The sequence below is a fragment of the Sus scrofa genome, chromosome 9 (assembly GCF_000003025.6).
Source record: "Sus scrofa isolate TJ Tabasco breed Duroc chromosome 9, Sscrofa11.1, whole genome shotgun sequence".
NCBI lineage: Eukaryota > Metazoa > Chordata > Mammalia > Artiodactyla > Suidae > Sus > Sus scrofa.
The window spans coordinates 134,565,862-134,808,173 of record NC_010451.4 but is presented as its reverse complement, the minus strand read 5'-3'; the positions used below and the strand labels follow the sequence as shown (position 1 = coordinate 134,808,173).

The following is a 242,312-nucleotide window of genomic DNA, read 5'->3' as shown; positions in this document are numbered from 1 at the left end:
ATACTGTTCAGTCTTACCATTTGGGAGAAATAGGACATGGTCTGTCTTTTCCCCCTTTTCCTTGGTTTTTATAGGTTTAACCCTTCGATCTAAGTGAAATCTTAGTGTATACTGTCAGATGAGGATTAAAATTGATTCCTTCTTAAATAGGCAATTTTCCCAAATTCCAATTTTTGCATCCCTCACACCTCCCCCAATAATTTATGATGCTCCTTTATCATTTATTAAGTCTGTAAACATATGTTGAGGTCTCTTTCTGGTCCCACTGGTCTGTCTACTCTTTGCTGATGCCACACTGCTTTGATCCTTGTCTGGTCTTTCCCAGTACTAGCTGGAAACGCCACCTCTTCCAGATGGCTCCTGGAGTCACTGCCTGCTTTCTCCCAAGCTGGGATTCTTTTTCTTAACAGAGTCAAGCCTCTGGTCAGAGCTTTTCAATGACCCAAGGAGTGTGGATGGAGCAGCTTGATGCCGGGTGTCCATTTCTGTTGAGAAAACACCAAGCCGGGGGGACACCGAGACTTGACCTGGGCCCTGCACCAGCTCCAGATCCCAGACTCCTCTGGGGAAGATTGGGGTGGGGGTTGGAGAAGAGGGGCCAGGATGTTTTGGGGAGACGGGGTAAGAGAATAACGCTAGGCTAGAAACTTCCTTTCTCAGGCGCCTGCTGGGTATGTGCCATGCCTGGTCTGAGGTCATTTGACATTTGACTACTTTTCCCCAGAGCCACCTCAGCCACACCGCATGTTACAGATCAGAAGACTGGCCCAGAGGCAGTAGGAAATGCTTCATCTCGCCCAGCAACTACGTAGCAAAACCCGTTTCCACCCCAGCTGTGTCTGATGCCAAATCCCGTGATTATCCCTTCGGTGCTGGACTGGACTCAGCCAGAACAGGACCTGTGGCCGCTCCCCGAGGACACTTCCCACTGGGCAATGTGTCATCTGGAGAAAAGGTTTTGGGCTCCTTGAGCTTTGAGGGGTCTCTGACTCTAGCTCTCGTGGTAATAGAATCTGGTCCATGGGTTTGAAGCTGGTCACCTGAGTCAGGACTTAGGGGTCCCCTCTCCTCCCCGGCTGGTGGGGTCTCCTTAAGGTCCATACCATCCACAGCCCTGGTGGAAGCTCTGCCTGCAGGTCCTGTTTCCCTACCTTCTCCCCAGCCTGCTGCCGCCCCGTCTTCCCAGCATGCCAAGCAAACTGACATTTTAGCTGCTGACTTCCAAGGCTGGGTGTGTGTGTGTGTGTGTGTGTGTGTGTGTGTGTGTGTGTGTGGCAGAGCCTGTGTGCCTGGTGAGGAGGGGGGCAAAGGCATGAGGCTTGCAGGAAGAAGGAGGAGGGGAAGCCCGTTGCTTGAAAAACAATGAGCACACGGTTACTTTCCCATCGAGTAATCAGTGTGTATTTGTCCCCGGGGCTCCTCTTTCCGTCGGAAGTTAGTCCCTATTCACACGTCCCCGCATCGACACAGTTCCCATGTCTAGTTTTTCACGGTCTATAGATTCCATTCTGTCAATAATCCATAATTTAAGAAGACATATTTCTTGTGCTTTCTGGAAGGAGCAGTGCGCGGACAGACTGGTAACAAAGGATCTGGTCCTGGGAAGGTAAAAACACATTTGCTTTGGGGAGAATCCAATTTTGAGGGGACGGAGAAAATGTGCTAGTGCAAACTGGTATTCTGATCTGCCTTCGATGCAGGCACAGCCCTGATCTAGGAATCTAGGCACCTCTGCTCTGAGCTTGGCTTTTTCTTGTATCTACTTTGTGTGTTTTTGTCAGACACTTTCTTTCCCTGGTTCTCAGATTTTACTCGTTATGTTCGGATAGTCCTAGAATTCATAAAACCACAGAGATGGAGGGTGACTTTATCTAACCCTCATATTTTATAGATGAGAAATAAATGATCCCGGGAGGGTCCAATGATCTGCCCAAGGTCACGAAGTGGCCTTGCAGAGGCCACGGCCACCGGCCTCTTGGTTCTGGGAGTCACGTCAGAGATAGAGGGCTTGGCGCTCCCTTCAAGAAAGGCATGGAGAGACCCTTCACTGGGATTCACCCCAGCCCAACTTTGAACCTTCGGAAGGTTTTTTGTCTAAGCTGCAGACGTGGGCCTCCTGGCCTCCTGCCTCTCTTCCGGCTGCCCGCCATGGCTGACTTGACCAAGCTTTGCAGGGAGACAGAGAGAAGGGCCACAGGGCTTCCACCCGAGCCCTGCGGCCACCTTGCTTCCTTGCAGGACCCCTGCCCCCACCTCTTGTCTCTTCCATCCGCATGAGCCGTCTTTCAAGTCGCTCTAGGGACAAGCCAAGGCAGCCACGGTGCTGCCCTTCTGCGCTGGCAGAGTCCGTGTGCTGTTGGGCTTGTTGTAAGATTCTCACCCTCTTGCTGTATTTCTGTCTCCGTCCACAGAAAGCTCAACAACAGAAAAAGACATGGGCATGGGGGCTCTTGGATAGTGAGCGGGGCTCTGAGTGCCTGGAGGTCTGGTCTGATCAGAGAATCTGCTAGAAAGTCTCCCAAGGAGCATCCCCCAGGGAAATTCTCTTGCTGTGTGGGAGGGAGTGGGATGAGACTCAGGGCAGGTTTGGTCCTTTTTATGTTATCACAGAAAGGAGTCAGCAATGCCAGGGATACAGAGTGGAGGAGATTCAGAGGGGATGGGACCAGGTCCAGAGTGAGGGGGGGGGGCAGGGCCCTCTGTGGGATGCGGGAGAAGAGGCCCTCAGAGGAGAGGGGGGCAGCCTGGTGGGAGGGGGTGGAGCACAGAGGGGAGAGAGAATCACAGCACGGCTTCCCAAGTTCGGCATTTTCTGGAGACTGAGATCAGAGAAATCAGAGGAAGGTGCCTCAACGCTGATGTCTGGACCAGGACTCTACGGACTGTGCACTTTGCCAGCTCTTTCTTGTGTCTCTGGTAACAGACGTCTTTAATTCAGTGCAAAGAACATTGAAGGAGGAGGAAAATGTTGATGGGCGTGTGGGGAGCCCGGGCTCCAGCCTCCCTCCCGGCATCTATGTTCTGAGTCCCTCCTGCCCCAGGTTTGCTGAGACAGTAAAGTGGAATCATTGCCCCTGGAAGTTTCGCCTTGGCTGGAATGGACAGAGGGTTGGAAGGGGTGAAAAGAAGAGGGAATGGGTCAAGCCCATCCTCTAAATGTCACGTGTCCCCCAAGTCCATCTTCCAAATGTCATGTGTGTCTCTTTCCCTTTTCTTTAATTCTTCCTTCTAGAGCAGGGGGTTGGCCAACGCGTCTCTCTTCTCACTGGCTGCCCTGGGTACAGGAGCCTGGTTCTTGAGTCAGCACAATCTCTTTCCATTTTTCAGACCCTATCTGGTCTTCACCACCTGAAAACAGATGGTACAATAACCAACCCCAGGCAGGTAAAGGCTAAATCAATTTAAAACCATACGCATTGGCTAATCCTGGTCTTCTTTCCAGGATGAAACGGTTGGGTCCACCAATCTCTTGCCCAAGCTCTGACTGGGCGCGGCCTGAGGGTCCAGGAGGCTTGGGCACTGCTGTCACCGGCTGGCTGTGAGCAGTAAGGGCCATCCACCCCTGCTGCTTTGAGCGCTGTGTCCTGGAACAAGTGAGGCGCCTCCCTTGAGCCCCAAAGAGCAATGGGCCTTTCTCCATGGCCATTGATGTCTCACCTTGCGGGTCTGTGTGATTTTGGACTTGTTGCGTAATTTCTCTGAGCCTCCGTTTCCTCATCTCTAAAATGGGAGTGAATAATATTTGCTTCCTCCGGCTTTTCTAGGAGTTGGCCAGATCACGTGCATGTAATCTCGAAGACACATGAAAATCATCGTTACCAGATGAACATCGCGGGCAGGGCCCCTCACAGGATCAGGAGGTCACAGCCGCCAGGTGCTGGGCCTTTCCTGGCGCCTAGCGCAGAGCAGAGCACCCAGATGGCTCTCAGCACACATGCGATTAAATAAATGCATGAACACGGGCAGGCTAAGCCAGGGCGGAGCCCCAACCAGCTCTCCCCTGTCTCTCTGTGTATAAAACTCAACTTATATAACCCCACCAGAAGCCTATTTAACATACACGCTCCCCATTTTAAAGGTTTGAAAACTGACGCACAGGGAGGTTCTGTGACGTGCCCCAGACCACATAGCCTGGGAATGGAATTCAACCCCAGGCAACCTGATTCCCAGGCCTGTGCTTTTAGCCAGGGGTACGTGACATCAGAACAGAAGAGGGAGTAAGGAGTGACAGCGACATACCGTGATATCAGGGCTAAGATGGGGACAATAACACACTGCAGAAGGTCCTGCACCTGGGCCACGGGTAGGTCACACACCTGCCCCTCACCTCCCAGCAGCTGGTGCACACCCAGGCCGGAGACTCCACTGCCTTTCAGCTCACCTGCTAAGCAGGAGGTGTGACAGCTCATGGTGTCATCGTGATCAAGCGTAGGTCGCCAGCAGCACCCGCTTCCCTAAATTCTCCTGAGCGGCTTATCATGCCGATTTTCCTCTCAAATTGAGGAGGCCGGCTCTCTGAGAATCCCATTTCTACAGTTCGGCCAGATTATTTTGCCTTTGTAGTAAAAATGGTATTTAATTCCCACTAAGAAAAGAGATGTCTTTCTTAGAAAAATGATTAGGAGTTCCCATTGTGGTTCAGCAGGTTAAGAACCTGCCATGGTATCCATGAGGCTGTGGGTTCAATCTCTGGCCTTGCTCAATGGGTTAAGCATCTGGCAGTGCAGCAAGCTGCAGCATAGGTTGCAGATGTGGCTTGGATCTGGCGTTGCTGTGGCTGTGGTGTAGGCCGGCAGCTGCAGCTCCGATTTTGACCCCTAGCCTGGGAAATTCCATATGCCACAGGTGTGATCATTAATAAAAAAAAAAAAAGAGAGAGAAAATGATGACTGTTGATACTAGATTGTAAAATCTGAGAAAGTTGCAACTTTAAGACAGCCTTTGGGAGTTCCTATTGGGGCTCAGCAGTAATGAACCTGACTAGTGTCTATGAGGATATGGGTTCGATCCCTGGCCTTGCTCGGCGGGTTAAGGATCCAGCATTGCCTCGAGCTGTGGCGTAGGTCACAGATGCAGCTCGGATCCCACATTACTGTGGCTCTGGCGAAGGTCGGCAGCTGCACTTCCGATTCGACCCCTAGGTTGGGAACTTCCATGTGCTGCAGGTGCAGCCCTAAGAGCAGCAGCAGCAACAACAACAACAGCAAAACAGCTTTAATCCCCTTTGTACACTGAACAGGTCCTAGTCTAGTGCCGCTCTCCTTGCAAGGGATGGATAGAATCGATTGTGTTGAGCAAATGTGAATAGTAACAGATGCTGAAGAGCGTTCTCACAGCGCACATTTGTCGCAAGAACAAGGATCGATTCCCAGGGAGAATTAAATGGGTCTGGAACTAATGGAAGGCAGTGTCATGTCGTGAAGAGAGCCTACGATCTGAACTCTAGAATAGCTGTGTGACCTTAAGCAAGTCCCTTAACCCCTCTGATCCTCAGACTATAAAAACGGAACATGCCTATCGTGGGACGGAGCGGCCTCAAAGAGAAGATGTTCCGCGGTCTGCAAGGCCTTGTGCTTCGCAGCATCCACTCATGCCCTCATTCGCTGGTTCAGAGCCTTCCTACGGGGCATCGGCCGTAGGCCTGCTCAGTACTTTCTGTGCTCTGTCCTGGGACTACAACAGTGAGCAGGATGGACAGGTGCCTGGTAGGTTCCCTCCTCCCCAGTTTCTTCCTTCTCTGAGGATGGCAGAGAGGAGAAATTCGAGTGGAAAGAAGATTAGGGACCTTCTGGGGTGCAAGGGCCCCATGCAGAGAAGTGGCCTCCTCCCTCCAGCCCATGTGACCCGGGGCCCCAGCAGGCACCGGCAGAGGTCAGTCTCATCTAACTGCCACTGCCCATCCTACCAACGCTCCAGGAGCTCCCCGGGGAGCTCCTGCTACAAAATGATTATACCTTTGTCACTGCGGTGGAACAGAATGCCTCCTGTGCCCGAGGTCTGCGTTTATAAGGGAGGCGGAGGATGGTTTAATGTTAGCAAAACAGCCCTGTGTGCTCACCGCAAACCCTTCCATGCGACTGAAAACCATGCCCTAATTACACACAGGCCGTGGCACCTGATCTTCTCCCAGCTCTTCAGGCTGTCCTGTGTGCCTTTTTTTCACCCTCAGGCCCGACATTGGCATCTCTCTGGTCTCTCAGGGAACGAGTGTGTGTGTGCGTGTGTGTGTGTGCACAAACACCATCACCTCAGAGGCCGCAGAGTTGGCACGGAAGTATTTTCACGTGAATTATCTCCCTGAATCTACGGAAATTCTGTAACTAGAACACACGAGGTTTACCAACACGCACCTGCTTATATGGTTTTGTCTTTCAGCCCCTGTGTCGGCTGTCCACCTAAGGCTGGCCTGTCCTTGAGAGCAGGGTCAGTGTCTCCCCAGTCACGCTGGAGGCGTTTGAAGGCAGGGCTTTGTCTCTGCCATCAGACTGGAGGCTCTCTGGGGGCAAGGGCTGCACCCCATCCTCAGGAGCCTGCACTCGCAGGGCTGGGTCTGAGGCTGTGGGCCCAGACCCGGCCCAGACACAGCTCTGACCCTATTATCGGGAAGAGACCGGTGGTCTCCCGGCACACTCGATTCGGATGCCACGTTATCCTTGTCCGCTGCTTTTAGCAACAGAGAGTGCAAACGCCACCCACACACTTTGGGACACAAGGAAGAAACGTAGTCGAGTTCCTGTTCTGGCTCAGTGGGTTAGGAAGCCGACATAATATCCATGAGGATGCAGGTTCGATCCCTGGCCTCACTCAGTGGGTTAAGGATCCAGTGTGCTGTGGTCTGATTCAGTTCCTAGCCTGGGAACTTCTGTATGTTGCAGATGTGGACATAAAAAGAGAGAAAGAGAGAAAGAAAGGCAGGGAGGGAGGGAGGGAGGAAGAACAGTAGAAAAATGGAGGTAGAGCAAGGGCAGGGGCCTGGGGTCCTCAGGCCAAACACTGATCCGCTGCCTCCAGGCCTCGCCGCCCCGGACTCCACGTCACCCCAAACTGCTTTTAGCCCCCAGGCCAGAGCCCAGCCCCTCTCTCTCCCCTGGGCTGGACCTAAAGCACTGAAGTCTGACACCTCTCCCTAGATTGCCCTTAGCCTCTCAACCGAAAAGAAAAGAAAGCAGACTCCCTTCCAGACATGGCTGAGGCCTTGTTCAGAATCCTCATGATCTTCACACACTGAAAGGCCAGTGAGGCCTAAGAGCATGTCTTTCTCATTTGTTATTTCATCCTCCAGGACTGAGCACAGCGCCAGGCCACGGCAGGGGTTAGCATTTTCAATACAAATAAATGAATGTAATTTTCAGGAGGGGCTCTGCGTGGACTTCCTCCTTCTGAGACCTCAGCCACTCTTTGGAAAGCATCTCACCCCGAAGTCGGCTCCATCAGCCTCCTGTTGCAGAAAAGCCATATTCTGGGTCTTGGGGCTCGGGGGCAGTACTCACCTATTGCTACAGACCAGGGCCTGTGTGTGTGTGTGTGTGTGTGTGTGTGTGTGTGTGTGTGTGTGTGTGTGTGGACAGTGATGACTGGACATCAATAAGCTCTGGCTCCAGAGAGAATTCTAGAAGTTCCTCAAAACAGCTTAGCTCATCTTCCTGTGCTTCTAAATACGCCCGTGAAAGTCTCCATATGTACCAGTGAGCAACCAGGTTTATTTGAAGATTTAAGTTTTTTTTTAATCCAGTAAACTTTATTTATATATAACAACAGTACAAATTGTGTCCTTGGCTTGCAAAATAGGAGTGTTTCGTATTTACAATAGGTACACAATAATATATTAGAATAACCAAAAAACCCCATTTTATTGGAACGTTTTAAATACTTAATTTTCTTACAGTTTTTATTCCACAACACCTGTAAAAACAACAAAAGCAGACAACTATCCTTCTAGCTTTTAAAAAAAAATATATATATATATATAATACAGTTTCCAGTGTAAGAAGAATGGGTTTGGGTGGAAGTTGAGGGAGGGGCATGTGGGCTGAGGTCCCCTGGTCTCAGGGTGTAGAGGGCTTGTCCCTCCCTCCCAGAAACACCCAGGAACATCTGCCTGTAGGAAACTAGGCTCCACGGTGTTCTCCACCTGTGACGCCAACATGACAGCCCAGGAGGCCAGAGGCACGGCCTCGACTGAAATCCAGAGGGCGCCTCCCATCACCCCTGAGGCGAGGTTCGGGGGGCAGGCAGCCCTGCAGACCCGTCGGAGGGTGGAGTCCCTTTAAGGTGAGGGAACGTGCTGGGTGTGTCCACGAAAGGCCCAGACTCCAGTTTGCTGATGGGCCGAGGCCCTGCCTCCCGGGACCGCCCCTCAATAGCAAAGGTGACATGTTGTCCTCCATCCCCAGCATCGCTGAGCCCCAGGGCGAACACTGCGGCAGAAGGGCGACCAGAAGAAAGGAGAGAGGTGGGAAGAGAGACGGAGTGATGACGAGGATGCCGCCGTCGTCTCAAAGCTTGTTCCTAAGATGAGGCGCCGGGAGGCCCTGAACGTCATCTCCCAAGTCGCCGGCCAGGGCTCTGCTTTCACGGCCCTGTGTCCAGAAGGCTCCCTGGCCTTTTCTCTCTGGGGGAGCCCTGGCCGCCGAGGCTCAGGTCTTTCCAGTCCATGGCCAGGCCCCAGGAGCTTCAGGCCGCACACCGCATGCCTGGGAGCAGGTGCTGCCCGCGGGTTAACGGGGGCAGGGGTAGTGGCTGGGATGCACCTGGAGACCCATCAGCCAGAGGCTTTCGGACACTCTCCCTCTCCGGCCCGACCACTGCAGTGTAGCCCACCCTTCCATCGCTTCTGCTTCACGCTCCGCGGGCCGGGGGCCTCGACTGCTATTGCTTGTCCTCATTTGGTAGAAATGAAAGAAAGGCAGGAGCTTAAGCAGTGGGGGAAGTGCCACCAGGAGACACGGTGGCAGGGGGCGGAGAGAGGCTCTCACAGCGTGACGACTGTCCCCGGCATGAGGTAAGGCAGCGGCATTGGCTGGCTTTCTTCCTTCCTCTGGTTCCCTTTTCTACAGAACTCCCGTCCTCCGCAGGCCGGGGAGGGGAGTGGTTCCGGCTGAGCTGGTGAGCAGGAACCAGCAGCCCGAAGAATGCCGAGTTGCTAGAAGGTCCTTCTTAATCTCGTCCATTGCTGTTTCTCAGCACCTGGAGCAGGGCCTCCGCCAAGGACGTCACTGCACAAAGGTCCCGAATGAACGGATGGATGTTGGAACAGCTCCCTCCTGTGAGTGAGGTTTCCGGTTGCTCCGAGCTTTTTAAACACAACTTTCGAAGGAGGGGGAGCTCGCCGCGCGCCAGCGGTGGGTCAGCAGAGGTTCTGAGATGCGCTGTGGGGAGGTGGGAAAGCGAGGGGACCACCTGCCCCCTGTGGAGGGTGGGCGGCTGCCGCAGGCCCGCTGGAGGGACCCCTCCACCCCGACGGAGAGCCTGTCCATCTCCCTCTTGTCCGCGGGCCTGCTCTGTCTTGCCCGGCACATTCCTGGGGTGCCTTTCTTCCCCTTTGTCCAGAGAATCGTCTCTCGTTCAGATCCATGAAATAAAACGAAGCTGGATCAAGCTTTGAGAGAGAAGTCCCTCTCTACCTCCCTCCAAAACGGATGGCTTCATGGTGGGGGGGCTCGGGGGCTGTGACTTTATTATTTCCTCCCCACGCGAGGTCAAAATATCTTCACGTTGGATAAGGGTGCCGACAGGCCAAGTCCTTCTCCTCCCAATCCACAGGTGTGGGCTCACGGTGACCCAAAGCCGAGCGAGGCTCTGTAACCTTTCACCCTCAGGGCCTGACTTGAATCCAGTCAAGTCGTCCTTGACCTTAACTTCTTCCTTACCGGAGCCTCTGTGCCACCTCCTCTGCCAGCCCCCACTCCCCCCCTCTCTTCTGGAATCCTGAGAAATGTGGCCAAGCGCTCACACCAGCTCTGCTGCCTCTCTTCTCCAAGTGGCCATCCCCCCAACATTCTCTCCTCTCCCCCAAACCTGCAGGGAAGCACCCTCAGGGGCAGCGAATGGTCCCTCAAGGTAGCTGCGGGGGGACCCCTAGCAGGATGCATAGCGGTAAGGGTTGGTTAAGATGCAGCTGAGACACCTTAACTTTGACTTCTTGGTGGATCGAAGTCCGGGAGTCCCATCTGAGCAGTGGTGTGATCAGAAAAGCTTTGCTGGAGCTCGGAACAAGATGACGGTGGGCTTCACGTTTTAGCGGGCAGCCGGAAGGCCCCTGCTCACATTCCTCTAGCCCATCTTGCCTGGCCTTTCAGCTCCGTAAACCACGGGCTCTGAGCTGCCGAGTTTTGGGTGCTACAGGAAGGACAAACGCTTTGGCTTAGTGCACAAGGCCAGTCATTAGTATTTCAGGCTCTTAACAGGCCCCAAAGAAACTTGAACAGAAGTGGATTATCAGAAGAAAGAGGCCTTGGCATGGCTGGTTGTGAATTAGAATGAAAACAGCGAGTTTCCTGAGTATTTTGCTGAATGCCTTTCTCTTCCCACTTGTCAGCCGCATTCAGGCAAGACACTGGAGCTGAGGCCACCAGGCGGTGTCTGCTGCGTGGTTAGTACGGAGACCCAAATCCTCAGAGCCCCCCAGCCCTTTCCTGGAATCCAGTGTGGTCAGCAGAGCCTTTGGAAATGGGAAGTGTCTGGAGGTAAAGCAGGGCGCAGAGAAGCCGGGGCCCAAGTTAATTACAGAGGAAGTGACCCTGGTCTGGTCTCCCGGGGTGGGTGGGGGGCAAGTCCGCTTTCCCAGCATTTCAGGCCCCTGTTAAGTAGAAGGTGGGATGGGGAGGCCGGTCCTCTCCTGCTGCCCCCTCCCCACCCCTTTGCCTTTGTCTTGTCCTCCATCCCACTCGCTCCCATGCTGCCTGCTGCAGAGAGGCTGGAGCCGACAGCTTGGCTCCTTGCCGGGGCGGGAGGCCTGTCCGGTCACCAGGGTCCTGCACCAGCCGAGGGGCTGTCCCTGGGATGCCTCCCATTGCCTTTCACGGAGCCTTGGGACCAGGGCGTGGCGCTTTGGTCTCTTTGCTCGGGAACCACACTCAGGGCGGTTGGTCATCCATGGATGTGAGCATCAGCAGGAGAGACAGAAGCCCAGTGAGGAGCCACCCGCTTGTCCTTCAAGCTCTTAAGTACACGAGAGGCAGGAAGAGAGGCAGAAGAATACAGAACGTGGGAATAGCTACAGTCGCCTCTACGGAGCCCAGTGCTCCGGCGATCAGGAGCTTCCGAGACGAGCCAGGGCTGGCCTTCCCTCTCTAGGCGCCAGAGAATAAGCGAAAGAAAGCACAATAAACACTGCAGCTTCTCGGACCTCCGCTCTGCAAGTATCGCGTGCTGTACACGGCGTCGAATCTTCGTTTCCCTATGAATTGCAAGAAACCCCTGGCTGGTTGGGGGCGAATCCAAACAGCCCTGTTGGGGGAAGTCGGTTCCCGGAGGGGGGCTCCCGGAGGGCCGGCCCACGTGCCTCCAGGCTCTGACCCCCGACAGCATCGATGTCAGGCAGAGCGGCCCGGCGTCCTCGGGGAGGCTGGGTGTCTGGTCTGGGAGAGGCCACCTGGCCCCCACGTCCGGTATCACGTTAGGGGAAACCAAAGGGCAAGTACCAGAACCGGCTCCTCGTTCGTTGAGGTTTGGGACTAAACAAAACAAACATACAGTGGCGAAAAGCATTGGTCCTTTACAGACACACATGTCCTCTGGGGATGCGAATGTACGGAGGCCGCGGGTCCAGTTCGGCTTCCGCTCAGCCAGGCCGAGCCGCTCCGGGGCGGTGCCACTGGGCGAGGTCCCATCCTCTCCTACCTCTTCTGGCTGCCAGGGGGATCCCAGGTGTCCCTGGCCTCTCTTTTGGCAAAGTGTTTGGTGCCAACTTGTGCTCATTCTTCTCCTCCTCGCTTTCTTTTCTTTTCTTTCTTTTTCTTTAATTTTAAGGGCAAGGAAACAATCATTTCCCCTCCACCTTCTCTCTGCAGGCTTTTTCTGGTGCCGGGAAACAAGTTATACGAGGAAGTGGGGGTGTGGAAGAAGGAAGGGCACAGAAATCAGAATTAAACGAAAGTTGGACGGGATTGACAGGGAGGCTTTTTGTTTGTTTTATTTCTGGTTTTCCTTTTTCTTAAAAAAAATTAAATAAAGTTCTCATTATTTCCCCAATATACATCGAATGAGTTTTCATGCAAAGCAGCAGTCACAGAGGCAGAACCATGCCCAGCTCGTGCCTCTCAGCTTGAAGAACCGGCTTCTCTGGGCCCCACGTCCCGCCTGTGCTCTCCGTGGGTGGAGGGCACCTGCCGTCTCTCCCTGCAGGACCGGCTGTGACGAAACTTGGCTGGCGTGGGGAGAGGGGCCCTCCCCTGTCCCCGGGGACGGGGTCTCGGGGACAGCAAGCTCTGGGGCTGATCCTCTTCAGGGTCCTTCCTTCTGAGACGCCCAGTATGACAGCTCTCACGGGTCCCCTTTCCCCATCTCTCAGCTCTCGATGGACATGGCATTTATGAGCTGTTCCACCTTGTACGCCAGCCGCTGTCGCCGGGCCTGCTCGTCCTGCTCTAGGGCCCCGATGAGCTGAGGAACAAGAACGAAGGTGAGGCAGGCTCAGGACTCAACACCGAACAGGCCGTTTTCTAGAATCCGTCATCCCTCCATCTGCCTTTCCCTTCTGCCCCAATAAAGATAACCTTAAACAGTGTAAACGATTGGCTGAGCGTACGTACACACGTGCGTGTGCGTGGATAGATCTCAAAGACGTGCCATGGAAGCGTTAGCTGTTATTGCTACTACTGCTATTACTTTCAGGTGCAATGCTAGGGCACAACTTGTGAGTTCTCCTAAGCTGTCCTCTTCAGGAGAACTCACGAGTCTTACTCCGTGTTAGGACCCACCCGTCTCTCTGAAATGTAACTGACAGCATCCGCCCAACTGCGGAGCATAGTCGGATGCATTGTGCAAGAAAAGATGAGCTGGAGTTCCCGTCGTGGCGCAGTGGTTAACGAATCCGACTAGGAACCATGAGGTTGCGGGTTCGGTCCCTGCCCTTGCTCAGTGGGTTAACGATCCGGCGTTGCCGTGAGCTGTGGTGTAGGTTGCAGACGCGGCTCGGATCCCGCGTTGCTGTGGCTCTGGTGTAGGCCGGTGGCTACAGCTCCAATTGGACCCCTAGCCTGGGAATCTCCATATGCCACGGGAGTGGCCCAAAGAAACAGCAAAAAGACAAAAAAAAAAAAAAAGAAAAGAAAAGATGAGCTTAATCATGCCCTTTGAACTGGAAAACAATTCCAGCTTTCAAAGCGTTCTATTTGCATTAACCATGAAGGCCAGACAATGCAAGGTCTCAGAAGCACTGTGTGGGTCAGGAGAGGCCTGGCTGCCTTCGGAAGGAACGCTGATGACTTTTCGACTCCCTGAGCGTCTCCTGGATGACCGTCCGTGGCTGTCGTTTCCGGATGGAGCCCGCGTTCCGTTTACCCTGCCCTGTCCCCGGTGCGCGGGCCCCCCCCTCCCCGGGCCCTGTCTCACCTCTTCGCTGTACTTGCTGACGTAGGAGTAGATCTCGCTGAGGGCGCTGAGCATGTTGAAGTCCACGGCGTGCAGGCGGGACTGCTCCGCGAGGTAGGCGTTCATGTCCTGGTCGCTGATGGCGGGGAGCTTGGCGATGTCTGCGTAGTATCTGCCGAAGAGAGGACAGGCTCCTTGGTGGGGACTCCAAGTATCTGCCTCCCCGCTGCCCGCCCCGGCCCCGGGCCCCATGGGAACACGGGTGTCCCCAGCTGCTCCCGCTTCCCTCTTTCTCTTCTCAGGAGCTTCCTCTTGCCTCAAACTGAGGGTGGGGCCTGGAGACTGGTTCTCCCTAAGGCCAGACTTTCCTCGGGACGTCTCTAGCTTCGCACTCCCATCTGCACTGACCCCTCGGGGCAGCTAAAGAGCCCAGACTCTGCTCAGACTCCTTGTGTTCAAATTCCAGCTCTCCGCCCTGCTGGCTGTGTGACCTTGGGTCAGGCACTTTGCCTCTCTGTGCTTCAGGTGTCTCATCAGTAAAATGAGGATGAAAGGAACACCCACTCCACCACTTTGGGGGATGTTTTAACGAGCTGACACATGCAACGTCTTTATCACCGTGCTGGGTGCTTAGCAGGTGCTAGGGAACTGGACGTGAGACTGACCAGGAACGGACCGCGAGGGTGCCCAGCGTCCCTTCTCCCCCCGGCAAGAACGCTGGACCGGGGAGAACAGGGGGAGCATGAGGTCCCACGGGCTCCACAACACGGTGTTGGGTCCTCGGTCGGTGAGGCCCAGAGCGGGGCACGGCGCGGGCGCTCCGGGTGCTACCGACCTCTCCACCCAGCTCTTGTAGCTGGGGATGTCCTTGGCGTAGAGCAGCTTGTTGGAGGGCGAGTCCTTGCCCAGCCGGTGCTCCGAGGTCGAGCAGGAGTCCATGAAGGTCTGGGCCACCACCGAGAGGCAGGCGTCCGTGATGCTGCCCTTGTGGATGTCGAACACGAACTGCGGGTTCTTGATCACGTTCACCCAGAAGCGCAGGGGGAGGCTGCGGGGAGGCAGGGCAGACGCTGCGGGGCCCGCACGCACCCACCCACCCACTGGCGCCCTCCCTCCCCGCAAACGCACCCTTCTCTCTTCAGGGGCAAGAGGGGCAACTCAGAGGAACCCGGTCCAGCCACAGCTGCTAATTTAGCCTAAGCTGTTACCAACGCCGGGAGGAGAGCAGGGGCACTACTGTGCCCGAAGGGGGCACGGGCCCTGTTCTCTAATAGCCGGGAGGTGGGCGTGCGTGGCTTCCGTTCCCTCCTAGAGGTCTTTTCCAAAGGCCATCGTGCCCCCAGGGAAGCCCAAGTACAGACGGCTGTTCAAACAAAGCCCCCAAGCTCCCCCAGTCTCCCCTCCTCCGCCGCCATGTCCGGAAGGTCACAGCAGCAGCCCCAGCAGGCCTCCGGGTGGGCACAAAGGGTACCACCTGCGCTCCCGCCCAGCTGCCCGCCCAGCCCGGCCGCCTAGCCACTTTCCAGGGCCGGCCCAGCCCCGCAGAGCTGAAGAATGGGCGGCCTTGGGGGCAGCTCTTTCAGGACGCTCCCCAGGGCTTTGTCATATCTGGGCAGAGGCGGAGGGAAGGGGAGGCCATCGGGAGCCTTCTGGGAACACTTGCCGTGGCGGAGAGTTTTTCCCACCCCCAGAGAAACTGATCGGTCCTTAGGAGAGCTCATGCTGCAACCCGGGAATTTATAATCGGAGGAGAATGCATTTTCTCTGTTCTTTGGGCCGAAAGGAGGCTAAGCCCATGATTCCCCTTCCAAACCAGAGCAGCTGCTGTTCCTGCTGCCTCTTCCAACTCGGCCCTTCGCCTCCAGCTGCGCCCGGAGCCTTAACTCTTCTGGCTCCTCCACGAAGTGAGCTTTGTTCCCTGGCTGGTCCCTCGGGCCTGAGACATTTCAACCACCCAAACCACCTCCCTTTCCCCTCCTTCATCTTCTCTTGCGTCTCACGGACCCCAAACTTTCCCAGGGTCTCAGTCGCACCAAGCCTTGGGCAAGGTTCGCTTTGCCCACGCCAAGCCCTTCTGTTACCATTTCTGCTCCCCTTCCCAAGTGCTACAGGGTTGCTCACTTTCCTTAACCTGGGGGAGCAGCCCGGGCTGAGTGGTGGCTCGTTTCCTTCCACCCTCCCCTTCCCCCAGCAGCTTTGGAAGCTTCTAATACTCTTTCCTTGGGTATAGGTATTTGAGGTCTGGCTAAGGAGACTCTCCCCACCACGATGCCAGGTCTGGGCATTTTTATGACTTGGCCTTGCCAGCGACAGAAGGCACAGAGATGGGGACGATCCAGAACTTTCTCTTGATTTCCTTGAAACTGCCTCCCCCAGTGCTGGGTGGGGAAACTCCAAAGTGAAGGGAGAGCCGTGGCCTGGCCCCGGGAATGCGGATAAAAGGCCCGTCCCAGTGTTGTGCGCTGGAGGCTTCTCACCCACGACCACCAGACTGTCTCCGTCTCATTCCACGCTGATCAAAGCTGCAGACTCTGGAGGCCGTGGCAACCACCCCACCCCGGAAAGGAAGGAATGCATGGGGCTTGGGGTTGGGTTTTTCCAAAGTGTTTTGCTGGTTGCTAGGACTTCTGATTCCCAAATAACAGCCGGGGCCCATCTGTGCCGGCTCTGCTTTCCGAGGAGATCGCTGACTCCAGACAGCTGCGCGGGCGGCCTGCCCAGCCCAAACGCCCGGACCGCCTCTCCCCTCTCTGCGCTCTTTCCTGGAGGAAGGTTTTTACCCCGGCTCTGGCCAGGCCCTATCTGACCGGAGAGCCAAATCTTCAGCACGACCTGTGGTCCAGGCTCATGACCCAGGAGAGACAAATGACTTGTGCGAGGAGCCTGCGGAGCTGCGTCTGCCCCAGCTGGTCTGGCTGAGGAGGTTACCCCAGGGAGGAGAGCAGGCCCGCAGGACATCCTGCCCGCCGCTTCCTGAGAGCCACGGCACCACTGGGGCCTCGCTTGGCCTTAAGGGATCAAGTTCGCAATGACATCCTCACAGTTGGAGGGCTCAAGCCTACAGCAGGTGCAAGCTCTCCCCCCGCACTGGCCACCTTCCCCCGGGGTCTACGTTTAATTCAGGGCTTCCTGGGTCAGGAGGTGCCTTAGATTCTGCTCTGCCTGGAATGCCCAGCACTGCCTGGCTTTGAAGCTCTGCTGCAAGGTCTCCGAGGAGGCTCTTGATGGGAGTTCCCCAGCACCCCTTCCTGAGAACCAGAAGTCTCAGAGTCAGGGAGGAGGCGCGTCCAGGGAAGGGTCTCAGCTGGAAACGGCGGAGCTCAAGTGTGTGTGTGTCCTGGTGCCGAGTCCCAGGCCAGGCAGGCCCCGCTCGGCGCCTGGGGACGGCATTGGCTCTGCGGAGTTTGTCCTAGGAGCCCTGGATTTCCCAGCCACAGCGGGGAGAACAGGCTCCCCCAACCCCCCTGGCCCCTGCTGCCCCACCCCCCAGTTTGCGGCCTCACCAGGCCGCAGCTCCCTCGGGCTCCCTGACGGTTACCAGTTGCTCTTCCAGGTGTGCCGCACATCTGTGTCGTGGATGCTGTGTCTGTCTGCCTGCTCATCCAGGAAATCAAACATGTACTTGATGGCCAGGGGGAGCGCGCTGCCCCGGTGCACAGTGCTGAACAAGGTCTCGAACAGGTCATCCACAAACTTCTGCAGGGTGCCCTGGGGGAGGGGTGGGGGGAGAGTGTGAGCTGGGGGTGGGGGTGGGGGGGCAGCAGACTGGTGCACCAGATGGTGCCTTGGACCGATCCTGCCTTGGAAATTTGTCTGCGACGCCAGGCTGTGCAGACGGCTCCACGGGGGTGGGGAGGGGACTCTGCTGGGGTGTCGGGGAGGTGGGAGGGATGGAACAGGCTGCAGATTTCTGGGAAGAACCTCCTCCAACCTGCAGCCACATGTCACATTTATGCTTGTGTCTGTGCCAGGCGGGTGCGGGCACAGGGCATTTGATTCAAGACAGCAAGCGCTCTGAGCCGGGGCTTCCCACAGGGACTGAGGGGTGCAGGCTTGTATGAGAGGCTATCTAAAGAACAAGCTGGAAGACTGGGACGATCCTCCTGGCGGGAGCAGGAGCAGGAGCTGGAGCGGTGCAGGACCGAGGAGGGTCTGATGGGAAGACGTTAGTGGCGTGGGATAAGTGGTATCTGGAATGGGGGCAGGGGAAGGGATTCAGACCCAAGAATATTCAGGCACAGCCCCGATCCCAGGCTCTTGCATGGTGTCGGGGGCAGGAGCAAGGCTGGGCTGAGGTCCCACAGTTTCACTGGTTCGAGGAACGCCACTGAAGGTCAGGAAAACATGCCACTTTTTCAGTGTCTCTTTGTTGGTCTCTTATTAGCATATTAGGCAAAGCAAAATTTGAGACACACGGTCTGATGGTGTATTTCGCTGGCAGTTCTGGGAGTAAGTCTGAGAGCTGCACCTGGATACCACTGTATTAGAATTTCAGCAGCATTTTCGTGGCGTCAGTGGGGTGGCGGTATGATTGCCACATTTAGAGGCAGACTCTTCGGTGCTGGGGAAGCTAGAAGTCAGCTTTAGGTGACAGCTTCTAGCACGGCCCCCGCCTCTCCTGCCTGCGCACTTGGGGGTAGATGGGATGGGATGGGGAAGGGAGGCCTTCTCCTGGGTGGAGAAGTCCAGGGCCTCGTGCTCTTCCTCCCCTTGCTGCTAGAAAGTGGGCAGCAAAGGTGGGCATGGAGGAAGCCGGCGTCTCTGTCCATCTACCTCAACAATAAAAAAACCCACTGTCTTCCTAAGGCGGGAGGGGGCCCAGAGACGAGAGGGCCAATCCTCTAAGGAGGAATGGCGACCCTGGGGAGGAACCAGCGGGAAAGACAGTGCCATTGTCTTTGTTTGGCCGAAGGGGAGAGAACAGCAGGGGCCTGATCTCCGGGGAAGCCTCTGCCCCAGGACCTGGACTGGAAGACTCTGGGGCGTCCTTCCTCGGCTGCGGGCTGGAGGGAGGCAGGACACACCTCTCTGAGGAGCCCCCGCCCCCCGGGGTGGGCAGAGCAGGAATTACCTTGGTGGCCAGGAGCCGGGTCAGGTAGATCTCGGACACCATCTTGCTGCCCCGGTCACCCTCCTTCTGGTCCCCGTGGTCATGGTTCTTCACCAGATGCCACACCTTGACCCCGCTCTCCAGGTCTGGCGTGATCATGGGGGCCCGAGACCGCAGGCTGTCAGGACTGCCTGTGTACCTGAAGGAGGAGTCTGAGGAGGGGCAGTGGAGGCCTGTGAGCCACGAAGTTCATCATCCGTGCTCGTAGAATCCTTCTCGCATCCCTGCCCGCACGCACTCAGAATAAGGTGGCTTCGATGGGGGCCCGGGGGTTCACACGTGGACGGTTAGTTTAGCGGGGTCCTCGGCTGGCATGAGGACAGCCTGAAGTCGTTTTGCAAAAAGAGGATTTAGAAATGCTGTGAGCTGGCGTGGTGCTTGGGACACCTGGGAGTCCCTCGTTCCCCGATGCTGCCGCCAAAAAGCAATCGATGGGTAAACTGTCACCCGGATAGTCTCCCAGGGCTTTGATACAAGGCTGGGTTCCAAGGGGCTCTGGGCGGTGATGCTCCCTCGGGGGAGTGAATGGGCTGCTTTTTTCTTGGGGCTCAGACGACAGAGTTGCCTGAGCCCCTTTTGGAGCCCCTGGCTTCAGTCCTGAGCTTTAGCCAGAGAGCCCAAAACTTAGATGCTTCCTCAGAACCGGAGGAAACAGAGGAAGAGAGAGCAAAGCACCACAGCCTTACTGCTCGGGGGCCCTGGGGGCCCTGGCACGCCTCGTGGTGGCAGGGCAAGAGAGGCCAATTCATTGTCCAAACTGGGACGCTGCTGAAAGTGAACAGGGAGCATGGGTGACACATGGGTCAAGACAACGGGCACAAGCTGGGGCTGGGTGAGGTGAGCCTCCACCCACCAGCCTCCTTGGTCCTGTGCCTCATCGGCCCTGGGCTCGCCAAGGAAAGGCTCGTGCCAGCTGCCACTGCTCTGAGGACACGGGCTGCTCTGGGGATGGCTGGGCCAGGGAGAAAGGGGAGCCCTTGGCTGGAGGCCGGCAGCAGCCTGCAGTCAGAGGGGACAGCGAGGAGCTCCCAGCGCGGCTCAGCGGGTTACAAACCCGACCAGTATCCCTGAGGATCTGGGTCTGATCCCCGGCCTCGCTCAGTGGGTTAGGGATCCCGCGTTGCTGTGGCTGTGGTGTAGGCCGGCAGCTACAGCTCCGACTCAACCCCTTGCCTGGGAGCTTCCGTATGCTTCAGGTGCGGCCCAAAAAAGACAAAAGATAACTAAAAAGAAAGCGAGAAAAGGGAAGAGGTAGGGACAGCAAGTCATCTCCGGCCGTCGCAGGAGACTCCGCTCCAGACGGCCGGGCTGCCTCTCCGGTCCTCACCGTATCTGCTGATGGACGTCCGGGAGATGCTGGCGGAGGCAGGGATGTTGTAGGAGGAGGTCTGCTTGGGGACCAGAGCCACCACCGATCTGTCCGACACCTGAGAAGGGCGCAAGGGGACAGGGTGAGCGAATGTAGGTCCTTTGGGAAATGAATCAGTCAAGCACTTCTAGAAGGTTATGGAATAGGTGTGGGCGGAGCATAAGGAGTTCAGGAAGGCTAGAGAGAACAAGTCCTGCTGGTCAATACGGTAGCTACTCGCTCGCCGCCCGAGGCTGCTGGGCTCTTACACTCCTTCGACTGAAGTGAGAGGCACTAAGCAAAGGAGCTCAGATACGCTATAAATAGACGAACAATACACATGGGACCTCAATGACTCAGCAGGAATAAAAGCACACAAACTGTCTCATGGATGATGTTTATATGGACTGCGTGTTGAAATGACACTTTTAGATCAGCTACGTTAAAACACATTGTTAACGTTACCTTCATCTGTTTACTTTTACTTTGTAACCGTGACTAGTAAACAAAGTTACGCACCTGTGGCTTGAATTGCATTTCTATTAGACAGAGCTGCCTCGTGGGTTACATACGTACCCCCATTTTACAGAGGAGGCAACTGAAGCACTGAGCGCCTAAGCAACACTTTCAAGGTCACACACTGAACATACGACAGAGCCAAGATTTGTCACCAGGTCTGTCAGGCTCCAGAGCACACGTTCTCCTCGGACGCTAATTTGGGATTTTATGTCAAGACGCACTGATCTGAAGCCCATTTTCCCTTTTGGCTCGGATTTCCTTCTGGCCTGGGTCCTCTAATGGCTTGGCTACCTTGAGGGCCTTTACCGCAGGGCAGCTGTTCTTGGGGGGTCCTAGATAAGGGGGTGCCCGGTCTGTACTCTCAGAGGGTTCCCCGGGCTCAGCACCCTGCCCGCAGGGAAAGGGCTGATAAATGAGAAGCCATATTGAAGACATTTGGGGCCATTTTGATTTAAGATCACCCTCCACCCAATAAAAATGGAGAATCCCCAGAATTGTGGTGATCCAATTAAACCCCTAACGCAGAGGGAATAAAACAGCTATAATAATGTTATGGGCCATAAAACATTCCTATTAAACCATTTTTTATTTTAACAATTTTTATGAACTTTATAAGTTTGATTTATAGCTGCACCAGTCGTAAAACCATCTTTCTGGGTCTTAAATTGTCAGTCCCTCTCTCCCACCAAAAAAAATTCAGTGTTGGGAAGTCAAACTATAAATGAACATTAGCGCTAACGAGATTCCCTGATAGCCAGTTTTAGTAGTGGTGTTTAATTTCACCCTCCCTATAAATCTGCGGGAACCGGGAAGTTTTTAAAAATCTTCTTGTTAATTAAGATTATGCAGATTTTTCTCCTGTCCAGGTTCCAAGGACCTTTGCCTCCAGAGAGGGTAACCAAAGGGCAATTCTTTGACTTGACGGCACACAGCTGCAGGGCCCGGTGCTCTTCACAGCGCCTGGGAGGTGCCAACGCATAGTTTCTTCCCAGGCGGGGCAGCTCCTAGGGCTGCTGGCATGCTGCACCTTCAGCACCAGGTCTGGAAGGAAAGGGAACTCTCCAGCCTGGTCTCTCAGGACCTCTCTTTGCAAACTGCCGGCCTAGAAACGATACTTGAACGCCTGGCGGGGGCAAGGGTTTGTTCTCCCAGCGAGAACAGATTACATGATCATTTATGCTTTGTCGTCACCTAAAGGGAGACTCACAAGGTGACGGGAACGACCGCAGTTCACCTCAATTCCAGGTCTCCGCACTAAATCTTGCCCTGGGTCTTTAATCTTTCTCTTGGCCAACAGGTGGTGCAAATCCATGGTCAAGACGCCTGGCTGAGTCTGACCTTGTCTCTGCACTTAGCAGCTGCATGACTTCAGCAAAGCCACTTAACCTCTGGGCCTTAGCTGTCTCCCTTGACAAAGGGGATAATAATTGAGCCTACGTTTTTTTTGTTTTGTTTTTTGTCTTTTTGCCATTTCTTGGGCCGCTCCCGCGGCATATGGAGGTTCCCAGGCTAGGGGTTGAATTGGAGCTGTAGCCACTGGCCTACGCCGGAGCCACAGCAACGCGGGATCCGAGCCAAGTCTGCGACCTACACCACAGCTCACGGCAACGCCGGATCCTTCACCCACTGAGCAAGGCCAGGGATGGAACCCGCAACCTCATGGTTCTTAGTCGGATTCGTTAACCACTGAGCCGAGACGGGAACTCCTAGGTTTGTTGTGAGGATTAAAGAAGTTAAGATGCATAAAGGCCGGGAGCAGTGCCTGGCGTCGGGCGACACCCAGTAAGAGCTGGTGTTACTGTTGCTCTTGTTGTCACTGTCACCCAAGGGAAGGGTGATCCCCGTGGTCCCCTGTCACTTAGGGCTGGTGTGTGGGAAGTGCCTTGCACAAAGGAAAGCTCAGCAAATATTTGAGGAATGAATGAAAACAGGAATGAAAAAATGACACCAGGGAATTGAACGTGCTTAGTGTGATGGACACTGTGAGAGCAGAATACTCCCTCCTTCTGACTGGGGGTCACGGGACGCACCGCACAGGGACAAACATTAGGGCGCCAAAGACAGAGAGGAGAGGTCCCGTTTCTGGCCTTGAGAAACAACCGGGGCACCTTCTCTTTCGCGCTTTCTTCTTCAGTTCTCCTCGGTTCGACTGCTGTCCTGCAGGCTGCGCTGAGCACCACGGGGAGTGGGGATGGGGTGGGGGTGGAATCAGCGGCGTGCTTCTGGCTACCATGGGGCGGAGGTGGACCCATCCTGGGGGCCTCCCCTGAGGCTTCTCATCCCTCCAACCACCTCCACCACTCGGGGCTCCTTCTCCACTGACTGAGGAGGAGCTCAAGGTTCAGGGGGGCTGAAGTCACATCACCGGCGAGTGGGGACACAGGCGTTTAAACACAGCTTGAAAATCCTTCTCTCTTCCCGCTATACCGCACTCACTCACTCTGTGGAGGGTGGGGGTCCAGGCGGGGGATGTGGGGTGTCTGCAAGGGGAAAGCATGCAAGCCGGAAGGGGGATGGAGCCTGGAGGGGAGCATTTCGGGGTCTCTCTGCTGTCCCCCAGCTTCCTCTGTGCCTCGAGAGGCTTCCAGCCAGGTCCTGCTGGCCCCTGGACCTCTGGCCTCCTGCTTATTAGCAACCTGGCTGGAGAGCCCAGCCTGCCAGCCCCTCCACACCCTCCCTAGTGAGGCAGGGACGGAGGACGACGTTATTACGCAGGCAGTCCCGCGGGTCCTGCAGCCGGAGGCGCTTTCTCTAGTTGGTTTAATTTCCCTCGGTGTCTCTCATTTCCAGCTTCTATTTTAGTGTTTTCCTTCCGAATCCCAACCAGCCTCCCTGCGCTTAATCTGCCAGAGACCCTCAGCCGCGAGTGGTTACCATGGGAGGCAAGGGCGTGAGAGTAGTTACCTTTCTGATTTTTGTTCTTCTGCTGGGATTTTTTTTTTTTTACTGTTCGTTCACTGGGTCTGCCGGTGTGCTTAAACACTCTGCCTGCTGTGTTCAATCTAATCCACACAATTTCATGGAGTGGGCTCACCATTAACCCCATTTTACAGATGAGAAGAATGAAAGCGGAAGTAACTTCCCCAAGGACACCGGCTAGTAAGTGGCAGAACGTGAGACCCAGTGGCTTCCTGCTTCGCGGCAGGTGAGAAGCGTAGGCCGCATTAGTGAGAAGGCAGAGGGGAAGCGGGGGACACCTCTGCAGCCGTCCTCGCGAGATGCCATTCTCCCGCAGGCACAGAGCTGCGCTGGGTGCAGGACAGAGCCGTCTAGCCTCAGCCCCGACCGGTCGAGCCGGTGTCTCCGGGTGAGTCTGGACGCTCGTGTTCCGGACAACGTCCCCCAGTCAATCTCATCAGGAGCCACCACGGCGGTGGTGGCGAGGCGCTGCTCCAGACGCAGAGGGGCGCGGCGGGGGGGGGGTGGTGAGAAAACCCTGCTGGGGCTCCAGGGCCCAGAGCGGCCTCAGAGGGAGGGCGCCGAGGGGGCGCCGCCTCACCTGGTAGTGCATCAGCGTGTTGAGCCGCTTCCAGTCGCCCTCGATCTTAGTGGTGATGTCCTCGTCCTGCAGCACGACCCGGGCGATCCGGCCTTGACGCCACTCTGGGGGCAGGGGGTGCCGCGGCGGGGTGAGGGGACAGGCCTGCCCCCCCCCAGAGGGCCCGGCAACCTGGCCTCAGGCGGGTGCCACGACGGCGCATGAGCCGTCTAGGGCCCCGTGGGCGCAGCAGGGAGAGGCACGGGCCTCCCCAGAGGCGGCCACGCCTGAGCAGGCAGAGCCCTGGGCGGGACCTAGTGACCCGCCCAGGAGGGGCTGTCGGCCAGGCCAGGCCTCTCCTCTTCCCACCCTGTCCCACGGCCCCCGTGCCCTCCTGGCAGCCGCCCCCCCAGGCCAAGGCCAGGCCTCCTACCCAGGTCCATGTCCACCGCCCTGGGCCGCTGGGAGTAGGGCACGTTCTTGTAGACGGCGTCCAGGATCTTCTCCTTGACCTGCGTGATGGTGTCACAGTTTAAGGCCTTCACCGGGATCTCCGGACTGTTCTCGTTGTCAGGGTTGACACAGTTCAGGATCTGCAGGAGGTGAGAGGGGAGCCAGGGGTGAGTTGAAGGCCCTTTGGGGGAAGGAGTGAGGCCTCGGAAGCTCCTCTTACCCAGGCTCACTCTCCTTGTGGGAGATTCGGGACGCCTCTCTGGGTCTCGTGTCCCCTACCTTCCAGCCATCTGCCCATGAGTCCTTCTGCCCCCACCTTTTCTCAAAGAACCGGGATGCTACTTCCTACCCCCAGGGGCTCTGGGGAAGGTGTCTGGGGGTTTAGGGACGGCTCGGGGTGTTTCAGGGCTGGCCTCCCGCTTCCCCGAAGCCTCTCTCATAGGGGTCAGCAGACGTCTTCCCATGATGCTAATTTCCCCGTCCCTAAGACGGGGTGACCTATGGGGTAACAGAGGCAGCGGGAGCGCTTCAGGCCCAGCCAGTGAGATGGGGGAGGAGGGGCCCTGGCCTGTGTGCCCGCCCTTGGGATGCTTGGCAGACCCCTTGGACTGGCTCTCAGGCTGGTCTCCCGGCCTCTTTATTGGCCCCTCAGACCAGCTTTGTGGTCAGAGGGCAGAGCATGCGTCAGAGGCGGGTCTGCGCGGTTGCCCGGGGCTTCTGGCCGCCTCACCAGGGTCTTGTACTCGATCTGCTGCCGGATGAGCTTGTCCTCGCTCAGGGAGTAGCGGGCCTCGCCCGTGATGGCGTCGATGGGGCCCTTCTCCATCTGCTGCTTGATGGCGCAGTAGAGCATGAAGAGCGGCTCCCCCGCGCACTCCTGCGGGCACGGGCAGGCAGGGTGTGGGCGACGGGCCGCCAGCCTCCTTCCCTCCCTCTCCTGGCCCGGCTTCCTGGGCTTTGGAGCACGGGGCAGGGAGGCTGCTGCTCCTAAGGGCGGTCCCCTCCGCCTGTAGCCGTGATGGCCAGGCTCAGAGGGGCAGCCCCCACCGTGCCCTCAACTCCCGGTCCCGGCTCAGGCCCACCCTCACCTTCAGGAACTTGTGCAGGAGGAAGGCAAACCAATTGGTCAGCATCTTCTCGGCCACAGACTCTGTCCTGGGGAGGCAGAAGGGATGAGGGGTAGTCCTTTCTGGAGGGGTCCCCCAGGGGGTGCCTCGCCATGGCCCAAGAGAACACGGGGCTGGGAGCCAGGACACTGTGCCCCACCCACTCCACCAGTAACTAGAAAGGAGACCACCTTGGGTCAGAGGCTTCTTCTTTCTGGGCTGAACTTCCCTTGAAAATGGAGGGCTGGGACTTGGGGTCTGCAGCTACTGGTGCCCAAGACACCATCCTCCAGGGCTTTGAAGGACAGGTTCTCCCTACTTTCTGCCGCCCTCAGCGTGACAGCTTCTCTGTCCCTCTGGGGTCTCCTGCATGTCTGAACACGTGACGTCACATATCCAGAAGGTCCCTGGTACCTGCCCCTCCAAACACTCAGAGTCAGACCGCCTGGGTTCAAACCCTGACTCTGCTGTGTACTGGCTACGTGATCTTGGGTAAGTCACTGCCCCACCCGGGTTCAGTTTCCCCATCTCTAAATGGGGATAATAATGATGATGATGATGACAAGCAGCATGCATCTATCCCACAGCGCTGTTACAAGTGTCGGGTTCATGCACGTGAAGAGCAGAGAACAGCGCCTGCTCCCAACAGCTGTCGGGGCTGCGGTCACGTGGGGTTGCGGATCCCAGCCCCTCAGGTAGAGAGCAGCTGGAGGAAGTGTGGGGCTGCCAGGGGACCTGCTTCAGTAAGCCCCGCCCCTTCCCTCGCCCCCATCCCAGGCTGCAGATCTGGGGACCAGGGAGGGAACAAAGCGGCTGTGACAGACCCTCAGTGATGGGGATGGTGGGGGCGTATTTTAACTCCCTGCACGTGGTGCAAATTATACCCTCTGGTTGCAGTAAATCCCAGGCATTTGCCAGGGCTGCTCAGCAATTGATGGCAGAACTGTAGCTTTCTCCCCTGGCCCCTCCCAGCACGCTCTCCCAGCATTGTGCCTGAGATTAACTCTAATTTAAATACGACGGTTCTTAATGAGAGTTTCTAATGCTCAGATTGGCAGAATGGGGGCTCGGTACTCCTAAAACAAAGCCATTCTTCCTCCCGCCTCGCCCCACGTGGGGTCTGGAAGCCTGAGACCGCGCTAGGAGAAGCCTACCAAGAAGGAGGTGAAATGCGGGTGACACCCCAAAGTCTGCTGCCAGCGGAGCTCCCGAGCTGTGCTGGGCTCCCCAGGGCCTCCAGAGAGTTGGGCTCAGGGCATGGATGCCAAGGTCTCTGACCCTCTTCCCTGCCAGGAAAATGGAAGCTGGGGAGGGGTGGGGGTGGCAGATCCAGGAAGCTAGAGGCTGACCTAAGGGACAGGCCTGGCGCTGCGCAACAGAACTCCCGCAAAGTGCCCATGGCCTCTCTCTGCACTTCCGACATGGTGGCCACTGTGTGGCGACTGAGCGCTTGGAATGTGGCTAGTGCAGTGGAGGAACCGAATTTTACACTTTACTTCATTTTAATTAATAACCACGTGGACGGCAAAGCTCTAGATGCATGGGGAGCCAGAGAGACTGTGAGTCAGGTGTTACTAGGGATATTCTGTTCACAGGGAAACTGAACAGCAGACAGGCCACATCCCCGACTCAAGATCACACAACCAGCTGGTGGCAGAGCTGGGGATCAAGCGGAGCTCTGGGGGGGTCTATGCTCCTGCATCATGCTTGGCACCCTCAGACAAGGCAGGGCTGCCAGGGGCACAGGAAGGTGACTCAGCCCTGGGAGTTGCAGGGACGCAAGGCTTCCTGGGGAGCGGGGTCTGCTCATGGGACCTGCTCTGACCAGCCCTGCGTCCCATCCCTGTTCAGACGCCGGCCACCTCCCCGGCCCCAGCGCAGGTCAGACCTCCGGAGGAGCAGCTTGGGGTGGTTCTTGTTCTCCAGGTTCCTGTCGATGAGGTCGGAGAGCAGCTGCTTGAGGACATCGGTGGCGTACTCCAGGCGGCCCTGCAGGCCGGTCATGATGAGCGAGGCCACGTTGCCGCGGTCGCGCATGGAGAAGCTGCGCTGCAGCTCCAGCGTGCGGATGAAGGTCAGCAGGAAGACCTTGTTGTTGATGAGCTGCGCGAAGAGCTTCAGGGCCTTCTCCACGTGCTGCTGCCCGTTGCCCTGCACCTGCGGCGGGGGTGACAGGTGTGGCCTCAGGGGGACAGGCGTCCCGCTCTCCCTGAGGGTCTCGGCTGGGGGCGATTCCAGTTAGGGGACCCTCGCCACGCCGCCTCTAAGCACACCACCCACAGTGATGCAGGAGTGGCTGGTCTCAGGTCTGCGGTCTGCTCTCACCTCCCACTGGCCGGAGAGGGTGGGGCTCCAGGTAGAAGCCGCACAAAGGATGCTATATCTGTCTGACTTTCCCAAGGACACAACACAAAAGGAGCTACCCCGTCGGTGGACCGGCTTGGTGTGCTACCGCCCCTTAATCCTCGCCCTGATTTATTATCTTTAGTGAAACAAACCGAGACATGAACAAACAAACCTCACAGAATCCTACGCCTTTCCTTAAGCCACCTTAAATCCACGTGGAAAAGAGGCAGGATCGCAGTTAATTAATTCGGTTATTAATTAAAAAATGACAATCAGCCTTCCCCTGGAATCGCCCAAAGAGCCGTGAGCTTCCTGGGTAGAAGTATCCCTGGTGTGGTGATGCTGTTGCCAGCTCTTTCTGCTCCTCGGTCCTGACCTCGCTCCCAGCTGCCGGGCCCCGCGGGCATCTCCTAGGACACCCAGGCCCTGGTCCCCTGCCGGGCGGGGGCTGGGGGAAGGAGGCCCGTGTTACCTCCAGCTCACGCAGGACGGGGTGGTCCTCGATGCCGGGGAACAGGACCCGCATGGCGTAGGTCCGGTAGTCCAGGTAGGGGATTCCAGAGCGGTCCAGGTCACTGGTCAGCTCGTTGATGTCTGTCTGGAGCTCGGCAAAAGCTATGAAAGTGCAGCGGAGACAGGGAGGCTCAGGAGGGGAGCCCAGGCAGGGGAGGGGAAAGGCGGGAGGAGAACTGGGGGAAGGAGAAGGGGAGCGCTGGGCTGTAGAGCCCGGGAGGGGCGTGGGGGCGCATCTCCAGAGGCGGAGAGAGGGCTCCAGGCGGCCTTTCTTAGGCAGTGGGAGTATGGGTGTTTTCCATGCCACTTCCTCCTCTACGCTTATCTACAATTTTGGATTTTCCTTCTCTGCATGATAAATGTGGTTAAAACAAAGGAAGGACACATGACTGGGGTCAGGCAGGGGATACAGGTGCTAGAAGCAGGTGAGAGACAGTGGTCAAACAAAGACCAGAACAGGCAGCTTTGTCCCCCTTTGCCGAGCAAGAGCATAAATCAAGATGCAACAACCCTGGGTGGAAATGAAAATCAAAACCACCAGAAGCTACAACGTCATAGCCATTAGGAGGCTACGATCAAAACATGGTAACAAGTAAGCGGTGGCGAGGATGTGGAAAAGCTGGAAGCCTCCTGTGCGCCTGGAGGAAACAGAAGTTGGTACAGCTGCTCTGCACCATTTGACGACACTTCAAACAATTAAACAGAGAATCACCATCCGACCCAGCGACTCCTCTGCTACCTACACACCCAGGAAACCTGAAAGCAGAGACTCGACAGTCGCATTCGCAGCAGCGTTATTCACGATACCAAAAGGTGGAGCCGAAGCCCATGTTCACAGACAAACGGATGCACGAAATGCGGTTATGCACCCCGTGGACTATTACTCAGCCTTAAAGAGGAAGGCAGTTCTGACACATGCTGCAGTGTGGATGAGCCCTGAAGACTTAGGCTAAGTGAATAAAGCAGACACAGAAGGATGCATACTGTATGCCTGCACGTGTACGGGGTTCCGGGAGCGGTCAGGTTCATAAAGACAGAAGGCAACGTGGTGGCGGCCTGGGAAGGGCTGAGTGGAGAGGGAGTGGGGCCTAGGGTTTGATGGGGACAGCGTTTCAGCTGCGGAAGATGGGAAGCTTCTGGAGATGGATGCTGGTTCTGGGTTTGCACAATAGTGTGAATGTCCTTGATGCCTCTGAGACGGAGGAGACGACAGCACCAGTGTGTCGAGACGGGGAAATGAAATGGTAAATGTGATGCTATCACACACACACACACACGAAACTGAGAACACCACCACCCAGCCTTGGGGTGCCCTGAAGGTTGGCTCTCAGCCAACAGCCTTTCCCCTTAGTGGCAGGCCTGTCTCTGATGCCCTCCCTAGCACCCTAGCCCTGGCACAGGCAGGCGCGATGCCCACTTTGCCCCAGGCAGCTCTCTTCCCTGCCATCCAGCAGAGGGCTTGTTCTGACGTTTGAGGTTTGCAGCAAAAGGAGACATGCTTTGATTTTTAATGGAGATGTTTACCCAGAGAGATGCTGGCTCCTCAGCCCGAAGAGACACCAGGTCCACCAGTCACCCAGTGACAGAGGCTGCTGGGGAGATGGAGGAAACACAGCCTCCACTCCCACCCGCGTCCACAGCCTGGGATGCCTGCAAGCGGCCCGCAGCGCTGGCGGAAAACCCGCCCCGGGGGAGGGGGAGGCGGCTGTGCAAAAGGAGCCGTCACGCCCGCTTGGGGTCCTGCGTCTGAGGCAGCAGGGCCGGGAGGCTCTGACGGGGGGAGGCCGAGGACCCCGGGAGGGAGAGGAAGGCGGCCGGACGGGGATGGAGAGGAAGGCGGCGGAGGGAGCCGGAAGAACGCGCTCGAGCCTGGACTCGCGTGGGCCTTCTTCCCACGAGTCTCTGGCCCTGAGAGCCCAGGAGGCCGATGGGAGGACAGAGGTCAGAGTGGAGTGTGACCCCTTGGGGTGGAAGAGGTGGGAGGGAAGACGAGAGCCTCTTGGGGCGCGGGCGGCGAGCCTGGCGGAGGCGGGGGGCCCGGAAGCGAGGGGCTCCGCTTACCTTCCTTGCACTCCAGGGCCACGCGGGACTCCAGGTTGTCCATCTGCATCTGCAGCCGCTTGAGGGTGAGGTCGTTCTCGCGAGACTTGCGCTTGTAGGCGATGAGCACGATGACGACGATGACCAGCAGGAGGCTGCCGCCCGCCGCGATGCTGACGATGGCCGGCAGGGTCAGCAAGCTGTCCGAGACGACGCTCACCGAGCCGGGCGAGAACACCATCCCGCCCACGTGCACCTGCGCATGGCACACGCACGCGGTAGGGCCTTGGCGCCGGGCTGAGGGGCTCAGAAAGGCCGCGAGAGCCCCAACCCCGCAGCGCGGCCTGGGTGCAAAACGACCTCCTGCTTATCGCCTGCCTTCCTTTCCTCGTGTCTTTGACGTCTACCCCTTTCTTTTCTTTTGCTTTTCAGGGCTGCCTCCGTGGCCTATGGAGGTTCCCAGGCCGGGGGTCGAATCGGAGCTACAGCTGCCGGTCTACACCACAGCCACAGCCACGTGGGATCCGAGCTGCGTCTGCGACCCACACCGCAGCGCACGGTATCACCGGATCCTTAACCCACTGAGCAAGGATCGAACCCGCATGCTCACGGATTCCAGTCGGGTTTGTTAACCGCTGAGCCGCGAAGGGAACTCCCAACTTCTACCCATTTTAACACGGGGCGTGGAGATGAGGAGCTCTCTAGAGGAAGTGGACGAGAGCCCTTCTTTATGACAGACCCTACGCGCACGTGGAGGAAGGAAGGCGGGAAGGAGGAGAGGGCTCACTCACCATGACCTTGTGCTGCCCGGTGAGGTTGGGAGGCTCGCAGAGGAGCTGCGTCTCAGACACGGTGACGGCACACGGGGTCTCTCCAATCAGCACCGTGTAGTTGAGTTTGGCTCCTCCAGAGGCAGGAGGGCAGAGGTTTTTGCCCTACGGATGACAGTCGTCTTAATAGCAATAATTGACACACAGGCGCAGAAGATGACTGGCTGTTTAAAGGACTGAGGAGACGGGGTAAGGGCCGCACCGCAAAGCCCAGCGAAGGACTCCGTGTGAGACTTTGGAGAGGACTTCTCACAGCCCCAGTTCAGAGAGAAAAAGAGGAAACGGAGGGAGAAGAGACTGAAGCGGAGGAGGAGAGGGGTAAAGAGAGAGGAGGAGACAAAACGGTAAAGACAGGGCCGTCTGGGGGAGCACACGGGGTTATACTCGAAAACGGATAACCCACACTTGGACGGATGCTACCTGGGGACCGTGCCCTCTTCATGCCCGAGGGCAGTTGCTGTGGCCATGGATGGGGCCATGAAGGACCCGTTTGCTTCCGAAGCACTGCAGGACTTGTGGGTCTCAAAGCTCATGAGAACATGAAGAAACACTCCACGGTGTTTCTTGAGAATTTCAAGTGCAAGACATGTGGCTCGGTGGGTCGACACCTACAGCCAAGCTCCCGTCCTCAAGAGACGACGGCGACGCGAGCCAGGTGCGTCGAAGGGAGGAGAGGCCAGGCCAGGGGTGGGGGGGTGCCCTGGCCGCCCCGTGCATGGCACGGAGCCGTCCAGCCCGCGTACCTTCAGAATGATGGGGGATCCTGGCTTTTGATCCAAGACACCGGTCGGGCTGAGCAGCTCGAAGGTGGGGTTGGGGTAGTAGATGAACTTGGTGTCGTTGTAAATCAGCAGGGACTGGACGTTGTTAAAGACGAACCCAAACTCGTCCGGCCGCTCCACGGTGTCCAGGCCGGGCCGGTAGTCCGTGGTCAGGGAGGGTGCCAGGCAGGTCAGGGTGGTGGTGTTGACAACTTCACACACCTAAGAGGCCCAGAGAGCCGCGTTCAGACACTGGGCAGGGGACCCCGCGGTCCCGCTGCTGCCCCCCACCCTCTGCTGGCTTTGGCATCTCCAGGGGATCACGTGCTGATCTTCATTAGAGGTGAGACCCTGGAGGAAAAGGGCTGTGAATTTCTTTTTTTGGGGGGGGGGGTGGAGAAGGGGCGCATTTTATGTTGTCCTCCATCCACCAATGTTGAACGAGTGCCTGTTTTGGGCCAGGCACCGTGCTAGGAATTGGGCCATCCGCGGAAGGGTCACAGTCTAAGACGCAGACAACGGAGTCCACAGGCATGACGGTGCAGTCCTGGCGGAGGGCCTGGGGCCCGGCAGGGACACCAGCACGGTTAAATGCGGGGATGGGGTGAGAGCCGCCTGGTTGGGAAAAGCACCAGGACTGCGGGGTGTCTGTGTGCGTGCGTGGCCGGAGCTGGGGGAGGGAGACTCGCCGGAGCCTTCTTCCCCTTGGCAGAGATGAAGGAAACGTACTCTGAACACCGTGTGGGCCTTACCTAGTCTGCGGGATGGGCAGGGATCGAGTCCCAGGCAGAGGGAAGAGCAGCAAAGGCCTGGGGATGAGGGAGCCTGGATGTCTGAGAAAAAGGCAGAGCAGAAGCCGTGTCCTGCACGGGGGTGTGTGTGTGTGTGTGTGTGTGTGTGTGTGTGTGTGTGTGTTGGAAGGCAGGACGTTGTGCCAGATGAGCACTTTGCCAGCACATAGTAGGTGTTCAGCTGGTGCTTGCTGAGCGCACTGATGGTTGCGGGTCCCTCTCTTTTCCAGTTGATGCCCCCTAACTCGCCACAGGGTATATAAACTTGGTATTGACACTAAGGTCACAATGTCCTTGCTTTCCCGGGGGACCCTGGTCGCCACTAAAATCCCAGCCGCCCAGGCCCTGCTCGGCCTGCTTTGTGCCATGTGCTCCTGTGGTGGTTTCGTGGGGGGCAGCCCTCGGCAGCAGCCAGACCGAAGAAACCCCTCCAGGGCCCAGGCACGGCTGGGGAAGAGAACCCGGAGCCCCTCCCCTCCCCCTTTCTCCCTCGCACAGCTCCGTTTTGGCTCGGGGAGCCGTGGTGTCCCAGCGGCTGCCCAGGGCATCTGTGAGAGCCCTGCTCAAGGACACGCTGTCCTGGCGGGTCCACACATGCTGTGTGTCTGACCAGCATACACAGTGCTCGGAAGACAAGACCGTGTGTGAAATGGCACAAAAGCTGACACTTGCACAGGGATTATGGCAGACCCTCCAACTCTTAACCCCTCCTTTCCAGAGGGAGTTTAAGAGTTTCCACTAAAGAGTTCAGGGAGGCTTCGCGCAGCGTTGGAGCTCAGTACCCCTGCCCCCGACCCCCTTTCAGCTCCCTCTTCTGCAGCCCCCTGTGAGCCTGATGTCCCTTTGCAGCTGGGGCCGCCCTGGCCCAGGAAAGCGGGGTGTGATCGCAGGGTGGAGTTGAGCCCAGAGTCCCAGCCTGGGCTCCGAAGGGCAGAGCCCCAGCTGAGCGTCTGCCCTGCCTCTGCCCTCTGCCTTCTGCTCACCCCTCACCCCTCATCCCAGTGCTGCTGGCCTGGCCCCCTCCGCAGATGAGCAATCTGCCCCCGGACAAGTGGCCTCTGCTTGCTCCCTGCCGGGCTCTGCCTGGGCGCCTTGTCTGCCAAACATTCCTTGGGGTTTTGTAGCCTCTGCTGGGCCCTTCTCCTAGGGGCTGCTTCCAATCCCAAAGGTGGGGGAGTCTTGCCCCAGGGGGGTGGGGGGTGGGGAGGGGCTGAGGATGATGTGGGGCCCAAGCAGGGCTGCAGGGGTCACATGGTGCTTTGCCACCACCCCTGAAAGAGAGGGCACTGCGCAGAGGTTAAGGGCCAGGCTTGGGGACCTGCCCCGCAGGCCTTTCCTTCAGGCTGTCCACCTGCAGACTCCGGGCAGATCACTGTGGTAGCTTCAGGCCCCGAAATCTCAAGAGGGAGGAACGGCTTCTTAATCCGTTGAAGCACTGAGCTCGTGGTGGGTGGGCTGGGGGAACTGTGGGGAGATTCCTGGCCTGGGACTACCTTCGTGTCTGGCCCAAGGGCAGAGGGTGCCCGGGGCCTGAGCCGGCCTTCTCAGATGGCTCTCACATGTGGGGAGGCCTTCCCAGGCGGCCTTTTATGGGGACTAAGGGTGCAGCCTTGGAGGTTGACCCTGTCAGCCTTGTACTCCGTCTCCGAAATTCCCTCTGTCCTAGGTTAACCATGTCTTTTATTTTCTGTTCTGACACTTTGACCTCAGGGGCCTTGCTGACCTCAGTGGGACTGGTCCTCCCCCAGGCTGGCCGGTTCCGAGAGACAACACACAAACGCAGGCGGTCTGGGAGCTGCTGGGGACAGTGAGCCTCAGTCTGGAAGTGGAGCTGAGGCACAGCCTCTTTTACTCATGGATCAAGGTCCACCTTCGGGGAACAAAGCCATGCGCTCTTGCAGCCCAAAGAGCTGTGGGCATCGTGGGCACTGAAGGTGTAATACAGGTGTCTCCATGTCTCTAGTGTGAGGGAACGTTGAGCCCGCCAGCATCTCACGTGGTCTAGTTATGAAGAGTCAGAGGTTTGGGATCTAGCTTGGCCCTGCCACCAGCCACCTTCATGGTTGAGGGCAAGTCATTACTCCTGTCTGGTCTTAGTTTTTGAAATTAGGCAAAGGAAGTTCGGACCAGATGCTCCCTGAACCTCTCCAGATCCAGCCTTCCGGCAGCCTGTCATGGTGAGTGTTTGTGAGTTTCCTTTAGGGACGCCTCACGCGTGCTAGGAGTGTGTCAGGGGTGACACATCCTCTCCATTGCCATCTCAGTCTCCTCAATCCTCAGAAGGTCAAAGCAGTCATAACAATAATTCCAAGATAGCATCTCCTGGACTATAATTAGGAATACAGCAACCTCTCAGAAAAGGTTGGCTGAAAAGAGGGAGGTGGAGCCAGTAGAATGAACTAAAAAATGTGTAACAACATAGCAGACATTCTGCTCTGAGGACAGAGAACTTTTTTAACATCACAAAAATCCACAGTGGAAAAAAAAGTACATGGCTGTGCAACCGAGGCGAAAAGTAAAATGTTTCACTTGGTCATCTTAGCAACCGGGATGGAATTTCCTGCATGCAGCGACTATTGTTGATTAAGTGCCAACCCACGGGCATGTTACCCATCTGAGAGGCGAGTCTCATCATTCCCGTTTCGAGCTGGAGAAGGGAGCATTACAGAGGCTCCATGACTTGGTCAGGGCTGTCCAGGCGGCAGTGCCCTGCTTCCAGTTCGGAAAGGTTGCATCTGGAGCCAGAATTTCTTTACCCTCTCACACGGCTTCTTATCAGACCTCAGAGTGGACACAGCACATGACAGAGCCCTTCTGCACCACATCTTAAGCTCAGAAGCTGGTACGTCTATGTACTCATTATGTCACCTTCAGACAAGTCATGATTACAGCAGTTGCAGAAATCGTTACAAGGCCCGGGTGTCTGGGGCTGTGACTCCCGACTCAGCATCCTGAGCGAGTCTCTTCCCTGGCAGCGAAAATGCCCCAGTGCCTAACACAGACCGCATCGATTTTCAAGACACACACAGACCCGGCCGTGTTGGCCGCGCACCGGCTGGACCCATGGTTACTCACATTGACAGATTCTTTGCCATTAAACTTGACTCGGATCCGTGGCTCCTGAATGACATCCAGGTTGAAGCCCGTGACGGTCAGGGGGGTGTGGCCGCTGGGAAGAAGCAGGGGTGGGGGTGAGGTAGGAACCCTCTCGGGCCACTGCCGCCTCTGCCCCCAGGGTGCTCAGAGGAAGGGCTGCGGCGGCCAGTGGCTGGTGCGTCCCTCCCGCCCCCTCACCTGGCAATGCTCCACTCGGGCTCCACGCGCTGCACGCGGGGGTCGTCTATGTACTCGAACTGCAGGTTGTTGTGCACGCGGGCTCGGTCGACGCTCACGGCAACGGGAACGGGCCCCAGCCCGTTGGACGACGGGGGTGAGACACACACGATCTCATTCATCGACCGCCTAGAGGGGGCCCGCGGGAGGCCTGTGAGCAAAGGCTTGGGCAAGAGGGGTGGCCTCTGGCCTGAGAAGGGCTTTTCCCCCGTCGGAGGGTGTGGCTGAGGACTGTCCCCTGTCCTTTACTCTCTAGCCCGTGGAAGGTCCCTTAGCAGCGGGCACCAGGACTTGTTTCCTGAGATCCGACTCTGGTTCAGTCAGAGAGGGAGCCACTTGCACAAGGGGTTGAGAATGTGGGGCAGGACCAGGGCTCCTTGGGCTTGAGAGCAACTCCTCTTTTCTGGACTTTTCTAGACTGACTTTTTAACCTGTGCTTAGGGTCTGATCAGTTAGTAAATTGAGCATCTACTATGCAGAGAAGCAAACACACAGTTCCTTGCCCTCAGGGAGCTGATGGCCCAGGGAGGAGGTATGAGATTGTGCTGGGCAAGTGGGATTTCCACCCGGGGACCCTTTCAGAATTCTCTCTGGATTCTCTACATCCCCAGGGCTTTGCTGGAATATCTGACAAATAACAGGTGTTCATTTGTTCATGCTCAGGAGATGCCCTGAGGATGAGCCTGTGTGCTTGGGGAGGACGGGCCATGCAATCGCCATGCTTCTGAAGCCACCCCCGCGGGGACATGGTGAATGCTTGATCCTGGCAGAGACTGAGAGCTCCTGGGCGCCTTCCTCCTTAGCAGTCCTCCTGGTCTCACTTCCAAATATTTTTAGAAGCATTTAGCCCCTATGATTCGTGAGATATAAATTGACTAGTGGTATATGGTTCTCACAGCGACTGGAAGAGAGTTTGGGCCCCAGACGTGACACGTAACAAAGGGCTGAAGGGGAGGCAGGTCTGGGAGCACGACCAGGGTCATGTGTGCACACGCCGCCCACTTGCAATCCCCCAGCTCCTTGGAGCCCACCTCACCCATAGAACTCGCAGGTCTGGTTGCCCAGGTAAACGGCCACGCTGCTCCCAGCCCCGAGGTAATGGCCTGTGATGGTCACCATGGTTCCTCCGGACTCCGGCCCTCGGATGGGGTTGAGTGACAGCACAGAAGGGTTCTTTGGGAGGAAGCAGAGACACAATCACAGCGGAGGTTTTGCCCAAAGGGAGGAACCCAGGTGAGACCGCAAGACAGGAGGGTGCGCTGTGGCCACGCTCAGAGGGGAGGTGCTTTTCCTGTCCTTTCTATCCCCAAATGCTCTCTCTGCTTACCTGGAGCTGAGAGCCTTTCTAAGGAGGAGGCTCCAGGCACATCCGGGGAAGGCAGAGGGGCCACGTTTCAGAATTAATTAACTCCCCGGGGAGTCCCATGCTCATAGCACCGAGGGGAAGGCAGAGATGACACTGACTAATCTATCAATTAGTTTACAAATTGAGAACAATTTGAAAATGCTTCTCTATCTGGAGTGTGTACTGATTTTTTGGCACAAAATCGATAGGGCTGAATAAAGCATCCCTGCCTGGACTGGGCCACCAAGAGGCTCCATGAGCAGCCCAGGCACACGTCCTTCCATCCCCCCCCAGCATGTGAATGTCATGTAAACGTTAACTGTGGCTTCTGCCATCTCTGTCAGGAGGATGGCCTGACACTGGCCGGGATTTTCTTGGAAGCTCGCTAAACTGCCAAATTAAGCTCGAAGCTTAAAAGAAATGTCATCTGGGGGGATTCAAGGTTGCCCCAGTGGACATGGTTTGGGTGGGGATGGGTCGGGGGGTGGGGGTCACTCATAGGACCTGGTCCAGACTGAGCACACTCAGTCGAGGGTCCGACTGCAGCTTGGGCTAGAGGAGCACCCCAGTGCCAGGCAGAGGGAGGGAAGAGGCTGGGAGTCTCCCCTCAAGATGTTATGGAAAAGTATTAGGTGCCGAGTTGTCCCGTGGTGGGGAGACAGGGGTGACAAGGGGCTGAATGTCAGGGGCGAGCTCAGGACCTGGACCTCCCAGCACCACCGCCGCCGGCCCCCTGCCACTTTAATGGTCAAAGAGACGGCTAGTGGCCAGAGCTGAACCCAGAAAGGCAAGGGCCCCATGCTGAGGCCAGTGCCTGCCTTTAGCTCTGAGGGTGACCTGGGGTACCTCCCGAGGTGACCTCTTGGGTGTACTTTTGCCCCTGGGCCTGGCCTTCCCTGTCTCTAGTGGATGAAATTAAAGCCTCTCCAGTCTGAACAGTTGCGGAGACAAGACCTGAGTACTTCACCCCGAGGAGACAGGATACCCTAGGACGTGCAAAATTCATGATCGGGAGCCTCCCCAAACTTCTAAAACACCCCCTCAGCTGTCCCCAGTTGGGGGACTTGGGCCTCTTCCAGGGGCTGTGAAAATGTTTAGGACCTGAAAAATTCACAAAACAAAAGGAAAGTTGCAAAATAAAAGCGACTGAATGGTTAACTAAATGCATAACATGTCAACTTTATTAAATGTTAGACTCAGTCTTTGTTAAAAATGCATTAATTTGAAGATGATTTTTACAAAAATCTTTTACAAAAAGATTTTCAGAAAAAAAAAAAGGGAAGACCTGTCATCTCTCCTAAAATGCATATGGCAGTTGACCTAAATTCGAAAAAGGAATCACTCCTGCAGCAGAGTGGAGTGCAAAGCGAGCTTAACTGAGCAGCTATACAACCACGGACTCCAGTCCGCGTGTTCCTTCACTAGCCGTGGGCCTTGACCTTCATTTCAGGATCACTCTGGGCTTTTGTTTGCACCTCTGTCAAAAGAGGAGGGTGGGGGAGTTCCTGTTGTTGCACAGCGGAAACGAATCCAACTGGTATCCAGGAGGATGCAGGTTCGATCCCTGGCCTCGATCAGTGCGTTAAGGATCTGGCTTTGCTATGAGCTCTGGTGCAGGTCTCAGATGCAGCTCGGATCTGGCATTGCTGTGGCTGTGGCTGTGGCTGGCAGCTACAGCTCCAATTAGACCCCTAGCCTGGGAACTGCCATATGCCGCGGGTGAGGCCCTAAAAAGCCAAAAAAAAGGAGATTGGGCCCCAGCTCTGACACTCTGCAGCCTCTCTCCACCTGCCCCGCCTCTTTCGGCCCTGATCTCTCCTGCGTAGGAATGGGGAAGGTGGGTGGGCTGCAGAGAGAGGCCGAGGGACCTTCCGATCTGACGGAAGACTGGATCTGAGAGAAGACGGGTGAGATAAGAAGGCAGAGACAGGAAAACCTGCAACCCGCGACCTGTGACGCCACAGCTGCCGGAATGCCAGATCCTTAAAACACTGTGCAGGGCTGGAGATTGAGCCTGCAGTTGGATTGGCCACCGTGGGAACTTCAGGGCTGGACCCCATCACGGGTGCGAACCTTTCCAAGGGAGAAGCACTCAGGGCAGCGATGGTGGTGAAGGCTACGGGGCCTCAGCCGCGTCATCACGGGACGTAAAGAAAGCCTTTATGATTCCACCACCTGCTGCGCGAACTGTTTTCAGATGTGAGTGTGTGTGTGTGTGTGTAACCGCGCACACACACACAGAGCAACTCTCCTGTTCACCCCACTCCTGGGGTCCTGTACCCAGACTGGCATCCCTGCAGGATTTTATTTTATTTTTGTCTTTTTAGGGCCACGCCCTCGGCATATGGAGGTTCCCAGGCTAGGGGTTGAATCGGGCTCAGCAACATTGGATACGTTAACCCACTAAGCGAGGCCAGGGATCGAACTTGCATCCTCATGGATGTGAGGCGGGTTTGTTAACCGCTGAGCCATGATGGGAACTCCCCCTGCAGGATTTTAAATGGCTGCTCTAAACTCCCACTTAGAATATCCTGCCAGAAAACAAAGCATGTGGATAAATATAGACCTTTTTAATTAGGTCCCTCAGGCGATCTGTCCTCATTAGCCTGGAATTAGACCAAGATATCACACTGGAGGGACAAAGGGCAGCCGGTCCCTCCCCCATGTCCAGGCTCCACTTTCTAAGAAAGGCTTATTTAGAGTGCCGGCCCGTGGCTCTCTGGGGCCCCAAAGTCTCCAACGCGAGGTTGCTCGTGCACTCAGTCCCGCTGCCCCCCCGCCCCCCACTCCTGGACTCCTCCTCTGTCCTGAGCTGCCGCCTCGGGAGCACTCGGGGACTGTCCCGGGGGATGTCTGCAGCAGACGCCTGCCCTTTGCTGGGAGCCAGCAGCGCAGCACCAGACCCAATACTCACCACGAAGGTGTACTGCTGATGGGACTTGGCCATGAACTCGGGCTTACACTCGTCGATGCACAGGCGCACCGGCCCAGAGGTGGTTCCCACAAGGGCGTGGCCCATCTCGCAGACGATCCTGGGGAGACAGCAAACCTTGCCGTGAAAGGCTTGGCGAGACCGGGCCTCCCCTGCTTGTTCACCAGTCTCAGTCCCAGCCAGTGACTCACTGTGGTCTTACAACAGGGCTGGACCACGAGTCAGCTTGCTCACTCATGTGGCTGTGTGACCCTGGGTAAAGTGCTTTCCCTCTCTGGGCTTCAGTCTCTCATCAGGGCCGTGAGAGGATGGATGAGTCCTTTTCTAAAGCCCTGTCCCGCATGCCTCAGAAACAAGATGCTGCCTATTTCTATGAACCAGCCTGTGGTCCCCTGTGCCCAGTGCATTGCCTAGCGCTGGGTAGCTCCCCAATATTTGTGGAATAAACCAAAGTCCAACAGAGCAATCTAGGGACAGTAATTTAGTGTTCCTTCCTAGAACTCTGACCCCTGTCGAGCCAAGACTGCAACTCCCCCCTCAAAAAAGGGAGTGGGGCTGATTCACCAAGCTGATTGAATTGTGGTTGGTTTCTTGCTGCGAGGGAACAGATAATCTGGTGAGACAGTGAGTTCCCCAAACCGAAGCCCCCAGCTGAATGGGAGGAGTGGCGGCTGTGGCAACAGGCGGAGGCCCGGCCGGCAGATGAGTTCCTTAGGACGGCGGTCAACCCTGGGCTCCCAGTTAATCAAGAGCTGAGCGCACGAAGCTGGTGGGCGAGGCGGTGACCCAGCCCCCCGGGGTGGAAGGCACCTCCCCCGTTGATGGGAAAGCTGGAGGGGAGAGGGGTGCGGGGCTCTGTGGCCAGATGCACAGATCAATATCCTCCGTGACGCCTCCTTGGAGCCTGAGATACGTTCCAACAAGCACATTTACAGACGGGCAGCCTTCGTCACAGCAGCTTCTGGAAAGGGCAGGCAGCCCGAGGGGATGGCGGGTTCTCGGGAGGACCTCTGGCCTGGAATTCTAAGGCGTGGGGTGGGTGGGAAAGGAACCCGGGGGACAGATGGAAGGGTTTTCTTTTCCTCCCAAAGCCATTTAAGAGCTCAGAGCAGCCCGGTGCCCTTGGTAGGTGGGCTTAGTGGGGAGTCAGGAAAACAGACCCCTCTCCACTAATCCCTGCATGATCCGGGCACGCGGGGTTAGATCCGTGTTTAACCGAGCGATGCTTATCTCCGCAGCTTCTCTGGGAAGGAAGGTAACTAAACAGAGATTTCATTTCGATGTAATAAAACTTGCATTAAACAAATACTCGGCGTGCGCACACGCGCGCCCGGCCCCCGTCTCCATCTCCTTCATAACAGTTAATCCCAAGTAAGTACTTTCACTCCTGGTGAATATTTACTTAACATGCAGTAACTGTCTTATTACAGGTAGCACATCAGGTTCCAACGAGAAGGGACAGCGCGCGTCCAAGGATGCCCTGCGTCGCCTTCCTCTAGAATAAATAAATGAATTATGAACCCAGCGTAAAGATGAGAGCGATGATCAATTCGTATTTCACACGTAACTGTCTCCTTCAACCTCATTAGCGGAGCATTTGAGAAGCTTAATCGAAGGTACTGCGTGGGGTTCGTGCCGTGCTGCGACCTGCTCGATGTAACGGCTCATCCATCCTGCCTCCTGGGCCCCAGCGGCTGCTCCTGCGTGGGGTCCCTGCCGCCCGGGCACGGTGACTGTGCTCACAAGGAGCTTCAGAGGGTTTGGGGCTCCCTATGGGGTGGGGGCGGGGAGGGCGAAGGCGAGGAGGCGCAGAGACGTCTCTTTCCCGCTCTTCTAATCAGTGCTTTCTTGCCCCTCGCTCACCCTTCTGGCCTCTGTGCTGGACGCATCCTCCAGGAGAAGAGGAGGAAGACGTCGAGGCTGGCTCCAAGTCCCGGGAAGAGGAAACGTGAGAACACAGGAGAGTCACGGGCACCGCTGTTCCTCCTGGGGCCTGTCTCGGGAGAGGACCTAGAATGCCCTGTTCAGCTGTCCCCATGGGGCGTTGACGACAGGCTGGGGCCTCCTGCATCTTGTCTTTCCTAGAGTATCTTCTTACTCAGGTTCATGTCCCTGAAAATGAGCTCTGCGTGTCAAGGGCTTGGGAGAAGTGGACTGGATGGGAGACGGCGCTGCCCGGGCGGGCAAGGCTGCGCCTGCACGTGGCTCTGACCATCCCACCTGGAAAGGCGTGATGCGGGGTTGGGGGGGCAGCGCTGGACCAGGGGCTCCCTTCCTCGGCCCTGTGGCTGACGCCTCTCACCCCCAACTGCCCCTGGATGGATGGGGCTCTCCTTCATCCCTGAGTGGGAAACGGACAGCGGTCAGCAGTGGAAGCGTCCGGGTTGGTCAGTCTAAGAACTGGACGAGAATTTTAAGGGCCCAGGCTGCGCAGAACTCTCATGACTTCTCACTCTACTCCCGTTTCATTCCTGGCACCAGGCCTTGCAGGGAAGGCCAGAGAGGCAGCTGGGAGGGTATGCGTCCTCGGCGTTTGTTCTCTGAGTTTGGGGACACAGAGCGTTAAAGGGAGAGGCAGGGCAGCGACCAGCCGTGGAGAGGGTTAGGCTGAGGAAGGAGGGTCAGGCCAAAGCAGATTCTGTACCTTCGTAATAATGAGGGCTACAATTTACTGAGCTGCGTGTGGCAGGCACCATACAAGACAGGATCTCATGTCATCCCCTGGCTCTCGTGCAGGGTGGCTCTCACTGTTGCCATCTTTACAGACAAGGAAACCCAAACTCGGAGGTGCTAGGGGACTCATGCTGGCCCTAGTTCTGGGAAGTGGCAGAGCCATGATTCGAATCCAGGTCAGCTGGGCTCCAAAGTTCGTGCCTTTGCCCACTTCACTCTATGGCCCCTAAAATTGGTGGAATGCTCCCTGCGTCTTTTGTGGAAGGGGCAGAGTGGACCTGGTGGCAAAGCTGGGGTGGAGTCGCGTCATTGGTGGGGGTGGGGGTGGAGGATGGGGGCGTAGGGGGGACCCGGCTGGATTCCTAAGGCTTCGAGACACAACCACCTGGGTCCCCTCCCTCCCTGGTTGGAGACGGCCACAGGCAGCAGTGTGGGCACCGTTTCCTCCTTGAGGCCTTACAGTCAGCCAAGCTCCCATGGTCTGATGTCCTCACTGCCTCCTCTCGGTGCCCCTGGCAGCTCAAGGCCCCCCGAGGATTATCAGGAGACAACAGCTAGGATGCCCTAGCGTTTCTCCTTGTAAAATGAGAAGCTGGAATTGGTAACTGTTTAACAGTTATTTGGCTTCACTGTTTGAAGGCTTGACTCCTCCTGGTGGACAGGGGGCTTCTGGAGTCACTTAAGAGCCACCAAGAAGCCTTCGAATTGTGGGAGCTACAGATTCCATGGGGCATAGAGGTTATTGATTCTCACATCTTAAGGCCTGTAGACTTGATTATAGACATCTGTTTCACACACCCAATTTCCAGATGCGGCATTGGAGCATCGGGGAGCAAAGGGATTTGCCTGCAGTCGTAGAGCTCATCGATGGCTGTGCTCCTGGCACCCCGCCCAGGGACCGGCATAGATGGGGCCTTTCTCCCCATAAGCGGGCATCTTTGGGGTAGTGAGAACCTGCATTTATCCGTCACGACATGGCTGAGTTCGCAGGCACAGCGGATGACGGGGGGGGGGGGGGGGCGGATCTGAGTCCATCTCACACGGAGCTGCCGTCTCAGGAAGGGCTGAGCTGCAGCCTCGATCTGCATCTTATCACCCAGGAAACGTCCTGTGATGGAATCATCAGGCCCTCCACAGACCTGTGGGGTGCTGATTGCAGGACTAAGCGGGCCCTTTAACCAACATTAACCTAATTGCTGAGTGATAGATGGCACGGCACAAGCATATGGTGAATCATTACTGTGCCCGCTAATCTTGCCCGGGCCCGGGACTCTGCACTGGGCCCATTTAGCCAAATCCATCTCTCTCAGACATCTGTAATGATTGCGCCTGCTGCTCACTGCCCGGGATGGAGGCTCTAATGATGTTAACCAACTCTGAAGCCTCGAGAGCGGTAACGAGCCTGGCACCGCGGGAAACCAGGGCCGCGTGCAGCCGAGGTGCGGCGCGTGCCTGCCACCTCCTGCTGGCCCTTCGCCCGAGGAGATCGTGAGGATGGGTTTTAAGGTGACCCCGGCGTTGGCAGGGACGCCTGGTGACCTGGCATCTCCCCAGGCTCCTTTCGTATCCTCCCTTCTGGTTTTTCTCAGCACCTTCTTCCCCAGGGCCCTGTGGTGCATTCAATTTTGAAGATAGAACAATATGTCTTTAGGGTCCTGTGGCCCCGGGGCGCGGCCCAGTCTGCGTGTCTCATTTACTAAATTCTCCTGCACACCCGTGGGGTCAGCATCCTGACGTCCATTCGGCCAGCGAGGGTCAGAGAGACGGGAGAGCTTGAGAAGGTCTCGGGCTGGTCAGGAGAGGAGGCGGCCTCCGAACACCCTCGAATCCCGGATCTCAGGCAATTTCCGTGTCCGGCTGCCTGAGAAAGTGGCAGCTCCAAATTCTCCAAACCTTACCTTTCGGTCCCCCAAACACCTTCCTTTGGAGGGCCGTGGCATCTCACCAAGGTGGAGTCTTGTCCAGTGGCCCAAGGCGGGTCCTTGAGGCCAAGGTGGATTCAGGGTCAAGGACTGAGTGTCTATAGCTGGGTCTGGCAGGTGCTGGGCCTGTAAGGACTCCCCGGCCATGAGGGCCTCTGCGGGCTCCTGCCCAACAGCTTTCATGTCCTCTTCTGCTTCTCCTGATGTCCCTTCTCCTTTTCCTCCCCTGCATCTCTTTCCCATAGACCCAGCCAGTCTTCCCGCCCCGAGTCACTCCTTGTAGGGACCAGGCTGCCAAGGAATCGTCAGGTCTGTGGGATCTGAGGGTCCACAGGACCAAGGAGGTGCCTCTTCTCCCCTGCTGGGAGTCCCCAAAGTTGGGGAACTCATCTCTCAGACTCCCATCCTGCCCCGGCCGCCCTGGAACCATGGCCCCTGACCCTGAAAGCCACACGCTGATGGATCGTGAAATTTTCAGGCCACGCGTACCCAAGAGTCTTGCCTCATCTGTAGGGAATGAAAAGAGGCCTGAACTTTGGTTCTCGAACAAAGGTTAGGAGACCTGAGTGTCGACTCCGTCGTGGCCACTTACGCACTGAGTGGACGGGCACGTCACCTTTCTCTCTCTCCTGCTCTGGAAAATGGCGATAACACTGCCTGCCTCTCAGAGGCCTCACCAATGAAAAGTGAGAGTGGATGAGAAAGAGTAAGTGCTGATAAAAGATAAAGTGATGTCATTTTTACAGTTGCTAGTGCCATTTTTCTGGTTGCTACTAAAGACAGGCTCTGGAGAGGCGGCAAGGAGAGACTCTGTCCTCTGAGAGCCAGTCCCCGGACCCACTGTGGAGCTGTGTTCTCAGCAGGAACGGGGAGGCGGTGTGTGTGACTTGACCCCACTGTACATGACAAGTCCTCGTGCGCAGGGATCTGGCTGCTCCCCTCCCCTCTCCACTCCTTCTACCCTCCTGCCCCCGCTTCATGCCCACCTCCTGCCCACCAACTCCACAGCGGCCGCCACTGCCAAATGAACACCCCAAATTGGAACATATGTCACTCCTGGAACCCCATTCGCCTGTCCGCTGCTACATGCCTATTTTCTAATTTCCAGCTGACATTTCCCTTAGTGAAATAAATGAATTTGCTCCGGCGGAGGCCCTGCTCGGATTAAGCTGCTGTCAGAGCCCCATGAGCCAAACAAATTGTTGCCTGCAGCCCACCGAGCAGGATGCATTCCAATGGGGGCTGGCGGGGGAGGGGCGGGGGACACCAAGGAGGAGCCTGGAGCTGGGAAAGTGACTCAGTTGGCCCCTGGGCAGGCGAGGAGGATGGAAAGCAGGGCAGCGCAGCGCCGTGAGCCCTGAGGCCGGAGGAGCCAGGGGCCCAGGGAATCACACAGAACACGATGCTCGGAGAGTGGAGAGCCCATAGGAGGCAGCGTGGGAAGGCTTCTGGGCGCGGGACCCATGGGAGAAGGGAAGCGGGAGATGAATTCTGAAGATCCAGAGAAAGGAGAGGGGACAGTCCCCCCCCCCCCAGGCTCCTGGGGGAAGGGGTCGCGCCAGAGGGGACTAGACTCACTGCTCGGCGATGATGTAATCCCCCGGCAGGGGCGTGCAGGGCACACCAGCCACCTGCACGTGGTGGGCGATCTCGGAGAAGTCCAGCCCCAGGTTCACACCGTGGATGGTCACTCGAGTCCCGCCTTCAGGAGGTCCGGACACCGTCAAAATCTGCGGGAGGGAGGGAACTGGGATGAGCAAACCTGGTGGGTCCCAGGAGTCGAGGCAGCAGCACCCACCCCGCTCCCTACAGGAGGGCCCAGGGACTTTGGTGGACACCTGGAATCTGGGGGAACGGAGTGCGTGTTGTCCGCTTTTCAGCGTGTCTGAAATATCATCAGGTTCTGGGTTCTTTAGGACATCTGTCCATCCACCCATCCCATCCATCCATCCATCCATCCATCCGCTTGTTAAAAAGAAATTATCAGAAAGTACTGGATTCAAGGCAGAAAATCATAGGTGGAGACACGTCTCTAATTCATCAGGTGCCGGATGGTGATCAAGCCACAGACTGTCCCTGAACCTCAGTTCTTCTTAGTTAAGAAGAAAGATAATCACCTCTCCAACCTCTCCCTGGGAGTCCCAAGTCAAGGGTTATTTGGGAGCATTTTGTAAACCCGAAAGGGTTTCGTAATTGTGGCAGGCAACGGCTGCCTCCCCTGTCTGCTGGCTTCTGGAGCGTTTACAAGGGTGGGCAAATGGGGAGTTTGCCCTTGAGGAACTTGGTGGGCAAGGAGGAGATAAGGAGGTGACACACAGCGCTGACGCGGGCTACACAGGGATGCGGCCGCTTTGAAGGACAAGGCGTGGGAGCTCCGCAGAGTCTGAAACTAGGCACTGCTATAGGCAACGATCAAAGACAGGGTACTTGTGACACTGTTCTCTAAAAAATCCTGTGACACATGCTAGGGCCACAGAGAAATAGCTTTCTGATGTTTCAAATGTTGCTGGCTTCCCATTAGCGAGGGTCTTTCATTGATTCATTTCTTAACTCCGTCCCCAAATGCTGACTGTCTGAGTTTGTTTTGACCCAACAAAGAAAGGAACTGCAGGATCAGGCTCTCCTAAGGGGTAAATTTCTGTCTGGAAGATGGGTCAGGTTTAGGGAAAAAGGCAGCTCTTTGGGATCCAACAGATTCCAGGGAATAAGCTCATACTTTGTGTCTGCAGTTACCCAAAGCGGGAGGCACTTAGACACGAACCCAATCCCAGGCAGGAATGTAGAATTTCAGAGTTGGACGGAGACTGGAGGATCTTATTCTAAGATTATCCTACAACCTGTATACACCGTTGTAAAAAAAAAAAAACAAAAAACTCCAGGGCTCTTTTCATGACACCATCTGAAAGGCAAGACAGGGAGGAAGGCAGAGAGGCTAGGCGGTGGGTCAAGGCCAAGAGTCCACCAGAATCTTCTAGGAGGGGCCACTGGGCAGGCATGGGAGGTGAGAATAGGTGAAGACGCTGTCAAAGGCTCTGGAGACCCTCCCCCAAAGGGGAACTGATCTCTTCCTATGATGTAAGCACCACTAATGCCGTCACCAACTTGGCCACAAACCCCAGATGCTGGAGGACAGAGAAGAGACGACGGTGGGGCTGAGGCCCAGGGCAGGCCTCTTCCTGAACTGCCCGCTGGCTGTCCAGCCGGGACTCCCAGGCCGACCCCTGACCTCCCACTCCCCTCTGTGGGCTGGAGAGGACGCAGCCTCCTTCCAGGCCAGGCCTTGGACTCTCACCTGGGGGCTCATTTCTCCAGAGTCACCTTGTCTGTGGCTCCCTTCTCTGGGAATAAAACATCCCAACTTATGAATAAAAATAAACAAGGCTCATGAGATGAAGCAAGAGAGGGCCTGGGCGGCGGATGAGGGAGGCTCGGGGGCATCTCTGTGCCCTGGGCCTGCGTGTGTGCGGTTGGGGGGAGGGGGGATCATTTGGAGAAAAAGGAGCTGGCACGAGGAACCAGTCACCTCATAGATTTTTTTGCCCCTGGGGATTCTACAAATAACTAGTACTTGATCCTGGCTGTTCCACTCTCCCCTGGTGCCACCTCCTCGGGGCCCCTGGCCTCCAGGAGATGGATTCTTGTCATGAGGAGCGAGGAAGGAACAAGCAGCCCCCATGCCCCTGCAGGAGAGCTCAGGCCGGAGGAAGAGGCGGTGAGCAAGTCTGAGTGGCTGCTTCTGCTCTGATCTCGTGGAATGAGCATCGGCACCCCTCCCCCGGCCACCTGGCTGCCAGGAACCCAGCCTCTGAAAACCCTGACGGAACTGTGGTATCAGCTTGCTCTCTTTCCCCCACTTTTATTTTTAAAAATACATTCTTTTGCTCGCTGTGGTTAATTACAACCTTTCAGCAAAACCGTGAAATGAAATCTTTCTGGAAAGCCTAAAAATACTTCCGTCTTGCAGGTAGCATGTGGGGAATGTACTGCGGATACTCAGTGGTGTTGGCAGGTCCCATGGGGCAGCCTCCTCCCGCTGGGAAGTCACCGTAGTGTCCCCTTCGACATTCGAGGGTCTGGGGCAAAGACAAAGCCATGGCCCTGGGGCGGGGTTGTAGGGACTTTGGTTGGCACAGAGCTGCTCAGAAGCATAAACGAGATTATACGGTTTAGAGTAGGAAGACTTCAGAAAAATAAATTAGCAAGCACTGTAATCTTGGCATGAAGACACATGTCAAAGAGATAGGTAGCCTGGGAGTTCCTATGGTGGCTCAGCGGGTTAAGAACCCTACTAGAATTCATGAGGTTGCGGGTTCAATCCCTGGCCTCACTCAGTGGGTTAAGGATCCAGCATTGCCATGAGCTGTGGTGTAGGTCGCAGACGAGGCTCGGATCTGGTGTTGCTGTGGCTGTGGTATAGGCCGGCGGCTACAGCTCTGATTCAACCATTAGCCTGAGAACCTCTAAATGCCGTGAGTGTGGCCCTAAAAAGCACACACACACATGCACATGCACACACATACACACACACCAAAAAAAAAAAAAAAAGAGAGAGAGAAAGAGAGAAGTGGTTTGGGGACACCAGTCTGATCCCTTCTCACCCGGCTAACAGCTGCTGGAATCCAAACCAGGGGAATTAGCATCCTTCCGGTTACTGGAAAGCGCCTGGGGAATGCCAGCCCCTCCAGGTGAAGGAGTCTGGGGGTCAAAGCACTCAGCAGCCACCCTGCACTGAGGCTTGCAAGGGACGTAGCTCCCTCTTTCTTGCATAAGATAAACCTGATGTATTAAAGGCTGGATTTCCAAAATGCAGATGAGGTGGTGAGCACTTGATTTGCAAGGGGAGTCCCAAGGCCTCCATTACTGATGACTCCCGAAGCTGGACGGCTGGCTCAGAGCTCTCTCCTGAGCTGCATATCCATCTATCCAATCGCTACTGGACGTCGCGGCTTCCCCGCGCAGGTCCCTCAGGCACCTCAAATTTCACCGTGTCTAAAAATGAACTCTTAATTTTTTCTCTTTCCACCCCCAGCTTGATTATCCTCCCGGCTCCTCTTTCAAGGTTAATGGAATCGCTGTGCACCCGGCCAGGAATCTCGCAAGCATCTGCAACTGTCCTCTTTCCCTCCCCGACCGCGTACAGTGAATGCAGGCCCCACCATGCCTTACTCCCGGCTGTCTCTGGAAGCTGCCCCCGCTCTGGGTACCAGAGTGGGCGACGAGCTGGGCTGCATCACCTGTGCCTCTGTCCCTCTGCGAGACCTGATTGGCTCCGTCTGCCAGGTGGCCTTCATGAACCTGATCTGGTTACCTGTTGCCGGCTCTAAAAGTGGCTCTGAGCACTGGCCGGGCAAAGTCCCAAGTTCCTGGCTGGGTCCTCCACATTCCTTACTTCTTCAATCGCATCTGCCATCTCATATCATGTCCTCACAGCTACCCAGGCCCCAGCAGCTTCCATGTACAAAATGTGCTCCCCCCCTTTTTTTTGCTTTTTAGGGCGGCACCCGTGGCATATGGAAGTTCCCAGGCTAGGGGTCCCATCAGAGCTACAGCTGCCGGCCTACACCACAGCCACAGTGAAGCAGGATCCAAGCCGCATTTCCGGCCTACACCACAGCTGAAGGCAACGCTGGATCCTTAACCCACCGAGTGAGGCCAGAGATCGAACCCCCATCCTCATGGATACTTGGGCACTCCACACAATGCACTTCAAAAATCTCTGTGCCTTTGCCTACGTCCTTTGCTCCCTGCCCAGCTTAAAAATCCGAGAGTCAAGGTGGAAGTCCAGATTCGGCGTGCAAAGGGCAGAGGAGGGAGTCTTGTAAGACACTCCCCTGACACCTGCGGGCTTCCAAGGTGATGCTGGGCATCAGGGCTTCGGTGTCTGCGTGGTGGTAAAAACCCAGGCATCCTGCTTTCCTTTCTCCCCAGGACCGAGGACTGGGGGGGGCCTGGAGGGAAAAGAATTTATTCTTCAGAAAGGGAGTGAATGGGATTTTTCAAGATCCTGGCTCACTCCATTCTGGGGTCTGCCCCCAAGGCTCTCTCTTCAAAGCAGTGTCCGAATGCAGACACCCCGTGTGGCACCCATAGAGCTCAGTTTCCTTGGAGCCAAGTCTGGTCTTTCCAAGCTGGGTCTATAAAGAGGCAAGTGGTGGAGTTCTAGGATGAGGATGCTGCTTGCAGAACTCCAGGGAAGGCCTTCCAGAGCTGCAAGAAGTGGTGGGGTGATGGTGGGGGAGGGCTAACCTCCCGAGGAGGTGGGGGGAAAGGGCAGAGTAGGAGGATGTCAACTCCCCCACTGACAAAGGGGGACCACGGTACCCCAGGTGGCCGCCAGATCCACGTGGCTCAGAGTCCACTCTCAGATGCCCTCTGGGCTGCCGATCACTCCAGGATTTGGAAGAGAGACCTTCTAATGCTCGGGCAGTGTCGGCAGCAGGAAGACGGGGGCGGGGGCGGGGGGGAGATAGATTTGAATTCGAGATCCCAGCTCTGACACTTAGGAGCTGTGTTGCCTTCAATCTCGGGGTCCTTATCAGAAAACAGACAGCAAGGCTTGCCTCCCAGGGGTGTTGTGGAGGTGAGGTAAGACCCATTTGGAAAGTCCCTGATGGCACAGTGGTTTCGAACAGGTCCTGACGATTGATGATTTCCTTCCTGGCGTCTCCCCCCACCCCACCCCCCCTGCACCTGCGCCCTCCTAGATCACAAAAACACCGGAGGGTGGAGTTGGAGGGAGCTTAGAGATGGGGATGGGATCTTCCTGTGTGTCGGGAAGGAGGCCTCCTGGGTGGCGAATCCTACCCTATAGGAGGTGGCTGAGCCAGCGTGGAGGAGCTAGCTCCTGGGCTGACTGGAGGGAGCCTGCGCCGGGCCAGGGAGCGGCCCCGAGGGCCGGCGCATGGCCTGGGCTTGGGTGGGTTCCGGGCCCCGCACGGAAGTATGTTCTGAGCCGGACATCATCCTCGCCCAGACTAAACTTGGGAGGACGCTGCTCTGCCTCATTCTCCCTCCTGCCCTTCCTCCCCTTCTCCTCCTCCAGCTCTTAGCCATTCTGGGGGGCGCGGCAATTCATCATGAACTTCGCGAATTCCTTCAGGAAAGTAATTCTGAAGGAGATGCCCGGCAAGCGAGGGCTTTGACAGTCTGGGATGCGTGTGAGAGTGTCAGTGTGAGTGTGAGTGAGTGTGTGTGTGAGAGAGAGAGAGCGTGTAGCGGGGGTGTGGAGGGAGGGGGAGGGGAGCTGACAAACCTGTGAAATCAGCTGGGAAAATCCTTAGATGTTGACTAATCCCAGCCCCAAGTTTTTCAACGTGTATCATACGACAGAGCAGAAATCCATCTGAATTCTCCCCTGGGGACCTCAGAAGGGAGAGCCAGAAGCAGGGGATGAGGGAGAGAAGAGCCCAGAAGCAGTTCGCTGAGTGGGGGTGCGGGGGTCACCACGTTCCGTGCTGACTCCCCCATGTGGCCCCTCCCCGAGCTTGGGCTCTGCTCTCTCATGTGGTATGCATGGTCCTGGGGGAAGCGCGGGGTCCCCTTAGGTTCTAAAGTCCATGCACACTGGTCAAGGTCAAGTGTGACAGTGACAAATGCCTACCCCTCCTGCAAGGCTCTGCTAAAAGACGCTCCTCAGTGAGGCTTTCTCTGCGCCCCAGGCAGACTCAGCAGCCCTTTCCCCTACACCCCACCGCCACTGGTGAACGCCCCCAAGGCGGCAGCGACTGCAACTGCATCTTTCCTCAGTGAGACAATGATGATCTTGGGACAGGGACCCCCTCCCTTTGGCTCAGTAACCTAATCCTTAGCACACTGCCCGGGACGGAGCCGCTGGCAGGAAATAGCTGCACTTCCCTGCTCCTGGGAAACGCTGGTGACCAGCCGATCCTAGTATAACCAGGTTCTTGAATGACCCCTGGAAGAACGGAGGCACCCGTGCTGCTCGGCAGCCACGTGGTGTTTCCCCATCAGAAGCATCAAGACGTTCTTTCTCCAGACACTCCTACGTCACCGTAAGCCAGTTTCTGCTGCGACTCCTCACTGAATGGAGGACTGAACATCTTTCCAACATCTCTCCAACATCTTTCAGATACTGAAGGTGGCAATTGCGTCGCCCCTGGTCCCCGCTTCTGCAATTCTGTCAGCCTTTTGTCAGAAGATCTTGTTTGCCAGGCCTTTTGATCATGTCGGATGCTTTTCTGTGGCCGCTCGGATAGCCAGGCATCCTCTGAGAGTGTAAGGACCACAGCAGACTCGTGGCTTAAGCCCAGGCCTGCGGTTGTGCAGCAGGGGGCTTGTGCCGATGGCTTTCTTTAGCGTGTCTCACAGGCCATCAGCCGGGCTGGCCTGGGTGAGCCCTCATCTCTCTCTTCTATGGGCGTCTTTAACTCCCGAGAGGTCCTTCCCCATTTTACGCATCTCTCACCTGCTATCGTCTCCTCCCTAAAGAAAGCTTTACTTGCATCTTAATGGGACCTCCTTGAGCTGTGTTATTATTTTGTTTTATTGCCTTAAGCAATTGGATTTTGTGCATGCGCATGCACAGTAGGTCTTAGTTCCCAGATCAGGGACTGAACCCAGGCGGCAGAGGTGAAAGCAGAGCCCTAACCGCTAGATCACCAGGGAACTCCCAAGAGTATTGGCTTTTTAACTGAGTGTAGCTATTAAACACTTGTCTCTTTGCAGGTCCAGAAGGAAAATGTGGGAAACACCTTCGGGCAGAGGGCTCAGTCCAGCAGCCCTAAATCCTGCCCTAGAAGCAGTCACGGACCAGGCCGGGACAAAAGTAGCTGGTCCTGATCCGGATGTGGCCCTCATCTGCTCCCCTGAGGCCTGGGTGCACAGGCCAGTAGGATGCGGGATAAGGTTGGCATGGGCTGAGCGCCGGGGACTAACCATGAGACCCCTGTCTCCTGCTGGGTCCTCTCAAAGCCACCCGGCACCCTGGATTTGGGGAGCCACTCCCCCAGCTCCTCAGACCACACCTGCTAGAAGCACAGCCCCACCGAGCCTGCCTCACGCCTGAGCACCCCAGCCAAATCTGTATTCCTGCCTGATTGTGTCGTGTTTGTTTTCCACCGGGGGTGCCGTGACCTGGAAAACAGCCGCCGTGATGCTGCACTCACCCTGATTCTCGCAGCCGCTAATTGAACAGTTTGGAGGGAACTGTGCCACGGAGCCGCCTAAGGGCGAGGCAGATGCAGCCATTAATTACAGCTGGGGAGCTCGAGGGGCTGCGGGGAGCAGGGCGGAGGTGCTGGAGGCCCAGGGGCTGGGCAGCCTGGGGAGCCGTTCCTGGACTTAGGCAAAAGCCTTGGAGGGACAGAGTCAGGGCCTCCCACGGGGGAGGCAGTTAAGGGGTCAGAGGAGAAGATCCTCGGGGTGGGAGCCCCCCAAAGCCTGGCTCCCATCCTGGAGCCCCTGTCATCCTCTGCTGATACCTCCTGCCTGATGGATGTGGTGGACAAAAGACAGCAGCAGGCATTGGCTCCAGGTTATTGAAGATTCTGATCATGATGGCAACATTTTTTTTTAAGAACTTATAGGAGCCAGGAACTGGGCCTAAGGCTTTGCGTACTTTAGCCCACGTCAGGCTCCCACCAAGCTCCGAGGGTGGTACTATGATTGTTCCCTTTTCACATCGGGTAATCGCCTCCCAGCGAGGCTAAGGAACTTGTTCCAGTTACGCAGAGCGGGGCAGAGCCCAGCCGGGTCTGTCCAGCCCGCGCCTTCAGCCTCCACGCCTCACTGCCTGAGTTACCATCCGCCTGCGTCAGGGGAGCCCCTAGCCATTAGCCATGAGAGCTCATGCCCCAGCCTTCCCATAGGTCCCCCTGCGGGGGTCCCGCAGCTAACTAAGGCCATTCTGCTTTTCCAAGACGCTCTGGACTTGGCTCTGCTGGACCACGATCTCTCTGAGCTTCTCAGCGTCCGTCCCCTCTCCTCTCTGGCCCCGCCCCACGATGGTCCACTCTCCCTGCCGCCTCACTCCTGTATCACCTCTCCCTGTGTGTTCCAGTCTCCCCGGATGTGCTGGGAGTAGGGACCACTGGCTCGCGTCCCGTCTCCGCAGCAGGCTTGATGGAGGGCTGGGTGCCCACACCGTCCCTCCCCCAGCCCCGCGGACCGAGCGTTCTGCTCATCTAAGCCAGAGAAAGATGAAGGGTGCCCTGTGGGTCTGACACGTGGGTTCTAGAGTCAGGTGGCTGAGGCCTGACTTACTAGCTGTGTGACTTTAAGAAGGTATGGCCCCCCACGGTGCCTCGGTCTCCTCATCTGTCAAATGGGCTAAGGATACCAGCGTGCACCTCATACGAGCTGTGGAGGGGTCTGCACGAGATAACTGTACGCAGGCGCTAAGTCAGCAGCGCTAGGTGCCGGAAGCATTCAGTGAACAGTAGCTGTTATTTTTCTCATTACTGTTTCATGATTAAGACATCTGGGCAAAAGCCGGGCTAGCTGAGGTCCAGGGAAAGGGGGCTTCGTTTTCACAAGCATCCTAGGCGGCTGGGTCCTCTGGTATGGTTCTTGGTGGGGCGCAGGACAGGGGCGGAGAGGGGAGTGTGGAGATGGCCCAGTGGCGTTGCCTGTCTCTCTGACTGGCCTGTGCCACTCTTGCCAGTCTCCAGCAGGGCTGTCAGGGCCCTGGACGGTGTTCTTAGGGGGAGATGAGAGAGACTAAGGTCAGAGCCTCCTGGAGCAGCCGAGGAGGGGGAGGGGGCCCCGGAGGCGTGGCCGCAGGAAGAGCACCCCTAAATGACAGTCACGCTCTGTGAGAAAAGCTCCTGTGTCTGAGCCTGGGGTCAGGACACTTCTGCCCCGAGCAGCCGGGTAACCAGGACAGGCCAGTGCGGACAGTTGTGGGTGTGCAGACAGCTAATCCTCTCCTGACTAATCCACTGACTCCTTCCCTGCAGCGAAAGGTTTTCCTGACTTTAGAGGGCAGTGGTGCCAACTTTAGGCCTGCAAATTTTGATCCCAACCTGGCTCCCAAAGACACCTGGATGCCGGGTGAAGATGGCAAATTATCACATTCTTTCCAACTTTCTGTGTGTGTGTCTGTGCGCGTGCGCGTGCGCACGTGGGTGTGCAGGTGTGTGCACGTGGGTGTGCACAGGCGTCACGGTAGGCTAGAGCCCAGCTGACGAGCTCGGCAGGAATCTATGGCATCGGGACACCAGCTCTCCCAGCCAGCAGGGATCCTTGCTGGCTCTGTCTTCGCTGAGAGTTCGTTTACAACCTAATTGTTATCTCAGCAGAGTAACTCCATTATTCACCCTGACACCATCCCCCGTTAGCTGTTTGCTGCAGTGATGTTATATTAATGAGGCCTGCAAATAAATGAACGGGAGATCACAGGGCCGACTTGTTTCTCAGGAAAGCTGGCTGACTTATTTATTTATTTGTTGAGAACTCTGCAGCGAGTCGCCCTGGCTCTGGGCAGGTGGCTCCTGGCCTTTCCTGCTGAGATTCAGTGCAGCCTTAGAGATAAATACTTGTTAAGTATCCAGCTCCCCAGTTTCACAAATGCATTTGATCTGAGAGAACCCAGGGGGAAAAAAGAATCTACTTTAAAATATTTGGTGTCGGAGTTTCTGTTGTGGCGCAGCGGAAATAAATCTCACTAGTATCCATGAGGATGCAGGTTCGATTCCTGGCCTCGCTCAGTGGGTTAAGGGTCCGGCGTTGCTGTGAGCTGTGGTGTAGGTTGCAGGCATGGCTTAGATCTGGCATGGCTGTGGCTGTGGTGTAGGCCAGCAGCTATAGCTCCTATTTGACCCCTAGCCTGGGAACCTCCATATGCTGCAGGTGTGATGCTAAAAAGACAAAATAATAATAATAAAATAAAGTAGAATAGAATATTTGGGTGGAGTTCCTGTTGTGGCTCAGCAGATTAAGAAACCCGACATAGAGTCTGTGAGGATGCTGGTTCCATCCCTGGCCTTGCTCAGTGGGTTAAGGATCCAGCGTTGCTGCAAGCTTTGGTGTAGGTTGCCACAGATGCAGCTCTGATCTGCTGCTGCTGTGGCTGTGGTGTAGGCTTCAGATGCAGCTCTGATTCATCCCCTAGCCTGGGAATGTCATGTGCCACAGGTGCAACCCAAAAAAGAAAAGAAAAGGGAAAAATACTTGAGCAAGTAAAGAGCAGGAGGAAGCGAGAGGGACAGATCTTCTCAAATCACTGCTGTATCAACAGTCATTGAGGCTTAGTGTTGGAGGCCATGCTGGCGGTTTTCTACTCCTGGTTTTCTTTCCCAGTTACATGTACTCTGATGACGTTAAGACAATTCCCTAACCTTGGACTAGTGAGGTGTGGGGAAGTTAATGAGGTTGACAAATGGCAGTAAAAGCTACGAGGTGGTAACGGAACGATAACTGTAAAACCAGAATACCTAGGGCCTGGCATCCGCGTGGCCTTACCGGGCAGCATGGCCTGTGACTTTGGAAACACACAGGAGCATTCCTTGGTACCCAAATAGTGTAGGTTCCTGGTCACGCCTCGAGAACCCCAACACTGGGCCTTCGTTCCTCGCATGCCCAAAGCCTCTTGTCCTTAACTTCACCCTGCTCTCCGTTCTCACCTGCAGGCATGAACCACCTGGGCCCCACCCTCTGGGCTCTCCCACCAGGCTGAGATGCTTGCAAAGGCAGTATCACCAGAGTAACTTTCACTGTAACCATCAACCCATTGGTAGACACACGCAGAAACCAATCAAGTGGAGTCTGGTAGCTCTAAGAAACACACCTAATTAAAGTTACCCCTGCCCTGGAGAAGCAAAAAGGGAGCACCTTAAGCTTAAAAGCACCCCTAAATGCTTTTCTATTTTTTCTCCCCCCCCCATAAGCATATGTGTGGACCTGATTCTGTTTAGGAAGACAGGGAGAGGTTATTTCAAGACTTAAAAGAGTAGCCGATGTTCCCAGTTTGTCTGGCATCGCCTCAGACCTCCCAAGAGGACTCAGATCCTGGGCATGGAGGTTTTGGGGGGTGGGGTGAGGTGCGAAAGCATAGCCAGGGACTCCTTCTCCATCCCTCTGATCTAGAGAAGCGGCCTCAAGTGGTGGGGCAAGTCTGCATTCTGGAGTCAGAAGGTCCTAGTTTCCAATTTGTTTTGCCACTAACCAGATGCGCGACATTGGGCAAATTATTTACTCCCCCGAGCACTGTTTCCCCAGCTCTTAAATGAAGATAATTACAGCCATCTTGCAGAATTGTAAGGAGGAGTAGGTATGCAGAATACATGAGTTCTGGCACATCGTAGCATCTCGTTTAAAGAAAAGCTATTATTGTTGCGGCTCCCAGAACTAAGAGGGAGTTATCTGTTCCTTCCCTTAGCCTGAGGTTGGTGTCCTCATTAGGTGTGCAAACTTGGGTTCCTGTGGTCCCTTTTGCAAATAGGAGACAGCTGCAAGGGGTATAGGTCAGAAGTCCCAGTCTGAGGGCCTTTGGAAGAAGCAGAGCAGCCTGCAAAGTAGGTAGTTTCCAGCCTCTTCCGGGTGGCCAATGTTCAGGGATAGGCTGGCTGCATCCCCTTCCTTCCTACCCAAGACTAATTTATCCGTGTGACAACTTCCAACCCGAGCCCTGTGCATGGCATGGAGTGGTCGCGTGTTACATGAGTATTTACTGGATGAATCAGTTGCTTAGAGCTACGGCATCTCCTCCTTTTGCTCAGAATGTTGTTAGGGGTCTGGGTTTTTATCTCTCACAAAAATTCGTATGTTGAATCCCTAACTACCATTACCTCAGAATAAGACCTTTTTGGAAGATAGGGTTCCCCCCCCCCGTTTTTGGCCACATCTGTGATATATGGAAGTTTCTGGGCCAGAGAATGAATCCAAGATGTGGCTGCGACCTGTGCCACAGCTGTGGCAACACTGGATCCTTAACTCACTGCAGCCACAGTGGGAACTCCAGAGATAGGGTCTCAAGTTAAAATGGAGTCATTAGTGCCTTAGTATGGGCCCCAACTGAATGTGTATGTCTGAGAGTCTCATTTTTTAAAAATTCTGAGCTCTGGTTGTTGCTCAGTGGTAAGAAACCCAACTAGGATCCATGAGGACACAGGTTCCATCCCCAGGCTCACTCAGTGGGTTAAGGATCCAGCATTGCTGTGAGCCGTGGTATAGGTCACAGATGAGGCTCAGGTCCTGTATTGCTGTGGCTGTGGTGTAGGCTGGCAGTTGCAGCTCTGATTCAACCCCTACCCTAGCCTGGGAACTTCCATATGCCATAAGTGTGGCCCTAAAAAAAAAAAAGGCAAAAAAAAAAAAAATTGGAGGAAGCTCCCCTGCGTGCAGTGGGTTAAGGGGCTGTTGTTGCTGTAGCTGTGGTGCAGGTTTGAACCCCAGCCTGGGAACTCCCATGTGCCATGGGTGTGCCAAAACAAACAAACAAAAAACTAGAGACACACACACACACACACACACACACAGGGTGAGCACTAAGTGGACATGAAGGCTGAGGAAGGCATCTTCCTACAAGCCAAGGCTGCAGATGGCCACGAACCACCGGGAACCAAGAGAAAAAGGCGGCATGGAACAGTTTCCTCACGGCCTGAGAAGAAGCCCACCTGCTGACACCTGGGTGTCAGACTTCTGGCTTCCAAACCGTGAGAAAGTAAATTTCTATTGTTTAAACCACCGCCCGGTATGCGGAGCTTTATGACGGCAGCGCTAGCGACCAATAGTCTCTTTGAGTGGACACCTCTGCCACGGGGGCTCCGAAGCCCCTCAGCCCTTCCTACATTTCTCTTCCCAAGGACGCCTTCCATCTCTTTCCCTCTCTGCTGGACGCTGCCCACTCACAGCTTCTTGGGGTTTCCTTCCTTGCGGGGGTGTGGCTCTCGCATCGTCCCCAGCAGGTCCTGAAGCACGTGCCGGGAAGAACAGAAATGTGGCCACAGCCCGGCATCTCATAGGCTCTCCAAACCTCTGCACGTCTCCTGTTTGCAGGGTTGAACAGGTGACACGTGCACAGACGCCCGAGATGACAGCTGGAATGGGAGCAGCCTGGGAGGCCTCCCATGGGGGACAGCGTCATTATCAAGCCAAGGGCTGGCTGAGGAGGAGCAGACGGTGAGTCCTGAGGGGGTCCTAACCCGAAGCTGATGCCAACTGGGAAATTCAATCGGCTGTAAGACTTGTCCTACATGGAGCTGCTGCCATAAGAGATGAGTCTCTAGGGGAGGGCTTGGTTGCCATGGAGACAGGTGGGTAAGGAGGGGTTAAGGGAGAACACAGCTGTTCATCCCGCTGGGCTTGAGCTCACGCCTCTTCCTAAAGTAGAACTCCTTCGAGGGCATCTCACTGATTTTCCTGCCCGCAGGCAGGACAGCCCCATTTCAGTGCCCACTTATTTCCAGCATTGGACATTCTGTCTCTCCCGGCAGCCATCAGGGGTCATCAGAGAAGCCCTCCTTCTTCTCCCTGGGAAGGATCTTTGCTGTCAATGACTTCTGTTTATACCTGGGCATGCCCTGGGGAGGGAGGTTGGCACACATTTTGAAAAAAACATAGGGCTAGAGACAAGAGGCACGTATGTGTAAAAACTTACAGAATCCCAATGATTAAGAAAAGATCTATGCCAACATGGAGCTGAAGTAAGCCAAGAGCTGAGGTAAGGAGAATGCGCTGAAGTTGCTTTTAACAATTTACAGATTTTCAGTAACAAATGCCCTAGAAATGGGCTCGTGCCCTTCCCAGCGCATCCTACAGAGAGATGGCTGAGGTTGATTCTGCCCAGAACTAAGGGTGTTAACTTTATTACTTGGTTAAGGTACCTTAACCGCTGAACCACTGTCTGCTAGGTTTCTTCGCTACAAAGGGTTTATGAAAGTACCCTGTATTATTTTTCTGGTTGGAATTAATATATATATAGTATAATATAGCTTAAGGCTATATAAATACTCTGCTTCTCATCACACATTCATTCAGTAGTTCTAACAATCCTCAGCCATCCTTGCCTGAAATAATTATGACCATGAATTGTGCCAAATGGTGATTTTCTATTTGCCTGAGTCTTTCTACATTTAGGAGTTAGAATGCTAGTATTAAGAGGAGCGTCCTCTCTTGCATTAATTGTTTATTTGTTTATATCAGAATCTAGATTCTTATTTTATTCTCTTATAGTCCATTAGTATAATTATTTCTTGTCTTGCTTACATTGCCCCAGATGTGGCCGTTGGAGCCAAATCAAGTTAACTCCTGGGCCCTACGCACTTTTCAGAGTCCCTTAATTTAATCATGAGGGAACATCAGCCAAATCCAAATCTTGGGATGTCCTGCAAAATAACGGCCCTGTGCTCTTCATCCATGTCAAGGTCATGGACGAAAAAGAGGGAGCATTAGACTATGGGAGAGACGTGATGATGAAACGGCACATGTGCTCCTGGATCGGATCCTGGCCCAGAAATAGGATATCGGCAGGACAACTGGCAAGTGTGAATTAGACACGTGTATGGGATGGCACTTGTTCTAGCAACATTAATTTCCTGATTTTGATAATTGTACTGTGGTTATGTAAGATGTTAATTTTGGAGAATCTGGGTGAAGGGTATATGAAACTTCTTTGTACTATTTTTGTACCTTTTTATAAGTCTGAAATTATTTCAAAAGTGAAAGTTAAAAAAATAAAAAATGGCTTTTGCAAGGAGTGGAGGATAGGCTGGGGGTGGGAGGTGCAGCATGAAAGTGAATAAAACCTTCCAGCCCAGGATCCTCCCGCCCACGTGTCCTGTCCTGTGGCACCGCTTCTACAGGAAAAGCACCAATGGGAGACCCCACTGCTCGGAGCCTCTAGCTCCTGCTGCTCTGTACACTGGGAAAATCAATTACAGCCTAATTACCTCAGGGGGTTAATTAGCATTGTGTAGCCTGGGTGTCCTTTGTGAACGAGCAACCTGTCAGTCCTCGGTCAGGGAGCAGGGGTGGCGGAAGCAGAGATTTCCCAGGGAGAAGTTTGCCTTTGGGTTGGGCTGGGCTGGGCCCCCCCCTCCAGGCAGGGAGAAGCCCGGGCTGGGGCAGCAGCCAGGGTTGGTGGAGGTGAGAGAGGGGCCTATGGAAGCAAATCTCTGCCTGATTAAAGCTCCCCTGACCACAGGTACAGAGACAGGGAGACAGACAAATGCAGCATCAAGAAGAATTACAGAACAGAGCAGGTGCTCAGGCCAGCCGTTACTAGAAATCACTAGAATCGAGGAGAAGGCACGGAGCCCCGGGCTGCTCGGGGGGCTGGCCGTCTTAGGCAGAGGCTGGCGCAGCAAACACCTTCCTGGTGAGATGAGACGCGGGAGAGGGTCAGGAGCAGCATCGCCAGCCACCAGCGAGACAAAAAGGACTGAAGAAGCCCAGTCTTTGAGGGGCAGTGTCTACACCCTTCTAACATCTTCCGAGCAGGGTGAATGAAGAGCGGCGGGCGGGAGATGCTCTCCTGCAGCCATGCGCGGTCGCTGGGAGAGCCGGCATGCGGATGGATGGCGTCTCTCTGGTCCCTCGCCACTAGGAAGCTTGGATGCAAAGGGAGGGAGGCCCTGCCTCTTGTTTGATTTTACATGGGCAGATCATAGAGACTTTAAAAACGGCTTTGTCATTAAATCTATTAAATCTATCCAAGCTGACACATGGGCCCTGCCCCTTGACCGCGGGGCGTGAACGTGGGTAACTTTCTGGTTTCTTCATCTGTAAAATGGGCGTGAGCAGGTTTCCTTCTCATGGGTTCATGAGGATCAAATGAAACCCTAGACGGATATTTGCTCCCTCTCCAAATGACCCGTCTGGAGGCTAACAACACGCATGCGGTCTGGGGGCTTTTCTTTTTAGACGTTTCCCCCACACTCTGTGACATCTTGAGAACCAGAGTGGGCTTGCTTTGGCCAGGAGGCGAGGATGGACGATGGGTCTGCTCAGGGAAGAGGCAGAAAAGGAACACCCCGCCTGCTTCCCTGCAGACCGCCGTGGCCCCTGCCCTGGATGACATTCCTAGTGGCCTTAAGGAATCGCGCCATTAGTTTCGAAGCACAAGCGACAGTCGGTCGGTGAACAGGGAGCGGTGACGAGCGATCAGCCCTTAAGCAGCACAAGTTAAATACGAGGATTTCTCTCCCCGCCATTTGAACCCCAGGCAGCTGCAGAGTCATTGGCATCATCTATTCATCGCCCTTTGCAATTTACGATTCAGGAAACATCATCTTTTTTTCCAGGATAATTAATTACCTGTTTCTTTCCATTAAAATGCATGAACAAATTGGGACAGAGAGTAAACTGGGGGAACGACACGGCACAGTGGCTAATGCGGCGCCTGCCTGCACCTTCTCCTTCCATTTTCAACTCTGCAACTCCGAGCTAATTGCAGCTCCTGAAAGCACATTTCTGCTGAGAAAAGCTAAACCTGTTTTCTGAAAGGCTCACCCACCACTCGGCCAATTTTTCATCCCCATCTGGCTCAGCCGGCCTGGCAGGGAGGCTGGGCTGGCTCTGCCTGCCCCGTGTGCACAGGCACACAGCGTGCACACACGCCCGTGCACAGGCATGAGGACACTTGTCCCATACACTTGTCCCATACACGTGGGCACAGGCCGTGGAGAAACCCATGAGACGCTCTGCACACCTCCACACTGAATTCACTCCACGCCAGGAATTCTTGCACAAAGGCCCAACTCCCACTGCCCCCGCCCCCCGGGGGGAGGGGTCACCTTCTGGCCATCCTGTCCTGCTCTGGGAACTTGGGGGACTCACCTCAGTGATCTGGGGATTGGAGCACTTCACGTTGTGGCTGGACCAGTCAAGCCAGGGGCTGGAGGCGCTGCTACAGTGCTGCTGGAGGGTGCACCTGCGCTCGTCGCTGCACCAGCCACACTCAAACTTGCGGTCAGCCTTCAGGCAGAGGCCGCAGCTCTCCCGCTGGGCCGCGCACTTGTAGAGATGAACTGCAGAGAGAGCGGCGCAGTCACGGATGGGGCGGGGAGGCCCTCTCTCCCTTTACCCTCTTCCCGCGGGCGCGATAGGGACCCCCCAACCCGCGGATCACACCGAGGCTCATTGCTATCCTCGCACGGATAATTGATGGGGAATGAAACGGAGCCTCTCAGCAGTCGTTTCGAGGCATTACGGAAAAGATTATTATTGAAGAGTTCTGGCGCTAGATGAAATGGCATCGGGGCTTTCGTCGTGGCCTCACCACTTCCTAGCCACGTGACCAGGAATTGGACGTCTTGGCGACATCAGGACCTGACCTGACAACATGGGCAAGATCGCCGTTTTCTGCGAAGTTGGAACGAGATGGTGCATGTTCCGTGCTCAGCACGGCGCCTATAACACACCTAACGTTCTCCGGATGCCTATTAGCTTTTCTTTGAACCCAGACTACATTCTTAAGCTGCTGCCTCGCTTCCTCTCGCTGACGGTTCTCACCGAAAGAAGCAAGACCTGAGGTTCCCCCCTTTCGGGCAAAATGAAGCTCAAAGAGAGATGTAACGGCTCCTGGCATTTACCAAGGTCAGCGCCCCATGCTGGGATTCTGCACTTGCAACGCGCTCTGCTGCTGGGATGCAGGTTCCCCAGAGGAGAGAGGGACTGGGGGTGGGGGTGGGGCCTGGGAGGAGCACCCTCGGGGGCTTCAGGAAAGGCCAGGTGCCTGGCACAGTGGAGGCAGAACTGATAAGGGAGGGGGGTTGACACCGTCGTGTTCACAGCCCTGGGGATGGAAAGGATGTCCCCAGACACGACCAACTGGGCCCTGAACAGGTGGCTTTTGGAGTCTGCAGATGCTTTGGCTTTGACTGTCTCTTACCGACTTAGAAGCCTGAGCGAGGCCAAACTGCCCCACATGGGCAGAACTGTGTTGTGTGAGCCCGAGGCTTGGTTGTTGCCTGCTGGGTTTGAAGTCACAGTGCCCAGTGGAATTCTCCAGAGGCAGAATACTTAGAAAGTCATTTTTCAATGCTTCTGGTCAAGCAGACATAAGGCAGACATAACTCTCAGGCTTGGGCAGCGTGCATGCCCAAGGGCAGGACTATCTAAATTCTCCCAGGAGTCCTCATCCGATTCCTCTGCCCAGCATCCCTCAGTCCCAGCTGCAGGGACTACACAGAGGTCCCCTCACACCCATGACTGCTTACGGCAGAGGGCAGGACATGGGGATCTGAAAGCGGACAAGTCCACGCTGTGCGTTTATGAATATGCACAGACGGTCCACATGGAATTTCCATTCGATCTTCGAGACAACCCTGAAAGGCTGACATTCTTTCTCCCACTTCCCAGGCAAAGAGCCTGGGATGTAGAGAAGCAGTACTTAGTCTGCGTTCAAAGAGTCAGGACTCAAACCCCCGTCTGCTGGATTCTGGAATCCGAGTCCTTAAGCGCCGGGGCACACGGTGTGATGCGTGACTCCAGGAACAGCTGGGTCTGGGTGGGAGGTGAGTGCTGAGATGCTGCAGACCGTGCCCTCAGGGAGCTGCTTAAAAACTGCTGGGCGTCACAAGGAAGGGTTCTGATGCAACAGCTTGGATGTGGCCCTTTTTTCTCTAAGCTCCAGGTGCAAAAGCAACCTCTGGGAACTGAGCCCAGATCCTCAGCAGGGGAAATGTCTATTTCTCAGCACTGAAAAAATTTGGCCTGGCTAGGAGTGAGCAATCGAAAAAAAGCCCCCAGCCTAAAGCAGCATCAATTTTCAAGGCAGCCTCGGGGACAGGACAGCTGAATCTAGAAGAGATGCTGAAGCCCTTGCAGGTCCTACCATGGCCTTGGTCCCTCTCTGTGCCCACGGGGTGACCCGCAGGCTGAAGGAGAGGCTTGGGACAACGCCAGCTACTTGAGATGTGGTGCAAAGTGGCTCATGGTGGAAGAATGGGGTTCTGAGGGAGGAGGTTTGATATCTCCCAGTGGCCTGAGCCCCAGGGAGGAGGGATCGTGATGGGTGAGCATGCTTTCTCCCAAACCGGACAGCCTTGGTTCAAATCCTGGCTATGACTATTCACCGCTTGGTCCATTTCTTCCTTTTCTCGGCTTCAGTGAGATACAATTGTCAAAAAAATGTACACTATTTAAACTTACACTGTGATGAACTGATGCACATGCAAAGAGTGAAAAGCTTCCTCCCATCTAGTTAATTACCACATCTCTTACCCTCGCCACACACACACACTTAGAACTTTTAAGCTTGCCCCTCCTAGCAAATGCCAGTTATATAATACAGTGCCATCAACTGAAATCACCACGCTATCCATCAGACTCCCAGACTTTCTTCATCTTATAGCTGGAATTTGTACCCTTTTGCCAACCTCTCTTTATTCCCTCCTCCCAGTTCCTCTGGGTCTGTGAGTTAGAAAGGGGTTCTGGGGGAGGAGGTTTCGTATCTCCCAGTGGCCTGAGCCCCCGGGAGGAGGGTCTTTTCTCCTCTGGGTCTGTGAGTTAGACTTTTTTTGGTGGGGGGGGTGTCTTTTTAGGGCTGCACCTGCAGCATATGGAGGTTCCCAGGCTGGGGAATCTAACTGGAGCTGCAGCTGCCGGCCTACCCCACAGCCACAGCAATGCCAGATCAGAGCTGTATCTGTGAACTACGCCACATTGTGTGGCAAAGTGGGGTCCTTAGCCCACTAAATGAGGCCAGGGATCGAACCCGCATCCTCACAAACACTAGCTGGGGCCTTAACCTGCTGAGCCGCAACGGAAACTCCTGGCTTTTTTTTTTTAAGAGTGCGCATGTAAGTTACACTGTGCTGTCCTCGTCGTAAAAACACGGCAGGCTCTGTGAGTTTGTGTCCTCCTTGGTGCGGGGCCGTGCTGATCTCTGCATCCTTCCAGGTTTAGTGTATGTTGCCAAGGCGAACGCTCTTGGTCCACCTCTGACTTCCTTTGGGTCTCCGTTTCCTTGGCTATAACATGGGAATAAGACCAGTACATCCTGCGGCATTGCTGTGATGATGAGGAAAAGGACATCAGATCGCTTAGGGAGAGCCGTGCCAGAGTGAGCGCTCATCTCACGGGGCCGCTGCTGTCATTCTGGGGAGCCCGGAGGAGGCTCAAGAGAGGGCACCCGGGAGGACCTCCACCTGGGTTTGCAGGACGTGGATGCATGAGGTGGCCTCACAGGGGTCAGCCCAGCTCCTGCCTGAGCTTCCTGGCAGCAGCAGTGCCCTCGGGTCGGCACACTGGTCCCTCTCGCCTGCCCCTGGACCAGGAGAGCAGCCTTGTAGACCTTCGTGGTGCAGTGGCGGAGGCCAAGGAAAGGGGCACTAGAACCTGACTAAAAAGAATATCTCCATTTCCAGGGGAACTGGCAGGACACTCCTGCCTGCTGCTGTCCTGGTCCAGCGGCAAAGACACTTCAAAGTCTCCGGGAGCCAAAGAAGAACGCAACGAGCCGGCAGCCGCCCTGCGGATGCTCTGGTTGTAATAAAACAGGGTTCCCAACAGGACTCCTTTGATGGCGCCAAGTGTTGCTTTAGGATCCTCTGAAGAGCTCCGCTGACAGAGGGAGTGCATTATTCATGGCACAGGGGCCGGCTGGCTCTGATCCCTCCAGCCCCAGTCTTTCCTGGGGTCGCGGAAAGATCAAAACTCCACCCGGAAGTAGCTGCTTACCTTTCAGGTCCTGAGGGTTGTCGATGATGAAATTGCCATTCCACACCACCGCGAAGTCCACGGCCAGGTTGCTGATGTCCATCCCGTCATACTGGTACTGTGGGGAGAGGGGCAGAGGCACGCGCGCCCGTGAGGCTTTCCATCACGGCGGTGGGGCGGCTGCTGGCATCTCAGGGGACCAGGAAAGAAACCAGGGACTCTGGTTCCCTCTGGGCTGAGAGAGGAGCAGAGGGAGAAATGCGGACCCCGTGCACCGTTCGAAGTATCGCTCGGGTGCCTTCCCCCTGATTCCCAATCGCTAATGCCAACAGGATCCAGCTCAAGCCCCTTAGTGGGCATTTAACGCCTTCTATAATTCAAGCTAAGTGCAACCGTCTAACCTGCACTTGCACTGCTCTCCTCCAGAAATCGTGGACGCGCCTGTCTCTGAGCACACCCGCCCAGCCCCTCCACGTGTCTATCCCGTTCATGTCTCCCAGTGGATGCCCCCTCCTGCCAGCCTCCCTCCGTCAGCCCAGCTTTTACTCTTTGAGTCTAGCTCAGACTCACCAGCCCCAGGTGTCTTCTCTGCCACCCCCCCAGACCCCCCCCCAACCTCTTGGTCCCTTGGCGTTTCTGTCTTTAACTCAGCCCTCCCCAGGAGCTACTCTGCAGCTTTTCACCTGCAAGCCTAGACTCTCCAGAAAGTCCACGGACCGCTCTGTAAACTCCGCGGAGCCCTGAGCACAGCGCGGGGCCAACAAACAGCAGTGCCTCGGTTGGTGGCCGGTACCACATGTGAGCTTTACTGTGGTTGACAGTCCCCACTAGGGAAAGTGTCCAGAGCTTTCTGGCCGTGGAGCTGGTCCCCCCCTCCCATTTCAGGTGCCCAGCGGTGACCAGGAGTGGGCTCTCTTCCACGCTGATCCCACGCGAGCTCTCAGAGGCGTCAGAAGCCACCCACCTGGTGGCCCAGGCCATGTGCTGCTGTCAGAGACCCCTGGGGGTCCCCTCCCTGGGGCCTGCCCGGCCTGGCGCTTGGCTCTCAGGGCCCGTGGCTGTCAGCCTGCCTGCCCCGGCCCTTCCTGCCGCTGTCCTTTCTTCGTTGAGCTCCGTTGCTTTCTCATCCCACCCCCGTGCTTGGCAGCCTTCCACCGATTACAAATTCTATCAAGCGCCGTGACCTGGGCATCTGACAGCTCCCTGATAAGAGGCCCAGATTCTCTTTATCTCTCCCAGGCGAATTACCTTCCCTCAGCACCTCTGTCACATCCTCCCTCCCCCCAGCTCCCCCTGACCCCCCGCCCCCAGCCACAGACAGGGAGCTGTGGCTGGCAGAGGCAAAGATCTTCTCCGGGCCAGTAGTATAATTAAACACCTGCGCTTCCTGTCTGGCCTTGGCCATGGCTTTAACCCTTGTTGCTCTTGAAGTTCAAGGTCTCCTCCCCCTTGCTTCCCCCTGCCCCTCCTGCCACTGTTCTTCCCCGCTCTCTTCTGCAGGCTTCCTCCCCAGGGGCACCCGCCCTCCAGCCAACACACCACCCTGAATGGGGACCGGGTTTGCCATCAAGTTGGCCGGTGTTGGCTGAAGTGTCGCCAAAGGCCAAGAGGTACGCTTTCCACTCAGAAAGGGGGGCGCCCAGCTCTCAGCCCCCCACCCCCTCCACCCCCCTCAGCCCCCCGAGTGTCGGCATGCTCCTCTGTCCTGGGGACGTGTCCTGTGGACCCAGAAGGTTCTGGACGTGGGGGCAGGTCAGGCCCGGGCACGTCTCCTTACCGAGCTGTTCTGGCACTGGACGCTGGAGCTGTTGAAACGCAGGGCAGGGACCCGGTGGACGGCCCCCTGGATGTTGAGGACGCACTCGTAGCCTCGCTGGCCCGACTGAGGCTGCGGCAAGTTTCGAGCCTTGAGGGTGATGGGCTTCACTTCCCCCACTGGTATCAGGACCTCGTCCGTGGGTATCAGCTGGGGACAGTCCTGGGGAACAAGCAGAGAGCCTCTGTCTGTGCTGGCTCACACCCTCCTACCCCCCGAGCCTGGGCAGGGCACAGGCCCTCCTGCACCCCGCCTATCAGGCTGCACCTCTTTCCCGGGATGTGGCGTCCACAGGGAAAATGAAATCTCTCAGCTCCCGGGTTTGATATTGTCCTCCCCGTCCCACAAGGGGTCCTGTGGCTGGTGCACGGGTGACAATTTAGGAATTAATCTTCAAGCCCCGGTGTGGCAGGCTGTGACAGGGGATGAAACAGGCTCTACGCACCCATGTCCCCCGCCTGGGGGGTTCATCCGCCCCCCCAACTCCACAGGTCCTGGCTGCTCCGGGGCAGCCTGTTATCGTCCGCTCCGGCTTCCCAGCGCGGCTGAGTGGGGCCTTTCCGGGAGGTGGATCCAGCCCCCCAGCAACGCTGTAAACACTTGCTCTGGCTTTTATCTCATTTCACTACCGGGCCCTGCGTGAAGACCGTGTTGCTTTAGAAAACAAAACAGAGAAAAGAAAAGCCTGGCAGGAGGGGCTGTGGGAAGGACGGCGATGGAGAGGCAGGGAGAGAGGAGACCAGACTGCAGTTCTAGATGCTGCATCTCCCCCAGAGGTCAGATGACCAGCGCCCCCTGCTCCACCCCCGGCCCACTTGCTCCTTCTCCTGGGAAGACACAGCCCCGGGGCCTCTGGCAGTGAGGACGGGAGGCGCAGCACAGCCTCCTCCAGGAGCCAACGTTCCCTGTCCCCAGGGATGGCCCGGGGAAGGGCTTGAAGGAGGTGCCTCTTTCCTTGTCCCCTCCCCCTGCTGGCATCGTGGTTCTCACTGGAATCAAGTGTCTGGGGAGGTGTGGGCGCTGATACCGTGCTAACCTGCAGAGGGCACTACGGGCACTGAGCACGGAGGTGGGGGACAGGAGGCTGCACTTGCCCGAGGTGTGCCACCACCATGCCGACACATGGTCCCTCTCCTAATGCAGAGGTGATCCCGGTAAGAAAGAAGCCTTTGGTGCCACAGGAATGGTGAACAATGGACGGCCTCGGCCGCTGGGCTTCTGGCTCAGTGTGGGCTCAGGCTGCGGGCCTCAGAGCCAGCCCTTCAGGAGCTGAGCCCAGGCTCCCTCTTCCCTGTGACTCCTGTGCATGGTGGTCCAGCCCTACCACGGAGAAGTGGAGATCAGTCCCGAGCGGCCTCTCCCTCACTCGTCAAGCTTCCTTTGGAGATGCTTCTCCCGCCACCAGAAATACTCGCCCCTCAGGCCCAGTCTTTGCCCTCGCCCCTGGCTCAGCCTCTTTTTAGCTGATGACATCTTAGTTAGCCTTTGACCTCAGCTCTGCAGCTCCTTCTTTGTGCGGCTGTGCCTGGCTCCTTCCCTGCACTGGCTCTCAGAACTGGTTCCTGGTGCTGCCCCGCGGTGGCCTTGGGCCCCCAGGACAGCAGGTGCTTGGTGACTTGTCTTCCTGACTGGTGGGGGCCTCGAGAATCAGGCTGTGCCTTATTCTCCTCCTCATCGCCAGCTTTATCCCCGTTCCCAGCATGCAGTGGACACATGGTCATTGCTTGTGGGAGGGCAAATGGAAATTAAGAAAATAAGAGGTAAAATGATCTCTCGAATGTTCCTTTTGGCTCCAGCTTTCTTAGAGATGAGGGTAAAAGCCCTGCCTTCTGGATTTCAGGAGTTTGATTCCCAAAGCCAGGGTTGGACAAGGTCACAGGACTACCAAATTGGCATGTCCATACCTATTAAGGAATCCTGAGGCTTTAGGAAGAGCTGGTCCAGGGGAAACTTCCCATAGAAACCTATCGAGGCGGGCCTGGCGGAATTTCGGGGGCCACAGTGCCATCCCTTGGTGGCTGCATGTGACAGCATCAAGCAGGCAAAGGTTCCACAAGAGACAGGACCACAGGCGATCCCCGAACAGATGGGTCCCTGTTTGGAAGCCAGTCATTCAAGCTGCCAACTCATAAACTTGCTCTTTACTGTGCCTTTACTTTCACTCCCTGTGGGCACACTCGACGGAGTCTTTCGTATATTTACAGCCAAGAAAAAAATGAACACGACGTTAGGGAAACCCAGACAGCCTATCGAAAAGAAGATACTACTTCTGGTTAGTGGCTAAAAAATCCCTATTGAGTCTAATAAACTAGAATTTTAATTTAGACTAGAAAGCAGGCTGATGCATAATGAGGGGTGTGTGTGCGTGTGTGTGCCTGTAAGAGAGTGAAGGAGAGAGAAGAGTAGACTTTCAGGCTCAGAATGAGTTGCTCTAGTGTAAATGATGACCATTTGTTTTTTCATCTCTAAGGAGCCCGGAGAACAAATTCAGCTTTCATCAGCAGACTCTTCAAGATACGCTTTTGGGAGTGTGAGGTCTTGGATGAGTACAAGATCGCAGAATCCCTTTATCTGGGACAAAAACATATATGAACGTGTGTGTATACAGACACACACACAAATACACACCCACACACTGCCATACCCTCATCTTTTGGACTGGACTCTCTGGTCCATCCTGGAAGCTGCGGAATTCGGAAGTAGACTCCATGATGCTTTTATGTGCTTTTAAAAGAGATTCTAAAATTTCAGAAAAAATTCCCACGATCTGCTGCGTCAGACCTTTTGGGACGAAAGGGAAGGATGGTGATGAGGGGGCTTTCCAGATGCCAGAACAAACGGGTTCTAGGCTCTGCTTGGTTTCTGGCTGCTTCTCTCCGGTCAGACCAGGTAGTCCCTTCTTTCCACTCCCGAGGGCAGAGGAAGGACGTGGTTGGTGCCCAGGTACCTGCTCTCTATCTAGGAAACAGGGGAATATCGGACCCTTTAGGCTGTGGGATGGTCTGGTCACTATCTGATGAGAGAGCAGTGAGTCTTGGGTGCCAGTGGCGGTGGTGAAGGCTGAAGGCAGGTGCAGGAGACCCAGCAGCCTGAACGCGGCCAAGCTGTTGGAACTTCAGAACCTCTGGGGCTTGAGGAAAGCCATGGGTTTCGTTAGATACAAAAGGCCACTTCTAACCTGTTTGCTTCTGTGTGTATGGACACACGAGCGGGCACGTGCATGCACGCACGCACACGCACACACACACACTGTCCTAAGAATAAGAGGGCAGATAACCATGCTGTGCTTTTTTGGCAGAATGTTAAGACCGCTGTGAACACATTTAAAATACCTATGGCAGAGCTCCTGCTGTGGCGTGAATGGGGTCAAGAGGCGTCTTGGGAGTGCTGGCGCCCTTGTTCAATCCCTGGCTGGGCACAGTGGGTTAAGAAGGATCCAGCACTGCCACAGCTATGGCTTGGGTTGTGACTGCAGCTCAGATCTGATCCCTGGCTGAGGGATCGCCACAGGCCAAGGGACAGCCAAAATAAGAAAACAAAACAAAACAAAACAAACAAAACTGGGGAGTTCCCGTCATGGCGCAGGGGAAACGAATCCAACTAGGAACGCTGAGGTTCTGGATTCGACCCCTGGCCTTGCTCGGCGGGTTAAGGATCCGGCGTTGCCGTGAGCTCTGGTGCAGGTGGCAGACATGGTTTGGATCCTGTGTGGCTGTGGTTGTGGTGTAGGCCAGCAGCTGCAGCTCTGATTCGACCCCTAGCCTGGGAACCTCCATATGCTGCCGGCGGGCCCTAAAAAAAAAAAAAAAAAAAAAAAAAAAGGAGGACAAAAAGACAAAAAAACAAAACCAAAAACAGATCCCCAGCAGTCTCCTGAATGACCCCTGTAGGTCCTCTTCCTCCTCCCTGTCTCCAGGTCAAGGGGCAGCGGCTCCCCTCCTTAGCAACAACCGGGCTAAGGTCCTGTTTGGGCGCGTCCCAGGGGAGAGGTGGGGTGGGGAGGAGGAGACTCGGCCACAGGAAGCTGGCGGGGGGGGCCTGGGCACAGCAGCCCTTCGTGTGGCCTTCAGGCCGCGTGGCCCCCTCCGCACAGCTGTGCTTCACCGGCTTTTAGCGCTGGGGACCCTTCAACCCTCTGAAACGACTTCTCCCACGTGGAAATGACATTATCTTCACCCACTGGACTTCAAAGAGAGAGAGCAGCCGGCATCCTGGGAAGCTAATCGGATTTATTTGGTTCTATCTTTCCCACGGGACGGGGCGTAAAGGAGATATTTATGTATCGACATCTCACTAGGCCTGGTTTAGCCATGGAGGGAGATGAGCGTTTAAAGCTGAAAGCCATACACCCTCTCGCGCACACCCGCTTGCAAACCCCTTGTCGCAGCTTGATCCGACCCAGGGAGGCAGAGCACTCTGAGGTCGCATCAGGAATCTGCTGTGCTCTGAGTGGGGGAAAGGTCTGCTCATTAGCGGCAAAGAGCTTAAAGGATGGTTCAATTGCAGCTCAGCTTCCTCATCTAGAAAATGGGGCCAGTAACACCTGATAATCGCAGGCCGCTGGCAAGAGGCCCTGAAGGTCTGCTGGGAGGGGTCAGAAGCTGGAATAACCACGAGAACAGTTTACGACGTGGGTCTCACATGCGTCCGCGAACGCATCGGAAGACTTTCTTCCACTTAATCAGCATTGGCTCGGGAACACGTGGTCAAGACTTCTGCGTATATGTGACGATCTTAGGGAAACTGTTGAACTTAGCCAAATCTCAGTTGATGCATGTATAAATAATGGAATCTATTTCATAGAGTAGTTAAGATTAAAGGAGATAAAATGTACATATATATGCATAATGTTGCATACATAATAATAAGCTCTCAGTAAATGTTAACTACTAATTTTTTTTTCTGTCTTTTTAGGGCTGCACCCATGGCACATAGAGGTTTCCAGGCTAGGGGTCCAGTCAGAGCCGTAGCCGCTGCCCTACACCACAGCCATAGCAGTGCCAGATCCAAGCTGTGTCTGTGACCTACACCACAGCCCATGGCAACGCCTGATCCTCGACCCACTGAGCAAGGCCAGGGATCAAACCTGCATCCTCATGGACCCTAGTCAGACCCATCTCTGCTGAGCCAAGATGGGATCGCCTTATTTTTACATTTTGAATTGCGTTCACTAGCACAGCGGTTTCCTTCGTTCCTGGGACCTCGTGCAGAACTGGTCCATCAGCTCTCCGGAATGAAGGAGGCAGATTTACCTCCTGTGCTGGCCGCCTTTGCATCTGGAAGTGGCACTTCTGACTCCTCCCCCATGGGAAGGTTCTCCCCCTGTGGGGATGGATTTGTGTGGGTCCCTTCACACCCTGAACCCTGGACCAATGGCGCAGGACCGGGTTAAGCTCAGGCCCCCAAGTGTGGCGGCGGCTGTGGAGACAGACGAGCTAATCAGCCCTGATTTTTTAGAGAAAGCATATCCTGTATGCAGCCTTTTTGGATGCCTGCATTCTCTGTAGCTTGGGGCCAAAAAACCTAAATTCTTAGCATCTTGGTTACTACATCTGTCAAATATGAATTATGTGAAACTGCAGGTCTGCTGCGAGAATCAATTGAGATGCCATATGTCAGGGGTTCTCAATCTTCAGCCTTAATCTGGGATGAGGCCCAAGAATTTGAATTTCTAACAAGTTCCCAAGTGAGGCTGCTGGTCCCCCTCCCGCAGCCTCCGAGAGCTCCCCGTCACACGGGAGAGAGAGGCAAATGTGTGCTACCCACACCTCAGGGGAGCCTGTTCAGTGAGACATCCTTTCCAGGAGGCGGAGAGATGTAAATTTTGATTCAAAACTGGCGGGGGGACTCACTGGAAGAGTAAGAGAGAGGTTCCAGGAACCCCAAAGTGGCACCCAAGGGATTTCCAGTCCCCAGGTCACCTGACGACATCAGGCAGGATTCCCAACAGGGGAGGGGACCTCGCTCAGGCCAAACACGTGCATGTCTGCTGTTCCCCATGTTTTCAGGAGCGGGACTCCCCAGAAGCAGAGTTTGAACAGGGCAGAGCAGGGCCTGGGAGCTGCCGGCGGGCAAGGGGCCTGCTTCAGGCCACCTCCTGGGACCCCGTCCCCTCTTTCCTTTTCCTGAGCCATGTGGCCTCTGGGCCCCTCTCACCTGGGCCTCCCTCCCTCCCATCCCTGGGGCCCCACCGGCCAGTGCCCACGAGCAGGGCCAAGGGAGGAGGTGACAGACGAAAGCAGCTCTCTCACCCCAAGGCACAGACATTGAGGAGAGGGAATGAAAAGGGACATGGGGGAGCCGCTGGCTCTCCCCCAGGGCTCTTTCGGAGTTAACTGAGTCCTGACTTGGGGCGGTGACAGCTTCTCCTGGGCCCAGTTCTCTGGCATTCTTGTCACCCGTGGCTGAGAGGGACCCGTGTGCCAGTGATTTCTCAAGGGCCTGAGGGAGGCGGCAAAATGGCAATTAGTTCTCTGGGCCTCGGCCCGGCCTCCCCCTGACACCTGCTGCCCTCCTCCGGCTGGTGGCTCCTGCCGGGCCGGGCTTTCGGCTTTCTCCTTGCCCAAAGGGAGCCCAGCCGCTTGGGGAAAAGGGAGCAGCTGCTCCTTCTTGTCTGGCTCTCGACTCCCCCCCCACCCCCCACATTCCACGCTTCTCCTCGGCTTATTTTCTTAACAAACTCAGGAGGTAGGAGCGGCCAGTTTCTGAGACCGTCTACCACCGTCTCTCTGCCCAGCCCCGCCTGCAGCATCTGCTCTTCCTGGCCGCCGTTCTCCTGGTGATACCCAAGCTGGGCTCAGCCCCCTCTCCCACCGCAGCCTCGGCTGGTGGGTCCTTTCCTCTGGGTGAGAAGATTGACCTCAAAGGAGTCTCATCCTCTTGCAGGATCCCAGGGCTGGGATTAATTTCCGGTGTCCTTTAAGAGCGGTGTGCTGCCTCCTGGTCAGCAACATCAAAGCACACCAATCGCTAGAGGAATAGCCCTTCCCGAGAGGTTTCAGGGCGCTAGATAACTGGTTCCATCCTGCGGAGGCACCTGAAAGCCGCCCGTGGGCACCATCTGAGTTTCTCTCTTTCAAGACAGGCAGATTCCATTTTTTTGGCTGAATATAACATATTGTTTCAGAAGCTAAGAAGAATTCGAGGCCTTGTGCGCAGGGTTGGGGGGGTGTTTAGCAAATCGTCCAGGACCTACTTTCTTCTTAAATTAAAAATTTCTTTAAATTGGCTTTATTGAGGTATCATTTACAAATAAAGTTGTAAGGCCAGGTATATATCATGATGATTTGATAGATGTCTTTCAAAGCCTATTTTCTCATATTTCTCCATGGAAGAAAACAGCATTTCTCCTCAGCTGAGGAGACAGAGGTGACTCTATGTTTTGAAATCTTAGACAAGTAGCTTCAAGGAACAGCCCTCAGCAATGGTACTTGGGCAAAGTGGCCACTGGTTCCTCTCTGCTCACGCATGCGTTCTGCAGCCTATCTCTGAAAAGGCAACTAAAGGCTTAAAGATAAGATGCAAGTCTTGCCTTTAAGGAGCTTGAAGTCTGGTGCAATGGGAGACACATACAGGCTATAGCAGTGTTTGCAAAGGCCACCCTGTCACTTATTTATATCTGTGGACTTTCTAAAAGGTAGAATAAGACAGGAGTGTGTGTTTATGCACAGGTGCATTTGTGGGGATACCTAAGGTCTCTATAGTTGTTCAAACCCAACTACTGGCTACCCTGGTGTACGAAAAACCATTAGGCACAAGACAGGGACACTGACCCAGCAGGCTTCGTTGTCCTAAGGCATGCTGTGAATTTGTAAGAAATGCAACCTCAAGGAAAAAATCACTGGGGTGGGGGGGATATTTATTGGAAAGATAAGCAATTTGATGTTTCACCGTGTTGATAACAAAGATGGGTCCAGCCTTAGAGATGGCACATTGACTATATAGTAAGATGGGACTTTCAGCAAAGGCCTGGTTCTTTTCACCAAGTGAATGTCTCTCTCTTTCTGTAAGGCCACCCACTCAGTTGTACATCGGAGTCAAAGAATTGCTGAATTTAGACTAGGAAGGGAGGCTGGCATGAAAGAGTGGTTGAGAGTGAATGTTCTATTGAACTAGACTCTGCAACCAAGCAAAGGGCTTAGACTCAAAGAATAAATGCCATTCACTACACTCTTCTAGACCATGGAGTCTGGTTGGATATGTTTCCTCTCAGTTTTCAGTGTCAACCCCCAGCTCCCCTCCAGCTTTTGAACACCTACAATCTTAGGAGTCTAGCAAATAGGGCTCGCTTCTCCTTCTCCGGGGTATCTGCTGCCCCATCCCTGTCCCCACGGTTTTAGCTTGAAGATACCAGGGCTTCTAGCATGTCGAACACTTTGGGACAAGTGCAGGACAGGGAGATGGCCAAGCTGACGGGCAGACCATCTGAAAAGGGAGGGCCACAGAGATTCGCAGGGGACGCAGCCAGGCTGAGCTCTACTTACCTCTGAAACATTGATCCGGCCCTCCTGGAAGGAGCAGGTGGTGGGGTCATGAGTGCAGAGGTTTCGGTATTTGCACCAATGGCAGCGGAAGGAGCTGTTGACACAAGACAGGCACCTGCAAGGACAGAGACAGTAAGAGGCCAAGAGAAGGGAGCCACAGTGCCAGGCGGCCCACGTGTCCTGATGGAGTCTGCTGTCCTAGTCTAACTCTCCAGCGGTGGGGTTGGGGAGGGTATATGGGTGGGGCATCCCCAGCACTGAGAATTATAGATTCTCCCTCCAAGATGCTTTTGGGACCAGAAAACTGAAGGGAAAAAAAAAAAAAAAAAAAAGAGTCCGGGGGGATGCTGTATCGGAGAACACGGAGAGTTCTAGAGCTGGTCTGTAGCAGCTCAGGACAGCCAGTTCTTTATATGTTGAGGAATTTTGCAGGTGGTTTGGTGTCATGACAGCAGCTTGAAATCAGCCATGGAGGGACATTTATGCCATAGAAATTGGAATGCCACACGCTCAGTTTTCCAGCCTGATCTCTGGTAGCTAAACATTCGCCAGCATGTACCACCACTTAGAAGACAGAACAGCCCATAAGCACAGGGATAGAACCTGGGCAAACCTGGTTCCAGCTGTGCCTGTGCCCCTGCCACTGGGGTCAGCCCTACGTCGCTTGACCTTCTGGATCAACCTTTCCTCCTTCGTCTGTGCGGGACCGTCTCCGTCTACCCCGCGGGGCAGCTTAGTGTCGGGCGAGATAACACAGAGGACGTGGTTTGGAGAAGTACAAAGCCAAATGGATTGTTGTTTTCTCCCACTGAAGGTTCATATTTACCCACGTATTTGTCATTTCTGACATTCTCGTGAGTATTGTTTTTAAGTGCTCACATCACCTGTTGTTTCAAGCTCTTCCATTGCATCGGGGTGTTAACAGTTGGTTCATATCGCCTGTGTTACTGCGTTTTGGGGGAGTAAACATATTCAACGTCCCACTGTCCCACTGTCCCAGTCGCCAGGCATGGGGAGCCAAAGGCTGTGGGTGTGGTTCCTGCCTTTCTTGCCAGGCTGAGAGCTTCCTTCCCTCCAGTTTCCCCTGGAAGCCAGGCGTATCACCTTGGTTCTCTGTGTGTGATCAGACCGCTGTTGGGGAAATGGGCTTTGCAGGTGGCATGGCTCTTCCGGCTCCTTGCCCTCTCCCCTGGCCTGGCCTCTCACAACTAGACCGATCTGGAAGGGACATGGCCAGGTCTGCAATCTGGCGCCACCTGGTGGGGGCTCTGATGGCTTTTGGGCGGATGGGGCTTGATTCTGGGGGTCACCAGCTAATAGGCCACAGTGGATGGGGTGCGTTGACCCACAGACACGCCTTCTGCATGCCAATCATTTTAACCCTTTCTAGATATGCCTGTAGTTATTGCGTGCCTGAGTTTAGGCCAGACGGATTGATGCTTGCTTTTACATCTTCTTATTCAGCAAAGCAAATCATGCAAACGGACCCACAACAATGAAACCAGGGCTCTAGACCTGGCTCTTCTACTGGCAAGTTTTGTGACTTTCATTGTAGTCCTTATGTCCGCCCTGTGGGCCTCAGTTTACCATAGTAAAAGGGGAGAATGGAAGCTGACTCTGCGATTTTTAACCATGAATGCTAGGATTAAAGAAGCCTAAGATAGTGTTTGGTGATAAAATGGCAGCTTTCGTGTCAAAGAGACCTGCTTTTTTTTCCTGCTAAACCGTGCTGCCTGTGACAGCATCTCTATTGCCATGGCAACCCATGGTTGAAAGTGATGACATCACACCGAGTTGCCATGGGGATGAAGATGCTCTCACAGTGGATTCCATCACTGCTGTGTTGGAGTTTGAGAAGGAGGTTGGGAGTTCTCACTCTAAGATGCTGGCATCTCCCAAAACAGGGTTAGCTGGACCTGGAACGCAGTGGTCAAGGGGCAGTTTTATCCATTTCAGCTTCAGCCACATACTCTTCTGCCTTGGCTGCTCCCAGGCCATCTGTCACTTGCTCTGTCTTTCTCAGCACTTCTATTAATTTGGTCCAAATGAGTTCAGCTACAATTCCTTCCTTAGCCATAGCGGAAACCCTGGAACTCCAGCCGGTGAATCGAATCATGAAACTCAAGATCAGATAAAGAGACTCAAGAGGACTGGCTTGTCTATTTTAATAGCTTTGATTCCTTTAGGGCTTAGCCCCAAATAGACCCTCTCCCCACGCGGAATGCTGGGCCCGTGGCGCCTGGACCCTCGGACTTGATGTTGCTGGAGTCCTCAGCTTGTTCCTGTCCTGGGCAATGGGAAGGATGGGTCCTAGAACATTCTAGTTACTGCTCCCTCTGACATGGGGCTGATGCTCGGTCTCTCTCCTTGCAGAGCGTCCAGGGCCATTGGTCCTATGGCTCTTATATGCCCTCTTCCAAAGACCCATGCTTCTCTCTCTCCAAGTCAAATGGTGCTTGTTTCCAGATGACGTGGAAAGGGCCTCAGTTTCGCTTCCAGAGAGGACGGGAAGAAACGAAGCTCAGGTTTCCTCTCCTCTGCCTCTGAGTCTGTTTTCACATCTGAAATGCCCCCGGCTTCCGGCACAGCCGTCGGCTCTCAGAGCCACGGGCACTCACTGGTAGGCAAGGATGGCTGGCGAGCTTAGCAGCCGCACTTAAGCTCCTCCACGGGCTGGTAGTGTGGTCTGGTTTTCCTTTCGTTCTGGAAAAGCTGAAGGCTCGGTGTGGGCCGCAGTGGAGTAAAGCCTGCTCTCCCGCTCCCAGCCTGGGTCCTGAGCGCTGGGCGCGGCTATTTCCCCACCCCCGGCCTTGGTCTGGGAGTGCTATCTCCGGGTCCCTCTTCACGTGGACAGGGTGATGCACCCAGACGCCACTGGCTGTCTGTCTCCACGTTCGAAGCCACCACCGACTGGTCTAAATTGGAGAACCTTCCTTATGGCTCGTGGGCCATGACTTTTGTTTCTACTTCAAACCCTCTTTTAACTCGTAGCCCGAGAGTTGAGGGCAAGGTGTGTTTCGAGGGAGACGAATGAGATCAGAGGCTGTGGCGAGGGAATGGCATTCAGTTTGAAAGAGCTGAATAAATGGAATGTAACTGAAAAAGAACAGGGCGAGCTTCCTCTGTTCCAGGTAGGGTGCCGGGTCCTAAAGACGGGGAGGCGACGGCGCTATGATTCTTTCTAAATCCTAAGGGACCTTAGAAAGAGCGCACCCCCACATCTGAACCCAGGGCTTGACCCCTGGCCTGGCCCTGCCCTTACACGCTTGCTCGTAAGCCGCCCTGAGCTCATCTGTACAGAAGCCACCGGCACAGGTCTTGACCCTGAACAAGGCCTGCGTGCTGCGAGGGGGTGCTTACAGTTGGTGGGCACTGCAGTTGTAGAACTTGAACTCGGTGCTGACAAATATCTTTCCTGTCTCCTTGGATCTCAGCTGCAGCTCTAGACCGAACCAGTCTGGAAGAGGGAGGAAAGAAAAATGGGAGAGGGTTACAGTCAGGGCCGGGGGCCCCATGAAGAGGCTGAGGGCAAATGATGGATCCGTCAGGGCTCCCTTGGGGCACAGACGGAACCTGCCTGAATCTTCCCCTTCCAACAGAATCCCCTTCATCCTGCTGAGACCCAGACACCCCCACGCCTCCTCTAGGAGGAAGTAGTGGCTCAGAACCCATGGACTCCCCTCCCCTGGTCAAATATGTTCAGTTAGTGAAAGATTTTCAGAAATATCTCATCGAAGAGCCCAGCCCTGTGGAGAGAGCCCACTAAATCCACACGTGGCCATTCCTCGAAGGGAAGGGAGTCTGGAAGAACCTTTTGCAACGGTGCAGGCGTAGCTCAGCGGGAGCAAGGGCTCGCCTCCTTCCTGCAATCGGCTGTGCGGCGTGACTGCTGCTTTCGCACTCAACCAAGTTACATAACACATGTTAGCGTGTGGTGTCAGGAAACCGAGTCGGGCAACCTCTGTGCTGGAACTTTTTGCCACCCCATGCCCAGCGTCCTCTTCTCTTGGCCCCCCTGGGAGGGCAGCCCCTCGCCTGGGACGTGCAGGGCAGGCGCCGCTTACCTTGATCCAGAGGGACGACAGGGACGTCCTTGGGCCCCGGCGAGACGCAAATGACCTGGCTCCCGGACACCTGTCCCTCCACCTCCGTCAGGTTCCCAAAGGCACAGGAGATACCCGCAGACAGATCGGGGGCGTCGCTTACAACCAGGCTGAGCTGCGGGAGGAGCAAAGGGCTCGTGCCTCAGGAAGAGCCCCCGGGGCTCAGGAAACCTGTCAAGGCCCCAGGCCCGGCCCTGTCATCGCCCACTCGCCCCCGAATCTCCCCTGACCTCGTCCACAAAGAGGACACGGGTCCAGGGGATCGTCCAGCTTGGACGCTGGACAGTTGCAGCAGCGCCGTGAGGGGTGTGCGGGGTCAGCGGTCTTTATAGGAATATGAGTATTTCTTCAGTCTTGTCCAGGATCAGAAAGCACTGGGGTGGGGGAAGGACTCTAGGGGGAAAAGCCCCCAAATCCATCTCAGACCCAGCTCCTTTTGACAGGGAGCCATGGCAACTTGAAAGCAAGGCATGAACCGAGCCCTTTGCAGATAAGCCTTTGCTCTGGCTCCCGGGAGCATGTGTGTCACCAGCCTGCAGGTTTGGGAGGAGGTTACCTGGCTAGTGGGAGATGGCCGGCCCCTCTCCCCGGCTGCTTACTAAGGTGGCGGGTTTCCTAGAGTTTCTATGCTCTGTCCTTCTCTGCCCCTCTGCCCCCGACAGCTCTGCTCGAGTGGGCAGTCGATTCACAAGGAGCTTAGGGAGCAGAGAAAGGCAGGGCGTGGACATCAATGGCTCAGAGATGTCCACTGCCCCCAGGGTTCCAGGGACCTAGGTCAGGTGTTTCCAGGCCTTTCAAGTTTGAACACCCACCTTTGAAAGGTGAAAACAGCACAGGGTGTCAGAACAATCTGTTGATTGAGAAACTTTCACGGCAAAATGCTGCTCTGCATTCCATGTACTTGGAAATGAGTTTGTACTAAACAACCACAGTGTAACATCCAAGGGGTTTTTGAAACAATAGGTGCTATGTGTGACTCTCGGGGAGGAGGGGGTGCCTGGTGACAACCCCTTGTGGCCTCCAAGTGCTAAGTCCTAACAGAGGGAGGTCTCCCTTTGTCTTGGGCAAAACGGCTATCACCTAGCCTCTCCACGAATCTCTGTCCCAGTTTCATTTCCACGGGGCCGAGAGACGTGGGTACAAACTCGGCTGCTTGTTCCCTCAGCGCCACAGGAGCCCAACCCCCCCCCCCCCACAGGGATGAATGAACGCGAGTCTTAGAAGGTTGGTTAACTAATTAACATTCGTGAATGCTCCTAAAACCTGCAGAAAGAAAGAACCGCGCAGGGCCTCAGGACATCAAGTATTTGGGGTTGCACCTCGACAGGTGGTCAAGGGCCATTGTGGTCTCTTTAATAGTCTCCCTAAGCACACACTAGGAATTAGGTCTCAGTCTTTCTGTGTTTGTTTGTCTGTCCCTCACACACACACACACACAGGCAATTCCAAGGCTTCTGTGTATCAAGCAGGAGACGGCAATCTAGCACACACGAGAGAACGGTATTGGGTTGCATCGTGTTATAGCTGTTTGTTCCTAAATGCAACGTCTAGATTCACAGAACAGATCGATGCCTAAGGAATCTGCAAGGAGAGTGGCGAACCGCCGGGCCTTTTATAACAGGCGATACCACAGCTTTTTCACCAAGTTTCTTCGGAGCACGTAAAGGATGATCCACTTACATGGAACACGCCCGGGCTTGCGTGAGCTCCGCGCCGCCTCAACCCCAACCCTCCCGAGTTGTGTACTCACCTGCCGGCTGGGCTCAGACACCGAGATGCTGCTGGGGTGCACCTCGAGGCTCATGCACTGGCTGATGCTGGCGGCAAATCGGTTTGGCTCCCAGGCCCGCTGGCACGTGTCCCTGCGGGAGCACCTGCCATAGAAACACACCCAAGAGGTCAGGCCTCGGAGACCCGTCTGCTTGGCTCCATGGTCCCCCGAAGGTAAGTGCCAGGGCTTTGTGGCTCTGGGGCCTGTGTCTGTCTCCTGACAAAGTTCACACATCTCAGAGGGCCTCGGGGACTCCCAGATGGGCTTGACTGCAGTGAAAGACAGACTAAGAGGGAGTCGGATCACGTCTCCAGCAGAGAGATGTGGCTTCGAGAGAGCTTTTCTTAATGGAAGCTCAGCGAGTGAGAAGGGAAATGGGGGGAAGGTGAGAAGCCGCAGGCAAGAGGCAAAGAACGGGAACGGAGAGCCAGGCGGCCCCACCTCTGTGGCCTCCTCTCGGCCGAGTTCCTCAACTCCGCCAGGCCTTGGTCCCCCAGCTGTGGAAGGCTGAGGCCACGGCTGATACCGCACCCCATAGGGTGGTGTCAGCATCAAATGAACTCCTGTTCAGAAGGTGGCCGGTGACCCTTCTCGGCACCATGTTACTGGTGATGAGAGCGCACCTCCGTGGATGTTTGAAGCCTCGGTCGGGGTCTGGGCTTGTGGGACAGTGTGCGGGTGATCCGGTGGCTTCGGGCTCTCCCCTCTAGGCAGGGGCCATGTTTCGTCCACGGAGATATTCTCCCTGTGACATGGTCTAGTTTCTACAGATGTTTGCGGGGTGAAAGAACACCTGGAGTCAGAGACGGACACGGCGGCGCGGCCACGGCTGCCTCTGTCAGGGAGCCGGTGTGGTCCCTTCTCCCCACACTTTCATCTCTGGCTCCTGGCCCCTCAGCCCACAGCAGCAGGTGGGCACGGTGACACCTACCCTGCAGGCAGGGGCCTCCCAGGGGAATGGGCTCCCGAGAGCCATGAGAGCCACGGGGACACTATAACAAAGATGCCACAACCAGGCCGAGATTCCCAGCTCCCCCGCCCCAGGCCCTCCCCCCTCTTCCTTTCCAGGCACATAATGGATCTAAATATGAATGCTGTCAAAGACAAGAATTATTGAGGTTTAAGTGAATCCCTAAGATAGCTCTAAAGTGAGCTCTTGACTGGAGCCTTTATCTCATTGACTCACTGAAATGGCTCTTTTTTATCATACTATTTATGGCAACAGCCCTAACAGAGATAAATAGCCTCCAGACAATAACACACTTGCTAGAGCAAGGCCTATGGAGACTGGAGGGTTTCACATCCCCTGCCCCCACCCGGAGGCTCTTTAGCAATCCCCCGGGGGCCCCCTGCCTCCAGAAAATCCAGGGGCCTGGGAGCTGGGCGGCCAGGTGGGCTGCCCGTGGCAGGTGGGAGGGCTGTGCCCGAGGGGCTGGTGAAGAGGAGAGCGACCAGAACAGGAGAAACCTCTGGGCACAGGCGGGAAATAGCTTGTTCCCCACGTGCTCTTGGCAGGCGGAGCTGCTGGAAGGAGAGGGTGATGTTGCAGAAGCAGCTCAGAGGGAATCTGGGTTCTCCTCCTGCGGCCCAGTCATTCTGGTAGCTTCCGCTGACCTGCACTGGGAAGATGACAGGGTGGCCTGGGCGACTCAGACATTGTGGCTGGAATTGCTGGGAGGAGCGGGGAGGAGGTGGGACCGGGAGGGGGAGCCCAGGACATGGCACGGAGCTGGGGGTGGCTGTCGGGTTCTTTGGAGGAAGAAATCTTGAAGAGAGAGCCAGCTGGCAGCTGGGCCAGCCTCCCTGAAGGGCAACCGATGGCTGTCACCTCTGTCACTCCGGGGGGTGCCTGTCGGGGCCTCATCAACATCTTTAAGGCTTGTCTGACCTAAAGGGTGACTCACTGTCCCGGTTCTGGTGAGAGTATTTTTGGCAAAACTTTTGAGGAGTCCCTTACCTCCAAATCTAAGCAGGCAGCCCAGGGTTTGTGGGCGCCGATCCAGTCCGGATTTTGCATCTGTGAGGCGCCTGCTTTCCTCCCTCCCTCCGTAGCCCTCCCAACACCTGCTGCAGAGGCGGGAAGCCAAGAGCTATTGTGCAGGGCGCTGAACTCTGGCCCTCCGCCTCCGCCTCTACCCCAAACCCGCACACTGCACAGGGATGCTTTCCTGGCTGGCACGGAGCCCTGGAGCGTCCATCGCTAGGGGGACAGCCCGCCTGGCCAGTGTGGAGTTTTCACCCTCTCCTCTCCCTGGGAGGCTCTCCCAGTTAGGAAGTTTAACGGTGATTTTGCATTTCTATTGAGCTGGAATTCAATGGCAGGGGAGGTGTCTGAATAGGGCTTGTGAGGCCCGTCGGAGTGAGAGGCTGACTTCTTGGAATCATGAATTAATGAGGCCAGAAGGGCCCTCCCCAGGGTTCAGAGTCCATAACAATTATTTTGATTTGTGTAGCTTATCCCGAGCTTCCTTATCGCCAAAGGATTTATTATTTCATTTAATCCTCACAGTTCACCTTCAAGGGAGGCATTCTCGCTCTTTAGCGACTGGCAAATGGAGGCCCAGAGTTGTCGGTGGACCAGCCCAGGTCACACAGCAGCAAACTGGAGTCCAAGCTTCTGAACTCCGGCACCTGCTCACGGGAGGAGGCGCCTCGGTCAGGCTCCACGGAGGAGGTTCTTGGGAAACCTTGAGATGCTACAGCTTTCCTTCCGTGTGCTGCCAACCCACTACCCCTCGCTGTGGATCAGGTACAGACCTCAGAGCAGCCCGTGGGCTCGGGGAGGGACAGACTTTGGCGGGCAACTGAAAAACAGGCAGAGGAGCGGCTCTTGGAAAGAGGGCCCATTCCCGGCCTCTCTTTGCTCTTCCTGCTCTCAGCCCTCCAACCGAGAGGAGAATTACCGCTCAGAAGAGGGAAACTCCGACCAATGCCACATGCCCAGGGACATGCCCAGGGCAGTACCTGGTCTTCTGCATCCTGGGCGTTTTCTTCTTCTTCTTTTCTTTCTTTCTTTTTTTTTTTTTTTTTTGGCTTTTTTCATAGCATAGAAAGTTCCCAGGTTAGGGGTCGAACAAATCAGAGCTGCAGCTGCCGGCCTACGCCACAGCCACAGCAACGCGGGATCCAAGCTGCATCTGGGACCTACACCACAGCTCACGGCAACACCAGGTCCTTCACCCACTGAGCGGGCCCAGGGATTGAACCCGCGTCCTCTTGGGCCCTAGTCAGGTTTGTTACTGCTGAGCCACAACGGGCCCTCCTCCCGCTCATTTTTTCCAAACTTACATGTTGTGCAGGGCACACCAGCCACAGTGAGGGTCCCCCGAGCTCAGGCACTCCCCGCATGTGGTGTACTGCTCACAGGACTCCACGGGGACCCTGGTGATCTGGGGGAGAGGAAACAGGGCAGGGTTAGACCAGGGGTAACCTCGTCTCACAGAGGTGTCTTCAGACACAACCACGTCTACCGGCCATGGCACTGTCGCCACCTCTAAAGAGGTGATAGTGGGCACGAATTGGATCGGATCGGTGGCCTCGTCTGTTTGCTCTGCACGAGGCAGGTGCAGCTAAAGGTCCCTGCTTCTCGCCTTGGCCAGGGGTGGAAGCACAGCCTCCGGCCTCTCCCTGCCTGCACTCAGGTCCTGAAGAGCTGGGCCCGCTCCTGGCAAAGGCTGACAATGGTTACCTCTGTTGAAAGGCTATTGAGTGCCACCAGCTCGTCTCTGAAGAGCCTTCAGCTGGGCTTGGGCTGAGCCCTGCTGCCCGCACAGAAAACAGTTAAAAAGGGAGCGATGGAGAAACTTTTCCCATCAAATAATATTCATCGAACGGCACCATCTTTTTACAGCCAACGCAACGTGCCACCTGGATCCAATTATCCCATATTCTTCGACGTCCGCATTCAGCTTCTCTAGTAAATCTCCCATCCTTTGAAAAGTCTGGTTAAGTGGGAACAGAGACGAGCTGCCTGTCTGGTTCCGTCTTGCTGGGGAAAGTGAGAATTTGTAGATCGAGCTCCTGCGCCCCCCTCCCCCCCAGGGTGCTGCTTCCTCCTGGCTTCTACGTGGGGCCCTGTGGGGACACGAGCAGGCCCATGTGGTCATTGCTCACTCCTCTCTGCCCAGCATGTGTGACATTAAGGCCAGGCAGAGGGTCAGGAGACTGAAGCCTTGCATTTGGCATGTCCTAGGTAACCATCGCTGGCTGGGGCAGGAGGCTGCCAGGCTGCAAAAACATTTGCTGGACTGGGAATGGGGTGCTGTGTGTTTGGGCAGAGAGGTCCCCCACCTGCTGGAAGCGTGAACTCAAGTGGAAAAACAACCTGTGGTCCAGCAGCCCGGCGTTCTGCCTCCAGCAGGGGGACAAAGGATCTGATGGAGATGCCTTCGCCATGTCCTGGAGGGAGGCTCGGGATGGAGCCCGACACTGCACGCACAGCAAATGTTTATCAGATGTCACTACTCAGAGGCTCTGGTGCCACATGCTGGAGAAACAGCCGTGAACAGGACACAGATCCAGCCCCCGCAGAGTACACAGTCCAGCGGGAGTTGGTAATTACACTCAGAATTGCTCTACTGCTCTTGCGCTGAGCATCCATCGCACGCAGAGGTGTGCGCCTGGGGGCCTTGGCAGCCTAAAGGAGGGCCGCCCGGCACACCCTGTCTGGAGGAAAGGGGCAGCCAGGTAGGAGTGAGTCAGGGTGAGAGCCGGACAGATACAGGTGCCTGGGAGGGCGTTTCTAGCTGAGAGATAATCGTGAGCAAAAGTTGTCATGGCCAAGTTCAGCACAGCTCAGCGTGGCGTGTACACTGGAAGAGCATGGCCAGAGATGAGGCTGGTGGCATGGATGCTGGTGCCAGGCAGCCAAAGGCCTTGGGTACCAGCCTCAGGTGCCCCCAGCCCTGTTCATTTTCCCCACATCCTGATACTTAACATTCTGAATTACAAATCTTTTCTCTAAGTGGGTGATGTGATCAGCTTTAAGCATCCCTACCTCCCTTTCATAATAAAAATATGAAATCCAGAACGGGCAAGTGTAAAAGCTGGTAATTCAGTTTAAAAAAAAAATTATATTCTAAATGGAGGTTGGGGGATAGCTGGTTTGAAATAGCTCACGTCTAACAGGTTGAGTTGCCTCTACGTCCAATATGACCTGACAGATCCCAGCTAAAGGGGCTGCGTAAACAGGCAGGGTGTTGGGATGGAGAGAAGCCGCCCCATGCTGGGGACTTCCCAGCTCAGGTCTTCACACCTGCCCCCCAAGGAGTATTGCTCAAGCAGACAGCCTTTCCAGAAGGGTCAGGATGGGGGGTGGGGGTACCCAGATGTGGCATCTGAGGTACAGCAGACAGAACTGGGATGTTGATTTGGGTCAAGGAGGATGCAGCTCAAGGTGACCGTGGGACCTGTTTGCCACCGTTTGAAGGGCAGCAGTGTGGCTGCAACGAGACTCATGGGTGGAAAGTTCCAGGAAAGCTCAACAGAAGAAAGCCAAGGTTCTCTGAGAGCGAAACAGACCTTGCTCCCGGCAGGGGCCCCCATCCATGGGACACGTAAGCAGAGTCAAGGTGGCGCGTGTCTGGGAGGCCACGGGAGGGATTTCTGCTGCCGGTCCTTCCAACTCTGACCTTCAGGATTCTATTTCCCGCACTTTAGCTAACTGCTCCCTGAGACTATTGTGAATTCTGCCCTGAGTGACGAGTACAGTTAAATGATAACATCCAGCCACGCCGCCAGCCGCTGAGAGCAGCCGGCTTTCAGGAGCAACCTCTGACCCCGACTCATGGGCTGTGAGGCCTACAGAAGCACCTTTCTGGCAGGTGCTGGCCAGACGCCCTCCCACTGTGCCTCTCCCAGGGCGTGGGACTCTCAGCCCTGCAGGATATCTGTAACCCCAGCCGCCTGGGCCGGGGGGCTTCTGCCCGCCCCCCGCCGACCTGCCCTCGGAGGCCTGAGAGCTGCCACCCTGCGCCCAGCCTCCCTTTCCTGGGTTTCGGGCTCAGAGTGAGTGATGTCTGCATCTGGATGGAAGTTAAAACAACTGTCTGCATTGCCTTCGGCCCGTCTGTCAAAACACAGCCCGGCTCTCAGCAGCTGGGGAAGGGGCCCTGAATGGGAGCAGTGTCTCCAGCAACAAAGCCCACTTTCACGCCAAGTGCCGCGGAGATAGTGAGAAGCCTGTTCTTCTCCAAACATGAAACCAACAGCACAACTATTTTTCCTGTTTCCTGGGCCCTCCTGGTGGGAATTTTTTTTTTTTTTTAATACACTGAGTAGAAGAGCGAAGTGAAACAGGAAACTTATGGGGGGGGGGGTCCTAAAACTTGAATGATTCTCTCCTGGAAGATCTTCGCAGCCATCTAGAAACCAGGGGAAAGAAATGCCGAAGGAGCTGCGAAGAGGCTCTCAGGGTCAGGTGTTTCCACGAGCGCTCTCTCCTCTAGCCTTGTGTTTCCCTATTCGTTCATCAACCATAATTATTGATCACGTCCTACAGGCAGGCCAGGACTGGGCACTTCAGGGGAATAAAATCAACAGCAGCATTAAAACACAGCCATCACCTTCAAGTTGCAAACAGACTAGCAATAAGAACAAAAAAGTGATGTGTGTTCTAAGAGACGGATTGAAAGCGGAGTGAGGGAATTCAGAGCAAGGAGAAAATACTATTTCTATGTCTGCGCCGTCCAACGTGTGTGCCTGCGCGGCTTTGAGCATCCGGAACAGGCAAGTCTGAACCGACATATGTTCTAAGGACCACTGGGTGTTGAAAACTGAGCCCAGAAAACCAGAATGTAAAATAACACATTCTTGCTTTTTTTGTATTGCCACTTGCTGAAAAGATAAAACTGTAGCAAATATCGTGCTAAGTAAAATCTACTCTTAATTTCCACTGTCTCTTCTTACTTTTTAAAATATGGCTGCTAGGAAGGTGAAAGTGACACGTGTGGCTCACACGAGGGGCTGGCGCTTTGTCACTGTGGGAGGATACGCTGCTCTAGGCTTTTGGGGGGACGTGGCCTGGGTCTGGGGTCTTCCTGGGTGAAGGCTATTTACAAGATGAAGAGCATCCCGGGCGGGAGGAACCACGTGCAAACATGGGAAAGCAGAGCTTCTTGAGAAAACCTTGCAGGAGGGTAGAATGATGAGTGTCAGCCTGGAGAGGCAGGTTTCGGAGACCACGGACCTGGAGTATGTGATGTCTCTGAGCCCTCCAGCCTGTCACTCCTTGGCCTAAAGAACGCCCTCCATGAAGAGGTGACTCAGGGGTGTTCCTGTCATGGCTCAATAGTGACGAATCAGACTAGGATCCATGAGGATGCAGGTTTGATCCCTGGCCTCGCTCAGTGGGTTAAGGATCTGGCGTGGCCGTGAGCTGTGGTGTGGGTCACAGATGCAGCTCGGATCCCCCGTTGCTATGGCTGTGGTATAGGGTGGCAGCTGTAGCTCCGATTCGACCCCTAGCCTGGGAACCTCCATATGCCGCAGGTGTGGCCCTAAAAAGACACCCCCTCCCCCAAAAAAGAGGTGACTCGGGTCTTTGAACCAACACAGCACCCTTGGCATTACCTGTGAGCTTAAGAGACATAAAAACCCAGGGTCCAGAGTTAGAAACTCCGGGCTGGGGTCTGGGAGGTGGGTCCAATAAGCTCTCCAGCTGATTCTCATACAAGCTCAAGTTTGAGAACCACTGGTAAACGTGACCTCACGTCTTGGGAAGTATTTTAAAACATCACCCCCTGGAGCCATGAAGAAATGGAATCAAACTCTGCCCTGGGACCATGGAAGGAACGAGATGGATGGTGGGCGGGGGAGGGAGATGGAGGTTCGTCTGGGAACGGCTTCCTGCCCCGGGACAAAGTGGTTTTAATAACTGAGTCTCTGGAGGCCCCGCAGGACCAAGTTCAGCCTTCAGGAATCTGGGGTCACTTTGCTCTGCATGAGGTGACCAGCGGCCACTGACCCTGGGACCTGGAGGCTGGGGGAGGGTGGGGAGGGGATGGGCGTTGTCTCGGAAGGCTCCAGAAGGAAAAAGAGCTTCTCCTGGAGCGTGTCCGCCGCGTCAGGCGCGGCCCTGTCAGGACTGACTCAGAGTTTAATGGGACACTCGATGACACTTTAATGAGTGTTTGTTTATCAGGACTGCGCTTTAATTCTGCCCGAGGCTCCGCACCCCATCCACGCTGAGTGCTGGGAGCTGGGGGGCTGGCTCGGCAGGTGAGTGCGATGCCGGAGCTCGCCCTTCTCCCGCCGCCCCAGGACCGCGGGGCTGCTCCCCGCCCATTCCACCCGCACGCTCTGCGTGCCTCTCTGCTTCATCTTCTGTCCTGTAATTACGCCTCTAATGAATATAACTGTCCCATTAAGTCACTGACTGAAGAAATGCTCTTAATTAGCGGTGACTCATACTGTGTTCTTGGCTCCTCTGACCCCGGGGCCCCACGTCCCAAGGGCCTCTCTTGGCCTGACTCTGCGGAGCTGATGTCCGTGGGAAGGGCTCAGCGGGGGTGCAGAGCTTAGAGTGGGGTCCCCTCCCCGCAGCCCCACCCCACTCTTTCCCCTTCCAGCACACCCGGCAGCCCCTAGACCGTGAGGCCCAGCACCGCGAGGCAGGTGACAGCAGATTATCATCAGCTGGGTGGACACGTCACCTAGGGCCCTGCCGGGACCAGCCTCCTTCCAAGATCTCGAAGGGCACGGCAGACCTGCTGGGTCTGACCACCCAGGGCGAGGCCCGCTGTGCCTCTGCGGCCTCGGGAGTGATCTGAGCCTCAAGAGCTGCCTCCGTCAGCGGCCAGCCCCTTACTCCGCAGAGGAGCTGCGCCCCGACGGCGGGGTGAGGGGCAGGAGCCCTGCGGCAAGTGAACCTGGGGGCCGTGATGCACGGTCGCCTCTCTGGCCCCTGTGCGGATGCCTGGGAGGGGCTCCATGGCTCTGAGGACCTGGAGGAGCACCTGAGCTGAGAGCAGAGGGACCCCGGATCCTGACTGTGGAACCCCGGATCCTGAGCGTGGGTTGCGCTTGGGTTCCGCGTGGGCGTTCGAGATTTGCAGAGTGGGGATGTTGTGTTAAGCTCTCCTCTGCCCTCCTGGAGCCCACGGTCTGGTTGAGGACAAAACCAAGGGGACAGGCTCATCCTGAGATGTGGTGGGATGGATGCCACAATGGCAGTATGACCGAGAGGTGGTCGGGGCTCAGAGGACAGAGCCCAGAGGTTCTCCGCAGGGGGCCCTGGCTCGGCGCTCTGTCCTAGAGGCTGCGGGAGTCATTTGCCGTCGTGTAGGAGGGAAGGAAGGAGGGAGAGCTGCTCCCCAGGCCGTGGGCCCCTGGGGACGGAGCTGGTAATCCCCTGCTTCCCTGGAATCTGCTCCCCCACCCCCACCAGACGGTACACCTGTCCCCACACGTGTCCCCTGCCTCCCGACACAGAGGCCTCCTCAGTGGCAGAGAGCCAGGTGGCAGGGGTGGGAGGTGACACGCAGCCTGGATGGGGCCCAGCTGGCCCAAGCAACAGCCTTTCAGTCCCCAGAGCCTGGGCCGGTGCGCAGCAGCTGAAACACAACTGGCTCTGCACCCCTGCCTTTCCCGTGTCCCTCTTCCTGGTGGGCCCCCCTCCCAGCCCCCCCCCCCGCCCCCGCCTTGGAGTCTGTGGGGTCTCAGACCCACTCTCCCCCTTTGCCGCCATCCAAAGCTGTTTTGAAGAAGGGGCCTGATGCCCATTTGCATATGCACAGCCATGCCCGGAGAGGGCCTCAGCCCCTTCCCTTGGCGGTCGCACACGCTCTCTCATTGGATCTGCACGGCGCCCCGGGAGGAGACGACTGGGACTGGTACCTAGCCTGACTTCCATTTGATCCGCCAGGAAAGAGAGGCTCCCCAAGAGCTGGCTTAACCCTGGGCTCGGTCTTCCAGTGAGAGGAGGTGGCCAGCTGGAGGGGGGTCCTCCGTGGCCGGTGGCAGTGGTGGCCTACAGTAAGGGGTTTTTTTGAGCGGGGGTGGGATTCAGGCGTCCATCCGAGGAGATGGAGGCTGAGCCCGGAGCAGGATTCAGGAGGAGAGAAGCACCCAGGGGGCAGAGGAGGCTTGCCCTTCTCTGACCGCAGGGCTCATAGGAGCTGGCGCGGGGGCCCCGCAGCTGCTACTTGCTGGACCGGATGGGCGGGAGGGGTCTCTTTTCACAGGCTTACCTCAAATCTTGTCAGCCCCGCAGCCAACAGGTGCTTGGGGCTCCGCCTTCCCTGTTCACCGATGGGGCAGGGGGCTCAGAGTCCTCACAGATGGGCAGATGGTCAGGAGGCCCAGCCCAGCCCCCAGCCCTGGCCAGGTTCCTCAGGCATCCAAGCCAAAATGGACCCTCTGGGGACAGTCCGGGCGCCCCTGGCTCCTGATGCGCCTCATTCCATAGCCCCTTTTAGCTCAGCGAGACTCCAGGGAATGAGGCCCCTGCCCTCTCACTGTCCTTTACAGGCAAAGAGCTGAGTGTCTCCTGGATGCCGGAAGTCACAGCTTTTTTTTTTTTTTTAAGCCCTCACCTGCGGCACATAGAAGTTCCTGGGCTAGGGGTCGAATCGGAGCTGCGGCTGTGGTCTACACCACATCCTCAGCAACACCAGATCTGAGCTGCATCTGCAGCCTCCTGCACAGCTTGTGGCAATGCCGGATCCTTAACCCACTGAGCGGAGTCCAGGATCGAACCTGCATCCTAACAGATGCTATGTAGGGTTCTTAACTCACTGAGCCACAGGAGGAACTCCTGAAGCCCCATCTTTATCCAAGTCTTCCCTGCTGGGCGTGGGTAGGGTCAGCAGTGAGACCCGCCTCCTTGAGCAGGGAGAACCCCTCCGAGGGATGAGGGTGGAAGTGACACCCTTCCTCGGAGCTGGACCACTGATGAGCTTATCGAAGGGGAAGAAGCAGCAGGAACAATCCTAGCAGCCACCGTTCAGCCAGCACCTACTGTGTGCCGGCACTTTTCCTATATCATCTCACCTAAGCCCTACCTGAGCCTTGCAGGTGAGGGATTCAGCTCACCTTCCTCACTAGAAAACTGCATCTCAGGTTAAACAACCTGCCTCTGGCCACAGGCCTTGTGGGTGGTGCAGACAGAACTGGGCTCCCAGGCCGAGGTGGAAAGGTGGGGAGGGGGGCAGCAGGAAGGGAAGCCCCGTCCTGGTGCTGCCCCCAAGGGCTGCCTTCAGGGCCACCTTTCTTTCTTCTGGACATTAGGTGTCCGCCTGGTGCCCAGGCAGGCTGTTGGCCACTGTCATTACGCTCGCCCGCCTGACCCCTGCCCACCTCTCGTTTATTTCACTCTCCTCTGTTTGCTGACGGCGAGTCAGGGGCCAGACAATACTCGGGGCGATGTGAGAAGGGGAGGCGGGTGGAACAGTCAAGGAGCCGGCCCCGAACAGCTTCCATGCTCTCTAGCCTGAGCCTCCTCGAAAGGTCACGGGTCCTCTGTCAGCACAGCGAGAGGCAGGGGAGGTGGCAGGACATCCTGTCCTGGCCTTGCTAGTTGCTGTCTGTGAGGCCAAAGGCAAGCTGCCTAACCTCTTCAAGCCTTGATTCCTTACGTTTTTTGTTTTTTTTGTTTTGTTTTGTTTTGTCTTTTTGCCATTTCTAGGGCTGCTCCCGTGGCATATGGAGGTTCCCGGGCTAGGGGTCTAATTGGAGCTGTAGCTGCCAGCCAATGCCGCAGCCACAGCAATGTGGGATCTGAACCACGTCTACGACCTACACCACAGCTCACGGCAACGCCAGATCCTTAACCCACTGAGCAATGCCAGGGATCAAACCCGCAACCTCATGGTTCCTAGTTGGATTCGTTAACCACTGAGCCACGACGGGAACTCCAATTCCTTATGTTTTAAATGAAGGGAGTTCCCTGGCGGCCTGGTGGTTAAGGATCCGGCATTGTCACTGCTGTAGCTTGGGTTACTGCTGTGGCGTGGGTTCAATCCCTGGCCTGGGAACTTGCTCATGCCACAATAAGATAAAATAAAATGAAATAAGATAAAACACGATAAAATAAATAAAATAAGTAAGATGGAGAGAGCAACAGTCGTCTTACGCATCCTGCCTGCTCATCAGGGAGCAGGGCACCTCTGAGCTCAGACTTTCAGCTTCAGCCTTTCCTACGAATCAACTTCCTGGTAATTAATGTGAAGAGCTCATTACTGGTTGTTCCCAGGGTTAGATCCAGTGCTTTCAAAATCAATAGTCATGTGTAAGATTCCCTTAAATCCTCATAAAGCAAACACCAACCCAGCCCCGGCCTGTCCTTGAAGCAATGAAAGTCACGTGATCGGTATTATTAAGAAAAAAGGCGGCACGACCCCCACCCCAGAAAACCAGCTGGAGGTTCTGGAACCTGTGATTGCAACTGAAGCATCGTGCAACCTTCTGACCAGAAGCTAACGCTGGGGCTGTCTCCTAAGAACTCCTGACTATCCGGAGACCCCGAGGGTGGAGTGGAGTTCAAAGAGAAAATCTATTTTTAATGACTTGGGGGAGAAGAGTGGAGTGGCTGAGTAACTGGGAGTAATTAAAGCCATCTATCACTCCAAGCGTGGAAGCCGAAGTTGGTGGAACTTTTCGACGATATTGTTTTCTTCCTCATTCATAAAATCCAGCAGAGGGTCATGCAGAAGTCAAAGGGTAAAGGACGATGGGCAGAGAAGTTTCTGGCCCCACGCAGTGGAATTCACCCATTCCACCCGCACTTGAGTAACCGCGGTCCTTCCCGAATCCTTTGTTGGAGGCCATATTTTGTTCTGGTTAAGAAGGTGGACTTGGAAGGAGAAAGTCCTCCGTAGTAAATCCAGCTGCTAAGATTCTCAACTGCATGGCATTAATAAGTCATCCTTATTGTCCTCTGCGAGCCTCCGTTTCCCCCTCTGTAGCGTGGTGACAGTCATGCGAGGAACCCCACAAGGTTGTCGTGAGGCTTAGGTAACAACTGTGCACAAGAAGCCTCCCACACTCTTGGTTGGTGCTCCGTCGTGCTAGTTATCAGGCCCAGTCGCTCGGTGCAGACCCACTGAAGGGGGCAGTGTCTGCCCGGGAAGCTGCAGAGGGCCCTTGCTCGGGCTCTGCACTCCTGTGGGGGGCGACCTTGAGCAAGCCACCTGGCCTCTGGGGGCTGAGGCTGCTGACCCATCCTATGGGAGAGTTATGTCTGCACAGCCACTCAAACTATTGGCCTTAGTCATGACATAGTCAATCCTCGAGGCTGAAGAACATGGACACTCAGGATTCTTGGCCGAAGAAAGTCAAACTGAGCTTAGCCTCCTAAGGAAGGAGGTGGAACTGGGCAAGGAAGAAGCACAAAGAGGGAGGGAAGCGAGAGGGCAAAGGAGATATTGCCAACACCCCACCACACGTTCTCAGACAGGACCCCTGTGCCAGGCATGCTCAGGAGGTGGAAGTAGTTTCTAGGGCTGTTTTTCAAAAGGCTCTGCAAAGAAGCTGAGAGGCTGATGCTATGTGGTCTCCATGACAACCATGGATTTGTTCAGTTAGGGAAAGCAGGTGGGGTAGGAAATAGGGGATGAAAGGATTTGGGAAATAGAGCCTAAGAAATCACGAAAACAGGTCTCTCACCTGGAAACCAGATGCCGGGGCTTAGCAGGTCCCACAGAGCTCCCTCCAGGGCCAGCATCACTGCGTCTACCCCGGAGGGGAAAGGTGATGATGGCACGAGGATGGAGCAAGAAGATGGGGATGGCCCTTCACCTGCCCCGCCCCACTGGTTCATGGCCATTTCTACTTGTCCAGACATTCCAGTGGGGGCCCTGGAGGCACTGAGCCCAAGGCTAGCCTTGCCGTGTGGAGCTTGACCCAAGAGCTGGGCATCCGCTAATAGGACCTGGGCTCTGGGCTCTGGGCCCCACCCCCTCTACTTCGGGATGCCCTGCCTTCCAGTCACCGGGAGAGCAAGACGAGGAGGTGCTGGGCTCCCGTCCACTCCAACTTCTCTTTGAGGCATCGACAGCCTGTGGGCTCAGGAAGGTGAGGTGTGGGGAGGGTCCCTGGAGGGGCTGCTCGGAGATCTGGGGTCAGAACCCCTTTGCTGGCGTCTGGGTAGGACTGTGGTTTGAGATGAGGACTTGGGAATCCTTCTCCACGTGGGGTAGTGGGGCCTTTAGGATACCACTGCTCCTAAAGGGGATTATAATGCGCTTCCTTTAGCAGAGTTATTGGCATTGCCCTCCAACCAAGCTCCCGCTTCTGGCTCCTGGTGCCTGGCTGCACTGGTGCCTCTGCTGCTGGCTCTCGGGGTGACTGACACCAGCTGGAAGGCCTCAGAGACACCTGGCATGCTGGCTTTCCACCCTGGATGCCTCCCCTGGAATCTGCTTCTAGGGTATGGAAGGGACACAGGTTGAAGTTCCCGGGTCATCTGGATGTAGGGCGAGCAATCCTTCCAGATGACAAAAGACGGACTTAGACCTGGTCACACCCAGCTGGCCGGACCTCTCTTCTGTGCACATTCATCAACAGGTGCTCCCCAAAGAGGGGACAGAGGGCTCAGCTCTCCCCACAGGCACTGGATCTGAGCTGGGGCTCCCCCTCTCTGCCTGAGCTGTGACACAGTCCTCAGCAGGCAAGAAGCCATCGGTCCCTCGTGCTGGGAAGACAATTCTGGTCCCGGTGGGTCCGTGGGGCATTTCCTCCAGCACCTTCCAATTTGTCTTTCCAACTATCTGAGGCATGTCCTGCTCGACACCTTGGATTTGAAAATACTCTCTCTGATTTTTCTTACTTGGCTAAGTGACTAGCTCCCCTGGGGAGGACGGAGCAGCTTCTTGTCATTCCCAGCTTCCTAGGACGAGTTAGTAGGTGAGTGGATGAGTGTGTGTGTGTGTGTGTGTGTGTGTGTGTGTGTGTAGAAGAGACAGAGATGGGGATACGAGTATATGTTAAATCTCTATTGATGGAAAAAAGAGGCTCTACGCTTATATTCAACTTCTTTCTTTCCTTTCTGTACAGAGCTCATTTCTTGGTTCATGCCACTCATTCCTTTAACTGTGGCAAGGCGGTGGGAGGCAGGAAGGCGCCAGGCTTTGCGGAACTCTGTGCCTCTGCTTTGAGAACCTGCAGAGACGGGCCACTTGGCTAAAGACCACTCCACTGAGGCAGGGGCGACTCCGGAGCCACCGTGCTCTGCTGCTGGGGACTGGTCAGCATGGGTTGCTTAGCCTGGTCTTGGGCCTCTGCGTTCATGGAGACTCGCTTTGGAACTGGCTCGACCTACAGGGGGTCAGAGGGCCCTTGATGCTTCAAAAGTGTCCATGGGTTTATCCATTCCTCCGCTCATTCTCTAGTCCATCCAGGCTTGAATCCTCCCTTCCTTCATCTCGGCGTTATCATCATATTCAACAGACCAGGCTGCGGAGGGACCCACCACCTTAGTCACCCAGAGGCAGAGGCCTCCCCTCTGGCGGGGAAGCTAGAACGTGAAAGATGTCACATAGGGGGTTCCAACTGGGAGCCACCGCCTCAGGCTGAAGGGACCAGGAAGGTGTCTTGAGGTCTAACAGGTCTCAAAAGCCTGGGGATATTTGGAGAAGCAGGAATGGGGGAAGGACATTGTCTGGGGAGAGAAAGGCAGGAGCAGAGACCCAACGAAAAGGTCCAGGAAGAAAGCCAGGGATGGGCGCACAGCGGCGGCCAGAGGGCCGGTCAGCACGTGGCAGGCGGGGATGGAGGACGGACGAGAGACGGGGAGGACAGGGCGGCCTTCCTCCCTGCAGACGCGGCCCCAGGCCCGCCTCCGCCTCCCTCCTCAGCCCCTCGCCGGCCCCCCTTCTCTTCCCTCCACACCAGAGCGGCTCTGCATCCCTCTTCGTTCCCTTCTCTTCAAAAAGCTGTAGTGGCTGCGGGCAGGGCTCCTGGAACCAAGCCGCCCGGGGCCGAGTCCTGCCCCTGTGCCGACTGGCTGTGTGACCTTCAGCACGTCCCTCAGCCCTGAGCCTCACCCGCTGGTTGGCAGCACAGAGGGGATAATGACCCCAGCTTCTATAAGACTCACGACCTGCAGACGAGGATGGAGCCGAGGCTCAGGGTTCAGCAAATCGCTCAATTCGGTGAGAGTCTTGCAGCTAGTGAGTCGCAGTGCGGGGGTTCGAGCCTAGGCAGGCTGGCGGCGGCATTTCCCGTCGTCTAGGTTGCCTCACAGGCCTAAAGGGAGGCCTGGCTTAGAAAACACTCAGCCCAGCGCCTGGGGCGTGCTGCTTAGTTCTTAGTAATAAATGCAGGACTGGCTGAACATTCTGCGCAGGGATTGGGCTCCAAAGCGGGACAGACTGGCCCCGGTCCCGAAGGACCCCCGGTGTTGTCAGGAAGACAGACGCACCCCCACATCCTCATGAAACCTTTGCACCAGGACGGAGATGCGCTAAAGCTACCAGAGCAAAGAGGAAGGGCCAAGCAGCGCAGGCTTCCCGGAGGCAGCGTGTTGGGATGACAGCCTCGGCTCATCCATCCCTCCTCCCTCCAAACTGAAAACCCTCCCCTACAAAAAGCAAAATTCAAAAACAAGGAAAGACTTCCTCTTGGATGAAGTTTGTAGTCCCAACACCCCAGCCCGATGTTCCAGGCTTTCCCTGGGCCAGCCTTCCCACCCTAGGCTCCTGGGTCAGCAAACAGGCTCCTGGGTCAGCAAACACGAACCCCGCCCCTGGCAGGCTGGCCTCCTCTCCAGCTCTGCACGGTGCTTGCCGCCTTCTTAACTTCCTTTGCTCACACAGTCCTGCTAATCAGGACGCCGTCCCTCTCCTGCCCGAGCAAATCCCTGCTCCATCAACTGTCCTCCATCAAGCTCGGTGACCTTCCCTCTGAATCCAGCATCCCGCTCCCCGGCCACCTGGCAGAACTGTCACATGCTTTTTCAACTCTTCTGTGCTCTGCATCTTTTTAAGTAATTCACGGGGCTCTGCTTTTTATTTCTTCATTTGAGATACCCCTGTATGTTCCAACTCCAGTTTCTTAACATAAAATAGGTCTATAAATACCTGCTGAGAAGCTAATCACACTTACCCAGTGATCCAGGTTTTATTTTAAGCTCCTTAAGTAAATGTACTAAGAACTATGCAAAGACTCTCTAGGTGTGGCTGAGGCCCCTGGCATTCTGTTGGCTCCATGCACTGATGTGAAAGCTCTTTTTTTTTTTTTTTTTTGCATAGACATAATGGTGTCATGGAAAGGACACGACTGTTACTGTCAGAAGAACTTGGCTCAGCCTCGCCATGTACTCCGCTGTGCTGGGTAAGCCACTTAACCTCTCTGAGCTTCAGTTTCTGCATCTGTAAAAGTTAAAGCATCCACAAAGGCACCAAGATACAATGAAAGCTGCCTGCTAAAGTGTGGTGGCAGTTTTCAGAGTAGATTCTTAAGATCCAAGTTCATGATTCTCTTCCCCTTGACTCTGCATCCCCTCCCCCAGATCGAGGCCATGAAAGGGTAGAAGGAATGACAGCGGGAATTTTGCGGGAGGTTTGGAGGAAGGCCTTGGGGTGCTGTAACCAGCTGCCCTTCCAGAGGATCCCCTAGGAGGCTTGAGATGCCTCCTCTGGACTGGAGGGGTCGGAGCGGACAGGAAAAGCCAGAAGCACGAAATCCAGAGGGTAGGGTGGCGAGGTCTTGAGAGACAGAGCGCAGGAGGGACCTTAGGAGGTCCCTGAGCTCCCCAGGGACAGCGGCAGGCCGGGGATGTGCAGTCTCCCTTCTACCAGATTCGGACATGAACACCCGAGAAGAGAGAGCTGCTGGGCAGCATCTTACAAGCTCTCCAAGAGGACCCGTGGAGGTGGGGCTCGGCCCTCACGTGAGCATCTTCACATGGAGGGAACTATGGGAAAATCAGGGCTAAAGGGAGAGGGGCAGGAAGCCCCACCCGCCTGATGAGAGCTGCAGCCAGAACAGCGCGGCAGGGGGGTTCCCGGGGCCCCTGGAGGACTCAGCCCGCTCCGAGAGCATGAGAAGTCTTGTGAGAATTCCCGTTCAAGCGGGAGGGACCTCACTGAGGCTTCCTCTCCTCTTCCTCTAAAGCGGGAAGGTACGTGAGAGACAGAGAAGACACGCCTCTGCATCTCCGTCTTGCCAAGGGGAAGGGTGCTGCTGGCTTGGGCTGGGACCTGGGGGAGAAAGACCTGGGCGTCCGTCAAGTTCAGAGTTTGACTTCTGGTCAGGATCTGGGTGTTCTAATTCCGAATTGAGACTGCGTTTGAATGATCTTGTTGTCATCATTATCCAAGAGTGAGCTGATGAACTACGCTGCCTGCCTGAGATGGAGCTAAAGGGGTGGTGAGAGACAAAGTAAAGGTGCATTTGATCCTCTCTCACCGCTCAGGCATGAGAGCGCCAGCAGCTGCCATTCCTTCCTGACTAGCACGTTGTCATGGGGGTCGCAGGAAGCGAGAGTCACAGCAGTGCATTGTTCAGGGTCAAGTTTATCGCACAGACGTGGGGGAATTATTGGTGTTAGTTCCGGGATGGAGGGATAACGTATTGATAACACGATTTTTTTTTTTTTTTTAAAGAAAACCCTGGACATCAAGTCTCAGAGGATTCAGCAGACTGTTCTCTGAAATTCTGCTGCCCTTCCAGAGAATGAACAGATGCGAGGTCTTTTTTTTTTTTTTTTTTTTTTTTAAACTCAACTGGCTCTCGGGTCGAAAGAATTTCTGAACAGCCACCATGGGATGCCTCTCAACCCACGCGCCTCTGCCCTCCTGGAGGTGCGAGGGCCAATCATTAAATAAGGCATCCAAAGCCTGTCTAAGGGAGACAAGGATGTGGGGGGAGCTGGCTCCTGGCTAGAAGCCCCCTGGGCATTCCTGCCCCCTCCCCCGGGCCCCACTCCGGGTGCTCAGCAGGCTTGAGCCATCAGCGCCCATTAGAGCTTTGCAGTCTCCGCTTGCCTGGAGGGTGGTGGCCAGGACTGCTCAAATCTCTACCTCCCTTGCTTTCTGTTTCTGGCCTCTTTCAATGGCCGCCTCAAATGTAACCAGAGCCCCAGAGCCTTTGGGGGATAAAAAGGGGTGGAGGAGAGGTGGGGAGATGGAAGACAGACAAAAGACTCTTCTTCTTTTCTTTTTTTTTAAAGAGGTGCTTAAGAAATTAATTAAAGCAAATAATCATTGAGTTGTCTGTGTCTCTATTTTCTTTGGTGCATGCCGGGTCTGGTGGAAAAAAAGGGGAATTTTAAATAATTTTGGAGTTATAACTGATGTAATTAGGTGTTCAGTGAACACTTAGCATCGAGCTGTGCTTATTAAAATTACTGTTTTAATCAGAACATTGCTGGAGAATCATTAATAATACAATGGCTTGATTCCCTGGAACTCTAATTAGACCTGGACTTTTAACCACCTGAGCGTAATCTGGCTCCGTCTGGATGCGCACCACGGGTGATGCATTATCATTTCAGGGCGTGCGGGGCTGGAGCATCAACACTGCTATTTAGTGACTGCCTGAAGACTTTACTGCCAAGTGCGAGAGCGTGTTGAGGGGGTCCTGAGGCTGAAAGGAGATGGAGGGGGAGGGGGTCAGCCAGGGGCCCAGGGTTGGAGGTCTTGAGGGAGGAAAGGCGACAAATGCTTTCCCCACTGCTGCAGGCTAGACGCACCTCTTGCATTGCTCTGCAGGGGCACGAGCAAGCTGCATGGAAGACGCAGCTAAAGGCCCCTCCTGGGATGCTCTGCCTCCATCCAAGCCAAGCCCGCCCCCAGAGGGCACAGCTTCAGTCCCTGCTAAGCACCTCAGAAGCTGAATCGAGGGTTCACGCGGCAGTACCCAAAGGTTAACGTCAGGAAGGATCTGGGGGCCCCTTCGCCATTCCCTTGTCCAGCACTGGGTGTCACCCAACAGAGACCATGGGATGGGCTGAGTCTCCCCAGAAATCCCGAATCCTTAGGGACACTTGGCAGGTAACTAGGAGTGGAGTGCAAAGGAAGCCTGGCTGAGCTGGTGTTTGGGGAGAGAGGTCGGCGCCTTGTCTCACAGCTCTGAGCACAGAACTTTGGCCTCTCAGCTCCTTCAGCTGATGGCTCAGTGTGACAACAGCACGGATGTGGCCCTCCCACCGGGGCTGAGTCCTGGGTAGATGTCACAGGGAGGTGGCTGAAAACAAAGGAAACCAAAGCCTTCCTAGAGCTTGCTAACTAGCCAGAAGGACAGAACAAAGACGCAGGGGGTGGGGGTTTGGGGGGGGAGATTAAGGATACTTCAGGGCAGATACTGAGAAGTGAAAATTAAACTGCAGCCGGAGGAGGGCCTGTGGAGCTAAGTGATGAGCAGAGTGCAATGAGATTACTCAGAGGGGTGAGGCCCTGGGAAGGAGGGCTGTGGGCGCCAGGCCGACTCTGCCAAGGCACTGGGAGTGGAGGCCACCTTCTCTGGGTCCCTCATCAAGCGTTCATCTGGCTGAGAGGCCTGGAGACAACAGGATTGAACCCTCTGAGGCTTCCATTCCCTGGCCACCTCTAGCCCACACGGTCCTTCCGTGCAATTTGGAAAAGGCACACCCTCCAGCTGCATGGCTGGGTAAGGTAAGTGGGAACTCAGTTTGGCCCTCAGCCACATGCCTTTGGCAGTACACAACCTCAACCACCGTATCTGGCAACCCTGATGCCCAAACTCTCTAGGGAATTGGGAAGCCGACATGTGTAGTTTGGGTCGACCAGAGTTTTACCCAAGTCACTCCGAGACAGACCATTTTTAGGTGGTAAAAGCTGTGCCTCTTATAAGCCCTACGGGGACCCAGAGAAGGTGGGAGTCAAGTGTGGGCTGAGGGGCAGAGAAGGCTCCTAGAGGAGGTGGGACTTCAGGAAGAAGAGGAGGGTGTAGTCACCTGGGCAGGAAAGCATCATGAGGCAAAGCAGAGGGAATGAGCTTTGGGGTGTGCGCTGGGGGTAGCCAAAGGCACCACAAAGGATGTCCCCTTTACAACCTCCTACACTGTGGCTGCGAATGTAAATTGGCACAACCACTATGCAAAATAGTATAGAGGTTCCTCGGAAAACTAAATATAGACCTACTATGTGATCCAGCAACCCCACTCCTTGGCATCTGTTAGCACAAAACTACTATTCAAAAAGACACGTGCACCCCTATGTTCACTGCAGCACTGCTCACAGTAGCCAAGACATGGAAACATTCTAAACGTCCATTGACAGATGAATGGATTAAGAAAATGTGGTACATACACACGGTGGAATACTACTCTGCCATAAAAAGAACAAAATAATGCCATTTTCAGCAATGCAGATGCAACTAGAGATTCTCATACTAGGTGAAGTAAGACAGAGAAAGATAAATGCCTTATATCATTTATATATGGAATCTAAAATATGGTAAAAATAAAAAATAAAACATGGCCAAAATGAACCTATCTACAAAACAGAAGCAGACTCACAGACGTGGAAAACAGACTTGTGGTTTTGCCAAGGGGGAGGGGGAGGAAGCGGGATGGGCGGGGAGTTTGGGGTTCATGGATGCAAATGGTTGCACTGAGAATGGACAAGCAACGAGGTCCTACGTACAGCACAGGGAACTCTACGCTGTCTCTTGGGACTGGCCGTGATGGAAGATCACATAAGAAAGGGAGAGTGTGTGTGTATGTGTGTGTGTGTGTTTGTGTGTATGACTGGGTCACGTTGCTCTACAGCTGAAATGGGCACAACATTGCAAATCAACTATACTTTAATAAAAAAAAATAACGTCCCCTTGAGATTTCTGTTTTTATGTTTTTAGCTACTCCTGCAGCATGTGGAAATTCCCAGGCCAGCGATTGAACCTGAGTCACAGCAGGACCCTGAGCCACAGCAGTGACAAGGCTGGATCCTTAACCCCCTGAGCTGCCAGGGAACTCCTAGATTTCTTTTCTTACTGATTCCTTGGGAGCAGGCATTTTATGTAAAAGAATGAAAAAAAGTAAACCAACTCTGGACCTCTCTCAAGGAAGAATAGCCCAACAGAAGACTTTTATAGAAACCGACCATGCAGGGAAGAAGGGAGATGTCTACCACTGGGGAGTTCTAAGCAGGCGCTCCAGGTCTATAACAAGTGAGAGGCTGGATTCAAGACCCTCTTCCAAGTCCAAGATTGTCTCAGGGGAGAGAGCCAGGCAGGTGGCGGGGAGGGGAGCACGGCCCCTGTGCTCGGGAAGCAAATGGTTAGGCCTCAATTCAAGAATTTGTGTGCTTCTGAAAACAAAAAAAAGGATACGGTGAATGGCAGCCCCCTGACACACACACCTCACGCCACAAATGCATCCTCTTAGGCAAACACGCTCGTGAACACAAACACACAGTCTTAGGAGCCACTCACCCTCCACACCCGCGCCCTGACAGCACACACACTTCACACACACTCCCGTCACGTGCTCACACACATACTCATGTCACACACACTCATAACACACATGCCTCGCCCCTCCCGCCCCTGCCTGCACGCAACTCTGAGAAAAAAAGAGCCACGGGGAGCTGTCCCCCCGCGGCTTGTAGAGAAGAAGGATTAGGGCTGGGAAATTAAGCAGAGAAGTTAAAAATGACAAAGAGACTTCCAAATAGGATTCGCGTCTTAATGAAAACCATAATGAATGGAGGCGCCACAGAGACATCACCCATAAACGGCCGTAAATATCAGACCAACAGATGAGATCTTAGCGACTGCAGTTTCGAACCCCATCAAATGACTTCTATTATAATCCATCAATAAATAACCAAGCCCAGCCTCATATTTAAGGTCTTTTCATGCTTCGGAGAATAGGCTTCGAGGCCAGACAGACCCGGGTTTGCTTTCTGGTTTGCCCCTGACAAACGGGGCATGTCCCTCTGCTTGCTTGAGTCTCAGTTTCTCTAGCCATCAAATGTGGATAATCACCCCCCGCATGTGGGCGTCGTGCAGGTGAAGTCCTGGACAGCGATACTAATTTATAATAATACAAATCACTCCTCGTTACAGTTGCGATTAACTTTCACTGTTCTCTCGTTCCCTCCCCTTTGAGCTTCCTGGGGGTCAAGGAAAGACCACGGGCTGGTGGGATCAGTGGCAAGCGAAGGAAACAGAGGGAAAAAGCAAGAGCAGGAGACAAAGGCAGAAGAAGCGCAGGGAGAAGGGAAGGAAGAGAAGGGGAGAAGAAGGACAGGCAGCGGAGCCCCGATGCTACCCACCTGCACCCTCGACGGTGGGGCGCTCATGCCTTCGTGAGTGGAGGTGACCTGGGGAACGAGGGCTTAGGGCCCAGCCTTCCTATGATGTTTTAGTAGTAGCTTTATTGAGACGGACTTCGCACGCCATAAAACGCATCCCCAGAAAGTATACAAGTCAATGGTTTTCGGTATATTCAGAGTTGTGCCACCACGACCACAATCAATTTCAGGGCATTTTCCTTGCCTTCCAAAAGAAGCACCATGTCCATCAGCAGCCACTCTCCATTCCACCCGCCCCCGAACCGCTCCAGCCGAAGGCAAGCACCAACCAACACTTGGTGGTCTCTATAGATTTGCCTATTTCGAACATTTTATGTATGTACGTATGTATGTATTTGTTTATGCAAGATTTTTAGGGCTGCATGCGTCGCATATGGAGATTCCCAGGCTGGGGGTGGAATCAGAGCTGCAGCTGCTGGCCTACGCCACAGCCACAGCAACATGCGATCCGAGCCGTGTCTGTGACCTACCCCACAGCTCACGGCAATGCCAGATCCTTAACCCACTGAGCAAGGCCAGCGATGGAACCTGCATCCTCACGGATACTAGTTGGGTTTGTTGCCGCTGAGCCACAATGGAAACTCCTGACATTTCATTTAATTGAAGCGAATAACGCGTGGTCTTTTGCTGCTGCCTTCTGCTCTGTACTATGTTTTCCAGGACTGTGTTTAGCAGTTATGAGTAACCACCTAAATTTCTTAACTCAGAGCCAAGAAGGTGGAGGAGCAGAGCTTCATACACGAGCATAAGCAAGTGTCATCATGGAAACTGCCAAATTGTTCTCCCGAGGAAATCTCACCGAATCAAGGGTAGTCACCACGTCACAGACTTGAGATCAGGCAGTCGGAGTCTGTTTTTTGCCACTGGGAGACCAGAGTGTGGTAGAAAGACACATGTTTTTTTTTGTTTGTTTGTTTGTTTGTCTTTTTGCCATTTCTTGGGCCGCTCCCGCGGCACATGGAGGTTCCCAAGCTAGGGGTCGAATCGGAGCTGTAGCTGCTGGCCTGCACCAGAGCCACAGCAACACAGGATCCGAGCCGAGTCTGCAACCTACACCACAGCTCACGGCAACGCCGGATCGTTAACCCACTGAGCAAGGGCAGGGATCGAACCCGCAAGCGCATGGTTCTTAGTCGGATTCGTTAACCACTGTGCCACGAGGGGAACTCCAGATACATGTTTTGAGTGTGTTTTTTGCACCCTCCATTGGCTCCTTAAAAGAAAGGAAAACAAAACAGACTCCGAATGTAAGAGCCTCTTGTCTGTGGCTTTGTGATTCAGATTTAATGTTAAGAGACAAATGAGAGCCTCTTGGTATTCTGCCCATATGTGTCTCTCTTACCTCTTAACAGTGACAATTCCCAACTCTGCTTTTACAATGCAAAAGAATGACTCTCCTCTAATGGTTATCTGTCACTGTTTATGTTTCAAGTAATTGTATATGTTATCCTGTAGCCTCAGGATGCAGGAAAGCGACATCTCTGGGCCAGAGGCATCCCTGACGAGGGAAGGGCTTAGCATTTGGATTGAAAAGGACGAGGCTGTTCATTGGACGCACAAAACATCCGTCGCCTTTGTTCTATAACTGAAGCGAGACGTGTTCCTGCGGGGGGTATCCTGAGAGACCCGGGTACCTATTCCACCCAGGTGAGCCCAGAGACAAAAACTCTGTAAGGACTGCATGCGTGGTGCATGCAGGTCCAGTCTCTGTCCTGCCGCCTTCCACCATTACGCTGCGGCCACTAGATGTTAGTCTAGGGCCACAGGTAAAGAAATTGAACTTCGTGCACAGTAGAACCAGACACAGCAGGCACGCCCGACCAAAGAGCGTTATCTGAGGCCTTCTTTCTTTCTTGGACATTCCATCCTCGATTTAGCTGGAGTTACAGGGACAGGAAATTGTCCACCAGCAGGCCAAGAGAGAGGACAAACTCCAGGGTCCCGAGTTGCCAGACGGGGTGGCCTGGGTAACGGCCAGAGCCAGGGAACAACTCAGATGATAAGGAGTAGCTGTGACATTCACGTGGGATTACTGGTCACTTTCTATCTGGGCTCTTCGATGACCAGCATCTCTGGTGACCTACAAGGCTACTGAGAGAGTCGCAGAACCAAATTCAAGTTTAGAACTACATTTATCTGAAAACAGTACCTCTACCAAAGGGCCTGTAGTGCAGAGCCCTAGTTCATGAAATGCAATGATCCAATGTTGCCTCCCCACAAAGGTCAGGCACTGTTTACTAACAAAGACTCTCATGAAATCTGGGAGCGAGGGGACACTACAAATTAAAATCATACCTAGCAGGTGGCCGGCCTGGAGTAAGGAGCCCTCTGGGGCCAGATTCATGGTTAAGGTCTCCCCATGGTTGTTTCCCAGAAGGCCCCGGCTCCTCCAAGACCTGCCGTCTGGGGCCCAGCATTCGGTGCCTTCCGTCCAGCCTAGAGGAGGCGCTGGTCACAACTACTCCACCCTAGGGTTCCTTCCTCTCCTGGAATTTATTCCCGAGCCCATCCGTGGCAACCCAGTAGGTGATCCCAGGTGAGGGAAATAAGAATCTGAAAAAAATTGAGGGAACTAGAATTTTCTTCCTTAATCTGGGCATGCTCCAATTTGCACTCGGGCCTAAATTTGCATGGTAGATACCAGAGGCCCCAACTGTAGGAATATGAGATAAAATAAAATGAATTATTGTAATCCTTGGCGATCGTTTTCAAACCCAATATTCTCAGCTTGGCACACAGAACAGGTTTGCCTGCTGCTTCCCTCCGTGCTTCCTATTAAAATTATTTTCTCCCGCACTGATTGAGTTCCGGCGGTCCCACTGGCCCTGGGTGGGGGTGGGGGTGGGGTACCTCTGACCTCCATTGGGTCCCCTTAGAGCCTAATGCAAGAGACACCAAATAGACAGGTGCTCTCCAGATGGGAGGTTTTTCCTTAAAGTTAGAGAAGCCCGGAGAGCTGACTGCATTCCGAGCAGGGGAACCGGGACGCTCTTGGTTCTGGTGGAGGCGTGAGGATCAAGGGGGCAGGAAACAGACACTCTCGTTTTCTTGCGGGTTCAAAACAGCCGCACGGTTCCTCAGTCTGCATGGCTTCCCTTCCTTCTGGGGATGCTGTTAATGAAAGAAACAGCTCCTTGAGCTGAGATGGCGGGAGGCCGAGCCCAGCAGGCCTCCGAGACTTGGGAAAGGCCCATGACGGTGGGCAATTGCTGGGTGGGCCTCAGACCTTGCATGTGGCCAGCCCACAGCAGCATGCCAGCTTAGCCCGACTTCCTGCAGACATCTGCTGGGGCTCAGCAAGCAAGGTTAACACCAAGCCGTGGTTTGGTTCCTTCTGGCTTCTCCTTGAGCTGAGGTTTTTCCTGTGGTTCTGGAGATGGGCTCCATCATAGACTACGGAGGCTTCCTTTCTTGGAAAAATCCAGACTTCTTGCGTGCCAGTCTCCAGTGGTCAGGAAGCTGATGACTGCTGAGCACTGCCAGGCTTGTCCAGATAATTCAAGATCTTTTTACTATTTTCTTCCTTTCTTTCTTTTTTTATGGCTGTACCGGTGGCATGTGGAAGTTCCCAGGCTAGGGGTCGAATCAGTGCCACCGCTGCCAGCCTACCCCATAGCCACGGCTACACCGGATCTTTAACCCACTGAGATCAAAATCGCATCCTCAAGGAGACTATGCTGGGTTCTTAACCCACTGAGCCACGATGGGAACTCCCAAGACCTTTTTAAAAAGCTACTGTTTCTTGACCGTTTGCTGCATTCAGCGCTGTACAAACCTCTCGGCCTTTAACCCCTGTAACACCTGATAAAGTCAAGTCTATCATTACAGACAAATTAGCGGAGAGGAAGCCAAAGGTCTAAAAAGATTAGATAACCTGGTGAAGGTCAATATAGCAAGAGATGGAGCCAGGATTCCTGAGGGGCTTATCCTGGAGCCCGCCCTTCCCCCATGGTGCTCACCACCGCCACCCCCAACAGCAGGCAGGTGCAGAGGCTTCGACCTGCCTGGCTGCCTGGCCCTCCTGGGGAGCCGCAGTTTCTGCTTTCACTCTCTCCCCTGCCACTCCCCTCCCCGCCGCCAGAGCAATCCTGGAAGGAAGCTCAGGAGAAGCAATGCAGGCACACTGTGTCCCAGGCCCACGGACAGGTGACCTTTCCAATTCAGCACCTTTATAAATCTTACCTAATGAAGTTAAGGGGAAAAAAGAATTAATGAATAAATGAAGGTTAAATCACTCCCTGCAGAAAATTGATGCTGACAGCGAGGGCCAAGAAGAGAGCTCGGAAAGCACGGAGCTGACTTGCACAAGAGGCTTTTAAAATTCCTCTCCCCCGATTCAAGGGAGCTGAGAGGCTGGCTGATTCTGCCACGGGCACTGGAGGCTCTGTGGAATCCAAGGCAGATGGCCCGAGGAGCCGCCTCTACCCCGGCTCACCTTCTACAGAAGCCAGTTTGTATGTTATGCACATATGTGCATGCAAGCGTGCGCACACAGAGGTGTGCTGTATACACACAGTGAACTCATGTAGCCCATCCAGACACTGGAATTTGGGTCTGCCTGGCTCCTTCCCAGCCTCCTGGGGCCTCTATAGTTTATCTTCTTGTCAGCACCCACTTGTCAGTCATCTCTGTCTCCCTGTCACCTCTCTAGTTGTCACCACGCCAGCTGCTACCTCCACATGCCCCAGGGCTGCACACCTCAGCCCAATGGGCTCAGAGGGGCCACAGGTGGATGCATAGCTGGCCTCAAGGAGGAAGGACAAAGACCAGCCAGGCCAGGAGCTGGTGCAGGGAGTGGCAGAGTTGGGGGGGAAATGGATGAAAAAGAGGGGATACCTGTAAAGCTCAAAGAGCAACGTCTGGGATGAGGAACTGGGGGCTCTAGAACGTGGTTCTAGGCTGTGCTGCTGACTTACTGAAAGTTCTGGGGCAAGTCCCCTGCCAGCCGGAATCTCCGTTTAGCTCCCAGGGAAGTTGGGATGGAGGAGGCGGCCTGCGGGAGAGGATCAGGAGCAGAATTCCTCCCTGTGGGAGCACGGAGCAGGAAAGCTCAGTAATTCTGGTTCTTCTTCCTCTCCAGGCCAAAGGTTTTTAAGAATCTGAACATGAAGGCAGAGGGGCTCAGAGAGCCTGCCCTTCCTGCATGGGATGCGGGGGGAAGGCGGGAAGCCAGGGCGGGGCTGATGGAGGGATCAGGAGGCTGAGGGTAGGCTGGAGGGTAGACCTGAAGCCAAGAGTCGACCACATCAACCAGTAAATAAAAGGTCACGATGATTTTTCCAGGCGCCCAGGGAGAAGCAGGCAGAGCGCCGCTGACGGCAGGAGCTGACAATCGGCAAATGAGCCTCTGCAGTTACCTGTTTCCCTTTCTTATTCTTGTCTCATAAGACAGAGGCTAGAAATAGATGCAACTGGCAGAAGACTTAAGGATGAAAAATGAGCAACACGTTCGTTGGGGAGGGGGCTCGGTGGCCATGGAGCAGGAAGGTCGGGTGAACCGGAGGGAAGGAACGGGCTTGGCTGGTGCCCCTTCCAGGGTCTGGCTCTTCCTCCAGGGTCTGACTCTTGCAGGGATTCATCATTCAATCTTCTCAGCAACCCCGCCAGGCAGGTGTTACTGTTCTCCCTACTTTTCAGAAGAGGAAACTGAGGCTCAGTGAGGATAAGCTGGGCTTTACTGGAAAAGGGCAGAGCCGGAGCCGGGCATGCATGCACCTGCCCTCAGAGGGGGGGCTCTCTACACGACCCCACGGAGCCACCCGTCTCCTACCCTGGTCTGTCATCTCTTCTCTCCCCTCTCTTCCAAACCTTCAGCAAGTGCTTACTGAGCACCGAGTAGGGGCCAAACGCTCTAACCATGCTTTGGAGACAGCAGCAGCCCGGATCGCCAAGGTGTCTGCCAGCCGGGAAGGCAGCTGGCACAGGCATGGAAGGGGCGGCATGCTCGCTCCCTTTCTCATGAACCTAGCTGGGCAGAGGTTTCCCCTGCTGCGCCGTGGCTGTCCTGAGTGGCAGTGGACTGGCCCGATCACAAAGGGCCTGACGCTGGGCTCTGTCCAGTGCAGGCATTTTGTCTTGACTTTGCTACTTAGCCCCCAGGCCTGTCCAGGGGGCCTGCTGATGGAGGAGGAGCACCAAGAGCTGGGCACAGGCGGGCTTCCTCTCAAGTTCAGTGGTGCAGCAGCCGGGCTGGGGGGGGGGCGGGCTCTGGCACCGTCTCTCTGGGCCGAGGCTCTTTTCACCTTGGTGAGGGCAGGTGGGTGGACCTGAGGACTGCCCGCCGGCATGCTGTGGGTCTGCTGTGAGGACTGATGCTTCTAAGCCCCGCCTCTGGCTCCCAGACAGCAAATTGTGGGAAGGGTCCCTGAAGACGCCTGCTTTTTTGTGCCTTCATGTTTTCCGTCACTCAAGAAATGCTCCTTTGCTCTTGCTCCCATGCATTCTTTCATGACCCACCTAGAGCACGTCACCCCCTCCAGGAAGCCCACCCTGACTCACAGCTCTGTCTAGCAGCAAGCCTCTCTCCTTCCCCGCGCTCTACATGCCATACTGGAAGTCGGGCGCCTGTCCTGTATCTGTGCAGGTGATTTGGCGAGGGCAAGCTCTGCGCACCGCAGAGCCTTCAAAGCGATGAATTCCTCAGTGGCTGGGGGTTAACTACGACCTGGTTCTCAGCTCTGGCCATCTTCCCCTTTCCAGCCGGACTCTCACTTCTGCCCAGCTCCCTCTTCTCATCATTAAACATCACTTGAGGGACAGAGACTGAACCCAGAGTCTTTGCTAAGCCCCCCCCCCCACCAGCTGAGGACACAGCTGGTTCTCCTTGGTGCAAATTTCAAACCCCAACCTGTTGGGGGGGTGGGGGAGGAGACATATCTGGGGTGGAGAGTAAGTTACTCCAGGCAGAGTGGTGAAGGCTCTGGAAATTTTACTGCGGCATGCAGACGATGAAGTAGAGGCTGCGGCTGAGATGCTGGGTCCCTGAGCTGGGCAGGCTACAGAAAGATCAAAGGGCCACCTGGAAAAATGCAGCCAAGCAGGGCTCTGAAAACAGCAGGCCTGGAAGAGAAGGAGCATGGCCCCTCCCCGCCCCCTGAGCACAGCCCTGCCCTGTTGTCCGCGTTGGTGTGGCTACCCTTCCACGCCGCTGGGACACAAAGGGACACCTGTTCGCCTCACTCATCCCCCACACCCCTGTTCTCACAAGCACACACACCCAGACCCAGGTCGGCCTCCAAGGGCTGTGCACATAGCCGCTGCCTGTGTCCAGGCTGCAAAGAATGCCCCAAATGCCCAGGCACAGGGAGCATCCTGCACATTTTATTGATGGGGACATGAGGCTCCAGGTGGCCTTAACACAGAGGTACTCCTGAGACTCCTTGATGATTAGCCGAAGGCAGGATCCTAACTTAGCCACGCCCATCACGCTGCTATCGCCCCACTGTCATCGCTCCGCTCCCCCCACCGCCACCCCCAGCTCCCCAGCAGTTCAGAGTTGGATTCTAAATTTTGGCCCTTGGGCCAGCCCCGGAGAGAAAATTGTCTGACAGGCAGCCTGGGTAAGCTGCTGGTCCGAACTCCCAGGCAGTGAGAAACCCTCTCTCCGACCCCAGTATTTCTGGAACTCAGCATGGCAGTGGCTCTGGCTGAGGCGCTCAGAGGCCCTACTCTGGAAAAATCCACTTTTGATCAGCTTCCCAAGTCACGGCAACCCCGTGCCCAAGGAACCTCTCCTGGGTAAAAGGAGCCCCCGTGTCAGCTCCGGATTTCCCCCCCCCCCCCCCGGGGGGGGAAGAAGGAACCTCAAGCTGCCTAAGGCCCCACACCCACCTCCCCACCCCCTCTGGGGAGACCACGATGTAGGAGCCGGGCCCCTCAGAGCCCTAAGCCAGGCTTCTTTCCAAGGGTTCCCTGACTCCCCTCGCCCCCGCCCCCTTCCCGAGGCCCGCGGCCCCTCTTGGCACCTCCGAAGCTGCATCTTCACACCGCAGCAGCTGTCCTAGTTGTCAGTGGATGGAAATAACTTTTCTCGACGGCTCCTCCGACGCTGCCGTCTTTGTGGCGATCAAAACAACAAAACGAATCAGACTCTCGGCATCTGATTGAAGCCTAATTGGAAATCCAAAGTGGCACTAAATGTTACGGTCTAAATAAAACTCATTCAGTTACAGAAACTCCACATGGGGAGCGGGAGGGAGCGCTCTGGCAAGGCGCTGAGGAGCAGGCTGCAGGGTTTTGGGGCGTCACTCTGCAGCCCCGCACGTGGCCGGATCAGACTCAAGACGGCAGCACAGAAGGCTTTCTAGGGTCCAGGATCCCCTGGGCAGGGCCAGCAAGAGAGCCGAGACCCGTCTGACTGGCTCACACTTGGAGTTGCACCTAAGAGGCTGAACTGGGGCTTCGGGCCGTGCCTCCCAGGTGTCCTGCACCTGCCCTCCTTGCAAAGGTGTCCCTCTGCCCGACGGCTGCGGGTGGCGGCAGAGCGCACAGGGGAGTCCTGACATCACCCCTGGGCGCCTTGACCGCGCCTCCTAGGGCTGCGGGGAGGACGGGGGTAGAGGGGGCAGGGGCTTTTGCAAGAACAGGGACATACGCCTCAGCCCTGTATCCACTCCAAGGAATCTGTGAACGGTCTTGCTCTGGCTGCGAAACCTTGCTGCTCTGGACTTTCCCTTGGGTCGCAGGGGTGATAATACCCGCCTGGCACGGTCGCCGTAAGGAGCTGAGATCTGCTTGCGAAAGGCCTGGCCTGATGCACAGGAAAAACACTAGTTTCCTGGGGCGGGCGCCCTCTCTCACTCCGCTCTGACCACCAGAGACACCTCCTGTGATTGGCCATGTCAGGCCTGGGCAGGACTCACTTTCCTTTTTTTAAACAAAAAAGTGCACGGCTCCGTGTTCTTGGGGGTGTGAAGCGTGGAGCTGTGAGCCAGAGCTGGTCTGGAGCCTGCAGGGCTGTGGGTGAGAGCAGGAGGGCAGGCCTTTTGCAGCCACACGGCGCCAGGGGGCGCTGTCTCGGGAAGACTCGTCACAAGGCTTGGGCTTCACAAGTGCAAGGGGGGAATCCTAGCCCTGCTGCTGGCCAGTGTGGTGGCCCCAGGGCGGGTGGCTTAGCCAAACTGAACTTCAATGTTCTTCTCTGTAAAAAAAAGGCCAGGACAATGCTGCTTATCTCAGGAGACTGTTGTTTTCATTGAGGTCAAGTTTGCAAACTAAAATAAGAAAAACACCACTTATATGTTCCCTTTCCACACATCTTACATCAGGAGAGCTGAGAGGCGAGGCGGGTGGTTCAGCTTCTTTTTTAGGTGTGGCTATATGTGGAGCATGAGCTGCAGGGCTCCGCCCGGCAATTTTGCATGGGGCCACGACCATAAAAATATAATTACTACTACTAAGCTTTATTAAGCAGGTCCTATGTGCCAAGTACTTTTCGGAATGCTTTTAGTGTGTTAATTCACTTCATTTAATCCTCAAGCAGATGCCCTAACTATCCCCATTTTAGAGATGCGGACACTGAAGCCCGGAGAGGCGAAGCGACTTGCGTAAGGTCACGCAGCAGTAAGTGGTGGAAACGGGACTGGACCTGAGGCAGCCAGGCAGGCAGGCAGGCAGCCTCTAGAGCCTACGCTCTTCCTGGTGACCAAGAAGTGCCCCATCATCCATGACTGTCTTACTTCTTCACACTCTGGTTTGGTCGAAACGCTGGTCTCAAGGTCTCAGGCGTTCCTGGCCCCTCAGGACTCCTGCCCGTATCTATAAAAGGAAGGACTGCTTCTCGCTAGATAACCTCGGAAGCTCAACCAGCTCTGGATTGCTGTGTCAGGCAGAGGGTGAGTCCTCTGAGGCCCCAAGGATGGAGGGACAAGGACAGGGCTTCCGCTGGCTGGCGTGAGTTATTCGATCACCAAGCACCCTGCATGGCTCTGCTGTAACACTGCCCACTTTAGGCTTGATTTGTCTATGCATCATTCTTTCCCCACCAGATTGTGGTCTCCCTGAGGGCAGGGATTGTATTTTATTTATCTAGACGCAAAGCAGACTAAGAGCTGCTGTTGCGCTAAAGAGCAGAAAGGAGGCATCTATCTTCAGGGCAGCGCTATTTATAAGATCTTTACTGGGATACTGCTTAGAAAGACGGCCCTGTCCATATCTGCATATGCAAATCACTTGTCAGTGGAGGGCTCTATGCATCATACACGGCAGACACTTGGTGGTCTGTTGAACGAATGAGTCTATGCATGCGAATGATATGCAAATCACTCCCTATTTTAATCTTCAGGGAACATCTTCAGGGGCTCCCTCGGGCTCAGGTTTTTTTAATTTATTTTATTTATTTATTTATTTATTTTTTGTCTTTTCTAGGGCCGCACCCACGGCATATGGAGGTTCCCAGGCCAGGGATCCAACTGGAGCTGTAGCCGCCATTCTAAGCTAGAGCCACAGCAACATGGGGTCTGAGCCACATCTGCAATCTGCACCACAGCTCACGGCAACCCCGGATCCTTAACCCACTGAGCAAGGCCAGGAATCGAACCCGCAAGCGCATGGTTCCTAGTCGGATTCGTTAACCACTGAGCCATGATGGGAACTCCCTCAGGTTTTTTTTTTTTAATTTTTTTTTTTTTTTTGTTAATGGAGACTCTTTTAACACACCCAGCTTTCTATCTTGCCAGGGCTGAGTGAAGCGTTGTCAAGTTGGGAAAAGAATATGAGGCTGGACCAGATTAATAAGGATTAATTCTGGCTTCTCTGGTTAATTCAGAGAATGATCTAGGAAGTGACTCCCCTCTCTGGGCAGCGTTTTTTCTCATCTTTAAGACGAGGGGGGGGGTCTTTCTGCTACTGAGGTACAATGATTTCCCATCTCTTCATCATTCTGGGCAGTCAGAGTGTCAGCATTCAGCAATCCTACCTAGACAGAGAAACCGCATCCTTTGCCAAGGATTAGAGGCGTCTCCAGCCCCCCTGCCCATTTAGAGAAATGAGGGTTTTTGGCACTGCTTCTCCCAGCCTGGGCATTGTGTTCAGTCATTTCTTTCCAAGCTGAAGGATTTTAAAATAAGAGGCTGGAGTTTTCTCTCTTAAATACAACAAGCCAAGCGTCTGATTAATAGGGTGGGTTTGCATTTCCTTTTTCCCTCATGTGAAAATATTTATAAAAATAAATGCTCCAATGAGAGTATCAACAGCCAGGGAACTAGCTCTGTGTCAGCCTCTTTGTTCCCTGACATTGGAAATGGGAGCAGGAAAGAGAGAAAAATTAAAAGCCAGGCTTGGGGTGATCGCCAGTGCCCGTGCCCCCTCCCTCGGGAGGCAGGATTCGGCCCCTCCCGCGGAAAAGGCGCGCGCAGCTCCTGGGCCGCACTGGGGTCCTGCATCCTTAACCAGAAACACATGCGCAGCCAAGGCTTGGATTGAAAGTGACACATTTGAAAACAAAAGTACAGCAGAAACTCGCTTATCCTCACTTTCCTAATCTGCAAACTCTGTAATTCTCCCCAAAGTCCCTCAGGCTCTGCTCCAGCTCCTGCCTCCTGGGTTCCCCCCCTCCCCCGCTCCCCCGGCTCAGCCCAGGCCTCCTGGTCCAGGCAGCAGGCAGGGCTCCTGTTACAGAGACTTCGACCGACCGCCTTGTAAAAATACACCTTGGCACGCTCTGCCTGCGCCCTGGGAAGCCTTATCGCCCGGACTAAACAAACGTGCACAATCAAAATAATAGTCTGAGATGTCAAAATAAATGAGCAGGGGACATCTGGAAGTACGGCTCCCCGCATTTGTTTTTCTCTTCCCTCTCCCCAAGTCTTGAGATGCCTAGGGGCTTGGCAGGTCAGCGGCTCTGGCCCCAGGTAAGAGACGGACCATGCTTACACCACAATAGGCCCTTTGAAAATGCTTCCTAGTTTTGGCCTTCGGTCCAGCTTTGTAGTTGACAGGGCTTCCCCCAGACCAAGGACACCAAAATCCATTCCCTGGAGAAGCCGGTGGACACTGCTGGGGTGGCCTCTGCTAGAGGCGCCCGCTCTGGCTTTCCACCCGCTTCCCGACTGGCTCAGAGTCTCAAACCAGCGCAAGGAGCTGCGGGGGGTGCCTCTCCTGCACTTGAGACCTTCAGAGAAGGGTGGCCTCTCCTGCACTTGAGACCTTCAGAGAAGGGTGGCCTTGTGATCTTTCCAGATAATTTTGATTTCTAAGAACTCCAGGGCAAAGTTCTCCTTGCTCTAGCTCCCTGAAATGATTTAAGGCAGAGGTGGTGAGAAAGTCAGTTTCCCGTCACCCATGGGCGTGACGTCCCGTGCCCTGCATGTGAAGGCGAGTCACCCAGGAGGACCGGCTTCTGAGTGGGCTGATGCGGCGGTGCCACGGTAGGACTGCCAGGATGCCTTTTTGAAAAAATCACACGCCATCATCCGGGCGACTTCCAGGTGGCACGATCCCACTCCTGACGGATTCCCTCGCGGTTCCCCCTGGCATTTCAGAGCCGCGTTTGATGGGGCCTTCACAACCTTCAGTCCATCAACAGCAAAGCTTTAAAGCGACTGGCACGCCCCTGAGAGTTCAGGGGAATCAGTTCTGGTGACTCTGGGCTTGGGGTGGGTGATCCACAAGCTATAACGGCTGCGGGCCCGCTCCATGCCCTGGGGGCCGCCTGCTTCCCATCCGGGCTCAGGACGGGTGATCTCTGAAGTCCTGACCAGCTCTGACGCTCGGTGGTTCAAGACCCGGGAGACAGGAAACCTTGCATTTATCTTCCCTGAGCCTCGTTTCTCAAAGCGTGGTCCTGGCACGCATCAGAACTGCCTGAGGGGCTGGTGGTGCGGCAGTGAAGAGGCAGGTGGAAAGGAGAACTCTGTGAGAAAGGCAGTGACGCTTCTGTCTCATTTGCGGGAACGCTCCCTCCCGGCACCCTGTGAGCTCTCGTGCTCTGGAAGTCGGACCATCTGGAGGCCACCATGCTGTGAGGAAGCCCAAGACAACGGGAGAGCCCTTGTCTGAGGCACCCTGATCCGCGGTCCCAGCCCAACCCAGCCTGCCGGTTCCCACTTGCCCGGGCCTGTGAGAGAAAGTACCCGGATCATTCTAGCCCGCGTCGTTCTAGTCACCCCAAGCCCCTCATGTCATCTAGTGGGGGCTCCAGATGTTGCAGAGAAGAGAAAAGCCCTCTTCGGAGAACTGAACAAACACACACAGCTTGTGATCGTACGGAAGTGGTGGTTTTATGCCCCACAATTGTGAAGTGGTTTGTTACCTAGCAAATACCTAAGAAGAAAATGGGCCGATGACCGACCCACCTACAGGCCTTCAGAACTGGGCTCGGAGTGTCCACTACTCAGAGAATAACAGCCCCATCTTCTGCAACGAGCTTGAGGCTTGGTTGCCTTACTGGGGGAGGTCAGAAACGGCAAAGCCCAAGGAGAGCCCAGTGTGTCCACACATGCACTTGGACAGGGGCCTAAAGACTTGGGGCTGTGACCGGGGCTCGGGTCCCCCCCTTCCTCTCCACGGATGCTTGGAATACCGGCCTCCTGGGCCTCTCACATGCGCCCAGGGCCGCCTTGGCCTGTATCAAGGGGAGCAAGACTGTTTAGTCTGCTGGGCACATTCCTGGGTTTTAAAAATAAATAGCAGATTATGGCCGACTCAGCCTGCTGCTGTCACTCGGCCAGGCCCGAGGCGTCTGAGGTGTCCCTTGGGAGGCGGCAGCAGGAATGTCAGGTTGGAGGTATTTGCCTGAGACGGCGATCTTTGTCTCAGCCACGACTTACTGTGGGGATGCTTCCAGCCCTTTCTGGGGTCCCAGAAGCCCTGCTACCACTACATCATGACAATGCTAATAGTCATTGCCACTGACTGGACACTGGGCTAGATGAGTTACTATAGTGCCCCCATCCCCGAAACAGTAACTCTTATTGGGCCCATTACGCAGATGAAGAAACTGAGGTGTAGAGAAGGGAAATGACTTTCCCAAGGCCACAGGCCTAGGATGCAGCGGCAGACTGCGTCGAGGTTGATCTGACCCCCGCTCCAGCCCTTAACCCTGGCACTGTATTGCCTCTCCTGGCCTCAAAGCGTCCTGTGCCCTCAAGCACCCTAAATACACGCGCCCGCGTGTGCACACACACACACACACCCCTCGCCAGCCCTTCTGCTGTTCCCAAGGCCCCTTCCAGCCTGCATGGAGCTCTTCTCCGCTGTGACGCCCTTTTTCCATTTCACCCTTCGCTGGATCATTTTATGCCTCTATTCCCTCTGCTAATTCAAACTAATTAAAGTATAAAATAGAATAATTGCTTCCATCCCCAAACTCTTTTCCCATCCACCCCGAGCACAGACTTAGATTCCCTTTCTGGGAGTGGCCAGCCTGACGAGCGGGGTGGAAACGGGGGGCATCACGCTTCTTTTCATCTGTGGTTTTTCACTTGGCTCACCGCCCGATTTTCCGCTGGACTCCCTGCCTGCCTTGCATTAGACACTGAGGAGGGGGTAGCGGCTGTGTTCCCTCCCTTGACCTCTGCCAGTCGAGGTGCAGTGGAGGAAGCCAGGGCGGACTTTCTAGGGAAGGACCAGGCATCCTGTCCATGGAGCTCCTAGGCCATTAGTCAGACTGGGGAATCGGTCCCCAAGCGCTCCCCTGGGACGGGCCGGCCTTAGATCTACGAACAGTACATTAGCATCGACTGTTAGGCAGTGGTACTAAGGACCCCACACTTACTGGTTCCCCTTCTTAATTACATTTAATTAACTGAGAGAGAGGGAGAGAGAGAGACACACACACACAGAAAGAGAGACAGAGGGAGAGAGAGGGTACACACACGAGTAACACTGGATGGGTCTGGCTCTGTGGGGAGATGAACACCTCTCTAGGCAGAGCTTGAGACTGGAGACTTGATTCAACTCGCTTGTGGCATCGAGGATACAACAGGTGCCATGAATGGGGGGGGGGAGCAGGGGGAGGAGTCTGGCTCCGGGGGAAGGTCGGGGTGAGACGAGGCTGCCCGGAGATTTGCTGTAGAGTGGGTGATGGAAGTCCCGGCTCCCACAAGGTCTTCTAAGGCCTTCGGTCTTGTAGGGAACTCCAAAGTCTTAAATCACCGCCTCTAAACAGGACTATGCGTATCCACAACCAGCCGGAATGTCTACTCTCGCTGCAGTGTCTGCCCTTCAGGGAGCAAGTTCATACCAGAGCAAATGGCCTCATAAAACTCTCCTTCAGCCAGTTGTTCCTTTGGTTTCACCTCAAGGCGGTTGCCTGTGCTTCTGGAGATGGAGAGGAAGCCTGAGATCTTAGAGAGAAATCTTTTTTGGGGTGGGGGGGGCCACACCTGCGGCATATGAAGTTCCCAGTCTAAGAGTCCGATGGGAGCTGCAGATGCTGGCCTAAGCCACAGGCACAGCAACGCTGGATCCTTAACCCACTGAGGGAGGCCAGGGATTGAACCCACATCCTCATGGATACTAGTCGGGTTCGTTATTGCTGAGCCACAACAGGAACTCCAGAGAGAAGTCTTTTCAAGGGTCTGAATGAGCCTCTAGAGGTAGACGTATTATCTCCATCAAGCTGAGGAAGACGGAGCCCTGAGAAGTTAAGGGTTTAGATCACCCCGCTGGTTAAAGTGGACCCCGACCAGAACACAGGCCTGCTGGCTGGAGCACGCTGCCCCTTAGCTTCCTCCTAATTACCACTCACGGTCCTGATGGGGTCCTGATGGCTGAGAGCTGGAAGGGGCCATGCAGAGTCTCAATGTGAGAATTTGTGGGGCGTGAGGCGGTCAAAGAAACCCCCCTGTGCAGCGTCGGCCGAGCCTCACACTGAGCCCTGTGAGACACAGTGTGACCTGACTTGCGCAAGGCCACCCCGCTCTGAGATGATGAGATGGGATCCAGACGAGGCTTCGGACCTGGGAGACGACCCTGCTCTCAGACGCAGCTCGTCAGTTTTAGACGGGAGGGGACTGAGGCTGCGAGGGCTCCCGGGTCGGGTGAGAGCTCCAGCGGGACCAGAGCCCAGGTCACCCGGCACCATTGCCATCGCCTGTTCCCTTGCTGCACTTCCGACGGCGCCTTTCGGAGGAGGTCCGAGCTGTCTGCAAACTCTGCACCTGCAGCTGCTGGGCCGCGGACAGATGGTCCTCCTCCCTGGACCAGCCCCTGGTGAATCACCGGGCCACCTGCTGCGACACAGTCTGCGCGTGACAGGCCTCCGAGCTCCACCCCCGGCCCCTCTGACTCTGCCCGTGATCCAGGCTCCGCCTGGCAGAGGGGGTGCCATTGACAAAGATCTTACCTGAGGCCGACGGCCCGGGGCTCTAAACCCTAACCCTTCCTGGATCTGCTCAGCATGACAGGCCACGACGGAGCTCTGCCGTTTGGTGCCAAGAGACAAGAACTGGGCAGCGGAGGCAGAAGATGAGAACAAAGGCGCGGATACTGAGAAACAAGCTCTGCGGACACTTGGTTTAGCCAGACCTGATGCGCTCTGAGATGACATCAGATCCTGTTCCAAGAGGTCACTGTATTCCCTGAAGGCCTCTCAGCGGCCTCCAGCCCTCGCCTTCGGTCGCATTCTGAATTCAGTTTCAGAAAGCATCTCATTTGGGTAAGAGATATGCAGCCCGAAGCTGCGCCCTGGCACCTTCTCAGTTCCACTGAGGTCTCACTTGTCACTTCTATATGCTCTTTCTGCTTTTCCATTTCCTGGGGTTCACAGGACCCAAGAAAGAGCTTTCATCCAGCGTTCCCAGCCTGGTTCCCAGCCATGCATAATGTCTTTTGAAAATATCGGGTATAATGTGGGTCTGTTTGATCCTTCTGACCTTCCTTTTATGCACCTGTCTAGGGGGCCATCTATCCAGCCATCCTCTTGTCTGTATCCTCTCTTCCTGCGGAAGCATCTGGAAAGGTGTTCATCAAATGCTCACATGGTGTTACATTTTGGGGTGTGGGGTGTGGGAACTTATTTCCTTTTCTGGATTGTTTGACTCTGTGTGGTGCCCATCTACCATTTTTGTTTAAGAGATAACCGTCTGTCTTACAAACAAAGAAGAAGAGGAGGACAAGGCTGATGGTATAGACATGCGGGTACAGGACTCATTCCTTCGTTAGACGGTGCGCACGTTACGGGTAGTGTCCGAATGATATGCATGTGGATGTTTTTCCATTTTGACGTCGTTCCCAATAAATACATGCCCAGCAGTGTTTTTTTAGGTTCCACATTCCCGTCTGGACCTGTTTATGCCTCCACCGCAAGGGCTACACAAAGGACGGTTAAAAACCAGGTGGGTTCACCAGGATCTGAATGTAATTTGCATACAATTAGCATCGGATCGTGCCCTCTAGTCTCAAGAAGAAGTTTTCACGTTAGAGTTGCAGCCCTGCTTCCCTGTCATGTGCTCACCTCTTCCTTCCTCCCTCCACTCGTCCCTCGTCCCCGATTCAGAGGTCACACAGACCAAGAGGCGGGGGGCGGGGGCGGGGGACTCTGGGCAGGGTGAGCCCGACGGTAGACACCTGGAATCTTCGCAGACCATGCTGAGCAAGACCCTGAGCAGGGGGCCCCTTGAGGAAGCTGGCCGGCTGGTCCTCCAGGGCAGCATCCTTGTTCAGCCCAAGTCAAGGTCCTTGGTACCGAGGCGGCGTCACTGTCCTTTTCTCCCTTTTTGGCCATTATCTTAACCATGCTCAGGTCAACGCCAAGACCACCCCTCCTGCTGACCCACTGTCAACCCACGGACGGAATGAGTGGAAGTCCTTGACCTTGGCTTTCTGCGCCTCCTTTAAGGTTGGCCGAATCCCCGGGTCACGCGTCTCTTCCCCCCTCACCTTGGCTTTCCTTGCACCTGCCTTCTCTCTGCTCCCCCATATGCAGAGCAAATATATAACTCGGGGCAATAACGTTCTGTCCAAAGAGCTGTCAGCCAGCCGAGGGGAGAAGCCCATGTCCCAGGGCTCCCCATCTCTGCAGGCAGAGCCGCAGCTTCCCAGAGCTGGCCAGCTTCTACCCTGCATCCGTCTAAGGCTCAGGCCAAGATTTTTATCTCCTTCTGGGGCCTCTCTTGCGTCTGTCTCTCCGAGGACTGAGCCCAGCCTGGAGGCCTGGATTATTTACACCTCTTTGGCTCCCTTGAGCAGCAGACTCTGCGGGCCCGGGAGCAGTAAATCTACCTACTAATCACACCAAGCTGCTCTGTGCAGTCCAGCCCGTTCTTGCGGGGCTGTTCATCACACGCCGAGACAGGGGCTGTGGCCTGGAGAGAGGCTCCGGGAAGTGGCTGGCCCGACCGCTTTTCTCTGACTCCCCGCAAAGGCTTCCGAGGACCCCTGAGCCGCAGGCCCAGAGGTCTCTCTCGTTCGATGGAACAGCTTCTGAACAAAGGACGCGGGTTACCCACACCCCCTGGGCTTTGGAAAGAAGGGCTGGGCGCCAGCTCTTACCTGTCTCTCAGACATGATGTACAGGTAGCGCTGATCGATGGAGAAGGCCATGTCCCGGAGAATGGGGCTCCCATCTTTGAGCACGGAGACCACCTCGTATTGGACCCCGCCATGGGGGGGACCATCGGCTCGAATCTGCAAAAGAAACAAGGGCGTCCTGAGCATCTGTGCTCAGCGGCCCCTGCGGGTCACCCGTCTCAGCCTAGTGCAGGTAGTTGATGGAAGACAAGCCCCGCTCCCGCCCCAAGTGCTACCTGAACCAGGCCAGGTGACAAGGAAGACAGAGATGCCGCTTCTTTCAAACAGCCCAGTTTCACCAAGAGGCTTCCTTTTTAAAGCAGTCTGAGCGAGCTGGGTCTGGACTTGGTGATGGTGGGTTTGTGTGTACCTGTACGGCCTTAGGTGTGATCTGAATACCCCTGTGCAGACACGTATTCTTGCACGTCTATGTATATGTGCAGCATGGCGTGATGGGGGTGTGTGCAAGAGAGTGACATATCTGTGTTTGGAGCAGGAAAGCAACCTCTGCACACAGGGTTTCTGCCTCGGGCAGGCAAGACGGGAGGGTGGGAGCAGCACACGAACCATCCAAAAGCTGGTCATCAAGAGAGTCCAGATTTTAGGATCCCAGAAAGGTCTTTCTGTCTCCGAGAAGGTCCCCTGGATGGGTGCAAATCCATCAGGGGGTGCTGGGGAGCCAGCCAACCTGGCTCAGTCTCCCAGAGCCCATCCCGGGACAGGACGTCAGAAAGGATTTGGGGGTGGTCACCTAGTCTGGGGCGTCTCAGGCCTGGATGTGAACTAGAGTCACCTGGGGAGTTTGTCTGCTTGTTTGTTTATGTTTTCAATATGGCTGCATCCATCAGAATCTCTGTTCTTGACGCCTTAGCATCTTCTTTGCGTTTCAAAGCTCCCCAGGTGACTCTAGGGAGCAGCTAGGGTCTCAAAGCACTGATGTAACCCAGGGGTTTTCAAATGGGCACACCTGAGAACCACCTGGAGAGCTTCGGAAATGCCCTGCTGGGCCCACCCCGAGTTTCTGACCCAGTGGGGAAGAGGCCTGAGAATTTTCATTTCTAACAAATCCCCAGTGGATGTGGGCACTGCTGGTCTGGGGGTTTGAGAAACGTTCCTCTAGTCTGAGAGCTGCAGAGAATTCGGAGTCTAGCAGAGAGAGGCCCTTGGGTCATCAAACGATGACAGCGGGGGGAGGGGGGTCCGTGGTTGGAAGCTGCTCTCCCCGCTAGGGTTCTTGTTCCCAGTGTAGCAGCTGACCATAGACCCATCCTGCCGAGCCCAGCTGGTTTCTTGTCCTCCACCCATCCAAACCCCTCCAGCTCAAGCCCACTTCACCCATGAAGCCCCCCCACAACCTCTGCACCACACTAATTGCTCCTTCACCCTGACGGCTTTTTTCCCATTCAACATTTTGTCCTCGGAATATAATCAATCGACTCGCACATGGTATATGTACCAGCTAACGTGTATTGAGCGCCGACTTAAACGGTTCTCTAATTGCCTCACATGCGCCTAAGTCCGCCAACATTCTGAAGGCAGGAATGGTTTTCTGTTTCTCGGAGGACCTGCCTCTGAGGACTAGAATGGGGCTGGGAACATAGCTGGTGATGGATAAAAGGGGACGTCTGAGAAAGCTGTTGAAAGGACATGAACCACGAACCACCTGATGACGCCCCGAGGACTCTTCGGTGCTAAATCAAAGGGGAGGTCAAAGACAATTTCCTCGGGATGATTTTAAGGGGAGCCTTCCCCTCCTACTCCCTTTGACTGCTCTCTGGTACTTGGAACCGTCTCCTCTCTGCCCATTTCTCCCACCTCGCCGAGACCGCCTGAGAGCAAGGACCGGGGCTTACTCATCACAAGGGCTGAGTGTGGTGCCTGATGTCACAGGAAACCCGAAAGGATGGATGAATGGTTTGTACTGGCGGGGGAGGGAGGCCAAGGGCATTCTTCCTGCAGAGTGGGAAGGGCAGGACCAGTGCTTCCGTTCAAAGTGTTCTGCCCCCCTGAGAATGCGCGTGCTTGAGGGGCCTGAGCCAGGGCACGGTCTGTGCCTGTTGGGTTGGGCTTGCTGGACTGCACTGGAGCGGAGGGGAAACAGATTACAGGCCCACTGCGGGGTGGGGCACAGGGACCCTGGAGTTCCCCGTTGCAGAAACGACGGATTCCTGCTGGACGCCCTGTGCCCAGACCCCAGGCGTGGGAACACTAGAGCAGGGCCGAGAGTCAGTCACCGTGCTGTCCTTATCTGTTTTGGTGGGTGACTCGGGAAGTCCCAGGCTTGAGATGAGGAGGTGACTTCAGTGGAACCAAAGCAGCTCCGCTCTCAGCCATTCCCAGCCCAGTGGCTCCCCTGTGGGTCGGAACCCCTCTTCTCCTGAGCGCCTCTTTTGACCTTTCTCTGTCTAGCAAGGGGCTTCCTTCTCTTCCAAGCTGTGGCCTGGACAACTGTCACTAAAGCCCCTCTTTCTAGGGGAGGGGTCAGAGGCCATTTCATTCATTCTCAAAGGGCAGAGGAAGACCAGCGATGACGGTGTGGGGCTGAGGCCACAACCCTCCACCCTGGAGCAAATCTCATGATGGATCCGAGCGGAGGAAGAAACAGGGGTCTCCGGCTGGGAAGAGCCCCACCATTTAAATAAGAACCCTTCACTTTCAGGGCAGCATTCGCTCTTAGATCCAGCCTGTCCATGAGATCCTTCTAGAAACATAGTAGCCTTCAGTCACAAAAGTTCTCCGGCTATTGGAGGAGGTAGAGCGGAAACGTAGCAATCGTGACTTCTGGTTGGCTGGACCCCGGTATTTTGTTCTACAAAGTGGGGAGCTCGGGCTCCGCTTCCTCCTCTGAAGGGAAACGTCCCAGTGCCTCTCACCGCCCTTTTCTGTGCCAGCTGCTCCGCCCCAGGGATGTTTAAGCCTCCCCCCGGCCCTGGCCCAGGCCCAGAGCTGCTGAACCGTCCTCCCACCCCAGGGCTGCCTGGGGAGGCCAGCTACCCCTCTGCCATGGAAGGAGCCTCTTCCCCAAGAATCTGGGCACTTGCCTGGGTCCCTGGCAAGGTGGGGACGTGACGTCAGAAGGAGGAAGGCCGCGTCTGGCCCTCCTTCTGTGGTCCTCAGGACTAGGTGGTACCCACGACCAGGCTGGAGCTGAACCCAACCAAAGACAATTTGGCCTCACACACCCTCTCCTCATGGCAGTGAGGCCTCATCCCAGCCATTACCTTCTGTCGGAATAAGAGGCCTAAATGGGTTTTTTGTTTTGTTTTGTTTCCATCTACAATCCCACTCTTTTCATAAACCAGTTGAAGCCAGAATCCAACCGACATAACTTTCCAATGTCAGAGCTGAAACTGCACCAGAACAGAACGTGTTCTTGGTGCTGAGCCTGAGCTGAGCTCTCGCATTTCGCTGGGCCTGAATCCCAGGACAGAAGAGCAGTGTTGGCTTCGAAGTCTGCGCCTCCCCACTCACTCCCTCGCCCCGCGAGGAGCGGGTGCAGCCCTCCAGGAAGCCGACAGGAGAGGACGAAGAAGGGGGCCAGGAGGCGGGGCCGGGGGTCCAAGGGAATGAGGTGGGCAGCGCTGGTGGGCAGAGGCAGGGGAGGCCACCTGGGCGGCAGAGATCTCTCCTTTCCCGGATGCCCTCTGCTCCGGCTGAGCAACACACCAAAGTGGCTTCTCTGGTTTCTGCTCTCCGTTCTTGTCTGGGGTTGATTTCCGCCTAACGGGGCACGTCTAGGTCCGTTACCTCATGTCCTTGAGCCTCAGTTTTCCTCTCTGAGTACGAGGAAGAAGCAATCTGCTCAGGGTAACTCTCCCAAGATCACACAGCTAAAGGGTGGCAGAACTGGGACTGCCACCTAGAGCCCGATTTCTCGGCCACCCCATGACTCTCTCGCGGGACAGTAATGGGCAAAGGCAGCTGTTCCCTGAGTCTAAGACAGAGTCGACGAGTGGGTGAGAGTCCAGATTTCCTCCTTAACTTCTCCTTCTGTACCGGACCCCAAGGCCAAGGCGAGACAATCACCTGTTTCCTAGAGGCAACAATAAACTCCGACCTGAATTTGCGAGGACCATGCTGGAGGGCTACAGCGCCGTTTATCAGGACTGGCTGCGGGGCCGGAGGATGGGAGGGAGATCCCGGGAAGATGTACCTTCTGGGCCTCCAGCTGGGAGGGGCCTCTTCGGAATGAGAATGACGTGGTAACCCTACCGGTAGCTGCCCTTTAAATCATAGCAGAGACTGCACAGGAATTAACGGCAGCCTCTTGAATATCCAATTCAAATCAGCATATCCAATTAACGCGCTTACCTGCAGGCCCCTCCACACTCTTTTTCTTATGCATCAATTTCTTCTCTAGTTCGTCCTAAATCATGGAGCTTTTGCTTGGGCTGTGCCCCTCTAATATCATTTTATTATTGTTGCTGCTGCTGTTAGTAGTAGTAGTAGTGATAGTAGGTCTTGGGGTTTTTGTTTGTTTGTTTGTTTGTTTTGCAAGAGCTGCTGAAGAACAACAGAATTGGGAATCTTCTTCTTGGGCCTCTCAGTAGGAAACAGATTGGTTTGAGAGCCATCGCCACGCAGAGGGTGGTACAGCTTTGTGTCTGCAGGCTGGGATCTAATCCCAGCTTTCTCATTAATTGGCTATGTGACTTCAGGCAAGTCACTTCACTTGTTTGTGTAATAGTTTCTGTGGCTGCCAAATAAGGGCGGTAACTTCTGTCCTTAGAGCTCAAACGGGATGCTGGGAGAATGAAATGAGTTAGTAGCTATGAATTCCAGTATTGTCCAAGATTCATTCAGGCCATGCCTCCTGTGGGCCAGGCCTGTGCTCAGAGCTGGGGGCCCCGTGAGAAAGGACCCCCTTAGGATGCCCCAGGAATGGGAAGATGGACCGTCCCGCCAGTCCGCACACATGTCTGGGCTCCCCTGAGTGTGTGCCAGGGGACCCCGGGGAGGCTGGCATGGAGGGCGGGGCAGCGCCTCACCGGGACTGAGGGAGGGCTTCCTGGTGGAGGTGATGCCTAAACTGAGAAGGAGGGTGGGAAGGTGGGCTCTTTGGAAGCTTGAGGTGCAAGGCAGATATAAATAGGCTATGCTATTGTTATGTCCACGCCGGGGTCTCTTGGAAACCTGGCTTGTCAGACCTGAGCATGTGCAGAAGGTGAGGCTCTTGGCGTGTACTCACTGCGCACGCAACAGCAGTTTCAGGAGGTCTTGACACTTTAGGTCCTAAAATTCACTTTGGAGGGAGGCCTTCATTATTTAATTTAATCTCTGCCTCAGGACTCTGGGTTTACATGGTATGTGAGCAGGTGTGTGTGCGTGTGCACGTGTACATGCGTGTATGCATGTGTGTGCACATGTATGTGGGTGGGGGTTGTGCGTGGACGTGTGTACACACTGAGACCTTTAAAGACGGCCAAGGTGGCGAAGGCCTGGTGCTGCTCAGACTGAACTTGGCAGTGAGTTAATGAGCGAGCGTATGTGCAGCTGTGCCTTTAGTGCTGCGAGGGGAGGATTCATGCTGGAGTTTATTTTTGTAGCGCTTCATGACCCGAATTATTTATAGATTGAAGCCTTTGGTAAATTCAGTCTCTGGGATTCTTCCTCCCTCTATCCTACACACACTACACGTGCATGCACACACACACACACACACACACGCCCACACAAGCAGCAGCGACAACTTCCAGGGTGCCTCTGGCCCTCCTGGCCCCGAGCTGTGTGAATGTTAACTCACCAGGCAGAGTCACAGTCCCCTGGGCCGAGGCTGCCTGGGGAATAGCTGGGAGCCTGTCCCTAAAGGCTCCAGTGACTGGGAAGGGACACAGGAGCCTGGAAGGCCTGGCCTGTGGGTTGCACTGAGCCAGGGAAGATGAGAAAGAGGGGAGACAAGGACCCTTCCTGTCCCCTGGCAGGAAGGGGGTCATAAGATGTGCGACACTTTGAGAATTCCGGGGGTCCCTACCTTTGCACGCACATGCACGCGCACACGCAGACACACACGCCCTCCCACACACATGCAGATGCTTTCAGCACTGGTCCCCAGTGAGCTGTCGGTCAATCACAGGGGCTATGACACTGAAGATTGACGTTTCCATGTGCAATTATCTCTATTTCTGTGCATGTTAGGAAAACGCCCTAGAAATTCAGCTGCTGGGGGGATGGGCTGGCAGAGGGGAGCCGGGGGCTCCTGGATTTCAGGCCAGGCCAAGGGGGGCTTTCATCTGGAATGGAGGGAGGGGTCCTGAGTTGTCTCCGGACTTCTGCGCGTTTGGCTCAGTCTGAGAACTCTGGCTGCTGAGCACGGGGACGTGGGAAATATCTCGAGCACGTGCTCTGAGAAGGGGAAGTGCTGGGGTTTAGGTTGCGGAGGTGGGCTGGAGTGGGGGTCTCTTCTAAATCGTGGCTTCTTTGTCCTCACCAGCTGGGGTAGACGGCCAAGCAATCCCGATCCAGCGGCCCCCAGCCTCCTTTCACACGTTGCTGTGATTAAGGACTAACTGCACTGCACTAGGGCCCGGAGCTCCCGTCCCAGTGGCTTCCCCTTTGCGGCTCAGGGGAGGGTGACATCAGGGCCCAGGGGCCCAGGAACGCAAACTCTTGGTTCTCCCTCTGCCAGGGAGGGCTCAGGCTCCAAGGCCGGGAAGGGACGGTCGCTCACAGGGTGAATTGCATGGGCGGTTCTGGAGTACAGGGCTCTGGCCCCAGACCAGCCCCACTTTTCAAGGCGGCTCCAGCTTAGGACTTGGGCAGGTCAGGAGGCTCCAGGAACAAGATGAAGCCGCCAGGGGCAGAGGAAGCTCTTGCTTGTTCTGGGAAACAATAAGATAAACACAGTGAGGGATGGCAGAAGCATTAAGCAGCCTCAGATGAAATCAAATCACGCAGTGGCAAAGCCATAATTCCCAGGGAGTCGGGGAGGGGGGAAGCGGAGAAGGGTAGCAGGCAGGAGGGATTCATCAAGAACCAGGAGCATCTTCTGCTGCCGAATGGGAATCTCTGTTTCCCCAGAGCTCTAGCAATTGCTGGACTCTGGGAATCTCCTTTCAAAGCACGGCCCCTGGGGTGCCCAGGCCTGGGGATGCCCTGGCGGGGTCAGAATCTATCCTCTTAGGCTCCTGGAACTGGGAATGATTAAGAACCAGCCTTTAGGGTCCAGGTGGAGGCGGTGCAGCCTTCTTCAACAAGCTCTGGGACAGGATGTGGCTGGTGAAGATTAGGCACATGGACAGATGCCCAAGGTTAACTACACCCTGGAAACGTCCCATTTCTGGGGGAGCAGGGGGCCAAGGAGACGAGCGCTTCCTGGGCCTGGATGTAACCAGGGCTTCTGAATCGCCTGGCTCCCTGGAATCAGTTAGCTCCACACAATCATGGAACAGCCATGGAGCCCAACAGCCAGTGTGCCAAAGGTTAGAAGTCTAAATGTGCATCGTCTCGAACACTCTATGCGGCAGGCTTTCCCATCTCAGAGAATAAGAAACGTCAGGTATCAGCGAAGCATCGCCCAGCAGGAAGGGGCCGAGCAGCACTGCAAGCGGAGGCTGCCTAGCTGCAGAGCCTGCACTCTCTCTTTCGCTCTGCCTGCCCCTGGGGCCTCGGCTTTCCCAAGTCAAACAAGAGGACAATGCCTGTGCTGGGACTAGAAATTACATCTAAAATGTGCTGGGGGTCCCTGGAGATACGTCCTGCGGGGCAAAATAGATCATACAGCTGTCTCCTCCAGTGTGACAAAGAAGGCCACCTGCAGCTGGAAAAAGAGCAAGGGGGGTGGGTATCTGCGAGGGCTATTACCCTCTTTAATTAACTCGTTCTTTGCAATGGCGCCTAGAATTGCGCAGCACTTTATAATCTGGAACAGGAGTCTCTTGCTTTCATGAACCCTGGAGGATGGCGTTTCAGGCTGGAAGGATGGAAGGGAGGTCTGCGCTCGTGACCACAGCAATGGGATGCAGGGCTTGCGCCTGAATGCAGAAGCCTCCCCGAGATTTTAAAAGGAAAAGTCATTTAAAAACAAACAAACGAATGAACAGGGGGCCTGTGTATATACCACGGGGCGGAAAATGTGTGGAAACGGAGAGAAACACGTCCACGTCACTGTACTTCTCTTCCCATCGCTAACGGTTAGGTCTGGGCCTTTATTGCCTCTTATCTGTGTTACTTCAGTATCCTGAGAAATCTCCCTGCCTCCAGCATATTCCTGCTCTAATCTGTTCGACCAAACACCGCCAGATTAATCGTCTTAAAACACTTATTTGATCCTGCCTTTTTTGTATGCAAAATCCTTAAATTTCAGGTGTTCGTAATTTTCTTTCTCTCACTTATCTTTGTCTTCTATTTTTTTTTTTTTATGGTGAAAAGACACTACTTTTGGAATATGAAGAAAAGGAAACCATCACACCATCCACACACACACACACACACACACACAATACCTTTCATTGTCCCTATTGATGATTTAGAAAAGTTCACATTCCTTGATTTGTCATCGGGGTTATTCCTTGATATGTCATCCAGTTATGTCCCAGGTTCTTGCTTGACCTGCTTTGGCTGGACAATTTACTCTACCTCCTAGATCCTAACCATTCCTCAAGGCCCAGCCCAATGCCACCGCCTCCATGAAGCCTAGAGATATATAATTTATATATATGTATAATATATAGGGCTGCACCTGCAGCACATGAAGTTCCCGGCTAGGGGTCGAATTAGAGTTGCAGCTGCCAACCTACGCGACACCACAACTTGTGGCAACACCGGATCCTTAACCCACTGAGCGAGGCCAGGGATCGAATCCATATCCTTATGGACACTATGTCAGGTTCTTCGCCTGCTGAGCCACAGTGGGAACTCTGCATGGAGCCTTTATGGATCCCGCCCTCGTACTCCCTTCGTACCAGCGTGTCTCTTGGCACAGTGCCTTGCCAACACACGCAGTAGTTATCTTTCCTAAGATTGTCCGTTCCTAGAAAAGAGCTCCATGTCTTGGACACGCCATAGGCCTTCCTGGGCTTGGTCCTACTGTGCGCAGAGCTGGACCTCAATGACCCATGCAGACGGAACGGATGGATTCTTGTGCCAAAACCGGGCAGGAGGGGAACACTCATCACAGCCCACACGTATTCAACCCTTATCATTGTTAGATATCATGCCAAGGGCTTGATGCATGTTGTCTCGCTTCATCTCCCCACCAAGCCCTTATTCTCATGTTACAGATGAGGAAGCCATGGCACAGAGAGGTGAGGTAACTTCCTCGAGGTCACACAGCTGGCAGGCGGAGAACCAGAGCTCAGTTTTCCTGGGCCTCTGTTTTCCAGTCTCCAGAAGAGAATGAGGAGGGGAGGAGGGGAGCCTGGGATCCTGTTCCACAGCCCGGCCCCCAACGGAGCCTTCAGGAGCCTGGCCCGCAAACACATGATACACAGTTGTGTCTGGGGAAACGACCTTTTTGGCTCCTCTTGGACTAGTAAGAGCTCTCAGGAGGAACATGCTATAAACACTCAAGGTGCTGCTGTGACAAGAACTCCAGGGCCACCAAGCTGGCGCTCTGATAGCTCAGAGGAGATATAAAGCAAGAGTTAAGGTTACAGAGATGGGGTCAGACTTGGGGTCTGAGAAACGGGGCCAGAGGAGCGAAGGGCAGTGAGGCCAGAAAGCCTCCACCCCCTGCAATCTGGGGCAGCCGGGGCCGCGCAGGGCTGCCCTGTCTGCCTTGGCGTGTCTGCCATCCTGGCAGAGCCCGAGGGCAGAGCAGACAGCTTGAGGAAGGGTCTAGCTCTTTTAAAAGATTCTGTCTGAGTAGCTGCCGTCCTCACACCTTTCCCCATCTCCCGTCCCGGGAGATGGACTTTCATAATGAGCTGCTTCATGACAACAGCCCCCTAATTAATTCATCGCTGTTCTTCTGGGGCCAGATCATTCTAAGCGAGGTGGGAAGAGGTGGAGGGGGCGAGCAAGGATGGTCTCATCTGCTCGAGCTGCCACGGACTGTAGCTGCCCGCCCCAGCATCGTTGCTCAGAGACCCTTCCCGGGCCCCCGTTTCTCTGTGGCTGGACACCTGCTTCTCCTCGATGCCCGCCCCCTCCTGTGCTGACGCCCCACAGATGCCAGGCATGGTGCCAGCACACAGCTCTGCTGGTGGCTGGGTACAACAGTGCAGCAGGTGCCAGGAGCTCTCTGGGGGTGGGGATGGGGGTGGGGGGCTGGTGAAGGAGGGGAGCCGGGCTTGGCCTTGTGCAGAGCAAACGGGGCTCTGCCTTTTCTCTGAGCATTAGCGGAACATCCGATGGGCTGGACGGTCAGCAAAGCACAGCCCCTGCTCTTTATTCCAGCTGCCCACCCTCCCGCCCCCGAGAGCCTCCTACCACCCAGAATGCTGTGCACTCATGGACTTGGGCAGCCACACACCATGGTGCCCAAGCAGTGGCTGCATTTCTACAGCCGATGGGATTCTCCGCATGCGGATGTGAGCAGGTGACAGGGATCAAGGTGGCAGGGAACAAGCGTGCCAGGGACAACAGGACACAGAATCACGCTCAACTCGCCCCCCCCCCATAAAGGCAGATCACATTTGGAGATGATGGAAATGAAAGAGCACGCAGGCCTGGTCTCTAGGGAGAGGGCAGCCTCTTCCTAGGTTTTTCGGCTTCCTTTCTAGATCTTTCAAGCCCCACATTCACACTTCCCTTCTGATAGGTGTGGACTGTCCAGTCACGGCTGATGTCTTAACTCGTGGGGGGGCGGAGGCCACGCAGGGGCTTTCAGCCAAGGGAGTTAATTCTCACTTTCTTCATCTGCAAAACTGGCAAAAAACAATCCTGCCTACACGACAAGGCTGTGACGGGAACGCACAGGGAAGGGGTGTGGATGCACCTGGCACGCCGCAAGGCCTGCGCGGAGACTGAGCGTTTTTGACTGATTTCCCCTCGATCTGGAGACGCAGGTGGACCAGACGGAGGAGGAAAACCGGGCGGGGAGGGAACTCCTCGGGGACCCACAGGGACCAGGGGTCGCCCCCACTCGCAGGGCTTTCGGGGGTGGGGGGGCAGCGGGCAGTGGGGGGGGGGCCTTCGCTTGGCGGGGGCTGGCAGCCGCTGGGGAAGACAGCCTCCCTCCCGGGGGTGAGAAGGTCTGGTTCTGCCAAGGTCTCCTCAGGACCTGGGCTGGGGACACAGAGGGCGGAGGCCACTGGGGCCCAGAGGAGGGCGCCTTCTGATTCAGACCTCTGACTTTGTGAAAAGGAGAAAAGCAAGGGGCGGCTCCAGGCTTTTCCCCACGGAGAGGGGCTCTGGGACAACCTCCCCACTGCTAATCTGCTCCTTCAGAGGAGCCAGAAGCAGCGACAGTGTAGCTTTTGTGCCAAGTACTAAAGCTCCCCCTCCGCCCCCACACCCCCCATGCTCCCTATTTTTTCTCTTGAAGGAGCGCTCCACCCGTCCAGGCACCGGAATCATTAACGGACCAGCACGTCGCCTCTCAGAACTCTCGACGATTCGGCCGTGAGCTAGAGTGCATCAGAGACACTGCAGGAAAGCAGGGGGCAGAGGGCGGGCAGAAGGGGCGTGTGGGAAGGACCAGCCTGGTGCGCGCCTGGTCCCCACCTGACCCTGCCACGCTCCGATGTGCCGCTCTCTTCCCGCCCAGCTCAGCGGGTCAAGGGAGGTGCGATGCGATGGGCAGGTAAGCGCCCTGGCTTCCTGAACTCACCCCCCTGGCTGTCACCTCGAGGCTGCCTGGGGCCGGCTGGCGTGCCATCCGAACAAGGGATGCCTCGAGGAGAAGCAGGAAGCGATGCCCCTCATCCTACCTGACACCTGCCCCTCACCTGGATGAGCAGGGGAGGGGCCCTGAGAGCCGAGGTGTGGGGAGGATGGACCTTCCTTCCAGGGAAAGGCTGACCTACTAGGACAGCGGCATCCAAGTCCTAGGCATCTCCAGAGAGGAAGGAGAAGAGGCCGGAAAAGGAGGGTCGTGGGTTTTCTGGGGAAATTGTGATAGAAACAGAGCAGAGAGAGAGAGAGAGGAAACCCTGGGGCAGGAGCATCCCCAGAGAAGACACAGGTTGGAGCATTCTTGGAATTCTTCAGACGGTCCGACCATTAGAAACCTGACAGCATTGAGGGGACTTCTGAGGAGGGGCGGTGGGTCCCTAGCCCCCTGATGAGGCCCAGAGAACTCCCAGATCTCCCGGACTTGCTCATGGCTCCTCCCCTTAGGCTAGGAGTGCTGTCCCCTTCAGTAACCCTGGAATGCAGCGCAGTGACCGCTATTGGAGCACACAGTGTGTGCTGCATGAGGCACCGAGCATCACACAAAATATCTACTTTAATCCCCCAAACCCGCTTCACGATGAAGAACCTACAGCTCCAAGAGGTCAGGCAACTTGCCTTAGGTTACATTCCTAGTGAGCTGCAGAGAGAGATTGGAACCTGGCTCAGTTTGACGATACTGTCTTTTATTAAGCTACGCGCCTCCCCAAGCTGCCCTGGCCTCTGTCTTGTGTACAGTGTTACCATCTAGCAATCACTCGAAGGCTCTTATTCCGCTGGCTGAGCCCTTTGAGAAGGGGCAGCAAAAAATAGAAATTCCCAGGCTTAGAAGCCGAATCTGTACAACTCATTTTATTCACCTTTTAGCAGAGTGCCAAGCACAAAGAGGTGCCTTCTATCCTTGAATCAAGTCAGAGCTCCAGAAAGCCACAAAAGCATAACCAGCACGTTTCACGTTCCTCAGCAGCCTCATGGACTTGCGTTTTATTGTTGGTTACTCCTCGAGAGTAATTCACTGAACGATGATGCTTACACGGATGTCACAGCATTGGCACTTTCGTGGAAGTTAATAAAAGAAAGTGCCATATAAAAAGGTGCTTCTGATTTTGATGTTGAACTTCCGTCCTGGCTTCTGTACCAGGGCTCACATGGTAAATGCCTTACAGAATGCAGTATCTGGTCTGGGGATTGCCTCTCCTGAAAAATACACTTCTCCTGGAGACTAAAGATTTTAGTTCCTCTCATTTCCCTTTTTGATTTGGCTGTCAGGATGCTCAGGCCAAATTTGAGGCTGGGTGCTGGTGCCTATATTGGCTTTATTCTTGGCATATTTATTTCCACTCCTCTCTTATGGCTTTGAACTTTCTGGTTTCATGCTAATTTTCACTCCATATGGTTGCCAAATCTTTTATACGTCACCTAATTCCTTATTTGGAAAGAAGCAGGGTAGGAATATACATAAATGACTATGCTCGGGGACTCATATTCTCTGCACTGCACAAACCCACACTCCGTCGTGTGTTTTGCTTCGATGTATTCTCTGGTCTTTGCGCTGCGTGTGCAGAGCCTTTGTCTCTGCGGGCAGGTGCTGGCCAGGGGGTGTTTCTGGGCTTCTCCCAGGATGGTTTAAGGGTGTGTGAGGTGTTGGAAGAGAGGGAACAAGTGAGGAGATTACCACGCACAACTTAGAGCCAGAGTTCAATTTGCATTCTGCTGGGCTAATGAAAATCCACAGCTCAGCTCTGGCCCTGGCCCGTGAGGCTGCTCCCCAGGTACCGCAGAACGAGTGAGTTCATGAGGAAAGGCGTCTCTGAGCCCGGAGACTCTTCTCCTGGGAGAGGAGGCAGGGACCGGAGGGGCGCCCCCTCGTCAGGCCGCAGGAGAGACTCGAGAGCACGAGGGGCATCTCCTGGACCCACGTGCCCCATCCTTGTCCGCCTGCCAGGCCCCACACATTCGTCACCTGCACTGTGTGTGGCCGAACCAGGTCAGTGTGCCGGGCGCTCGGAGGAGGGTGGAAAGAGAGGAAGGAGGAAGCCTGAGAGAGGCCTGCTTCTGGGCCTTTCTGCGCTGCCCCCCACGAAAGGGAACGTGACAGAAATGCCAGCCGGAGAAGTGCCCCTTGTGGCTCAGTGGGTTACGGACCCGACTAGTATCCAGGAGGATTCAGGTTCGATCCCTGGCCCTGATCGGTGGGTTAAGGATCCCCTGTTGCTGTGGCTGTGGTGTAGGCCAGCAGCTGTAGCTCCGATTCGACCCCTAACCTGGGAACCTCCATAGGCCATGGGTGCGGCCCTAAAAAGCAAAGAAAAAGAAGGAAAGAAAGAAAGTCTAGCCCAATGGAACAGCGGGACGGAGATGCAGCCTCTAAAACATCTGCTTTCGAGAACAATCTCCGTGGCCTCCCATGCGTGGTCTCCTCCACCCTCCCTGCCTGTGTCTCTCCTGTCAACGCCAGTGTCTCTACGCGTGTATTGCCTGTCTTTGTCTTTCTCTGGCTGTCTCTCTGCCAGCTCCCAGCCTCTAAAACACACACACACACACACCCCTCTCCCAGATCTCCAGGAGAGAAGGCCTTGGAGCCCTCCTTCGACCCCCGTCCCACGGACCCAGGGACAGTCAAGAGCAGAAGGCACCCAGCTGGACCACGGGCGGCCCACACCTTCCAAAGCGGCCTGCCTTCAAACCTCGACTTCCATTCTAACCCCATGGCGTTGCCCACATTAGTTGGGCTAATTTTTTCCTGTAATTAAATGGGAGCCCCCCCACCCCGCCCCAATTCCATCTCTAATCCCAGATAATTAGCTCTCTGATTGCCAGTGCTGGGCAGGAAACCTCATGTTTGGAGAGGGATTTTGGACAGACAGATTAGGCAAACACTGTGCAGGAAGCTGCCCTGGGAAAACAGCTGTTCCCCAAGTTTGTTGTGAAATGAGCCTGGCGCTGGGCAAAAGGGGCCTGGCTCCTCCAGGTGGCCTGGGCTGCCTCTGACCCCTGCCAGCTTCTCCAGCAAAGAGAGAACGTTCCTCAGCTTTCGGGAGCCTCCCTGCGGTGGGCACTAGTTCCAAGCCCACCAGGCCGAGGGTATTCCGGGGTGGGGTGGGGGGTCTCCTTCCTGCTCATGGGGAAGGGGGTGCGTGTCTGCCTGCAGGACCGGGGAGACCCCATGTGCCCGACGGGTGATGAGCAGAGGTTAATCCAATACGGAGGCGACAAGGTGGCCGTGACTCCCACTGAGCCGGGGGGTAGGGAAGATGCCGAGAAAATGAGGAACTAAATCCCTCTCCTTCAGGCTTTGGGAGAACGTCTCAGAGAGGCGGAGGACGGCGCCTGGGGCCCTGTCCCAGCGGAAGTGGTGCCCGCTCTGCATCGTCATCTGCTCTGCGGGAGCATGCACGGGCCCTGGCCTTCGTGCTCCGTCTCCATCACTGCGTTTTCCTCTAGGACCCTCATGACCCTCCTGCCAGGGCACGTGTCCTATTAGAAAAGAAGAAACTGAGCCCCTCAGAAAGCCAATGACGCCCTCAAGGTCCCCAGCAAACCCCCTGGACAGAGCAGAGGAGGAAGTGCCAGGCTGTCGGCTGGCTGCCCCTGGTCGCTGCAGAAGGCCGTGCCTTCCAGCCCTGGGAGCCTTCCTGTGAGAGTTTGGGCACTGAGGATGTGGGGGGGTGAGAAACTGGGGACGCCAGACACCTGAGGAGCTTTGGACCGTGGCAGCCAAGGGCTGTGAGGATGCTGAGAGCCCAGTGCTCCCTTGATGCCCTCTCGGACTTCTTCTGACATGGACCTGTCCCTGGGAGAAGCTCAGGATGGCCCAAACTCTGAGGCGCCTTCTCCTCTCGGCAGCGCTCCTCCCAGCCTTGAGGTTAGCTCCCTCTGGTTCGGGAGGTCCAGGCTGCTGTGCGGGGGACCTGTGCCTTCTGAGCTGGGAGGGAGCAGCATGGCCTGTGTGCTGGCACCTGGGGGATGGCCCGACCTGCTGGTTAAGGCCCCGGCCCTGCTTCCCCCAGAGGCCCCTCCATTGAGCACAGGGCGTGGGGGAGGGAGGGAGGCTGGCCGTGGATGGGTTCCAGATGGGCTATTTCAGGTTTGCCCACAGTCGGCGCTGAGGCTCCTCAGCTCCGACTCAGCTGCACAGCCAAGGCCGCGCTGGAATGCCAGCGAAACCCAAGCTGCCTCTCCGCCAGCCGCCCCCTCACTCCTGAGGCACCAGAGCTGGCGCATGTCTTCCCTGCCCCGTCTCGCCTTCGTTGGCACAAAACCTCCTAGAAGCAGAAAGAGTTAGAGCTGGGAACCTGGCTGATGGCTGGGCCCCCAGCTCTGACTCTCTGACCTATGTCCCCCTGGGAAGATGTAGCCGTATAAGGTTCTGGGTTCAAGTTCGGGATCTCTGAGAACAAAGGGTGCCGGCGTGAGAGCCTGGAGGGAGGGGGCAGAAACGCCCTGTGTCTCTCTGAGTGTCAGATCCATCAAGCTGGCGCTGACCCAGGCCTGGGAGGGAAGAATGGGGAACCTGGAGAACCGGCGGCCTGAAATCACCGCACTGCTGCTGTCGGGCTTCTGGACTCAAAGCAGCTTCTCTTTCAATCCACTCAACAGCCTGGGGAAAGGGAGGCCTCTTTATCCTCATCCTAGAGACGGGTACACGGAGGCTCGGGGAGGTGTGGAGCGAAGCTCTGACTACGCGCATTTCCGAAGACCACCCGTGTGCCAAGGACAGTGCTTATGCTTCGGGATAGAGAACGAATGCGACGCGAATCAGGCCGTAGAGGCCAGGGGGGCTTTCCTTATGCCACAGGATTCCTGGACTAACCATGCTCCCCGAGGGCCTGCGGGCCTCATGATCTCATGGACGCTCACACGCCCCCACGCACTCACTGCTCTTGAAACAGGAAGATCAAGTTCATCTCTGACTCTTCGAGAGGAAAGTATTCCAAGTGAAGAGACGGCAGTGGGGCTTCCTGCCTGCCTCACGTTCTTTTGGGGGGTCAAGGTTCGGCTCTATGATTTCATTTCGAAGATTCTGGAACTTCCACCGTGGCCTCCTCCCTCTGGGGATGGCGCTCCTCCTCCTCTTTCAGGTCTGCCTCGGGTCGTTTCTTAGCCATGGGCAGGCTCGAGGTGATGCTGCCCTGGCAGGGTTGATTAGTTGGGCTAGATTTGCACTGTGCTGAACGCCAGTTTGGGACCGGCTGGCAGAGAGCAGCAGGGCTCCAGCTTCAGCAGGGAAAGCCCCCGGGGCCAGGCATTTGAATTAACCACAGAAGCCTGTTCTCCCCTTTCCTTCCGCGGCCTCGAGCCCCCTCCTCACCTCTCCCCTCACACCACATGGCTGGTTAACGGCAGCAAAGGGCTCTCTCAACCTGCTGGCAGAAGAAAAGGTGGGTTTTTTTTGCTTTTTTTTTGCTTCTTCAAAGAAGATGTGAAGCTCCCTGCAGCCTCTCTGGAGACTCGGCGAGGGAACAGGCTGTCTCCAGATGCCATGAAAACATCTCTCAAATTAAAAGCAGCCCTGGAAGGTGCACCCTCGCCAGACAGTGGTCCAGAGACACCGCAGGCGGGCTCCTGCCACCTGCGAGTCACAGGGCTGGCCAGGCTCGGGTCTCTGGCTCAGTGCTGGCACAACATGTCCTGGGGCAAGACGTTTCATGTTTCTGAGCCTCAGTGTCACCCTTTTTAATAAAAAACATACGCAATTGTTATCTTTCTCCTCCCTCCTTCATTTCAGAGAGAAGTGACCCTATTATTCACAGAGAGAAGGGTCTCGGCGCTTGTCGGGTCACAGGCCGTCTTCCGAGCCTCCCTCCCCGCCCTGGCTCTCCTCACAGCCATGCTGCTATTTTAAGTTGAGGCTTCCAGCCAAAATCTGTACTTTATTAATTACGCGTCAACTGCTCTGTGCCCTGTCTAATGCGTTTTCCCAATCGTGGCCAATCCACAGTGAAGGGAGGAGTCTGAATGTAGCCTGGGTGCCTGGCAGGGGAGGTGCAGGAGCGGGTAGGATCGGGGCCGGCCTGAGCCTGCTGGACCTGGTCCCCCTCTCTCCTCTGTCCCTGGAAGCTCTGGTGAGGCCAAGCCCCCACCCTGGCCCGAGCCTCCCTATTTAAAGCACATGAGCACCCTGGCTGGAAGGTAGGAACTCCCATCTCACTAGGAAGGGCCTAAGGGCTTAGGACCACGGAGGCCCATCAGCGGGGAGGGCAGAGGCGGAGGGGCCATCTGAAGGGGTGGCCCAGCGACATGCCAAGAGAAGGCTGGAGCTGACACTGGCCATCTGTTCTCCAAAGAGCAGAGAGAAAGGGCACTTGTGCCGGCACAGGAGAGCCTCAGCGAGACCCAGGGCTCGGCACTGACGGCTAGTTTCCTTGCCGACTGGCTGTGTGATCGGAGCCGGCTTTCAGCGCCTCTGGGCCTCAGTTTACCAAGAAGGAAAACTAGCATTTACTCAGGAGGCCTCTGTGGCCCTCTGGCTTGAACCTGTTGTGTTTCTGGGAGAAGTTGCAAGAAACAACGGGAAGAAGCAGAAGCAGGATCTCTGTAGGGGGGATACAAAGATGAATTCTGTGTGCTTCTTGGCCCCCAGGAGTTCACAGTCGGGAGAGAAGGGCAGACGACAATGACACGGGAAATACAAATATTACCAAGCGGGGCCCTTCTGTGCGCCTCCCCCACGACAAGGGTTAAAGGCCCACAGCCACCCCACTGAGATGGGAATCACTCGTAGCTCATATGGCTGGTGAGCAAAGGAAGGCCCAGAGAGGTTAAGTTACTCGTCCCAGGTCACACTGCTGGCATATGGACAGTTTCGAACCCACGTAGTCCCATCCCAGAGTCTGTGACACCTGAGCCTGGGCACACGGCCTCAAAGGATCAGAAATAACTCACGTAGAAAGCCGCCCTGCTAAGTGCTTCACCCACAGCGAGGACCCAACTGACCCAAGGGGCCGATCTGGGATGGGCTTGCTGGCGAGGTGAGAGCTGAAGTGTGGGCTGGGAACAGGTACTGAGGCAAGCGCCCTGGTGCAGCTGGCACCTTGGGTGGGAGTGTGGCAGAGGCGGCGTGGGGAGGGGGCCGGGGGAGCAGAGCTGTTCCTGGGGGCCAGATGCCAGGACCTTGCTCAGAAATCTGAGTATATCCTAACTGCTGTGGGGAGCCATTAAAAGTGTTAAGAAGCTGACCCCTAACCCAAGGGAGGGTGGCAGGAGTCTGCACAAGCTCAGGAATGCGTGAGAGAAGCTCAGCTGGGCTGGGCCTGGAGGGGCGCCGGGAGAAGCCACGGACTCACGAATGCGGACAGTGGGGGACAGTGAGGGCTGAAGGAGGCGCGGGGGCGCACACCCGTGCCTGGAATGGGGGGAGGCCAGGGGCCCTAAACCACACCCCAGGGCTGGGCAGAGAGGCTGATGACGCCTGCATCTCACTTCCCGGGAAGCCTGTTCTGACCCTCCACCCCCAGGAGTTCTGGCTTCCCACTTACAGGTTCCCTCGGCTCTGGGACCCCGTCCATCCCTTTGACACCGGCCACCACTGTAACAAGCAGGAGCGCCTGCACTTGCTTGCTGGCATCCTTTCCTCATCAGCTGCGCTTTGCTCAGTCCTTCCCAGGCTCCAGTGCCGAACACAGCACTGGGTGCAGCGATGCCAGCAAACACCAGCTCAACGAACGGAACTCGGCCTCTGGCCGGATGCCCTCCTCCCACCCCTGGACGTCAGCATCGCGGCTTCTCATCACCCTTTCCCCACAGTCTGCGCCTCCCGGGGAGCGCAGGGCCGGGCGGGGGACGCATTCCTGTGCTCACCTGTCCGCTCTCCCCGCACTGATGGCTTCGGACACCTCGGGACAGCGTTGCCGGGTGGCCATCACCAAGTTTAGCGTGGAAACAGCCCTGACCGGAGGGGCTGGTCTGCGCATGTGCGATTCCAGTGCCCTTGGCCGGGGGACCCCTCAGCCCCTTCCCCGGCCAGCCCCTCCCAGCCAGTCCACCTCTGCCCTCTGTCCGCCTCAAACTCCTGTGCCCCGTCGCCGACTTCGCCCTGAGGAACGTCCACGGGGGGAGATGAGAGTCGTGCCGCCTCCCCAGTGCCTCGTCCCCCGCCCCATCCAAGGGCGAGGAGCCCGCGGCTCTTCCTCTGCCGCCCCGCTCCTGAGTCACCACCAGTTGCCCCTGGTGGCGTCGTCCTTCGAGGGCTAGTGTCTGATGTCCTCTAAGACATTCCTTCACCCCAAAGCCCCGCGAGATTCTGAGGGGAAAAGAAAGACAAGGGCCTCCGACGGTCGCTCGCAGCATCGGGATCCCTGGCTCCTCCGACCCAAGCGCCGGGACCGCCCCGCAAGCGCCTAAGAAGCGGGGCACGGACTCCTCCCGGGGCCTCACTGGGGCTTCCTTCCCAGGCCCCGAGCCAGCCCGCCTCGTCCTCCGTGTCCATCGTCTGGCAGGGTGGCTGGGGCGGCGCTGCTCAGGACACACTTAGCAGGCACTGCCTGACGCTAGCGGCACTAATGGATTCTGTTATCTCACCGGGACCCTTGTCTGCAGATCGGCAAAGCGGAAGGAGGTGGCAGGTTAAAAATACTCTGTTGAGCAAAGCGGCCTAGGTGGGGGCCAGCCCTGGGAATCAGAGTCCTGAGAGGTCTCCGGGACAGGAAGTCAGCAATGCAAGCAAATGAGCTGAGCCTCAGCCTCTCCTTTGCCTCCAATTTGAATTTGCAAAGGAGCGTGGAGATGAAGGCACTCAGGCTGTCTCCTTCATGAGGTCTGGACCGCCCTGTATGCGGGTCTACTGGAGACACCTGCCCTCTCTGCTTGGGGTGCTGGGTGCCCAGGCTCTGATTCATTTCATAGCATCCATTCTCTTACCCAGGAGAAGGAACCAAGTCCTCGAAGGGAGAGCATGATCATACCTGACATTTATAGATGTTTTTATTGCTTCTGAAGCGTTTTTCACATACAGTACCTCTCTGCAGCCTCACCGCATGCCTGTGAGGTGAAATTATTATCCTAATTTTATATACGGGAAACAAAGCTCTGTGTGTTTATGAGACTTGCCCAAGGTCATGCATCTGGGAAGTGACAGAGTGTGCATTTGAATGAGTGGTTTCTGATTTCCTGTCCAGGGCTCATCTTGCATCCTCTACGTTGTCAAGGGTTTCGCTCCTGAAATCTTCCTGTCAGGGAAAAACTCATAAGGCTCTCCTATCGGCCCAGGAAAAACCAGCATTTAATTTTGTCTAATATTATATGATAACCCTTATATGTGGTATCTAAAAAAAAAAAAGGATACAAATGAACTTATTTGCAGAACAGAAACAGACTCACAGAATTTGAAAAATTTATGGTTACCCAAGGGGTCAGGTGGGGGGAGGTGTGGACTGGGGGTTGGGGACTGGCACGTGCAGGCTGAGGTCAACGGAATGACCGCCTAACGGGGACCTGCAGTATAGCACAGAGAACTCTACCCAATGTGTGCGATCATCTATGTGGGAAAAGAATCTGAGAGAGTGGGTGTGTGGATGTGTGTGGATGTGTGTGGCTGGGTCACTTTGTCGTGCAGCAGAAATGATCACAGCCTTGGAAATCCGCTCGACTTCAATACAACTTTCAGAAAAAAAAAAAAAAAAAGCACACAGGCTCAGCTGCCTCTCCCAGGTTTGGGGCTGGTCCCAGCACTAGGTTAGACTCGGGGCCGTTTGCTCTTCTCCCGTGGGTCCCGGAGGTGAGCTTGTGGCTGGGGCAGCCCTTCCTCAGCTCAGGGCTGCATCGTCCCAGCCCTGAGGGGAGCCCCACGCCTCCGGGAGAGACCTCCTTCTCTAGGTGGACCAGGGCATGCGGGTCTCAGGATTTTGACCAATGAAAACAAGTGTCCCGCAGCTTCCATTGGCAAAGGGACTCACTGTTTGCTGTGCTCCTCCCTCCGGCTCAGAAACGTCCCTCTAAGGCCTCACTTCCTGCGGCGACAGTTGAGGGCTATTTATTCTGGACAGAGAAACGGCAGGTCAGTCTCCACAAGAAGGCAGGGCCCACCTCCAGTGTCCAAGGAGACAGGACGCCGAAAAGGGGAAGGCAGCTTCCATGTCTCACCTTTACCACGTGGTGTGGAAAGAAACCGACCCTGAATAGCAGATTTCGGAAGAGAGAGAAATCTCAACTGATTGGGAACGCCCCCCGCGAGTCTCTGGCTTGGGTAACTACCCCAGGAGCTGATAGAGGCTGGCTGGGAGAAAAGCAGCCAGCTGGCCACCAGGACCTGGCCACTGAGGTGGGAGCAGGGATTCCAAAGACAAGGAGATGGGCTCGAGGCCTGCTGGGACCTCCTGAAGCTCTACTGAAGACAGAATGCATCACTCCAAATATCGCTTGAATGCTTGTTGTGCCCAACACTGTGCCTGGCACAGAAGGCTGATGGCGACCTGGGCTTTGCCCCCAGCAGCTTGTACCAGGAGGGCACCACACAGATAACTTTGGGGCTTAATGACAAATGCGGGTAGAATGCTTTGGAAAATGTTGCAAAAGTTCAAAGAATAAGAGATCAAGTTCATACAGTAGGGGCGAGGAAAGAGGAAGCCACACACGCGCAAAGTGGTTCAATAATGAGATTTGCAAAGAACTCGGAATATAGGGCTTCTTGCATTGACGTCATAATTCACCAATGGCAGGAAGGGGCTACGGATTTGGAGGTGGGTGATGGACCTGCACTGGCAGGAACGAGCAGACAGGATCTCTAGCCCTTTCAGTTTCTACGTGGACGGATTCCTAACCTCTGGCTTCCGTTCCCCACACCTTACCTGGCTCACTCACAACATGCCCCCTCATCACCCCCAAATCACTCCATTCCCAGGGCCATGGGGTTCTGTGCAACTCAGCCCCTGAGCGAGTCTGCACCCGGGGCTAGAGAACAGGAGAGGGAGCTCCCAAAATAGACAGCAGAGCTCGGGGCTACGTTGGAATGTCAGTTAGCTGATTTCCGAGTCTCTCGGTCGCTAGGGACTGGCATCCATCAGACAAAGGAAATCCACACGTCATTTCCAAGCTGCACCTACGTCTCTCAGTCCTGAGTTTTAACCCTCTTTGCTAACTCTTTGACCAGAGCCCCTGATGGAGGCTGCCCTGACTGTCGAGAATTTCCTAGAGTTTCTGGAGGGAAAGGGCTCAGAGGAGGAGGAGGACAAGGAGGGAGTAGAAGGCACTAGGGGAAGAGCTGGTGTCCCCTCTCCCCAGCCCCTCCCTGCACACGGCAAAGTGAGCGGCTAATGCATTAATTAAGTAAGTAGTTTTGAACGTACTCCCTTGCACCTCATTGTCTGCAGCTGCCATTCCCTGGAGGCGCCATAATATACTCAGTGCACACTATATAATTAAATATCAACACATGTGTCCCCTGCCCAGCGCTGGGCTGCCTATTTACTCGTGTTAATGAGAACCGGAATGGCCCTGCTGATGAGGGGCTGTGGAAGGAGGAGGGGGCGAGGCTCACGGCCCCACCCGCTCTCGTCTCACTTCCCCGCCACCTGCTCCCCACGTCCTGCCCCCAGAAGGGCATCTCAGGACCCCTGGTGGAAGCTTCTCGCCAGACCCCAGGCCAAAGCGCCATCAGCCTCCTGCTTCTCCAGTGTGAGGCAGCCGCGGCAGCGTGGTGCGTAATGACTATGTTTTTGCTTAATACAAATTGTGGTTATTTAGCAGCCCAAATACCAATTCCCTACTGAGATCCCCGCCGCCGCCACCCCCCCCACACACACACCCACAGACTCGGCAGATACAAACGCTAGCACCTGCAGGCTGCCTCGGCCCCCACTGGCCCCCCTCAATCCACTGCAGAATTACTCTCTGGCTTTGGGGACCAGCGCAATTAGTACTGATGTGGGTGACAGAGCAACCTGCTCGCTGGCTGCAGCTCGGTGGAACGGAAAGGACAGGGCGTTAGAGTCAGATGGCCCTGGGTTCAGACGCCCGTGTCGCTGTCCCAAAGCAAGTGGCCTAAACCTTTGGAGCCTTGATTTTCTTGTATGGAAAGTGGGCACAGTGACACCTATGTTATAGGTAAGGATTAAAAGGTGTCATTTATAAGGAACTTTAGAGCTTTCTTTTTCTCCCTTGCCCTCTTCATACACAGCCGGGATGGCTGTGGAGGCGTCTGGCCAGAGGAGAGGAACGGACCTCAGGGATGGAACCATGCCTTACACTCAAGACTTCGATTGCTCATAGGCTTATTTTATTTTATCTCATTGTATTTTATTTTTATTTTTATGGCTGCCCCGCAGCATGAAGAAGTTCCCAGGCTAAGGGTTGAATCAGAGCTGCAGCTGCCGGTCTACACCACAGCCACAGCAACAAGGGATCCAGGCTGAGTCTGTGACCTACACCACAGCTCACGGCCACACTGGATCCTTAACCCACTGAGCGAGGCCAGGGATCAAACCTGTATCCTCGTGGATACTAGCTGCGTTCTTAACCTGCTGAGCCACAAGGAGAACTCCTCATTTTATTTTATTTTTTGTCTTTTTGCTATTTCTTGGGCCGCTCCCGCGGCATATGGAGGTTCCCAGGCTAGGGGTCGAATCAGAGCTGTAGCCACCGGCCTACGCCAGAGCCACAGCAATGCGGGATCCGAGCCGCATCTGCAACCTACACCACAGCTCACGGCAACGCCAGATTGTTAACCCACTGAGCAAGGGCAGGGACCGAACCTGCAGCCTCATGGTTCCTAGTCGGATTCGTTAACCACTGCGCCACGACGGGAACTCCCCTTATTTGATTTTAAAACAGGTCGCTGGAATAGGCTCTTGGCTGTTTTGCTCATTAATGTATCTCTAACCCCTGGAATAGTGAGCAGCGCTATACAGCAGGTGTTCAGGAAATACTTACTGAGTAAATAAATGAATGATACACTTGCTCTTATTTAATCCTCTTCACAGCCTCATTCAGGGATTATATTGCCACAACTTTGCAGAGGAATAAATAGGCTCAGAGAGGTTGGACACCTTGTCCAGGGCACAACAGCTAGCCAGGCATCAAAACTCAGGTGTCTCATTCAGGGGCTCTTTCTGGTGCTTTCTGTGGGCTCAAAATGCTTGGGGGGGGGTTCAATTTCATGAAAAGGGAAAGAACAGACAGAAAGAAGCTAAAGCGTGTGCGGATTTAAAGGATGACAGGAGCTGCTCCCGAGAGGCTAATGGCCCAACACAGCCCTTCACTGGCCGCTGGTGGCCAGGCTGTGGCACCCCAGGAAGTCCCAGTGTCAACCAGAGGTGGGGCCAGGGAAAGAGGGTCTTTGGCACAAGCGGTGGGACGTCTGCGAAGCAGAAGGCTGGATGGACCCCTCCAGGATCCGGGACCCTAGATTCCACCCCATATTCATTCCAAAAGCTGCTAAGCCCCTTCGGCGGTTTTCCATCAGGCTGAAGGGACCATCAGTCGGTCTCGCCCGCTTTAGAATGAACTCCCTCGAGAGGGTCCTGACTGTTCTCACTCAGGCCAAGTTATTAGACGTGGAACAGCTGGGCTGGGCAGAGGCGGACCCCTCCCCCGGCCCCGCACGCACCCCCTTGTGTGCTGTAGAGAGAGTCGGAGGCAAGAAGAGGCTGACCTGGGGAAGTCATGGACAGATGGGAGCGACAGGCCACACGCTCGACTCAGACATGACACACACTAAAAAACCCAATAAACAAGAGCAGATGAATGAAGTGACGACCAGACACAGGGAGGGTCCAGATGAGGTCTACGGAGCAGCAAAGTCTGGGACCATCAGCCTCCTGGGCCGGTGCAACTTAAACTCATTGCGAATACTCTTCTCTCACTTAGAGTGGACTGATATTTCATGGTGGCCCCAGGGCAGATGGGTGCTCCATCCCAAAGAGCAGGTGGGGTGCATCTGGCCTTGTTTGGAAATAAGCCAGAGCCCCTCTCCCCAGAAAATTTGCTCTAGGGTGACCCCTGCCTGGGGCAAGGGGCTTGGGGCACCAACAAGTCAGAGAGACTTGGACTTGGAGGTTAACACTGGGCTTCACCGGGCAGAAGGTGGAGAAGCCCAGGGGAAAGGAAGACAGACGGGGGGGGATGGGAGAGGAAGAAGACCGGGAAAAGCCCGTCCAACAAGTGAGGAAGGGGAGCAGAAGAGGGAAGGAAACCCACAGGCCAAGGAACCTGGGTTCCAGCCTCCCTCAGGGCACTTGCTTGGAGCAAGTCACCTCTGTTTTACAGACTTGAGTTTCCTGACTCCCCCCAAAATGAAGGGAAGAACTCTAAAATCTTTACTCTTCAAAAAATCCCAAATTCCCAACTTAGGACTCCCTTCCCAAATGTCTGGACTTCTGTGGTCACGGCCAGCCACAGGCAGCAGGATGCCCCTTTCCAGCTAGGTGTGTGGGGTACCCCTGCATCCCTCATTAGCTATTCAGCACCTCTTCTCACTCCCCAGCGCCCCCTTCATCTCCCCATATGCAGATGGCTTTGTTTTCCAAACCTGATAGATGCTGACAGGTATATTGTCTCAGCATCACCAGACTGCCAGAGGCTGCTTAAGTCAAATGATTTTCTTTCCCCTAATAACTTAGAGGATTTTTTTTTCTCTTAAAAGCCAAAAAAAAAAAAAGGGTCTTTTAAAAATGCCTCTTTTTTACCTTAAAGAGACAGAGTGTCATTTATCTTCCTCTTTAGCCCAAAGTCAAATGAAAGGAAGGTTAGACAAAGCCCAGCCTGCCTTGGAGCAGTCATTTATGACTGGAGGCTGGGGAGGAGGGGGTGGGCCTTGGGGAGCATCTCCAGAGAGTGCTGATTGACAGGCTGAGGGGAGGCGGGGCAGTGGGGTCTGAACCACAGCCAGGAGGAAGCAGAGCCGCCCACAGAGGCAGGGGAGCCGAGGCCATTTGGGGTTAGATGCCTGCCAGATGGGGGAACGAGTGGACCACAGCTACCTGTGCGGGTGCTCGTGATGGGGCTGGCTGAGTCCGGGCTCCAAGGGTGGAATGACTCGGGTGGGGTCAAACTGGAACAGGCGTCATGATATGATTCCGTGACCCCAGAATTATTTTGATTTTGGAAGAGGTCTAGACACTGACCACGTAGATTGTTTTTAAATGAACAATTAACCACGAATGGTGAGCCTCCAACCAAGAAGTTCTTTAAGGCCCCTTTGCTGAGCGAGAAATACCCTGGCAGGATGCAGCTATAATGTAGCCCTTGCTCTCAAGAATCCCAGGAGCTAATGAAGAGGACAAGGCAGGGAAGGAAACAGAACAGGAGCAACGCCAGGGAGTAAACACCTGATACAGACGACAGTCATGCTAGAGACTCAGGGGTCCCTTGGGGCCGAGGAGATAGGCTTTCTGGAGGGGGCGTCAATCCCGGGGACACCGCTGCAGGGTGGTACCAGCTCAGTCTGGGCACGGTCTGACTGCAAGATGGAACGAGGTGGCACAGGTTAAAGGTAAGTAGGTGAGCGTTCTTCGTCCTGGATGCACTTGGACAGAGGCTAGTTGTTCCCATCAGAAAAGGGTAGTGACGGTGATGGAAGAGACGAGGCTGCCAGGCGCTGGCATTGCCGCTGTTTGCGCCTAAAGGACTACTAAGATTTAAGGATGCTGGGGAGTCCCCTGGTGGCTCAGTGGGTTAAGGATCTGCCACTGCTGTGATGCAAGTTTGATCCCTGACCCAGGAACGGAACTTGAGCATGCTGTGGCCGGTGGTGGGGGGGGAGGTTGAAGGATGCTGGGAATGAGGCGGGCACTTTTGCTGAGACTCAATGGTTATCAATTCGTGATCCTAGCTCGGGGGTACTGAAGGTTTACTACTGCCAAATGCTACTCGAAATGTTTCATATGCACCATCTCATTAACTCTTCCAGTTGAAATGAGGAGGTAGTTCCCCAGTTTAGAGGTGAGAAAATGAAGGCATTAAGAGTTTAAGAACTTCCCAAGGCAACAGGTATCAAAGCAAAAATAAACCAATGGGACCTAATCAAACTGACAAGCTTTTGCCCAGCAAAGGAAACCATAAAAAACCCAAAAAGACAACTTACAGAATGGGAGAAAATAGTTTCAAACGATGTAACTGACAAGGGCTTCGTCTCTAAAATATACAAACAACTTAGACAACTCAACCGCAAAAAAGCCAACAACCCAATGGAAAAATGGGCAAAAGACCTGAAGAGCGTTTCTCCAAAGGAGGTATACAGATGGTCAACAAGCATATGAAAAAATGCTTAACATCGCTAATTATTAGAGAAATGCAAATCAAAACTACTATGAGGTACCACCTCACACCAGTCATAATGGCCATCATGAATAAGTCCACCAATAACAAATGCTGGAGGGGGTGTGGAGGAAAGGGAACCCTCCTGCACTGTGGTGGGAATGTAAGCTGGTACAACCACTATGGAGAACAGTATGGAGGTACTTTAAAAACCATACACAGAACTCCCATATGACCCAGCAATCCCACTCTTGGACATATATTCAGACAAAACTTTCCTTGAAAAAGACACATGCACCTGCATGTTCACTGCAGCACTATTCACAATAGCCAAGACATGGAAACAACCTAAATGTCCATCGACAGATGAATGGATTAGGAAGATGTGGTATATGTACAAATGGAATACTACTCAGCCATAAAAAAACAAAAGAATGCCATTTGCAGCAACATGGATGGAACTAGAACTCTCATACTAAGAGAATTAAGTCAGAAAGAGAAAGACAAATGCCATATGATATCACATATCTGGAATCTAACATAAGGCACAAAGGAAACTTTCCACAGAAAAGTAACTCAGGACTTGGAGAACAGACTTGTGGTTGCCAAGGGGGAGGGCGTGGGATGGACTGGGAATCTGGGGTTATATAAGCCAACTATTGCCTTTGGAATGGATAAGCAATGAGATCCTTCTGTATAGCATTGGGGACTCTATCTAGTCACTTATGATGGAGCAGAATGGAGGAAAATGTGAGAAAAAGTGTGTATATATGTATGTGTGACTGGGTCACCTTGCTGTACAGTGGAAGATTGACAGAACATGTAAACCAGTTATAATGGAAAAATAAAAATCATTTAAAAAAGAGTTTAAGAACTTGTTTAAGGTACCTATCCTGCTCTCCAAGCCTTAATTTCTTAAACTATTAGATGACACTAGTAATAGCTCCCACCTGATCATGTCGAGAAGATTAAAGAAGAAAAAGCACGGGAAGCACTCAGCGCAGCGCCCAGTGCGGAGTAGGTGCTCGGTACCAGATTAAATCTCGTCATCACGGTGCGGAGCAAGAGACGCAGGTCACAGACCTGTGCTGGAGCCACTGTGGGGCCCCTGTTCACTCATGGAGCGGTATTTTTTAGCTGCGGGAAGTCGGATTGGCAAGGTGGGTGGGTCGTACCCTGAGAGGCCTGGGATGCCTTTGTCGAGGGGGGTGTTCTCCTCTGCCTTCTGTCTCGAGCCCTCTACTTTGCCACTCGCTAAAAAAACCAAAACCAAAACCAAACCAAACCAAACAAACAAACAAAAACTCCTAAGTACGTGCAACTTACGGCTGCCCCTCTTCTTCTGTTTCAGATGCCTCTGCCTGCTGGATGCCCACAGCGCTGCCCATATCTCCAGGTGATGCCCGGGCTCACGAGGGCCTGATCTCAGCCTGAGCAGAGCACATGCCCTGACACGTATCTCACGGCTGGCAGCGGGCCTTCTGAGTTCCTGGGCGGCAACTGTCCCCAGGAAGCGGCTCCTCTTTCTACAAGGTGCCGGGGGCAGAGGGCGCTGATGTCCTGGCGTCATCGGGAGCACCGAGCCCACTGGCTCTCTGTGCTGAAGGGGGCCTGGGTGGGCTCCGGCCTTTCCTGGTGTCCTCGTTGAACCTGCTCAAAGCTGCCCTTGGCATTCAGGGGACACGTTCTCCAGCAGCAGAGGAGAAGGGGGTAACTGAGCTGTTCTGGAAGAACAGTGCCAGCACCTCCTAAAACATGTGGCCCATTAGCTTGAGGCCACGGAAAAAGGCCGGGCCCAGGACCGGGAGGACTAGCAGCTGGGTGGCTCCGAGCAGGTCCGTGCCCTCTCTGGGCTGGAGCTGCGTCCCCAGCATATCGGAGAGCGTGGAGCCCCAGGACAGAGCCCCAAGCCTCAGCCCTTTTCCGGGGCCCGACTCCGGGCTAGACCGCATAAGGGGTGCAGGACCTGGGGCGAGGTACTTAATTGTGATGAACTGCCTTTCCTTGTCGGTGAAATGGGTTGCTGTGGCCTCGGAACGTGGCCTGGCCTGGGAAACGCATGAGAGGGGCTTCCTAGGTGTGCGGCCGTCACCGTCACTGCAGTGGATGAGGGAGCCTTTCTGAGGCTCTAAAAAGTCTGCTTCTATTTCCCTGCCCCGTGAGCACCATTTAGATCCAGACTTAATGAGCATTTGCCGAGCGCTTACGACACGTGAATATATTATCATATGTAACCCTCACAACAAGTCCTGTGGGTCCCGTGTTGTTATGCTCATTAAGAAACGAGAAAACCAGAGCTCAGAGAACTTAAGCGGCGTTCTCAAGGTCACACAGCTCGCACATGGCAGAGCCAGGCTTTGCGCGTGGCCCCACCCTGTCCTCTTGCCACTCGAATCCACTGCCCCTGGGACCAAGGATCGGTCCTTTGGTACCAAGCTGTTGCATCTGGTCAAGATTCGAGGCCAAGGCTCGGGTGGCAGGCAGATCCAGTTCTGGGCCCAAGGGTGTGTGCTGAGCCCGTCTCAGGGGTGGGCAGGGGATTTGCCATGAAAACGTTATTCGCTGAACCAGCATTAGCCAGCCGCGCTGGGGCCGAGATGGAGGGAACTGAAATTCATCTTCTCATTACAGGCCTGACCTGCAGAGGGGCGGGCAGCACTGAGCCAGGAAGAGGAACTCTCTGACAACATCTGCTGCTGTGGTCTTAGCTTTCATTTCCTCTGTGCCCCTGGGGACACTACGTAGGACGGAGCCAGGATGCCAAAGATGTGACGTGTAAAACACACACACGCGTGCACACACATGCACACACGCACACATACTCACACCAGGGACAGAGTTAGGAGCCCGAGGATGCCGATCCTGACAGATCGAGTAGGAGGGTCTCCCACTCGTGGAGCAGGAAGGCCTCCTCCCTTGGGCCACGGCCTCTCTGAGGAGCATGCTGGGGTCAGAGGTCAGAGGCTCAGCGTCACGATGAGCTTGGTCTCTGCAGATGTGTCCAGGGCTTGCCTGGTCATGGAGGGTCCTGCCCACGGCCTGGCCTCAGCTGTGGGTGGGAAGGGCTTCCGAACGTCAGAGGAGGGGAGTGGGCACTTGATAAGGCCGCTCCGGGTAGGGTTGTGTGTGTGTGTAGGGGGGCTCTGGGGGAGGGAAGGGAGGGGCTGCCTCCTCCAAGAGCCCGTATTCTCCTCCATTCTTGCAGGGCCCCTGGGGGAGGCAGGAGGAGCCCCGGCGGGTGGGGGTGGGCGGAGGTAAGGGCTGCGGCGGGAGGGGGGAAGGCGCTGTCCCACTTGCTGGCTGCTCATCGGCCAGATGTGGAGAGCATATGGAGTGGACCGGCTGGAGGTGGGCTGGGGGTGAGCAGAGGAGGCCCAAATGCGGGGAGGCCGGCTGGGAAGGGCAGAGGAGCAGCTCCCCTAGCTGGGACTGCCTGGCCCTTGATACCATCAGCGTGAGGAGTGAAGGCATTGCCCTGCCTCCTGCTGTGCTAGTTAAAGTGCCTCTTCTTTTTTCTTTTTGCTTTTTAGGGCTACATCTGCGGCATATGGAAGTTCCCAGGCCAGGGGTCGAATGGGGGCTGCAGCTGCCCGCCTACACCACAGCCACAGCAATACCAGATCCAATCCGTGTCTTCGACCTACACCAGAGCTCACGGCAACACTGGATCCTTAACCCACTGAGTGGGGCCAAGGGATCAACCCGCATCCTCATCAATATCGGTCGGGTGTGTTTCGGCTGAGCCACCATGAACTCCCTCTTTTAACCCTCAAGTTCACTGCTGCGAGGTGACAGCATTGCCAAGACTGCAGTGGTGGACACGGGCGAAGTCCCCCGAGGAAACCAGCAGCTGTTTCCTGGTCGCCCTCAACATCTCGGGGCAACTGGATGTGGCCCCTGTGGGTCTGACACCCCCCTGATGCTGGGAGCTCTCTGGCCAAGCCGGGCCAGTTGCTGCTCTGGGGGTGGGGGAGCCGGGTCAGCGGGGACCCGGCTGTGGTCGGCACTTTGTGTCCTGCAAACTCTGTGGGAGCTCCCCGACTCTCAGAAAACCAAAGTCGACAGCACAGCCCCGGCGCCGCCCGCAGTGAGCAGCCTGGCTGATCTGGCAGAAATCTCTGCGAGGAGGTGTATGACGGGAGAAGGGGGCGCCTGGAGACCCTGGACCTGGAGAGGGCTTGGAAACCAGACTGAGGGATGATGGGAAAGAAGGCTAAGGGGAGAGCAGGATACGCAAGGTCATGGACAAATGTGGGTCTGCCCATGCCAGTGCAGCATCCCATGGTGAACTTGGGTGTAGAAGGTGGCCAGCAGCTGGGCAAGTGGAGCTATTCCTTCTCAGGGAAGTGTCTCCTTCTGCCTGCACTGGGTGCCCCCCAGGGCTGGTGTGCCTGCCACCCTGGTTCTCAGAATGGGAGATACAAAGGCTCCAGCATCCGAGTAGGGAAGGATAGAGGCTACCCGGCCCGAGAGAAGAGAAAGAGATCAGATGCTCTGGGAAAGATCCCATCCAGTGGGCAAGGCCTAACTTTGCTCATGTTCCTTAAAATTCTAGGCAGTCTGGTGAGGGCTCTGTTCTCTGCTGGAGGTCTGGGCCAGCCAGCTGGAACGGCCTCCTGGGAAATGGGCTGGAGATCTGGAAAGGTTATCCAGAGTCCTAGTGGGGGGAGACAGCCTAAGAAAGGCAGTCTCCCTAAGAAAGAACCTAAGGAAAACGGCCAGCCCCAGACAGAAGACCTTAGAGTTCAAATGATAGTTGAAAAGTACCTGGGGACTCATTGCGGCAGTTGTAGGGTCAGCCACGGGTTGGCCCCCCCGTTGTGTGGTGTCTTGGGGTTTTGTTGAAAGTGAATTGAGGATGGTTCAGTTCTGTTCCTGCCTGAAGCAACCAGCCTTAGGTACCCTTCTTCTCTCTCGTATTTATCTGGTATTTTGCAGTTTACAGAAGGCGTCGGAGTCAGATTCGACTGCGGTCACGAGACCGCTATTGAATAGCTGCGTAAAGAAATGACCGCCGCTTCGCAGGCCAGAAAGCGGAGGTCCAAGGATGTCGCTTCTAGTACTAGTCCCCGTGGGCATTTCCAGTCGGGTAAGAGCGGGATCAGAAAGCCCTGGCAAAGCCCCTTCAGTGCGGTGGAGGGGAGCACTGCAGAGGGAGTCCGGATGGCCTGCAGTGAACTCTGGGCCCATCCGTTTCCATGGGTGCGAGTAGGACGGAGGGCGGTGACGCCCGTGGCCGGGAGCTCTGTACGCATCCCTCACCTGCCTCGGTCAACACACGCATGTGGCCACGCAACGGCCTGACCTGCGGTCACGGAGAATGAGACCCAGCGATGCTGGGGGACGAGGCCAGACTTAGGCTGAAGGCAGCGGGAAAGGCCTTGAGAAGGATGGGAAAGATAAAGCAGCAGAAGCCCGAAGGTGCAGCAGACCCGAGCTGTTGTCCAGGTAGTAGCAAGGGCGAAGGACAGTGGTTTTATTCAGGGACATGGAAGTGACAGAGGAGGCGGGGGAGGCCAGCTCGGTGGGTCTGAATCCTCCCACGACAGGGCATCTGATTATGTCCCCGAAGTGCTCAGAGGTCTCATGCGGCTCCCCCTTCATTACCAAAGCCACATCCTCCGTGAGAAGCCATTCGAGGTGGCGCACCCTGTGACCCCAGCCTGCCTCTGTGGCGGCCACCCTCCCTCTACGCCTCCCCCTCCAGCCCTGGGCCCAGAAGCCTGAGCCACTCTTCGTCCCTGGAATTGCGGTGTTTGTACGCACAGGGCTTTTGCCGGACTGTTCTGGCTGCTGCTAGGAAGTGGCTTTTAGCTTTGCTGCAGCTCAAAATGCCTTACGTTTATGAGCTAAGCCCAAAAGCCCACTCTTCTTCGATGCCTTTCTCAGATGCTCTGCCATAGGCGCTCAGCCCTCAGTGCATGCCTCTGTCCTGGGCCATCCTATGCTCTTCCGTCCAGCTGTTCACACGACACCAAATGTGACAGTCGTCGCTGTGTCCTTCCCAGCTGACTCATTCAGAGTCCTGCACAGGACCTGCCTTGTAACAGACACTCGGCAGGGGACGGTTAGTTAGGATGCAGGTTCTAGAACCACCCTGCCTGGTTTGAATCCCTGCTCTACTTGAACCTTAACTCCTGCCCTTAACTTCTCTGGGCCTCAGTTTCTCATCTGTAAAATGGGGCTAATAATTACAGATACCTGTAATCCTCACAGGACTATCTGAGGATTAAAAGAGCTGACACACGCAAAGCTCCAGGACAGTGGCACTTAGTAAGCACTACGTAAGGGTGTGCTCTAACAATTATTATTGTTTGAATGAATGAAGAAAGAGCATGGAATTAGCAAGCTGGTCACATTTTTCCTTAGTGACCTCAGGAGAACTTAGGAGTGGTATAATCTAGTGTGGGGTGGACATAAGGTTCTGATGGGGTGAAACTGGGAATTACAGTCAGCAAAAGCCTCGTCAGGGGGCTGTGGAACTGGACCAGTGGTTCTCAAAGTGTGGCCACCAGCCCCACCTGGAAGGCGCGAAGAAAGGCATATCCTCAGGCCCCGGCCCACGCCAGCCCAGAGCTTCTGAATCACAGACCCTGGGGACAGGGGCGTGCAGTGTGTGCGTGAACAAGCTCTCTGGAGATTCTGATGCGAGCTGGAGTTTGAGAACCACCGGGCTAGACTTTGCCTGCCTCTTATCATCCAGGTCTAGGGTGTGCCTGGAGATTTCAAACCTGTTGCAAAACACGTTCGGGGCCTTAGCCTGAGGACCTGAGTGAATATCAGGGAGCAAAGCCTCCTGCTGAGAGAGACCACGGGCCGTGAAGCGAGCCTGGTCTCTGCCAGGCAGGAGGAGCCCCCCAAGGGACCACGGGGCCCTAATCTGCTTTTCCTACAGAAAGAGAATGCACCTCGCTCCCAGGCACTGTTTCTAGAGAATCCCTGAGCTCTGCGGTGGGCGGAGGGGGAAGCCTCAGCCCTGCTTGGAGAACCCAGTCCCCGGGTGCCTGTGTTTCATGGATGGGGGGCAGTGTACCCAGGGCCACCGTCACACTCTGCTGAGCCTGAAGCTCGGCCAGAGGAATGGGTGGGGAGGCAAGAGGGAGGAGAGCGTGGCTGAGGCCCAGCGCTCCCAACAGAGACTCACACCGTGAGTCAGGCTGGCCCTGGCCTCCCCCAGGAAGATCAGAGATGCCAAAGGAAGGAAGGCATTTTCGGGGGTGGGGGGTGTGTTGCCTGCTCCCACCATCTCCCCAAGGGGTCCCTATGTGTGAGAGCTGGCAGGGCTCCCTCTCCTCACATGGCACGTGGGCCTCTGCCTGGGAACCCAATTTTGAGGGTATTGAAGGAGGCGTCATGTAAACACCTGTCTCCCTGAGGATGGGAGGAGAGGAGCTCAAGACGCTCCCCCCTTAAATACACCCAATTTGGGATGATTTGGGGTGGGGGTGTGCAAAGTGCGGTCCTCACAAGATCATCAGCATTATCTGAGAAGCTGGCAAAATTGGCATCGGCAAATGCACGTTTTCCGGCCCTGTCCCCTCTGCGGAAATCCGAAACGCTGGGGATGGGCTCAGCCGTCTGAAATCTAACCTGCTCCCTAGGGGATTCTGACGCATGTTCCAGTCTGAGGACCACGGGCTTAGGGCACCGACTGAAACTTGTTCTTGTTTGGAAGGAGAGAGACATGTGCCACAGGTGCAGCAAAGGGGCCACCCCCTTGCCCCGAGAGCTGACCCTGCCAGACAGGGCCCCCCAGTCCCCAAGGATGAAGGTGAGCTGGGCCGGGGCAGGGGGAGGCTCGGGTGACAGGACAGGAGCGAGGCCCTGTGGGTGGGCAGGACAGAGGAGCGGGGCGGGGAGGCTGCCACAGCCCGTTTTCTCTGAACATGGATGCCCGGAGGAGGCCTGGGCCTCCCTGCCATTGAAACTGGTCAATTACAGGATGATGACGGTGATATTACCAATAATGATGATAATAGCACCAACAACGTGAGGTCAGACAGGCACTTTCCCGTCTTCGGTCAAGGGGTAAGGTTGCAGCGGTGGTGCATTTGCTTCCGATTTAGAGGAAAACCTGGATCCCAGCCAGCTCCGTTTCCATGTCAGGGGCACTGCAGGGGCTGGTCTTCCCTCCCTTCTGCTGGGTCTGCCCTCCTGCCACTCAACGCCTGCTCTTGGCAGAGGAGCCTGTCCGTGTGGGCAGGTGAGAGGCTGGGGAGACACTAGGAGGCTGCTGGTACCTGCCATCCACCCGCCGCAGACCAGCCCTGGGTATTCATCCGCAGACTGTAATCTAACCTGTAATCTATGCCAGCTCTGGAGGTCGGGAGGTGGCCCTGAGGGGTCAGCGGGAGAGGCTCACCAGGACGCTGCTTGCCTTGGGAGGATGGGGGCCTGGGGCTCTGCTGGCCTCTCCGACCGACAGCCTCTCAGGGAAGCCTCGAGGCAACTGGACGCTGAAACCATGCGTGTGGGTTGGGGTAAAAGGCTTCAGCGAACCCACAAATACTCTGAGCTTGAGTCTCCCCTCCAACGCGGCTTCCTCCCGCCTTGGCCCGAGACGCCAGGCAGCAGAGACTCGCAAGGAGAGAACAGGTCACCAGCAGCGTCTCCTTCCATACGAGTCCCCGCCCCGGCCAGCCGGGCTCTCTCATTCTGCAAGATTTCCAGGATGAACTCTTTCCCTAAATGCTCCAGCTTCTCCCGGAGCATCAAAGGGAACAGTCAAATGCCCAAGCCCTCCACCTCTTCCCTCCTGCCGTCGGCTGCCCAGCCCCCACGCTCAGGCTTCAAACGCGGGGAGGAAATGAGCACAAGGCCCCCTGTCATCGCAGGCAGTGACTTGTGAACATGTGCTCGGGTTATTTCTCCTCCACTACAAGGGGTCTGGGGCAGCTCACTGGGGGCTTGTATTTTTTTTCCCGAACTGTGTGTGTGTTAAAGTCATTAAGATTTCAAAAGGGGTGGTGGGTAGGGGAGTTAAGGCCATTATGTGGGGAGAGAAGAAAAATGACCTGTCTTCAGGCTGTCAGTGGAGGGAACGCCTTGCTTCAGGGAGGGGGAGGGGGGAGTCGGGCTTGGCTGGGGGCTCTGAGTGGGCACCTCGGCTCCTGGATGGCTGGCAGCAGGGTGACAAGGCAGAGAACAGGGCTTCTCGCTCAGTCTGTGACTTGGCCATGGCAGTGGCCATGGCCGCCTGGGAGTGGACCGTCACCAGGTATGTGTTCATACTACAGGAGTTCCCTGGTGGTTCAGTGGGTTAAGGACCTAGTGTTGTCACTGCTGTGGCTTGGGGTCACTGTCGAGCCGCAGGTTTGATACCAGGCCCAGGGAACTTCTGCATACTGCAGGTGCAGCCAAAACGCAAACAAACCAACCGAAAAACTGCCACCTACAAAGAAGAGGGCTGGGAGAAGACAGAAGCAGAAGGCTGACTCTGAGCCCGTGCGTGCTGTGCTCTGCACCCGGCATCTACTTTCCCAGGACATCCGCGTGCACTCTTCCCGGCCCACTGCACAGGGGAGGAGCCCAAGAGTCACGGTGGCCAGGGGCCGTGCCCAAAGCCACCCAGCCAGCACGTGGTAGACAAAACTACGAAGACACAGGCCATGCAACTCCATGGCCCAGGGCTCAGAAATGGGAGATGTGGCCAGTTAAGATCAGCTCCTGGTAGGGAGCTCCTGCCCCTTGGGAGTATTTGCTGTCACCGCCCTGAACTCTAAAGCAGCCAAGGAGCCTTTGGGCAAGACATCAGAGCTGGGGGGGAGCCGGGGGCGGTGCCTGGTGAGGAGATCGGGCATCTGAGAAAGAGTCCTAATGGCTATGGCCACGGTCAGGCCGAGCTGGAGTTTCCCTTCTGCCGGGTCTGAGGAGGGATGCGGGGGGCCGGCTCCTCTGGACGCCCACACTCCCAGCCCCCCAAGTGCCCCGGCCCCGAGCCTGCCGCCTCCTCCTTCCTTTCAGACCGTATTTGGCTGCACAGGAGACAGCTCTGCGGGGGGTGGGGCGGGGGTCTCTGGAGCAGCGTGGCGATGTTGACAGCCAAGGGAGCATCGCAGAAGCGGCATCCTGGCTGGGGCTCCGAGGATCCTCCCGCCACCCACCGACTGGGCCTTTCTCGCTCCTTCGCAGCCAGGCTGCCGCCTCCCCAGGCTGAGAAAAGTGGGGGCAGGAGGGGTGCAGGGTAGGGCGGTGACTCTTATCTAATCCATCCCCAGGTAGCCGAGCCCTGAGGGGTGAGTCCCAGTTCTCCAGAGCACATGCTCCAAATCACCGGCTGGAGTGACAGCTTTTGTTTTCCTTGCGAGCGAGGTTCTGGAAGGATGAAAGTCCCATCCCACTGGTTGCGCCACAGGCCTCCTTTGCCAAAACATACTGTGAAACGACCCCTGACCTCCCCTCAGACTTTCTCTGCTCCACCTCCCATCGGCCCTGTCTGCCTCCCTCCTCCCTGGGGAGGGTCAGACAGCTCAGTAATTTAGGGATCACCAGCAAGAAAGGTGCAGAGGTCAGAAGTCAGTGCGGGGCTGGGAGGGGAATTTCAGTCCTGCTCTGTGGCCAGATCCCCTCCTACTCAAACCACCTCCTCCCCCACCTGCAGACCAGCCCCAGGGACCCAGGCAGGAAGGAAGAGGTTGGGCATGGGAGGTGGTGATGTACGGAGAGATAGGAGGAGAAGGTATATGTTTTAAATCAGGCCCTGAAAACCAATCTGCAAGATGCAAATGCAACCCTCCAACCTTCTAATTTGGAAACGTAGCCAGGAAAGGAACTGCTGCCTCACCCTAGAATGGACGGAGTTCAAAAGTTCTATTCTCCCTCTGCTCCCTCTCCCTCCTGGAGTTGCTACCCAATCAAAGGCAAATTTACTAATATCTGTCCTCTCCCCCCGCCCCGGGGCCTGTTCAGTCCAGCTCAGGGCTCAGCTCAGCTCCAAAGCCCAGAACCTGAGAGGCCGCGAGTGACTCAAACTCATTCAGGGAAGCAGGGCGCTGGCACATTTCTCTTCCTTGAGAAATCAGAACCGCCAAAAAGCACCGCCACAGAAGGTTACTGCAGGTCTATAGCTGCTAAAAGCGCCTGGCCTGGCCCACAGGAGTGGAGTTTTTTGGGAAATGACACGCACAGACGACTAGCTCAGGAAAGGCCTTCCCGTGCCATCTCCTTATTTGCAGAGAGGGAGACGGAGGCGGATCTGCCATCCTTCTGCTGGGCTGGTGATCCTTTGCACATCGGGGAAAGCAGAGGTGCAGGGGGTCTGCTTCCCCAGTGCCTGGGTTGTCACCCACCCTGGCAGGGGCAGCCAGCCTCTCCCCAGGAGGAGAATCCACCGCTGGGCAGTGAATGAACATTTCACAGTGTGGTCGGCTCCCTGGCTGGGGGGGGCGGCCCAGGCCAAAGTGCTGGGATCACAAGAAGGCGGCAGGCTTGCCTCCCGCTGGCCAGGCTGTCTGCACACCTGCAGTCCTGCCAGAGATGCCAATCCACTGGCCCAGAAAGCAGGCTTGGCCCCTTCCCACCCTGCACCCTGAGGAGCGGGAAGCCTGAGGGCAGGGAGTGAGGGGGAATTTATTCGGTCTGGGGGGAGGGAACCTGCTTCTGGGGCTTCCTCATGCACCACGGGTGAGGTCAGAAGACTCAAGGTCACAGATGACCTGGCCACATGTGTTCTCGTGTGCGTGGGGGGTAGGAGGGTACCAGGGTTTGACGATGCCGACAGGGGAGAAGCCGCTGATGGCGTATAAACCAGACAAGGCTCTTCCGAATCCGGAGGAGGGGCGCAAGAGGCCTAGGGAGTCACTTTCTTGGATGTCACTAGTATTTCCTTTCACCCGCACTCCGCCCTCGGGTCGGGATCCTTTCCCCCTTTTTTCTCAACCTTCCTCTGCAGGGGGTGGCCTGGGGAGCCCAGGATGCCAGGAAAGAGGTCTGGAGGCCTCTTTGACTCTGCGGACCCTCAGTGGCCAGGAGCTGCTGCTGTTGGAAAAGAAATGACAGCAGAGCCGGTGGGCAGGTGTCTGCGGCTGCAAGGCTGCTCCTCGGGGTCCCCCGCCCGCCACCTCCGAGGGGCCATGGGGGGCATGGGAGCCGGGCCAGGTGCCATGGAGGGCTGGGGCATCCCCTCGGGGGAAGACTGGGCCTGTCCAGCTTACTCCAGCCCTCAGCTTCTTTTGCCTAGAAAGAGGCATTTTGGGTGCTTTAGGCTGAAAATGTGGCTCACACCCGGGCAGATGGAAAATGAACCGCACTGCAGCATCTTACAAAACTGCCCTGTTTTTAGTTGGGACTGAGATGAAGGATCCTCTTTTAGGCTCTAAAGGGACCCCAGGCTTTAAAGGGGTTTCTACTTCATACTCTAAAACTGCACCATTTGGTAGAGTAGCCACTAGCCACACGGAGTTATTTAAATTTAAATGAATAAAATTAAGTCCAACCCGAAACTCAGTATTTCAGCCTCTCAAATCTGGCGCTTGTGGTTGGTGGCTACCGTCCTGGACCACAGAGATCCAACAACCGCTGTTATCCCAGAAAGTGATTTTGGACTGTGCTTTTCTAGAAAGTTTCTTATGTGAGTCTCACTTTCATGCTTGATTTCTCCAGAGGTTCATATGCTTGCCGGCTCCTTTCGGAATGTGGACGGACCGGCCTTGAGGACGGGGGTGGGGTGGGGTGAGTGGGAGAGGAAGAAAGGGCAGGTAATGTCAGCAACGTTAAGTTCTTTTTGCCAACCTGCCTGCGCTCTTCAGACCTGAGTCTCTTTGCTGGTACTTAGCTGTGCACCTTGCCCGAGGGGGAGCGATGCTGGGCGTCTGCCGCGCAGAAGGAGGAATTCAGGCGGCAGCTCCAGCCAAGTGCGTGTTGCAGTCACACCTGCCTCCCCTCCCTTGCTGGCGCTTCAGACGCGTCGAGGAAAATAGACCACGGCCAGTCCTAATAGCGGGTGGAGTCATTAGCCTGACTTACTCGACACACCCCTGGGCCTCCAGGGACAGGGGACAGACAGGGGCTGGGGATGAGGCAAGAGCTTACGCTTCAGTCAAGTTTGAAAGCTGTTGACATGATGGAGAGGAGATGCAGAGCCAGGTCCTGGGCAGGCCCAGCTAACGCTCCCACTAGTGCCCTCACAGCCCTGGCAGCCTCACCCACTCTGGGAAATCCTTTGATGGAGAGGAGTCGGGAAGAGCACACGTGCACACACACACAGTATACACACATCCTTCTCCCCACGCACAGACACGTTCACATATACATACACACATACTACACACAGACCACAATCCCCCGACACATGCACGCATGCTCGGAGGCACATGTACACACAAACCACACTCACTACACATGCATGCATACACACATACACACACCCACCACACACGTGCCCCACATACAACATGCAGTTCCGGGCAGATTGGAAAGAACCCCTCCCCCTTTATTTTGGCCACACCTGCAGCAGGTGGACGTTTCCAGGCCAGAGACTGACCCCACACCACAGCTGTAACCAGAGCCACGGCAGTGACAATGCCAGGTCCTTAACCCGCTGAGCCACGAGAGAACTCCTGGAAAGAATCTTTAGTCCCACTTCTCAGTAAGCCTCAGCTGCTCTTCCAGACTCCAAGGGGGGCAGCGGATGGTCCCAGCTAAGCCGACAAGCCTCCCAGTGCCTCTAAAATCAGGGTCTGGGCCCCTCCAAGGCTGACAGGCCTATTAAGCTTTGTTCCCACAGGTGGAAAACCAATGAATTCAGAACATTCCTTCCCTTCTTTGGGGTATCAAGCCCTCAGGCCTCCCCCCTCTGCCCCGGACCCCCCGCTGGCACCCCTGCCCGTTTCCATATGGCCTCCTCGCCTCACCCTCTGCTCTGAAGATTAGGTTACTCAGGGATCAGACCCTAGAAAGATCTCCTTCCAGCATGTCCTCTAGACAGCAGGGACCTGCCTGGATAGTTCAAAGGAAAACCCTAAGCTCAGAGGCTTGGCCTCCATTCGAGAGGCTCTTTCACTCCAGGAGCTGGGCCTCTGGGGATTCAGCCCAAAGATCCCAGCACCTCCCACGATGCTCGTGTCTCCTTCTCCCAGGGCCCCGAAGAGCTGCAGGGAGATCCTGGTGCTTGCCTTCCTTCTAGAGGCACCTCCTCCTCCTGCAGAGCTAACTGGCATGGTTGGCATAAATATATCCATAGATCTCTCTATAAATATACCCATCTTTAGCTATATATATCTTTTCTTCTAAAGACTTGGCAAGAATTCCCTAGAAGCCTTTTCCATGACACAATAGAAAACCAGCCGAGTCATCAGTTTGATCGTTCCCACAAATACAGCTTCGGGTTGACCTTTACAAAACTCCCTTGAACCCTGCTTCCAGTAACTTAACCCTTCAGGCCTCCCCGGCCCCCACCCCCTGGGCAACCACAAAATACAACTGTTTCTTGAGGCTGCCACTTTCTTCCTCGTTAGCCTCTATCTGAAAGAAAAAAAAAAATCCACTGCTTTTGACCCATCATCTTAAAAAAATCATAGGCTTTGTATCTGAGCTCCAGCAGGAGGACGTTCACCAGGCAGCTGGGTCCCACGGCCCTTAGGGACAGCGTGGCTAAGGATGAGGTGCTGGAGGCTTCCAAGTGGGCCGGCCCTCTGCGGGCAGGATGGTGGGGCCTGCCAAGAAGACATCGTCAAGGTTTAGCAGTCACTCAGGCAGGAAGATGTTGCGGGACTTCCTATGACGGATGAACAGCAGAAACTCTCGGGCAGAAACACGGAGCTGGCAAAGCCACCAGGTAACGGTGTTCTGAGGGTGTTATCATTAGGCACAGGTTCTAAGACCACATCTTCATCCTCTGCATCAGCCTTTGCTGGAAGGAAGCCCGGGGAGGGGAGGGAGCAGCTGGCTTCTTCTCCATCTTTCCCTTCTCCCCTCCTCTGCTAAAGGCTTCGGCGGTTGAAGGCAGCCCCTTCGATTTTACTGTGAGGTATTAAGAGCTGGCCACATGTTGACACCACATTTAATCCTGCAGCAGCTTTCCTTTTCTTGATTTTCAAAATGGGGGTGGGAAGAGGGGATTTGGAAGTAGAGAGTAGAAAAATGCCAAGGAATAGGAGAATCAACAGAGAAATGCAGAAGAGGTAATTTGGAAAAAAGAGAAAAACAAACAAACACAAAAAAGGCCCAAACATACAACTCCACCTCCTCTAGGCTTTCTTGTTTAGTATTCTTTCTTTTTTAAAGTTGGGTTGTTATCCTTGCAACAGAGAATGCCAGCAGGTGTTGCTGGCAGCTGTTTAATGACAGTGTCAAGAATGTGTTTCAGGAAGGTGGGCTGGGAGGGAGGAGGCAGTGATGGAGAAAATGGGATGGGGGGGGAGAAGGTGGCCCCACATCTGCAGAGAGGCAGCTAAGCAGTGGAGTGCTGCCCTGGGAATTGCAATGTTATTTTGGACAAAATTCTTCCTGTAGGAAGTCACAGGGAAGGACAAGAGCCATATTTCAGTGTTTTGTGGATCTAAGAAATTTGAGCTGGAATGACAAGCAGCTCACTGTGTCTTTGGGCAAATACCTTTGCGCCTCTGCTGTGCATCTCCCACTATCATCTTGCTTGTTACTGACTCTCCTGAGGACTGAATAAAAGGACCCCAGAGTCCCCTGGGAGGGGCCCCAGGGGTGTCAAGCCTGCGATGATTCCACAGCTGGACAAGGTAACAGCGCCCTTCCTGGCAGGGCCCCGTCCCAGACCAGCGCGAGGAAGACGTTGCTGTGGCTGAGCTGGGCTGAGCTGGTCTCGGTTCTGCCGGGAGCCAGAGAGACCGTGCGGGAGGCTGGGTTTGGAGGGAGCAGGGCAGCTGCCTTCGGGAGGAATGCCCTCCTTGGGGCGCTCGAAATCGGAAATTCTTTCTGGCTCTGCGCTCAGGCTTGGCTCCTTACAATCGACCTCGGGAACGCAAACGTGCAAACCTCTCAGGTCAGAAATCTCTTCCTGGGAGAGACCACGACAGCCAGGGCTGTGGACGTGTCCTCCGGGCCTGTGGCCCTCCCTGAACTGTGGCTCCCTTCCTGCTGGGACAGTGACCAAGATCTGATGAAGGTTTCTGGCCTTTGGGTCTCCACCTGCGGGCACGGCCAGGCCACACTGCTGGGCCCTGGCCTGCAGAGGTCAGCTTCTCTCCAGGGCCTTGCTCATTCTCTAGTCTTCTTTTTCATGAGGAGGAGGTCTGTTCAACCTACCATCACACATCCGCATCGGAAGGCATGGCTTTGGGGCCGAAGTTCCAGCATGGAACTGTAATTGCCCTGGTCACAAGACATGTGCTCAGGCTACAACGGGGACGAGCAATAGGAAAGCTGCAGAGCATCCGAGGTGGCTAATAAGATGGGAGGTGGGGGAGAGGAAGGAGAGCCCTGACTCCAACACTTGCTTTCCAAAGGTGCTCACTCATATTTTTCCCTAAATCCTTTCCCTCCGTCCCTCCCACGGGGAACCCGACGTATCAGGATCCCCACTTTAGACAGGAGGGAACAGGGTAACTTTCCCAAGGTCAGCGGCGATAGAGCCAGGGCCGGAGCCCAGCTGTGTAGATGCCTGGGCTGCACGGCCAGAACCCCTGTGAGCGAGCACACAATACCTCGTCTTTCAAAAACATTCCACGCCATCAAAAGGACCGTAGGGACCTGAGAAAAGGGCCCCCGTGGTTGTCCTTTGATCTCTCATGGCCCAGAGCTTACAGTGTCCGCGGAATATTTTTATTTAAAAATTGCTTGTTATTATTTTGGGGCACACCCACAGCACGAGGAAGTCCTTGGGCCAAGGATTGAACCTGTGCTGCAGCTGTAAGCAGAGCCACAGTCGTGACCATGCCAGATCCTGACCCCACTGAGCCACAAGGGAACCCCCAAGAACCTTTTTTAAATATTACTTTAGGGAAGGTGTAGGGAGACCACGACAAGGGAACCGAGGCGGCGTGGGGCGGGGGGTGAGCTTTGAACCACAGAGTGATTTCGATCAAGGCTCCAGAGCTCCCTGACCCAACACTCTACTGAGACCTCTGCTTACCCCACCCGCAAACTGGAGCTAAGAACATCCATCTTGGGAGTTCCCGTCGTGGCTCAGCAGGCTATGAACCCCACTAAGATCCATGAGGATGCAGGTTCGATCCCTCGCCTCACTCAGTGGGTCAAAGGATCCAGCGATGCCGTGAGCTGTGGTGTAGGTTGCAGATGTGGCTTGGATGCCGAGGTGCTATGGCTGTGGCGTAGGCCAGCAGCTGCAGCTCCCATTTGACCCCTAGCCTGGGAACCACCCTATGCCACAGGCGCAGCCCTAAAAAAAAGAAAAGAAAAAGAAGGGGAAAAAAAAAAAAAAAAGATCCATCTGCTATGAGGACTAAATGAGATGGGAAATAAGGTGCAATGGTGGCTCTTTCTGACCCTGGCCAGAGTTCAGGTCACCAAAGATAAGACAGCAGAGAAATGAGTAGCCTCCTCGCTGAGGGTCCTTAGAGCAGGGCCCATGCCCTCCTGCTCCAGGTGGGTTGGAGGTGGTGTGCCCGGAGGGAGGGTGGGCTGCATTCAGGGTCTAGTGCATGGTCGGGGTGCGAGGAGTGGGTGCCCTCCTGTCTCCGGCCATCATCCTCGTAGACCCTCCCCTGTGAGAAGCTGCGGGAGAACGGCGAACGGACGGGGGCGAGGACAAGCTTAGCACAGACAGCCCTCCCAGCCTCGGGGGCTGAAATGATGCCAGGAGGAATCTTTTTTTTCTTTTTCTTTTTAGGCTGCACCTGAGGCATAGGGAAGTTCCCAGGCTAGGGGTCGAACGGGAGCTGCAGCCGGCAGCCTTCACCACAGCCACAGTCACACTGGATCCCAGCCACATCTGCCACCTACACCACAGCTCATGGCAACACGGGATCCTTAATCCACCGAGTGAGGCCAGGGATCGAACCCGCATCCTCATGGATACTATGTGGGGTTCTTAACTCGCTGAACCACAATGGGAGCTCCAGGATGCATCTTTAAAAAGGCTGAAGGGGCACCACGGCTGCCCCTTCTGTGCCATTCTTTGGGCCTCTGCTGAGCTGAGGAGTAAAGAGGAAATATGGAGCAGTGCCTCTCATAGGACCGTGCCAGGGAGGTGGTGGCGCTGTGGTCCGAGTCACCTGATTCACCGCGGGGGCGGGCTGAGATGATGGGTCTTTTGGTCAGTTTGGGGGCCTGACCTCGGCATATGGTCCCCAGAGAAGACCCAGAGCAGGTAAGCAGACCCAGCAGGCAGGTGCACTGACTGCATCTCCCCAACTGTTTGAGCCCCTGGAAAAAGCCAACCTGGGGCCGAGGGGGAGGATGGCCAGGCCTTTCCTGAGAACTCACTCACTCTTTGCCCGAAAACTGAGCACATCCAACCTCATCTCATTTGGAAAGCCTCCTTCAGGACAGGTGTCATCATTCTCATTTCACAGACGAGGAAACCAGAGCTCGGCGAGGCCAACTAATTTTCCCAGCATCGTCTCCCGAGTAGGTGGCAGAGATTTGAACCAAGATGGTCTGGTTCCAAAGTCCACGTTCTTCCCACTACACAGGCTGCCCCTGTCGGAACGGCCCACCAGTCAGGAGCCACAGAAGAAATCCCACACCTCCTCCAGCGTGCACTAAATCAGCACAAGGAGATGCTGGAGGCTGGCAGAGAGCAGATCTTTATCAAGACATTTCAGGAGCCAGAGAAATATTTCCGCCCTTTTCCCGCTGAAGAGTTGGCTGTATGTATAAGAGGAGACGCATTTTGACGGGAGGGGCAGGCATACGCCGTCTCAGGCTGCAATCACCACCACCCCAAATAAACCTGAAGGCAGACTGGAGCCTCAAGGATTTTGTTCAGCTCTTTATGTGTGTGGCCGTGACTGTGTACTGGCGGGGAGGCAGGAGGCAGGTCACGAGAAGGGGTATCTTTGTCACACTCAGTTGCATTTATCAACTTTCCTCCCCAAGCTTAATGCTCCTCCCCCATTCCTTTGCTGTTTTCCTCTCCTGGCCTGGTGCAGAGAGCAGGCACGGCTTAGTGCATGAGCAAGGACTTTGGGGCCAGCAAACCGGGCTCTACTCTCCAGGTCTCCCACCAGCTGAGTTGTCCAATAAATACACAGGACAGATAAAGACACAGAATGAACGGGGACACCATGTCACCTCCCCCAGCCCTTCTCATCTGGAAAGACACGCAGGGCTGTTACGAGGATTACATGAAGCAAAGTGCTTGGCACAGTGGCTGGCACAGAGTCCGTGTCCCATAAATGTGGGTCACTTTGGTCAGTTTCTCAACCTCAGCACCTACGACATTCGGGGCAGGAGCATCCTTTGTTGGGCGGGGGCTGGGGGGCTGTTCCCTGCTTTAGAGGCTGCCTAGCAGCGTCCGTGGCCTTTGTCCACTAGATGCCCGCAGCACCTCCCACCCCAGACGTAACAATCAAAAATGTCTCCAGACTTTGCCAAGTCCCTAAGTTTCGTCCACAGAATCACCCCAGTCGAGAGGGATAACCGGCTTAACGTAATTAACGAGGACATTAGCGCAAGGAGCAGATTCGAAAGCAGAGGGGCCCCGATCCAGCCTGTGATGGCAGGTGTGGTTCTGCATCCCACCCTCGAGCCCTTGGTGGTAGGAGGTGTTCCGTCTACTAAGTTCTGGACTCTAGAAGGTCGATGGGACCACAGCCGGGAAGAGCGCCCTGCCCCTCCCCCTGGCATCTCTGCCGCCAGCTGTCTCTTGGCACAGACCTGGCACTCGCTGGGATCTGCAGATGGAGCTCTGACAGGCGAGTGAGGCTGTGAGCTGGGCGAGGCTGCAGGAATCCTCCCCCTGGGAAAGGCTGGTCCCGAAGCAGCTGGTGGCTTGAATTTCTGTGTGTGAGATGAGACTGCCCGAATCAAAGGCACTCCCAGAGGTTCTCATCCTGCGGCCCTGGCCAGCCACAGGCACCGCTGCACAAACTCCTGAAGTCCTGCCTTACCCGGAGGACACAGCTACCAGCCCCTTTCATTCCCATCAAGAAGATGCCTTATGACGGGGCAGAGAGACGACCCCGTCCTAGGAGTCCTTCCTTCCTCCCCTCCCCACTTTTCTCCTCTCGCTTCTTTCTTTTTAAACATGTATGGAATGCCTGCTCTATGCCTGGGTCCTATGGACAGAGATGATTTGCACAGCCCTGTCCCCAAACTTCTGAGTGTCCTGAACGGTGGAGACGAGGAAAGGGGCAATGACAGCACAAACGATGGCCACAGGGGACCTTTGTCCTGTCGTGGACAAGGATCGACATGCTTTACATATGCACTGGCTCATTTACATGTGCCCGACAAGCCTGTGAGGTAGAAGCGATGCTTATTTCCAGTTGCAGATGAGGAAGCAGGCACAGAGGGGTGAGGCGATCCTTACAATGTCACCTGGGGATGAAGGCGCAGAGTCGGGGGGAAACCTAGGACACCTGGGCTCTCGCGCCTGGGCTCTTCTCAACCATGGCGCCCTCTGCTCTGACAGCCATGTGATAGGTGCTATGAAGCACCCAGAGGGCTTCCTGGAGGAGGTGATGCTGCAGCATCCTGAAGATGGAAAGGCATAAGATGGGCAAGGGGAAGGAAGTCTTTCTAGTCTGAGAGGACAACACACGCAAAGGCCCAAGGAGAGGAGGCCGTGGAGGTGGATCCAGGTTATACCGGTGATTCAGGTGCAACCCCCCAAACCCCCATGGCTGGGCTAGAGCCCTAAACTCAGCTGTTCAGACTCCTGCCTCTGGCCTGGGCTGGTTCTCTGGCCACCTGTTTGGCCTCCTCTCCCAGCCTATGCTGTCTGGGTTGGCTTTACAACCAAGATAGGGACCTATGCTCTGTCACCTGCCTGTGTGCCCTGCAGCCATCCACCGCTCCCACGGCCTGACCAGTCTCCGAGCCTCGGCCCTCACTCACCTCTTGGTCCTGGCCTGGGTTCTTTCTATCTCACCTGGTTCTGCTGCCACTTACACCAGGTTTGGGAATGGGAGTTTGTGTGCACACGCGCGTGTGAATATGTGTGCAGATGTGTACCCATATGTGTGTCTAGATGTGCATGTGTATGTGACGGTAGTGGTAAGTGTGGTGGATGCATGCCTGTTACCAGGGTTAAGCAAGCCCAACATTTCAGCACCTGCCATTTACATCTGTTTTTTTTTCTTAAAACAATAAAGAAATCATACTCCTAACCCCAATGTATAAAACAGCCAAGTGCAAGATGTTTTGATTGAGATTCCTTAAAAATCTAAATATACAACTACCGTATAATCCAGCAATCCCACTCCTGGGCATCTATCAGGAGAAAACCATAATTTGAAAAAATACACACAATCCCAATGTTCACTGCAGCACTAAAGACGTGGAAGCAACCTAAGTGTCCATCAACGGAGGAATGGATAAAGAAGATGTGGCGCATATATACAAGGGAATATTAGTCGGCCATAAAAAGAGTGAAGTAATGTCATTTGAAGCAACGCGGATGAACCTAGAGACGGCCATACTGAGTGAAGTGAGTCCGACGGAGAAAGACAAGCATCACGTGATAGTGCCGATATGTGGAATCTAATAACAGCGATACAAAGGAACTTATTTACAAAACAGAAACAAACTCACAGATTTCAAAACCACTCTTATGGGGACCATAGGCGAAACCATTGAGGGGCAGGAGGAAGTGGGAGGTGGGAGGTATAAAATAGGTGGTTAATAAGAGCCGACTGTATGACACAGGGAAATCTAGCTATTCAACAGTGTGTGATAACTTAGACAGGAAAAAAGAATGAGTATATGTATATGTACGGTTGATTCAGTTTACTGTACACCGAAACCAGTACATTGTAAATCAATTATACTCCAATATATTGTTTTAAAAGATGCTGTGATTGAAAAAGAATGCAACTAGGGGTTTGAGTGGTCACCCTAGAGTTCAGAGGCACCCTATCTAAAAGCCATTAGACAGCGTCAATATTTTAGGGTCACAGACAGCTTTGAGAATCTGATGAAAGCCATGGGCCCTCTACCCAAAAATTATAGACACACAACTGTTTCCCTAACATTTTTTTGGGAGGGGGCTAGATCACGCACCCTCTGAATCCTAGAATATTAATTAAAATCTCATGCATTCGACTTCTGCCACATTCTCCTACTGCCCCTCTGACTTTGTAAGGTGGAGTTAGAAGGCGGCGGCTACAGCACAGTGAATGATGAAATCCAGACAAGCCCTGGCATTGCCTCATCGGCTCAAGGAGAGGAGAGGCCTGGGATTTGGAAAGCATAGCCTGCTTGTGCTCAAATTCCTCTGGTGAGGGCACTGCTGGTACCACTGCTCCTGCCTGGCCAGCCTTGGGGGTCAGAGATGGTTGTTGCCTCCGTTTCCACACCGGCTTCGTGCCCGTGCGCTCCCAGAGCCAGGCTAGGACCACATGGGCCAAGGATGACATCCAGAGTCCAGTCTTAGAGGCCCTGCTGAGTGATGCTGGGCCAGTGGCTTGACTGCTCTGGGCGGTTTCCTCACCCCAAGGGTGCAGCCCATGGGGTTGTTCGGGTTCCTCGACAAGCTCAGAATGGGCACCAGAGACAAGACAGCTCTTTACGTACCTCAGACCCTTGCGTGAGTTTAAGAGGGTCCTTATCATCTTGGCATTCAGAGAATGAGGGGGAGGTTTATACCAAGAGTGTTGCCTTCTGGCCTGGGAACCAGGGAGGAGGATGGAGCCAGATCGCTTTTACGTTAAAGGGGCACGCTGAGGCCCAGGACGGGAAATGATCCCTACGTGCTGGCAGCTCAGTAACATCCAGGAGGCCTGGAGTCCTCTGCTCCCTCTTCTAAGGCTTCCATCCTTCAGCCAAGGAACGCGACTCTGGAGGCGGCCTCCTGTCTCAGCTCCCCTGGTCCTTTGTGCTCAGGCTGGGGCTCTCAGACGACAACGAGATGCAAATCAACTTTCCCAGTTCGCAGTGAGGGGAAAAATGAGAAGGTTCTTCGTGGGGTCTGCCCGCTGTTCATGAGCGGATGGGGTGGGGGGCAGACCGAGTAAAAAGGAACAATCACTACCCAGAATCACCAGAGTGCTCCGTGCAGCCGCCCGATGTAGGGATGTATGTGTTTTATGCGGCGTTCAGGCTGCCGGTGCCTGGGGCCCACAGGCGGGTTTATGAGATTAAAGCCCAGTGCCCAATAAATAATTTAGCAGCTTACTGCAAAAAAACATACATGCCATATAATAGCTACTATCTCCGCAGTCTGATGTGCACAGGCGTTTTAAATGCACATCGCTTGCATCTGCATGTTTCCATTTGACGTGGAGCCCGAAACCAAAGGAGCAGGAGGCAAAAAACACCACCTCCGCCCTCCGTCTGCCTCCTGCCACTGAGACGGGTCGATGAGAAAGAAAACTCTTCGAGGCACTAATTATTCAGGGCTTTGCTGGGGGTCCTGCCCCACCGCCCACCTCCCCGGGTCTCTGCTGTCTCCGCTGCCTTCGCGAGCTGTGTGTGTGCGCAGGCGGAATCTGAAATCTCCGCAAGACCAATTATTCATTCAGAATTTGGTTTTCTTCTCCCAGGGGTGCCTTTTATGGAGCAAAGCGGGCTCCAGGTGTTGTCTCCTGCAGCGTCACAAGTGACTTGGTGATGGGCACAGCTCAAAGCTGGAATAAATAAATATCACCGCCACGACCACCAGAGTCCTGGCTGAAGTTTTAATGAGGCAGACGTAGTAGAGATTGACTGGTGAGACTCGGTCGGTCTCGGGATGACGGAGGCCAAGGGGATCGGAGGGGGGACAAGGCAGAGCTCGGGGTGAGGCTCCCGCAGACACACTTGCAGACCTCGAAGCATCCATGGGAGGTGAGTGGCACAGAGGACTCTATGTAGCAACGTGGGCTGGCAGCGGAAACGATGCCAAAGGGACCACCGTCTTCTTATTGGAAAGTCCACTGGTTCCGATCACCGTTCAGGGTCAAGGCGGGCAGACGGGCATGAGGGAGGGTGGGACAATTTCCCACTAGCTTGGGTGGACGCCTCGGAGGGTGGCATCCACTTCCACGCCAGCCCCTCCATGCTCCTTTTGGGGACAGCATCTGCCCCAGCCTCCCCCAGCTCGCCCCAGCACCCCCCCACCCGCCCCCTTTGGGGCCTCCTTGGCCTTGGATGCATTTACTGCCAGTGGCTGTGGTTTATCTCCCGTTGTTTATGGCCGGGACAGGCTGCCTACAAATTGCTCCCCAAAGAGTGGGGAAATGCAGGCATCTGCCATTCTGTGAAGCTCTTTCCAGAAACGAAAAGGACAGTCATAAAATGTTGCATGGGGTGGGGGGAGGGTGGGTAACACGCGTCATAAAAAGCGTAATGGACTAACGCTGATACACAGACTGGCTGCAGCCCAGGGGTGTCTGCTGAGCTCAGACATAAATATTGGGGAGGCACCAAGGAGACACATTTTTTATTTCTTGAATTTGATGGTGGGGGGAGAGGTTGGGCATATTTTTTCCTCTATTTCTCTGATTGTGGCATTCCTTGGGCGATACCACCAATCTGTCTGAGACTTTGAAGCTACTCAGGGTTTTACAGTTTGCAGAGCAGTTAGCTCTTGGAAAGACTGGAGGTACAGGGACATTTGTGGGTGCATCATTGCCTCAAAGGGTGAGTCCATCTGGGGATTATGTTTGCATCATCCAAGATCTTGCAAGTGACCAGAGACCAGAACGGAGTGACTGTCACCACGTCGGATGTGTGCTAATACAGGTAATGAGGTATCTGCCCAACGTCAGGCAATTTTCCAAAATCAAAGGCACTGATTTATGCTCTCTGCTTAGTGGGAACCCAGCAGCATCCCCAGCAATATCCCAACACGAGTCTCAAATTCAGGCAGAAAGAGTGAAATACACTTGTTTGTTAATAAGTGACAAATCGAGGTGCCTGAGGACTCAACAGCGAACGCTGTTTTCTGGGGTTTTATAAGGGAAAGTACAGTCTCTGGTGAACACTGGCCATCCGCCAAGCGCCGTCTATCTCCGCATTTGCCTTGAGGTTTGCCCGAACATAGGATGGGTCAATGCCCACTGCAGGTGAAGGCAGAAGTGAACAGGAACCCTGGATCAAATGAGCCTCTGTTCCAGGCGATGCTGAGGGCCTCTCACCTTTTGCTTGTGCCCTGGAAGCCTCAGCACCTGGGAGTTGTGCTGGAGCTCTGGACCCTGAACTCAAGGATGGAGTCAGTCTACCCGGGGCCCTGGGCAGCTTGAGAATGTAAAGAAACAGTAGAAACTCTGGTGTCTTTAGTGGGGTGAGGAGCCCCTGGTCAGCCTTTTAGTGTGTGATGAGAAAAATACCAAGACGCCTGGAATTCACGTTGCAGTCTGCCTTTTATTTGGAAGAATTAATATGTCATGTGCTACCCATCCCTGAGAAGAGGTGGGAAATAAAAGCCATTCCTGCCAATGCCACGTGTACCAACACCTATGGTCTTCTGACCTCTGCATCTGGGTGTGTGTGAGAGGAAAGAGAGGGGAGCGCAGAACATTATTGGGGTGGAAGCCCTGTGATGAGCGATGGAGGGGCTTCTTTAACCTTCTCGCAACCCTTAGGAAGTAATTACAATCCCCATTTTAAAGAAGAGAACCCTCCACTCTGAACTTCCAAGAGGTCACCCTGGATGAGCTCGAGCAGACCTGTCTTGGCTGAGATCACAAAGTTACCAAATAGTAGGGTTAGGACTTGAACGCAAACCTCTCTCTTCTCACAATGACTTAAAAATATGAAAAAAAAATCAATAAATGATGATCTGGAGGGAAACCTATTTTCAGTCTGAAGGTCAAAAGAGCAGGGACTAAGGCAATGCCTCCCTTATGCCAACTGGTGCATCTTATTATTGCCAGTGATGGGGTGGGCATCACCGCCTGTGCTGTTGCTGGGAAACGATTAGAGGAGCCTTGTGTGCAGATGACACGTGCTCACTCAGGGGGTGAAGGGGGCGCTGCCCTGGGGGCTTGAGGATAGTTAAAGCCTAGGCTTCCCAGTAAACAGCGTGCTGCAGATTTACCTGGAGAAAGCACCTGGTCACATGAGCGACCTCGTCCTTTCCCACCAGGCGCAGCTGCGGGCTCTCTCACGTGCAAGGTTAACGGGCGCTCTGCGGCCCGGGAGCGCCTCTGGATGGAAGCCCTTGGACTCGGTCGTGAGGGGTCCTGCCCAATCATCGACCAAGAAATGATGCCAACTGGGCCTATCAGTAGAGGTTTGGGCCATTGCCTTTCAACCAAGCTTAGGGCATAAATACCAAGACATCCTCTTCCCTCGGCTGGTTCAGAGCCACCGTGAAGTCTGAGACAGAGCTCTCAGCCCAAGCTGGTTATATTAGGTTCCATCTAAGGGAGACGTTCTGACTGTGAGGGTCTGAGGTTGGACCATGTGCAACCAGCACTGACTCTGGAAGACCCTTCCTAGACTTTGAAGGGCGGGAGATACCTAATTGCTGCCCACAGCACTGGGCAGAGCTTTCCCGCCAGCCTCACCTTTGCTTGCTGATATTTCAGTAAAGGCCCAGTACAAATATAGAATGTATAATTTTCACATCATTCTTGGCAAATCCCAGGTGCGCCCCATTAGCCGAGTTCCAAGGATGCCATTTTCTATCAAGAAAAAGACAGACCGCATCGTGGTGCTTAGCTCAGGGCCCTATTAATAGCAATCCTAATTATATGGCTGCAAATTTAATTCATAGCAATGATTAGTGTCAGAATCAAAGGCATCAGGCATCAATATTGATGGAATTGCATAAGCTCCATAAACAGAGAACAAGCATTTGGGCCCCTCCGCCCTCCCAGCCGTGGTGTGCTGTTAACTATTGCATTAATGTCTCTTCCGATTTTGCCAGATCAAAATGACTCCATGTCTCAGGGTCCTCCTCCGTCCCCCTCCCCACCGAAAACCTTTGCCCGGCCAGCTCTGAATGGGTATGACTGGCACACAAAAGGCCCCAGACAACTCCTTTGAAGGAGAGCCCGGGGGCTCTAAGGGAGGCACGGGTGACGGGCCCAGGCCCCACGCTTCACGCAGCAGCCCTTGGCCTCGTCAGGAACAGCCCTTTGTCTCCCCATCAGAAAGCTCATGGCCAACAATGACGCCTGGAGAAAGAAGAGTCAGCTGGGGGCTGCGTGTGGCACAAAAGGCTGTCACCCCATCCACTGCGGCCTGGGCTGGGATGGGTGGGAAGGGGAGGAGGAGGAGGCCTGAGGGGAGTGACACAAGGCCTCGTGTGCCGAGGTGACAGCTGCCATGTCCTGGGTTTCCAGGGCGTCTTGGCTGGAAAGAGGGCAACCCTCCCATCCTATCTCCTGCCCCTTCTTACAGCTCTCTGGAGGGCAGGTGGTGGGTAACAGAGGGACAAGAGAACCTTGGAGAAGGGCCACAGAGTGCTCCAAGCTACTGAGGCCCCCAGCACAGGCCCGGAGTCAGCGAGATCTAAATTCAAATCCCGGTCCTCCACCTGGTAGCAATGTGACTCTGACAAGTTACTTCACTTTGTTGAGCCTCAGTTTGCTCGTATGGAAAATGGACATACTATGAATCCCTGCTCATAAGGGTATTGTGAGGCTTAACTAAAAAACCACTAAGCTCAGTGCTGAGCACACACTAAATGCTTCATCTATGACAGTCCTACCCCTGCAGAAAAAAAAAGAAAAAAGAAAAAAAAAAAAAGAAGGAAAAAAATAAAAAACATGCTAGAAAAAAGACTAATGCGTAAGACTTGAGGTTCCTAATTCAGCATTCTTCTGACTTGTCATAACTTCTTAGTCCCAAGGCAAGCTTTTTAAGGTTAAGTTAGACCTCCTTGCTGGCCAGGTTCTAGTAAGATCCTCAATTCACGTCCAGTGAGGCCTCAGAGATGCTGGCCACCCCAGAGCAAGACTGCAAGGTCAGGCCTGGGTTCTCAAGTTCAGCTAGACTCTCATCCTGGGAGAAGAAGCTCCCCAGACCAATTCGAGATTCTGCTTAGGGAAGGCTGCGTGCTGGGGAGAGGCAGAAGTCAGGCTCGGTTTCCTGCAGAGGGAACATTCTTCCACGTGATACAGAGGATGGCCCCCAGATGGAGACTAAAAACCTGGATTTTACTCTTGCCTCTGCGGCCGAGAACCTGGGTGATTTTGCGTGGCTTGCTCAACCTTTCCAGGCCTCTGCTGTCTTAGCCACAAAAGATGACAATCAGCATGTCACCTGGCCAAAGTCTGCCAGCGGGGCTAGTTTTCTCAGGTCCTTTCCAGCTGTAAAACAGGGAAACGTGCCTGACCTTGTGTGATGGAGTCCCCTGTCCCCCTGGAGGGGGGCTGCCCCTGGAGGGCCAAGACTCCCCCCTCCCCTGGCCCCTGCTCCTTCCCTGGCTGTGCTCTCGCCCACCCCTGAACAGGGAAGTGTGGGAACTCCTGCTCTGTTATGAAAGCCTGTTGATGCCACTGCCTCTTCCACGTTGGGAGGGGACACCCAAGCTGGTGGCAGTAGCTTGTGAAACCCAATATGGTCTTGGTGAGAGATGGCTGATTGGAACAATCCCAAAGGTGCGTTCCCTTGAAGCCTAGAGACCTTTCCAGAGGCTGAAGTCGGGAGAGGAACAGAAACCCAAGAAAAGCTCAGAGGACAGGACTTTAGGGTGACCTGCACCACCTCGTGTCTTCATGCAGCCCCTGGACAGAAGGACACAGGGCAACAGCAAGGAAAGAGAAGCTCAGGTAGCCCAAAGCGCTCAGCTGCATCACTGTTGGACCACAGAGGTGACAGGTGTGTGCTCTGCCCTGAAATACTGGTAGCTCTGATTCTAGCCTTCTTTTATTTACCCTGTGACCCTGAGCAATCCATAAAAATCCACAGTATCGCCATCTGCATCAGAGCAGAGAAATATCTCAATCCTTCCTGTTGATCCTAAAATATCATCAGATTAATGTGCTTATAGAAACCCAGGGAATCTGGGTTCTTGGAAGAAAAGCATGGTGGTGGTAGGACCAGACTGGTAGCAGAAAGACCAGTGAGAATCATGTAACTCAGAGTCACAGCAGTCATAGCCGCGGCGGCTGTCATTTATGAAGCGCCTCCTGGGCTCTGGGCTCTGTCTGATGTGCAGAGCAGCAGTCTTGCAGGGCAGCATCTGTCAGGGGGTCAGCTGAGGAAACTGAGGCCTGCCTGAGATCACACAGTTCATCTGAGGCAGAGCTGTGCAGCCCTAAGGATGGGTGACCTGGGGACCCACAAAGGGCCCAGCATGGCCCTGTGATCCCCTAATTCTGCAAAGCTGCAAGAGCAGAACCGCCCCTTCCTCCAGCCCCGCCCCCAGGAAGGGGGTCCACAGACATGGTTTGGTGATAGGCGACTCGGAAAGCCCTTTCTGGTGACTAACGCAGCTGGATGCCACTGTCCAGCAGGATTAGATTAGTTCAGCTCAGCTGGTCTAATTTCCAAGTATTTCTTTTCCCAGGACTCAGGGCTGGGGGCAGGGGGCAGGATTCTCTTCCTCCCTCTGACCTTGCAAACAGGTCAGTAAAAAGGAGGCTGATCTGACAGCTCTGCTCCCCCAGGGAGCCAGAGCTCAGCCGGGGGTGGGGGGGGGGCTCGAAGATGTTGGTGATACTAACGGCAAAGCACTTTCATTGCCAAAGCACCAGAGTTAAGTGCTTTTCATACATGGTTTCACATAGTCTTTACAACGACTCTGCAGAGCAGGGATCACTACCACTCTGCAAAAACAACAAAAAAGAGGCTCACAAGTGAAGAAACAATAGTAGGGAAATTTAAATGCACATAGGCTCAGGCTCAGCCCTGCGCTCTACCTAAATTATTGCCTTGTGCTCTGTTTCTTCATGACCACGTCCCGTCTTCTAAACACACTCTGTAGCGTGCTAGCTTGTCATCCCTCTTCCCACGCTGAGATAAAACCTTCATCAGGGCGGCAGACTGCGATGGTTTTGCTCATGCCTTTACCCCCAGCCACTGGCGCATAGTAGGTATTCGATACATTTTCGTTCAAGAACAAATCATGTCATTTAACCCTCATTACAATCTCGTGGAGCAGGTATTCTAACCACTGTCAGTTTACACGTAAGGAAACTGAAGCCCAGGGGTCACGCGACGAAAAGGTGAGAGTCAGGCCCGCGTCCGAGAAGCTCCTGTGCTCCTTGCGAGGCAAAGAGGCTCCCACCTCGAGGCAAGAGGGGGGCCTGCTGGCCCCTGGGGGTCCTGCCAACCCTGAGATTCATGCCTACTCTCTGTGTCCACAAACAGGCAGAGGCTCGATGGCCTAAAAGGACGGGTGTCGTGCGGTCTGTGTTTTCCCGAAGAGGCAAGCACCTTGGCCTCTTGAAAACGTTACAGAGCCAACTCGGTCCTGCCTGGGTTCTGGGAGCTTCAGTCATGACCTCCGTGCTTCACCCGCCCTGAGATAAGCCCTCAGCTCCAAAGGGCTCACGTTTGGCCCGCGAAGCCGCCTGCTGAGCTCACCCCGGGACCATCGGAGATTGAAGCCACACAAAAGGTGCCCCAAATACATGAATCTTTAGCTTGTCCCTTTCAGAATGGCTCTGGGAGATCAGGGCCTCCTCCCTGGGGTCAGCTGGGGTTCTGGATAGAAACCCACACCCTTCTGTGCACCTGTCGCCGTCAAGCAGGGGGATTTGGTGGCCGGGGGCGGGCGTCGAGGGGTGGATTCTCCAAATATGCCTCCTTTTCTGTGCCAACCAAATGCCGCCTTTCCCAGCTTTCTGAAGGCCAGTTCTGGGGACCCAAGAGGCCTGTAAAACTACAAAACAAACAGCGAATTGGCGGCAGGAGGCTGGGCAGGGAGCCAAACTCGTTACTAGGGATGGGGTGGGGAGAGCTCCGAGCCACCCCCTCTCCACGCAGGCTCTGGGGCAGGGGGAGAGGGCCTCTGCTCCCCACTACCCTGGCCCCCAGCACTGCCGAGAGGCCTCGGGGAGCCAGGGCACCGGGGTCCGAGGTTCTGGGTCCCAGGAGAGGCCGCTAGGTCTCCTGGAATGAGACCCGCAGCCCCGGCTGTTTGCTCGATCCAGGGTTCACACCGAGAGACGAGTGAGTCATTTCCACTCGGAGGAATGAGTGGCTATTGTTTGGGGGGTTGGCACAGAGGGAAAGGCGTGTTTCTCAGCTTTTCATCCAACTTGGCGTTCTGTCCGCCAAGACAACTCCACCCCCAGAGGGAGCCAAGGAACAGGTTAGAGACTTTGTCTGTGTTTGGGAAGAAAGTGTAAACACCAAGGTGGGTTTTGCCAATGGAGGGGCCGTTGAACCTTAAGCAAGCTATTTACCATGTCCAGGGCTCAGTTTTCCGCATCCATACAATGGGAGAGGAGATGCAGGGAGCAGCTGCCCGACTTTGTCCAAGTATTTGCCGTGGACGGGTGTCTTGGAAATAATCAATGTCATCAAATAAGAGCAGCAACCCCGGGGCCTGGGAGATGTAACTGCTGCTCCGGACGGGTCCTTTCCAGCGTCTGAGCTGCAATGGCAAGAAGCTTACAGTCTGCCTGGCGAGGAACCGTTTGTGAGCTCGCAGAGAAGAATAGGAATATGGGACAGGAGGTCCCTGAGTCAGCGCTTCCTGTGGGCTGCGGCCTGGAGCCCCTGCTGGTACGGCCCTCGGGAAAGGCAGAAAGGACTTTCCTCAAGAATTTCACAGGCATTTCAGCGGTTGCTCACTAATGGCAAAGGAGGTGGCGCCCTGAGAGGCCACAGCCTGGAAAAGGCTAAGCCTGTGGAGCTGCAGAAACCGTCCAGGAGTCCCCTCAACAGAGCTGATGGGGTGGTGGCCAGGGGTGGCCGGGGCCTGGGAGGCAAGCCTGCGTCTGTCGCAGGAGAGCCCGAGGGCTGCCCATGCTCTCCTGGGGCTCTGCAGGCTCCCTTCACCCGCCGTGATGGACACGCCGAGGCCACCACCGCCCCACCCGCTTCCAAGGGCTGTTACCCAGAAAACACACGCGCTTCCTGTCACGGCAGTTCTCTTGTTTCCTCGGCTCCTCATCCCCCTCACCCCCACCCCCTGGACCTGCCCAACACGTCCTAACTTCCTTCCTTTGCACACTGGCCACGTCGACACGAGTCACTCTTGGTGTCCGGCTCTATTCTAATCTGTGCAAAGAGGTGTCCGGCCTGGAGGAGGTGCCCAGTGCATTTGAGGTCATTTTCTTTTGGTGTTGTTGGCCGCCCCATGGCAGGTAGCGTCCCAGGGCCAGGGATCAGATCCAAGCCTCGGCTGTGACCTAGATGCCATTGCGGATCCTGCTGTGCCTGGCGGTGGGGGGGATGGAACCTGCATCCCATCACTCCAGGTACGCCGCCAATCCCGCTGCACCGCAGCGGCACCTCCCATGTGGGATGAATGCGGTGAGCACCCGATGTGTGAGAGATGTTGGATCTGGCCATGGGGACGGGGACGTAACGTGGAAAATCGGGTCCCTGTCCTCCAAGACCTGTGACTCTCAAAAGAAGTGGACACCTTAGCAGCCGCTCAGGGGCCGTCAGGCTGGGGTCTGGGGAGAGCACTAGGCACAGTGCTCAGAGGAACTAGGTGAGGGACACGCCACCAGGTTCTGAGCACCGGGCAGGGTTTTGGGGGGTAGGGGGTTGGGAATGGAGCGCCAGCACCTCCTGCTGCTGTGAGGTCTCAGGGCCTCAGGGGCCAGAGGAAGCCCGCAGGGCTGGAAGTCAGCTGTTTCAGCAGCTGCAAATGGAGGGAAGAAACCCAGGGGAGGGAACCCCAGAGAGCCCTGCCTCCCCAGCCTAGTGTCTTCTGCATCTCAGCTCAACCCCCTCCATCTTACACCCCAAAACCTGCCTCCTGGACCCCTCCCTTCAACCTGGGAAGTGGTCTAAGTGCGTGTACAATCCCTGTCACCAGCCCTACGCCCTATGCCCGTCCGCTTTGGTATTAGCTCCCAGCGCCTCTCATCAGGATTCCCGCAGCCAGTCCTGGCCAGGAGGGATGCGGTCACAGTCAACCGTGCCCAGTCCCAGGATGCCCTGCGTTTCCGTCCTCTGCCTCTTGCTCTGGGCTCGCCTGCCCTGTCTGGCCCAGGCACATCCCCATTGACCCCAAGGGGCTTTCTGCTTCACTCTGAGGGCCAGTGCAAACCCAGCCATGACTTCAGAGCCCACATCTGGGGGGCCCTGGCCTCCTCGTCTCTGCCCCAGCCTGCCCTGCCTTCGTGCCCACTCCCATGGGCGGCAGTGGAGATAGTGGCGGCATAACTGAAAAGATCACATGCTTCGTGAAGGCCCCCCCCCCCCGCCCCGTCAAAGCTTCCCTGATCAACGACACCCTCCCCCACCCCCGCTCCCCGCCCCAGGCTCTGCTTAAATCTTTCCACTGACCGGGAGCCCATTCCTTCTTGAGTCAACTCTTTCCGTTATGGGACAGTTTGCCTGCAAGCAACTTCCTTCTTATATTGAGCGGAAAGCTGCTTCCCTTTAGCTCCTACCTGTCAGCCTCTTCTGCCCTCCTGGGCCACATGGCATAGGTCTAACTCATCTTGCACAGCTTAAGGGCACAGCTAGGGGATCTTGGAACCAGACACGCACGTTCAAACCCTGGCTCTGCCCTGAACTTGGATATAACCTTAGACACATGTCTTTGCCCTTCTTGGCCTCCATGTCCCCATCAGTAAAATGGAGGTGAGAAGCGTGCCTGTCCCATGGATTTCTATGAAGATCAGATGCCTGAATAGATACAAAGCTCTTAGACCCATACGCGGCACATAACAGGTGCTCAGTCTATTATCTGAAGAAGCCGTTTCGTCTCCTCCTTTGCCTTCTTCCCGGGAGTTAACATCCTTTAAAAAATATTCTCCGTGGAGCACGACTCGCCCACTTTAGCTTATGGCCTCTTACAATGTTGGCTCCACGGTAAAGCAGAGCCGTCACTTCTCCCGGCCTTGAAACGGTTCTTCTGCTTGTGTGGTGAAGCCTAGTGAACCTGGCTGATGCTGACCTTGTCGTCCACGAAAACCCCAGGATCCGCGTCGCCACATCCTCTCCGGGCTTGAAGCCTCGCAGTCTGCATCCCGACCCTCCACCTCCCTGGTCCTCCAAGCCCTGCCGCGCACACGGCACCTTCCATGCCCGGCGGTGCATCTTCTCACTGTGGTACCCAAGGTCAAGAAGGCGCTTCTCTCCCACCCACAACGCATCCCTTTATCTGTCTCATTCAGTCTTTTTTTTTTTTTTTTTTTTTGCTTTTTAGGGCCGCACTTGTGGCATATTTGGAAGTTCCAGGCTAGGGATCGAATCAGAACTACAGCTGCCAGCCTATACCATAGCCATAGCCACAGTCATGCAGGATCTGAGCCATATCTGTGACCTACACCATAGCTCAAGGCATTGCTGGTTCCCTGACCCACTGATCGAGGTCAGGGATCGAACCTGCATCCTCAAGGATACTAGTCAAATTCGTTTCCGCTGTGCCACAACGGGAACTCCCTGTCTCGTTCAGTCTTAAAGCAAATCTGGCTAAGCTTCCTCCTCCAGGAAGCCCTCCAGGTTCATCCCCCATTGCTGCTGATGTCCCTGGAATTGTTCCATCCCTGTGGTAAATCTTGGCCTGTCTTCTTATCACCTCAAATGCACTGGCCCTTAGCAAGTATTACACTGCTTGGTTTTGCGGCCTTGGCCTTATTCTGCTTATTCCTTCTGTGTCTCTGTGGCTCAAAAGGCAGTGGCCTGGTCTGTGCTGCTCTCTATGCAGAAAGCAGGGTATGAGCAAGAGTGACACAGCACAACGGTGCCTCATGGTCCTGCCACTTCCAGGGAGACTCTGCTTCCTCCACCTTCCCCACTCGGGGACATCTCGTTCCTACAGGCTGCGTGGCTGAAGGCTGGAGAGCCTGATAGACGCCTGGTCAGGCAGAGAAGAAGTGAGTAGTTCTGACCCACCCTGCTTCCCTCCCTTCTCCAAACTCTTCCCTAGTTGAGTTTTTTTTTAATTTTCCTTCCTGTGTTGAAAGAGCTATGGGGCCTGGATCATGGTAGCGTTTCCTGGGGACATTCCATAAATTCCTCATGGGCCATTTCTCTGGGTAAATGGGAGGCCGGTGGGAGCCCGGTGTTGGTATCATGTGCCTCAGCGGCATGTGGGGAGAAAGGAAGGCCTGAGTCTTGCAGAGGAGAAAGAGGGGTATTATGTGCTCATAGAAAGAGCCAAAAACGTCCAAGGGGAGAGTGAGAAGGAGCAGCAGACCGCGGGTGGGGACACGCTGTGGGCAACCACGGCTTGCCCTTGTCCCCTGACTTGCATCCATGGGGACTCGTCTGCCAGGGCTCCCAAGGGCAAAGAGAACTTGGCTACCTTGAGTGGGTGTCCTGGAAAGAGGCCCCAGGCAGCTCCCCTGTGTGTGCATAAGATGCAGAGACGTGGGAGGTCGGCACAGGGCCCCTGGAGGCCGGATGGATGGGTAGTGCCTCCTTTATTCGGCCCTCCTTGGTCTGCAAACATCAATTCCCTAACTTTCCCTAACTCAGAGCAGGACCGAAGAGCGTGGAGGCGCTAGCCCCTGGCTGAACCCTGAAGCAAGCCTGGACCCGGAGATTGTTCTTGGCCTCTGCCCCTGGGCTCCGTGGCTGCTGCTTTAAGGGAAAAAGGTGCCAGGCCGGGTGTCAGGGCAAGAAGCCTCTTGTCCTCATCTCTAAGCCTGGACAAGTCACTTTTCTTCTGCGGGCCTCAGTGGTCCTGCCAAAGAGCACGCGTGTTGGGCCGGATGATCTCGAAGGTTCTTTCGAGAATGATTTCCTTTTTCAAGACGGTGTGGGGCCCATCCCAGGTGGGAACACTTGGGGAAAGGATGAGGCAGGAAGAGGGGAATAAATAGGAATAAAACATGACCCTGCCTTTAACGGAACTTTCAAGAGAATAAAGGAGACGGAGTCACACGGATGAGCCCAAGCGAGGACCGAAGGGCCAGAGAGGCTGCGGAGGCGCTGAGCGTCAGCAGCGCTGCGGCGGCAGCTGGCCTTAGACTAAAGCCTGTGGCGCTATTCAGAAAGAGGTGGTCCCCGCAGATGGACCGGCAAGAGGACCCCTCCGGGGGGATGTTTACACTCCAGCGTACACGGCGAGGTCACGCTGGACTTCGACTCCCAGAGGCCGCCTGGCCCCAAGTCCCCAGACAAGTCACAAGCTGCCCAACTGTGTAACCCTGCCAGGAGGGAGCCAGCCTCAGGGGTCCAAGTCCAACCCAGTCCTGGTGGAACAGACCACTTTTTTTTAAATTGCAGCATATAGCAGATTTACCATGTTGTGTTCGTTTCAGATGTACAGCCATGTGATTATATATGGGTAGATATTCTAAATCTATTCTCTTTATTTACACGGATGTGTGCATACATACATACATATATATATATATATATACACACACACACACACACACACACACACACATATATATATATGGACACACACTCTTTTTCAGACTCTTTTCCAGAATATACCACTTTGAAATCTTAGCGGAATCTTGGAAGGCGAGTGCTTGCATCTCCACTTTGGGGAACGCAAACACAGGGACCACACTCACCCTTACTCCTCCGGACCTACAATCAAGCCAGGGTCCACAGTCCCAGGCCCAGCAGAGGGCACAGGACAGGTACAGGCAGGAGAGGAAAGGGTTACAGGGTTTTGGCATCATGTGAAAGAAGAAGTCTGGAAGGTTCCGCGCCTCCACGTCAACCCACACCTGCCTTTCTCACCTCCTCGGGCAGCAACTCAGAACAAGCAGAACACGGAAATACTGGCTCAGGCTCCCCCCCAGCCCCCCTCTTTGCCCGTCCCCAACGACATCTGTCCTGAGGCTCTAAATGGATTAGGAGGAAAGAGCTACAGGGGTGACGTCACGTCAAAGGGCCAGGTCTTGCCTGTGCCTTGATCCACAGGTGGCGGGACTGGAGAAGGTGCAGGAGGCTGAGCTGGGGGAGGGATGAGCAGGGACCAGAAAGAATGTGGCTGCTCTAATCCTACAGAATGAACCAGACTGAGCCCCGTCTCCACGCCCAAAGCTCTAGACAAGCAGGTACAAGCTGCTGGCCTCCGCCTGCTGCACAGGAGGCTGCCCCTGCTGCCAGCCCAGACGGCCCATGCCCTCCAGCTGGCAGGGGTGCCCAGGGCAGGTCCAGGATAAGATATCTACCTCCTCTGGGCGGCTCAGGTCTTGGGGTGGGGATGGAGGGCAGGGAAGAGTCGGTGACGGCAGGAAGAAGACAGACAGGAGAATGGCCTCGGGCCCAGGCACCCTATACCATCAGAGCTGCACCACCGTCGGCTGAGAATTGGGACCCACGATTTCCTTCAAGCAGCAGCTCTGGGCTCAGCAGAGACTTTTGATCGGGCCAATCAAGCCTATAGGCCGTGGGGAGGGTTCATAATTGACAGTCTCAAAAGCAGTTCTATTTGACTTGGGGACAGTTTTTGGTTTTGGTTTTGGTTTTCTGCTTTAGGCAGACACACCTCCTCATTCCTTGGAGGCTGGATAATACTGAAATATGTCTGGTCCCCTGGACATTCATGGGCTAAGCAGCAAGAAAGAAGCCACAAAAAGCCCTACTGACCCGGCGCCTCCTCACGGCCCCACCCCAAGAAAACTGAGTTGCCTCTAGTTCATTCTCCATCAATAGCAACCTTCCAGAAGGGGCTTCCGCGGAGGAGCCGAAGGGCATCGGGGCGTCCAGGCTCACCGGGCCTTACCTTTTTCAGCTTGCCGCTCTTCGTCCCCACAAAGACCACGCTGTAGCCATTGTAAACGTAGGAGGCCACGGAGGTGAGGCGGTCCCGGCTGGTGGTGTATAGGGTCAGGCCTTCCACGGGAGTGGAGCCTCCGAGTGGCTGGTTGATGTCCAGTCCGCAGAAGTTGTCATCGATGGGGACCGGCTGGAGAGAAGAGGAGGGAGCTGGCGTGAGCAGCAGCGGAGGCAGGACCGAATCACTCCACGCTAGCCCACCCACCACGGCCACCAGCCCTAGGACCTCAGAGCTCGGAGAAGCACAGGCGTTCGGGGTCTAACACCTACTGCACAGGCGGACCTCTCAGGTCTGACCACAGATCACACACTGGCTCCTGGGGAACCAGAGAACCAGCAGCTCTCACCTCCCCACCGTCACCCACTTTTCTGCCAAGAGAACCAGGGGCAATTTATGAAGCTGATGGCTTGAACTCATTTTCTGGTCATTTTAATGTCCCCGAGGACCAGGCCATGCTGGGAGGCTCTTTCTATTTAGATTGGGGGGGAGGGGATTGAGTCTAGAGGCATTCACACAGGAGGGGGCTCGTGTTTGTTTCTTGGACTGCAAGCTCTGCCTTGGCATAAGGAATGTTAAGTCGCTCCATTATTCACCACATCCGACACTGGGGACAGATGGAAATGGCTCAACAGGATATTGAACAGTGCCTCACACTGCGGAAAAGTGACTCTCTGTACAGAAATCCCAGTTTCTTCATGCGTCATCCTACCTGTCCCCTCCGTGAGAGAGTCCCTGGGGAGAAAAGGAAAGCGTGCCTGCCCGAGGGACTCCCTAAGTTGTGCAATGGCCGAGAGGCCTTTGGCGATGCTGGGGGAGATTGTGGGGCGATGGCCTCCTCGCCAGCAGCCTTTCGCGGGACTGGTGGCAGTCGTGTTAGGAGCATCGATCCAGAGAGACCCCTTGAAGGAGATCCCTGTCAGCAAGTGTGGACTAGCTGGACAGAGAGAATTCCAGCCTCTCTGTATTCATGTGAACTTGGGCCAGTCACATCCTCCTTGGGGGCTAAGATGATTATTTCTAAGACCTTATTCAATTAAAAAAAAAAAAAAGGCAAAAACAAAAGCAACAGGGGCTGTCGAGGGTGTTGCATTCTCTGCACACTGTCTAGCCCGGGGCCTGGGCCATGACCAATCTCCAAAACGCCCCTGCTGATGGAGCAGCATGGACTCCTGTAGGCAGAGTCTGCAGACTCTGGGACAGAGAGACCCTGAGCCCCGGGGCAGCTGGTCCTCCTGGATGTGGAAAAGTATCCCGGAGGAAGGAAATGACCAGCATGAGAACAGAAAGCATCACGGAAAGACCTGCAACCTGTTCTCTCCACGTCCTGCTCTCACCTGCACCAGGGAAGCACCGGCTGCCATGGAGCCCCAAACAGCCTCACTTCCTTGGAAGAAGTGGTCTATAAGCTACATGTGATTCCCTCCCATCTCCTATTAGATGCAAAGGGAACAGAGACGTGTATCTTTTGATTCCTTGGTGTTTTGAGGAGAGCTGCTGGTCCTATAACTGAATGGTGGTGGTGGGGTGGTGGTGCGTGCGTATGTTTATTCTCTGGGAAAGGAAACCAACTTTCAGGTTAAGGATGACCTTGAACTCTGGATTATCCGGTGCTCCGCACAGCAGAAGGGACAAGGACCTCAGGAAGGGAGGAAGCAATGGTACAAGAGCCGGCTCACGAGGGATGCCTGTCCGTCTAACTCTGCATTCCGTGGCTTCATGCGGTGACTTGTCATCATCCATGGTGAGAGTATTTACACCACGGAAATTGCAGAGACTTCTAATCAAGTCCCCCCAACCCCTTCCCTACCACCACTACTGCCTGCAAATAGCCATGTTTAAAGTATTTACCAGAACATCCCTGGAGCCAGTGATAGAAATTGCTGGCTCCCTAGAAAGGTAGGTCAGAGGCATCAGCTACCACTTTCTACATTTTCTACTTCTCTTTCTCCTGCCTATGCTGTTGGCACAAAGGCCCCGATAAAGAGTCAGGAAATCTAGACCGCAGTCCTGTCCCCACCGCTAGCCAGCCACGTGATCTTGACCTATCACTTATCCTCTTTGAGTCTGAATTTTCTCATCCATAAAGGGAAGGGACCAGATCATCATCAGGCGTTCTTTCAGCTCTGAAAGTTCTTGATTTCATGGCTTTGGTTTCATTCCCATTCTCTCCAGGGACTGCTAAGGTTGCAGCATCCAGGCTCAGGCATCACCTAAGCCAGCTTCGGAGAAACGACGCCAGAAGCCAAAAACTTGTGGGTGACTTTGAATTTCTCCTGATTCTAGAATCCCCAGACTGTGATAGAAATTGTTCTGAGTCTAAGCTCCTGGGATAGGCTGGCACTTCTTTTCTCCTCTCTAAATTATCGGATACCCCCCAAATACCTGCCGCCCCTTTATTTCTGCTCTGGAAGGGAGTATGGCTTTCCTTAGAAGCATGTGGCTACATGGAAAGAGCCTGGACTCCGAAGTCATACAGCTAAATGCAATTCAAATCCCTGCTTTGTCATTTGTGGTTGTGTTGGATGTAAGCAACTTACTCAGCTTTTGTCTTTGTGTTTCCTTTGTCAAATGGGGGGTGATAATCCTTGCTTTATAGGGTCATGCTGAGGATCAAGCGAGACAACACTTAAACTGCCCAGCGCAGCCTTTAGCACGAACATAGCTGCTATTCGATGAGTAATAGTCTCCTTCCTCGTTCCTTTCTGGGACCAGAGCTCAAATTTCTTATCTGAGAGGTCCGTGTTAGCCCAGAGATAACAGTCACATTAAGCCCTGGGACCTCAGCTTCTCTCCTTCATCCTTAACCCCCTCTGAGGCCATCACAATGTCTCTGGGTCCCCAGGTCTGGGACTCCTTGGATAACGGGGGCTTTGAGGGGGCCCCTCCTATTGCAGCCTCCCCCACATCAAGGCTGCACCAGAAGAGGGTGCTGATCAAGGGTGGGGGCTCTTCTCTCTGAGGTCCCCATCCCACCTGCTGTCACCTCTCCCCCAGTGCCTTGGCTGCCCTGTGGTCACTAGCCCGGGCTTGTCTCTCCGCAAAGCCACTGGAGCCGCAGAAGGGTGTCAGCTTCCTCTTTCCTCTGGCTCACAAGCAGGCAGGAATCAGCAGTTTCCTCCTGACAAGGCCCCCTCTGGGCAGTGGGAACCAGGCTGGCCGGACTCTGCAAGGGAGTTAACCCTTGCACTTCCTCTCCACTGGAAAGGAGACGGGTGGCTTGGGGCCGTGGATTATAGAATTTCAGTGTTGTAAAGAACCCTGGAGAATATCTAATTTAATCTCCTCATTTCATAAAAGTAAAAAAAAAAGTCAAATAACTGGTCCTGTAATCGCTTAATTAACATTAATACATATAGACATTTAACAAATGCTTATTATACACCAGGTCTTGTGCTAAGCATTTGATATACTTTCCCTATTTCATTCTCATAATAACCATAAAAAGGGACTACTCTTATTTCTAGTTTAGAAATGAAAAAAAAAAATTATAGCTCAGATCAGCTACCTAATTTGCCCAATGTCAAACAGTTTTGACTGGTTTTTAAATACCAGTCTTTTGGAATTCAAAGCCTATGGCCTAACTACTATCTTCTTGAACCAAGTAAATGATGGTAGGAACAAAAGCACAAGCTAAGAACTGGTTTTTGGTCCCCATGGCAGACACCTCCATTTAGGGTGTTCAGAAGACAGCCACATGGGTCGCTGGGGCTCAGATTGTTCTGCAGAGGCTGCAGGTCCAGCATCACAGCACTTTGCACAAAAGTCTAGCCTAGCACTTGTCACAATGCATAGAGTTACGTAATTAAGGGCAAACCTAGTATGCCAAGCTTGGTGTTAATCCTGACACATATTATCTCGTCTGCTCACCCCATGGGGTAGGTCTTACCATTCCCACTTCACAGATGATGAGGCAGACGTTAGGTTACTTCTGAAGCCAGGAAGCAGCACTGATGGAATCTAAACTCTGCTTCCCAAACTCTTAGGCACTACTCTACGCTGCCAGCTATTTTTATCTCTCACTCTTTCTCCCTCTAGATTATGAGAGCAGGGATTGTATCTTTTGATGTCTGCATCTCCAGTGCCCAACATGGAGACACTGAGAGGGAGCAGCACCTGCAGAAAATGCGAGGCCTGCCCGGAGGGCGTGGGGAGGAGCAAAGAAGCCAGCGCCACTGCACCAGAGCACGCGGGGGAAAGCGTGGCTGGAGATGAGGCTGCTCAGAGGCAACAGGGACCAGATCCTGGCCACGCAAAGCCCTGGACAGGCTCAATACCCTCTTGCTAAATGGCTGGATAGAGGGAGAGATGAAGGAATGGGCGGAGGGACGAGTAGGTAGGTGGATGGACAATGGAGTGATGGCTGGATGGACGTGTGGAAGAAGCACGGTGACCACCTGGAGGTCAGGATCTTGACCCTCTGTCTTCTTATCTCTGCAGCCCCGGGTCTAGACCCTGAGCCTGCTTCCACGCCTCCTTCCTCTGCCCAGACTCCCGATTCTTTCCCCTCAGCGTCAAGTCTGTCCGTCAAGCTCGGCTCCCTGCCTTTCCTCCAGCTGACAGGTCCACTTGCCTATTGTCCACCCCTCACGTGGCCTTGCGGTGGCCCACAGGGCTTTGTGTGGCCAGGATCTGGTCCCTGTTGCCTCTGAGCAGCCTCATCTCCAGCCACGCTTTCCCCCACGCGCTCGGGTCCAGTGGCTCGGGTCCAGCGGCGCTGGCTTCCCTGCTCCTCCTCACGCCCTCCGGCAGGCGGCGCATTCTCTGCACGTGCCGCTCCCTCCCTCTCTCTGGAATGCTCTCCCCAGACACCAGCAGGGCTTACTTTGCTCATTCTTTGCTCAAACGCTGCTTTCTCAATGAGCCAGACCTCTTGGTACTGTCTCTCCCTCTCTGTGCTTTATTTTCCCCTGCGGCAATCATCAGCCGTAGTACCTTGAGAGACTGCTTGTTTTCTGTATTTATTCATCTGGCCTCACCAGGAAAGCTCCACGAGGGCAGGCAGCTCTGTTGTGTGGCTCACTGCTGAAGCCGGCAGTGCTTACGACAGTGGCTGGCGGGGCAGAGGCACCCGATGACACATTTGGACCGACTCCGTGGACCAACCAACAAGCCCTGAGCGTCTGTCTGCTCTGGTGCCATCAAACCCTGTTATGGGGGAACCGCCCTGCAGCGGAGCCTGAAAACCTCTCTCATTTCAGGCCCTGGGGGTCTGGGGTCAGGGTGGGCCCTGGGCCCCTGGCAGGAGAGCCAGCGGCTGGCTCCCGCATCACAGGGGGAGCAGGGGCGCCCCTCTTACCGCCTTGGTGCACTGCACGTCTTTCCCCAGCAGCCAGTTGAGCTCCAGGTTGCCCTCGCCCTGGTAGCAGGACTGCAGGCGCTCCTTGATCTGCGAGTTGATGGCCCGGATGGGGAAGGCACAGAGGGCAGAGTCATCGGCGGGTGGTGGTACTGCTTCTGCCCTTTGGAGAAGAGGGCGAACAGCACGTCGTCCTGGCTGCTGATGTTGAAGGCCTGGGCCAGGGCGTCCCCGGGTTGGCGAGGTAGGCGGCCTGCAGGAGGCGGTATTCCACGCCGGCGCGCGTGCAGCCGAAGGGCAGGGACACGTAGGAGTGGAACTTGGGGTCGTTCTTGCAGAGGCGCACGATGCGCGAGGTGTAGAAGAGGTCCCCGGCCGAGTTGATGGCCACGCCCTCGGGGGTCTCGGGCTGCACCGTGAGGAAGTAGACGAAGCCCCCGCTGGCGAAGCCGTAGATGTAGAAGATGTCGAAGTGGGCGACCAGGGCCAGCGTGTCCGAGGGGATCTTGATGAGCGAGGACACGAAGTCGCTGTGGAGCTCGTAGTCGAGCATGGCGGAGGACTCGGGGTCCCGGGGCAGCTTGCGGCTGGACAGGGTGGGGAAGTAGTCCTGCTTGCCGTCCACGCCGTGCCGATGAAGAGCTTGCCGTCCTCGCCGTCGGAGCGCACGATCACCCCGTACATGGTGCCCGTCTTGTTGACGCTGGACAGGTAGTGCTCCTTCTTGTGGGACGGCTCCACCAGGATGAAGAGGTCGTCCAGGCGCAGCAGCTTGCAGACGCCCTGGTAGAGGCTGCCGCAGGCCAGCAGCCGGTTCTCGGAGTAGTCGATGATGAGCAGCTTGTTGACGTTGTTGGTGAGCGTGAGCACCTCGCTGCAGGGCTGCACGATGAGCGGCGGGTAGCAGGACTTGTTGTCCTCCTCCGGCCCCGTCTTGTGGGCCACCTGGATGGTCAGGTTGCCCGTCAGCTTGTACACGCGGTTGATGGCGCCGACGTACACGGCCCCGGTGCCGCGGTGCACCGTCAGGTGGTTGAAGGTCCAGTCCCGGTTCTCCGAGTGGAAGGTGCTGAACTGGGGCAGGCCGGCCGCCCGCGGGGCCAGCAGCACGCAGACCGCGGACAGCAGGACCACAGGCCAGCCGTCCACCTCCGCGGCCCGCGGCCAGGGCCTGCGCTGTTCCATCCTGAGCCGGCCGAGGACCGGGAGACAGAGCCTCCGAGCTCGGCGAACTCCACCTTCGCCGCTTGGCCCTCACATGGTTCTGGAAAACACAAGGCAGAGCGGGTCAGATGGAAGAGAAATCCCCCAGGAGGGAATCGGATTGCTCGACCCAGGTCCCGTCCTGGCCAGCTCTGTCTCTCCTTTCTGCATTTCGGTTTTTCTATTTTTAGCATATTTTCTCCCCCTTGGGAACATTCAGGGAATCCTATTATCTATTTTGGTCTCTAGCCTTTATGCTGTAAAATGCTGGGTTTTTTTTTTTTTTAAACTTTACAAAGCGTCTCTATTTCTGCCCTCTTTAGACATCGTTTTCATCTCTCAGCGAGGCTGAAAGACTGAGCTCCCCCTGTCAGCTGATCTCAGTGTTGGGACAGCAGCCCGCCTTCCCCAGCCAGTCACCTGGCCTGTCCTCTCCCCGTCCGGGGGGAAGCTCCCTTGTCCTGTAAAAGCTGGCTGGGACGGCCCTCTCCCAGGCCCTCCTGGCCAGCTATTCCGAGTCTGCCATTGCAAAAACTTCCTTTTTATTTCCGACTTCCACCCCTCACCCTGCGGACTCTTTACTCTTTCATGCTCTGTCCCACAGGAAAGGGGACAGCTGGTCACCCTGAGTAACTCTCACTGACCCTCAGCCTCGTCCTCTCTTGAAGGAAGACTCCCTGATTGTTAGCTGTTGGAACTTGTTTGGGTGGAGAGCTACACGAAGGCCGAAGGACTGGGACCCCCACAGGTGCTATTCAGCAGCCAGAAGGGTCCCCAGGAGATGGGCAGGCACCCAGCCCCCTTGGAGGCAGGAGGACGCCAGCCACCGCCTCCCTGCGAGCGGGCTGCCAGGTCCTGGGGAAGCTGCTTCCACGTCATCTCTGCAGGTGGAGCGTGGGGGGAGCGGCCTCCTTGCTCACGGGGACTGGCTAGCTGAGGCCAGCTTCAGCCATCTGGGCAAAGGTTCTGGGTTTGGGAAATGTGGGCAGAAGCAAAGAGAGGCAAGTTGAAGTTAAGCCTCACTGAAGCCCCTGCAGGGACCTGTGACTGCGTAGGGCTCCATGTGGTGGATGTTGGGCTGCCTGCCCTGCCTGGTCAGCCCCCCCAAATTTCTTTGCTTCCCCCCTGCCCTCCCAACCCCCAGGCTCTATAGTTGTTCCTCCCTGTTCCAAGGAAGCTGCTCAGAGGGGCAAGGCAGGGCTCCTGAGAGAGCTTCTAGACTCCTGGGCAGCGGGTGGACAGTGGAGCCTGGCATCACTCTGCCAGCGTTGCTGCTGGCTCTTGCGGAGAGGGAGGGACAGTGGTGGCAGCGGCAGCAGGAGGCAGCGAGCTGTCTAGCAGAGAAATCTTTTCTCCAGCTGGACAGATTGTCCTGCAACCTCCTCAGACAAGTCCAGACAGAACTCTGGGTGGGGAGGCAGCAGGAGGGGAAGCGCCCAAGCCAAGGACGAAGGATTTGCTCCACGGCGCCTCGGGAGTGTCCTGTGCCTCTTGGCCCCCAGTGTGACGACACCACGCTGGAACTAGAACCGATGCCACCTGGGGAATCCACATGGTTTCTGCTCTGCAGCTTCAGAAACACCCCCTCGAACACCTCCTCGGCTGTGCATCCACACCTGCCAGCCTCCACGGGGCCAGCGGTCTCCCCCGCTCCCCACTGCTCTCCTCCAGCTGGGCTCCAGCAGGGCGCTCTGGGCTGACTCATCAGGCCCCGGGCTTCCTTGGAAAGAGGAAGGCAACGGCGCACGAGGCCCAGGCTGACCTCAGAGGCTCTGACACAGCCCTTCCGGCCCCACAGACTCCCCAGCAAAGCCTCCCCACAGACAGAGCTTTCGGTTTGAAAATCAGAGGTTATTTTTAGCTACGTCCTGGGGCCGGTAGCAGGACGTGAATTCCTCAAGAGGAGCTGCGGAAAGGACAGAGCAGCAAGCTCGAATTCCTCAGCCGGCTAGGGACCCGCAGGAGGCCCTGCTGGCTTGTCTCCGGGTGGCAAAGCTCCCTTGCCTCCAGGTGGAGAGAGCTGTGTGTCCCCGAAGGAAGGGCCGTGAGGATCAAGCTGCACCAGGGGTCTTGCCTTTGGGACAGTGCTCACTGAGACATGCAGGCTTTGAGTTTGTGGGCAGTGCCCCCCTGCCTCCCCCCCAGCGTACGTGCGCAGAGAGGCTTAGCCCTTGAGTGGAAGAAGGTTCCGGCAGCAGAGGTAACACCAAAGGGCAGGGCGCGAGGTTAACCATTTCGCCTCCCTGCCCAGGCCTCCAGAGACACAGTAGAATCGAATCGGGGAGGAAATTTGGGACCAAGGCCAAGGTGAGGTCCTTTCCGGTAGAACGGGGTAATTACAGGACCGATCTCTCGGGTTGTCATCAGAATAAATGAGCAAATGCAGCGAAACGTCTTAGCCTGGGAACTGGCGCTCAGTGAGTGCTCGACTTGTGCTGGCTGTTATTATTATCACTGCAGCCTCCCCAGGAGACTGCACGGCAGGAATCCCGCCAGAGCTCCTGACTTCTCTTTCTACTCATGTTCTTTCTTTCCATGGGAATGAACGCAGTGGGCAGACCTCTGATTCCCAGCCCTCCCTTGCCCAACGAAGGGGCTCAAGCGGGGAAGCATGCGTTGGAGGAAAGGGAAGAGAGCCAGGGTGAGCGTTTCCAGCATACTACTGCACACGTCCCAACACAGCCTCTCTGCAGCCTGTAGGGATGCTGAGGGTTGAAGTATGAATGGGGAAGTTGGCCTGGTGGCTAGAAGACATGGATTCATGGGGCAGGAGGAAGAGTGGGGGACCCAGAGAGCCCTAGATTCAAGTCCTGCCTGTGTCACCCCTGAGTTGTATGTCTTTAGACTGGTCCAGCATCAACTTGAGCCTCTTTCCTGATCTTAAAATAAAGGGTGTTAGGATGAAGCAGTTTCTAAGACTTCTTCATTCAGACAAAATGATACCTCAAGACTTGCTTCCTTCAGCTTCTAGAACCTATGATGGCAAGAACTGCTGAGGTCCTTCCATCCTGCCTGGTAAGGCCAGTTAAGTCAGTTCTCAACAAATCACTAGTCGAACTGTTATCCTCTTACCCCTCAACCAGCACCTAATCTGGGACAGACTGCTTCTAGTGCCCAGCCAAGCGAGTTCATTCCGTGGGGCTCGAGGGTCACTGTTTGGGAGCATCAGTGGTGCAGCAGGGTCAGGAGGGGACTTGGTTTCCTGCTGTGCAGGGGAGTGCAGGCAAGGTTTGCCCTCCACCTCAAACGGCAGCTTTCCCAAGGACCACCGACCTCAACAGCACGTTGAGAGCCTCTGTCTTTCCTCTGTCATGCCAAGGCTGAGGTTACCAGGTGGCTCTTCCAAAGCAGGGCTCAGCTGGCGAGGACCAAGCCTCCCATCTGCATTGAGAGTGAGGGGGAAGGGCACCTAGCTCTGGGGAGAGGCGGTGTGGGGCAATGGTCATGAGCCCTGACCTTGGATGCTCGGATCCAGACAGAGGCGAGAGCTGTGTAAGCTTGGTCAGGGTACTTGGCTCTCCCGGCTGCTATCTCACTGTTTATACATAATGAAATGAGTGCTAGCACCCAGCTCCTGGGACTATTACGATGAAGTCAGTTAATACACAGAAAGTACACAGAACAATGCCTGGCCCGTTAGAAGGGTTTGAGACACATCAGCCGTTATTAGCAGTAATTTACATGTCAATATTCCCAGTTCTTCATTTCCATCCATTCCACGGTCTGTCTTAGAATGAATTTTCCATCCTCAATTTGGTAGAGACCAGTGACCATGTGCCTGTGACTGTGCACACCTAGCATTTCCTCCTATTCTGGTTTTCTGCTAGTGTCAACCTCAGGGGGTTTCTCAGCGATGCCTCCTTCTTCCTGTCCTTTCTCCTCTTTCTGCCTAGTTCCTATAAGTCACTGTGTCACATGCACTCTCACGAGCCAGACCTGCCTAGTGTCTGTTCTTCTACCAGTCTCCAAGCAGGATGTGCCGCCCTGGGACGCTCGCCCAATCAGTGAAGCACTCTGGGCACTCCTGATGCCAAGGAGAGGCCACGCTTGCCTCTCTGGGAAGCAGGTGTCATTAAACATTTTCTTTGGACTGAACGGTGACACCATCTCCCTGATCAGGATTCAGGAGGCAGGTGTTGGTGACAGCTAGTGAAGGCATCTAATACCTTCCTGATCAGCTGCTGCAGGCGGGCAGTGCGGGGAGGAAATGACAGTCAGGCATTTCCAGCTCAGCTCAGGACAGGATTCTCTCCGCCCTGCAACCCACTCTGTAGCCTTTTCCAGGAGGTCAGGGAGCACGTGCCTCTGTGCTTACTTGTCCTCCCCTTTTGCAAAGGGGGTTGGAAGAGAAATTAGCATCAGCATACAATTTTAACAAATTGAGTGCAAGTTCATGACAGCCTAGAACTCCCACCCTCTGTAGCTCCTCCCTGACCACCACCTGCATTTTATCATCACTGTCACTGCTGTCACACCACCTGCACCTCACCAGCAGCACTAGCCTGGCTGTGATACTTTTCATAATAATAACAGTCAAAGGTGCCTAGGATTATGACTGCCCCTGTTAGGTGGTTTAGCCAGGATCAGGAGGGGCCAGATGGTGACAGAGAAAAGGTAAAAGCATGAGAATGAGGGCTGTGCATTCTTGACGACAGCCAAGACATGAGAGCAACCCAAGTGTCCATCAACTGAAGAATGGATAAAGAAGGCGTGATAAGGAATATTACTCAGCCATAAAAAAGAATGAAATATTGCTATTTTAAGCAACCTGGGTGGACCTAGAGATTACCATACTAAGTGAAGTCAGTCAGATGGAGAAGGACAAATATTATATGATGTCACAGATATGTGGAATCTAAAAAAAAAAAAATACAGATGCATCTGTATACAAAGCAGAAATAGACTTACCAAGAAAACAAACTTATGGCTACCAAAGAAGAAAGAAAAGAGGGATAAATTAAGAGTACAAGATTAACAGGTTGAGACTGCTACACATAAAATAGATAAGCGAGAAGGATTTACTGCAGAGCCCAGGAACTATATTGAATAGCCTGTAATAGCCTATAATGGAAAAGAATCTGAAATGTACATATATGTGTGTGTGTGTAACTGAATCACTTTGCTGTACACTTGAAACCAATACACTACTGGAGGTCAACTATACTTCAATAAAACAAACTAACAAACAAAAGACGAGGGCTGGGACGTCAGAGCAGTGAGCAGCTGCTCCTGGGCTTCGCCCCAGCCTCTCCGTGTCCCAGGGCAGGGAGCAGTCTGTCCTCTCCCTGCTCTCCCTTCCAACGAGTGGGTCCTTTAAAGTAAGATCAAAGCCAGCACGGAAGGAGACTGGAAGGTGACCCCAACCCACTTCTCTGTTTTTAAATGAAGAAACTGAAGCCCACGAAGAGAAAACACCATGTTCAAGGCGCCCCAGCTCGACTCAGGGACAGGCTGCCCTCAGAACCCGGACCTTGCGACCAGAGGTCTGACGCTTCCTCTGCTGTCGGCGAAAGGGTTCGGGGAGTCAGTTATGTTCTGCCTCGACGCTGCCCTCTTTCCGGCGAAAAAGGTGCCTTCCGATCGTGGTGGCCCCAGGATGGGCAGAAGTGAGCCTGGCACTGGGCCTGGAGGGGAGGGGGCGTGCGGGGCGGATTCAAGGTGGCACAGGATTATGGGGGAGGAGAGTGACAAGGACGCCGGGAGGGCCCGATTCCGTGTCAGGAAAACTTCCCCAGGCCCTGGCCGGCCCAGGCCGTCGCCTCACACACGAATGGCACCCATGCTGTGACTTGGGGGATGGGGGTCCCCGACCAGATCCCTCTGGGTTGTGGACAACCTCGCAGACAGGTCAGGTGTAAGGTAAGCTCAGCAGCCTCTTTTTCGCAAAGCGTTAGAAACGCAGCGGAAGGCCGGAGTGAGACCTCAAGGGGACAATTCTGTCCAGAGAGGCTCCCTGGAGCGCAGAGCCAAGGAGATTAGGGAATTTTCTGACATGGAATTTTCCTGACAGTTGTTTAGGAATATGTCTACCCAGAGGCAGGGGATTGGTCCCAATGACCCGAGGAGGCTGCCTTTGGTGTCGGATGGTTATGAATTAAACTCTATGAGCACAGGGAACTAGAGTCAAGATCCCGTGATAAACCATCATGGAAAAGCATATGCAGGAGTTCCCGGCGTGGCTCAGCGAAAATGAATCTCACTAGCATCCACGAGGACACAGATTCAATCCCTGGCCTCACTCCGTGGCTTAAAGACCCGGCGTTGCCGTGAGCTGTTGTGTAGGTTGCAGACACGGCTCGGATCCAGTGTTGCTGTGGCTGTAGCGTAGGCCGGCGGCGGCGACAGCTCTGATTCGAGCCCTTGCCTGGGAACCTCCATATGCCGTGGGTACGGCCCTAAAAAAAAACTGAAAAGAATATGCAGAATAACATATATATATTCTTTATATATATATTCTTATATATATATATACTTATTCTTATATATATTCTACACAGCAAAATAATTTTGCTGTGCAGCAGAAATTAACACAACATTGTAAATCAACTATACTTCAATAAAATTTTAAAATAAAATTTTAAAAAGTCTATGCGATTCTGGGGCCTCTGCTCGTCCCCTGCGTGTGGAATGAGCCTGAAGGACCCGTCCCGGTGTCACTGGCTCGGCTGTAATGCAAACATTCCCAGGGGCATGCCGTCTAACCGCGGCCTCGGAGGCGCTCCCGGCAGGTTGGGCAGCTCAAGGTGAGCGGAGGGTGAGCTCAGAGGCCGGGGTAATGCCCGCAGCTGAAAGGCCTCAATTAGAGCGAAAGGAGTTATCTGGTATTTAAATAATTATTAGATGGAAGGAATAATCATGGGTTTGAGCTGATTTTTTTCCCCACTGTCACCCTGATGGCGCCTATAATATTATTATTCAAATGCCCATGATGCTCATTGAGAAGAGACCAGGAGGGAGCAGAGAGAGGGGGGAGGGGGCAGGGCGGGGGTGGGAGGGGGGCCTCATTTAATCTCCATGTGACAGGGCTGCAGGAGGTATGATTAGTCTTTTTCTTATTTCAGCTGTCACTCAGGCACAGATACCAAGATTGTTATTAGCGTATTTTATGCACGCGATTTAAAGGGAGAGGGGAGGGGCCGCGGGGAGAGGGAGAATTTCCTACAGAAAATAACGGGACCAAAGGACCAATTTAGATGTCACTGCTCTACCAGCTGCGTGTGCTTCATTAATCGAATGTCATTTTTTCCCCCAGACTCTGTGCTGTTATGTGGAGCTAAGTGGCGATACCTGGCCCTGGAGCCAGCAAGTGAGAAGGCAGGTGAGGGGAGGCCGGGAGGAAGCCGGCCCTCTGCCACCTGCCCTCTTGGCATCTTTACTGAGAAAGTGAAATCCGCGCCCTTCCTCCCTGCCGTGTGTGTCAAGGCAACTTTGTTTTTTTTGGCTGTGCCCATGGCAAGTGGAAGTTCCCAGGCCAGGGATGGAACCCACACCACAGCAGTGACAACCCCAGATCCTTAATGGCTAGGTCACCAGGGAGCTCCAGGGCAGCTTCTGAGAACATGCAGTCACCTCCTCTCACTATGAGACGCGAGAGCCCTTATTTGCCTTTATTTACATCTTTTTTTCCACAAGTGGCTAAATCAGATCCAATCTCCAACAACCAAGAAGTGAGGGAAGGGAATTCGGGGAGGCCCTGGCACTGATTGGCAGGAAGGGAAGAACCCATATTCCAGGCGGTGAGGCCATGAGGGGCCTCTTACCAGAGCTCCTGTGCCTCCCGGCTTTGGCGGAGGGAGGGAGCAGCGCCCTTGAGGCCCTTGGGAGGGATGGATTTTCAGCCTCTCAGATGGCATTGGGCCAGGAGACATCAAGAGCTGGGTTGTGATGCGAAAGAAAGGCAGGATAGCAGGGGTACCCCTTCCAGGGTGCACCCCCCAAATTCACATGCTGAAGCCTCAACCTCCAGTGCCTCAGAAAATGACTGTATTTGGAGACAGGCTCTTTACAGAGGTAATTAAATTAAAACGGGGTAATTAGGATGGGCCCGAATCCAAATGCATCAGGGTCCTTATAAAAAGAGGACATTGGGACACAGAGGCAGGTAGGCACAGAAGGAAGACAGGTGAAGAGACACAGGGAGAGGCGGGCCATCTGGAAGCCAAGGAGAGGAGCCCAGGCCAGCCTCTTCCTTCATGACCACAAGAAGGAGCCAACCCTGCCCGCAGCATGACCTCTGGCCTCCGGAACTGGGCGACAATCAGCTTCTGCTGTTCCAGCCACCCGGCTGGTGGGGTTAATGGTTTGGAGTGGCAGCCGCCCTGGCGAAGGACTGTGGCTGCCAGGAGAGGTGCACTCACCCATTTGGCCTCGGAACAGCTACCTTCAGGACAAGGGTGTGTACATGTGTGCAAGCACGCGTGTTTGTGGCGGTGGGGGCGGGGTGGTGCATGGATGCCGTCGAGGGGCCAACACACTATGAGATGGAAGTCTCTTAACCTCTCTGGGAGAACCGAAGACAGCAGGACACGCATCCCCGTGCACCCGGCAAGGGGCCGGAGAGGCACCTGCCCTGCCTCCCCAACTGGGCCCCGTGGGGTCCGACCTGGGATTTGCCCCTCGCTCACCTCTCGGGCTGGTGCTGCAGAGAGTTCCTATCCACTTCCCTTCTGCTGCCCTCTTCCGCTCCTACCCAGAGAGCCCGTGTGTCCCTTGCCAGACCCCAAGGACAGCAGGGGACAGCTGTGCCTCCAGGGAGCCATCCATCTCCCCTCCGTTCCCCCTCCCCCAGCTCTGTCCCGGACCAGCCTCTGCACTCCAGGGCGGGTGTGCTGTCAGGGCTCCCCCAGGGCCTTAGCCAAACACCCAGTGTTTGCGCTGTCTTCTCACAGGCTGTAAAAGTTTGGAGTTGTCCCCCTGAGTTATGAAGGGTTCCAAGACAGGCGCTCACTGGATGGGTGGCTGAGGGAGGGGCCAGGCTCCTTTCTGGGGGCTGTCTGGGCCAGCCTGGGCAAGTCCAAACACGATTCATTCCCGGCCCGGGGCAGGGAGATACCCGGCCTGACCCTGCAGACCCGCCCCATATGTCATGGGCTGTCAGAGAGCTCCCAGAATTCCCTTTATTATCTAAAGGTCGCCACCCGGGCAGCGCCGAGCCGGCCCAGGGTATAAACTAAACTACAAGAGCAATCAATTTCAAGCAGCTGCCAGCCTGCCACCCCCCGCCCCCGCCCCTTCCTCGGGGCTCTGCCCTCTTCAACCCCCTCTGGGGGATGGCTAGGGAGGACCGATGCCTTGCCACGGTCACCTCGCCCCTGGGGCTGAATGTCTGCGAATGAGCAGGACTGCGAGGCAGGGGGCCCTGGGAGCATGCGTGCCCTCTGCGCTATGGGGCACCTGGAAAGGTCGCCCCAGTGCTCCCCAACACTGCTGGACCCGGCTACACAATCCTGGCAGTGGAGAGACTCTGCTGGTAGGCATTGCGGGATTACGGCAGGAAGAGGGATTCTCAGGCTCCCCTCCAAAGCCTGGCAAAGGAAGACAGGCAGGATATGCCTTTGCTACGTCAGGTCCAAATTCAGGTTAGGAGACCTCATACCATAAGGTCCGTGAGTAGCTAATGACAGCAATTATCATTTCTTTTCTGGGACAAAAATAATAAAGAGGAGCGGCTCTCATTATTATTATTATTTATTAACCACCTGCTATGTGGCTGTGGGTACATGCGATGGGTAATTTAGTGATTACATTGCAAGCTGGGTATTATTCTCCCCATTTCGCAGATGAAACACCGGAATCTCCAGAAGGGAGCGTGACCAGCACCACGAGGCTAAGAAGAAGCCCCACGTTCTGCTGCCCATGCTGCCCTGCTCTTCCGCATCGCCTCGAGGTTTAGAATTTATTTTTCAACCAAACCCTCTTGGCGCCAGTCTGAGAAGACTCATGAGCGTGTTAAGGAAGCTTTGGCAAGCACTTTACTCTAAAGGTCAAAACTTGAGGCTCTCCTTTTATTAGGGAGATGGAGCCGGGCTGGGGGCAGGGGTGGCAAGGGCCGAGGTATCCGTTAAAAGGTGGAGTTCAGGGGTGTTTTGTGGCAAGAGGTTTGCTGGCTGGCAGTCACCTTTCAGGGAAATTCCAAGTGATCTATCTTTCCAAGGAGCCTGCAAGCGTCTCTCCTGCCTCCTCACCATCCTTCCCGCATCAGGATGAGCCAGGGACTCGGGTAGAGACGGGGAACGGGAGCAGGACACAGGGTAGAAAGTGCCCGACTGGGAGATTAAATACATTAAAGTTACTCCGAATGATGGCATATTACGCTGCCAGGAACTGCAATGTCTTCAAAGAATGGCGATGTGGCTCCAGTTCTCGGTAGAGGCGGGATGGGGGGCGAGGGGAAGGCGGACAAAGAGAGGAGAGAGTGAAAAACTAAACCCCAGACCTTCATCTGAGCTCTCAGGCTGCGGACAAGAATCCTAACAGCCCTCAGGAGTCCCCAGGGTGAGAGCACTCCCTGTCTCTCTCGCACAGCTTCCTGTCCTTCTGCCCCCTGGTGGCCACTCTGGGGACATAGCTCAGGGGACAAGGTGTGCGCCCCATTGCTGCTGCCTAGTCCTCACATCGGGGAAAGTGGCCATTAGTGCCAGATCAACGTGCAGTTTTCAGTCCGTGGACAGAAGAAGGGATAAGAAGACGTGATACACACACACACACACACACACACACACACACACACACACACACACACACTGGAATATTACTCGGCCATAAAAAAGAATGAAATAATATCACTTGCAGCAACATAGTGGACCTAGAGATTAGCATAATGAGTGAAGTAAGCCAGACAAAGACAAATATCCTATGATATCACTTATATGTGGAAATCTAACACAAATGATACAAGAGACCTTATGTATCCAACAGAAACAAACGCATAGATTTCAAAACCGATCTTATGGTTACCGTATGTGAAACTGTGGTGGGGAGGGAGGAATTAGGAGAATGGGCATAATATAGACACACTATTGTATAGAAGAGATAACTCACAGGAACCTATAACACAGGGAAGTCTATTCAATTGTTCATCATAATATAGACGGGAAAAAAGAATGGATATATGTATGACGGATTCGCTTTGCTATACACCTGAAACTTACTCAATATCATAAGTCAACTATCCTCCAACACAATTTTTTTCAAAGGGTGCATTTTTAAACACCATCTGATTCCAGACGTCAAGGTTCCCCAAAGTTCAAAAGAGAGGTCCTCTTTACCAGCAAGCCTGGGGTTGCCTCCCTGCAAATGTGCATGTGAGACAGTCAGGGTCACCACCCAGGCCTTCCACTGTGACGGACCCAGCAAAGACCGCTGCCAACTAAGACTCGACCGTGGATTTCCTGTACGGTGTGCCTTGTACGGCTTGATTTCTGGTGCATCAGAAGTCTGACTCAGACTAACGTGGCCAGGCTTATGGCCAAAGGAGGATATTCCACCTACAGAAATGCCTTTCTTGGCTCCCCGCTGTTGTCTGGACAGACTCAGGACTGCTAAGTGCCCCAGTTCAAGCCCTCCCAAGCGGGATCTTCTTTCTCTGGCCTCCCTTTCGACGTCTTCCAGAGTGACGCCACTCCCGACAAGCTGGTTCATTTGCTGAATCCCGAAACCCTGGCGCAGTTTAATCTCTGTGGTCCCCTTGCCCTGCAATGCTCAATTCCAGAATCTTCTTGGCCTATCCAAACCTTGTCCACCCTTCAAAAATCTCAGGAAGCCTCTAGGCCCTCCCTGCCCCCAACCACCCATCTCCCCTCCAAAGTCAGTTAGAAAGGGCTGTTTCTAACACGCACCGCCCTGCAGTGTGGCCCTCTTTTTATGTGCGTATGTTCTATCTCCCACTGAACTAGTGGCTCTGGGAGGCCGTCTCTAGCATCCTGATGCACTCAGCGTAGATCATACGCTTTCCTCATGTGCCAGGCTGCCCTGGGACAGACCTGAATGAACACACTTGGCTCAATGACTTGTCCTACCCGATCTTTGGGAGCTGGTGAGGAAGGGAGTAAACCATTTGGGAGGGATCCTGGCTGTTGTTCATCTTAAAGCACAGTGGGTGAAGAGCAAACAGCATGGGCGAGGTGGAGAAGGTGGGAGAAGGATGGAGAAGAGCGGGGAGATGCCAGCTCTCTTTGGAAGGATGCCCAGTGCAGACAGGGCTGGTGCAGGAAAAGTCTTGGCAAGAGAGCTCTCAAGTCATGAATCACACACTATCATTGATCACATAAAAGCATATACTAATAAATGGCCAACTGACAACACGAAGAGCAGAGTGGGCGGGTCGAGACCCCCCCCAGGAAGGGTTCGGAGTGGGGCTCTTCCATGAGGAGGCCACACTCACTGGGACACGTGTGGCCTGGAGGCAGGTGCAGAGGAAAGGGGATGGGCTTTGGAGGCAGATCTAGGGGAGAGTCTGGCTTTACCGCTTACTGGTTCAGTGACCTTGACTGTGATATTTAACCTTCTGGAGTCTCAGTTTTCTCAACTATAAAAGGACACCTCCCAGGGTTGTGGTAGAATGAATGCAAAACGGATGTGGAAGTGTTTTGTAAACGCTACTGTTTTGAATAAACACCACTTACTCTCGGTTCTGTTTTTGGAGAAACACTGCCAGAGGGCATCCTCTCCTGGGCAACAATGGCCAACCTAGATGGTGGCGACAGCAGCGAGGCTCTGTTTCAGCCAGGTGATGGGGTGGTTCTTGTGCGTGGAGCTTGGGGACCCAGCTCCCAGCTCCCAGACCCTGGCTTCTAAGAAGGAACTGGGGGCTGCTGGTCCCTCATAGCCCTTCTCCCAGTCCGCCCACCCCCACATTGCCCCACCATGATCCTGAGAGTGATTTAAGGACCACTTTTGCTACTCTGGCTAGTGGGAGGAGGAGGAGATGCTGAGAACTGCTGATCCAGGCTGAGCTCCACGTGTGGGGGGCTCTCGCCATGCTGGGTCTGGTCAGCACATGGCATGAAACTGCCCACCCTCATCTCCCCCGACTCTCTTCTCTCTGGGGCTTTTCTGGAGGAACAGCCAGCCTTGGAATAAAAAGCTGTAACTCCTTTTTAGGAGGAAGCCTCTTAAGCAGCCTGTGTCCCCACCCTGTATCTTTCCACCTTCAGTTTCTATTATTTTTCTCTCTTTGTCTGAGACTCGGAGCTCTTGCGGAAAAGATCCCGAGCTGTCAAACAGCGTCTCTTAAGTAACAGGCACATTCACACGCATGCACACGGAGCAAGGAAACCGCGGTGGTTCTGGATAAAAGGACACGTGGAGCCTGCGGGGCGGCTGGCACTTCACTTCGGCAGAGGTCCCTCCACATCTGGGGCTGTCTGAGCCCAAACTCACATGCATGGGCCTGGAGGACCCTTAGCCCCCGGGGCGAGGAGGGGAGAAGGGCCTATTCGAGGCTCCTGTGGCCCTGCAGAGAGGGAAAGTGACGGGCAGGATTATCAGGGAGGCTGACACAGGGAGAAGAATGTGCTGGAGGGGGAGGGGAGACGCAGGCCAGTGCGGCGTGGGGCCACCTGGGGGGAGATGAGAAGACTTTCAGAGTGAGGATCTGGCCCTGATGATGAATGGGGTGTGAGCGAGGAGCCTGGAAAAGGGTAAAGCAGCCAGGAGGAAAGCAGGAGGGAGGGAGGCGGGAGGAGAAAGAATGTGGAGGTCAAAGAGCAAAGAAAAACTCCTGGAGTGATTGATTCAAGATCCCACATGCTGCGCAGCCTGGCTGGTGCCTGGGGCCCTGGGACCGGGGGCCCCGCCTCCCTCCGAGGCCCCGCCTCCTTCCGCGGCCCCGCCGCGCCCCACGTAGAGGCAGTGGGAATCCCGAAGACCCACGCCCTGTCCCCTGGAAAACCTTCCCTATGATGTTCCGTCCTGCGTCTCCAAGGGACCTGGCTGTGGTGTAAACTAGCCTTTGCGCAGCCATCTCCTGGTTGACGCAGAAGAATTCCTTGTGCGGTGTCGCTTGAACGCACCCCTCCTGAGCCTGCGAGGGGGACAGCGTAGCATCACCCCTTCCTAGGTGAGAAGACTTAGGTCGACTTGAGGTAAACTTTTTTTTTTTTTTTCTTTTTTAGGACCGCATCCACGGCATATGGAAGTTCCCAGACTAGGGGTCTAATCGGAACCACAGCCCCAGCCTACCCCACACCATGGCAACGCGGGATCCGAGCCGCATGTGCGACCTACACGACGGGCAACGACAGATCCCCGACCCACTGAGCCAGGCCAGGTACCGAACCTGCGACCTCATGGATCCTAGTCGGCTTTGTTACCTCTGGACCACAAGGCAACCCGAGGGGAATGATTTTGGCGAGCGTATCTGACATGGAAGTGGGCCTTGCATGGGGGCTCCTGGAGTTACAGGTGTCTCCTGCTGCTCTGCTGCCTGGAGTTGTAGGTGCCACCAGTGATATCACTGGGGACAGACCACTTACTCCGGAGGTCTCTGCACTCTCCCTGCCTGCAGGCCAGGCTCTGACCATACCTGGGACATGCTGTCACACTCTTTCAGAATGGCAGTGCCATGCAAGGAGCTCGACTCAGGCTTGAGTTCTTGGGAAGATGCCATGAGAGAGGAAGGGGACTGCCTGGAAGCTTGTGGCCCTCCAACAAATGCCACTTGGCTCCTGCCCAGCCCTGGGGAGGGGCTGAGGACTGGAGCCGGCCCAAGGGCTGGCACAGGTGGTGGCAGATGGAAGGAGTCCAGAGGCCGGGCTTTGTAGGGAGTAAGGCTGGGGTGCTAAAGTCCCCTTTGCACCCAACCTGCTCTTATCTATGGGGCAGAAAACTATTTGGGATTCTCCTTCCAAAGACCCTGCTGAGGTCCTGCAGCTGGCCCCAGGGCGCAGGCAGCTCCTCCTCACCTCCGACTTGCCCTGCCCACCTCCTCCCCGCTCTCTCCTCTGGCTCTGCAGTGCTCGGCGAGTCCCAACCCTGGCAGATCACTGATTAATTCAGGGCTGTTTAATAACCCTTCTATTTCGATGAAACAAGCTGTCTCGTTTTCTTTATTTTTAACACCGACTTTCGTTTCTTTGCTAAGCATCTTACTGTCATTTAAATTTCTCTGTCTCCAACCAAGCTGATAATAGACTGGAGTGAGCAGCTGCTTCCGTCCTGTTTATGACAATGATTAGAAGTTAGAGCTGTGCAGGCGGAGAGCTGACCAAGTCTCGGTTCACACGGGTCTGCCCCTCCTTGTAGACAGAGTGCTCATTTTAACGGGATCAGGACAATCCCGGCCCCAGGGGAGGCCAGGGGCTTACCCCAGCCCAGCCTTCTTGGCACCTTGCTCTGAGGGGAGTCCTGGGGGTGACGGTGTGAGAACAGCTCTCTTTGCTGGGGAATTAGGCTGGCAGCAGCTGGGTGGGTCATTCTCACAGCCCTGACACTCAGCTTCACTTCTCAGCAGGGCCTTTTCCTCTACCGAATTCCTCTTGAGACCCGGTCGTCATCCTCCCATCTTTGCTTGAATGCCCTAAATGATGGGGAGCTCATTCCCTTTCTAGATGCTGCCCTGCAGGTTGCATGGCTCTGGCTTTCTCTTGACTCCTGTGCCCCTGCCATACTTATACTCATATGGGCATCACTTGGGTGCCTCCCCTGTCCCCTTGCCACACCGTAAGATCCTCAAAAGCCAGGATGGCCACTTGCCTCCTTCCCATAATACTTGGCACGCAGTAGATAGTCAATAAACCTTTGTTCAAAGCAAATGATGTTGTGCCAACTTCAGTTTCCCTGCAGGTAATGTCCCTGTCTTCTGCCTCTGCAGGCTCCCGCTGAAGTGTCCTGTTTGTCTCCCCCGGACCAGTGTGCAGCCTCTTCCTGTCCTCAGGCCAGAAATGGCAGCCTCCTCGGGAGCCTGGGCCCTACTTTTCTGTCCAGGCCTGGAGTGACTGCACAGCTGATGGAAACCTTAGCCAAAGACACGGGGGGCCTGCGCGGAAGCCAATCAGGTGGCCTGGACCAGGTCCTCTGGATCCCAGTTCCGCCTCCTGTGGCCTCTGGGTCGACTGGGCAGCCTGAGAAAGCTGGCAGGTGCACGGTGGGCAACCCTTGCTGGCCCTCACTCCCGCCTCCCAATCCGGCAGACACGCAGCCAGCACAGGCTGCAGGCAGCTGCGCGGGTCATTGTCTCACCCTCTCAAGTGGTGAATGCTGAGTCTATAGAGACCGCCACACAAACAGTGCCCACACCGCCCCCAGGGAGGGAGGGGCGGCTGGGCCTTGCCAGGGCCATTGACTCTGCAAAGAGCAAGGCCTGCTGTGGATGGAGGAAAGCTGCTTGGAGCCATTTAAGGGAGGGGGGCCTTTCTACACCCAGAGCCCAGTGCCATGGAGAGGCATCAGGGTGTCGTAGGGCTGGAGGACTGGCAGAGCAGGGGAGAGGCCCGCTCCTGGGGACTCCTGCTCCAGCCTAGGGAGAGAGGTGGGGTGGGGCTGGGCCCAGGGCTGGAGAAGAGCAGACTGGAAAGAGAAGGCGGCTATGCGGGCAGATGGGGAGTGTGCTGGCGGGCTGGGGCACGTGGGCTCCTCATGAGGCCACAGCGTGACGGGTCCCTCATAGTGTGGCACAGGGTGATCCACTTTCCCAGGCTGGGTTCTGCTCCCACATCTCTTATGTGGGCCTGGTAAAAGCTGCTGTTTCCAAAGGCTCGGAAACATTTCTCAAGCAGTCTCCATAGAATACCTACCCTTTTGCAATTCAAACTGTTTCCTTAATAAGATTCTGGAAAGGACAATCAGAGCACCAGGCCACACTCACTTGCCAGAGGTAGCTCTCGGACCCGTGCGGTCAGAGGCACAGGGCTTCTTCCTCGCACAGGCACCTTCCCATGCTCTGCACTTCCAGCAAGGGACAAGGCTCTCGTGCCACATCTGAGAGAGTCATGGGGAGCTTCCTGTGCGAGCGGAGCTCAGCTGAGAGGTCTCCCTAGACATCCTGCTCCGAGAAGCCCAGGGATCAGCGCCGCCAAGGATCTAATCCTGGAGCCCCAGGGTCCAGCACGGGCTCTGGGCCCCAGCTTCTGGGGTGCTCCTCATGCTGCATCTGTCCCATTCACATCCATGCTCCTAGGAGCTCTCTCTGCAGGGAGATGTAAGCTGGTTGCAGACAGGCTGCTGGGGGCCCATGAGCTCTGCCCCTGGCCCTGCCGTGAGAGGCTGATTCCCAGAAAAGTGCTGACTTACTAGTTCTCTGACCGTATCCTTCATCTCTACTCTTAGCCCTGAAGGCATCAAAGCCCCAAAGGGAGCACATTCAGAATCTGAAGTCTAGCCCCACTGGCTGGTGCTAACCCCAAGCCACACATGTGGCGCCAGTGCCAGGATCGCCACTGGTTTCCCTGTCTGCTTCCAGCCTCCACTGGGTCTCCAGCCCTTCATTTATTCTTACATATAAAAACCTTCAGCACACAGATTTTTTTTTTAATGAAATCTTATTTTTCTTAGAAAATGCCAAACAAATTCCGAGAGAGAGGCAGAGACAGAGAGAGGAGCAAAACGTTCCTAGCTTGGCTCCCTTCCTGCTCTCAATTTTAGAATCATTTTGCACGTTTGCAACAACTGTCATTTTTCCAGCCCCCTAAGACCATCTTCCCATGCCTGGTTCCAGAAACGAGGCAAGCGAGGGCACTCGGGGAGTCACGAGAAGCACTGATGCCCACTGGGCAGAGGAAGAAACGAAGGTGCTGGGACAGGGCAGGAGGCCACTCTCCCAGAGTGTCCTTGGGTCCCCCTCGTCCCCCCCTCCTGGGCCTGGGAGCAAAGGAGGGATGAGCTCTGATCGACAGGTGGGAAACCTTTGGGAAGAAGGAAGAGCTGGAAGTGCGAAGGAAGGTCCTTTGTCCCCAGGTGTGAGGACCCTAACCTGACACCAGCCTCTTCCTGACCATCTGTTCTGTGTCCCCCTGATCGGATGGACGGAGCCTCCTGCAGGATGGCGCCAGGTGTGACTTCCCAACTTCACAAGCAGTTCAGATGGTTTGTCTTCTAAGTCTCTCACAGCTGGGTGCCCGGGGCCCAGAACCCGAAGGGCTTCACACCCCACAGGGGGGCACTCAGCGTGGGGCAGGGGGGGACTCAGTGTGGGGCATTAGACGTGAATTCTGTTAATTTCTGGATAAAGCTCAGGGCATGGGTGCCGAGCAGAAGTCCTGGCGGTGTGGATTTTAATTTCAGAGAGTCAAGGGGCTGGCGGGGAAGTTCTGGGGGGCTGGGCGGGATCGTGACACCCTGACTGCCTGGCTCCTGGAAAGCATCACCGCCTGCCAGCGTGGAGCGGGGCCACGTGGGGCTGCCTGGCCCAGAGGCTCTCGGGTCCAGGCCCGTGGGCGAAGCCTGGTCCTCCTGTCTGTCCTCCCGGGGAGAGGACCCAAGTTCTGAAAACAGTCTCCTCTCCCTCAGGTGTCTTTGTAGCTCAGGAGAAAACAAATGGGAGCCCGGGAAGCAGCGCGGGGGGGAGGGGAGGGTCAGAGGCCAGTGTGATATTTACCTGGCCCGGCTGAGGCCTTTCGCTTTCACGAAGCAGGAAACCACTTCAAAGGAGGCGAGATGCCCTCATCAGTTGTGTCTGCCCACTGGTGCCTCTACAGGACAGCCAGGCCTTTCTCACTCACCCCTTCCTCGGCTCCCGAACCTTCCACCCGCTGCCTCCTTCTCAGGGAGGTGCCCTTGACCTGTTCGTGCTTTCAGAGCAATCACAAGGACACCTGCCACCCCTGACCTTTCGAGCCAGCATGGCCCTGGATCTCCCTCGTTTCCTCTGAGAGTCAGTCACCCACCTCTGGTGGGCGTGGGGGGCCCGGGGTTACACTGCCTCATCTGAAGCCCCCTGTCCCAAGCAGAGCAGAAAGCAGAAACTGAGGCTTGGAGAAGGCCCTGGAGCCTAGAGAGTTCTAGGGGTCCTTAGCATTGGGGGGTGACTGCTTCTCTTCAGGAACACAGACAGACAGACAGACACACACACACACACACACACTTCGCAAAGGCACAGACTTTTCAATGGTTTCAAAAGCCTCTGAAAGCCCCTAGCTCTGTCTGCCCAGTGCAGGGTCTTCCTTGCCCCAAATCTGATGTGAACATTCCAAGGTGCAAGCCAAACCCGACCTTCCATTACGGGAGCAGAGACAGTTTTTAAGTCGAGGTGAAATTCCACCCCCTTCTAACTTTCCTCCATGATCTTCTTCTGCCTTCTCTGAGGACAGAACCCTGAAAAGAGAGTGCTTCTCCAGGTAGGAGGCATACGGAGGAGAAGGCCCGTGGCCCGAGGCTCCCTGCTCAGCCAGGGTGAAGGGGAAAAGCCTACTATTTTTCCCTTGCGTCTGCTCCCTTTAAAGGGTTCCTTCAGATGAAAGTGGGTGCACCCCTGCAGGATTCCGGACACCTCCATGTGAATACAGATGAGTAATAATGCTTCCTGATGAACCCCAGTGGCGTCCACACAGCCGGCTCCAGGGGACCGAAGGGAATGCAATTTACATGGAACACGCTGTGAAAGCCCTTGGGAGGGTGTGACTTGGAGACCTGGCTCTGGGATGTTGGCGGAGGGAAACACCTCTGGTGGTGCCAGTTGAAAATCCGGGGAGGAAAAAACTGCTCAGCGGTCGTTCTGAGAGGAAGAGGACTGGGAGGGCAGCGCTCAGTCCTTCTCGACGGGGACCTGTGACCTTCTCAGGCACCTGAATCTCCCCCCTGGAAACCTACACCCTCCATGGGCTACAGCCAAAGCTTCCAGGAGCTTCTTTGCTGGTGTGTCCTGTGACCCACTGTTAACCGAATTCTGCCTTAAAGTTCTGTGAGGGGCGGTGGCTTATAGAATTCTCCCTCCCCTTAGGCGCTGTAACAACCACCTTGAAGGTAGGATCTGCTGCTACCTTTCCCTCCTGGACTAAGTGTCACACAGCCCTAGCCCTGGGTAAGCAATGGATTTATATTTGGTTAAACCAAAGTGGCTTCTGCTTCCGGGTCTCCCTCTTAGTTCAGCACAGGAGCAGTGATTCCAAGGGCAGGAGGGAAGGTGGAGGAGCTGGTTTGTTGCCCTTCACCCCTTTCTTCCATCCCTCCCCACCCAGGTGAGAAACTGCGGTGGGAAGGGAGGCTCCCAAATACCCAGAGAGAGAGAGGCTGGGGGTTTAACCCCCAGATGGCAGAGGGGGGCCGTGAAGGGGCCCCGGTCAGAGGCTCCTCCTTCCTCGCAAAGCTTCAGAGAGAACACGTGCTGGTTGGAAGGGTGGGGGCCACAGAGGAGAGGGGTTCAGGCACCAGCTACTCACTCTCAGTCCCGGGACCCCTCCCCCTCTTCCTTCTCAAAGACAAGTTGAACTTTGCAAAGGCGAGCTCAGTGCCTTTTATCTCTCATACGGAAAGTAATTTTAGCCCAGGAGAAGCAGGATTAGACTTTCAGAACATGATACATTTATCTCGTTTGTCTTTTTTCTTGTCTCGCTCCTCCCGCCCCTCTCCCTGTGACCCCAGGTAAACTGGAGTCAACGGGAAGCCGAGAGGAGCCCTCAGAGGCTGGGATGGAATGGAAGAGATGCTTCTTCCCGGCCCTCTGCCCATCCGCAAGCTTCCCTTGCTTCCCTACCCCGTCAGGCAGTTATCATCTCCCCGGAGAGGCCAAGCCTCGGACTCTGCTCTCCCCACATTGTCCTCCGCCGAAAGGAAAGGGGGGATTCTAATTCAGAAAAAGGCTCCCACAGAGAGGATGAAGACCAAGACGAAATCACGGGGACAACGCGACATGTGCTCCGTCCCTCGGGGCTCTTTTAACAAGTCTCCTCAGGAGCAGTTTGGCCGCCGCCTGGGAGTGTTTTGAAAATCCGCATGTAGGGACCTGGGAGAAGGGAAGGCCCGTGAGCCCCCTCGGGGACGGGCCAGAAACTCCTCTTGCTGCTAGAGAAAGGCCAGAGGCTCTCCGTGGGCCCGCCGGGGCCCTGGACTGTCTGCCCACTGGCAGTGCCCGTCCCCTCCTGCCTCCCACCCCAGAGGCATCCTGCCGGCCCGCAGGCCTCTGCCCAAGCTGCTCACCAGGCTGGGCCCCACCCCGCAACGCTGCAGGCGCCCTTCCTGCTCCCCTGCAACCAGACGGGGCCCAGAGTCCCACTGGCAACAGGACCCTACAAGTGTGGTCTCTGCCTAGTGACAGCTGGGAGTTTCTAATATATCGTAACTATTTTTTTCTTCTCCTGGGGAAAAAAAAAAGAAAAAAGGCACAAAAGCTACTGCTCAGGTCCGAGCCAGGTTTTCAAGAGTGCCCTCTAGTGGAGAGAACCTGCTACTTCAGCTTCCCAACCCGGCCCGGAGAGCCTCCCCTCAGGGCCAGGGCGACCTGAGGACGCGCCCCAGGCCCCGGCTCTTCCTCTCCACTTGCTCTCCGCCTCTGCTCTCGGCTCTTCCCGCCCCATTCACACTGTCAGCCTCCCCGAATTTGTCTTCTTTTCCTATAGCTCTGCCTCTCTGCCTCTATCTGCGGCTGTTTCGGCATCTTGACTGGGGTCTTGCCACGTGCTCCTTGGCGTCTGTATCTTGGTCTGCATCTCTGGTCATCTGCTGGTCCCCGGCCCCCGAAAAAAATCAGGGCTCCAAGTCTGATAAGCTAGATATGCCTTGACAAGACCTTGGATCAAATGGCCTATCTCAGAGGCCAAGGCAGGGACCCTCCTGCCAGCCTGGCAGGGAGGAGTGCTAGGGAAACCAGGGGTCCCCAGAGGGGAGGGAACTTTGGCAGAAATCCCCTCCCACCCCCACCCCCCAAGCAAGCTTGAGCCTCCTGGGGGTGGGGTGGTGTGTGGGTCTGAAGCCCTCTAACCTGAGCTTGGAGCACCGGCTTTGGAATCCCGTGTGACCCCAGCTCGCCCCCTCCATCCACGGCCCCTGCCATCCTGCCTGCTTCCCCATCGGACACGCATGCCGTCAGGCAAACAGCTGGCAAAGCCTAGGTGAAGGGACAGCTGTCAGGGGTGGGAGGAGGGTGTGGGTGCCAGGGAGGGGGAGGGGAGGGAGGAGGGGGAGCGGGACTGAGCCAGGCTAAGGCGGGAAGGGCAGGCACAGCGGGGGTGGGGGTGGGGGGCACAGGACACCTGCTGGTCCTCGGGTTTCCTAGCGATAGGCTTCTACCCAAGCAGGAGCAGGGCCAGGCCAGGCCAGGGGTTAATGGTTAACTGACTGTGGGAGCGGGCGCTTGGGCACAGTTGGGGCCGGGGGTGGGGGGGTGGCTTTCTTTCTGTCCTCCCCCTCTTCCTCCTCTCTCTTTCCAGTCTCCACGACAAAGAACTTGCTCGCCTCTGTTTCTGCCCTTGAATTCCAGATGGAACACTAGAGGTTCCATATGCCCGAAGGCCAGGGGATGGGGCCCCAGAGAGCCTGAGGGCTAAGCTGGTAAGGGGGTGGTGACCTGTCCCTCCCATCCACCCTCCTGCTCTGGGGACCAGCTGTTTGACCCCTGGGAAGAACTGCCTTTCTCTGTCTCCCCAGGGCTCACCTTTAGAAATGACCAGACAAGAAGGGGACGGACGCCCCATCCCTGTTGACTCTAATCAGGCATGAAATCTTTGCAACTAAGTGAAAAACTGTTTCCCATAAGGGGATCGGTTCCATTCATCACTGTTTGAACTGAGCATCTGGGAAGAGGAGAGACAGAATATTCACATATAATGGATTGATAACAGACTGCCCCTGGGTGGGGGGGGGGGGGCAGGGTGTGCACACAGAGCTGTGAAACTGCTAGGGCACCTCAAAGCCGGCTTCTGCCAGTTTCCCCGTGGACAACCCTGAGTTATTTGTAGTTAACAGACTGTAGGAACACAATGCTCCAGGCATTAGACCAGAGTGGGGGCGGGGGCTCGGCTTGGAGCGCCTCGCCTCTCCCTGTGCCCTGATGGACAGAGTGTCCTGGGCCCCAGTCTGCGTGTGTGGGGGGAGACAGCTGTGTGGCCGGGCAGGGAGACAGCTGGGGGAGGGGGGGTTGTCGCTGCTGGAGAGAGAAACCGCTTCCCCCCACAACAAACCCCGTATCTCAGAGAGGCAGCCTTAGCAAAGGAGGCAGGAACAGAGACTATAAAACCCCCCAACAGTGACAACTCCAGCGCCATAAATAGTTCATGGTACCTGAACTGGCGAGTTTAGGCTGCTGCCAGCTGCTGCCATGTATATTTAACTGTGTCACTGGTTTCCCCTCCAGCTCGTGGGCTTCCTCGTAACGTGCCCATGAACTAGACATGAGCAGCATCGCCAGGAGTCCTGGGAAATGGGAAAGGGGCCTGGGAGAGAAGGAGCTGTTCTTCCAGGGATTGCTTTTTCAGCTGCATTTTAAGTGCAGACTCCACCACAACAGACGGGAACGTGTACGTCCAACCGCACCTGCAGCTCTGGATGGTCAGGAGGTTGGAGGGGCAATGTCCCCTGGAACTTCGGGGACAGGGGCTCACTCTGAAAGGGGAGAGCCACCAACCTTGTAGTGACAGGTTTCTTTGGGGTGATGCACATGGGACAGCACCGTTTACTCCTGAAAGGCCAACCAGCCCTCCCGCCCTGCTCCAGCCTATGAGGGATCCCAGTTCTTACATCCATTCCAACAGAAAGGCCAGATGGGATCCCCTTGCCTGACTCGAGGTCCTGGGCTGAGGGGACCTTTCCAAACTCCACCACGTCCCATCCTGCTGCTCCTCGGCTGCAGCATCTCCACTGCACAGGGCTCCAAATGTCACTTCCATTTAATTGCAAGCCACTTTGCTCCATCCTAATGCAATTTGCCTGGGACAGTGAGGGAGCTGAGAGGGCAGCCTGCCCCGCCCTCCCTTTATGAACAGGTCCCCAAGAGGGTCAGCTGGAGGGCTGAGGGAGCACTGGCAGGGAGGGCAGGTCCCGGAGGAGGGAGGAGGGAGCGCTGGGATGAAGGCGGAGATGCCAGGTGGAAGAAGGGAAAAGCAACACAACCTCGCTGCTAGGGTGTCTTGACAGCCTCTTCTGAGTCTCCCTGGCTCCCTACTTTCCTCCTGACCCACCTCACCCCCCAGGCCAAGGAGGGGAGGTCACAGGTATTGAGTTCAAAAGGTGCCGGCAGGTGGGGGGGGGGTCAGAGGAGAGGGCTGCCAGCCTTCGAGGTGAATGCACGAAAGTTGTGTATTTCCATCAGGAATAGCTGAATTCCTCAGCCCCAGCTGTCTCTTCCAGGCCCGTGGCTCTGTGGAAGGCCCCAGAATCCAAAGCCTGCCCAGAGGGAAGCGTGAAGTTTCAAGGTCTGGGAAAGAAGCCCAGGAGGACAGGAGCCTGCTCTTGTGTGGGGAGGGGAGGCGGGAGCTCAGCCTGGCTCCTGCTCCCAGGAGGTCCAGCCCAGCCCAGCTGCCCATCTCCATCTGCTGTGCCCGAACTTTGTCCACTGTGCTCAGCAAGGAAGGGCGTGAGTGGGTGCCCACATTCCTGCGGGTTCCTCTGAGCTGCTGGGCCCCCAAACCAGGGCCTTAAAGGGGTCCTGTCTTCTGCCCCTTGCACATCCGCTCCTGGGATATGCAGTGGCATACACTAGGCTCTTAGATCCCCACAGGAGACCCAGGCTGACTTCCATGACCACTTCATGAGGCCCTTGTTTCTAGACGCAACTGACATGGAACCTCAAGTCCCCCACCCCACCCCCATTCTCTACCCTTCTGAGCTGAGTTGAAGTGGGCAGCTCCTCTGGGGCAAGGGTCAGGCCGAACAGGTGGCTAGTTGTCAGGGACCTGGAACAGCATTTTCTCACAACTCTCTCTTTGGTCAGCCAGCCCATGACTACCATATGGATCCAGGGACCTGTGGGATGGCTAAAAAGGGCTAGAATTTTCTAAGATCTCCATATCACTTCTGGGGTGGGGCAAGAAGCCCAAGGAGGGAAAGAGTCTAAAATGATTAATAAGGAGCTTCTGGGACCCTGGCCGAGCTCCTCCTTGGGCCCCCAGCCATCTCTGGAACCTCAAACCAGGGGATGGTGCAGATGGGGGCTTCACCAGAAGGAAGCGCAGAGGGGGGTATGGGGCACTTGTCCCATTCGCTGCCCTGGAATCTCTCCCCGGAGCCTCTGGAAGCTGCGCAAAGGGGACCTTCCCCTTGATTCCCAAGTCCCTGGCTCTGAAGGAACAGTCGGCGGCCTCCGGGGACTCCTGGACCAGCGTGAACGCCCCCACACCGAGCGCCGGCCACAGTGGCCCGGGCTCTCCCGCTCGTGCAGGGTCACCGAGACCCGCATCCGGCTGCAGCTCGTGGGACAGCCCCCCGCCCCCGGGGCCCCCGAGGCCCCCGGGGCCGCAGGGTGCCGGCAGGTGCGCCGCCCGCCCGCAGCCCGGCGGGGAAGCGGGGCGCCCGCGGGGAAGCCCGGGCGGGAGGCGGCGGCGGCGGCGGCGGCGAGTCCGCCCGCCCAGGCGCGCGCGCCGCGCTCCGGCCCGCGGAAAGTGGCCGACCCCGCGCGGGGACTCGCCCGCCGCGGCGGAGCCGGGGGCTCGGGGCCGAGACCCGCGGAGGCGGGCGCGCTTCGGGGGAGCGGGCGGAGGGCGCCGCGGACGCCGATCGCCCGGCCCCGGGCTCCGCTTACCCAGCTCGGCGACGTCGGTCTGTCCTTCCGTCCCCGGTGCGGCCGCTTTGGCCGCCGGCTGCCGAGGCCGGCGTGCGGTCCCTCTCGCCGCCAGCAGCTCGTGATCACCGAGACGACCAAACCCACATGGAGTCCAAATTCATTAAAATCCACGTCAAGCCAGCAGCCACTTATCTGTATTCCTGAAGTGGCCCCTCGGTCTCCGGTCCGCGCGCCCCTCAGTCCTCTGCCGCCCCGCAGCAGCCCCACCGGGCGCTGTCGCCGGCTCGCGGGGGGAACCGGGAGGCGCCGAGGGGGCGTGGGGGGTGGCTGGCGCTGTGTCTCCTTGGGAAGCAGCAAAGCCCCGGCCGTCTTCAGATTTTTCCAGCGCGACTTTCCGGGCTCCTCTGACATCAGCAATCGCGGCGCTTCCTTCCCTTCTCGCTCCCGGTCCGCTCACAGTCCCACTTCCTCCGGGAACCTGGCTCTCCGGATCTATTTCGAGGTTTGCTTCGCTCGCTCCGGCGCCCGCGTTCCCCGCCGCTCCCGAGCTCGCGGGCTCTCTCTCCGGATCGCCTGGCCTCCCGGCTGAAAAATTCCCAGCAACTGCGCTCCGCCGCCCTCCAGCTCCAGTCTGGCGCGGACGCCGCTCCGCCCGGCAGCTCAGGCTCCGGCCGGCGGGCGGCGGCGGCCGGCGGGCAGCGGCGGCGGCGGCAGAGCCCACAGCGCCGGCCTCCCTATATTACCATGCAGCTCATTATCATAGAGGCCGCGCGCGTTAACCCCTTCCTTGCTGGCCGCGCCTGCCCGGGCTGGGGCCGCGCCCGCCGCTGGCACCGCCCGCCGCAGCCAGCCCCTGCCCCCACCCCGCCCGCCCGGACTTCCTCCTCCGCCAGCTGTCAACAAAGGAGAATGAGGCTGGGCATCGGGAGGCGGCCCCGCTGCTTTCCTGCGCCCGGCTCAGCCCGGATCCACCGGCCACCTTAAGTGGCCGAGGGGGCAACAAAAATCCTGCCCGGGGCCTGGGATCCGGGTGGAGGCCTGGCAAGCCCAGCTGGCTAGGGCTCCGGTGCCGGAGCTCAGGACGCAGACAGAGCGGGTGAGGGCAGTGGGGACGTGGGCTTCCCCTCCTGGAGCACCACCTGTGCCCGCGCACATCCTGCACACCTCCCTCTTGGTCTTTAATTTGAGGGGTGCGTTGGGAGGTACCGGCCATGGCTGATGAGGTTAAGAAGGGGTTCTCGGAATACGTGCAGGCAAATTGCTTCTGCTCGTGAATCTCAAAAAGCCAACAAGCTGTCAAATGAGGTTTGAAGTTGTTGTTACTCATTCTAATTTTTATAAGGCAAAAATGAGCCCTGCTCTCAAGCTTCCAGCTCTATTAGGGATCGGGGGCATCTGGCAAGTGTGTGTGTGGGGGGGGGGCGGCAGGGACCAGTGGGAAGTTTTCTGTATCCGGACCCAGGGAGCCTGCCTGGCAAGGGAATCAGGGCAAGGGAATCAGAGCGGTGGCGGTAAAACTTATTTTAATAACCCAAAGTGAGAGGGGTCTGAATGTCGGATGGCAATGCCTCAGTGCCGACCATTGCTCCCGTGCCATGTAGAGTCTCGGTATCTCCGCAGCCTCTGGGCCTGGCTTTGCGAAAGAGGCTTGCAAGCTAGACCCCAGCGAGCTCGCAGGATCTGCGTAGTCCCTGCTCGCGATGAGAGCACAGGCGAGTTGACTCAACACGTCCAAGTATTCCGGCAGGCTCTCTACTGCCCTCTCGTGGCCATAGTTCTCAACGGTGTAAACAGAAAACTATTCACTGGGAAACCCTAAAGGGAGGCTCACCTAATTCTCAGAGCAGCCAGGGTCTCAAAAAAAAAAAAGAATTGTAGACTCACGGGTTGTCCTGAGCAATCACCCATTCAGTACAGTATTGGAGGATATGTAGGATTTTACTTCATCCACAGACATTAGCTAATTCTTCAAAAGTTTTTTCTTCCTTGTTAATTAGCTGAATTTGTCTTTTTTGGACTTTCACTGGTTATTCCTGGATGTGTCCTGTGCAGCCGCAAAGCCATCTAAGCTATCTTTCCGGATCTCTACGTGCTCTTTTCTTCGAGCTTCTTTAGCATTTATTGTTGGTGCCCCTCCAGGCAATTATCATATCGCCTATATTTTTCTTTATCTCCTTTGATAAGTTCATTTTTTCTCCTCATCTGGGCAGTCTTGTCTACCTTCTTACCTTTGGTTAGCCCCAACAGAAACCACAGTTTATTCAGGAAATTGATTGGAAGAAGACGCGAGAAGATTTTGGAATATTTCTCCCACTTGTTGGATGCGTGGAGCATGGGTCTGGCCAGCTCCACCCAAAACAGTGGTAGGGTTTACCTAACTGAGAAAGCTTGACGCTGAAAATTTGGACCTTCAGATCCTCAATGAAGTGCTGCCTGACCCTGGAAGAGGTCACCTCTTGTCCCTGGGCCTCAATTTAATCACATCTTGGGAAGATTATATGATACAATTTAAATAATTTTCTCCTACAACCCTCCCCAAGTGTGGTCCAGAAATTAACCTTAGAATGAAGAGGAAGGAAGGATGAAATGAAGCACAGCCTCCACTCACCACATCCTCCACTGAGGCCCCCTCAAATCAATGGAGAAGAGGAAAGAGAGCGAGAACACAGGTGGGACAACATGTGACAGGCAGCAGGACCCAGTGGCGTGTTTGCACGTTGCTGCTGAACTTGGCCCGAGGTCTGAGCCCTATAAGATGATGGGAGTGCCTGCCTTCAGCAAAACAGCGGCAGAACACTGTCTGGTCTACTGGGAGGCACCCTGTTAAGTACCCTGAATGTCCCTGGGCCTCGGTTGGTCCGTCTGTAAAACGGGAATTTCTACCTTCAATCTTCAGACAGTTGAGGGATTTAAAATAGAAAAATATGTAAAACTGTTAGAAGAATGAACAGTAGCATTAAAATAGAAAGATTTGTTCACAGTTTTAGTCCTAATAGGCTAAAAGAAAGACGGATCTTATTAGTTAAGCACATAATTATAACCATTTATCCTGGGAATAAAAAAAGAGCAACTCAGTTCCGTGGGGTGTATTTAGATATACCATCCTCTGAGGCAACGGCATACCATTGATCTTCAAAGGGGCCCCAATAATTATCCTTTGGATCCCTGGGTATGCCTTCATTCATTCATTCCACGAATCTTACTTATGAAGAGAAAATTTATTAGATTTTTAATTTTAGGTTTTATTTATTATTTTTAATTAATTTATTTTTTCTTTTTAGGGCTGCACCCGCGGCATATGGAGGTTCCCAGGCTAGAGGTTGAATTGGAGCTATAGCTGCCGGCCTACACCACAGCCACAGCAACGCCAGATCCGAGCCGCGTCTGCAATCTACACCACAGCTCACGGCAATGCCAGATCCTTAACCCGCTGAACAAGGCCAGGGATCAAACCCGTGTCCTCATGGGTACAGATCAGGTTTGTTATCAGTGAGCCACCACGGGACCTCCTATTAGATTTTTTTAAATGGAATTGAATATAGTATGTGATTATCTCTTTCATGCGTATTTTTAAAGAAATCATGCCAGTAGGCTCCATCTCCTCAGCTCTGTCTATGTCTTTCTGGGACTCAGTTTCCTGGTATCTATATGGTTTTCGATTGTTCTTCTTCATCCTGTCCAGCTGATGCCGTACTCATGGCCCCTGAAGACTTCTCAAGCCTCCGCCACTGTCTTGCAGTTATGCTCATTTCCATCAGGAGGAATTTATTTATTAAATATACATTTAATATATTTATTAAATGTAAAAATCAAATGGAGGGATGGATAGCTGGGTAGATGGGGACCTATTTGTCTTATGCTCAATCCTCATCTTCGGAAAACTGCAGCAAGCTCGACAGTTTTCTCTTCCACGCCAACCCGCCCACTCCACTGGGTCCCGATGCTCCTGGGACCTCACCCCGCAAGGCCATCTGTGGCTGCGGCCTTGTCCTCCCAGGGCCCAAGACCTCTTCTTCTTTGTTGGTCACTGATGGGTGACTTCCGGAAGAGGGTAAGGGGAGACAGCAGGGCCGAGGCACTGGGGAGCTGAACTCTGGGTGCTGAACTCTTCCCGGGAGAAACGAGCATGTCTCCTGCAGAGGCAAGTCCGGATGAGCAGGCCTCCTCGGGCCCTTGAAGGCCAGCCTGGGACTGCGGGGAGACAAGGCTAGCGCGGGCACCCGGCCGACTCCCCCGGGGCCGTCCTCGCTCCGTCCCTGAAGCAGCTCCAGCCCCACAAGGACATGCCAGTACGGTAGCCCCTCGGATCACGGGAGGTATTTTCGGTGCTGGAAGGCAGCCACATTTTGGCAGACTTTCAGCATCAAGTCTGCTCCCTTTCAGAGGCTGGGAGGGTGGCAAAAGCCGGCAGTGTTTAGCATGGGAACGCTGCCTGCAAGTGTGCCCGCGCATATATTGAGGGTGCCTTGAATGGCAGGGGTGCAGGGCTGCGGGGCTGCACGCCTAGAGCTGTGGGCAGCAGGCCAGTGTCAGCGGGTGAGCTTTGGTGGGGGGTGGTCTGTTACCAGCCTTGCATCGAGCTCCCAAAGCTGAGACCCTGGCCCACGCCATCCACCTCCGCTCACCGTCAGGTGTGCTCTTTCTTTCGCCCTGATCCTGAGGCTTTCCCATCGCCAGGCGGGAACCTGCTGCCCTGGGGGGATCTGCCCGCCTCCCATCCCCCACCTCACCTTTAGCAGCAGATGCCGTCTTGAGGCCACAGGGCCTTTTCCACTCCCTACACGACGGGGAACAGAAGGACTGGTGTTCTGGGCCAGACCAGGGCATCTGGGCCTCACCCCACACAGAGAGGAAGAGGCTGCTGGGCGACCAGAGCGGCGGGCCACTGGCTGGGCGCTGGGGACAGGAGTCCGGGACTTGGCCGTGGGGCACCTGCTCGTGGATTCTCAGCATCCCTCATAAGGATGAGGCGCTCTCCCTCCCGAAGCCCGCATCCCTGTGTGCTTTAAACAGCAGCGAGCCTGTTAAGGCTCCACATCAAACAAGGCAGGGTTTCCCCTCCTTTCTCGCAAACCCTCCCTCTCGCAGAGCCTGGGGCCTGTGTCCCACATCCTTGTCCCCCAGTCCCCTCCCTCCCTCTCCCCATCCATCTAGAGTGTTCTCTGGGCGGCCCAGCCAACCGCAGCCCTAAACCTATGCGAACAGGTCTGTGGAACCAGTGGAAGATTCTCGCGCGTCCCGGGTGAGAAGGCTGCAGGGGAGCGGGTGACAGTGGAGCACTGGCCTTTGGGCCTGAAGGGGGAGACCGGGCTGAGACCTCAGCTCAGGCTGCTATTCCATGCCCGGCGCTGAAGCTCTGAGAAAGAGCCTTCCTCTCTCATTTTCTCTACGAGTTTCTAAAGAAAGGATTCACGGCCACCCGTTTGGTCAGCCTCTCAGTGCCGCTGTCCCCTCATCCATAAGGCAGAGACTGTGTCCCTGGCCCGCATTCTCTGCTGGTTGTGAATCCAGGAGCCTCACACCTTGTGTCGTGGGAACATTGTCTTAAAGTCTGCGAGCTCTTTCCAGATTCCAACGCTCTTCTTGATGGCTGTCATTCATTCATTCTCTTTCTTTTAAAGTTAATTTTTGGAATTCCTGTTATGACTCAGTGGTAACAAGCCCGCTAGTATCCAAGAGGACATGGGTTCAATCCCTGGCCTCGCTCAGTGGGTTAAGGATCTGGTGTTGCCTCGAGCCGTGGGGGAGGTCACAGATGCGGCTCAGATCCCGCGCTGCGGTGGCCGCGGCACAGGCCGGCAGCCGTGCCTCCAGCTGGCCCCTCGCCTGGGAAAGTCTGTGAGCCGCAAGTGCAGCCCTAAACAGACCAAATAAATTAACTTCTATTAAAATACAGTTGATTTACCATGTTTTGTCAGTTTCTGCTGCACAGCAAAGGGACCAGTCACACATATGCATACATTCTTTTTTTTACACTATCTTCCATCGTGTTCTAGCACAAGAGACGGAACATTGCTCCCTTTGCGACACAGCAGGACCTCATCGTCGGAACAGAAACAGACTCACAGGCAATGAGAAGAGACTTGTGGTTGCCAAGGGCGAGGGGGAGAGAGAGGGATGGATGGGACTTGGGGGTTGGCAGATGCCAACTCTTGCATTTAGAACTGGTTCGTTCTCTTGTTCGGTTTTTGAGGACAACGGCTGGGCTCCAGAGAGATACGCCTTTACGCCTGGGGTGGCTGCTTCGTGTCCCCATGACGTGGGGGTCCCTCGCTCTCCCACACCTCCCCTGGAAAGTGCTGCAGACCGAGAGCTTCTCTGGACCTACCTTCTACCAGGGAGCCCAAGGCCTGTCTGTGCTGCCCCCGCGCCCACCTCTGTACACACTGGCCCCTCCCAGGCAGCAGCCTGGGTCAGGAGGAGCTGTGAGGCCTTGGAGGACCAGAACACCCTCGACAGTACGGGAGTCAGAATGACACGGACCCCCCACTGCCTGAGATGCCTCGTGAAGATGCACTTTTGGGGTCTTTCTCTGCTCAGCAGCCCCACCAGCCGCAAACTCCACAACGACCTCTCTGGCTGGTGGCTCGGCCTGGTTCGGATGACAGTCGCCTCCTTGTCACAGCGCCACCTGCAGCTGGGCAGCCGGGCTTCCTGAGGAGGCCGCGTCTCTCGGGCAGGCGCGTCCAGGCCTTCTGGAGTGGGGCAAAGCCGGGGCTCTTGGCTCCTTTGAGGTCCAAACCTGCGAGAACTCCTAGGAAGCCACTGCTGCGTCCAGCTGTCTTCATATTTTAAAATATTTATATATATATTTTTTTGTTCCACACCCATGGCATATGCACGTTCCCGGGTTAGGGGTCAAATCGGAGCTGCAGCTGCCGGTCTAAGCCACAGCACAGCAATGGGGATCTGAGCTGCATCTGCGACCTACGCAGCAGCCCACGGCAGTGCCAGATCCTTAACCCACTGCGCAAGACCAAGGATCGAACCCACATCCTCATGGACGTCAGTGGGGTTCTTAACCCACTGAGGCACGATGGGAACTCCCACTCACTTAGACAAAGTCTCGCCTTCCCTTCCGTGGCTTACACTTGTCATCATCGAAGGGGAAGAGCTAGCATGCCCCCCGCTTCAGCCACAGGGCTTGGCTGGTCCTACATGATGCCCAGTCCTCACGAGCCCCGTCTTAGAAGGTATCATCCTCCCATTTTACAGATGCAGAAACTGATGATCAATGTCAAGTGACTGGTCCCGAGATCACCCAGCTCGTCCGAATGTAAACCTAGACGCATCTGATGCTTATCTTCTCTCGTTTCGTCCCCTTTGGAGGAGGACACAGTGATGAGCGTGGGGGAGGGAGTTCTGGACACGCTGGCCATGGGAACACTGGGCCTCCTCCCTCTTCTTGGCACTGAACCGGCCAGTGACCCGGCGTCCCTGCCGCATGAGGGCCCCCGAAGACTCTTCACAAGTCCGGCAGAGCATCGCTGAGCTTCCGTTCTACTGAAGGTCAGGGGTGTCATTTTCTCCCACAAAGGAGAGCCTGTTGCCATTGTTAGCGTGATTATTATAAACAACCCTCCTAATGAGCTCAACTCTCCCCGTTTGGCAGGGCGTCCGTGTGTTTAGTAGTGAGAGGTGGCCCGAGGAAAGAAGTTGCCAACACATGCAAACCCCAACTAGCTTCTGGCACCTCTGCCCTGCAGGGCCCCACCTCCCGCCGGCGCCTGCCTTCCAAAAAAATGGGATAACTGGGTGCCACGTGCGTGACCCCCCCCACCCTGAGAGCAGGCAGGCCGGTCGATCTTCGCGGAATCCACAGGGAGCAGAGTGAGCAAAATACCAGTGCCTGCCTGCTCCTTGATTGCCTCTGTGCCCTCCAAACCCCAACAGAATTGAGCTTACATCTCCTCCTAATTAGGCGCGAAAGGAAGACAAGGATGATGGTGGAAGAATTTCTTCCTGCCTCTGACGGCAAAGTCTTTGGGGACAGGACAGGAGGCTCTCCAGCCCCCAGCCTCCAGCTTCTCTTTCCTGGCTCATCTCTGGAGCAAACACCTGACACAGTGCCCGGCCCTCCCTGGGACCAGAGCCCGTGTGGGGTGAGAGTTATGAACAGGGGCTGGTTGGAAAGGCTGGACTCTGAGATGCTGCAGAGCAGTGGCTGGGATGGGGCCACGGTGGGGAAGTCTAGGAGCCAGACCCGTGGGGCCCCTGAAGACTGGGGTGGGGTGGGTCTTGCCAGAGGAGGTGGGTCGAGAGTGTAGTCCATGCCCACACGGCTTAAACAAATCAAATACCCACGCATCCACATGCAGACCCCAAGGCCTGCTTCAGTGCTGTGAATTTAGTGCAAGATGGGAACTATTTGGGTGTAAAAAGAAAGTCAGAAGTGGCCCAGGTCTTGGCTCCAAGGGTGTCATCGCCACCAGCGTGGAACGACTAAGAGCCGCCTGGACAAGAATGCCTTGACGTTGTTTTCTGTCTTCTGAGTTCTGGAAAGTAACGTCCCACGTTCCCCTCACTGTCAGTTTAGTATTAAGTTCATTTTTACTCCTTTTGTGAAAGACGCTCTTGCCCGCTTTTCTGGCTGAGATGGAAAGAGGGAGAACAAGAGCCGTTCTGTTTCTGTCCTTCTCTCCTGACTTTCCTCCTCTTCTCTGAGGTCACAGCAATGTTTCTGTCTTCTGAGATAGTTTCTATCCACTCGGAATCAGTAATTGAATGAAAAGACTCTTTCCATCAGAAAGGGGGGGGGGAGTTCCCGCTGTGGCGCAGCAAAAACGAACCCGACTAGTATCTGCGGAGATGTGGGTTTTATCCTCAGCCTCACTCAGCGGGTTAAGGATCCGGCGTGGCCGTGAGCTGAGGTGTGGGTCGCAGACGCGGCTGGGATCCAGCGTTGCTATGGCTGTGGTGTAGGCCGGCAGTTGTAGCTCCGATTCGACCCCTAGCCTGGGAACCTTCCTGTGCTGCAGGTGCGTCCCTAAAAAGACAATCAATCGATCAATCAATCGATCAATCAATCACAGAATTCGGACCCTCCCCTGCCCCGGGTGACAGGAGACCTGGGTTCTAACCCTGCCTCCGCTATCCCTGGCCTTGCACAAGCCCCCTCCTCCATCTGTAAGAAGCAGGAAGTGGGCTCTCCCCTCTCCTCTCTCCATCCCTCTGGTCCCCACGCTGCTCTCTCCGTGGACAATGGGGGAAGGGCCCCGGACGCCAAGAAGCCTTCTTGCAAAGAAAGCCCGATGCCTAAAGAACCGCCGAGGGGCGACAGGACAGGAACAGAGCCCAGAAATAGGATTTTGCCCTTGAATCGTCTCCGGTGGGAGGACATCTCTCCCTGCCCGCCTTTGAGAAACCCTTCTGTTCAGGGCTCTGCTGCTCTGACCCCTTCTGAGTCACGGGTACCTCCAGCCCCTTCCCTCCACTCAGCGGCCGTATTCCTGGGGTTCCGGGGAAGCGGGGGGGCGGGGACTCAGAGGTTCCGCCTCTCCTCTTGCCCCGCCCCTCACGCTCCAGCCCCCACCCCTCCCTGCGGAATCCCTGTTCTGCCTCTTTTCCCCCAAGATCCTGGGGTGAGAGCAAAGCCCAGCCCTGGCTCCCCGACCCCCGGGGGTGCTCCTGGAGAAGCTGGAGCCAGAAGCTTCTGTGGTCTCTCGGGGACATCGCCCCCCCTGGTGGAACGACGGGGAACTTTCCTGGCCTGGAAAAGCCGGGCAGCCTGGCAGCGGCAGCTCTGCTCTGCAGTTTTCAGCGTGGCTACTAATTATTACCCTCTGTTAATCGCGACAATGGAAGATTTGCAGGCCATTATTTTGAAATGATCGGCTCCAGTCAATGACGACTTATGACAGCAAAGGGGAAACATCACCTCCAGGGAGCCCGCGTGTAAATGAGGAGCTGAATGAAAGATCAGGAATAATGGGACGTGTATTTAGTTCCATTTTCCTCCCTAAAAAAGGCCCTGCCAGAGTAATTTCCCCTTCCACGCACTATACCTCGCCATTATTTCCAATATCTTCTGGGGAGAATAAAACAACGCGGGCCCCTCCCCCGCCTGGCCCCCCATCAATTGTGTCTCTTTCTGGAGTTTGGCAAACACAGCGACTTCCTCCTGCTGTGCTTTCTCGTGGAGCTGAAATGAATGTGGCTCCGGTTATTTTTTTCCCCCTTAATCATTCTTTTTCTTTTTTGCTGGAGAGCATTTTCACGAAGCACAATCACGGAAGAACAGAATGTCCTGATGTTTGGGTGAGCAGCAGGCATTGCTTTGCTTTTTCTTTCCCTTGAATAAAAATAACACCCGTAACCATACTATCAGAGGACTCACAGGCCATCTTTCAAGGTGCCTCATGAACTGGGCCTCCTCCCTATGCTCGGTCTTGCTCCTGGTAACCCTCGCCACTCACCCAGGCCTCCTCGTTCCCGCTTGGTCCCTTGAACTTGCTAGGCCCATTTTCTCCCCTGCTTCTGCTCATGTCCTTCCTGCCTTCTGGAATATGCCATTCCCCTTCCTTACTTCCCAGAGCCCGAACAATCTTTAGGATCTTCCCAAGACCTTCTTTTTAAAGACATCGTTTCCAACCTCTGCTAAGGCAATGTTATGCTCACTCAGTCTGAGAGAACAGACTTGGGGTTGCCAAGGGGGAGTGGGGAGGGAGTGGGATGGAAGGGGAGTATGGGGTTAGTAGATGCAAACTATTAAATCTATATATTTGCTTTTTAGGGCTGAACCCCAGCATATGTTCCCAGGCTAGGGGTCGCATTGGAGCTGCAACTGCCGGCCTACACCACAGCCACAGCAACACGGGATTCAAGCTGCGCCTGCAAACTACACCACAGGTCATGGCAATGACGGGTCCCTAACCCACTGAGGGAGGCCAGGGATTGAACCCGCATCCTCACGGATACTAGCTGGGTTGGTTACCACTGAGCGGGAACTCTATTGCATTTCGAAAGGACAAGCAGTGAGGTGCTACTGTATAGCACAGGGCCCTCTATCCAGTCTCTTGGGATTGCCCCTGGTGGGAGATAATACCAGGAGGGGAACACGTATGTGTCATATACACGTACATACATGTGTGTGCCTGGGTCGCTTTGCTCTACAGCAGAAATGGGCACGTTTTAAATCAACTCTACTTTCATTAAATCAAATAACTTGTGAACTTGTTTCTATCCATGCGGTGTGCTTGGCCTGGCGACGTCATTGTATACGTTTCCTGAATTACTTTCACTAATGGTTTTTGCCCTTTATACCCATTTCCCAGATGGTAAAGACCTTCAGAAAGCTTAAGGAACATGTAGGTCACGTGTCCAGCTAAGAGGCAGAGAAAAGCCTGGAGCCCGAGGGTTTTCATTCGAGTGCAGGGTCCGTTCCGTCCTGCGATGCTGCCTTCCTGCTGCGCTCCCCCCGCCTCTTCTGAGAGGCGCCAGCATGCCTGACATCATTTTTCTTATCAGATGGCAAAGTCCCCGTGGGTAGGGGCCACGCCTTATGCTCCTCTGGTAGCTTACCTTGGAAGTGAAAGGGTTTTGTTGGTTTTTTTATCACTCTCCTATTAGCACTTACCCCCAGTCTCTCAAAACTGGCTACGTAAGCATCACAGAGCCACACTTTGGAAGATCTTCGTTCTGAGGGCCTGGGTCTGTGTTCCTCTCTAAGGCTGACACCAGCCCTGCTCCACTGACTGGGTCTCTCTTCCATACGTGGGACATGATGACACAGAGAATGTCCGGAGACCAAACGTCCCCTCCTTTGAGACGTTAGAGATGTCTTCAGTTTTGCTGCTGCCAGTTCTCCCAGCAGGGACAGCCGCTGACACCTCTGGCCTTGTTGCAAGAAAGTACCTTCCTCTCTATCCTACTGACTGATGAGCTCAGAAGAGACCCTTTGAAAGAGGAACGTGCCAAATTGCTTTGTAATTCCCATGGCCACCTCATCCCAGGACCTGCGAACCACCTCTGTGCTTTGAGGAGCTTCGAAGCCAGACTCATGCTCATTTCTCTTAATGCAATACTGTTTAACAGTTAATATTATGAATGAGTGGGATAACTTGTACAGCAGGTCACCACCGGCAAGTTTTCATGTACATTAGAAACAGGTAGACACGTACCAGGAAGATGGCTGGGTTCAACTGCAGTTGCTGATTTCGGAGTGGGTTTGGTTCTTGGCGCTGCTGATCTTTGCAATCTCAGCAAAGTTACTTAACTTCAACCCCTTCAGTGGTAAAATGGGACAACGTTGGGAACATCGCAGAGTCGTTATGAGAATTAAGTGAGTCTTGTAAACCATACGTATGGCCCAAGAAACACTGCTACTTACAAGGCAGGAACTTTGCGCCAGCCCCTCTCTGTCACTAACTAGCGGTGTCGCCTTGGGCGAGTCAGATGGTCTCGTATCCTCCTCCATGAAGTGAGAAGCATTGCGTCCTGACATATGTTGGTCTTCGGGATAGGAAGGAAGTCAAGCCATGTTCCCTGTGTCCCAGTGAGGCAGCTGAGGTTTAGGAGGTCACGTGCGTTGCCCAAGGGGTGCAGCCATAGACGGAGAAGTCAGGATGGAAGCAAGGTTTTGGAGTCCAGCTACACGCACTGCTCATGCAGATGCCCAGGCCCTCCCCCAGATCTCTGAAAGATGCTTTATCCTTGGAGCATGTGCCATCTTTACTTTTGGCCATGATTTCCGTAGAGGGGGACCCTGGTGCCCGCCTCTAGGAACACTGGCTTAGCTTCAGAACTATCTGTCTCAGGTAACTCAGTCTAGGCAGCACCGTGACCTTGAGGCTGAGCCCCTGTGCTTCATCTCCCCTTGTCCTCTTCCCCCCACTTCCCCGGGGAGGTTTTGCCTCTAATGGCGTTAGTGTAGGTTGGCTGCCATATTGATTGGATTATCCTAATTGTTTGGGATTGAAGTCAGGAATTCCATTTGACAGGCCTGGGTTCTGGGGTCTGGTCCCTGTCCCCAGGAGCGACCCCAAAGTATGCAGCTGTTATTCACGGGAGTGGCAGGGCGGGGGCACACGTGTGAGGGGATTTCACAGTATGACGAAATCCAACCCCTTCTGGACGAAAAGGGAGTCCAGGTAAGGCCCTCCTGGCAGAGTCTACAATGGCTTTCACCTTCGTTTCCTCCCTTCTCATTTCCAGCCCTGCTTCCCTCCTGCTCATGACAGGACTGTGTGGAAATCAGTACAGAAAGATGCTTCTGTATAAAGTCCCAACACCAAACCCCCCACAGATCTAGGACTAGAGTCTATTGCAGTTGGAAGAGACCCTTCCCGCCTTTTCGTCTGACCCTGTGTTCATTTCCTAAGGTTTCAGCAACAAAGGACCACAAAGTAAATGTTTGAAACAACAGTTTGTCCTCTCCTGCTGGCCGGAGTCCAGAAGCGGGACATCCAGGCTCGAGCTGGGCTCTGGAGAAGAGTCCTTCCTTGCCTCTTCCAGGTTCAAGTTCTTGTTCACAATCCTTGGCCCTCCTGAGTTTGCAGCTGCAGTAATCCAGGTTCTGCCTCTGTCTTGGTAGGTCCACATTCCCTCTCGCATTCTGTGTGTGTGTGTGTGTGTGTGTGTGTGTTTTCTCGTCGCCTTCTTAGAAGGATACCAATCATTGGATCTGGGCACAGATGACTTCACCTTAACTTGAATACATCTGCAGAGACCCTATTTCTAAATAAGGTCACATTTGGATGTACCGGGGGTTCGGGCTTGACTGTATCTTTTGGGAGGACACAATTAGACTCCTCTCCATTCGCTGTAAAAATATCACCTACATTCATTCAGTAAGTGGTCATTCTTTCTCTCTTTGTATCCGTCCAATGATGAGGCATTTACCACCTTATAAGTTTTAAGAGGCCTGGAATATATTACTAATACTCTTGGTACCTGTTACAATTTTACAGTACTTTTAGCCTGGAAGATTCTTAAATTCTACTCTAAATTTTCCTTTGGAACGTTAATCCAGTGAAAGCAATGGTTTTTCTGAAAGCCTTGGGCAGAAGGCTTTTCTCTATCGCTGACCTCTTTCCAGTGGTGCCATGGGGAGCAGCTGGGAGGCTCCCATCCCAGGGCAAGTTCTGTGTGCATGCCAGGGAGAGAGGGAGACCAGAATTGTCACAATGAAATACTCACGATTAGCATCCCTATAGGACTCCTGCCTCAAAGCCCGCTTCCCTGGCGCACATCCAAGTTCACCAGCATGCTTGCCCACCCCCTCTGGTTTCCTTCATCCCTCACAACCCTAACCTTGTGACCTGAGTAGAGTTTTTTGCCCTGCCTCACACTGTGGAAGCTGGGAAAGGCAGGGTAAGCCCCCAGAGCACATTGGGGCAGGGGATTGTGTGTGTGTGTGTGTGTGCGCGTGTGCACATATGCTGCCTGCGATTGAAAAGGCTCTGCTGGGTTTAAACCATGCCTTCGATCGCCGTGATGCCTCCCTCCCTGGAGCTTTCCAGAATAGCCAGATGCACCAAGTGGACCACCTCCAGGTTTTGCCTTTGGTTCCAACTGCGGGCGGGGGCCCGGGAATGGTGAGGATTATGGGGACGGGCACAATAGAAGAAAAACCTAAGCCCCGTTTCTATAGAGCTCAGCTGCCATCCCTTTCCACCAGGACACCAATTAGACTATCTCTGGCCTATAGCGCCCTGGGGATCAAAGTGAAAAGGCAGACTTGGAGGAAGCCAGCTGTGCGCTACTTCTGGGGGCAGGGAGCCCCACCCACCCTTTGCCTCTTTTTACTGCTAGATGATCAAGAAAAATCCGGTGAGAGAGCTCCCTGAAAGCTATGGCAAAGGGAGGGGATAAGCCTTTCTCAACTTGCTCCCTCGCTTCCTCTCCGTTCCCTTTGGGTGTGACTTCCTAGACACGGGTCTGGCAGGGGCTCTGCCGCTAAGGCTTCGACAAGGGGAGCAGGGCCTGAGTCTTGGCTTCTGCAGAGTTGCAGGAATGTGGTCAGCCAGGTTGCCTGAGACTAGATGTCAACAACTCTAAGTGAGCCTCGTTTGTACCAGAAGGCGTCGAGGCACTGACTCTTGGCTGGATGGCGCAAGAATGGGCATGCCTGGGGATGCAGCAAGGGAAATAAAAAGCCTGGCCCGCTAGGCAGGCAGGAGATTGGCTTCTAGTTGAAGCACTGCCTTTCACCAGCCTTTCTAACTCAGTCCATCCACTGTTTTCTTATCTTAGGGATTGGATTCGATCCCTAAAAACCCCTTCAGGCACTCAAGTCCTACCTGGGGATGGAAGTGCCTTTGGATCCCTGAGAGGACAGGGGTCATCTCTGCCCTTGGTGACCCTAGGCTTGACTCTTTGTTAATGGGGGCAGAGCTCGGGCCAGAAGATCACAAAGTCGATTTCATCCGAGGTGCTGACAAACTGTGTGCCCTTAACAAGCAATTAACCTCTGTGTGCAAACAATTCTCTTTCAAAGACATAACCCCACCCTCTGCCTTTCCTTACATCTTCTCGGGAGGAAATCGCCAGGTAAATGACAGGACTAAGTTCTCCTCTGGGCTTTGCTGACCCAGAATTGCACCGTCTCAAATAGCGAAGGGGAGAGAGAGTCTATTAAGAACCACCCTGGGCGGGTGCTTGTCTCTGCCCCATGGGGGCATTTAGGTGGAGTAGCTGTTGGTCAGTGGCTCTCAGAGTGGCTGAATCATAGAATCATGCTTTAGGATTTAATGCAAGTGCTTGGTGATCACTTTTGGAGATTCCGATTCAGGGGGTCTTTGCTAGAACTTGGCAACCTGCGCTTATTTTAAAAAACTGAAAAAGCTGCTATATGGGTAATTAGGATGTTCATCTGGGGCTAAAGCCACCGATTTACGCATTCAATTCAACAAAGTTTCAGTGAGGTTGTGGCTGTATGGAATATAATAAATGATGTAAGGGCTAGTCTGGTCTGGTCTTGGCTTTCTAGGAAATCCTAGCGATTTTGCTCCCAAGAGAAGCAGGTGTGAATGCAATGAGCTGTAACCGGGTGAAATGCAGGCACCAACCGATTAGCTTAGAGATGTGAACAGTCAGAATGGAGGCTGGTTGTAAACAGTGTGACTGCACCAGTATGTTGTCCCGCAGGTTAAACGTCTGGCTGTACTTAATTTGATGAGTACTCAGTTTTTGGTGGTGAGAGCTCAGAGACCAAATATTGGAGCTGAGCCTTGAAGAAGGAGGAAGGTACAGCTATATCTTTGCATTTGCTTAAAGTAGTTACCTAGGGATAAACCAAGGAGAGATACAGTGTACAAATAACACATTTCCCTTCAGAAGGAGGAAGGGAATAGAGCGGAGGGAAGCAGGATAGGCACTAGGTTTCTTGGGATATACCATATTTTATAGATTTGTCTTTGGAACTAGATAAATATTGTTTTTTATATAATTTAAAAACAGAAGAAAAAAATTCCTAAAAAGTTAGAAAGTAAAAGGAAATTAAAAAAAAAAAAAGAACTTGGGGGTTCCCTGGGAGCATAGAAGTTAAGGGTATGGTGTTATTGCTGCTGTGGCACAGGTTTGATCCCTGGCTCAGGAACTTCTGCATGCCAAAAAAAAAAAAAAAACCCTCAAAACCTTAAGCTGTTTTTACCAAATCATAGAGTCTATTGTTGATGGTTGTGTTGGTATTGTTACCCCAAAGTTGTGGTGTAAGTGAAGTTGTATACTATTTAGATACATTGTTTTATGTATATGTGTTGTTTGTGAGTAGTTATATGAATTCATTGAGAATAGGGATTTTTATGATGGGAGAAAAGAGATACAGATGTGAGATCAATAAAGTGAAGAAAAACGTGGTTTTTGCATTTGTCTTGGAAATATTATTACAAACGTATAATCCATATTATCCTAAAAAAACTCATGTTTGCCGGCTCTACCTGTTTAAAAAGCCCAAAAATCATGACCAGTTCAGCAGCATGGACCACTTCCAGCTCCCAGGTTGTGTTTTCTAAATACCAATTTTTTGGAGTTCCTGTTGTGGCGCAGCGGAAACGAATCTGACTAGGAACCATGAGGTTGTGGGTTCGATCCCTGGCCTCACTCAGTGGGTTAGGGATCTGGCATTGCCGTGAGCTGAGGTGTAGGTTGCAGACACGGCTCGGATCTGGTGTGGCTGTGGCTGTGGCGTAGGCCAACAGCTGTAGCTCCAATGTGAACCCCTAGCCTGGGAACCTCCATATGCTGTGGGTGCGGCCCTAAAAAAGGACAAAAAGACAAATAAATAAATAAATAAACACCATTTTCTCTTAAAAGGAAATTAGATTTCCTGAAGAAATGCCTGATGCCAGATCCAGGGCAGGAAATATACATGACGAGTCTAAAATATCTTGTCATAGCAGAATAAAAGCTAAATATCAAACCCTACTGGTGTCATGTCAAAAGGACTCAGGAACCTACTGGAATAAATTCTCACTGACTAGAGAAGGATAGTTTGAGCACCAGGAAGGCTAATAACTGCAAAGGATTGAAATTCACAACAAATGAATTCACATATGAATTCACATCTCATTATTTTCAGATTGACAAGTAGAAGGAAAAAAAATCAAATATCTATTGTTTTTCTCCTGTATGATCTGTATTTCAGGAGCATTAAACAGATGAGGGAACATTTCTCTTTTGAAAAGCATTATGACTAACCAATAAAGAAGGACTCGTACAATTAGAATGTTGCCATTTTGCAGCCCCTAATTCAGGTTGCCAGATTTAGCAAATAAGAGCAGAGAACTCCACTTCGATGTACATTTCAAATAAAAAACAAATACTTGCTCAGTAAAGTCTATTTGACATAGACTTACCCTAACCAATCATTCACTGTTGATCTGAAATTCCAGTATAACTGGACATCCTGCATGTTGTTTGGCAAGCTGGCCACGAGTTAATACATCTAGACAATGATACTGCTAACATCCCTGCAAAGAACCAGGCAGCTATTGTGAACCTCCTGATCCCATAGCTGGTGAGGTAGCCTTGTCAAATTATTGAACCCGAATTACTGAGGTAGCCTTGTCAAATTATTGAAGTCTGCACATCTGACTATCAAAGTACAGGAAATATAAAGGGATAGAGGAACGTGCTAAATAATATGCAATCAGCAAAATCCAGGCTGTCAGGAACTCTAGACACGAATGGCCCACTCTATGACTAAGAGGTTGCAAGGAGAAACACAGTAAAAAAAGAACAACCGAAGGAGGCGCCTACAAATTAAAAGAGACTTGAGAGAAGAATCAACCGATTGCAATGTGCAGACTTTTTCATATCGTTTCCAACAGAGAGAGAGAAGACCGTGATTGGTATTTGATATCATAGAATTATTTTATATTTTGGGGGAGGACGGTGATAATTCTATTATGAATATTAACTTCTTGAAAGAGGGCTCCTTTTTAAAGATGCCTATGAAATCTTTAAACATTAAGTATGATTTGCTTCAAAATCATCGGGGGTGGGAGTGGAGTGGGTGGAGTGTATTTGCAGCTCTATGAGTCATTCATTTTGGGATCTTGACACACGAGGGCTCATTATACTGATATTTATGCTTTTGTATACACAGTGTATACAGTTATTTATAGCACATTTTTTTAATGAGGAAGATCTCTGTTGATTGATGCAATGGGATAGGAATATTCTAGGTGCTTTACTTGTATTAGCTCATTTCATCTCATAAAATACGAAATTAACCCTGTTTTACAGATGAGGGACTGAAGCACAGACAGGTCGAGTAAGTTGCCCAAGGACACGCAAGAGCAGATGGGCGGGGAGGGCCAGGGTCTGAATTCAGGTAATCTGACTCCAGGAAGTCTAAGCCCAGGATCTTCCACAGTGAGCACCTAAACCAGCTGCTCTGGCTCTCTGGGTCTCTGGTTACCAACGCAGCCTCAAGCCGTGCTGCTGGCAGTGACTGTTTTGTCCTTGGTGGTTCCTGTGTTGCTCAGGCATTCCAGCAGGAGACGGACCAGTTGACTAAATGGGGCTTCAGCTCACGTCTAATTACCGGGTTCTAGGACTCTAAGTAGTTTGCTCCCCCGCTGGAGTGACTGTCCTGAGAAT

General features: G+C 55.1%; 1 protein-coding gene across 1 annotated transcript; it reads right to left on the bottom strand.

Annotated features, from left to right (window-relative positions):
• PLXNA2 (plexin A2) lies at window positions 7,703-223,414 on the bottom strand. The gene is given in 35 exon segments (XM_021063894.1): window positions 7,703-12,603; window positions 13,555-13,705; window positions 14,369-14,581; window positions 17,072-17,241; window positions 18,605-18,795; window positions 19,971-20,070; window positions 24,010-24,113; window positions 24,422-24,581; window positions 25,172-25,318; window positions 25,530-25,596; window positions 27,436-27,704; window positions 28,366-28,508; window positions 30,468-30,702; window positions 31,238-31,381; window positions 32,020-32,259; window positions 35,904-35,997; window positions 36,123-36,290; window positions 37,198-37,334; window positions 40,421-40,538; window positions 46,612-46,763; window positions 63,769-63,959; window positions 67,615-67,711; window positions 69,371-69,571; window positions 77,893-78,007; window positions 81,253-81,349; window positions 81,957-82,110; window positions 83,746-83,869; window positions 87,055-87,155; window positions 125,415-125,549; window positions 191,131-191,313; window positions 196,481-196,632; window positions 196,635-196,709; window positions 196,712-197,107; window positions 197,110-197,744; window positions 223,287-223,414. Coding segments are annotated over 34 exon segments (5,676 nt in total). The 5' UTR covers window positions 197,666-197,744; window positions 223,287-223,414; the 3' UTR covers window positions 7,703-12,507.